This window comes from Streptopelia decaocto, assembly GCF_964273445.1.
Source record: "Streptopelia decaocto genome assembly, chromosome: 9".
NCBI lineage: Eukaryota > Metazoa > Chordata > Aves > Columbiformes > Columbidae > Streptopelia > Streptopelia decaocto.
This window is the reverse complement of record NC_138664.1, coordinates 18,528,583-18,816,940: the sequence shown is the minus strand read 5'-3', so window position 1 is coordinate 18,816,940 and position 288,358 is coordinate 18,528,583. Positions and strand designations below refer to the sequence as shown.

The following is a 288,358-nucleotide window of genomic DNA, read 5'->3' as shown; positions in this document are numbered from 1 at the left end:
CAATACGTAAGTCTTATTTTATGTGGAAACACAGACTGATTTATGGACTAGTACAAATACTTTAAATCTTAGATTTACAAAGCTGGAGTTCGGTGACTGCAAAAAATAGTATCTGCAGGATATTATCAAACAAGCCTGAACATTCTCCATGGAGCACAACCCCAGAGGTAACTGCATCTGTTCCTATGTTCTTGCATGTGTTTTTAAAAGTCATTCTAGTGGACTTTTCAAACCACTACCGACCACATAATAATATCAGTTACTAAAATCCTGGTAAAATGCTGGTAACATCCTGCCAACAGAGTTGACCCAGAGAGATTCTGCTCTGTGTCGACTAATTCTGTGTTGTGTTATACAGCTGACAGTGAGGGACACAGGTGTTAATGAAAACAGATTCTAATCCAATTGATAGTGCGATTCTTCCATAGGAAAGGGCACATAACACAACCCTAGAAAGTGCAGAAATGAGGGTAGTGTCCTTAAAATTATGGTACTTTTTTTTTTTTTTAGTGTTGTAGCATACCCCTGAGTTTCAGAGAAAGGCAGCATCAAAAGGCCAGAACCACATAAACAGCCAAAGTTTGTGTGCATTTCTAGAAGGTGCCTAGTTTCCCTGTGAACTGGACTGTAAGTTGCTCAAGGGAACTAGTCTCTCTTGAAACTGGGTACTTCTGAATTCCACTCAGATTGAAAAAATGCTATAAGAGCTTCTTGTTTCTGATCCAGTGAGAAAGTGGAGAGACATAAAAGGAAACATCATCGAACAGATTTTTCATATCTAGGAACAGCTTTTACTCGAGCTCTGGGGAAAGGTTGAGATAAATATCAGGCTTGTTTTAATTCTTTTAAGACCAGCATATGCTATGGCGTTGGTAGCACAAATTTTGTCACATATACCTAACCATAACAATCTTCTTCAGAATAGGCTTCTCAAGCACCTCCCAAGCCATTTGGGAAAACAAATTTGGATGAATACATCTGTGTTTGTTGGGTCAGTTTGTTTTTTGATTGACACTTGCTTTGTACCTCCCTGCAAGTCATTATAAAAGCCCTAGCACCATATGATATTTTAATATTACATTTATTCTCAATGTAAGCTTGCCTAATTAAAGGTTTATCAGGCTAGAGCTATGGTGATCCTTGCTAAGCTCCAGAGTTTTTTCTTGTGTATTGCAGTCAAGGTGGAGCTAAACTTGATACTGTGAAGAAAATGGATCTGAAATAATTCTTTTTGTGAGAATAGATGAGAAGCCTTGTGGTAGCTAAAGTTTGGGTTTTGTGGGGTGGTTGTTGTTCTTTATTTGTGGGTTGTTTTTTTAAACAAACGTTCCTGGTGTTGCATATATAAATGACATAAACAGATGGCTGTAATTTGAATGTAAATGAATTGTCATTTGGTTTGTTTCATACAGCGGTCACTGAATGCTGCTAGCAAAGACAGTGAATTCTTGTCTGGATTGTTAAATATGTTTTCACAGTGTTGCCATCTTTTTCTGTGAATGTTCTAGCATATGGAGTATTTGCTGAACAGCAAGTAGTAGAAACTGCAGAATATTTGCAGAAGTCTCATTCTGAATTTGTGATAATGCTATTCTCTGGAACTTGGTTTTAGCAATCACAGTCATCTGGTCTGCAAATTAGAACGTCCTGTGGGGTCTGCATGTCTGATGAGAACAGCTCAGGTTTCTAAGCACTGACTCTGTCAATAAACTTTATGCAGATGAATGACAGGGCACGACTTAATTATAAAAAATGATTTGTCAAATAATGAAGCCCTTTAATAAAGGTTCTCTGTTCTTAAGGAAGGAGTTCCTGTAATGATTAATTCTTCATAAAATTACCATCCCGTCCCAACCTTTAAATAATTTAATCATCAGAAATAAAGATGGAAGGGGCTGCTCCCTCCTCTCAGATGCCTGTATTGAATACCAGTAGATGTCAGCAGCGCACTGCCTTAAAGGTTGCTAAATCCAATCTCTCTGTAAATAACATGTCAAAATGAGTGATTCTTTTATAATTTTAATAATCTGTTTTCCATTACCAGTCTACATATTAACCAGATGGCACCTAATGAGAACAAAATTACCAGGCATTCAAGTTCACCTTCATTTACATTTCATGATGTCAGTAGCTGTGCGTTTGAAACTCCTCTTTTTCCTCTTGGAGTTGGAAGAAATTCAAGTGCACAGTTTCCCTCGCAAACTGTTCTTTTTCCAAATAGCAGTAATCACCAGAAATGTTACAGAGGGTACACTTTTAGACAAATGATGCTTTTAGACAAATGATTTTAGCAAGAATAATGAAGCAATCCTATTTTGGGGGTGGAGTATTTTTGTGTACTGAAAGCAGTAATGGAGAAAACACCTTGGGGTGGATCCTGAGCTAGGGAAATTGTTTTAGCTTCACTGAACACGCTGCACATCTGCTCCATGCCAAGGAGAGCAAATTGCCACGTAACTGGCAGTACACATTCTGCAGCAAGTTTGTTTTCTCTGCAGGAGTATGACCATTAAAAGCAATTGCATCAGCATGCTTCCAGTTTCACAGCAGAAAACCCAAAACCACAGACTTCATTCAGTCGCCGGTGCAAACTTTCCCTTTTACATGGTCTAATTTAATGATATAAAAAAGAAATAACTAGTCATCCTGTGTTATGTTGTTAATTTTCAGAGTAATGACAAATATGTAGGAGTGATTTCCACAGAACAGAATAAGGAGCAGTGTTAACAAATACAGGCAAGTGCACTGTTATCACCACTTAGATTGCAGAATTTAACATGAGGCATGTTTCATCCATTTCCCTGACTTCAGTTATTTTAATAAATGTTGAAATAGCATTTGTTTAGAAATAATATATGCCATTTTTGTTCTTTCCTCTCACGCAAATAACTTATGTGGACAATGGTGACATACCAAATTCCCATCTGTAATTAGTAAAGAGCAAGCTAGAGGCAGCAAGAAGACAATGACATTATCTTATCTGAAATTACTTTGTCATGTTGTTACTTCTCACCATACTCTTGAGTAAAAACGTTCATATAACCTCTTAGAACAGTGCATGCTAATTCGGAACTCCTATTGTTCCAATGGAAGTAGTAGTAAATTTACTGTATTTTAATGACTATTTTAATTTCTATTAATGCAAATAAAAAATAAATACAAGTGGATTTAAAAGTGTATAATCTAAGAATCTAAAGTAGGCCCTCAGTCTTCATTTGTTACAAGGCAGATGTTTTCTAAAGTTGCATTTCAGTGACTGAAGAAACAAAACAACTGTAGGATGAATAGGTAATTATGGGAAAGATGCGATTTTTGTCTCAGTTCAATTTCAGCCTGTTTCACTCAGAACACTTCAGCGGAGTCTCTGTGGCAGAAGCTCCTGTGGTAAATGCATTATTTCATGTATTTCATGCTACTGTCAGGTTGTGCCTGTTGGCTAAAACATATGCAAGAGATCCTGGTGGACTACAGAAAATGTTCTTATGTATGTTTGGTTGGTTTTAGCATCTATTTATATATTGCAACTTAATTTAAACTGTTTACATACTAATCAAACAATTAGGAAGTATGAACTTTGCAAAATCTATGCACTTGAGCCAATAATTGTAGAGAGATGAGATCTGTCTTATTTATTGTTCATGTCATGGTTCATTTTTTATTTTTTCCCTCTCAGCACTATACCTGCTTTTCCCAGCACAGATAATCCCGGAAGCATCTAAAGGAATATATTTAGTGATTATCATTTCTTACCGTTCTGTCATTTTATGTTTAACTTACTGTCTGTCCATATGCATCATAGTGGATTTGCGGATACCAAACAAGACAGAAACAACACTAAATGAAGCAATTTCGTGCATCTTCTTAAAGTCTGCAACCTACTGAGGTGACAGTTAGAAACCATCTCAGAGTTTATATCACAGTCCTACCTCCTAACCCCGAAAGCTACTGCTGTTCTGCAAACTGTATCTGAAAGAAAAGATCACTTACCGTTCAAATAAAAGGAACCCATTACAAAGAGAAGGAGGGTGTACGTATTCCTCATGGCAATAACAAGAAGAGCTGGATTACTCTTCCTCAATTAAGACAGCTGGCAATAGGCTCTGTTGTCAGGGATGCACAAGTCAGACGCGTAAAAGCAAACCAAAATCTTGAAGGTATTAAATGCCTGGAAAGAGACAGACAGTAGGACCTGGCAGAAGCATTCTGCAAAGTGGAGTTTTCATGAGCATAGTGGTCCCTCCCCCTTTGCAGCTGTTTAAAGAGCTTTGTGAAGAGGAAAAGCACATAAGAAGAGGGAACGTAATGTGATAATGTTGAATAAGAGGAAATGAAAGAGTGAGCTAAGGAGCATGATCTGCAAAACACAACTGCTTAATTCTTGCTACTAGATAACGTTTAGAAGGCTTTCTCGTTAATAGGTGCAATGGGTGGGAAGAGCTGGATATAACTTTGTGCCATTAGACCTGTTAGTGAAAGACATGTGAATAAATTATAGCCCCAGCAGAGGGTCATTTTCTGTGTCAAAGTTGATTGCCTACTGCCAGCCCTTTTCCACTCCAAGGCCCACATGTGTTCTCTCTAAACTAGAACTCCAGAAAGGCTTTTTGAGAGCAGCGGGAATGGAACAGAGAACTTGTCATCATTAGCATTTGACAGGATTTTTAAAGAAAGAAATAGCAGTAGCTGTAAGGACACTCCAGAGGTGCATTAGAGGAATTCAATGGAAGTCTTCTTTTACAACTGAAGTGCTCAGCAGAGTATAGTGTATCATGTGTTTTGGGACTTGCCATAGGAAGATTTGTTAAGAAGGAAGGGGAAATGATCTCAAATACCCTCTGCAAGCACTGTGGGCCAGGCTGAAGTTCCTGGATAGAAAAAAAGAAAAAAGGTCCTAATCTTCTAAATAATGTTTTGCCTCCATAATCTCCATATTGAGGATCCTCTCTGCTTCAGCTGGCCACAGGATGCAGTTCCGCTCTTGTCTCATCTCCTGACAGTCTGACACCGTAGGCTGGGATGGAGGCATTCCTGATTTACCAGCATAGTATACCAGATTCCTGCATCTAGTGCAGTTGCCGCCTGACTGGGGTTATTTGGGGAAGGTCACCTGCTGCCGTTTTTAGGCAAGCTGTCAGGGTGGTGTTCAACAACTCACTGGCTTTTCCCTGAATGTTTTAGCCACCTTCTTTTTTTCACTAAATAGGCCAGTATCTTTGTTGTCTTTAAAGGAGCTGCAATCAGAGGTAGCACGATACATAAAGAAACTATTCAAAATTTTGGTAGTTGTACTGTCTATAATATATGCAACTCCTCTAAACAGTCTATTTATTATTTTTGGCTCATTTCTTTAGGGTAGGAGGATGGATTCAGTGAGATAAATGGATAAGCACTCACTGCATAGAATTCTACCTGTATAAAACAGACAGTTATAAGTCAGCTTTCATGAAGTGGCTTGTGCTGTTGCCTTCCCTTATTCTGGAAACTCAAGGTATGTCAACTCTACCATATGCTCCTCTGAGGATTCCTGGCAGTTCTTTAAAAAGCTCACAGCCTTTTACCATGAGAAGTTTGGCTTGTTCATTCTCATCTTTTTTCACCTGAAATTTCAAACAATTTCCTGTAATAGACCTTTAATATAACACCCTCAGATATAATCTCTCAGGTTTTATAGTGGTTTCAACTCCAAAAAATAGAAAACTTTGATCTCTTATAACTACTAAACTTTTATATATATACATGTGATCGCTTTCTTTAGAGGTGGATTTATTGCATCTTAATGCTATGCAAACATCTCAGATGATAAAAAGTTCTGTTAACTGTGTAGGAATTGATGGTCAATGATTTCTGTATATTCCAAAAATTCTTACAGCACACTATTGCCTTATTGCTAGCCATACCAACGTAAATGTACTGGTTTTGTTCCTTATCTCAATGGTCAGGTCCAGCCTGGTGTCAGAGGTCCTCTGTGTTAGTTCCTGTGTGTTATTTGAAGTTTCTTTATTTTGTGCTTTCATCCCTTCCTTTTCCTTCTTATTTGGTATCTGTTTGCTGGAATTGATTTAAATTGGGGTTGTTTAGCCTGGAGAAGAGAATGCTCCAAGGAGGCCTTAGTGTGGCCTTCAACACTTAAAGGGAGCTTGTAAGGAAGATGGGGACAGACTTTTTAATAGGGCCTGTAGTGATAGGACAAGGCGTAATAATTTCAAACCAAAAGAGAGGAAATTTTTTGCACTGAGGGTGGTGAAACACTGGCCCAGGTTGCCCAGAACAGTGGTAGATGCCCCATCTCTGGAAACATTCAAGACCAGGCTGGACAGGGCTCTGAGCAACCTGATCTAGTTGAAGATGTCCCTGCTTGTTGCAAGAGGGGTGCACTAGATGACCTTTAAAGGTCCCTTCCAACCCAAACCATTCTGTGATTCTAAATGGGTGTCAGAATTCTTACCTCAAACCAATGTGAGAACTGAGGGGGAGGAGAATGGTTTCAGTGAGACAACCAGGAGAACAGTCATTGTGGGGACATCTACTTGGATAAAAAAAGCCAGTGCAGATCTAGTGAGTACGTGTGAATAGACTAACTGCATGAAAATATAACACTATTTTTCTGCTTTCCTCCAGCATTTGATGAGCAGCATGCAGAAATGAAGCTTTCCCACAGAAAATAACCCTCTTGTAGTGGTCACAAGCCCCAGGAGGTATGTCCCAACAAAACGTTTATGCTGAGCCATCCACTTCTTGCTTCTCACTTAAGCCTGGTGGGCAGTGCTGTCTTTCATAATGTAAGGGGAGTTGTTCTCAAGGAGCTGTGCCTTCAGTTAGTAAGGGTGTGTTTGAGCAAAGTACCCGTCTGCTGGGGAAGAAAGACTGCATCTGTTTCTCTGTTTTTCTCTGTTTTCACTTTCTGACTTCTATGTCTCCTCAAAGGCAGATCTTCCATCTGCCAACCCAGCCTCTGTGCTTCTGCAGTGGTTACAGGAGTAAGGGATGGACGGACATGTGAAGTCACTGCACTTGGACCATCTATGCTGCTTGATGCTGAGAGCTGAGTAGCAGCTCAAGGTATAACAAACCAGACTGGGATTGCTTCACCGAAGCACTGAGCCATCCCAGAGCCAAAGGGTCACCAGTCATTCACTGACTGCGCTATTTTTACTGCTGAAGCTGAGGTGGACAGGCAGAATTACCACAGCTGGTTTTCTTCTCTCTGGTCATATTCTTCCTTCACCATTTATTTGTGTTCATTCATTCTGACAGGTCACTGAAGATCTTTTTTGATCACTTGTGCTATGCATGCGCTTTCCCCACAGTGATGCTGCAGGATTTCATTTGTTCATTAAGTTGAGATCCTGAAAAGACAGGTCTTTTTAATAGACATTAGCATATGTGGTATTCTGGATTTGCATGTTAATGCACTGTGCAAGCATGGGAATAGCGGCAGAGAGCCATCCGCTGAGCTGCCTGGGGCTTTGTTCCTGGCACTATAACGCTTTGGGTGCCTTAGGGTGTTAGAGCTCTTAGGTGCATGAGGAATGTGAGCTGTCTAAGCACCCAGGAAAACTGGCAGTCCCCTTTTGTGGATTTATCCTATGATTTCAAGCTGCCACTTGCATTAAGAAAGAACCAGTCAGTCCAAAGTGGAAGCAACCTGGGGTGCAGCTGGTCTCCCTAATGAGACATGTACAGGTATAGGGAGATGGTGGCAAAAAGAAATGCTTCCAGGTGGAAAGCCACAGTTAGTTTCCGGTAGTTGTGGCACTGAAATGAAGTTCAGGGCTGAGCTGGTGCCTAAACCGATTCGATAAGGGACTTCAGATCAACTTGTTAAATACTGGCCTTACAGAATACATAGGACTGAATTACTGTTACACCAGCAGAACAGCTGTTACTTTCTGCTTGAAAATTGCCACAGAAAATGTCAACTAATGGCAAATTTTATTTTTCTAGTACCTTACGTCTGAGTGAACTTTCATGGTACCTGCCAAGGTCCTGACTCACCTCAGCAGCAGCAAAGCGCACTTTGCTCTCTGACCAGTTGAAAAATGGAACTTCTTACAGGTAACTTCTGCAAATATCCAACATGGCTCCCTGCAGGTAAAGTCATAGTTTTCCCTACTCACCACTGTCCAAATGAGCTCATTAGTACAGCTGTGCTGGAGCTAAAATTCTACATTACTGAAGTTTTTTCCCTTCCAAATACACTTACAGTTCTGTTAGGGATCTGATACCAAAATCACTCCGAATTGGTACCTCAGCCATTCAGGCAGTAATGTTTCTGGGTTAAGTTGTACTGTTGCAGCTTCATTTAACAGTGCTGCGGTGTGTCTGGATTCAAAGTCTGCAAGGCAAAACAAAACTGTGTTACTGTAGTTCTGATAACTGTCAGCTGGGCAAGCCTAGCAAGGCCCTCACGCAAACCGTTGGTAGAAATCAGTGGGAAGGGCAAGGATATATGGAACATTTGGTCTGTTGTAATCTAAAGCTTTGGAATTTAGAAAGATTTTTTGGATTAGTAGGTGCTTTATGCTGGAGAACTGGTTTTCATCCAGCGGCTTACTTTACAGTGATGGATCATGTTTGTGTGTGAAATCATGTCATAAAGTCGATTTCCTACAGCACCTCTGTAATTACATGTGTCTTGCCAAATGGATTCTAACCAATAAGTACAAGTATTTGTAAGAGGCTGTCTTCAGGCAAGATATAATAACCATTGTGCTTTTGCACATGACAGTGGGAAACAGAGCTGTGGATGCTACCAAATTATCAGGCAAATAACACTCCTTTAAGGTTTCAAATGATGATACTGTACGTTGGTGCCTGATATGTCATCACATTCGAATCTGCTCCAAACCCACAAAACATTGCATAGCATCACCACTAATAGCACTGTGACAATGTTAATAACACAAACGACGCATACAAATGACTCAATAGCAACGTATGTGATCCAGCTTTCGTTGCCAAAATTTGAATGATTATGGATCAATGAAAAGCTACTTTTCTGCTCTGGAATACGTCTGATGGCAACAAAGTCACTCCTGGAAAAACAATACTTTCCCTTCCTTAATTTTCAGAAGCTGTCTCCATATTCTTTCTGAGCTAGCAGGTGGGGTTTGTTTGTAGAGTATTTAAGTCAGCAATATTAAAGCCTCTAATGCTCACTGATTATCAGCAACATCTTTAAGCTCCAAACTGCATAAGCATAACAAGTCAAGAGAGTTCTCCAAAGCACAGTAGAAGCAGCAGCTGAGGGTGGTTATGCTATTTTGGAGATGATGCTTTTATTTTGATCAGTCTCTTTTGCTTCCTCTTACATTCTTTGAGATTCATTGCAGGGTAAGCTATTGACTGCCCAGTATATGACTGGCAGACAATCATATATACTTTGAAAACATTGTAAATGAAGCTGTAACCATTCTTGCAATGCCTGCATTTTGTATGAAATTAATAAAAAGGGGCTAAATATGTGCATGTTTAAGAACACATCTCCGCCAATACCAGTGTGCTCATATATACAGTGTAAACAGTATTGTGTGCTCTTGCTTTTTATAGTAAAAACTCTAAATGTAAATTCCGGGAGTAGGAAGCTCTATATCTTATGTTTGTCTGCCTTGCTGCATTATTCTGATTAAGAAACTGTGCTTCCTTACCTGCCAAATCACTGTAATTTTTGCCCAGTTTCCAGTTTTGATGTAATGGCAGTGTGTGTTACGTCCTTTGGTAAAGGTCCAGTTATAAGTTTTTAGTGTTGTACGGTATGTTTTCTAGATTCAATAGAATTACACCTATTAATCCAAATCACTTCATTCTGCTTTATCAAGATGAGCCTAAGGGTCAATTAGTTGTTTCTAGCTTTTTTGGTGTTTATACCTTTCTGCTGAAACGTGTGTAATGTCCTATAGCAAAATTCAATAGCAAACAACTGTTTCCTCTGGTTGCCAAATTCCTGTGAAATGAAACATAACTATCCCAAGAGTAAAGACCGTAAAGAGTAAGCAGCCTGTGCTAAGGCTATTCAACTATTCAACAGATTGAAATTTTATTACTATTTACTACTACTTTGTTTTCTGCAGTAATCAGTAAGCTATTGAGAAAAGCTCTACCATCTAGTAAAAGTAGATGCTATGAATAAATCACAAATAATATTTTCAAACTATGTGTGGAATCTAATGTTGCAGGGCCAGACCTGCAGATCTTGCTCAGGCTGTAGTGTGATGTGAGATTTATCTACGAGGCTGGCAAATTTTGCACCCGACAGAATTGTGTTAGAAGGATCACTGAATTTTTGGCAGTAAAATGATTTGTCTTCTCAGGATGCCTCCCTATACTGCAGGATCCTAACAGGCATAGATAAGCTGCTGGTGCATACACGGTCATCTGGAAAACCCAGGAGTGCTGTGGTGCAGAGCACATGTTGCTGCAAAATTGTGAAGACTTTTACTTGATTTCTAACCATCACTCTTCTTCTCTGAGGCAGACCTGTGCAATGCTACCTCCTTCCCTGCTGTCGCTGTGTTGGGCTCATGCCAGGATGGTAATGGCTGTTTTGTACACTGGGGCCTTTAGGATGGGGCACTGGCATGTGTGGGTTATTCTTCTGTTATTAGAGAGAACTCGTGTGCCAGAAAAAAAAACCAAACCCAAACTGTTCGTGGCAGAGTCCAATGGTTTCTCTCTCACACTCATGACAGAGGCAATAAGGGTCTGTATTGCACATCGCTTCCAATGGAGGAGTAGAAGAAGAGTGAATGACAATTGTACTGTTTGAGATTGACTGTTTTATTTGGGACTGCAGCATTTCAAAATGAGCAAATTTGAGCAGTGCAGAAAAAAGAGGGCTTTAGGATACAAGACTGGGAGCCTAAAGACATGTGCATTGTTTTCAGCTCTACTGATATAGTCCAGGGCTGCATTTAGATTAATGCCATCTCTGCTCAGTCCTCCAGTTTCCCCAGGTGTAAAGCAAAGATAAGGGTTTGCCAAGAATTAACTAATGCTTGTAAAGGGCTTGGATGGCAAGGAATGAAAAAGGATCATAAGAACACAGGAAGCCCTTAACAAGCAAGTGGAATGGATACTGGGTTTTTCTGTCACGAAGCTGACCTGGCAGCACTGCTTCATCAGGAGTAACAATCATTAACATTCTTTTATCTTCATAATCCCCCTTTTTTTTTTCTCTTTAAAGACAAAGATCCAGATATGTCTAGAGTGATGAATACGTCTTGAGCAATAACCCGCATCATCACTACCTCAAAGTGAGATCATTAAAATCACATTAAGGGTTGGCAAAAGCCTGCTAAGGAGTTGGGGACTGGCTAGACTTCTGGTATTCAGGCTTGTGCACTTTTAAATACCCAGACTCTCAGTGCAGCACAGGAGGTTGTTAGTGAGATTCCTTTTTATTTTAATTGCTTTGAAGGGGCATAATGGGAAATAAAATCCAGTTTCAGGTTTAACAAAGTTTTGTTGGAGGTCAACTCTGTAATGGCTGCTGTGAGTAGGAGCTGGGTCCCTGTTTGGAGTCAGCTTTAGCCCAGCAGCAAGCCCAGTGTTAGGGCTCGCCTGTAAGTCTCTCCTGTGTGGATTTGTTTGGATTGCTGTAACCTTCTAGTGTTTACACAGAGCAGTGAGAATGAAGTCTGTGTAGACTTACATAAGAGAGCAGGAATGGCGGCTGTTTCTGCTGCCTGGCAGATGCTGAAACTGGGAGAGTGCAGACAGTGGGCTGGTTCTGAGAAGAATCGAACAGGCAGCCCCAGAACGGTTGGCTGCAGAAGCGTGGGAGTTCAAAGTAGAAGATCTTTGGTCCTATTTTTGGTGGAACTGAGCTGAACACTTGCCGTGATTTTAATGTCAACTGCACTTGCTTGGAGGGTATTTAACATATAACGTGGATGTATCTGATCTTCTTTCAACTCTTCAAAATTGAACCATGTTAAATATAGAGAAATGTGGCCAGGGCAGATGTACAGGATATGTGATTCTGTAGATATGAGAGTGCAATAAGCGTAAAATCTTCAATATGATTGTCTCCCCTTGTGTTCACTTAAATGCTGTTTGGGTGCATGTCAGATTGGTTCCTGATGCAGTGCAGAGAGGAGTGGAACTGAAAACACTGGAGGAAAAGGTCTCACATGTGGAGATGCCAGCACAGTCTTAACTTTTGTCTAGAGAGAGGCACCCAACTTAATAATTTGAATCTGATGCCTTTATACCCACTTAGCTTGGGAAGCAGCAGGCACTGGGAGGCTCGGAGCCCAGGGCTATGGTACCAGAGCAGAGAGCTGGGAGGCAGGAACCCCGTCATGGGAAGGTCGTGGTGCCAGGGCTGAAGTGGAAATCTGAGCAGTATCTGTGTATAGTCATGGCCACATCAAGGTACAGGACAGGGGTGAGTGACAGCAGGGAGTGCTGCCAGTCACCATGATGTCTAGCACAGAACTGGCAACAAGAAAAACAGACTTAGGAAAGCTTTCATACCAATGCTGTCGTCACAAAACGATCTGTAGCAAATCGAGTGGATCTGCTACTGCTAAACCCGGACTTTCTGCATTTGGGTTTGAGAGGGCATCACATACTTGCCATATGAATAGCTGGGCAGCATTTCGCTCAGAAAGCCTTCCAGAATTTTTTCAGCCACCTGTCTCTGGCAGGTTGTGTGTGAAAGCAGCATTTGTGCCTGTTCTAACTATTCTTTAAGACTCCTTGTCACGGTCTGGCCTTTAATAAACGTGGTGACATGTAAACCAAGAAACAGCAGGTGGCAACCAAGAGCTTGACTGCTAGTGCACACAGTGCAATAATAAAATGGTAATAAAGGAAAATTATGCAGGATAATGAAGTAATTCCCTGCTCTTGGATTTGCAAATTAAGTATCTGTATATCAATTAACAAAATATGTTATAGAGCCATATGCCTGACAACCTGTTTGGGTTTTTTTCCTGATTATATCACTGATCTAGTAAAATTTACTACTGGCTCCTGCAAAACTTGCCTTGTGTAGAACTTGTGAACCTTTCTCAAACATGTAACCTCTACAGTTTCCTCTGCCATTCCTTCAGCTTTGGTCTACAAGGAAAAACTAAAAGTATAGGAAACCATTTAGAAACCATTTAGAAAAACACCCTAGATGACATTTTTTTTCCAAGCTGAAAGTAGAGCTTCCTAGTTTGTTAGACAATAACCTGTTATCTTGGTATTACACATCAATATATATTTAATGGGGGCATCTAAAGACAGGCACTTCCATAGTTTTTTTTGTAATTTAGAGCAAGAATCCAAACTCAAATTTTGATGTTTAAGTGTGTGAAGCTTTTGCAGCTTTATCAGTGTCCCAAATTTAGGGTTTTTTTCTTTTGCCCTACCCAGCATGCCACAGCAAAATTTGTTATTTCCAAATCAAAGGAAGCAGTTCCTTCTGTCTCTTCAGATTTGGTTTTTGTAAGCTCCTTTAATGCCCCCGGTTCTATCATCTGCACTGTGTGGAAAGCAGTAATTTGTGCTGACATCATCTAACTGCCCTGAAGAAAAAATATGTTGCATATCACCAAGGAAAGGGAGAAATTTATCTATAATTTAGGACAATAATGGGGTTTAATTCACAAAGTCTCATAGCATTTCACATACTGACTGAGTCTACTATCATTAGCGATGTCTTGGGATTCTGTTCTGTGGATATAATCAGTTATGACTGAAAGGAAATAATTGTGAGGGCCTCCATTTTGTAACCACTTCTGGCATTTATTATCTTTTGTGGCACTTGTGCTTATGAGAACTCAGGAGTTGTTTGTTTTTCCAAGCAAGAAAACCCATACAAATTATTGACATTTTGGGGGGATGTTTGCAGTGAGGTGCTGATGCTGAGCCCCAGGCAAGGCCCTCCTCTCCAGCAGCAAGCCAGGGTGGCAGCCCGCATTGAGCTGGTGGACTTTTGGTGGTCATTTGTAGTTCCTTGACTTTGCAGGGCCTGTGCTGGTGGTCCTGCCTTCAGCAGAACCCCGTGCCACTGCAGGCTGCTGCGATGGCCACGGGACACCCACTCACCGTCCATGTTCAGGCCTGTGCAGTGTCCCTGAGCTGCACACAGAGCTCACTGGGGGAGCTCCATCCAGCAGGGTCTGTCACCTTATCTTCATCTTCCATGTGCACCTTATTATATCTGCCTTTTTTCCCAGTGGACAGTTTGCGTGGTCCTTTTTTGTGCTCACGCTGCTGCACAGCTGCCGTGTGTATCCAGAGGAGGATGCTGGAGCTGGGTCTCAATGTGAATCAGCTAAAGGTGGCTCTGAGAAAACGCAGAGTTCAGATCACTGGTTGTGAAAGCCCAGACGGAAAGCGGAGGATTCTGTCTCCTTGGTGTACTGCCGAGAGTGCTGTCCTGCAGCCGTGCCTCCTCTCTCAGTCACTGCTAGATGAGTACCAGACAGACAGCTTTTTCCACTAGCTGTGCAGTGTCCCTCCATTTTAGGATATTTTTCAGGTTGGAGATGGTGAGATTTGGGATAGGACATGCTTTTTCTTTTTTTATATTGTAGATCTGTTCCTTGTGTTTAGTACATTTCACATGCACATATGATTACTTGCTTTCCCATGCTATATACAACAACAGCAGTACCACCTTTTCCAAGTGCTGCAGTATGGTGGATGTTGTGCTTAGGCTGGATTACAAAACAGCCATATGTGTTTGGGAACAGGCCACCTCTTCCCTGCTGCTGGTGCCTTGTGCAGGCTGAGTGAGTAACAACATTCTTTGATTAGGCTTTTTGGTGCTGAAAAGCAGAGCCAGCCAAGGATGGCTGTTTCTGGGAACGTGTTGTGAGGCTCCTGACTCCACCTTCCCTCATCCCGTTCAGAGCTAAGGGTACCCACCTGCCTTGGCTAACACAGAAACATGCACTGTAAGGCTTTTCTTTCTACCAGAGATGATGACTCCCTGTTTAATACTAACACAGCACATTTGGGTCACAGATACCAATTTATTTTGCTAGGTGCTCGAAGTACCACTAGTCCTGTTTTATGGACCAGGAAACAAAGTACAATGAGAGAATGAAATTTAGGCCAATTGTGTAGGAAATCAGTAATAGGATGAGGATTAGAATATAGTCCTGAGTTCTCAAAAGTTCAGTCCCATGTCTGCAGCTTCCTTGGAGAATGGGATGGGTTTATATCAAATCCAAACCTTCCCAGTTATTTGAGAGATGAGCTTCTTTGACTTGTTCCTCAATCATAGCAGGGGGCTGTGTGGAGTTTCAGAATAGTCTTCCAATAAATAGTTGACAGGTTTACTACCCTGTGTGTGTTGTAAGGTTCAGTATGTTAACATACAGCAGATGGAATGATCTATGTTCTTGGTTCCTGTATGTGTTAATGTAGGCACAGCAAGATCCACTTCATAAGAATTGAACAATTATGTGCTTGTGTGGCATCTGTAGATATGTAGACTCTAAAACCAGAACACATCATCTAGTGTCTTCCCTACTATAGACCACAGGATTCGTACCTCTCACACATGACTTAAGGTTAATCTAGAACATAATTTTTAAGCTTCCACACTTTTAAACCTCTACATTTTTAAACTTCTTGAGACTTCAGTTGATGAAGAATAACCATTTCCTCAAGTAGCAGCGTTCTGATGGTTAAATAAATAGTTTGAAGTTTGTACCTTATTTCTAACTTTCAACCACTCTGTATCTTTATGTCCTTGTCAAAGTTCCATTCGCACTCTGAAATCTCCCCTATTAGATAAGCTTTAGACTAATATCTTTCTTTTGGATGAGCAAAATAGATTAGATTTCTTGGTGTCTCATTAATAAAGCAGATTCTTTTCCAGACCATAAATCATTCTTGAAGCTCTTTGTGTAATTTGTCAAGGCGCTTATAGGTCTGGAGTCCATAATCTTGGGTGGTGGTTCCCCTACATGTTCAATGGATTACTTCCTTCTGAATATTATTTGATCTTTGCTTGTTTATTAAAGCATCACTTTGGTTCTTTCAGTTACTGACTCATAGTGCAGCTTTTGTGTCCTGGGATGTTGTCTTCAGCTGGCATAGATCTAGTATAGTTCATCATGTTATAATATATGACATAAAAGGCAATATTTAGCCTCTAGTTTAAGAAACTGTGTTTCTGTTTGAAGAGATGGTGTTTCTGATTCAGTAGGTAATACATCTGATTCAGCAAGCCCTAGATCTGACTCGCTGGGTCATTTATTTGCTTGGTAAGTAGTACATATATGGTAATTAACAGAGTATCTGGTTTTGTACACGATCTGTTCTTTTTTTAATCTTTTTTTCTAGCTGTCCCTAAAATCTCTGTTGAATTAGTTTTGTGATGTCTATCCCAGTGCGTGGTCAAACACAATGGTTTCCCTGTTGTCACATAAAGTACAGCAGCAGTCACTCTGAATGTGAACAAGAGCTAAATATAAACTTATAATACATTTGCTTGTCAGTAAAGATGGCGTATTTTTAGAATTTTACTGGAACTTAACAATTTCTTATATGTAATTGGGAATCTCCAGGGACTACTGTGTTTTGGATCTCCAAAAATCTATTTTGAGTTCTACACAGTGCAATCTACACCTCCATCTGCTCCTTATTTGTGGCAGTCTGGAGCATGCCAGCGCGCGTGAGAACAAGAGCCATCCTGTATTGACTGGGCTAGAACTGTGTCTGTCGTTTTCTTGGTACAGTCCCATTTGGGGCACTAGGAGTAAGTGATTTAGTGGGACTGGCAGAAAACCAGTCAGATCAGGCCAGATCAATGCTGAACTGATTTCTTGAGGAATTTTCTTGCTGAAAATTAAAAAAAAAAAAAAAAAAAAAAAAAATTGTTTTGTCTTCATTCCAGACAAAATGCTTTGATTTTGTATAGGTTGTAAACATTGCAGTCATTGAACAGGCGATATTGTGGAGTGGGATGCTTCCAGTCCCGGATTGCCAATGCTTTGCTTTTCCAGAGCTTTTAAAAAAATCATATTCCTCTCTTTCCAGTTCCTCTATTGAACGGCCACTTTGCGACACTGGCAGCAGGACACCTGCCTGGTCGGAAGCGTGCGCAGTCATTGGAAATTCAGAGCTAGGCTGGGTATTTCTGCCTGCCCCTACCCTGTGTCATACAGACGTGCCCTGACTTGTTATAATTCACATGACTCTTTTTTTCTGCCTAAATACCATTTTGTTGAGATTTCAATTACTTGTAAGTGCCATTAATTTTTGTAATAACTGTCAATGAGAGGTTATTTTTCACCTGAAGACAGCTGCTGGGTCTGAGCATCTGAGAGCAAGGTGAATCCTTTGTCATTAGAGCTGTGAGGCTTGTCCAAAGGACCACACACGTCCCCCGGCTCTCCTGGTGACCTGAGTTCCTTTAGTCCTTGTGCTTTTAGAAGGTCGTATGCTGGGGCTGCAGTCACTGAAACACAGCGCTAAAGCAGTCTTAGAATGTGAGATGAGAGGGGCTGGAAATCAAGATGTTGGAAAAGAGTTTCTCCAGGGATCAGTTGCACTGGCTGAGAAAGGGGGAGAAACTTCCCAGAGAGCTTATAATGCTTGATTTCTTTATAAAAGCTAGATGTGTCAGGATGAAGAATTTAAAATGGCTTCAACATAAATGTTTTAAAAAGAAAATGGAGCAAAAGACAGTTTAATCTGAATTTTCTCAGCCATTTTACGTACAGAAATTTTAAGCATCCCCTAAAGAATACTTTTGTGTCAGCAAAGACCTACATACCATAGAAAGTGACAGCACTGTACTGTTGATTTAACACTAACTATTTTCTTATTTTTATGGTTTATGGAGAAGGATGAAAACAAATCTCCAGTAATTAGGGATCAGGTGCAGTGAGTTTCAACACAGTGGCTGATGGATATGATGTGCAAGCAGTGGCTTTTGCAGCTGCCATTTACACGAGGGAAGGGAGAGAGGCTGTTCTGTACAGCTGCACCCATGGTGGTAAATGCTCATGCCACAGGCCCGTGAAGGGATAAAGCTCCCAAAGCCCACACTGTGAGGCTTTGCTTAGCAGGCTAATGCTAAAGAGGTGTGTAAAGCAGATGAAAGTGTGCTGGTAAGTTGGAGAAACTATTTTTTGTTGTTGTTATGGCAAACATCAATACATTTTTTTTTCCCCTATTGAAACTGGATTTTGAAATTTGGGGGAAATAAATGGTTTCCTTTTTCTCAGTTAGAAAGCAAACGTGTTTTTGACTGAATCAAATATCTTTTGAAAAACTTCCCATTTTGCAGAAGAGGTCATGCTCCATCAGCAAAGTGGCTCTTGTTTATTAATCAGTGGAAATTATTGTCTGTGCATGAGTAGTACCCAGTGCTCAGTCCTTCCTGAACGTCTCTATCCTGGTGACATCCTGAGGTGGATTTGCTTCTACTTTGTGGAAAGGTTGGTGAAAAGTGTGAGGAAAAATACCTAGGGTTTTAAAACAGGGTGAGACTTGCTATTTATGTTTAAAACATTAAAGTATTTAAATGTAATACATTCTTTCTACATTCAACTCCTTTGTGGACTGGAAGACTAAGGAACAGGGTAGAAGTGAGATGATTATTACAAAGACTCGGGAGTAAGGCGGCATAGGACTTTAATTCTGGTTATGTAAAACTGGTTTGGATTTTTTGCACTTGTTTTTCATATTTTAACTCCACAATTTGTATTTTGGAGAGAGGAGGCATAAGTGTGGTGTTTGTTACGGATTCATCATCACCCTTCATTTTAAGATGTGAGAATGGCAAATGAAGGTGACAAAGGCCTTTCATAGTGCCTGTAGTCCTGGCAAGGGAAGCCAGCCTTGATGAAGAATGTCCTTCTGAGATTCAGAAACTTCTCATTAAGATGAATCCTTTGGCTTTTGCTTAATTCTTGCTCTTTTTTGTTATGTGAAATTTATAATCCAATTGTCTTGTGTTTGTCTGAGCTGAATGGTTCTTTCTGGCTTTGGGCTACCATCGCTAGGATCAGGGAGGCAGTAGTAAGTGAGTGACTGGCCTCACTCCCTTACTCCACACTTACACTGGTGTAGGTATAATCTGTTTGACTTCCACAATTGCTCTCACACTGAGGTAAGATTCAAATATGCAAAAACCTGCATATAGCACAACGTAAATATATATACACACACACACACACATATATATATATATATATATATATGTATATGTATAAAAATTTGGACCAGAAAAGATATTTAGACCATCATTACACTAGTCTGACTGGAGATGGTTCAAGCCATCCTGAAGAGCACTGAGCAGGCCCCATGTTGGCACAGAACTCAAGGGAGGTGTTTGGGGAGAGCTCTTAGCTTTTATTACTTACCTGTAGACTTACATGTGCTCTAAGGAGGGAGGCTGAGTTCAGAAAGTAGTAGGTGCAGGGACTGGTAGCTGAACCACATGAAGAAGACTGGATTTCACTGCAACTTAAATACCAATGATTTCCTTCCCCTCAGAGGTCAATTATGCTGAACCTGCACACTTGGGTCCTAACCAGTGTGTAATTGTTTTATGTCAGGGTCGCCTTAATCAGGTAGGGTGAAAAATGTGTGCTGTAAACCTGGCAATAAGATATTAGGATTTCTGGCCACTGCCTTCCTAATGTTTATTGCAAGCATTACTGGATTAAATAACAATTAAAGAAAAAAATAAGTCGTGTCTTATTTTTACTTCTGTCACCAAATGATTTAGGTCCATCATCAGGTTGCTAAAGGGGGGATTTTCTGATGAATGCAGCATAGTGACAGTTGATTACTTTTATAAGGCAAAAGATAAATAGCCCGGTTCCTGAGCCGTGGCTCCAGGGCCAAGTGTGTGTTCTGCTGGACAGATTGCTCTTACCGTACAGCTCACAGGGGACGCAGTATTGAATGGGGTCTGGTGCTTGCATTGCAACTGACTCCTTGAGTTATGTGCTTCTGGGGGAGTTACGTCATGGGCTGCTCCTGTTTGGCTCATAATTGCGCACTTTAATTTGGAGGGGCTTCTTAACCTTGTAGCATTTGAAAAATCAAATTAATCTACCATTATATAGGATGATTACTGGGCTGGGTTTTATTTCTGATAATTTAGTCAATATGTCATCTAAATAACAGGAAGATGGCAACAGCCAAAAGGTGAGATAGTTATTAGTGTTAATTTTTCATTATATTTTTCATTAGCAGCAGGAAAATAAGCTGTTCCTTGTAACTGAATTCAACAGTGAATTGTGTTGGTTTTGCTGGTTCCTTCATCTTCCATTAAGTGCATTTGGAGTAAACCTGAGCCTTGCTGAAATCCCTGGAGCTTGTTAGCAAGCAACCAGCAGTGACAAAAGGGAGCCATGGAAGGAAGTCTTGTGTTTGCCCCACATCTAGGTTGTTGTGTGATGTTTCCTTATGATTCTCCTCATGACTTGGCTTTTTGCATTGCTGGTTCAGCAGGTGGTTTGGCTCTGTGGCACAAGCAGAGCTTGTTCTGCACACAGAGCTCTCGACCCGATTGGGTTTGTCTAGGTTGGATCTATTCCTCATTCTTCTGCACACTCTTCTCTGTGTGCTTGAACAAGGCACTTGTCTTCTCAACTTCCCGGCAAGGAAGCAGAGAGAAGCTAAGTGCCCTGTAAAGCTGCAAAACTGTTAAATGGTGTCTTAATAGGGAACAATAACGTGAAGTGACATGACATCTCACAGTCACTTCAGTCCGGGAAGGCTGCTATGGTGCAGTGGTGATTGACGCTTCAGCAGGGCTGGCTTTTCTATCCCAAACTAAAAGCCTGGCTCAGGTGACCAAGTTGATCTTACTTGTTTTTAGGAGTGGGTCGAAGGGTTCTGTGGTTACTTCTTCCATTTCTTAGCTAGTGAAAAGTCAAAGCTGTTCAACAAATTGCAGATCCAGATCTAAAACTGAAGAGTAAGGAGATCATAGAAACATTTTTGTTTGTTTGTTGTTGTGGGGGTTTTCTCCTCTTTGCCCTCTGCTCCTTGCACCTACCTGTTCCCTTTTCCTGTTCCTAGTCTGATGCCTGCACAGGTCCTAACTTAAGTCCCCATAGATAATGCAGCAAGGGCATTGCTGTATTATGTTGCTAAATTACTCCTGTTGTTTGTTCTTTGTCAATGTCTCGTATGACAAATGGAAAAAGGAGAACATTTAGAAAATAACAATGTAAATCTGCCAGAATTGCCAAGTAATTAATGAGCAAGACATGCCCCTGACGACTAAGAGTTTGCGTTTAATTATGGATCCCAGATCAAGTATATGGTGCCCTTTTTTCCTTACAAATTAATGAGAGCTTTGGCTATACAGAGTCATGTGCCAGTCTGAGTTTCAGGATACTGGAGATGGGAAACTTGGTTACTTTAGGAGTATTTCCTAAAATTGCTTTAGTGGTGTCTGCTTCAGGCTAGGTTTATGTAAAGGTTGCTTTCCTTAGCCCGAAAGGTGCTATTTACAGCAGCTTGAATATCAAGCCAGTGAGGTAAAGACTAAGATGTTTGGTATTTGATGAGAATGGAAATTCCAAGCCCCAAACCCACTGGTGTTATTGGAAGTTGGGCAGAAGGTTTTGCCATCCTTTCTGAATCTGTTCTGTCAGAGCGTGGTCAGTCCCTGACAGAAAATTCACAGATGTAGGCAGAGGAACAGGAAAACAAATGTGAATGCTGGACAGTATACCTTTCAATGATGATATTTTTAGATGCCTGATCTGGTAAAGGCCAATTATTTTCCTATGTGAGATTGAGTCAAACCAGCAGAAAAGAGGGAGAATGAATTGTGGTAAGGTAAAAATACCCATTTTTTTACAGTATGTAGACCAGGCAAAGTGCATCTACAGATAGTAGCTCCCGAGTCTGAATCTTCGTGCAGTCACCCCCTCATTAGATTAATTAACACCTTACTCTGGGCTGCGATAATCAACTGGCCTCTACAGAGATTTAAGTGAGGTTCATTTCTTCAGACACTTACCTGTTTCATCAGACACTCAGCTGTTCATTACCCACATAGCCTGGTAAAGGACTTGAGGGTTTCCATCTTGCCGACTTGCCTAGAGACGCAGGCGTGAGATGACTTGCCCAAAGCTGCACAGCAAGGCAGTGATGGAGCCAGGAACGTGCTGCCCTGGCTCCTGTTACCGCTGTGTCGTCCTGCTTGTCTTTCTCACCTCACAGAGGGAGCATACAAGCAAGTTCTGTGTTTTGTGTATGGCTGAGTTTGTTCCTGCTGTGATGGGAAAAGAAGATTTTGCACTGCACTGTTAGTGTTTCTTTAAAGCCTCCTGCTGCTCTACAGAAAAACACAGAAATTGAGGGGAAAACGCTCTCTGTCAGTGCTGCTCATAATGTTGCAGAAGAAGATGACTGCTTCTCTACTTGTGGCTGCCTGAGCAGCAGTATAGCTCACGTTCAACATCGTGACCTCTGAATAATACCTAAATGCAAATATTTTGGCAAATGTTTATTGGTTTCAGACCTAGGAAGCCTGGAAAAGGTGGAAGTTCTAGTCTTCTTTCTCCTGTGCTTGAAAGGCTTGTGTAGCTGAGTGCAGCAGGGGCTGTTCCTCCCAACATCTCCTTGCAGGTCTGTAGTAGCAGCAGCAGCAGCAGCATTTAGTATCTTATGTCCCGAGCTGTCTCCTTTGGAGTGGGCAAGACCATAATTTGGTTCATCTAGATCACTTTAAATGATGTTTTGAAGTCTGCCTTGCTGGGTTTGTCATCGCATACTCTCTCTATTTTGGAATCTGATAGAGGTGTGTGATAAGACAAATACTTTAGCATGTTTAACAGACAGTGAGGTTGGGAGTATTCTAGGACACTGGATTTGTGCAGCAGATGCCATGGAAGGGGCAGAGTACTGGATGGATTGTTTTCCCTAACCAGTGTTACGTTAAGTACTGAGCTAAATCCTTTTGGATTAGTTTAAGTGAGAGGAAGAGAGACTATTTCCAGGGGGTATTATCTTTCCATGCCCCTGATTTTTGTGTACTTACAATTTTTCTCTGAACTGGAATCAGCATGCTTGGCACATTTGAGCTTTTCAATCTATTTCAATTATAAGGATTTGAAGTAGCATCCAAAAAAAGTGCTGATTCCTTCAGGATGGCACTGAGCAGTCAGCACAGCACTTTGTCACAGCTCTGCTTGCCAGCATGCTGCATGTTATTTATATCTCTTCTTATCTTTCCTAAGTCCTGGCTGGGGTCTGCCGATAGACCTCGTATGAGCCCTGATGCTTCCGTTCACATGTTGTGTGTCCTGTAACAGCATCAATCTCCTTCATATACATTCCTAGGCATTCCTAAACCCAGGCATCTGGAACACTCAGGCCTTACTCCTTTGTGTTAATGATGGTCTAAATACCTTTTGTGGTCCAAATATACTTTTTTTTTACATTGTGCTGCATGCAGGCTCTTGTATATCTGAATCTTACATCAGTGTGAGAAAAATTATGGAATTAAACAGCTTATACCTATGCTAGCATAAGAGTGGAGTAAGGGAGTGAGGCCCAGAAAATTCAAGATGCTCTTCCCTTCAGACCTGTTGTTTCAAGTATGCGAATTCTTTGAAAATGTAAGGGTGGAGTGTATGTGCTATCCCTTTTCAGGTTTTTTTTTTTTGGTAATAGAACAGTCTTGAATTAGATAAGAGATGAAGCAAGTGGATGCACAGTGAGAGAGAGCTGTGAAGCTGGAGGAGGTGGAAATCGGGGCTGAAGGCAGAGAAATTAGAAATCTGCCTGTGAGGGCTCTGCAGACTGTCTGTTGTGAAATATAATATCTGTGAGAAGAAGGCACCATGAATGCAGGATCAGAGAACAGACTGTATAGGCTGTGAGAGAGAAAGATGAGGCCAGGGAGGCAGCTGTGAGAAGAGAGGTGGGCCTGAGAATTGAGCAAGCCGGGGCTGAGCTCAAATGAGGGGAAGGAGGACCTCTACAAGCAATTGTCATAGTTAGGATCTGGGGATAAAATGGCTGAATACAATGTTGTGACAGTGTGGAGTGGGATTATCCCACAGATGTGTCTTAGAAGCCGAATGTGTGGAGATAAACTTCATTTTTACCTCTAAGAGTCACCGGACTATCTGAGAAGAATGAACTAGAGAGAAGACAGGGTCAGCAGTGAGTTCATTCTTCTCGAATAGTTTGGTGACTCTTAGAGGTAAGAAGGAAGTTTATTTTCACACATTCAGACCTGAGATTGTGGGGAGAGGTGGGGCCCAGGAGGAAGATGTTCTGTGCCATTGGGAAGAGGGTCTTGTGAACGGAGCAGAGACAAGGCTGCAGGGACTTTGAAAGGGAGGGATTGGAGTTTGGAGAAGAGATGATTACCTGTCCAGACAAAACTGCATTTGACCCTAGTAAGTGCGTTCATTCCTCATTATTTTCAGAAAAAGTAAAATGTTTGTAGAAATGCCTTGAAATAACTTCAGTTCTCATGTTTCTTCTAGCTTTCCATTCTCCTTTCCCTAATTTGCAGTTCTAGCTGGACAAGCTCTCAACATGAATGCCTCAGCTGAATGGCAAAACACTGACTTAACTGGGATTCTGCCTTTCCCCTTAGGAAACATCCTGGTCTTTTGCAAGAAGAAGTAAGGACACATCGGAGTCCCAAATGTGTTCTGGGGCTCCAGGTCTGACCCACCTTTGCAAAAAGGAGTTTACAGTAAAATGTAGGGTCTGCTAGTGACTCTAACAGGGAGGAAGCAGTATCATGGTAGTCTCTCCTCTTACCTTGATAAAATACCAAGAGAACTACAACTGTTGCTACACTTTTTTTTTTTTTTTTTTTTTACAGAAATAATTGCTGTTAGTGAGTTGTAGCAGATAGAGGCTTGTGAATTTTCTTTGTTAGGGTGCTAAGCTCTAGTCTTTTCATCTGCCTTTATAGACAGTTCCGGCACATTTGGATTTGTTAATGGAGACTGCAGCTGAGATGTGATGTGTGCACTGTACATAATCCTGCACTAGCTGCAGGATTGGGAATGAGTCTGTCTTCTCAACCTCAGTTCAGCTGAGGCTGGAAGCATTGTAAAAGCAAAGTATTTGCCCTCAGAGAGGCTGGAAGGTCCAGTTTATACCATACTTCACTGTTTACTCTCAGCTGAGGCACAGCATTTGCAGACTGACTTTCATTACACACCTGCAGGGTGAGTACAGAAACGACTGCAAAGCAGAGAAATGTAAAAGGGTAGGAGAAGCTGTTCTGCCCAAAGACATGGACCAAAATCTCCAGAGAACATCATCCATCTCTAGTCTTTAGCCCGCACACTCAAATACACACATATGTGCACATGCACAGCCTGGGAGCCTTCATGCATAAATAAAAGGAATGAAAATAGATATGTTGCTGACATTAGGAGGATAATGGTTGGTTGCACCTTTGGTGCTGGGGTCAGCTCTCTAGTATGTAGCTGTTTCTAATGCTTTGGAGCAGAAAAAAAAAAAAAAAAATTAAGTATTTATGCCTTTTCCAATTCACTGTTCCTGAAGGGCATGCTAGTGTAGATTATGCTATCCCCCTCATAAAAAAAAAAAAAAAAAAAAAAAAAAAAAAAAAAAAAAGGGACACAGTGTTATGTTGATGTCTTCTTTTTAAAAACAAGCAAACAAGAAACCTTTTTGCTGTGGTAGAATTATCAGGCTGTCCTTGTAAAAATTCTGAGATGGAAGGACTGACACCAGAAAAATAATTGATATTGGATAATGACATCTCTCAGATTGTCACCTGTTTGCCAGGGCTCCCTACTGTCTGGACTGGAAAGTTTATTTCTGCATAGCAACTGCAGAATCAAAGCAAAGGAGTTTTGAAAGTATTGTATCATGGTTTTGGGCTCCTGCCTTGCTCTAATGATGGAATTGTTTAAGCAGTCACTGCTGCTTTCAGGATGCTTAGGACTTAAAGGACATTGAATGAAAAGTTAATGAGTAATGGAAACAGTGAAATTCACTCACTCTACAAACGCATTTACGTTTGGGACACTGTCCTTCTTTAAGATAGTGGAAAGTGTTGCAAAAATGGAAGGCGTCTGGTCCCTGCAGTGGTTTGTGCATCAGGCTGTAGATAAATCAGTGCAGCCCATTTATAACCAGCAATATAAAACAGTTAGCAAAGAGTCCTCTTGTGGATGCTATGCACTTTTTGCTTATAGTGATATGTGGCAGGTACTCTTCAAAAATGGAGAGGAATATCTGTATAATATAAATCTTACTACCCTTTGTAAATGCAGAAAATGATGAAGAAATTCAAGTGACTTGCCCCAAACCCTCTGAAATGTGTGAATTCCAATAGCTTATTCACACACCAAGGATCACAAACCTTAGGAGTAAGCGCCTTAGTTTTGTGTGGTATGGGATGAAAGCGCACAGAGGTGCTTAAGGAACTGGCAGTTTCTCCGACTTGCGAGGCAGAGCAGGAACAGTCGGGTGGAAGCAGGAGATGAGTCATTTTGCAGGGGAGGACTTGCTATGGACTTGTCACATGCGGAAGCTGGGAACATTTTTAGTGCCTCTGAGGGCAGTGGTTGAAGAGAGTATATTTAAAACCTGATCTAAAGACCACAGAAGTCACCATAAATATTTTACTTGTCTTCAGTTGTTTCCTTTTGTGCAGGGATTGTGGGGGTGACCTGGGTGCTGGCATTATGTCTGAAATCCTTTTCAGCGCAATGTTTGCTGCTGGTGCCAGGCAGGGCAGGGGCACTACCCTGGGCTCTCCTTGTCTGTATGTGCGCTCTCAGGAGGACGATACGAGTGCTCTGCTGCCTCCTGCCACATCTGTGCGCTCACACCGTGACTGCGGTGAGAGGCTGAAGCAGCTGCGAGGGAGTGCTTGGCAAATGCTGCTTCATCTGCTGCTGTACCCAGGCACAGAAACTAATTTGCTTCATCCTGAATTTAATTCAGGTTTCTTAAACTTTGGGATTACAGACACCTTTTTAAATGCCAGACTTGCAAATATTGAAAAGTAAAGTTGGATTTCCTTATTAATTCTTCTGAGGCCTCTTTCTCTTGGTACAGTCTTCAGGGTGTTCTCTCTGAACCAGCATTAGTCCCACTTAGCACATCTTTGTCCTCCAGACATATTTGATGTGCTTTCGAGCAGCAGAAGAGCAGTTGGCAGAGAGGTCAGCGATGCTGCGGGGTGGTTGGGCAGAGCTGGGCAGCCAAGTGCTGGCTGAGGTGTGTTTTGTGAGAAACAGTGAGAACTGCTCAGTAGTTCCTGTTATGAGAGCTCAACTGTATGCAGGGATTTAAAAATAAATACAGAGTCAGTTTTATATTTGTTAATCATTAACTCCCCAAAAATGTAGGCAGGAAAAAGTAACTAGTAATTAGCACGTGGGTAAGAACAATCGTGCTGGAGCAAACAAAGGTACTTACATTCAAATGTCTAATCTCTGATGGCTGGTAATACATAAGATGCTTAAGGAAGAATATAAGAAGCAGAGTAGTGCTCAAAATGCAGGTGTATCGAGAATTTCTGCAAGGAAAAACTCATGTCTTCTGTTTTGCTTCATTTTCTTTTCAATAATTCCAAACATCTGCCTTTTCACTGCCTCTGAATGTCAAACTCACCCTTTCATAAGCCCATTCACAATGACTCCCATATTACTTTCTTTAGGGATAGTAAGTAACCTGTTGATAAATATATATAGTTAACATTGTTTTACCCCTGTGTGCATTACTGTGTTTCAAGAATATTGTGTTTGAATGCTTGTTCAGTGTTGCGAGATCTTTCTGAATTTCCTTGCAGTCAAATTTAGATTTAATTACCCAAAATAACTATCAAACCAATCAAGCAAGTTTCTTATTCAAGTCACTTAGCTGTGTGACTGCAAGGCAATTTAACTTTGAGAGAGACACTTGGAATGCATGTATGTTTTGAATATAAATATAGATTTCCATGGTATTATTCTGCTAATGACGGTATAGCTTTGCTTACTACTTTTTAAAGATTTAAACATCTAAATAACGTGACCAGGGCTAAAGTCCAGGATTTTAAAAAATAAGGTTACACCTGTGTGTAATGGGTAGGGTAACCTTCTGTGTCCGGTGTCACATTTCACATGTATGTACAGGGACAACACAATCTATGTGGACTCAGGATTCCTGTTCTTGTTAGTTAAGAGAGTTCTTGCATTTAGAGAAGAATCAGTATTTCCTGTGGAGATTAGGAAGCAATACCAGGGCACATTTATTTTAGATATTTATGGGCAGGAATTAAAGTATAGTCCTGCTTTTTACATCTGTAACTTTAGGTGACTATAGGTCAATATGCTGAAGTAATCTAAATATTCTGGCAATAAGTGGAGAATTGGTAACAGTTGATGATATAGTTGCTCTACAATTATTTGAACTGGTAAAATTGACCAAAAAAGGCAGCGCTGGGAGAGCAACCACAAATGAACCTCATAGGGCGAGCTTGGTATCTTAAAGTAGTTTTTGATCCTGTTTGAACTTTAAAGAGGAGAAAAGGCTTGATCAAATAATGAAGAAAGTGATGTCTCCTTTCCATAAAGATGCAATAAAATAAGAGAGTAATAAAGCATTCATAATATCCGTTTCCTTATGGACTGTTGGCTCAAAATAGTTTCAGTAAGTACAGAAATTGGATGAAAAAGGCAAACTCTTCGGAGGATTAATTTATTTAACGGGAACTAGAGGTTCTTACCCCTAGAAATAGTAGAAAATAGCAGATTTAAAAGAAAGAAAATTGAATGGAAAGGTGCCCCTTGTGGTGTATAGCCAACTGTGGGTGCTCTGGATGCACTGGACTGTTTACCATGGGAGCAGCCGTCCATTGAGCCCGTGTTTTCACATGGAAGAATTCACTCAGGACATTGTACCTTTTACCCCAAACACTCCAGAGCTGGTTTGACAAGGAGTGCTTAGCCTTGCCATGAATGAACCCTACTGAATGTTTAATAGCTTGTTGATGTTGATGAAAACCTGCTGCCTGGTGACAGCTGCATTTGCAGGGTGTGTGCCTGCTGTGGGGCTGCCCATGGTGGAGCTGCTTCATAGCTGGGAGAGATGAGTTTGTGCCAGGATGCGAGTTCTCTGAAGCTGACATGTGCATGTAATAGCTCTGGGGTTTCTTTTTGCATTTTAAGAGTGAGGTGTTTTTCATGACTTGCAATTATACACTTCTTTTACCATGGTTTGCTCTTTTGCACATGTAACTAGTGTGATCACAACTGTGGCTTTAACAAACAAACTTCAAAATTCTTGTAGAATATTTGGAAACATCTCAAAAACAGGCCTGGATAAGCTGATACCCTCTTCTTATACATTCACCTGCTGACCCTGCTCCTCTTCTACCTCTTTGCAAAAGTACATGACCAATTCTTACGGGCAGACGCAGTATGCTGGAGCTTCCCTGATAGAGTCTGTCAACATCGTGCCTCAGTGCTGAGAGCTTCAAGGGCAGAACATGTGGTGAGGTTGTGGCCTGAGCAAAACCAGAAAGGATTGCTTGAGACCGCCGGGTTCTTATTCACTTGATGTGAGAACAAATCCATTTCCTAGGGTATAAAGTTGGTTGTCTAACTCACTGTTTCTGCTTTGTCCTTTTCAATTACTTCATTTGAAAGTCAGTGGCTATTTAATAGAGTTTTCAATATCTTGTTTCCAGTACATCCCCAGGGAAAATGGTTTGAGGGAAATAGAGAGAAGATGACTTGACAGCACTAATTCACCATTAGCTACCAATTATGTTTGTGGATGGTCAGTATAATACACAGCAGTAATGCAGAATGACTTAATTCTCTGCTTTATAATGCTGGCCTGCTTCTCTTTGTGGTCAACCCACTTAAAAGCAGAGAAGAGAGGAAGATACTAGCTCATTTTAGTTCTTGTTTCAGTCGGTTGTTATTTTTTCAACCTTTGAATACTTTACCTTATGAAGTGAGACTTGATTTTGCCTCCCAGGTCTGGTGCAAACCACAGTCATTGCCTTTCCAGAGGCCTTTTGACCCAGGTGTTTCTCTGAGGCTGGTTTGTAGATGATGCCATTGGCAGCAAGGGCGGAGGGTGACAGTGAGCCAGAGACACCTCGCTGGTGTTTATCCACAGCCATGATTTTAGTAGTCAGCGTAAATAAGAACAGGATTAAATTATCACTGTGACATGACACTGGCCACGGTTCATTTTCAGGGCTAAGTCACAGCTTCATGTCAGCAAACTCTCAGGACTGACATGCACTTGTCAGCGCATTAAGTTGCAAGGGATAAAACACTTGTGAGCCTTTGCCTGGCTTCTCTATGTGCCAGAGAGCTCAATGGGCTGCAAATCAGCACTGCACAGGCTCTGGAATATCAGTGTGAGCTAAAATTGAAGTACATGGGTGTACATTGAAGTGCCAGGCTGAAGATGGCAGTGGTTTGGGAGTGAGCTTGTGTGCTGCTCTCTGTGAGGAGCCACAGTCCCCTTGGGCAGAGCAGGGACAGAAAACACAGCAAGAGTGACAGTTAATTCCCCTGCCAATTGCTTGCCATTTTATATCGCAGGCCAGTGAGTTTCAACAGGAATGGAGGTGGTTTCTTGCATATAGACTTGCATTGAGTTGCTTAACTGAGAATAAACCCGTTTTTCTTCCTTTCTGCAGAAGAGCTGAGGGTTTTCAGCCAGCTGTAGTTTGAGAACATTTAATTCACATAATCTGTTGCAGAAGTTTTTGCATGATTGTTCACTGTGGTATCCAGAGCTGTGCTTTATAGAGTACTGGCACACAGGATCAAAACAGGTGTTTTTCTGTTTCTAGTTTTGCCTTTAAATATGAAAGAGCTGTGTTGCTTGATTATTTTATTTATACTACAGTGACTCTCTCAATTTTCCATTTTCCCAGACATGAAAATAGGAAAATACGTTAGGAAAGAGCAGGATCCTTTGATTTTTATTTTTTATTTTTTATTTTTTTTTACATGTGTGATAAGCAGCAGTGAGAAATGCAGTAAGGTTCCATTTTGTGTTATTAGTCTGAATACTGGTCATTTGCCTAGTAGCTTTTCATACAGCTAGTTGTACCTTAGTCTGATTCAGCTACGGTTACTTTGTATGTGCTGTAAAGAGGCGGTAGGTAGTTGAGACATGCAGAACAGAGAACATAAGGTAATTTCAGGTAATTCAGCATTTCCTGGATCCTGGTAACTTTATCCTTTTTAAATTAAAATGGTTTTAGCTTTTACTATTTTTTTTCTTTATACCATATTGGTGTTTAAAAATATATAAATAGTTTTTTTAGGTCTATTCATTTTCTCTAAAACTTACTGAGGACACAAAGATGTGTCACACGTAAACAGTAGTGAATTTTTACAAGAGCAAATACAAGTTTTCGGGATATATTTGAGAGATATTAGTTTTATGATGAAAGACTGCTTTTAATTCAGGAATTGCTTATGAGGTATTTAGTTTAATCCACACATATGACCGGCTGAAGGAAGATTATGCAGTGAGTAATATCCTTTCAGGACTGCTCGAACGAAATCTCAGAGTGGGAGTCAGGACACCTATTGTAGAACTGATTCAGGTTGGCAGCATGATTTTGGGCACAGTGCCTCAACCCCACCAGCTTTCATTTACCCTCTGACCTTGGGTGTGCCTTGGCTGTTTAGGGTGCAGATGTATTACAACTCAGGTTCCCTCTGATGAAGTGCTTGTGCTATGCAGTCAAGATCCCTACTTCTGAAATACTCTGTCATTAAATCTGCCTGGGTGAGGGGCCTCTCTGAGACTTCTTCTAATTTAGGAGCCATTTAAGACAAGCAGGTCTTTTTTTTTTTTTTAGTGTCAGTGATTTTTAATTGGAGCTGAATTTTCAATGCAATCAGAGAAATATTTTAATTTGCTTTGCACTGTTATCTTCTCCTGATGGTGCATTAGCATTGCTAGAGCAACTAATCATCAAATGAGTTCCCCAGCCAGGAGCTCCGAACTCTCTCCTGCCCCAGTTTTGGGGTGTTAGTAGCAGTAGCCCCCATGCTTTGCAGGATCTGTGCATCTGCGCTTGTCAAGTGATGAGTTACCCCAACCTGACTCTTAAGTCCGGCAGTAGCTGGGTGGTGGGTGTTTTGGTTGTTTTGTGTTTATTATGGGGTTTTGGTTTGGTCATTTTTTTTTTTTTGGCTGTTTGTTTTCTTCCTGGGCATTTTGAAGTTACTCTTCCCTAATCCTAGATGGATAGTGAACAAAATGACATTAGCAGCTGTGGCGGAAAGGTATGTTCTGTACTGGGATGGGTCAGGGGCTGTCAGAGGAAAGAGGACTTGCTAATGTACAATGAAAGGAGAAGCAAACAGAGGGTGCACTCTCCATTCTTAAAGCTAGGTCAGTCCTCATTAGGCAGCATTTGCATATGGCACATAACAGGTAAATCCCAGAGTGCAGTACTTCTTTCTGAATATAAACGGGCTAGTTCTGTGGATGCATGAACTGGCCTTGGACTGTATTCTTATCTTAGCACGAACATCGGCACAGCTTCTGCAAAATGCTGAATTTTAACGCTTTTGAGAAGTTTATGGCTTGCCTTCAATTTATGGTCTCAAGCACTGCAGTCCTGATTAGGTTCTGCAACAAGCATGTGCAAATTATGCTACGGGTATTTCAAATGGCTTTTTCATGCTTATAGCTCTTGGCTGCTAATCAGCGTGCAGAAATGCTTTAACATTTAAATAGCTCGAGCAAACTTCACCAGATTTACTTACTAAGAGCAAACTGCAACATTAAAGCTTCATTTCACTGAAGCTGCAGGCTTTCAAATGCCCATTCAGCTTTGACATGAACCCTTCAGATCTGAAGTTGCACCTGCTTCCAAGAGGCAGACTTTTCATCATGTGCTAGTTCTGTTGATGTGGATTGCTTGAGCGTAACCCCCGGGAGAGATCCCCAGGAGTAAAATGTCAGTAAGCCTGGGATCCTTTTGCTTTTAAGCCAGTAGCAACAGAGCATCTAATGTGCTGCTCTTCCTGTGTACTTGTTTGTTGGGTGATTTGGCGTGGGGGTTTTTTATTTGTTTTTGGTGGGGTGTTTTGTTTTTAAGCCTTTTAAGTATTTCTTTAATATCAAAATACCAATTAAAAACCTAAGGAACTGAATAAACAGTCTTAATAAAATTTCCAGTTCCAAAATAGACTGCAGCTCAACATCAGCTTCTCACAGACCTGCACAGAAAAGACCACAAATAATTGGGTAGTAAATATATCTGCATTGGCTGCTAGCATTAATAATCTGTCCATAGTTAACAACTACTTTCAATATATAGTCATTCAGTAACAGTCTAACAGCATGAGTTGCAATGCTGTGATTCACACTAGCTTTTCTGTTGGGGCTGTGGCTGAGAAGTAACTATGTACTAGCCATGAATTATTGTTCTGTCATTCATTCCTTACAGTGTCTTATTGAAATATTTTATATTGTTACATTTACAAAGGCACGATGTCTCAAAACAGCCACCTGAAAATAAGTAATTCATTAAGTAGAGGAACACAGAGGCAGAAAGGAGTCTTGTCTGGGTAGCCCAAGGCTGAAAACGTCAGAGCCCATGAAGCAGTGGCCTTGGCTGCGCTGTGTGTGATGGCAGCAGCGCTGACGTGCCCCAGATAAGAACGGGATGCTGCTGTGCTGGGCCTGCATTCACACCTGTAAATAAAAACTGTGAACTCTTTCTTCAGCTTTATCCTTAGAACTGTCAAGGGCTGCCCTCCTGCCAGGTTCTCAGGCACAGGGGAGGGAGAAGCACAAAAGCCCAGGCAGGTTCCTATTGATGGAGATGTTGCTGCTGTTGTTGTTACTACATTTGATTTGTCAAGCGCCAGCAGATTTCTTGATACTGTGCCAGTGGGAGGCGAATGTTTCCTGTTCTCCTCAGTTTAAAATCTAAGTGCCACCTCTGGGAGCTGTACAACCTTTTACTAAACAACCGATGCTTTTAGTTGTTTTTTTTGAAGTTGCACTCACAGCAAATACCATTACAGAATCTGATCCTTGCTGGGCAACAGGATATTGATGTGCTGGAAGACTCTGAGGAAAAAATAATTTATGGGCATAATATTAGCTTGTTTTTTTATTCAGGGCTGATGTGAAAGCATTTTCTTGTAATGTATTTGTCATGATGGATTTGAAGGAAGAGAGAGTAATGCTGGATTTGAGTAAAGAGATGAGACCTGGTGCATGGAGTGTGGAAGGAAATGGATGGTAAGAGGACAACTTTGGTAGAAAGCTGGAGGGGAAAGGTTGGTCAGAGCGGGTGCTGAGAGGAGACACTTTTGCAGAAGAAAGTGGGTCATAATTAACAAATAACCTATAGGCCAGCTCACAAAATAAAGCCGAGTATTGAAAGTTAAAAGAGTTCATGGGAAGAGCTGAGCCTTTATGCTTCTTGGCGCCTTTGAAAAATATCTTGCTTGATGAATATCTGATTTCCTTCAGAAAGAACCGTTCTGTTAGCACCCAAAAGCCTCATTTATGTCCTCAGTCTGCATTTGCTGTGGTGCCATGGGAAGCCACAGCTAATCTGCCTGCTCTTCTCTGTGCTGTGTCTCCAGAAGACAAGCTCTGCCCAGGCAGTTCTCTTGCATTAGGCTTTACCTACAATGTGCTTCTTTCTGGCTCTGGGGCATTCCAACAGCCCTGTAAATAATGTATCGGGATTGTCCATCTTCATCATTGCAGATACAGTGGAAAGATATTTGAGGAAACTGTAAGCTTGCATTTCTTTGTCTGGATCTTTCCAAATCCTGCTGAGACCTGTTTGGTTTTCTGTGTGCACGTAGTCATTAAAACAGAGTAGCACATTCACTGGTATTTTTGAATATGAAGAATGCAGTTGCTTATGTTTCAGCCGCCTTAGGAAAAGTCTCATCTGATTCCACCCCCCCACAGTTACTGTGTTGATTCCTGTGCAGTCTGTAAGGTGAAAGCAGAGTAAGCAAAGAATGGACTTAAATTGTGGAACTGTAAGGAGCTTTCCTGGGCTTTTAAGAGCTTGGGAAAGAGCTTTCTTCAGTGTAATGTAACTTAGTTTTACGTGTTATGTTAGCAAATAGTTTACTGCTTTGTGATCCCAGTACTTGGAAGTCATGTCCTAGAGTCCTGCTCTACTACATACTGACCTTTAGTTATTCCAGGAAGAACAGTTTATGCACTTATACCTTCTTTGAATGAAGGTATAGCATTCTGAACACTTAATGTAGGAAGTTTCTCAGATTAAGTTTTAAATACTATTACTTTCAAAAAACATGGAGAGAATTTTAAACTTTGTATTATCATGTAGTACCCTCAATATATTTTTGATTTTATTGCTTGAATTCCATTTGAATATGCTTTATTTGATGAATAATACAAACCAAGGTGTAGAATGCGATATTAATTATACATCTAGGGAGAACCTGTAAAACTTGAGGATGGAGCTGTGGCTGAGCCAGCAGCTCCTGAGCCGCTCCTGAGTGTAATCCTGGTTGTGCAGTGACCTCTGCAGCCAGAGGGCTGAGAAAAGCTGCTCCAGAGCTGGGGGCTGGTCCCTGCGAGCGCAGCCCACCTGTCAGAACCAATCTGCCTGACTGGCCCAAAGACACCCAAGGGCTTTCACGTAAAGTTGGACTTGTAACAGCCTGTCCCCATTTTGGTACTGGATGACAATCATGAGATCCTTACATGTGCTAATGACATCACTGTTGTAAAAATACCACAGATACATTCTTGATAAATAAAACCTGGCAGAGGAAACCTAAAAAACGTATAATGATGGCAAACTTCTCTCTGTGCAACATAGAATTCAATAGAAGCAGAGTTATTCGACAAGTTTAGCTGTGGGTTTACTTGAAATAATTTCTACTTATTATTGAGTTTTCTCTCTTATGACTTGTTTAATTTCCCATGCAAAGATTCTAGGTCATGTTGTCTGGTGGGGATTAGTGGTGATGATGATTTGTCAAATAGAAAATCAGTTTATTGTGGCACAGTGTTCACAGGCTATAGTTGTTGTCTATACTTGTTTTGTAACAAATTATACTCAGACTCAGTCTCAGGAATGCATTAAAATCAGAGCCGTGTTGCACTGAGTGCTGCTATGCACACTGTGACATCATTCCTGCTCCAAAGAGCATCCGTTTGTGCTGTCCTGTGTGAGCCACCTCCAAATGGTGGAGGGAAGAGCATTCTCTCTCTGCAAGACCGGCAGGGAGCAGCTTGGCCAACTAACGCAGGAAGTCTGGTGCAAATATGCTTTAGCATCCAGAGCTGGTGAACTGCGTCAGCTGGCAACCTCAGCATTGTCCTCTCAAACAACAGATTTGAAATTCCCAAGTGTTACATGGTGGTTGTAAATGAAGCCAGTGAAGACTAACAAGATTGTCAAAGGTTTTAATAGAATTTCCAGTATCTCTGAGTGAGTTGTGATTATGTTATGCTTGTGGAATAAGCTTTTCTGTTCCAGGCTAACATGATCATATAGTTCCAGGTTGCAGCAAAAAGAGTTTAAAGGAGTGTTATGAGCATCCACTGCGCTAACCATATGGCTTTCCTGTACCACCACTTCAAGGTGTTCTGTCAATAGGTTTGGTGATGCTTGGCTGCTGATATGCTTGCCTGAATAGATGTGTTGACTAAAACCTGATTTTATTGCTTTCTCCTTTCTTGTTATCTGCTCTGTTTTGCATGGTGCTAATAGCACCTTTTCACATTTCACCGCATCTTTCATAGAAAGGCAGGCGAGCTTTCTCACGCTGCAGGTACAGTCGCAAACACAACACGACGCAGGCCAGGCCAGCAGGAGCAGAACACAGTGTGGTGTAGGCTTGGCGCTGTGGCTGCTTACACCTGGCTGTGGCTCACGTTCTCAGACACTGGTGCCTGTCACACAACTTTTGCTGTGAGCAGCTGCTTGCTAACATCTTCCGAATCCATTTGGAACAAAACCTGGAAGGCTGGTAACAGAGAAGAAATTGGTGCTTAGAATGGCACTCGCACTGTTTTGTGTTTCTCTCTTAATGATTAAAACCCAATCTTGATGTGCTGTTAGCACTGACAGAGAAAAAACGAAATTGGCCTCCTCATGAGACTTTTATTCATCAATTAAAAATGAGATACGTCATTTTGCAGTGGGACACGGTGTATGTTATGGATGGTGTACAATCAATTGACAGAACAGAATGCTGGGTGGACTCTGCCAAAGGGCTCCAGACTGCTAGGTCGCTTCCCCAAGAGCAGGCTTGTAAGTCTCCCAGTATACACAGATTTGCAGGATGATATGAAGTGAGCCTGTGTTTTGTCTTTCCAAAACCAGAAGCAATTACTGTTTCAACACAAATGCTAATTGTTTTTTGCTTCCAACATGTTTTGTTTAAAAACATGTTGTGAAAAACAAAAGCGGCAGCAAAATAGTGGAAATCAAAGGTGTTTCCTGACATGCATCAAATGTTATGTACTTCTGCAGGGCTCCAAGGATGCTCAGCACCTCTTAGTTTCAGGTCTCTCCTTTTTTTTTATTCCCCAGAATGAAAAAACATTTTTCACAGAGCAAATATAGCAAGTAAGCAAAAAGAGGGTCTGGTGTAGCAAATACTTGATATAGTCAAGGGCTCAATTATGCATCAGAGGATTCAATTTATAGAGCAGAGAGCATCAGCCTTGGACAAAGTCAGTCTCCCACACAGAGCACTAAAGCACCCACTGACAGAATGAATTAAATGGAGTGCTAGCCTAACGTCCCTTCTTCCAAAAGGTAATTTGATTTATTCCTACAGAAATTAGACTCCAGAAATGGAATATTTATATCTCTTGTTTGAAATCAAACTCAGAATGTGTAGGAAAAAAGAGCATGTTTATTACTGACTGGCTTGTTCTTCAGTAAAAACTTTTCCTTTGATACAGACATAAGTCTCCAGAAGTAATCAAGTGAAGTCACCCCTGTGTGCTTGGGTTACAGAATCCAAACATCTCAGACTATGTCAATGACAAAGTTTTCCCAGATATTTTTGATACAAGCATGCACTTTGTGTGACACCTGGATAATGCAGGTGATATAAAATGCATATAGGACTAAAAGGCATCAAAAGCCATCTTTATCTGTTTCTCTGAGTTCTAGGACCAAGAAAATTTTATTTGTGGGAAAGTGACAGACTTCATCCCTGTGCTCTTGGTACTATACGTAGTGCTTTAATGCACAGAGTGTGTCACAGGAGCTATAAGAACAGTGTTGAGGATTCAGAATGAGGCCAGTTCCCATTTGCTTTTCTGTGCCAGTAAAAGCTTTTCTATGACTGTGGTCTGTCTGCGTAAGAGCCCAGGAAACCAACAGAGCCTCTTCTCTGGTGCTGCAGACAACCTGATCTTGGTGCTCGCGTATTCCTGCCTGGGCTTGTACATCTGAATGGGTTAGGTTCACTCCCATTACTCCTGTTGGAAGGATGATTATCTTTCAGAACCACCTGACAGATTTGGAGACTTTAGCTTTTCTATGGGAAAAGCTTTTATAGAAGCAGAATGCAGCAAGCAGCCAAAACTAGATGATTTTTAAGTGAAATACAGAGGAGCAGAGAGTTGCAATCAAGCTGTCTTGAGCCCTTTAAGTTTGACTGAGGCCTTGAAGTCTCATCTCAAGTCCTAGATGATGAAACACTGGTTTACTGCCAAAAGAAGGAAAACAAAATGCATTTATCTCTAATGTGTTCTGCTAGGGAAGCTTCTAGCAGTTCATATTAGCTGATGCAGAGGTGAGCAGCCACAGACTGAGTTGCGGCAAAGGACTCTGTGTTCTACAGCCTTTCGCAAGCCTTGCCCACTCATATATAAAAGGCTTGGAGATGGTTTGAATCTTCTCCAAAACACGTGGCTGGTCATCTTCTTTTCCCTACTTCATTCCACTAATGAGTTAGCAGCCGCACCTGAGGTTAGTGGGCACTGCAAAAATACACTGACATCAGACTTTATTTTTCTGTGGCCTGAGCAATCTGTTTGGCATGTGATCTGAGGGTCAGGTTGATTGCAGTGAGTTCTACGGTGGTTTTGCAGGTATTTTTCACCCAGTTGTTGGCAGGGCCCCAGGCTGCTGCAGCTCCCTGCATTGACTCTTTCACTTGCATTTCCAATTTTCTTTGCATGAAGGCTCAATCTATCATGAGCAACCTTTCCGCTGGCCATTAATTCTCCCTGACTGGCTGATTGACTGGACTCCCATGCTGCATCACTTTGAAATTTAATAGGATTACTAGAAATGCAAGAAATGGCTCACATGGTGACTTAAAATAAAAGGAGAAAAGGAGGTGATAGCCAATTTGTCAGGACTCATACAGCGAGTGAGTTCACCTCCTCTGGGTTATCCAAAATTGCATTTGACTGGTGGCAGCCTTAATGGGCCAATTGTCATTTTGATTGACAACCCTACAGCAGAGTATAATGAAGCTGGTATAAATTAAATGAAGACTCAATGCCAGGGGTGGCTCAGGGCTGTCATTAGGGTACATCCAGACTGCATAGCAAGTGTGGAGCCAAGGCTGAGCAGAGTCCAGCCCTGACAGCCATTCCTCAGCCCTGGTGTGCAAGGCTCCCTGCTGTCATGTTTGGGCCAGACTCGAGGCCACTCTGGGAGGCACCACAGACTAAAATGCTGACCTGCCTGCAGTGGTGAACAGGACAGGTGTGTCATGCCAGGTGTGCTGAGCACTGTGGGTTTCGTCTGCTCTGCAAACAGCACACCACCTCTGTGGAGTCCTGAGACAGGGCTGGGAGGCAAACTGAGCAAGTCTGCTTGTATGATATAGCCCAGGTTGTAGGCTTGACACTGACAATGTAGAAGCACGATGAAAGGATAAGGATTCACTAGGATATAGGCCATGTTTTAGTCTAGACAACAGCCTAAAGCACTCTTTTGTGACATGTTCTTTTTGCCTTTAGACTAAAGAACTTAAAAGCTGTGTAAAGGGCACAGATGTTTTCCATTGCTGTTTTATCCTGATTGACATTTGCAGAATCGTAGTTTGCATGCTTTTTTTATGGGATACTGAGGAGCAGAAAAGGCTTTTGTGTGTTCTGCCTTGGGTTAAAAAGAAACTTAGTTCATGTTTCTCCCTGAACTCACCCTTCTTCCACTGTCCCATTTCTTGATTCCTTGAATTGGAGGAAAACTCAATAATAAAATCTTTTTCACGCTCCTAGCAAGTTCTCACAAAAATGTGTCTTCATGTTTGTAGTACAGAGCAGAAGGTGTTCGTGTCAGTGTGTGCATGAGAGAAAGAAATCTGGAAACTATCCGAATACAGATAATGATGTTCATTCTGTTACGAGCATAGAGAAGGTGGGAAGTGGGGAGATGATCCCCAAGGAGGGAATAGGTGAAGCAGTTATAAAATCAAGGTGCTGCAAGATAACCATTCCTGGAGAATGGTGGTGCCTCCTGATTTTTGACTTCTGCAAGTTTCTTCCTAACATTTCAGATATTAAAAACACCAAAACGCTTCTGCTTTCTTTTTTCAACTCTATGTGTTATAGTTCTCAGTCAAGGCAAGAATTTCTTCAACTACTGAATTGGTACTGGTTTGTTTTACTTCACTTGGGTTATGATCTCGTTTGAAGTGGTTGTGGGGCTCAGTAGTGCCTGAAAGTAATCAGGGTGTGGTACACAGTCCACATCAAACACTGCCCTGTGGTGAACACCTGGGTGTTTGTGTCCTTTTAATAACATCAGCATTAGGGCCAAAGAATGAAGCTGAAAGACAGGATTGCTCCCACCCTGCATGGGGAGGGAGCCCTTGGGGCAAGGGAAACTGATTCTTGTTGCCCTTAGTTGCGAATAAACAGCAGAAGGGTTTCCGCTGCTGCCTTTTCCTCACAAAAACACTCAGCAGTTTAATTTTTGATGGAGGGGAGAAAAGATTGATTACTTTTTTTCTCAGCCTTTACCATTGAGTGAAATGTTCTCTCCAGTTAGCATTACTTTCCTTTTTGCACATTGAGGACAAGTCACCATCAGCTTTTATTTCAGTAAGGCTGCTCTAATTCTTCCCTTCTGTGGACTTTGTGAAAACAGTTATGCATGATCCCCATGCTGTCACCTTCTGCAGCTGGAAAGGCAGCAGCACTTGTGAGATGTCCCATAGCCACATAAACGGCACTGTTTCTAGACCAGTCTGTTCATATAACACCACATGCCAATCCCAGAGTGACTGGAAGCTTCTGAAATTGTGTATCCTCACATGTAACGAGAAGAGTGTTCATGAGGATGACAGGTGCGATTTTAAAATGTGGATAAGTCCAAGCTCCAGAGCTGATAGTGGTAGGGGATCATCGAGGAACAGAAGAATAGATCATTCCTCTCGAATCAGCACTTCTAGATCTCTCTGCATGCGTAGGTTTTTGTACTAGTACAACAAAAATCAGTGGAAAGAAGCGTTGGTTTATATTTTTACAAATACCTTTGTCTGCTAAATGAATAGTTGTGCAATTCATAATTAATCTGATTAAAATAGCATCTGATTGCTTTTCATCAAATTCCTGTGCAGGAATAAGCCTTTCTGATTTAATCCTACATATAGACACCAATACTTGCGGACAGTTGCCTGTTATCTTAACATTTACAGCACAGCTAAAATGCCAAAGCTTCTATGTGTGAGAGGGGCTCCTGCTCTGTTTGGAAGCTTCTTCTCCCTTTACTGGCAGTGTAGCTAATGAGGTAGATCTTGCTCAGATCCCCTCAGCCTCTCTTTCTCTCGGGGGTGTAAGCTAAAGGCACTGAGGTAAAAACAAACAAACCAACCACCTTATCTGCTGGAATAATAATAATAAATCAGAAAACTGGCATCTTGTACAATGCACAGCTCTCAGAGGAACCCTATTCTTTTCATTTATGAATAGGCAGAAAAGGATGGATTTAGAAAAAACATGTCAGCTGTGACAAAGCAAGAGGAAAAAAAACCACAGGTGCTGAAACTGAACTTCATGAATATTTTTATTCGGAGAAGGAGACTGCATGCAAAAGTTTATGTAGTTTCAGGGCAAAATTAGGTTTATATGGTTCCCTTTTACTCAGAAAAAGAAAAAGAGCTTTTAGTCTCACTAAGAGAACAATAAAGGCGAAAGCTAAATCTTCAAGGGGGCTGCTAGTGTGCATTTACAATCTGCAGCTATATGCATTGAACTGAGCAGGTTTTAAAGGTACCATTCAAAGAAGGGCTACCACAGCTCTGCAGATTGTTTGGGGTGGTGCATTCCCTTTACACATTGGTTTTTCACAACTGTGTTTGAGAAGGAGGAAAATTCATGTGGGCAAACCTAACTCTGGAAGGAAAAACGAGTGATCCTTCCAACCTTAAGGTTAAGTTTACATACTCAAAACAACAGCTCCTAGTCCAAACCAAGCATGGAAAGCCACCTGTGAGATTCAGGGATAGTCCAGTACTTGTGTCTGCAGACCAGACCGGGATGGTGAGTTAAATCCCAGGCTGTGCAGTGTGCGTGTCTGCAGTCACTGCTGTGTCTGCAGCACGGCAGAGATGTCGTAAGCTGCCAGGGACCGGCGCTGGTGACGCCAACTGCAACCTGCACACTGAAAACCCAGTTGTTGGTTGAACAGCATTTCTTTATACTGCTTTATATTTAATTTAGTATAAAACTTATACTGTCTTTAAGGAATAATTTCACTGTCAAGACAGTCTAGCTGAGGAACCTTCTTTCAGAGCTGTCAGAAACAAAGACATAAGAAAAACGCTAATAGAAAAGCGTGTATTTAACCAGTGTGTCTAACCACTCTCTTGGAATGGGTCCCATTTTGATTTTTGAACCACTTCTCTGTCCAGAAAATGGACGGGTTTTTATTTGGTGTCTTGGATTTTTGTTTGCTTGGGCCTTCATAATCCAGAAACAATGAGTCTACTTCTTTTTTTTCCCAGTAAACAGAAGAAAGGAAGTGATGACTCTCTGTTTGCTTTCTACGTCTTTACGGAGGGCAAAGCACCCAGATAGCTGAGTTCAGTGTCTGAGTGCATGCTGCTTATTGCAGAGCTGATCCTGTTATGCCTGGCTATGCAAGGCTTGCAAATTTTGTATCTGCAGAGCTTCTGGTAATACTCTAATCTAATGGCATTTTATGGTTTTCTTTTTGCCTTGCTGGCCTTATAAAATGTATGTTAACAGTGTAAGAGGATTTTGAAAAGGTCTTTACATACCGCTTTTATCTCCACAGACTAGTAGGAAAGCAGTTTGCCTTGCCAATGAAGGTTGCCTCTACCAAGAGAAAGTTTAATTGCTTTTAGAGCTGTCAGAGTGATTTCTCAACGTCTGATTTATGGTGGTGAATTGTACTTTAAGTTGCTGGTTTTTTGTATACCTGTGTAGCTTTTCTTATAACTTTTCTGAAATAGAAGGAGCCCTACATTGAGAAGTGAATTTATGTGTTTTACTTCTTTTTTTTGTGGGGGGAAGAGTATGCTGGACAAATCTGCTTCCTGTCAAATACCGAGATTTTCCAAGATTACACAGAAACTCTCTGCTCTCTGCTCTCTTGAAAACAGAGCAACAGTGAAGAATCTCCAAGTAATAAAAAAAAAGGCTCAGTAAAAGGAGGTTTCCAGCTGTGATGCATGCTAATAACATCTTGCATCTAACATCATGAGGTCCTGAGTCGTGTTTTAAAACCATCTGCTGGGAAGAGTAGTACTTAGATCTATAGCCTTTATGAGCCATCTAAAAATCTGTGTCCAGTTCTGTACCTGGTTTAATTGAGCTTCAGAGTGCTGGAAGATTTCAGCTCAGTAGATGACAGGTCCTAGGAAGCTTTCCTAGCACATTTGGAAAAAATAAAACTATTGGCAGCAAAAAAGCTCTGAATGCCCCAGCTGGGCCAGGAGTGCCTAGAATGGTTCCTGTTGGCTTGTCTAGTGGAAATAGTTGTTCTCGGGCAGATTAGGCTCTCCCTGCTGCTGGTTTAAATTCAGAATAACTTCTCTTGGATGGAAAGAGAACGGGTGAGGTTAAAATGTGGCCTCATGGATTTGCAACTCTCTTTCTGGCAACATGTAAAAGCCCAGGACACAGTAATGGTTGCAGAGTGCGGTCTTGCTGGTGAACTTCCCCGCAGCGGCTGTGTTTGCAGTGGGAGCGCTTGTTCTTGGTAAGGCCACGTCTGCCTCTGCAACACTTTCCTGGATCATGTTTCTGATGCTGGTTCACAGCATGCAAGTCCTGGCTGTAAATTCAATGGGACTGTGCTGCATGTCTGTGAGCAAGAACTGGGTGCTACCTGTAGTTTGTTTTCGTTCAGCAAACCTTGGATAGCAGCTACAAGCAGTCAAATGGCAGCCAGCTGCTCATGGAAGAGGGGAAGGAGAGGCAGAGCAGTTCTAGACATTTGAAAATAAAATTGTCCTAGGAGATATTGCTTTTTAAACACTTCAGAGTAGCAAGTAGCTAGATACCTGTCTCCTGGGAAATGCAGTTTCTGCTGCTCTTGTGTTGTTGGGGGAGGACAGAGAACAGTCTATAGCTTCTTTGAGTTTATTCCTTTAATTGTCATTGTTTCCACGCCCATACTTCTAAATGAGAGAGCGTTCTTCCCACAGCAGCTCGGTTTAGCAGTGTCTTCCATTAGGGAGCTTTTAATTGCAAAAATAATTTTCTGTTTTGCTGTTTTTGCTGTAGACATGTAAGCAGGAGATAATGGGGTTTGCATATCTGGAGTGAGACTTTACTTTTAAAATTTTGTTCAGTAACACAAAGATAATCCTGAATTCAATTTTTGTCTGACCTGCTAGAGAAGTGCATTGATTAATTCCAGTAATTATTACATATTTTATTAGTCTGTCAGTTGAATGTACTGTACTCTTTCCTGTTTGACTGCATAAGCTCTATACTGGGTAGGAAAGGGAGAGGAGACTCTTGTCTAGTCTTGTGCTTGAGTGGACGTTTTTTAGCATGTGCGAGTTCTCCCTTCCACCTTGATCCCCACTTTTCTTAATCTGAATTGCAACGCCACCATCTCCCTTCTACCAAAGTCAACAAAAATACTACTGTTGGCCTCACTGTGCACACAGGGTAAGAATGGTCTATGTCATCTCTTCCACAGTCTCTCTCGTTCCATTGTATCAAACCTCCCCTTGGCCATGACCATCAGGCAAAACTGCACTGTGACAGCATTTTTCTGTGGGTAATCCATGGCCACATCAGCTGAATGTGTCCTTATATGCTTCTCCATGGCCCCAGTGACTCCTATTACTCTTTCTTCTTCGTTCTGCTTTCCTTCCCTTTCTTGCTTCAAAATAGGAAGCTTCAAAGCACTTAACCTGTACCTTCTGTGTGTTAAGAAATGGGTCAGGTTTTTTTAAGACCCATTAGTCCAAGAGCAGCGAGTCCCATATGGGAGACAGGAGTTTTCTGGGAGACCTCCAGTATATCAAATAAACAGTGGTGACAGCGCCCTCAGGCTGTACCATGCAGAATGAAGGAAAGTAATATTATACTATTAGCTGTTGTGTTTTACTTGTCAGGTCTCTGCCATCAAGTTAGAACAGAGGTTATTCTCGGCCTCTCTGCCTCCCTGCACACACATTCCCAGGCAGCGGCCGAGTGCCATGTGGTGCCTGAAGTCAAGGCTGCAGCTTTTCCTTGAACTAGAACTGGGTTTCCGTGATCCTTCCCTCATGAGTTTCTTGTCTTGAACATATGGTTGGTCTGCTCTGAACTTGCTACTGTTGTACTGCAGTGTTTCCATCGACTTCACTGAAGTTGTTCCTCGCTGCCCTCACTTGAGGACAACAAGCTCAGTGGCACCAGAAATAGCTCAGTAAGGTCATCAGGTTTGCTCCAGGACAACATGGCCAGAACTCATCCAGACCATAATGCTGCTTACCTGCTGCTTTCTGGAACTGCAGTGTCACATGCAGAAAGAGTCATTGCACTTCTTTCTCATAGGCAGACTCTGTCCTGAGTCTGGGTTTTGCTTCTCTCATTGAAATATCCCATTTTGCCAGAGGCAGCTGCTGTAACCCGGGTCTTCTTTAACTGGATAAATGGCTGGATAAATGACCCTGTCCCTGTTTGGTTCTTCCCCATATCCTGCTATTTCCTGTTCTTTCCTGATGTGTGTTGCTGTTATCTTCTCTACTCCCCTTGTGAATAGTCTGATAGAAGTAAAAGGAAATTGTTTTTCATTTTTACGCTTTTATTTAGCAGTTCCAGATAATCTACAATAGACCATTTGTGTATCAAAAATAGACTAGCAGGAGTATGAGCAATAAATAGTAAGGCTTGATAATGCCATATATTTTACTACTATGTGAATTCTCTCATAATTATTTTTCCTTCTTCCAAGCCAATTAATTTCATGTGGTAACAGAAATTTACTTAAGGGCTGCCAAGCCATATGTCTCTAAGTCTCCATAGATTCCCACATGACTTGTTGTTATGCACTGAGAAGTGACAGATGTGTGACACTGCAAATGTTACTCAAACCTGTTCCATTTTTCTGTAGCTTTGGGCCAGGATCAGTTTAAAAAAAATATATAGCTTACCAATAAAAGTACCTATTTTGGGAGTGTCAGAATACACTTCCTCATCCCTTCGTCCTGCAAAGATGTGTACTGGGGTTCAGATGCAAACAAGTCTATTGAATTGCCTGGACTATTCGTAGAGATGAGTGTGTGCATGGGAATAAATCGTGCTGGACTGGAACCAGAGCATGAGGATATTGCAACCGTAGCACAATCCAGTCTGGGCAGTGTTCTGGAGTACAGGGTGCTTTATAAAAAATTATGACACATCTGTGATACTCCTTGTAGCTCCGGACTGTCAGGATGTACTTCTGCATTGAAGGATATTTTTCCTGACCTTCTCCTGGACTGGGTTCTGATAATCAGAATCTGATCTTGAGTACAAGGATTGCAAAGAAACACACTCCCTCTGTAGATTGCTAGACCTGTGATACTGATGTTGTTATTTTGGCTGTGCTGCACTGTCAGCACTTCCCGTGCCACAGATTTTTCTCTGTATTGTGGTAGAGATGTGTAGTGCTGGCTGCAACTGTAGGCAGCTGAATGGGACACATTTGTGATTTTTGGAACTTGTGCATGATGATTTGGGACTGGATATGAGCACTTCAGCTGACCATCTCAGTAAAATATTCAGCTGTGACATGATTTGCAGTTTTAAGCTTTCCATTAGGTTTCATTTGTGTTTTTTTTGTTGTTTGTTGGTTGTTTTGTTTTGTTCTTTTTTCCCTTGTTGAAATGAAATAACTGTTCAGGAAGCTCAGGGCTTGTGTCCGAAGCTATCTGGGATGTCCAGAACACAGCACTAGGTGTGACAACTTGCAGGATTTGTGATAAGGACTGCTCTTGAGTAAGCTGGGCAACCAGGGAGTGCACTATTTATTCATCTGTGTTAACTGTACAGACACCTCTGCATAAATCGTGGGCCTTGCTGGGCTTTAGGCAGGAAATCCATAAGGCTCAAAACGCAGCTCTGGCCTGCACGATGATCCACTGCTGGGCACCGTGATGGAGATGCCTTGTATTAAGGCACCTTGCTTGGTGTGGTACAGGATTAAATTCTCTCATATCGAAGGCTACAAGTCTTGCCCTGACTTCAGTGGTTTGATTTCCTGCCATGGCTCCACTAGTGGTCCTGTGCTGCCCTTTGCAGGTGTCACAGAATCACAGGTATGGAAATACCTGCTTCTTTCCAAATAATTGTTAAGGGATTTCTTGACAAGCCCCAATGCAGTAAGTTGAAGTCTGGTCTGTTTGAGGCATCTGTCTGGATACCCATATGAAGCTGAATTCATCCTTGTATACCTTATTAGGTTATATCTGAAGCATATCTATTATATTCATATAGCAATTTCTTTCGGAAATAGTTTAGAAGAACAAGTCATAATTCTGGAATAATCATTCAAGCTTCAGTTGTGTTTTCTATTTATATGTCTGCAGATGTTTTATCTGAAAACACATGAAGTATTTCCTGAGCAACTTTCATGATGCTGTCCTTTCAGACCTTTACCGATGTTCTTCATCTTTATTGATGGTGCTGCATCTGGACATCAGTTATTTTTTTTCTGGTTGGATGAAAGACAGTTATCTGGGCATTTTTAGTTTCAAACAAATCTTCTCTCTCTGTAATTGGTGGAATGAATGTGGCTTTTACAGTCACTGCTTTTTGTTCACCACCTCTGCCCCTTTATAGCATTTCAAATAACAACTGACATGATTTTGCTGTATTTGAGACCAGTGGATGGTCCTATTGCATTAATTAGAAGCTGGACTGAGGCCAAAGAGAGGGATAAGAATTAGTTTTGTTTTGAGCTCTACATATCTAACACTGCCCTCCTCAGTGGCAGCATCCAGGCCTTAGCATGGGTTCATTTTTTTAAAAAGATGCAATCACAATATGTAAGTAACAGATGTAGTGTGCTTTGTCATAGAATCATTTCAGAGGATGCTAATGCTGAAGAGGAGAGTAGATTATTTCACGTATTAGTCAGAGGATGAAAGTTAAGCAAATGGAAAACTAGGATGAATATTGGGGGGAAAAATAATCTTGCTATTACAGTTCAGGGGAACAGAGAGGAAATGGAAATTCAAAAGGGGTAAGAAAAATATTTCATCAAGAACAGGCTTTCCTTGGTTAAATTGCCTTCTCAGATTGATGTAATATGTAAATAGAGCATTTGTTCCACTTGTCTTAGGACCTGGTACAAATGTCCACCCACTTTTTGAAAAGTACTGAAGTTTGGATACATGCTTAGAAGAAAACATCAGTTTAGGAGGTGTGTTGAGTTGTGGTCTAAACCTTTAGATGATTCACGGGGAATTGTAAATGTCGTATTGCAGAACATCCTTTCATACCAGTGCTTTGTGTCACTGACTGCAGGCTCTGCTTGTTGTGCTTTGCAGTGTTTCTATGATTCACTCCTGTCTGTCTGGACTGAATGTCGTGACATAGGTGGTTTACATCCAGCCATATGTTCACCTTACACAAATGAGATCTGCTTTGTTCGGATCTTCTCTACTACATAATAGACACTTAAATGGTAACGCTTGGGCAGGCCAAAACCAATGAACTGCAAAAGCTCACTTGTTGGTAGGCTTTTTTGTCTGTAATACAGTATTAGTCTTCAATTCCTTATGTTATTTTGAAAAGCTGTAGAAGTTGTGTTTAAACCGTCCCATTTTTTCCTTGTGACTTCATCTTCGGAGGAGGCTGTCACATGGATCTTGTGATAGTTTCATGCTGAAAGATCGTCAGTGAGCCTGTGCTTCATTGCACTAAAGTTGTTTTTCCATTTTAATCTTATATAATAATGGCATCCTAATGATTTTGCTAATGGACAACCAGGATGCAAAATGACTGTTTTTCAACTTTGTAAGATATTTTTCTTAGAAGGAACAACATAATGGAATCATCAAGAAGGTTTCAAATAGTTCCTTCCCTGTTTTTTGTGGGTTTGGTTTTTTTTTTTTCCCCTCTGGTAATGCAGTCTCTGTGTGCTTGTATTTATAGTATGAGATCACTAAGATAGTACAGGGAAACTAGATTTAGTGTCACTTAAAAAACAAAACAAACAACTGTGTATTTGATAGGTGGTGTAATTTGCGGAACAGTGGTCTAGTCCTAAATGGAAATGCAAATGGAATTGTGGTCACTCATGAACTTTCAAGATTATACATTTAATGATGATGGAGTTTTATTTTATCTTCTATGCTTTGTGGTTGAACTTGCAGAGTTGCAAGAAAGCATTAAAATTTGATGAAAGAGATTTTCCCGTGGGGAAGATATGTATCTGATACTGATCAATCATCCAGAATTGACCCTAGATGTTTTTTTTTTTTGGCAAATACAAGGATCATGAGTTGAAACTAAGTGTAGATAGAAGAACTGTTAGACCAATAAAAATGGTTAGAGACCACCAGGAGTCACTAGGGCAAGTGTGGTAGCATACAAGTTTTAGAATACCAGAATACCAGGACAGTTATAAGTGTAGCTAGAGATGATGTTTTTCTAGCATGTATAGGAGCCAGCTACTCCTATATACTGTCAGATAGGTTGTCTCTAGTCCAGTTTATGCTTTCTCCAATTTGTCACTCACAAACATTAAGTGATTCTTGACTTAAAACTTGATCAGAAATTATCTATTACCATTTCTGTGTGAAAGCTGTGCATTCATTCTCCTTGGAAGTCCAGTGCTTACTGCTGGAAAGTTTTTCTTTTTTCTCTCTTCTGCTTCTACCTATTCAGCTTTGGCTGCTGGTGGCTGAGAACAGCAACTGCCAATACTCTCTGCTCTTTGGAAGGCTATTTAGGTGGGAAAGAAACTGTGCTTGCTTTAGTTTCAGTGTCATTAGACATTCCCACAGTTACAAGGATTTCCAGAGGAATTGTTTCTTCTGCTTCTCCCTGTGCCAAGGACTAAAGAGGTGATATTTTTTTCTTGGCTCAAATTTTTCTGTTTATTGTGTGCTTAAAACCCATAAGAGAATGGCGAGTACTTCCTTCTGACTCCAGCGATACTGACCCAAGGCCTGAGGCATGGTGAAGTCTGGCTAGTAAATATCCTGAAGTGTGCTCATTAAATGCAGATCTCGGGGTGTCGTAGAGGTACAAATTCCATTTTCTTGGCAGGAGATCATGAACCATTCTTTATGCTTCATTTATGTGTTTTCTGTACTGTTGCACAGAGGTTTCCCTCCGCATTTTCACCATCACTTCTCTCTGAGCAAGCTGCCCCTGGTCCCAAACGTGGTGTTCTGCGTCACCTGCCCAGACTCCAGATTCATAGGTAGCTTTTACGCAAACTCCAATTTGGGACCTGGTAAGAGGATATTGGTACTATAAAGGACTGAGCAAGGGCTTCTGAGTTTGGACATCAGACTTCTTGTATTAATATTACTCCTGGCCACTTTTATGAGTGGCCCAACAAACTTTTGATATTGCTTTGGCTATATGCTTCGCTCTTCCCCCAGCTCTCCTGCCTTGCAGTCTGCATTCCTGTGGTCCTTACGTCTTTCTTTTCAGTTTTAGTTCTCTGCCGGTGTTATTACATCACTAAGTGAAAGCACCTTTAACTGAGCTGGAGAGTGTGATGCCTTCAAGGGTCCGCCCTTCCCTTCTTATTTATGTTACCAAGAAGATGCACAGCTGCATGGGCACCTGAGTACCCAAACTGAACTGGGCAGTTCACCGAGGTTAATTCTCCCTTGTTCCTGGGCAGAAGCCACACACCACTGTTATGAGCAGGAATATTCTTACTCATTTTCCTTAGAGGCTTTTTATCATGTGTGTCTTGGAGACTGTAGGTTTTGTGTGCTAAGACAATGTGGTACCATCTTGTAGTTGGGATATAATTGTTTGCTCAGTGTTCCTTTTGTGCTGTTGTTCTTCCTTCTCTGTCTGCTGCTAGCTGCGTCAGAGGCTTGGTAAGAGAATGGACGTGTTCATTTCTGTGTTTCTTCAAGGCAGCACCTGTGAGAGAAATAAGAAATCTGATGTTCTCTGAGTAAGGCTGTGACGTGGCTGCAAAACCGGGACTGGAGGTGGAAAGCAATGGTAGCAGCACAGTCTGAGTATGGCCGGGCCTTTCAACCAGTCTTTGCTTGTAGAGTTACAAGGGAAGCTTGACCTTAGGATTACTAACTGAACAAATCACCTTAAACGGGGAGCTGGCTGTGAATGTTTTGATGAAAACTTTCTCATTGGAAAATACTGACTATGTCTGCATCTTAATGGAAACATGTCAGTTTAGTCAAAATTTGCCAGATAATTTCTTAGGCACAAGATGGAAATTGTAAAAGCCAGGAATAATTAGGATATTAATTTTCAGCTATGGGAAGTTTGGGTTCAAGAACACAGTGTTTTTTAGAGCAGATATTTAATATTTCTCTTCCAGATTCCCAGTCTGAGCGACTACTTTTGAAATAAAAGCGGTGATCTGAGTAAGTTGTAATAGCCAGATAAACTGTCTTGCTGTGTAAGTGGTGTAGCTTATAACCTGGTTATGCATGTTAGAACTGACTGAAGGGGAGCGATCTGCCAGTAGCAAGTTGTACGACACTTCAGAATCTGTCTGGATCAAAGGATCCAGAATCAAAGCTCCAAGTTTCCCAGGTCTCACCTTGCCTTTTCTGCTGATCTGTGCCAGCAGCATCAATAGAATCCATGGGAAAAACATATCTTTACCTCCATGTGGTGTTAATTACATGTACAATATAGATAACATTTATTAAAACAAATGCTGACTGTTTAGATGCTTGAGTGGGAGAGTTAAGAAAGAGGGAGAATTAGGAAAATGTATTTACCTGGTGACTGGAACAAGATTTTTTTTCCTTTTCTTTGGAGAGGAGTAAAAAACCCAATTTTCTTTCTCTTGGCTATTGTGAGATTTTCTTCCAAGTATAGTAGAGAAACATTCTTCTCAATACTTCAGGTAGGCAAAGTCTTGAATAATACCTGTAGCTAATCATTCTGAGGTGCATTTTATTTAAAAACAAAAACAAACAAAATGTCCACTTGTGCACTATGTATACACTTGCATCGCTGCATTCTCTTCTTGTTTCAGGCCTGGCTTATGAAAGAACAGAAATAACATGTTCAGCAGGAACTCAGTAGAGACTGTTTTACTCACCTGTGGCCTCTGCTTCCACTTGTAAGGGCTGAACAATCGTAATTACCATTGCTGCTAAATTGCAGTGACACTGGTGATGCATGGGGTCTATAGTATATTTGTCCTTGTGGCTGTGATTGTTCAATAAAGGGCTAAACCTGAAAACCATTATCATCACTATCTATCCTGCATTAACCCCCCAGTAAACTAGAAACTGTTTCCGCAGCCTGAGCTCATGCCTGCAGCACTAGATACCCAACCATTTACCTGCTTGCACATGTCAGCAGTTCTAGCTTATCTATTACAGTGCTTCACTGAATTTCAAACTACTGTCACCAAGTATGAAAATACTAATTTCTTTCCTATGTGAAGTCAGCCATCTGTGCCTTGTTCAGTGCAATACTATTGTCCCACTCTTTAGAACACTGGAATAGTGTCATAGATGAGTCATAAAAGTGAGTTGGTCCAAACATTGTGATTATATAAAGTGTATTACTATTCATGGTTTCCTTAACATTCTTGCAGCCTAAAAATTGAAGATGCGTGGATTTCAGTTCAGCTATCAGTCAAGCAAATACTCTCATGCTGATGTAATGATAGACTCATGTAAGATATCAAAACATGTGGAATGCAGTTTTGAAGGCTGCTGCCTTCACTTCTTTTGCTAGAGCAGCTGAGTGACAGTCTGTGTGCATTAGATCACTTAGACTGTGGCTGCGGATGGGCTTGCAGTGCACACTGCTGTGTGACACAGGTCTGCAGGGGAGCACAGAGGTGCCTGAGCAAGACATGGAAAAAGAGGGGTCTCTCCTCAGGGGGGTGTCAAACCTAATGTAAATGTTGACTGGTGGGTGTCAAAGTGAGCAGCCAGCAGGAGCAGTATCTATTGGGGCACCTTTGGGGGAGCGGCTCTTAAGAAAACAAAGGGGCAGCAAAACCCACTGAGAAGCAAAGCTTCAGCTCAGGTACAGCCAGAGCTTCATGGTCCAGTTCAGTTCTCTCCCAGCTTTGGGGATGGCATGTCCTGGATGCCAAACCAGCCCTATCCCATAGGCCTGTCCCAAGGCTGTCTGAACGCTCCTGTGGGTTGTGGTAGGACTGTAGTCTGGCAGCATCGAGCTCCTCGGGTAGTTTGCAGCTTGCACAGGGTTCTGTGCTGCTGTGGGCACCAAAGCCAGCTCACGGGAAGCTACCTGTGAAAACTGCACTGCACCGTGGTCTGCAGGACGAGTGTACCCCAGGAAACCAACACTCACCCAGCAGCAAGGGAGGCTGCTGTGCCCAGCTCGGAACCTTCCATATATTCCTCTGTCTGTAAAAATTAACGGCGTGCTGATTCAGGGCAGTCCTGTGAGAGCAGGCAGGTGCATGTGAAGAGCCATGAATGAGCAGAGTGATGGTAATGGGTGCTGTCACTCTGCTCTTGCCCTGAAGAAATGATGTGGAATGAAAGCGCAGTGTGAATTTTCCTGGCGGTAACATGAAGCTCATTCAGCAAACTGCAGAAGCAGCTCAGTTTGAGCCGTATGTGGCAGGGTGTTTTCTTTTGCATTCCAATCTTGCCTTTATCACAGGTATTAGCGCAATGAAGTTCATTCCTCTCTTTCAATTACTTCAGTATTTTGCTCTTTTTCATTCCGTTTGATCTCCTCTCCTTTTGTTGTGCAAAAAATATCTACTTATGTATTTTCTACATAATTGAAGAACATAGGTCATAATTAGTATTTTTGCATGTGGAGCAAGGTGGTATATTTTTGGATCCAAGTCAGTAAGGCTTTTCAGTGTCCATAGTTTAAAAAACAAAACAAAGCCAAAAACTCTCCTTAAGTCAGGGGATTGAGAACCAGGAAGCTGGAACTGGTCCCTGAGTTTGTCGCTGTGTGTGACCACGGGAAGTTTTGTCAATTTGTTATACCTCAGTTCTCCCTCTGTAGCATGGGTATGGTGCCACCTCCTTCACCTCTGTCGTGTATGTGAACTTGAATCTAAGCGTTCAGATTTAAATGGAGGTGACGGCCTAAATTAAAAGTTCTAGGGGATTCTTAAAGTAAATTGTATTCCTGTGTTTTCTTCACGTAAGGATGTTCACAAACAGTTAATGTGTCTAAAGAATGATCTTGCCCAGGCCGGACTCCATGGCTAGGTAGGTGTCATTCCCAGTTCACCCAGAGGAGAACAGAGCCACACAGTGCTTTACATACTGCAATTGCACGTAGACTTTGCGTTCATTTTGCCTGAGGACAGTTCAGTTTTAATCTCTTACTGTGTAAGCCCAAAATAAAAATAATAATAACAAACAAGGCTTCTATCACAAAGTTGCTGAGCGAAGGGCTGTCATGTTGCATTAAGAGCACAATTACTGTAACTGATTACTTCATATAGTATATTTGCCAGTCTGTCTCCTGTGTAATTATGAGGAATGCATGGACTTAGGAATAGCTGCACGTAAGTAAGTTGTGAAAAAGTCTGGAAGACAACTGAAAATTCCTGCCATGATTGGTAATGTGGAGAAATAGGCTAGAGCTACCGGAAATATTTGATCTTTTCATAATGTATTCCAAAAGATATAGACCAAAATCCCAAGAGTCCTTTAAAATATTTGGATAGAAAGTTGGCTCAAGTAGTAACACTTGCTAGTGCTTAAGCCAGGCTTAGCAGACTGAGTCCAGGCAAATACCTATCCATGGTATTGCCTCAAGCGCATTGCTGTGTTCTGTTGTAGAAATGAGTTAAGGAGAGCTCTTCAGACTTGCTGTGGTCATAGAATACTGAGTTTTCCATGTTTGTCTCTTCTGAGACAACTCTTCAGAAGTCATAATCTACAAAATATGTATTCCCTGCTTCTCATAAAGCACTTTGGCTTTGCCTAAAGCCCTGAAGTATAAATATACTCATTGTTGGCTTCCTCCAATCTGGCTACATAAAACCCAACCAATAATCTTTTCAATGAACTTAAGCAATTTGGAATTGCATCAGGAGAAAGAGCAACAGCTATTTAGCGTGTACAGATAAATCACTACCCAGGTGCTCAGACATAACTGGCCCTTTGAAGCCCAGTGGCTGATGTAGATTCTCTTACAAGATTTTGTCTTTAAAAATTCTTCAGATTCCTCTCTGCCATAGTTCATTTTGTATCTTCTTTTCAGCTCACCAAGTCTTCTTACTGCCAAAATTTCATTTTTATATGTGTCTCTCTTTTTACCTGTTGGCATTTCCATTTATTAAGGTTTTTAAAAAGGATTGGTTGTTTCAGCAAAGATTGGTTTTGCCAAAGTTTTACTTAAGTTTTTCAGGAAAAAAAAATGCTTTCTATTAATGCAGTCACATTTCTGTACAAAATGGAGAGGGGAAACACTTTGAAATCTCATGTGTTTACAATTTGGCTTTAAACAACTATGGCTTGCAACAAAAACTCAACATTTTTCACAGAAAACCTTTTGTTTGTAAAACATTCAATAGAAGTTTTTCTCCAGCTGACTTTAATTTTGAATATTTCTAAATCTTTTCCACCTTTCACTGCTTTCTAAACTTTCACTGTGAATGTCCCTCCCTCCAGAAGCGCCGAGTGGGGACACAAGGGGTCATAGCTGTTTCCCTGAGGGAGGATCATGGTGCGGTGACACTTGCATTAACAGTGACTCTTGGATCAATATGGAACTCTAGGCCTATTTCTAAAGATGCGGTTTGTATTTTTTCCAGATTAGCTGTGACACAGAAGTTACATTAGTGACTGTGTATGTGCCTATCTGTTAGGCTGTAACCATCACCTGCTCTTAGCAACAAAACATGTTGCAGAGCTCTTCATCCAGAGGTGTCTAGACATCTCTCGGAGAAACCTACTTGTTTTTATTCCTCCTCTGTACCAGGTAAAGGTGAGTTGCAGAGATGCTGGATTTTGCCCTATATCTTGTGGTCAGTCAATGGCCACTGAGGCAACAAGAATCAGTATCTTCTCTGCTCTAGCAGCATACGGGAGGTTCAACACTGGGAAAAGAATATGAGGGTTATTGCAACATATAAGCTGTGGGATTGCAAATGCTACAGATATGTGGAAGAGACATTCGTACTGTGTAGGCACCACTAAATACCTCAAAGACAGGAGGTCTCAGAGCTGCAATCTGCAGAAAGGTATTTGGGGCTTGTACTTGCCCCTTTTGCTTTCTTCCCAGTGCATCTGGCTTGGTCACTGTGAGAGGCAGGGTACTGTGGCCAGAGGGATATTTAGTCTGACTCTGTGCCTGGATCTAACATGTTCTCAGCTAGAAAGTGATAAATTAATTAGTTTGTAAATGTAACTATCTGATCTCTAAGGACTGTTGCTTGTAAAAAGGGCTGAGATGTATCATCAGGTCAGCGTCACACAACATAATCTCCTGTTGCTCGGGCAGTTCCTGCTCTATGGGCAAACACGAGGCTGCAGTTTGGAGCACTGGCAGTCTGGCATCTTTCATAAACACTACATTAATTTGTGAAGTGAAAAAGAGCTGAACCATTGCCAAGAAGTTATGAGGCTGAGGGAGGTACATGAGGCTTGGGAGGAGGCTGCACAAAAAGAGCACTAAGTGAGACTCTTCTGGACAATATCCGTGCTCTGAGCTGTATGTAACTGCACTGAAATGGTACGTGTTAAATGATTGATGGGAGATGAAGGCTGTCTCCAGGCAGCACAGGGACCCCAGAGACTGGTAAATAATGAATACAATCCTTGTGCCGTTAGTGCTATGACTCATTGCTTGCTGCCTGTTTTAACCACCTGCTGTAGGGGCCAGAGGGGAACGGGCAGTCTCTTAAACCTGGGTTGCAAGGCAAAAAAAAGAAAGAACAGCTGTGTTTTGAGCTCTCACTGCTGCCTGGTCACTCCTTACCCAACTGAATACAGACGATACCAACAGCAGTTACTGGTAGAGGCAGGCTGGGCAAGGAGGACAAATGCTGTCCTTCTGCGTTTTTTGGCAATGGAGGACCTCGATCCTCAAGTTGTCTTCCTTGGTTTTCCTAGTAGAAACCAGGAAAGCAGGAAGGTAATAGTTGACATGAAGCTTTCCAGACCTGTCTCTCGCAGCTTCTGCCAGCAGGTGCCAAGGGCTTCCCTGAGTGGCTGGGACAGAGCTGTGACAGAGCCCTGGGTCCCTGCCCCACACACCCTACTGCTGCCTGCGGATCCAGCACTGGCACTGCCTAAAACCTGATGCTTTGTCCCTTCATTCTGTCCATTTCACGGAATTTCACAGAATGTTTGACCAGACCCAAAATAGTCCAAAGTGAAGTCCTCAGTTTACTCCCCCAGCACTGACATTTGGAAGACCAGGAGCCATTTCCAGCTGACATTTCCACTGGTAACATCCCTGTCAAAGCCCATGCCACTTCCATTGTCCGGTGTTAGGGGCAGCTCAATGTTTCTTAGTAGCATCTATAAAACCAAATTTTGTTGTTGCAACAGCATAGTGTTGGAGGATGCCAAGATCCAGGAACAGGTGGTAGTGGTCCATCTCATGCACCAGTGTCCTTTGTTTGTCTGTTTCTGGGGGTCTGTCTTTGCTCACAAATGAGCATGGTGAGCAAATGCAGGTCCTCGGCTCCTTGGAGGGAGGCTTGAATGAGATTTCAATGCAAGCATCATGTCATAGAGCAATATTGCAGGAGGTGAGTGGAACTGTTTAACCTCTTACCAGATCTGTATGGAGCAGCAAAGAGGATCCTGAGAAAGATGAAACATGTTTCTCTGGATGTCATTTTCTCCCACAGGGAGAGCACTGTTGAATGGGTAATATATCTTTGTTTGACATGCGATTCAGCCAGAAATAGTGGAAAATAGCGTAGCAGACTATGCTTCAGCTTATTAGAAGCACAGGACAGCCAAGGCAGTACTCGTCAAGAAATTTTGCCTATATTTGGACTTCTAAATACAGATTTAAGCACACAGACTCACTGATGTGATTGTCATAACTGTGTTTTCACCTGTGATGAATTTGATCCACAGCTAATCACATATGCCTGAAAGCAGGATTTGACCTGTTGCCTGAAATTCTTGAAAAGAGATTGCAAGAAATGCCTGGGAATGTGCTGGGAGAACACAGCTGTGCTGCTTCACATTTCCTTGTAGTAGGGAAGCTTTCTTGAAAACTAAAGGATCAATTTTAGTGCTGTTGCAAACTTGCCTCTCCATTTTGAGAATGCTTATTCAGACCTAAACTCAGAAGTTGTTCTGGACTAACTTTGACCTCACATATATAAGCTTTATTAGTTATGTGAGATAAAAGTAAAGAATAATAAGTCTAATATTTGTGATGTCAGAGCATTGAGAGACCAGACTCAGGACAGTCAAACAGAAGCCCAACAGCTACGTGACTTTATTTGTTCTACAGGTGCTTTGGTATTTTTCTAATTCACTGAAGTTGCTGTGTATATAAGTAACTCTCAGAGTTTATTCTGCAGTAAAGAGTGAAACTGAAAAGAGCACCAAATTGGGGAGACAGCCTGTTCTTTTACAGTGTAACAGAAAAGCAGTATTTAGGAGTATATGGCTGTTTGACAGGCAGTGTAGAGCCCTGTGTAGTCAGGCTTGGTTATATTAGTGACGTCTGAGTCATTGACACACACTGATTAATATTCATATCACATATCTCCTTTTTGTGATAATACCATAGCCAAGACTGTAGAAGGGAATGGTGGGACAGGGCAAGAGAAGAGAGAATGGAGAAATGAAAAAGGAAGAACAAGGACTGAATAAACTCAAGCAAGGAAAAAAAATGCTCAGGGAAAAAATGCTGGATACCATGCTCCTGGCTCCAGGGGTGTTGCTTGAGCACCTGTTAGGACTGCACTTAGCAGATAGTCTGGGTTTTTTTCTAGTACAGAAAACTTGCAAAGTGGAAGAATATTCTTAAAAGTCCAAACTCAGTTACAGGCAGGTACAGCTGTAGCAGCTGTGTCTTAATAGCTGAGAGGCACTAAATCCTCCTTTTGATAATCAGACTGTTCTAAACGTGAAGTACCTCATCATCCTCCACTGGCTGTCCTGGCTATTTTACTGCTGGAGAATCTGGCAGCTGATGGGTGAAATGTCTCAGTTTTGTAGTTTTTGAACTGAGATATTTAGGTCAAAAATGAAACCTGCTGCAGCTGGGTCCTTGCTGGCCTGCCCAAGGCTCGCTGCCCTGCTGTGTTCTCCGGCCCAGGGCCAGCCTTATACGCAGGTCTAACTTTCTGTTCTAGTGACTAGTCCCTGCATACCCTGGGCTGTTACTGTTACTAATCAGCTACCTGGGGGAGATTTGGGACATATTTATACTGGTCTGTTTGAGGATCAGATTCTTGTTCATATTTCCTAGTATTGACCTCTGCAGCACACGAGAAGGGGGATTTTTTTTTTTAGTGTTTTTTTTTAAAGTCCTGTTCTCTATGGCCTTATTTTCCTTTTTGTATCCAGAAGCTATTGATTGTCTGCGTGCTAGTAAGGATGCCGCTGCTTCACACCAGCATCTGCCTCTTTTCACCTCTCAGACTGCTCCATGTTTATAACCACTCCTCGTCACAATAAGTATTTTTCTCTGACATATATCCACTTAACCAAAGGCATTGATAAGTTATCTCCCTGTTTAATCCTCCTTTCTCCTGCAATAAATTTTCCTTCATTCCTTTTTAGAAGCTGAAAACAAAAATCCTTTGAGGCCATAGAGAAACTGGATTGTTCCGATCAGCCTCTGGTGTTTATTAGGTAGATCATTTTAGCGACTACACTGTCTGTCCTTCATCCACAACAGTGTGTGTCAGATGTTAGTTGTCTGTCTCTTCTCAAGTGAATTTAATGACTGTATTGTGGTCTCTCATTTGCTTTTGCACATTTGGATAAGCAATCTTACTTGTCATGAATTCTGCCCTTGACATGTCTCTCTGACAAGCACTTCTTGTGCCCCACCAGCCTAATGCTGTGGACAACCTTGCAGAACAGCTCAGCTCTGCTTTCACGTTTTCTATTGTACTGCGGTTGTACTACACCTGTACTACACCTGTGATCTTAAATCTATTAATTGTGAAAAGAAGCCCTTGTTCTGCAGAGCTGCCCATCTAAATAAATAAAACAGATGCCAGGTGGAAATGAAACAGAGGCCCCTGCAGGCTGTGTGGCTTGTTTGACCTCATGTGGCTGGTGCAAGGTTCCACGTGCAGGGCCCATGACAAAGCTGGGAAAATGATCCAGCTGTCTGGGTCCCTGTCTCTTTGGCACATCTTCTCAACCAGACAGTCTCCCAAAGTATCAGGTAGTCAGACCTTACAAATAGTCTAACAGTGCCGTGCTGCTGTAAATCAAAACAGTGCAAACATTTGTCAGCCCATGAAAAATTATCAGGAATAAGTGTATAGTCTGTCAAGTCTTTGTGTCTTAAATGGGATTACTAGGGGTTTATACTGGCTTCTTTCAAGGGTAGCAGTGACTGAGAAACTGTGGAAATACCAGCAGTGATGCATTTACTTCTGTAAAGCACACGATCATTCCCAGAGGGAGCGGTTTCTGGGAAGGCAGCATTAAAGTTCCAGAAAGACGCCTGTGGCAATGAAACAGCCTGTCTGGGGATCAGCCGCGCAGCTCTTGTTAATTGATAGGGTCTCAGCAAGAATGTTCTTTGACCGGAGTAGAAAATGCTCAGATCATTGTTCTCTTAGGTCCCCAGCTCTGCACCCAGCAATGCAGGGCAAGAGCAGGAGTGAACAAGCACAGCTGGGAAAGGCAAAACCCACAAAAAGCTGGAACAGCTTCTTTTGGAAAGGTGAACCTGAGGAGGTTTCTATTTCCATTAGCTTTCCTTTTGCCCAGTTTACACACAAGGCTCAAAGTCTTAATTTTATGTGAGTTTGCTTAGTCTCAAGTATGTACTTCACATATTGTGTTCTTTATATTCACCTAGGTTCCTACCGCTGGAGATGTGCTTTGAGATTGTCTGCTGAAAAGACTAATTTACAAAATAACTTTTTCACAGTATTGACTAAGACATAACCAGCAGCTGGTAAGGAATTATGAGTTATACTCCTTGAGTGCTTTTTCCTTTGTTGTTAGCATGGTAAGGGAAAGGGTACTATGGTAGGGAAACCAAAGTAAGTTGGACAGGGAGAACTACAACATCGCTCTGGAGATAGTTATTCTAGATATTCAGCAGGGTTTTGTTAGTACACTAAGACACAATACCTATCTTAAATCTAGTTAAAAGGCATTTTGTTACTGTCCCATTGATTTGGTGTGCTATAAATCAGATCGAATATCAAACTGAGCATTTGCAAATACCTGCTTATAAAAGGCTGTGAAAAAGGCAGTTGGGCACAAGACAACTCTGGATTGAAGGTATTGTTACCTTGATAGTGCAGCAAGAGGGAGATGCGCCCAGTGCAAACTGCAAGGATGCGCTCTTGTGGTGAAGAGGTGCTGTACAGGAAATAGGTGGTGAAATTGTCTCCTGTTTGTTAGGAAACTTGAATGCTTTCACTCTCGACTAAGCTGAAGAGATTATCAGCGACACTAGAGAATTTTACTGCAGCATCAATATATTGTAGTAGTTCTCAGGTTGCTGGAACTTCTGTTTGCTCTGCTGGAGGGTTTTTCTAAACTTCTGAGGGGCAGGTGTTTGACCCACGTGCCAAATAGTCCTAGTTGCCTCCCATCAAGCTCTTTCCCTATGTGGCTTACAGGAGGGGAGCTGTCAAAGGGCAGAAATCGGTGGAGACATAGCTGGCTGTCTCCGCAGGCATGCTGTGTGCTCTGGTGAACCTTGCAAACCGTGAACCTCTGTCCCTGCTGCCTTTCCTCTGCAGAAAATAGGAAAACCCCCAGCTGAGGCTGTGCAGGATTGTCTCCCACTGTTGTCTTACCACACCTTCAAGGTTTATTGGTGACAGTGGCAGGAGAGGATGGCAGGGGAAATGGCTTGTGGCCAACACAGCTATGAAATATTTATATTAACCACTGAGCAGCAAAATCAGAGCTGGGCGGGAAACCTCCTGACTGAGAACTGGCCAAGAACAGGTTGACTGTGGTGAGACTCTGAGCCTGTGTTTTAAAGGTGCTGTTGATATGGATGGTGTTTTGAACCTTCACAGAGAACCTACCTGGAGAATGGTTTCAGTCATTTTTTTCTTGGTCTTTGCTCCTCCTCTGTAGCTCACAGTTGATCTTGTGATTTTATATTTTTTTTCTCCCACTGATTATCTACTTCATGTGTTCAGAGAGGTTCTTTTTGACTGCTTGCTAGTGTGTGATTGAAAAATCTTTAGCATGAGTCTACAATCTCATCTCTGCCATTTAGGGGCCCTGTGCTACAAATACATGTCTGCTACAAGAGTTTCCTTGCAGAGGAAGACATGGATATTTGCAAATTGTTTGTGTAAGGTAGTACTAAAAAAAAAAAAGCATTTGAAGTGGTACATAGTTAGATCATTGGTGGGTTTTTTCCAAAAATTTCTTAGCACATTTTGCAAAAGAAGCAGTAGTCAATTGCCAGCTAAATCAGTAACGTAAAAGGTTAATATCCAACAAATGTGAAGAGCGTTGTCGCAGTCTGCCGAGCACTTGGCTTGATTATGGGTGTGACAGATGGATCCCAGGTACCAAAGCCAACATCTGAAGTACAGAGGAAAACATAGTCTGTAACACTGCCTGCCTTGTCATATCATCTTCTGAAGATGAGTGGCTCTGCCTGGCTTCCAAGGGACCCAAAGCTGCCCTTACAAAGTTAGAGTAGGACTTGCTGGGCAATGCAGTCAGGGAGTGTCATCCCAAAGTGTCAGATGGTTCAAGAACGATCCAATGCAGCCAGTGCGGAGGAGGGAGCTGCCAGCGGTTGTTGGACCTGTTCTTCCATGTCACCCTTTCACCTTTGTTCATGTGCACAACCCAGGGTCAGTGAGCACAAGGCTCTGGGCTGTGGTCATTTGAATCTCGGTGGATGGATAAAGGGCCCAGAATGAGTAGAAGTGCTACTAGAGGTTGTGTAACTAACTGGAGGAGGTGATATTGAAGTTTAACAGATGATGTGGAGCATTCCTATAATGCTCTTTTTATTCTGAGTGTTTAATAGACTAGAATGTGTAAGACAGGGACATAGGGTTGGCCAGGACAGATTGGAACAGTTTCTAGGATTCCTAGTTGAAAATAGGTTGGGAAAAGTGAAATAAATGGAATATTAAAAGAGGGAAGAAGTCATGGATAATTATCAAGTGTTGCTGCTTCTCCAAGCTGTTTTTCCCCTGTGAAAAAATGGCAGTTTAATCAAATGGAATATATTAGCTTTGGAATGTTAATGAGATCATATTTTCCTTTTACAACAATAATTATAACCATTGCAAATGGATCTCCACTGGAAGCTGTACGTCAAACTGTGTCCTGTGCTGCACTCAGATGGTAAAATCTCTTTGCCACAACTCTGTGTGGCTATCATATAAAATTAATTCCCTGGTCCACAAGTCCAAGCCAAAGCAAATATTGGCAAACAGATGAAGGCTGTATGAACCTCAGGAAAAAAAGAAAAAAAGAAAGATTTGTAGATGCTTTTTCAGAATATAAAACATGTTGTAGATTTTTAAAGTAGAGTGAAATGATCAAGGACTTTTAATCCCATACTGGAAATACCGTGTGGTTTTCCCAACATATTGAACAGGAAAATTGGTGTGATTTAAATTAATAGAGCAGTTGTCTAGAAATAGTACTCTTTGCTTGAACTGTACAGTTCAGTTTAATTCAAGGTGTTTTAGCTGAACTAACAGATCAGCTTGGTAGGAGAAGAACCCTTCTATAGCAACTCATAAGCAATTATCTTTGAAGGTCCGGATTTTTGGTCTCCTGGATGAATACCAACTCATAGTAGCTGCAGTAATTTAAGGTTTACTTGATTGTACTGACTTCTTGTTTGGAGATACCTGCCAAAGAGCATAGTGTTTGCACAGCCTGCTGAGAACCAACCTGGATGTGTTAAGAATATAAAGAATTATTTTCTCCCCTCCTCCCCCAAAAGATTTTTCAGATGTTTTTTTTCCTTTTTTGTATTTATGTTTTACAGATTTTTCAGAACGTGTTGAATTTCCAGAGCAAACTGGATTTTGAGAGCAGGAATGTTCCTTTAGTTGCCAGCTAAGCCCAGTATGTGTCCGTGGCTCCCTGCTCTCCAGGCCAGGCTCAGCGCCCTGGGGGCACACAGGACCCGCCGGTGCTGGCTCAGCTGCAGGCAGCAGGCCACAGCTGCTGCTTTGCTTCCATAACCGCTCCTCTCACGCCATCTCCTGGTCAGCTCTTTGGGATTAACTAAACCTGGGCCTGCGAGAGGCTCCTCCTAACCCTTCCCTGCTCTGCTGCCCGCCGGAGGTGAATCTAGGTGATAAGATGTCCTTGTTTGGTGAAAGTATTGCCACACTTTTTCCTTCTTGTTCCTTTTCCCTGGCTTATGGTGAACAGCAAATATGTGATGCAGATGGCACTTGGTTATGAGTCAGTGTGTTGAAGAAAGCTGCTTATATTAAACATCAAGTCTGCTCACAAATGTAAAAGTCCTAGAAAATACTATGAGCTCCATCCCCATCTATACAACAGCTCTACATATGCTGGATAGTCTCTTTGAGGTAAGCTTTTCTGTAAACAGTCACAAATATTAGCAGCAAGAAGTTTAGCAAGGTAATTTATCCATCACTGCTCACACTGAAGTGCAGTGGAGCTGCCTGCCACTCAGCTCTCACATGCAGCCTGTCACATTATCTGGGGTCTAGAGGAGCATCTGGGAGAGAAAATTGAAAGTAGGTGCCCTTTGGAGGGGTGCGGATCTTGTCTTTGGGAACTGAAGCCCGCAGCTGATTAAACCAACAAAAGTAGAACTAAAGATCTGTAATTAGTATTGCTGATTACTGGGAGGAAAACAAACAAACAAACAAAACCCCCACAAAAACAAACCCAGAAACCCCAACCCAAAGTTCTGGGTTTCCTGTCTTGATAACTGCATGTGCTTTTTTTCCATCCTAAAAAAAATAACATGTTACCTAACTTTGTGTTTCTAAAAATGTAAGTACTAAGCAGAAGTTATGTTGATCACCAGCTTCTTATGCTCATTTAATCAGTGTATCTGTGCGTCACTTAATCAGTAGAGATGAAATTGTTTCCTCAGCTGATTTTGAAACTGCCACAGACAAATGGTAGTTTGAGAACTTGTGCTCTTTTATTACAGAAAGAGGCTATGTCTTCTACAGCTAAATAGGGATAGTAAATTTGATATGCAGTCACTTTTTTAAAAAAGTTAAAGGAATTGTTGGTACTACACATCTTCTTGCCCATGGCTACGTTAAGCTGATTATAATCACGTTTTCATCCCCCCCCCACAACGTTTTCCTCTTCTGTGTGGTATGTGAAAAACCCCACACAAACAACAGGGGAAAATGCTTGACAGTCTTGGGAAAACAGTGAAACTCTGCAAAAAGCTGCCAGGCACACAGAGCAAACTAACTGAAACGGCAGGAAACAGGCAATTATTTTTAGGCATTGTATGTTGTAACAAGAGCCAAAATGATTTTGACAGATGTGTGATTTTTTTTTTTTTTTTTTTAATTATTATTTTAAACACGAAGATGCTATCCCCATCACAGGTGAGGTTCTACTTCTTGGTAACAGGTTGAGTTTAGGTGCTGCTTCTCACTTCACCATGACTGATGTGGTCCACTAGAATTCCAAAACATTGGAGGGTGCTTCAGTCTCCACAAAGTCTTTATTTGGAAGGTGTAGCTGTCTTTGGCTCACTTCCCTGGGTGGGGACTGTAAGGCAGAGTTCTACAACTGAAGCCCTGTAGGATTCAGTGCCTCTGGGGCCACCACCCTTTCAAAGTGGCTCTTGTGCTCTTCATGGACCACAAAGCCTTTGTAAACAACCTCCAAAGGAGGTCCCATCCGGAGCACTCTGGGTCTGGGTGACCCTCCTTATTATCTGAAGAAGGCAGAAGACACACTGGGCCAGGTACCATCCGGGTATGCTGGTGTGAGGAAAACTTCAGGAACCCAGCTTCAGAAGATGTGTTCTCAGCTAAATCCCATCTGAGCTGTCTTAGCTGCAAAAAACAAATTAGAAATTCAGACAGATGGGGACCCCTCAAAAAATGTATGCTATTTTTTCTTCCAAAAGGATTTTGGCAAGTTATTTAAAGCTATGCATCCTACTACCATCTCTGTCTGGTTTTTGAGGCACAACTTAAAACGCACTCATTAGAGGTCTGTGTTTCAGCATGGAAATGCAGACTTGCCTTTTTGCATTTCTAGTGGCGACAGCAGCAGCAGAGGGCAATGAACAGGTGAAAAGCTCTGTTTAGGTGAAGAATTCACTGCCTAGTCCCCACAAGGGGCAATAAGCATGTGATAACTATTTTTAGTATGAAATACTCTCTCTGTGTAACTCCTCTAATGCATATGCAGCACCCAGTGTTATTGCTTGGTATGTGGCTGCTTGGAGTTAAATTTCAGAGGGGACTCGGCAGTTGCATTTTGCCCTGTGAAGTTCTCGTGGTAATGCCGCAGGCATTGGGTAGGAGTGATGGCTTTTGCATGGGCATCTGCAGCTGCTGGAAAACCTCTGTCTCCAGAATGCAGCAAATACACGAAACCAAAGTGCTGGATTCAGAAAGGAGATTGGGTGGATGAGTAAGCTGAAGTGTAATCACTTGCCTCGTGAAAGGTTAACAAAGCTTTTAAAAGGGTTTGCAGTTCCAGTTGGGGTTTTTAATTGGAGCCAACAACAAAAGCTCCAAACCCCCTGAGAACTGTGTGTGGACTTGTCTTCCACACAATCCTTCCCCTGAAGCAGGGAGAAGCCGACCCGAGAGGTTTGTTTCTCCTGGATGTGCAGTAAAGTTAGGCATTCACAGAGATTTTGCGCAGCTCCTGGGAATGTTTCTAATCTGTCCCAGAAAACAGGGCAGGAACCTGGTGAGTGTAGCTGCAGCTTATCCTTCAAACAAGAACAGTTCTCAGCTGCCCTGGGAGCCGCATGGTTGTCTGCAGCAGCAGCAGAGTGAGTGGGGGCAATGCCACCGAAAAAGAACAAGGACACTAGAGACCCAGTTGGTGTTAAACTACAACCTGCAGCTTGGTGTGGTGGCAAAACAGGCACTTTGCTCATGTTATTGAGGCTGTTGTGGGAGATGCTGTTCTGGCTGCTGCTGAACTGTAGCAAGTGTTTTCTGTCTTTGGCTGCCCTTCTCCCATCCCTCATGGTACGTTGTGCTCTGCCCATGTAACTGCGCATATAGTCATTCCCTAACCTAGTTCTGTCAGAATGATGCAGGTTAGCTGAAGTATTTTTTTTTATATGGGAAAAGTAGCCTCAAGGCCAGGTTCCCTCGCTCAACTTTCATTACAATAATAGCATGTGACATTCATATTATGCTCTGCTCAAGTGCGTGTGATCAGGTCCTGATTGGACTTAATGTCTCTGTAAATAAAAGAAACACAGAACAAAAAGCATGAGATTTTATAAGCAAACAGTCTCTCAGAAATCTGGCTGGTTCCTGGAAGAGTTAACTTGTTTAGAAACCTTTTAGTGGGCCATATTGATTACATGGATGTGTTCAGAGCAGCTGTGGATATTGCAGTAACAATTAACTGAGGCAGTTTATCAGTGCATCAGTTATTTTACTGGTATAAAAAGGAGCTTTAATTGGACTAATGATGATGGGCTCAATCTTATGGTGAAGCTATCTGGCCATCACAAAATTATCTCTCCGTGAGCTCATCTGTTTTGCAAGGAAGAAACTCATAATCTCATAGGATGGAAGACGTGCTGGCTATTTATAGTCACTGATTTTATTTATAAGGAATATCATGGCTTCACAAGTGCAGTGGCACTAATCTCCCTGGTAAAGCATTTATCCTGATCTAAAGGGAGCTGTTTCCTACAACGCCAGCCGTGTACTTAAAAGGGCCATTGAACAAATTAGCAATGCTGGCTCTCATTTGCCTGTAAAAGCAGCGGGTGAATCAGTGTGTCCTGAATGCATAGCAGCCAGAGCCATAGAGCCAAGCTGCTCTCTGAAAATGACCCAGAGAAGATGGTATTCCTGCCCAAAATGGCTGTAACTGCCTGAGAGGAATGAAGGCAACAGCACGGGAGCAGCTGAGAACGTGCTGTGGCCATGTGGCTGCCAGAGCTCTGCAGGTGTGGGTTAGTTATAAAGCGCCTGCTGTTATTACACCCAGGACAGTGAGAGAGTTTACTTCTTCGCTGGTATTTCCTACCTTGTTCCAAACTAGTTAGTCCGGGGTAGCTTTTAGTACCAAGTAGTATGTAGTGGCTTTTGGCACCTGCTCCTAGGGGATGAAAATACTTGTCTGGTTATGTTTATAGAGATCACTGAGACCATGAGCTGGCTGGAGGACATCTCTGAGAGAAAAAACATGCTCATGAGACAAAAGGAGAAGGAGCTGATCAGAAAGCAACGTGGAGTGGAGTTTCTGCAGTCTTCAGGGCTGAGAGGAGCAGCGAACCAGCAGAGATCACTGCTGGGCGGGAGGAGGGAGATGGTGGAGGTGAGATCTGCTTGTACTAGAGTTTTGTTAGCAAGTTCACAGGCACTCAAGTCTTCAAGAGGATGTGGAGCCAAGCCCAAAGGATGGGTTGTGGGTGCTGGGAGCAACACCAGGGCTATGGGGGCTCTGAAGGGAGGGGGTACGGCCTCACAGCACCTGCACTGCCACTCTCCACCTGGCTGTGTTTCTTGCATTGCAGCTGCAGTGTCCCTCGCTTGCCAGGAAGCTCCTGTGCTGCAGCTATGCCCGAAAGAGTAGTGCAGCCCCATGGGTGAATTTAATTTTTCTCCTTGGAATGTGCAGGAATAGGGAGGAGAGCAGTGTCCTTATCTCGCTTTCGGTCTGGTCTGCTGAGGCCTTCCCCTCCTGGTTGTGGGCTCTGTGATTCCGCAAAGGCAAGCGAATTTGTACACAAGGTATGTACAGGATGAACTAGGAGCATGTCAGTTGAAAAGGCCAGATGTAATAGTGCTCCTTTAAATCATAATCCTTCGTGTAATATCACACTTAGTTGTCATAGAAACCATGGCATCACTAAGACTTACAGCTCTTGATCCAGTGAAACAGTTGAGCATTTCCTTTTAATATAAAGTATGTGCTTAAATCCCAGTTATTTCTAGGGCACTGCTTGTGTGCCCAGAACAAAGCCTGCACTTTAATTTTTCCTAGATGAGAGTGCTGTGCCCAGTAAAACCTTCTGGTTGCTTTAGTTAAGCCAAAATAGTGTGCGTGTTTCACAGTCATCAGAATGAGGAGGGGTCTAAAGAGAGTCCAAACAGAAGTTTTCTAAGAGAATATGTTGGAAATCAAATGCTTGATTAGATCACATCAGTGTCTCTGCTTCTGCAACCTGAAAAAGCTCTTTCTCAAAAATTAAACAACAAACCCAAACCCAAAAACCAACCAACCAACCCACAAAAACAAAAAAACAGAAATGAAAACTGGAGACAAATTAGGAAAACCCTACGTGTGTTTTAGTTCAAAGATCTGGGGTTTTAAAAACATCTTTTAGTTGGGGACCATGATTTATGGTTCTTTTAGTAGGTGTCAATGTTGAATATTCAATTCCTGTTGTAAATATGTTTGAAAGATTAAATGTAACACTTTATTGATTTACATTATCTATAGCCTTTTGTTCCCAGATTAATACTACAAACAAAATACGTGGGGTACCTCTTCAGTGATTAAATGTTGCCCTTCGGGTAGGGCCTCATTCAAGGCTCACTGAACTTGCTGGGCAGGCTACCACTCAATAGGCTGCTTATCAGAATTAGATAGGTGGTTTAGTCTATATATTCCTGGTTTATAATTCATATTTGTTGGTCCCATGAGCTCTATTGAGATGTTGCTGTTGCTCTGGCAGGCTAACAAAACAGTGAGAAGCATGAATTCAGCAACACCAGGTCCTTTCACTATTTTCAACAGTCGATTACTGGACCTGTTACAGCTGTTTTAGAAAGTCACACATACGTCTCTAGTCTGTATTTGTGCCAAGGAGATCTGTTCTGCACATCTTCAGTAGATGAAGGCTGTAGTAACTCCACAGTGAATTCAGTGCATTTCTGACACTTTCTGCCAGCAGAAAAACAATAAGATCCCAAAGGCCTAAGCTTTTGTGGAAGTGGAAGCAGAAGGTTAATGAATGTGGCTGAGTCACAATTCACTTCCAATTCAGAGAAAGCTTGTGGACAAATCTTCCTGCTATTTACTGAGCTCCACCAGCTGGTAAATCACTGAGTGTTTCTGAAAGCTCTTGTAAAAAGGGTTGTGGATGAAAAAAAGGGTTTGAAAATGATACTGGCTAATCTCTTTGGCTGGAGAGGAAACTGTAAGCCTTTTTATAACTACAAATATGAATCAATGAGTATGCTGTTGATTCGTGCTGATTCTGGAGTACCTGGACAGAAAAACAGAATCTCATCTGTAAAAACATTTTATTAAATAGCATGATTGATGTGAAAAATGATTAAGAATTTATCATGAACTATATTCACTCATAAGGCCAACAGCCACACAGAGGTTAGCTGTTTGGGCTAATATTACTGTATGAATTTAATTTAAGACCAGATCAGCTGTCAAGAAGCTGAGTATGAGACAGTGAAAGTGGACCGTAAACCTCTTTTCTCTCTTATGCTTACAAGACTCCCGTTCAGTTATGACATAGCTCATCTGAGTCTCAGAACGTGCACTGTTTCGGTGTGTTCTTTGCAGTCCATTGTAGGCAATGGCTGAAATAGGGTTGACTGTCCTGAATGCCTTCTTTTGTCAGGTTGTCAACATTACAAGGGGCTTTTTTCTCCTCTCAAGCACCCAAACTATTAAAACCCTCCAGCCCCGGGGAGCCTGTACCTGCTTGTCCTCTGATGTCCATGCAGCGGGGCCAGCTGCACCCAGCTGTATCACCTGGCCCAGGAGAGCCCTGGGGCTGCAGGGACCAGAGCCCGTTTGGGGAGCAGAGGTTTTCAGTCCTTTTCCTGCAGCAGGATCACTCGGCGCTAGGTGGTGGTGTGTGCTGTCTGAAAAATGCCAAGGTTGCTAACAGGACCTGGCAGAAATCTGCACTGAGCCCAGCCTTGGCGGGGCTGTTAATGCTCTCAGGAGTGCAGCAGAAATGAAAGCTGGGTGGCAAGACTTTGCTCCTTGAAACGTCTGGCTAGAGGATGTTTCTAAGCAGTCTCTAATCAACATTTTTCCTGCAGCTCATGTTATTCAGCTTGCAATGCCATAATGAAATCACAGCCTTTTCTCTTGGCGTTCACCATCGTGCTCACTTTGGGTCACCTTTTTCCCTCCTTGGTGGCCACTCTTGGCAGCTCTTCTGCACTACAGCATTGCTTCCTCAGAAGTTTCTAGAGTCTCTTAAGTCATGGTGACAACATTAAGGTTGTGTCATTTTCTTCTTGGTTTAATTTCATTTTTCTTTCTTAAATCTCCAGCTTCCTCTGTATATCAATGGTAAATAATCCCTCTTTTTACTTAGTGCTCACAGTGTGCAGATATTGGGAGCCAGAAGACAAATGCAGGGGTTTGCAACTACCTATACCATGTTGTCTGATACAACCATGTGCTAATGCAGGGAAGGGATGATAAAAATCCTTTAACTCCTTTCTTCCAGCCTTGTTCCTCTCCTCCTGTCCCTGTGGGAAGTTAGTGTTGTTGCCCTGTTTAACTATCCTTTAGTTAAAGTGTTTACATGAGACTGGTTCTTCAAGCCTGATGAAACTTCCTCAGCCAGGCAGGGGACAAGTTAAGACTTTTGTCTGGAGAAAAAATCATGCTGGTGAGCATATTGCCACACTTTGAATTCGTGTAGGTGTCACACAGATGCTGTGTTGTTCTGAGCTTGCTCTGTGTTTTGCCTAGAGCTAAAGTTGAGTGCAGGTCAGATCTAGGATTGAGGGGTGTAAAGGAGGATCCTAGTGGACATCGGCTGCCTTTGAGAAGCTAGCTCCATACTTTGCTCTGATTTTTGCTAATTTTCTGCCAAGATCACAGTTGCAGTGTTCTACATGCAGTTTTGCCACCTGTGTTTATCAAGGAGCTTTCCTTTCTTTAGGCAATGATACTGGCAAACACCACCTATTGTTATACTGACCTTGCTCTTAACTGGTTCTTGAACTAGCTGGACTCTTTAAATTTGACGGAAACATAGAGTTAAATACTATGTTGCACAAACTTTCTAAAAAAATAAGTGACTAATGAAGAGGAGAGAAAAGTGTTTGCCCCTTTTGGAAATACTGATGAGACCTCTGGTCTTATCATGTCCACAAGCATAGAATATACTGGACAAAAAGATGGCATCTTATCTACAAAAACATTTTCTTAATTAGGCAGATTGAAGTAAAGCATACAATAGAATATAGCAGGCAGGATAGATTCTGAAAGCAGCCACTGCATCTGCTCTGTGTCTTCTAGCCAAAACAGGTGGTGAATGTGGGGAAATATGGAGAATCCTATGGAAAGTAAGAAGTGTGGAGATATGGGAAGGAGCTGGGAAAAGGTGAGGAGATTTACAGCATGAGACCAAGTGAGATGCAGTGCAATGGTGATATAAAAACATAATCTATAGGAGACCAGGATTCACTAGGTTTGTGGCGTTTTTTTAGTTTCTGTTTTTTCTGCATCTCTTGGAATTATTTCCTTGTCCTCATTGTTATTCAAAATGCCTCTCTGTGTCATCTGATAATTTCGCCAATGATAGTCTCTTCTAGATCATAACACAGCGCTACCACGATTCATTTTAAACAGCCTAAGTGCCTTTCCCTGCTCAGTGATTTGCTATTTTAATTCTTTGTTCACAGTTCTTAAGCCAGTTCTCAAGCTATGTGGGTGCTGTTATGTCAAAAGAGAGCGAATTAACGTTACATTCAGACTTTTGTGATTCAGTATTTCAAACGTTTGTTTAAAGACAAGTATGTTGATTCTGCTACTTCCCTTTTACTCACCAATATTGTAAATCTATAGGAGGTTCCCTTTCTTATAAACTCCATGGCAAATGCATCTGCTTGTGAGTCTGCTAGCCTTCATCTCTTTTAGAGGCTTTTTGTGCTTAGAATTTGTTTCTAGCAGGAAAAGAAACAGATTTACAGAATGATAGTTGCTGGGATCATTCTTTTCTGAGGTTTAGTCTTTCATTTGATTCTCTCTGAGACTGTTTCTTGCTGTGGCTTTTTCTCAGGCAACTCTTCATATTTCAAGTCACCTTTGTAACAGAAAAAAATGTCTGTCCTTCTTTCATCCGTAAAGATAGATGGGTTACATTTCCAGATTGTGACTGTTTCAGGCTACAGCTAGGCTGTGAATGGAGTCACTGTAGAACTGGCCCCAGACTCAATGTTTCCAGCTTTCCTCACCTATAAAATGAAGCTGCATCCTATGCCTGTTTTGGAGTGATGCCGGTAGGGTTAGTGTTTGTGCAGCACTTTGGGCATTCTGTTGAGGGTTTTGATTGGGGGGGAGTACTGTCACAGGCACCGCTTTGTTCCCCAAAGTCTAAATTTCTCCACAAAAAGTGATGAGTAAATGAGAAGCCCCGGATGGTGAGTTTGCTGAGGTGCATTTGATTTGTGTTTTCCAGGCTAAGTGATGTGGTGATGTCTGTCTGGCTGTGCTTGCAGAATCTGAAACAATAACTCTGACCTGCCCAGTTTGTCTCAGTGCCTGCCAACTCAGATGCCCTGTGCTGATATTTTAATATAAACAAAGTTAACTATTTCACTGCCAATAAAAATAAGAAAAAATAAAAGGGGGGAAGGAGCTGCATATTCAGCTGTGATTAATATTGCCTCCGCCTCCAGCCAGAAGTGTATTTAGCAGGACTGAGCCTGGCATCTGACCTCTGCTCCTGTGCATCCCTTTTAAGCTTCTGTGATGTCAAGGAAAGATAAGCTTGCTGAGCCCTTCACGGCTTATGACTTGGTGTGGATCCCAAGGAAAGGGTGCAAATCCCAGGGAGTCTGGGGAAGGTGCGTTACCACGCTCTGAACAGTGCTCCATGCAGCTGCCTCTGCCCTCACCCAGCTGGGTTTGAAGAAACGAAACCACGTTTTCCTTTTTTGTCTAGCTTGTTCTGTTATTTTATTAAATAGTGTGCTTCAGATGTGGCTGCATGGTTCCTTATTGCTTTCATAGATGTGTTTTTCTTCTGTTTTTAAGAAGCTATGTGAACCATAAAGGAGAACACCAGGTGTATTCTCTCACTGTGCGTTATAAAGTATGTGCAAGGAGTTTTGTTTCTGATGTGTTTGTACAGTGGATTCTAATCCCCATCTGCAGCATTGCAAGACTGTGATCAACATGGCTTTGCTTTCCTGTGGCACCTTTCTGCTAACAAATTAATTCCCACAAATTTCGTTTGGAACAAAAGCATATCATTAACCTTGCTTTGCAGACACTGTTCAGCTTTTGACTGTTCTGAAGTGTACACTGTTCAGTAATATATATAAATGTAGCCTCAACTACAAATCCACAAACAGTAATGAAATATTCACCAAAATATTATTGCTGTTTCCTGTATAGGATTACAAACACTCTTCAGTGGCTGAGCGAAAACACCATGAAGAAGGGACCTATTTGACCCAGTTGTTGACAGCCACAGAGATGGACACAGAAGAATTGTCACTGAAAACTGCTCTCTGACCATCCTGGTTAAAGGTATGCTGCTGTCTTTTTTTAATGTTAAACTCATGGCCATAGTATTTGAGTGCCTGTGGACACATCCTTGACCCCTGTCCCTGGAACACCTGAGCAACGGTATCACCATCTATCCAAGCTGTTCCAGGACAGGTTGGTTTTGAAATGCCATTCCTTAACGGTTAAAGCCTTTAAAAGTAAAATAGGTATTTAAGAGGCTAAGCAATCCCACGTCTGCTGCATGCCATGCTTCTTGAAACTGCATTGTCCAGCCATTTCATCAGCTTATACGCACTGATGTCTGTTTTTTTCTAAAATGCTTTGAAAGTTACTTCATTGTAACTTTGAGGCTGTGCGCTCAGAAGTTGATGTGAAAGCCTGACTTTGGGGAGTAAGACAGCTTGGATTGTATCTTGGAAAAGCAGGATCCTCTTGAATCTTTCTGCCTTTGCCTAAGGTTTCAGGTAAGGTTTCTGCCTTATCCTTCTCTTTATGAGTATCTGGTATTATTTGTCTTTTCTAGTCTCAAGTTCTGCTGCTACCTGTGTAAAAGTTTGCCTGTTCTACCCTCGGATCAGCTATTACCAAACTGCATCATCCATCACTAAAACCAATTTACACTTCTTCTCATCTCATTAACTTCATCCTTTTCTTTCTCCTTCTGCTGAGGGTCAGGGTTGCAAAAGATCTGGGCCTTCCTTATTTCTGAAGTGGCAGTTCCTTCTTTGGTGCCTGCCATTTCTCTCAGGAAAGTGACACCAGAATTAAACAGAAAGACCCTTTCCAAGAGCTAGGCTGTAAATGAGAGAAGTGAGGTCAAAAAACAAAACCATAAACTACTCTCAGAGAAACAAATCAATCCTGTGATAGGCACAAACGCTCAACTGAATGTACATGAGCTTTACTCGGGGTAAAGCGGGAAATACAGCAGACCTGGAAAAGGCATTCACAGAGGAAGAAAAGGACTAATATAAACTGAAATTCATCTGTGCTCTGGAACGTGCTTTCTTTAAGCCCCAAACAACTCTTGCTTTCATCAGAGCATCCATCCTACATCATTGTTCATTTCCTTCTTCACGGCTCATCCTGAACTCACCTTTTGTCCAGCTTCCTCAGCCCTTGCTGTTGACCTTCCTTCTCACCGGGGCCATGCCCAGCGGATCTGTTGGAGACAAGACTGGTAGTAAATGCTCATGGGTAAGAAAATTTTGGTCTGAACTGTTTACCTCCTTTTTTCTTGCCAATTCTACCCAAGAGAGCAGTGAGTAATCTGCTGGTTTTTCAGTTGAGGACTCTTACAAGACTTGTTATATTTAAATGAAAGGGAGTGAAAAGAAACAAAGAAGGTTATGAAGGTATGCTATTATTATCTTCATAACAGAAAGGTTTGGCCAAAGTTCAGATCCATGGAAGAGGAAGTTTAGCTGTATGATAGAGAGAGGTTCCCATGATGTTGAATGTGTGCATAGAGGAAGAAGGGTAGAAAAATAATAGTGCTTACAGGCAATATAGATCAAAGGAACGTAAGAGTATCTTTAATTACTAGAATCTGATACAGTGCTCCTGAGGGTCTTTACCAGAATTAATTTCCTTTATCATGCGGAGATGTCAGGTCTTCCCCTGTGTGCATTCATTTTTGTCTTTGGGAGACTCAAGATTTCCTGAGTCACCTTGTGACCAACCTGAGATTCATGTCACGCCCCATGGCAAGTCCCTGAAGGAAGAAACAGGAATGAGTCAGACATGGCAAAAAACTCTTCACACCTCTGAAGCAGCCTCTGTGTTCCAGAGAGCGAGGCAACCCCAATGCATTCTCAAGGTCTAATCATAGAAATGAATTCACAGGCGATGTCACAGCTTGCACAATGCCTACTGAATGCAGGGAAGTGCAACAGAACTTAGGGGAGTGGTGGCTGTGCAGCTGCATGTTGCTTCTTGAAGCAGCTGCCAAAAAAAAGGGGTGTCACAGTCAATGGAGAGGCAGAGGAGAGGGCAGGCAGATGAGAAGACAAGGGGGATGGAAAACCAGAGGTAGTGCTAGAGGCTGTTCTGGTGAGGTGTGACGAAAGGTGTAGCTTGAACTTGCTAAGCCTGCCCACCTTTCTGCTGCAGTGAGGCGTTCTAGACCAAAATCCTGTCATATGAGGGAAATAAAGCTGAGTCACCAAATTCATTCCTTTGCTGTTTCATGCGTCGCATCACATAATGCCTGACAAAGTCTGATTTGTTTAGTTTTGTCTCTGGTGTTCCCATAGAAAGGCTCTTCCAGGCCTTCCGTTTCTAATAGACAGAGCAATAATTTTCTGCTGTTTATTTATGGCTAATTTACCTTTATACTTAAATCTTCCCATGTCTCTCAAAGGTCTTTACCCTGCCTGATGACACATTAACAGGCACCAGTAGTATCCACTCTGTCTTCACTTTGCAGGTTGTACAGTCTGAGCCAACAGACAGTTCAGCCCTTCTAGGAAAGCTGAGTTGCACACACCCGTGTAACAGGAGTCTTTCAAATGGTACCTGTAAAAAACAGGTCTTTCAACTCTATGGACCTTCTGCTATCTTTCAGTCAGAGTATTTAACCAGTGTTGATCCTTCCTTGGCTTCTTTTGTGGAAAAGTGTGTTCTTTGCAGCTCTCTTCGCTGGAAGGATGGGAGATTTCACACCCACAGATCAGTAAGTCTTCAGTATGCTTGGAGTTGGGCATGTGCATAACTGTTTTCCTGGATCAAGATGAAAGTTCTCATCACTTGACAAGATTCAGCTTGTGACTTGTGGAGTGCTGCCAGTTTCTTCAGAATTAAAGATTTATATAAAATACCCATGTTTTAAAAAAAAAAGGCAATTCCCTTTTCCAGGTTTGCATATGTGCATGTGTGTACTGCATTGATTAAAAGCTGATTGGGTAGCCAGAAGGATGCTCTGCAACAGTATTACTACTTGTATCACAGTAATCTCTTTATGCCATGTGAGAGCTGATCCTTGTTCCCAAAGAGCTGTCAACTGTCCATAGACAAAACCAAGCTGGAAAGGGACAAATGAAGGTGCATTTTTACAGCGTCAGGAAGCAATAGAAATACAGGCAGCATCTCTTGATCACTGAATGTAGCAAGTATTCACTTTACTCTCCTTTCAAGATTCATGGTGCTTTTTCTGTAGATACAACGTTGTACAAACAATTACAGAGAACTTAAATGCAACACTAACAGTTTTTCTTGGCCTCTGTATTGCTTCTTTTCAGCCTGTGAAGATCGACACGAGGATTTATTGGTATTTATCCATCAGAAATGTCGGGACAGGAATTCTTGGTTTATTGGATGACCTCTAGGAGAAATGGAGGACTGACAGGACTCGGAGGTGACAATTGCAAACCCACGCTTCCGTTTTTCTCGGCAAAATAAAAGTGCGACGAAGAAGGGAAGAGCGCGATCCCTGCCGGGGCTGAGCTGCACAAGGAGAGAGAGAACGGGTCAGCAGTCAGTGCGGCTCGGCTCCGCGCTGCCGGGAGCGGGGAGCAGGCGGCAGTGCCCGGGCAGCGGCTGGGCCGGGCGGGCAGAGCCCGCGGGGTGCCGGGGCCAGCCTGGCGGGGCCGGAGCGGGCAGGCAGCCCGGCCCGGGCCGCGGGGGCGGGCGCGGGGAGGCGGGCGGTGGCGCCGGGGGAGGAGCGGGGGGCCGGCCCGGCCTTGCTGCGTGTGTCCCGGGAGCGGGGCCGGCCTAGCGGGAGGCGGGCAGGGTGAGGGCGGGGCGGCTGGCGGGGCTGGCCCAGCCCGCCGGAGAGGAAGGGGAAGGGAAGGGGGAGCGGGCGACGCTGTTGCCCTTTTAAGCGAGCGAGTGGGTGCAGGAGGCTGGTACAAAGGGAGCTGCCGCCGCGCTCGCCGTCCCCCCGCCGGCTGGGGCTGCCCCGGCCCCCCGCCCTCCCGCCATCTTCCGCCCCGCAGGCGCGGCCGGGGCCAGGGTCGGGCCGGGCTGAGGCGGAGGGAGGCGGCGGCAGAGCGGGCGAGGTGGCGCAGGCCCGGGCCCGGAGATGAGGCCAGGATGTCGGTGTCAGGGCTCAAGGCCGAGCTGAAGTTCCTCGAGTCCATCTTCGACAAGGACCACGAGCGCTTCCGCATCGTCTCCTGGAAGCTGGACGAGCTCCACTGCCAGTTCGTGCTCCTGCCGCCGCCGCCGGGCTCCAGCCCGCAGCCGCCGCCGCCGCTCACCATCCACTGCAACATCACGGTGCGGGGGCGAGCGGGGCCGGGGGAGGGCCGGGGCACGGCCCGCCCTCGCCATTGTCTGCGGGGCGCGGGGAGGGGGCGCAGCCCCGCCGCGGGGTGACTCAGCACCGGGGGGACCGGCGCCTCCGGGGGGCTGCCGAGGCGCCTGGGCCCGCTTCTCCCCGGGCTCTGCGTGTCCTCCCCGCCGCGACCATAACAAAAGTTCGGGAGCGGGCGCCCCCGGCCTCTCCTCCCCGCCGAGGCGGGGGCCCGGCTGCCCCTCCGGGGGGCTCTGATGGGGGAAGGATGTGGCCGCGTCGCCCGCTTCGGGGCCGGGAGCCGGAACAAAGGGCGGCCGGGCCCGGGGCAGTGGGGAGAGGGTCCCCGGGCCGCCTCCCCGCCGCGGGGCCGGCCCCTGGGGCAGCGGGAGGCCCTTCCGGCCTCCCCCGTCCCTGCGGCGTCTCGGCGGGGCAAGGGGAGCGCTTTCCTCCCGTCCCCAGAGGTGGGAGCCCGGGAGGGAGGTGCAGGGCGAGCGCTTTACTGAGTGCGCCACACCGGCGGGGCCTGGGCCGGGCGGGCCGCCCTGCCCCGGGCGGGGAGAGGGGAGGCCGGGCGGGCGGGCCCGGGGGCAGCCCTGAGCCTCGGCGGGGGCGGCGGCTTCGGGGGCCGCTGCGCTCGGAAGGACGGGGAAACTTTTCATTCTCGCCGTCGTGGAGGGGTAAAATAGTGCGTCTGGTCTTCTGCTGAAGAGTTTTTATCATAATGGTGGCAGTTAGACTTGTGAAGGGGGTATAAGCCGCCTTGTCGGCTCTGAGGGACTCCTACCTGCAGCTTGTTTTGGGATTTCTCATTTCTGTTTTTTTTTTTTTTTGTTCCTCTTCCTCCTCCCCTTCTCCCCAGTTCGTTGGGATTTGGTTCGTTTAAGTGAGTGGGAGGGAAGCAGAATAAAATGTTCAGTATTGATTGCAGTGGTAAAAATCCTCTGCATTTTTAAAAGTTTGGGCCCTAAACTTGCCCAAGGATTTGAATATGTTGGCATCTGTGACTCAAGTACAGGAAAGTGCTGGAGGTTCATTTTTTTTGGATTAGCTGTAGTTATAAGTGAATTTAAATGATTTATCTAGATTCAACTTAAGAGTATTGAAAAATTTTGATTGGGTGAAAATAGTGTTTAGTACATTTGAGTTTGAGGAAAATTAGCTCTAGAGCTTTTTTGTCTTTTGTCTGTAAAAGGATAAAACTTTTAAACAGTGGAGATAGAAACACAAATATAAGTGTAAATATTAGAGTACTTAAAGATGAAGCTCTGCGTGCAAACCAGGCAAATCTAATAACCTTGATCAGATCGTTACAGTCAATTTTCATGAGAAGTCAGTTTTATAGTTATGGGACAGGTATTTGTAAGACATAAGATGCTTTGGGGGGTAAAATAAGCAAGATGGTATTAGACATGACCTATCAGATTGTGTGACTTCTTTTAAATATTTTTAATTTAGTAGAGAGTGTTTAATTGCTGAGAAGTCTGACTGTTTCTTTCCACACAACATGAGGCATAAGTCCCTCTCTAAAGAGTAAAATAAAAGGTCTGGTGATTGTGCACCTTCAATTGTCAGTTGAATTTGATGGGTTATTTCTTCGTTGTCAAGTGACAGCTAACAGGGAAGCCAGTAGTAAGGCCTGAAGTTTTTGGTGCCTTGGATTTGTGCTGTGATGTTTATTTGCTTCTGTTGTAGTTACTTTTGATAGCTGTTCTTTCTTAACTTGCAAAGAACTGCCCACTTACTTGTAGGTTGAGGTGTGTCTGAGCAAGCAAGAAACAGGCTTAGGTCACTCTTGGCATTTTTATGTGTTAATGAGGAAACAGTGTCTGCAATCTGCTATTACAGTCACTTGCCCTAAGGATCAAGAGGTCTTTAGCATGCCATTAGAATCATGGCATATGAACTTGCAAAAAGAACAGGAAAAGAGCTGTTTCCAGCCCTAGAACTGAGACTTCTACTTTGAAAAAAGTCCATGTCCAAGCTTCTTGAAACTTTTGTTTCACATTTGTTTGCAAGCAGCTTGGTGCTTTCTGATATTGACCAATTTTTGGCTCTTTGAGGTAGGTGGCTATTTTCCCCATCTGTTAAAAATAAATAGGAGAGGGCAACCTGAGATAGAGAGGTGGCTGTCTTGAAACAAGTGGGTAGCAGATGACAGAGCCAACACAGACAGCTGACCTCTGGACTTCTGTCCTGTTTTTTTGACACAAGTGTTAGAACTCTAAGTGTGACAAAAGTGATTTCCCCACTGCCCCAGCAGAACTGAGTCTCTTGGCTCTGACTCCTAATTGCCTCTGTGGTTTTTTTTTTTGTACGTAAAGTAAACTAGAAAAGCATAAGTCTTGTTTACCGTGCATCTATAAGCACTGTGGGAACTAGATCTTCCAGTGGTATTAGTAGCATGCAAAAGATGATAAGGCTACAAAGTTTTTGGTAAATATGTTTTCTCAGAGGGACTCACCCTCTGCATCAGAAGCTGCTATCTTGGTGCTCTGGATTTGCAGTGCAAATATGTATCTTCAGCTGTTTGCTTCTTCTCACCACTTTAACCCCTGCAACACTGATCAAGCCATGATATTTCCCTTACTCAACGAAAGCTTACGGTAGATTGTGTGTGTGTGGACGCTAAAGAATTCTCTGAAGGGGAAGAGTTAGCACAAAGCTTGATAATTACTTTTTTTCTTTGTGGTTCTCTTTGGGTACCTCAATATTTCACCTGAAATGGAAGCTATCTAGTAGTGCATGTAGTTGCTGAAGGTACTGGATGGAGAAAAATCTGGTAGGGAAGGAAGCTTCCAGTAGCTTCTGCACTTAGTCTGAAAAGAGACTTGATATCTAAGTTGCTCTGATCTTCACAATGGATCTCTTTCTTTTCTCCAGTCCAGAGAAAGAAGGCAGAGGAAAGAGGAAACATTCTCCTGGAGAGGTGAGGGAGAATGTCTGCTTAGGAACTGCATGGATCTCCACAAGTCTCCTAAACTAAATTCTACAGTTTAATTAGAAGTCTGCCCTGGAATTTCTCAGAGAGATGTTTTTCTCATTGTCTGTAGTGTGAGTTTGGAGAACCGTCAAAGTGAAGCATTTGCTGCAGCGTCCTAGGAATAGTCTACCTGTGATACTGCACAATGCTTGAAATAAAAACAAGATATATTTATTCAATAGCTCTTCTGTTTCATAAAGTAACAGGCAAACTTTATCCGAGTCTGGCCTTTGTGATTTCTGGTAGTGACCCATATTGGAACTTAAATGGTTAATCAGATTATTTTAAAAGAGGCACTTCAGGGTGGAGTCATCCCTGTCAGAAAGGTTGCTGCTTATTCCCAAGAACTGCCTAATTATTGAACTTGTCCAGGCTGTGTACCTTCACATTCCCATTCTGTTATGCCAAGAGCAGTGTCTGGAGTTTTATTTCATTTTTAACAGCGGTCTTCCAGTTAATCAAGTTCAATAAACTGGTGTCCTTTACAAAGTCTGTGTATTTATCCTGGTCCTGTTTTGCATGGTTTTTGAAATAGTATCAAAACAGTGGCCTTGGCTAGAGGAGCATGTTTATTGATCATGACTTTAGGTGAGTGTCTTTGGATGCAATTTGTAGTTTGTTTGGTACCTTGTCAGACTTATGACATAGTATTCCAAAGGGTGTGCTAGAATTATTCAATGTTTTCATTGTTATTGCAAGAAGAAGGACTGATCTGGACTGCTATAAAACTACCTGTATTTTTTTTATAATCTCTTCAGAGAGAAACTGGATGTTAACATCTTTCTACTCGTACACAAAGCAACTTTTGAAATTCTGTGTCCTCAATAGCGCTTGCAGGTAGAATGTGGTTTGCTCCAGCTCTGTGTGGGAGCAGATTTTGTCTCAGACAGATGCTGGGCTCTCACGTGCAGGGACATCCTGCATTTATTAACAATTCAATGCAGGTGATATGGATGACTCCAGTGTACTCTTGCTTCCCTGCTGGAAAGAAATATCTTCTGCTTTTACTGAAAAATACCCTGCTGCTAAATCTGAGTTAGAAACTACTATGAAAGACTTGAAAAGGCTGCTGTCTGTAGATAACTACAATTGATGGGAGAAGACTTTATTTTCCCTTTTAAACCAGAAGGACTGGAACGGTACTACCTGTGAAGCTTTTGACAAGTTGGGCATGTACAGAGAGTGCATTAGAACATGAGAGAGTTCTTCAAAGGCATGAGATTTTTAGTATTAGAAGTACTCATAGCTAACGTCTAATCAGCTGATAACCTATTAAAAAGGCTATTTATTTGTACACAGAACTAACCACATGATGAATGAGGCTTTCAGTTCAAACCATAGATAGTCTTTTTTTTTTTAGATCACTAGACATTTTGTAGTGAGGTTGAGACTTTCGTCTCACAGCATATAGATAACATGTCTAAATAAAAGCAGACACACCTTTATCTAGATAATATGTATTTTTTTAACTACAATTAAATATACTTGGAACTTTAAAAAAGGAACTCAACTTATCAAACATAACTTTTGCAATAGAAATTTAGAAGTTTAGTCTTGCTTTATTTAGCAAACCAAAATTAAGCAAACAAGAATACAAAAAGAGTGAGGATTTTAACTTCTCTTTGTATACCAAGATTGTAATTGGAAATGGAGTATTGCAAAAAAAGGAGTAGGAGGAATCTTTCGTGTCTGGAAGCCCCAGGACAGTGGTTGTGCTGTGTGTGGAAGGCTGTAAGCAGCACTGCAGGGTTTGCAGGTCCGTTGGGCTGTGGCCCCTATAAAGCGTAGAGTGCTCCTAAAACACCCCAGAAGGCCACGATGGTGGGCTTCAGATCTAATTGCTGACTTACGGTGAGGTTTTAACGTACAGGAAATTGCACTTATTTCAAATGGGTTACTCACGTGCGTTAATGATATAATAATCTCAGAACTGGAACTCTTGTGGTCCTCAAAAGCGCTCTCCGTGCACTTTGATACTTAAAAGAAGCTTTATTAAAATAATTCTGTTATTTTTTACTTAGCATGCTTTTTTGTCTTAACGTTTGGGAGATTTTTGTGAAAAACCTGAAAGATACCACATAATTTTTGTATGTTTCTTCATAGTTGCTGATTTTAAAGAGACTAACTTAGAGCAGGGCTAGTTTGTAACAGACATTTGATGAGATGATGGTTGCCTTTGATTTGGGTTGCAAATTATATTTATTTTGTGTCAAAATTGGAGTGCTCTTAGTTGCTGTTACCCAGGAGACTGACCTTATGCTACAGAAGAGAGTGTATGTACTGCTACTCTAGATTTTTTTCTTGGGGGGTGATGGGTAAGGCACGGTGCGCTAAGATTTTGGCTTCTCTGTCAAAGCTTTTTATCAATGAGAAAAATTACGGGAGTAGTGAAGAAAGTGCATTCTGTTATAGAAAATAAGGTTACACTTCCAAATTCATCGTGGCAGTCTGTCTGCAATGGAACACTGTAAAATCAAAAGTTATTAATGGAATTGATAAATGCATTCCCAAAACAGAGTAACTTCTTTCAGTCAGGCTTATGCGGACTGGAATGAATTAGCAGGTGTTTTTTCTGTGCTAGGCCAGAGGATATTGTATGTTGAAGACATGTTGATATTTTCAACATTAATTAAAAATTACGATTGCAAGGAAGAACGAAGTATGGTTGTGTCCTGTGCGCTCTGTAATGCTGCTGTTGCCTGCAGCCCAGCGAAGGCTACGTGCCTTGTGAGGTGGCCAAAACTGAGTTTACTGGATTAAGGACCTGGCTGTCATCTAGGAGTTCTTTACTGGGTTATTGTTAATCTGGATCACTTCCCAGTCTGGGTCACTGTGTGGCTGCACAACCAGCTGTACTGCAGTGGAGGGCACAGGACCGGGTGAGCGCTGCCCGCGCTGCCGCTTGCCAAGCGCTGGCCTGGTCCCCAGCAGTGCTTGGGGTGGCTCCTGTGGGGACGCCCCGGTGCCTGCACCGCTGTGTGCGTTAGTAAGTGTTCCAGGATATCTCTTAAGCGGCGAGCTTTGTAGAAGTGGTGAAAATGACCTGTCACCAGCTCGTAGAAGACAACTGGAAAATTAAATGGCTGATGCTAATAAGGAGAGGCTATTTAACATTTAGATCTTACATTAGCCTGCCTGCATTCAGTACTGTTGAAGCTAATATGATCAGGATAGTTCTCAGTTGATCTTTGCTGGAAACAAGCATACCAGTTAGTATATGTCTTACTGATTTCTTGCTTCCAGCTGTAGTCTTTCAGGTGTGGCATTAAAATAATGATCTTATGTGTTTTGTTTCTTTTTTATTACCTCATGTGTACAAGGCCTCCCGCTGTATTAAGGACTGTAGAGCAGTTAGTGTGTCATTTCATGAGATGTAGTTTGGACCAGTTTCTCCCAGATCTCTGTTTTGTTTTTTTTTTTTTTAACCTCTCTGTGAGAAAGACTCCAATACAGTCATAGATCTTGCAATAGCTTCTTCCTGTGTATTCAGAAAGACAGAAACGTAAGCTCTGTCAGAACTTGTATGGTGGCATTAGAAAAAAATTAAAGCGTTCCTGTGCAGTGGTGTTCAAGACACCACAGGCTGCCTTGAATTTTTGAAGTAGGAAATAACTGTGGTAAGAGTGTGGTATTTAACTTAGTCACGGTAAACATGGGTTGAGCTCCGTGGTACTGAAATTTTGTGTGTGGGGGACAAAGTTCCGTGTCAAAGGCTCTAGTGTGAAGGCTACACTTGAAAGACACAAATTCCTGAAAGTAAAGAGAAAGAAGAGGAAGAAGGGGAAGTCGGGATTTTTGTGTGGCAGCAGAAGTGGCATCAGACTTTGCATGCTGAGGAGTAACTGTCTAGGAGATAAAGGCAAGAGCACATCTGCTAGGAAACCTTTTCAAGTTAAGTCAGGGAGAGAGTGACGTGTTGCAACTTAGTTATACCCACTTCTTCAGTTCTAGCCATATTAGAAGCCATTTCTTGCTACCCTGGCTTTGTGACACTGATGTAGATGATACCTTTTCTGAATGTACTTGTTAGTATAGTTGCAGAAGTAGGTAATTAATAACTCTTGATGACTGGAACAAGTTGATAATTTGCTGCAAGTAACCAGTCTTCCCTCAGGAATTTGGACACATAAGATACTGTACTGCTAGTAATGAAAGAATATTGGAGAACCAAATTTGCAAAATACTTTTCTTTTTAGCACGTGTCTAGCTGCTTAAGTGGTAAAACACTGTCAGCTGGAGTGCACGTATAATGCATGCATTGAAGAGAACCCCTTGTGGCTGAGGGTTCTGAAACAACCGTCCTCTGAATGCTGTCAAGTACACAGTGCAAGCACACAGTGGGTTTTCGGTGTGTGAGGAGCAAGACTGGTTCATCAACCTGCTGTGAGGTGCTATGGTAGAAATTTGGGTTCTAGTCTCAGCTCTACAACCTTCTTCCTGATAAGGAGGTCACTTAGTCTTCAGCACTGCTGTGTTCTTTGCTCAGGTTTCAGTGTGGATGATCTCGGACTTGATTTGTTGCCGTTGGTGGTATTGGCAAAGGAATGTTCCTTAGCTCCTCAGCTGGGTTGGCCCTCAACACCAGTTTTCCTTTTCAAACACTGCGCACTGCTCCTGAACAGCTGGCACCTGCTGTGCTGTTACCTAATCTTGCTTAGTATTAACATAAGAGTTGTGTTTGAGCAGCAGTATGTTAACACTGAGTGGATTTTACTATGGGTTCCTGCAAAATTGTAATGAGTGTTTGTATTTTCTGTGAATTTATTTGAACAGATAGATGGCATGCTGCATTATGATGATGACTTGGAGAAGAAAATGTTTTTTCACAGTGAAGATAACTGTTATCTGAGAAGGATTTTTTGCTTTTATGGTCAAAGTTCACATTTTAATTTTGTGTAGTTATGCTATACTGGACAACAAGTAGCCTGCTGCCTTTTGTTTGGTAAGGGGAGTGGATGAGGTTGTGACAACAGATAAGAGAGTCCGATAAACCTGTTTTTCCAAGAGTAATTTCACAGAGCAGAGTGGGCAGTTGGGACATCTTGTGTAGATTAAGTAGTTCAAAAAGTGGCTGTAAAGAGTTGACCAAAAGAGCTTGACCATAAGAAGTGTAAGAACTGTGATGCTGCATCTGCATTCATGTTTCTGACTGTTTGAAAGTGGTGTTTGTGCCTTTGCTACTTCGATTGTATGTGTTTTGGCTTCTTCTAAGATAATGATGTTTGAGTATAGAGAGGTTTAGATGTATGTACCTGGATAGAGACATGGAAGTAAAACACAGAAGTAGTTTAGATTATTTCACAAACTTTGGAATTATTGGCCTATTGTATATGCCTGTTTGAAAGCAGCATTTGCTGCTGCTTTAGTTTTTTTGTTTGTTTTTTTCCCCCTCAAACTGTTGTTTCCTGTCTTAAGTGTATCCAAAGTAAAAAAGTTAAAGATTCCATAAAATTTCGAAAGAATTCTATGGGTTGGACAAAAGAATTTGTGCAGATGAAGCTGTAAATTACAAGCTTCTTGGGTTTTGGAATAATTTTTACACAAGTGAATTGCTGTTGAAATACTGTCCCTGTTCACTCTAATTTAGCTATGCTGTGCTCACCAGCTTATGAATATTGGCACTTGCAGATGCTGCTGAATCTGTATATTGCAAGAAGTGTGCCATAATCTGGGCTTTAAGTGCATTTACAAACATGCTGTGGTGCTCGTGCCCTCACATAGACGGTGGCTGTAGGAGGTGCAGAGGGACATACCATGGCTCATCTGGCTGGAGGAACAGCGGCGTTGCTCTGCCCAAGAGCGTGTCTGGCGTGAAGGCAAAAGTCACGTCTGTAACTGTTCTGTGCACTCTGAACAGGAGCGTTGCCCTGCGGTGACTTTTGGGGGAGCCTTCTACAATCAGTAGAACTTATTTGTACAGAAAACTTGATTTTTGTTTGGGACAACTTGTGGTTGTAGAGTGAATTTTACAGGCACCTATAGAGTTGTGATTTGTTATGGTCTTTCTGTTCTTGAGGCATATGTTGTTGACCCTGCCTTCTCTAACATGGCTGTATTTAACAACATCAACAATTCTAGCCAAAGATACTCTGCTACACTCGCATCATTCCCTGGAGAGGGTGAGGGAGAGGAGCCCACGGCCCTGTTAGCTGTGTTAGCTGTGTTGTGTTCACGTGCTGCTGAAGGTGTTGGGTTCTGCAGCGACGAGCACGGTCACAGAACAGCGCAGAACGGGATTGGGGATTCCTTCAGCTGCCCCCGGAAAGGTGCAACATGATGCAGCTCTTGCAGTCTCCAGGGCTCTGACTAAAACCTCTTCAGCTGGGCTTGTCTTGTACAGTCATTAAACTTGAGGGTAGAATTGCAGCAATTTTATATGTTTACAAGAGATACACGTAGTTTAGTTGAACCCGGTGCCTTACCAGACGTATGAGTTTTAACAAGTACAAGTCAGGCTTTAACTTAGGGAAGAGTGTAAGAAAATTAAAGCTAATACAAGCTTGCTTTCTGTGGGATAGAAACAGTTAAAGATCTCTGTTTAACTGGACTCTAGTGAGTAAAAAATGTCCTTCTGTTTATATGCATTGAGCAAGTTAATGGTATGTTGTATACGATCTTAACATTCAAAAGGAAAAGCAGGTTGAAGTTTTCCCCTTATTCATTAGAGGTGAGTAAAATTCACTTTGCTTCTTCCCTGTTCCCAACATTTTATTTTTAACACCCCCCCCACCCCCCCCCCCCGCATAAACTTGTCTTTTAGAACTCTGGGTCACTGAACTGTTAAGATTCTTAAAGAAATGACAGTTCCTTCGTATGTAAAAGTGCGATTTTTTTACTTGAACTTGGGAATTAAACGTTAGAATATTGTAGTATGTTCAATAACTCAGCCTGTAAAATAGGGCAAATGGTGATGTCTGGATGTTTGAAAATACAAATTTTGGGAGTTTTAGTAGCTTGAGGTTTCTGGGAAGTAGTTTTATTTGGATTATTTCCAATGAAGATCAAAAAACTTGAGTTGAAAGTGACTCTTCATGCTTTATTTTTTTATTTTTTAATTATTAAGAAAGGGTTGGAAGGGCAGACAACAATCTGCTGACTTCTAAAGGTTCTTAGCATGTAGATTTCATGGGGACTCAAGTATCTAGTGGTAGAAAATGTGTTACCTGCATCTCAAGCTGCCTTTGGAGAGTTCGGCCCCTAATAATGGGAAGCGGTCTGGCAGTTGTGTAATCGCAACGCATGCTCTTTTAAGAAGCTGTAAGTATGAGTGTTTTATGCTCATCAAGCTAAACTTTGGAACTTTAGCTTGAATAATATCTTCTCAAGTTCTGGTATTTTTGTTAATATTAATTCTGTGTTGTTTGCCTTTGTGGGTTTTCTAAGGTTGGCACAGGTGAAAAATTCATAAGTAGTGAATTGACTAACGATTTCAAATAATATATATTGAATTGTAGCTTATTGTATAGTTCAGGTTTTTTTCCGAATGTTTGTGTAGGTTGTGTACACGATCCTGAACCAGTGGGATTTGATTTGATTTTTAAAATCTTAATTCTTCTCTTTAATTCAAACAAACTTGTTAGCATCAAGCGTCTGCTGAGGGGAAGCTGCCTATGGTTTGAGATCAATTCCTTGATGTGTGTTTATAGCTGCAGATGTGTTCACCTTGCAGAGATGGCATTAGCCCTCTGAAATGTCTTCTTACATTAGGATTTACTTACTTCATTGCCAAGATTTGTGGGAGCTAGAATGGTCTCTTGCTAACCTTCTCAAGGCAATTAAGCTGTTTAAAAGATTTGGGGGTTTGATGTTCTGTTATTTGGAAGCAAAAGGGGGTGGACAACAAAAGTTGGACTGGGAAGATAAAAGTTAAAGTGCTGTTAAGAAAATCACCTGGGTTTTAGTTGTAGCTGGTGTAAAAAGAACAGAACAAGGTTCTGTCAGTGATGGAGATTTTGCAAAAACTTAGACATGAAACTGGCTGGATATTGTTCAGCCAGTGTGCTAAGGAGGTTGAAACCACCACGAACAAACAAAAACCAACCAAACAATACCAAACAACAAAAACCCAAACACATTTTCAATCTAAGATGATCTGGAAATTAAAGAAGATTAAGAACTTGTCAGCATATAATTGTGATTTTTGAAGCCATAATGGTGAAGATACGTGTTTAAATGTGTTTTCTTACCATTTGGCCATGATAAAATGGCTCTGTTGTGTACAGGAAGTGGTTACTCTGTTACCTCCCAGCAAACTGTTTGCACAGGTTGTTCTGATCTCAGGAATGCGAGCAAGGTGTGTTGGTTTAGTTCAGCAACTCTGCAATTTCAAAAGTATTGTAATAATTTAGAAATGGCTCATTTAAAAGTCTCCTACTCCCATCAAAATTGTGTCACTCCAGCTTTATAGAGCAGGATAAAGATTATATAACATTGCAAGTAAAACAGCCTTATTGTTGAGGATGAGAAAGCTGAGCTAGGATATACTTAGATGACAGATCTCCACTCAGGAAAAGCTGTTTTAATGCCTGTGCTCCTCGTTATCTTCTGTCACTTTTTGCTTTCTCTTTTTTTTTTTTTTTTGTAAGCAAAATTATGAGTAAAATGTTAGCAGACACTGTTACAGAGGATGCAACGGGATGTCTGAACAGTGAGATCCTGTGTGTATTCTTCTCATACACTGTGGTTTCCCTAAATGATTTGATAGGTTTTGAAATTGTTCCAGTGTCAGGAGCTGTGGGGCTTTATCTCTTTGTATGTTTATGAGTAGGCTAAATTCTTTTGCTGCGTTCTGCTATAGAAGTGTTTGTGTTGACAAAGCTCCCAATCTGTCCTGGTGTTAATACAAAGGCTCTCTAGAAGCGATGACCCCATGAATTGGGACTGTGTGTGGGTCGTCTGTGAACACGCAGCCTTTGTCCTTGGTCCTGCGGGGTGTGATGTCATCTCAGCGTGTCACATCTTCCCGAGCCCTCGCGCGGCCAGCGCTGCCCAAACCTGAGCCTTGGAGCCTCTGCCTCCTCAGGAACTTGTGCTTTTCCTTGTAGAGAGCAGGAAAATGTCGTCTTACAGTGGTTACAGAAAAGATCCCAAACACTTAATGTGGGTGATACCTGTGCAGCTAAACTAGATGATGCAAAATCACTGTATGTCAGCTGGGTAGTGAAAGGCCCAAAATAATGTGGTTGGCTTGTGTGTGTGGTTTGGTTTGGTTTTGGCCTTTTTTTAGCCACTGAAAATTAATAGTAGAATGACTGCTCTTCTGGGGTTCCGCTCATGAAATGTTGTCTTTGTATTGGGGAAGCTTGTGTTCCTTAAATGACGTAACAACCCAAACCCATCTATTCTCTCTGTAGGATGCAGTTATAGAAGAAAAACCCGACTTAATTCTCTAGACAGAATTAGCTTGTGTGAAGTTCTTTGACCTTACCAACCACAAGCTTAGTTTCCCATTGCATGCGATGGTGTTACAAACTCATGAGCTTGTTTGTATCTCAAGATCAGAATGTTTGAAGTTTGTGTGTGAATTCTGTATTTCAAGATAGGGTGACTCATATCCACATGAAACTCAGCTGTTCCAAAAATATGGATTACTTAGACATCTAGAGAAATTTAGTGCCACTTATGTTTTAGGTGAACTGAATGTATTTATTGGTAAGTCTAAAGAACTAAGATGTGTTGCAACAAACAGGAAGTTTGATTGAATGTGTATTTTAATATTAGGCATCTGTTGTCAAAAAATTGGAACACGCAATTAAATATCTGTATTCCTGAAGTCTAAAATTTGAAGTATCTTCTGGTACAGATAAGTGAATATGCTTACATAGTGTTTAAAAAAAGCCTTTCTGATACATTAGTTGTTCCCATTCATGTTTCAAAAGCCAAAGCAGACTAAAGATTAGAATATTTAATCATATTTAGGGTATAGTAATTCATATGTGTTATACACTAATGCAGGGAGTATCAAATCTTAGTGTTTTTTCTCACATACAGCAGGACTTGCTTTCATTGCAAAAAATGGAATGAGTTGGAAAGAGAGCAGAGGAGGAGGAAGGGCTGTCATTGAGTGCGGGAGGCAGCAGCACATTCAGGGAGCCACTGGAATGTATTTGGACACGTGGTGGGATTGTGTGATCATGGCATCAGCGCTATCAGCTGCAGCCCTGTCTGACGAGGATTTGCTGCGTGCATTTGGTGGAGATTTTTGTATAGGCCCCCCAGTACTGACTCCAACAATCAAGTGCCCTACTGTGGGTTAGGAGAAAGGAGCAACACAATGGTTAGAAAAGAAGAACATGGCCAGTGACCAGCTGAGCTTCATTCTGTCTTCAGATTCTAGATACTACAGTTCAGAAGAGTGGACTGACAGATGTTTATCTTCTCTAAATCAGTGCAATTAATAGACTTGTTTAGGCTTGACCGAACATCATTAACAAATACCTGATTTAAAAAAAAAGAAAACACCAAAAAACAACAACGACAAAAAACAAAACAAAAAAAAACCAACACAACCTCCCCCCCAGCAACTGCTAGGAGAATGCACATACACAGTTCAAATGTTGACTGTATCTGGACAATATTTTTATTCTAATGAGTCAGGGGTTTTAAGAAGGAGATGGCTCAATGGATCTTGGCTTGGGTTTTTACTTGGTCTTTGTATTTTGTGATGGCAACGTTGGTATAATCTAAAGTCACAGTAGTAGTGTTTACCCTGTTGTCTTTCTCTTAACTTAATGAGCTGGCCAGAGAAATTCAGGTCTCAAAACCAGCTTGTCAGACAAGTGTTCAGGCAGCAGGGCCACGGTTTGCAGAGTCTCCCTTCTCATGTTCCCCAATGTGCATGAAGGTCCAGCATGCAGTATGACAGTCAGAGGTAAAAATATTGCACTGTCGCAGGAGAGTTTACAGGTAGGTTATGTGTTATTAAAAATGAGTGAGATGTTACCAGTACAAAGCCTGCAATATCTGGAATTAAGTGTAGCTCCAAGAAATAATGGTTTGGGAACCCAGTGGGAGCTGGGAATTCAGTCTTGTTTCTCCAGTGATGACAGTGGTTAGTCTTTCAAGAGTGTCTTAAGTAAAACTGAGGAGAAAATACACTTTTCCAAGGTACTGTATTTGGTGAAGGAAGAAAGTGATTAAACCACACGTAACTACCCATCTGTTTGCCTTCCTTAGCTTTAAAATCTTGGCAAGCTGGGCACTGGACTTTCTTGACAGGCTTTTGAGATGAGGCCTTAGTTAATCAAGAACAGGTATTCTAAGGTCTCTGATTCAGGTATGATACACTTCAAAGTGAAGCTGAAAGATGTAAACAATTTGTCTTTTCATAAAGATACTAGGAATATCAGGTGTTCTTCTAAGGTATTTTTAGCTGTGATTTTAAAAAGTAAATATAAACTTGAGAGGGGAGGGGTCTGAGCTTGTCTAAAAAGAATTTCATGCAAAGGCTTCAGTTTAGGGGTAGGAATTCTAGGCCTCTGGAGCACACTGCCAGGTGGGGACTTTGCTGTGACAGTCTGTTTTGCCAAAGCTGAAGTCCCTTAACTAGTCTCATGGTTTCTTTTATGAGATTCAGCACTTCAGCTGAAAGGTCAGTTAGGAAGTAAGAGTCTTAATGTTAAAAGCCAATTCTAATGTGCTCGTTTTTCTCCAGTTTTCAAATGGGTAGCATTCTGCATTCTGATAAACTCAGTATCTTTGAAACGACAGAAGCCAGTTTAAGATAGGGAGGCAGAAAACATACCAGGCAATCAAGAAAGTGCAAATTTGTAAGCATAGTGCCCATTTTGGAGTCGCCTATTAGGGTGGCAGTAGGAACCTTGGCTCTAAGTGTTAAAGAATGAAGCAATTTGTCATCTCTGGACTGAGAACTGTGGAACTTTTCCTTTTGAACTGCAGTGAGGAAAATGAATGAAAATTCCCTCTTTATTTCGTAAGACCTGTGGATGTGAAGATAATATCTGAGTGATAAAACAGGTTCAGCAATTAGTCTTCAGCTACTAAAACGTAATTAAATGGGTGAGAAGTGGAGAATGCTTTAAATAACTAAAACAAAACAAAAAAAATCCAAACACGTTAATGATATGAAACTGTTGAGTTGGAAGCTACATGGTTTCCTCCATCCTCACAGTGTTACCAAACCTGTGATAGGAAAAAATTGGGATTGCTTTTTGGAACATCTAAACAAGAGGCAAAGGGCTTCTGCTGACCTTTCTATGGAAGGGGCTTTCTGACACCTTTTCAGGGGCTGCCTGCTGTGGCACTTGGTGACAGAAAAATCACTTGTCGTGGATTGTTTAAGCAGTTGTGGGCCACATCAGGTCCGTATTTTGTACACGCCCTAACCATGGCTTGTTCTGGGAAATTCAGTACGCTTCTTGAGCCCATTTGATCTCAATGTGTTTTGTCACCTGCATGACAACTGTAGGACTCTGTTGATGAAAGAAAATTATCCTGTAAGCTTTCTTGATAGGGCTGTGTGCAATATATGGTTTGAGAAATCTTTCAACTGTGGAAAGTCCTCTATGAGTCTTGATGGTACAAACATAAAATTGCAGATTTTTTACCATTGTGTTCTACCTGTTAATTTGTCCTCCAAAGTGGGAGATGTGAACTCTGGTACTTCAGTCTGAGGGCCAGTGCTAGAACTGTTTGAATAATCCTGTTTAAGGAGGAAATCTGAAGACTCCAGGTGTTATTCCTTTCACAGCTTTTGTTTGGAAGAATCTATATTTTGATGGAAAATTCGCGTTGATATGGTTTCATGCTTTCACACATACTACTTGTGATTCCATTTTTTGGTAATAATCACCTATATTTGATTTCTAAATTTCTCCCTCCTGCTCCACCTGCCACCAAGGCTTTCAGCACTAGTTCTTGTGTTTGTCCGTCATCTGATCAAGATGAAAATAGGCTGAAATACTAGAAGAACTGGTTGGTTTGATGACTTTCAACTTCTCTGGTGTTGCTAAAAATGCTGTGTTAAATTCTATGTTGCTTGACTTAGAGTAAGATAAAAGGTGTGGTGTGGTGTATTTCACTGTGTGGTGAAATTTTTGGGGGTGAATGAGTTTTAAAAGCTTTATGGGTTTTTTGTTTATTTATTTGTTGGGTCTTTTGTGTTTGTTTGTTTGTTTTAACAGGAGTCTTACCCCTCTTCATCACCAATATGGTTTGTAGAATCAGATGACCCAAACCTGACTTCAGTCTTAGAGCGTTTAGAAGATATTAAGAAGAGCAATACTCTGGTGAGCAAGTGTTTTGGGTGTTTATTTAGATTTGTCACATTAACAAGCAATTAAATCAGTTAAGTTTGGGGATTGTTTGGGGGTTTTTGTAAACACAAGTAAAACAAAAAGTAATACAAAAGATTTGGGGTGAGGAGAAAATGGCTTAAATGCTTGTTCATTGAAAGATGTTGAGTTTCGGCCCCAATAATTACACGGTTTAAGGTTTTCTGAAAATAATTAAATAGTGAAATGCATGAGAACTTAAAACTACTGAATGAAACAGCTCTTCTGGTTGCACATAGATCAATTATGGAGGCAAGAGCTTTGTGTTCTTGAGAATGTATATTCTCCAAAACATGGCTGTAATGGTAACTAATACAAAGGATTCCTGGTTTCAGTAAAGACAACTTGACTTGATAGCTTCTGGTTCATCAGGATGTTCCTTAGACAGTGATAATTTTGAACAGTGCTGTGACTTTGGACGATTGCTATTTAAAGCAAATCTTTGCACAGATTCTAATGGTAGTTTTGTATTTCAGAAAACTGTCTGGCATTATATCTTACTTAAGAACCCTTTTGATGTAGTGATAGGAGCTGTGTGTGTTTATGTATATGTGTGTATATATATATATAAAAATTAACATCCTACTCTATGCAAGAAAGTGTCCTTGAATATTACTTCAAGAAAAATTTCAGTACACACGCAATTTGTTCCACAAAGAACATGGATTATGTGCTGACCTTGGTATATGCCTGGTTTGGGAAAAATTTGGAATGTTGTTTCTCGTGAAATCACTTGCCTGTAGTGTTTACTGGGATAATATTAATCAAGCATACTCTACCTTAAATAAGGATGTGTAAATTTATTTTTCTAAAGAATTTAGAAGGCATTTGACTTGTTAGTTTTCTAATTATTTCTGATGCAAGTGGGAGTCTCAGTGGGCTTTGCCATAGTTAAAAACAAAGGGACACTGCAGGGAAGCATCAGTGTTTCAATGTATTATGTTTGATCTGGTTACAGGATACATACCATGTTACTTGTGTATTTTCTTCTTACAACCTAAACATCATAGTAAACTATGTTTAGAAGAATGTTATAGTTCTCTTAGTGTTTGTGACTTCTGCCTAGAAAGACATACAGCATAGTATAGTAGCAGAAAATGTGGCCAAATCAACTTTTGCCTTAAATGCCCTTTTTGGGAGATTCTCCAGCTTGAAGCTGGTATGACTAGTAGCTTTAGACTTAAAGATTTTAAACAAGGTGTTTGCTATGTTTAGCTACCTACAGGTTTGCTTGCCATAGGCCGAGAAGCTTTATCGCACACCTGCATAGAACCTGCTGTGCTGACTTGCATATGCACACAGGCTGCTCATGTATGTTGTGAGAAAACAGCTTCTGATATCAAGATTGTGCTTGCCTGTGTACAAGCTGGTGGGCTGATGTCAGAGACACCTGCGGATGGCCCATTGGCTCCTCAGGAATCCACCCCACGTCATGTTATGCCAAGATGAATACAGATGGGAGTGGTTGAAGAGACAAATACTTAAACTACAAAATCTTCCTTTGTTTTGCTCGAAAGGCTTGGCTTTCTGGGGTTTGGGTTTGGTTTTTTGCCCTGCAACTTTTGCTCATGCAACTCCATCCATCCCCTTCAGGGGCACTGGAGCAACTCGCACACAACTTCTTCAAGTAGGGTAGGAAGGGCTAAGGAGCTACTTGTAGATATCCAGAGGCTTCTGTTTTATCATACAATCTCCTAACAACTCCATTCAATTTAGACTTTGAGAATGTTTCAAACCAGTTTTCATTTAATTTATTGAAGCTAAAGGATCACTTGGGCTGTGTTTCTCTAAATTCATAAAATCATTGGAACAAATTTTGAATGGGAAACTATGTTGAACTCTTCCAGGAGCTCAACTGAGCATAGTGAACATGTGCTAAAAGCACTTCTAGCACATGTACCTTGATTTAGCGTTCTCTGGTATTATGCTTCCCTTTCTTCTTCCTTTGTAACTTTTGACAGGTATCAGCTGTTTGGGAAACTGAAGAATGTGCTCTTCAGGTGTAAAATTTTGACAGGGCTGTATATATGGAGGCCTTGTTTGATGTGGTAGAAGGAAAACTGGTTTAGTTTGTTAAAATGCACATGTTCCCTGGAAGATCTTCTGTGGGTGTTCCTTACCTTGGCATCAGCATGGTGCTTTTTGCTATGAAAATTTGTCAAGACACTACAGATGTTGAAAGGTTGTTAAGAACATGATCAGCATAGAGAGCATTAGGTTTGGAGGCTCTAGTGGCTTGACTGTACATTTTGGACGAGTTCTAATCAGCAGATGAAGGGGCTACAGAATTCTCTCTGACCCCTGATGTCTCTTGAACTCCTTTTCAGATTCTGAAAATCAGTGTGATGTTAGATTTGGTAGGGAGCTGGGACTGACAGCTGCCTTCTAGTGGTTGTGCCACGCAAAAGATACATCCTACTTCATTTTTGTTCTTCTGTGTAAAATACCAGAAGTTATAGTTGCAAGTCTAAAGTCTCAAACCTCATGGGTTATTAAATGTAACTTTACATGATTTGGAGGTTTGCTTTTCAAAGCCAGTTGTGAAATGGATTTATATGGGTAGCTTTAATTCTCACACTGTCCACACCTTGAGAGCTTAAACTTACATGGAAGACAACAAAACATCCCGGCATAAGTACGTACAATTTGGATAAGCCGCTGTGCCTAAGCACACTGCTGCTGTGTTCAGAATTTGGATTTAGTCCCGCATGATGGCATTTCAGGAGAGAACGCTGGCTCTTGCAAACTACTGATGTGGCAGCAACTGATTGCGTATTGTGGATCATAGAGACGAAACGCAGGAAGCAGCTTTGCTTTGTTCTCTGAAACTGCCCAAAACTGCTGAGTGTGCAAGGCCGGCTACTACCACAGCCTACCCGCTGGCTCAGTAGCAATCACACTCCCAATGACAGGTATAGCTTCCCTCTGTACCCTCTTTTATCCTTCTTCAGCACTTTCCTTCTGTGGTAGGCTAAGATGTATTGATTCATTTATGTTCATACTGATATAGTGTGTGTATATATAGATAGATAGATATAGATAACATGTAGAACACATGTTGACTTACACTATATTTCTTGAGTCCATGTTTCGTGGTTATCAGAAAACAAGGTGGTTTTTAGTGAACCCAGCAGTATATTAATATCATTAAAGGTGCCTTAAAATTGGCTGATGCTTTCATACTGCATTGGAAAGATCTCTTCATGCATAAAAAGGCCTCCTAACGTAGGGTAGATTTCAGAAAACATGTTCTAAACTGTTTTCAGATGTCTAAGATAACACAGGAAAGAAAAAATTCTAAGAGGTGGTTTTGTGTTCTAAAACAACATTATGGTGTCCTTAAGAACGACCAACTTCTTAGAACTCCTGAAGTATTAGAATTTATGTTATAGATGTGTATATGATATGTCTCTATATTTTTGTTATTTTTATATTAATTATAGTCAAAATCATTCATTTATAAATTTGTCATTGTATTTAGTCTCTTGAGCATTTACCTTCTACTAGCTATTTACATTGCTCCTTTAATACCCTGTGGATTCTGCATTATAGCTGCTGTTTAGTTTCTGCTTTAGGCAGTTTGTGCTCCAGGGTAACTTTTGGTATGCTGACAGCCCACTTTTCTCAGTAGCATCAAAGTCTGTGTGTGAAGCATTCATTTCACATTAGCTGAGCATGTGAAGTTAGTCTGGAAATACATTTAAGTTATTAATATATGGCAGAAATGTGCTATCCCATTTGAAACAGTCTGTTCTTGTGCCATTAAGACATCCCAAATCATGCTAGGCCCTGCTTAGAGCAGGGGCTTGGAGCAGGTGACATCCAGACGTGCCTTTTGGTCCAGATTATCCTGTGATTTTTTTTTTGATACGTATGAGCAGAGCATAAGGGATAACAGAGATGGTGATCCATGGCGGAAGGATCAAGGGTATGAAATGAATTTCTGTGGAGGAAAAACATAGTGATAAGGAAGAAGGGTTGTAGAGGTGGGATCAGCTTCTTGCTCTGCCACCACCTTTGCAGATCTTAGAAACTGATGTTGAGCAAAACAACTCAGCTATAAGAATGAAACTGCAGTTTGACAGGTGCAATATTCAAGCCTGAAGTGCAGGCTGCTGTGCTGGAAGGGGGTCCCCGCTCCCAGCTGCACGTTCCTGCTGCCCGCTCTGCGGTGAAGCTGGTGCTCATGTGCTGAAGCACATCAGGAACTGCTTGGCCTCAGCTCGTAAGCTGCTTCGTGGTTGTGTCATCTCTGGTGCCAGTGCAAATGCCAAGGTGAAAACATGCTACTGGAGGCAGGGAGACAGTTCCTCAGGCAGGTCCCAGCTGTGCTTTGAGATTGCTGTGTGTCTCGCAGGTGCTGGCTGCAGAGATTCATTCCGAATTTCAGTTCAGGTGGCAGGACTCATCCTGAAGAGGATGAGCTGTGGAGGAAGCATGGCAGGAAGCAATTCTGAACTCTTCCCAGCCCTTACTGCCTCTTTCTCTAGAGACACAGTGAAGATTGTGTTCATCTGCTTTTCCGAGCTCTGGACCAGCCATACACCAGTGGTGATGTTCTTCCCCCACTGTTTAGATTTTTTTGTTTGCTTCTCGACAGATGTAAACAAGTGAATGGCTTGCCTAGCTTTACATAGCTATGTGAGAAAATACTCAGTTCCTGGAATGTTATCATTTATGCTCCAGCTCTCCATGGGGCAGTGTTGTTTGTGCAGAGAAAACTTTTCTCAATAAAATGTATAGTAGTGCATCTTTATGCATCGTAAACATCTTGAGAATAATTCTAAGATCTGTGATTCTATCCGTCAACCATTTTTTTTTTTTTTTAATTTATTAACCTGATTTCTGCCTCCTAAAAGATTTCCTGATGTTTCAGACACCCAGGATGTTTCAAACAGGTGTAAGAGTCTTAACACTGTTGAGAAATTTGATTGTTACAGAAAGCTTCTGGCAACACAAACTGTCACATCTCGTGTATATATTCACAAGAAATGCGTTGCTGATACACCAGTTCTTTTGGTGTCGTCTGCTTTATTTTTGAGTTAAGGATGACTGTCCTGAATGATGCAGAAACAGCAAACTTGGTGTGATAGAGAACATAATTCTTGTAACACCAGCTGGTATGTCAGTTCATGGCCTTCGATGAATAAATAACATTCTGATCAAACAGGAGCATTGAATTCTACTAGAAAAGGGAAAAGCACTGAAGCTTTCAGATAGCATAGCAGCAACATTTGCTTTTCACTGTGAGTGATTTGGGCTGGGAAATGAGTTCTTAACCCCAGAGAGGCTGCATTTTTGCTTGCAATAGGGTAAGGTAAGAGCATTTAAACTGCCCAATAGCAAGGCTTTAGACACGTAGAATGTTTGGGAGTGACTGGATTTTTCTTAGATATCTTAGTTTATTGTATATTTTAAGGAATACAGTATACAAACACCAAATAGCGGTGTAGAGGTATCATTCCTTCAGGGTATGCAGTCTGTGCTGTTCTTTGGGTGAGGCCACATTGAGTCTCCCTCCTTTCCAGAGAGGTCCCAAAGGGCAGTGGGGGTTGCTGCCCTCAGTGTACCTACTAGTGCAGCTGAAGGGTGCGTGCACAGAAATGGCTGTCTCACACACTGCCTTCTGCCAGTGGTGAGAAAAAGTCCCTTTACGATCTGCAAAAAAAGTCCATAAATGGATGTATAATGTTTGCAGGCTTCATCTAGGGTATAATTCTGCTAATAGTGAAGTGTTAACTATTTTGCAAATGTATTGTGCAGTCCTTTATTTTCCTGATATAGCTATGCAAAGACCTTGAAAAGTTAGGGAATGCAGTAGGACAGTCTTGTGGTCTTGGCCTTCACTGGGAATCTGAGCCTGCCTGGAGAAAGCTGACAGCTGGGGAACTCAGTGAGGTGATCAAGGGCAAACAGTGTTTCCCTATTTCTGCAGAACTAAACTTATTTTCTGGATAGCATTCCAGTGAGTGAAAGGTGTCCCATGTTTTGCAGTTAGCAGAATACGGCCAGTGTAACGGTGAAAGTTGGAAACAGAAATCAATGATGGTAACAGATTGGGCTCAGCCTGACAAGAGAGGTTGAGCTGGTTTCTGTGCCTTGTACAGTGTCCGACTTGCTTCTGGTGCCTCACTGGTGTGCCCTAGAAAGGGATTCAGGATGTGGGAAATCAAACTGTTCCTCCTTGTTTTTTTGAAGACATGGTTCTTTAACCTAGGAAACCAGAATGGACCATCTTGTCTCACAGAATATGACCATTAGGTTATTCCCTAGCGATTTGTGGCTGAGTGACCTATGCCTAGAATGAATGATGCTGCCAGGCCAGGTTATTCTTTTGCTCATGACTTTGTTCGCTTGACATGAAGAGATGAATTGGAGTTATCTTTAACTTGCCAACATCTTTGGTTTCCCATATTAGGAATTTTATTACAATGACTACAGAGAAAAAGGGCCTTCAGACTTGGTTCCAGTGTGTGCAGATTTAAATGGTGAACACTGACTGAAAGTTCAGTACCAACATATGAAGAAAACTCAAAATATATTGTTCTGTGCTGTGGTTTAAATAGATATTTCCATGTTTTCTTAGATGTTTCTGTGTTTTGTTTTGTTTTTTTTTATAGCTTCTTCAACAGCTGAAGCGATTAATATGTGACCTCTGCAGATTATATAATCTTCCTCAGCATCCAGATGTTGAAATGTTAGATCAACCTTTACCAGCTGGACAGGTAAATTAAAAAGCTGTGAACACCTTGCGGTAATGAAGGGATTGTTTTTCAGCTCCAAGAAAAAAGATGGTGGGAGTGATTACACCTCTGTAAGCCAGACTGGAGATAGGAAGCACTGTTGCTTTATGGTGTCCTCAATCTGAATTTCATTTGCAGAATCAATTTAATAATGGTGTGATAATATTACACAATTGCCTTTGGAGTTTGTGTCATTGAAAGGTGTGCAGGCAATACCAGTGCTGTCAGTTTAATTCCATCCTAAATATTGTTCAAGCCAATCGCTGTGCATTCAGTGCTTCCCAAAGGTACTTTGTTCTGAAATGTAAGTGGGATTAAACACTGTTTGCTTTTTCTTGAAGAGTGTATGTTTTACAGCGTGCACTTGGATGAGCTGCTATTGGTGTTTTCCTTCCTCTTCAGTCCCTTGCAGAGACATGGGACAGCAAGACCATATGCTGCTTTGGGTAGGGAGTAGCTGAGGTGCCTTGTTTACTTTTTGTGCAGTTGACAAATGAGAAGTTGTGAAGGGCTGGGAAATGTTCTGGTTAACCAAAATGTTTTGTATTGTGCTGAAAACAGAACTGGTAACTGATCCTAACTGTTCTTTTTGTGTTTTTGTATTTTTAATAAGATTGTTATCTTCTTTTGCTTATACATGTTAAGATGACATGATTTCTAAAAACTCCTGTAGCTTAGCAGATGGTTTCCCTGTGGTGATGGTACTATAGTAATAACAAATAACTCTCTTTATTTTGGTCATGTGCCAAATTGTAATCCTATAGGTCTTTTCTCTCAGCCACCCACATAGCAGTGCAACTCTAAGGCAATAGGCCTGTAGTATCAGTAAGAAGCTTCATTGAACAGTCTTTCTTGTGCTCTGAAACTCAGAAACAGACCTGTGAAAGGTTTCTTAGCCAGAAATGTCAGATAATTTGCAAGTTAAATGAAAGTGGTCTTAGTAAGTCAGACCAAAGATCCATCTAGTCCTCTGCATTGTCTGCAACTGTGGCATTCCTTGCTTGCCAAAGAAGAGTACACAGGGCACAAGTGTATCAGAATGTTCCTGAGTATTTCTACAGCTCAGACTTGCTGAGCTTGAAGCGGTATCCTGAAATGGAAAGCCGTGGAAAATGAACTCCATGTATTGTTTTGGTATTTTATCCAACAATCTAGTAACAATGGCTATATGATGGTAGTAGACGTTGCATTGAAGTTTTAGGTGGTGAGACAAAACCCAATAAGTTTTAGAGGTCTAAAGTCTGTAGTGTGGTTTTTGTTTTCTTTTCAGAGGTCTAGCATGTATATGGATTCTAGTTGGAGCCATAATCTGATTTCATGGTTAAGAGATCATGCGTTATAACCCACTTGACTTATTGCATTTGTCACCGTCTCAGAGTAGGATACCCTTATCTGAATCTTAAGTTTCCACTTAGAACTGAATGTGAAATTAATTGTGACATAGTTTATCTTTGTGCAAAAATCTTTTCACTGTCATGCTGCAGGAAAGCATCTTTGTGTGTCTTTCACATTAGACTTCAGTCCTTTGCAAATCTCGATAAGTGTAACTTTTGTATATACGGCTTTCTCTTCGATAGTAGACTTCCTGGTTTTGAAAGAAAGGAACGTAACGCACAATTTATGCAGAAACCTCATTGTTGTATTGCAGAATGGAACAACAGAAGAAGTTACATCAGAGGAGGAGGAAGAAGAAGATATGGGTGAAGTATGTGTGTATACGAGATTGTTATCCTAATTGAGTAGAGTTCTGGCATTTTGCTCTTCAGTGACTGGCTAATTATTAAACCAAACTGTAAAATGTAATCTCCCTAGAGTTCAACAGAAAAGATAATTTGAAATTTAGATGTTTACCTTAATGTCAGCTTTCACTTCAACCACAAAACTAGTGAAATTTTCTTCTTAAACCTAGATCGCAGCTGTGAGGTACTTGGATACAGAGAATTGGACATCTGTTTGTGCTTTAGTCAAACAATACATAACACTGTGTGCCAAATCAGTAAGTTTGCTTTGTTAACTCCTATTTCAAGCAGCACATGAACTGGCTCTGGTAGAGTTGAGAGTGCCTCCCAAATTGAAGCAGACTGGCTAAGAGTAAATCAGTTTGCTGATTTATTAAACAGGTGAGATAGTTTTTAACTATAATACATTGAAGGAAATGGAAGGACATCCAAAGCAGGCATGCTAAACTTTAATGGGTTTATATCACTGTCTGGCAACACAGTGCTCCTTTTAATGAGCTTTTTACTGTGTGAGAACAACCCCTTTCAATTATTTCTACAGCATGTTAGAATAGCTCCAAGTTGCCTGCTTTTTAAACCACTGTAAATAGCCTTATTATAGGAAAACTGTTCTGACTACTTCAGATTTAGACTTTTAATGAAGAAGGTGTGTAGTAAGAATGAATAACTCATTCTTTGAGTAGAGGATCTTCCTTTAGGAAAGACCTAAATGTTACCCATGTTCTGGAATTAATTTGAAACAGTATCTATTACACAGCATGTAGCCTGATGCAGACCACACTTGTTGGAGCCAGAGTTTCTGTAGAGCTGGTATGTACGCTGCCATATCCTGGTGCCACAAGGTTCTTTCTCCTTTCAGGCTTGTAAATAACTTTTTGCACTCTGTTTGGGTTATTTTGGTCAAACAAATTGTCACGTTGTTATTTATAAGGTGTCAGGTGGCATTGTGTGCGGCACCTCAACTTGTAACCTAGTCCAATTTCTCAATTGAAAAGCAGCATAAAGTTCCTAGGGCTATACCATTATTTTGAGAAACTTGAGCATTTTAAAGAATACTCAGGCTAAACTGTGTTCTGGCTGGAATAAAAAGTGTTGTCAAAGGCAGCAGCTAGGTGTTTCTTACTAAGACATGCTTGAGTTTGCATTTTTGGCCTGGTTTTCCTGCCATGCCAACAGATGGTGCATAATGAGTAGCCCTGGCTGTGGTGGAGCGCTGTGTATTGGAATGTGTTTGATAGCTGTGTGCTCAGCTTGCTGGTGTGGCTGCTGTAGTGCTCCCTTTTTCATCTCACAGTGTTTACATCCTCCCCTCCTCTCCACAAATAGCACTTGAATCACTGTACAGGCAGTTGTCTTAAGTTCAGAGTGCTCCTCTGCAACAGAATAATGCTGTCCCAGAATAGACTTGAAGATTTTTTTTTTTAGTGTCTTACTCTAGAGCTTAGAACTGAAATGTTGGCTCGTGTCTTCAGGACATTTGACCGCATAGTTTTGTCTCCCATCCTAATGCTGCATCTAATCGCCAGCTGAAATGTTCACCTTGAATAAAGTACATGTAGCTTTCTAATATTTCACTTTCTTGAAGGGTTGCTGTAGCCCTGCCAGGTATGTTAATCGTTGTTTGCCAGAAGTGTAATATAGCTAAGATTCTAATTAAAAAGGAGTATACTTTTAGAAACGCCTTGAAGACACCCTAAATTTGGGTATTTGTGGATTCTCAAGCCCTGTTCAAAATGCCTTATTTTCCTGTTTTCTTCTTGCCTTAATGGCTAATTCACTACAGCCTTAAGTTCTTGCAGAGGTTTTATTGTGATTGTTTCTGTAACCAGAAACATTTTATGAATTTGGTCTTGTTTGTATTTTGAAGGCTCCCTACACTTCAGTGAATACTGTTGGCTGAGAGAGTGAAGTTAAAACAAACTAGAAATGGCATTGAACGCTCATTAATATATAGTCCTGTGCAGTGTGTGACTGTATCCTTAAATGCATTTGGGAAGAGTTTTGATGAATGAAGAGTGTAGTTATTGACAGTGAATTTTACTCTGTCCTATAGGACATTGAAGATCTGGATCACTATGATATGAAGGAGGAGGAACCAGTTGATGGGAAGAAATCTGAGGATGAAGGCATTGAAAAAGAGAACCTTGCAATCTTAGAAAAAATCAGAAAAAATCAAAGGCAAGATCACTTAAATGTAAGTGAATGATTTATGTTTTTTCTTTACCATACTTATGGCTTTTAAATAGAAATGGTTTTTGGCAAATAAAGCTTACTGCTATGTACCTAGACATAAATTAACCTGTAGTTGACTTCCAGAATATATAGGACAAATAACTCAAGTTATGGGACCTAAATAGCTATTTTTGGAGAAGTTTGAACAGGCCAGCTGAAATTCCAAGGTCATTTAGTAAATGGACTCATATTTCATTGAATCTTTTGGCATGGGAAGTTACTTGTCAGTCTACATCCCACAGAGGCACAAAAACTACTTCAAAGCACTCTACCTCAGCCTGGGAGAATCCTATCGTAATTTCTTTTGTCAAAGAAATTGGGTTATTCTTGGCATTTTGGATGGAGAAGCATCTTTTAGCTTTTCACTAGACTCAACTCTTACATGTAAATCCAGGTTTCACACTTGTTAATGATATTTAACTGGTCATCTAATTTCCAGAACTATCTGTTTGGTTGTCTCTCTGTCTCTTGCTTGATGCCTTTGTTATGAACAATAGTCATCCTTCTAGAATCAGCAGAAAGCATCTAGCTTGTAAGCATGACTTTTGTTGCTGAGCCCTTATTAAAACAGTAAATAAAGCCATATATAAAACTGACTGCGTAAAAAGTCATCTATGACTTAATATTCTCTGTAAACCCAGGAATTTGTACTTTAAATCCATGTTATGCATGAGTTTCTTTTTCAGTAGCATCTATGCCACTTGGAGATTACTGAAGTTGTGTGTTTGTGGTGGTGGTGGTAGTGTTGTTTGGGTTTGTGTGTGTTTCTTTTATTTTGTGGTTGGTTTTGTTGCTGTTGGTTGTGTGTTTGGGGGAGGGAGGAGCTGTGTGTTTGGTTTTTTAACACATAAAGCAAGGGGCCATCAGCAGCTCTGCAGGTTTGTCGTCACAGTTTTGAGTGATCCCATCAGCAGGCAGTTGTGAAAAAAACTGTGTGTTCTCCAGAGGCTTAGAAAAGGTGTGTCACAAGTGCCAGGTTCCAGAGAATCTTCTCAAAGGTACACATAGGAGGGCTGCTGTCATACAACCTTAATTTTCTTTAGCCTGGCTTCCAAAGAAATCAAAACTTTTGTTTCTTAGAGGCTTAAAATGTGCAGTGCAGGAAATTCAATATTCTGTTCATGACCAATTTCAACCAAAGGTAAGGGTTCTAAAATTTTCCTAGGTCATCTGTACAGAAGGAAGGTGTTTAAATTGGTGCCCTCTACTGTGTATGCTCCTAAGTTTTTGTGCTGTTTGGTGAGTCTGCAGACATGTAGATCATACCCAGACAAAAGTGTGCTGATAGTGGAGGATGTGAGCAGTAGTTAGGTACAGGGCAGGGATCTGTAAGTATCTAGAGAAGGAATAAGATTTAGGATCGGTGTGTAAGGAACACCTGGATTTTTTCCCAAGAAACCAGCTTTGTTTTATTTCTTATGCTTGATTATTTTTTCTGCTAAGTATTTTCTAAAAAGCCCAAATTACACTTAGCAATTCTCTTGAATCTAATATATTTTTATTGTAAGCTTCTTTTTGTAGAGAGAACTATATATGTTCAAAGTGCTTGGCCCTAGCCAAACCAATCCGCTTTTGATATGGGGTGCGCTCCTGATATATCTAGTTATCATAAGAATTTAGGGAAAAGGCTCCTTTGTGTAGCTGAATCTTGACTATTTCTTGTCATTAATTACTGGCCCTAAATAACTTCATCTAGTTCAGAAAAAAAAAAAAAAACAAACCAAAAAAACCCAAACAAACAAACAAAAAAAACCCACGAAACAAAACACCACCTTTCTTTTAGTTACTGACCCTTTAGCATGGAAGAGAGATTCTGTTTGTAGCCATCTGCTTTGCAAAGGAAATAAAATAGAAACGCTTTTATCAGAGTGTTTCAATTCCAAGTCTTCTGCTTGTGTCCCAGTGCTGTTCTAATATGACTTGAACCTGTTGAAAATACCTTAGACTTATGTTCTGCTGAAATAGGCAGCATGAGACAGCCGGCTAGAGGAGATTGCTCTTTGATTGATTTGTGTATGAATTCAAGTAGCCTATCAGGTGGTCTGAAGCAAAGTATACGGTAATGGTTGCCCTCCCCAACCCTCCTCAAACAAACAAACCTCACGCAAACCAAAAAACACACCCCAAACCTGATCAGCATTTCAGTATTTAAAAGCAGTTAAACGTAATATGCCAAACTGCTTTTGCTATATAATGAAGTCTGTTTTAAGACTTGACTAAATAAACACAACAGTTTCTTATTAGTTTTGATTTAACTTAAATGTTCACAGTTTGAGAAGATGCCTATTGAAATTCTATATATTTCTGTATTTATAACTCAGACCTAATGGTAAAGATGCCTTAATTGTTAAATAAAATAAATCCTCCCTCAGCCCGAAAGGCATGTTCTGCTTTACTGTCATCTAGAAATTTAGTACAACTGAAAAAAGGTTTTGTAGTGTCAGCATTCTTCCTTGATGTGGAAAGCCTCTTAAAACTGCAGGTTTTCTTCAGCTATCTTTTCTTTCCCGTTTGGCAAATTTTGCCTTTCCTTTTGCCTTGTCCTTCCACATCTAGCAGAGCTGCAATGACCGCTGCTGGTTCTTTGTTTGACAACAGCAGACTCAACTTACATAATAGCTGTTTCTCATGCCAGGCCGCTCTGGTGGATGCTGGTGCATAAACAAGGTCAGCTGAGTACAGGGAGCAGGGTGTTCAGCTGCTGCCCAGGAACCGTGGTATTTTTGTGGGTCACCAGAAATAGCTGCTCTGCTTAAATAATTTCTCAAAGGACTTGTGAGGGTTTACTCTTAAGTGCTTAAGAACTAGAGCTGCACTACTGACCCAGGAAAGAGCTGACCTAGTAGCACTTCAATACCCCTTTATGCTGCCAAAACATGGGACTTTTAACAGAACATGTTAAGCATGCTCTAAGATAGCAGAAGCTTGCTCACATCCTAACATAAAGCATATTTTGAGTCTGTACAGCCCTTCACAGTGGCTTTTCTTAAAGGACAGTGTGAGTTTTACAAACTTGAATGTGATGGCTAAACATAGTCTGGTTTTCACATAAGCTACGCAGCTCTTTTAAAACAAAGCTGTTTATGTGCTGCTCGTTGGAAGAAGCGATGTGGAGCCCTGCGTCGGGCTTTGACCAGCACACAACACAGCCAGAAGACTTTTCAATTCCTTGACGTGTTCTTTGTTCCAAACCCATGGGTCATCCTCTCTCCTGTTGGCTGAAATGCAGGTTGAAGTTATGGATCATGCTGAAGGTTTTTCCATAGGGAAGGACTGTGTGCAGTCCTGTTCTCACATACTCTTAGCTGGCTACAGGCACTTTTCTGCTGCTCAAGGCTTTCATCATAGGAGTTTTTAAGGTTCGTGTGTTTTATACAGGTTAAGAATATCTACCTACTAATTTTGTAAACGATTTTCTTCCTCAGCAGTATCTCTAATCTTTTTCTTCTTGCTGGCATCAGGAAATAAACTTTGGCTTGTGGTACAGTACATAACTTGGAGCAACAATTAATCATCCTCTTAACATTGTAATAACTTTAAAGAACCACTTGCTTACTGGGAATAAGAAAAGGTCTTTGAACTGGAATCATTAACTTCAAATATTTAACAACTTGCTGCTGCTTGCTCTGCAGAGGTCTCTCCCCACAGTCGTCGTAGAGATTAATGCTTTTCTTATGTAGATAATGCTATTAGCTTTTTCCATTTCCTGCTGAGGAGTTTATGCACTTTCCTTTAGAAGTCTCAAATGTCTCCACTTTCATCTTCAGATTTTATGAAGTCTAAGGTGTCATTTCCATTTTCAGTCTAATCCTTGAAGTATGGACCTACTTGAGCTTCCAGGAATGAAAGTACTTCTGCACAAATACTGAGAAAGTTCAGTGACAAGAGAGCAAACTTGTATTCTTTAGCAATTTTTAGGTCACTTTAGATTTAATTTTATTATCTTGGAGGAGTTTCCATTGTTTGTGTTTTGTTTTAGCAGGCAATTTTTAGCCTGAAATACTGAAAAATATAATGCTTACAATGACTTGGACAAAAGTTTCCCGTTTCTGACACTGGTAGAAGCCCATCTTTAGGGGGAAGAACTTGAGAACAGGACAAGCTTGTAGTGATACATCTCTTGAATATTTTACATGTCCACGAGTTTTGGCTCTGGGAATTCACACACCAGGTGTTTCTGTTACTTGCAACTCTGAGCAAATGGCACATGGTCCACATAAGTGTTTACCTCCCATAGCAGGGATTTGCCCAGCTTGCCTGCTGCTTGTTCTAGAGAACCACAGGTACATTCAACAGGAGAGGATGGGATGTTTTGTGCCTATTTGATTACTTAGTAGGAGAAAAGTCACTTGGGGCTTTTGTCAGCTCTTTTAACTTCAGTTTCCAGATCAAATGGCCATGCCTTTCTTCTCCTGGCATCAACCCCACCTGACAGATCCCTGTCTGATCCCATGACTGGCCGGTTATCTCTAAGGCAGTTGCAACTATAAGTCTTTATCTCACAAATGTAGCAATAATAGGAGCTTTAACTTGCTTGGAGTGACAAGTCCCACTTCTTCAGAAGAATACTTGGATATTTATATCTTAATTCAGTTTTAGAATTATAACCCGGATATAGCAAGTTACTGAAAGTTTTTCATTTCAGTACCATTATAGTCAAAACTGAAGATGCCACTCTGCTGTATCATGTAATCACAGAATCTTGGAAATCAAAATGCCAGAGAGATTAAATTCCTTTACAGAAAAATGTCTGTACCTGGAATAAAAAATTGTATCACCTATGCCATGTAAGAGTATACATTAATGGCTGCTTTAGAGGGATAGTGTTGTTCCTTTTGAGTGGTCTTTGCTCACTAGAATATGTAACTTTTAAAAAACTTAATCCTAGTACAGAAATTTATCTGTTCTTCATACTTTCTTGTTTATGTAAATTTAATGGATGTAAAGCTGTTTGATGTAAATATTACTTTTCACTTATTTGGAGTCTTTTTTGTTTGTTTCAGGGTGCAGTCTCTGGGTCAGTTCAGGCTTCAGATCGACTTATGAAAGAACTCAGGGATATATATAGATCACAGAGTTATAAAACAGGTAAAACGCTTCAGATTTCCCTTAAAATACACTTTGAAAGAATTCTCTTGGCAAATGCTTCCTGCTAATCTTTCTGTGTTTTGTTGTCATATGCAGGTATATACATATATGTGTATATATGTGTGCATGTATATTAAAAAAATGTATACATACTGATAGAAAATAGTGTATTTGTGGAGAATAAGAGAGTTGGGATACATATTCTCTAAAATGTTCTTCCTTTTTTTTATGCAAAGATTCATACAAGAATTAACAGGATTGCTGTAACTATGAGAATGCTCTTGGGGTAGATGACTGACTATAAAGAACAGCTCAAGTTTTACCCCTGTGGGGCTTCTTGAGTTTTCAGAACTACCTGAAATGCAGCTCTCCACGTATATAGGGTGAAAGCTTTAACCACTACCAGTGGGTAGTTCTGCTCACAAGAATAGGCTTGCTGGAGAGGGCTTTGTGTTCAACAGCAGAAGGTTTGGTTATCATACAGGATTTAACCTTAAATACACTGCTGTTACTTGTATTATTTTGTGATGGTGTTAATCTGATCCATTTGAATACCAAACACTGATGATCTCTAGGTAAGATAGGTGGTTGCTTGTTCCATTTGCTCCACATAAGGGCTGTATCTAAACTAGCTCAGCAAAGGAATCAGTATATTGACCTGTATTTTGGACAGATGGAATTACTGTAGGTCAGCTGAGCAGACAACTCGGTCACTGCAGCCAGGGATGAGACCGTGGTGCAGGCCAGGCTGGGAACAGGAGGGATGCCTGATTAGAAAATCAGTCTAAACTTTAATCCTCTATCTTTTCATTTTCTGAACTTCTCTAGTTTATTTCTAGTGGGCTTAAATCTCACTTGCTGGCTGTGGCATTTTGTGTGTAAAAGGACAGAACTGAAGACATGATAGCCTTTTGTTCTGATTTGCCTTATTTACCTTTTAGGTAAATAGTCTTTGTGTGCTGAAGTATTGTGGGCAGTGGTGAATATCTGAGGTATAAATTTGATTAGGTAACCTAGTGGTGATCTAATGTAGCCTACTTCTTTTAGGCTCTATTGCAACAGAGTGCTTGCCAGCATGCCCTAAATCGCTACCTATCCAGTAAAGAACGGATTAGTGGGTCTAAGGAAGAGCCTAGAAATAGATCTGTATTGTGTCACGAGAGATGCTTTACTGCCTGTGTATGATCTTCAGGGTTTGTTTTTGTGGTTAGAACAAAGATTGGGTGTAACATCCCCTTGACTATAAGGGCTGTATGGTGCTTAATTAATAGTGGTACCACTGGAGGCACGACCAGGAGCCCCTGTATTAGGAGTAGTTTGAGGTGGGGGTTTGGGTTGCTTAATAATGCCATTAATTGGATATAGATTAATAACAAGTCTTAAGTACTTGCAGAAGACTGAACTGATGTAGGAAAGCATACTCTAAATAATGAGGAAAAGTAAATCTTGCCAAACTGTAAATAAAGTTGAGATACTAAAGTAGTATAGTAGCTTATTATTAGCTTATGACTCAGGAATATGTAAAAAGACTGCAACTGGATGCCTTATGTCAATCTCTAAAACATGTTAATGAAGTGAAGTGTCAAGTGGAGATTGACAGTATCAAACTGATAGCAGGCCTGCTTTGAAACACTGTCCAACTGATACGTTTATTAAAGTTTGCTAGTAAAAGATGCTGTTTGTTATAAAACTTACCTAGATTCATTCCTTATGAATTGATTCAGTCTTAGGACTTGAGTGACTTTAAATATCAGTTACTCCTTTGCACAGAACTCCTGCTTTTATAGCCTAGTTCTGTTTTCTGTTGTTAGATAACTGTCACCATGTGACCAGGGGCATGATAGATAATTGACTCTTTTAAAGTAATATTTGTTCTGAGTATGCACTCCATTTTCCACTTAATTTCTTACTGTTAACACACAAAGGGAACAATTGTTAAACTTAAGGATTCTGGTAAGTGTTGCAAAGTAATTTAACACTGCTTTCATTTTTTGTAATATAAGCCAGAAAATCTAAGGCAGCTTTTTAGTTGCATAAGGATCACTTTAATTAGTGCAGGTGAGGTTACATGTTTTCAGGACTTCTGAAGTGACTAGTACGTGTAGTACCAGCGTGCTGTCAACAGGGAAGTTGCTTATCTACCTGGAAAATCTAGCTGAAGAACTACCCTTAAAAATGAACAGAGCATCATTTTCTTATGAACTAACAGAAGCAAAAAACACTTCAAGAAATTAAGATATTCTGCTCTAAATGAGACAGTGTTTCATTAAGCTGTTTTGATCACAGGAGTTGCAAGTCTTCCAAACTAAGATGATCTCATTTCCAAATATGAGGTTGGAGATATGGTTAGTTTATATGGAAGAATTTACAAAGGTCTTAACATAATTAGGGGGGCTAGGGAGGAAGGAGGAAGAACAAAGAATTTGGGGATTTTTAAATGAAATTTTTTCTGTTTGTATTTTTAGCAGTTGTATTGTTCATATACAGTGACTTAACTCACTGCCTTTATCTGAAGAAAATACGAGATTTACTTCTAGCTATAGTAGAGTTGCTATAAGTAAGCATCACCCTTATTGTGGAAGGAGTTGTTTCTCATGCTGTCTTTTCATCTCTTGATTGTTTGCTTACTTCATGGTCCTGCTGTGTGCTTGTGTTTGCTTCATCACTTCTATGGATGGCCGCTTAGAGGGATAAAACACACCACCTCCTATGTTTAAGTGAGGGGAACCTGCCTTGATTCCCTTCCCTACCCGAAGGACCTTTCAGAAACTGGTACTAATCAGATAAATTCTTCTTGACAATAACTTTTTTCTTTTACTGCACAAATTAAGAAAAAAGCATATGAATCTGATTCCCCATAACACCACTTGACTACTAAAAAAACCTAAACACCCCTCTTCTCAACTTTGGATACTGTTGTTAAGAAGCTTCTGTATCAATACAGCAAGAAACCCTGATGCTGCTTCTGTTCATGAGGACACAGATAATATTCAGCTCAAAATCTGGGTGCTTGAAAGGTTGATTATGTAGCTTGCTGTTCTGTTGAGGTGTGTTCTGGTCAGTCCTGAGCTGTGCACGTCTCTGAAGGACCCTTTTACAGCTTCTGGTTTAGGTATAGCACAGCGCTTAAGACCAGCAAAAGTTATTCCTTTGGGAAAGTAGCAAAACACATGGAGCTTGGTAACCCGTGGAACTGACAGACTGGTCCGTGAATTCTGGGTGAGAGCAGGACTTCTAAGGGTGGGGGAAGGAACACAGGAATAGGGCTAGAGACTTAGTGAATGAACAAGCTGATGGAAGGTCTCTTGTGATCTACCAATATTTAGGATATTGTCAGAATCCTTACGGCAACTTATTCTGCTGTCTGTAACAAGTATTTGATACTTGTGCCAGGTGCCAAAGCAGTAATACTGAGATGCTGCTTCTTCCAGTCTTCCCTCCCTTTTGGATGTAGATGGAAGAAAATATTCCAGATACAACAGTGGAATAGATTAATCATTAATGGGAGCTGACAACGAGCAGAGTTCTAAATGTCAACTCTTTCATTGTTACGTCGCTGCAGTACAAATTGAAAATCTTATACTTCATGACTTCCACTCGTACTAAGGGTTAGTCAGAAAATAGTGTCCTTGGATCTGGGAAACTGGAAAAGGTCCTTATTAGTTTGTTCTGTTCATCCTTGAACAGAGAAGTGTGATGTCACAGAACTAGCTGCTGGTTAAAAGGGACATTGAGAGCACAGTGAGTGATTTTTCAGACCTACTTTGTCCTTGATCTTGGCTGCAGGACTTGTGTGTTTGTGGCACTGCAGTCAGGAGAAAAAGACATATGGGTTCTTTACCTTGCTATTTAGAGATAAAGGTGTCTGGACAGCCTGAAATGTTATCTGTATTCCAAGTACTAATGCTTAAAAGTTTCAACTGCAAGATAACGTATTCTAGAATAATAAAGCTCAGAAATGAGTTCTGTAATTCCTTGGAGAGAATGTGGTGACTGTAGTCTGGTTGTGTAGCTTTCAGAAATCCTAGGCAGATTCCTGATTTGTATGTCTTCCCATTAATTACGTCAGCAACAGACGTGCTGTTAAATACTAGCCCAGGTAAGAAGTTTAATTGTAGTTGTTCAGTGTATATGCATGAGTAGCGTGTGGGGAAGAGATCAGGCTTTTCAACATTAGTGATGCCATTTACTAAATCTTGTCTGAAGGTTGAAGAATTATTGCCTCTTCCTGGGCTGCTTGTGAACTGCAGCAGAGAGGAAGCTTGAACGTACAAGAAAATGGCAGGAAACGTTTCACCCTTCCCTTTGAGTGAAACACACAACTATTGTTTAACATGATGAAAACAAATGGACCACTGAAAATCACCAGCTGGCTCCCAGAGACGGCTGCTCTTTGGATGCATCTTTTGGTCAGCTGTTGGGAACTCACATCATCCAATGCAGTATCTTAATTTTTGTTTTTCTATTCCATCCACTGTCCTGGTGTGCCAATACTGATGAGAACCTGTGAAATACAATGCTGCATACTCACACTGTGTGTCAAGTGTTTTAAAAGCATGTTGGTCATGTATGGGGTATAAAATACACCGAGTACTGGGCACGCTGGAGTTGTAGCTGAGGGGAGTTTGAACTGGGAGGGGAGGAAATGGTTCAGTGTCAGAAGAACATTTTAATTCATGTGGATTTTTTTTGTAGAAATGAAAGAACTTTTTTCCCCTGTAGTTGCTCAAAGTGCTTCTGCTATGGGAGCAAGGATGTGCCTCAGTATCTTACCTATTGCTTACATCTCCTGACAGTGTTTGTACTTAAAAGCAAAGAATGTTTTTGCTAAATTTTACCTTGTTAAACTTTTAGTGCATAATTAATTCTATCTAATATTTCTACAGGGATATATTCAGTGGAACTGGTAAATGACAGCTTGTATGAATGGCACGTTAAGCTTCTGAAGTAAGTTATTAAAGTTTATGTTCTGAAGAATCTGATTTATTATTGCTGCAGAAATAATTACTTTTGTTAAATGAGAATCTCTAGCCAGAGCCTATGCAGTAACGTGTGGCGGCTACAATTCTGGTAATGCATATAGACATTGAACTGTTGGAATTGAACTGGCAAAAAAAACCCTCTTTGCACAGCCAACACAGTGACTATTACCATAACTTCTATTACCATTCAGTTGTCTTTCCAAAACTTCTCCAAAATATGAAACTTTAAATGATGACATTTTTTTGTCTAGACTTTTTGTCTGGATGGTTTTAGTTTAGTGGGTTTTTTGGTTGTGTGGGTTGTTGTTGTTGTTATTTTTTGTGTTCTTAATGTCAATAAAATGCTACTTCTAGTTTCATTCAAGGTGTAAGAAGGAACAGAACTGTCTTAGTGTCACTAGTTCTTTATTCCTACAGTTGAGCAAGACACACGGGACTGAAAGTTTTAGGTATAACCTATTTATGATTTATATAATTGTATAACTTGTCTTCTCTTATGCACTGCTTTTCACTGTGTGTACAAGATGGTAACTCATCTTGGTGTGCCCATAGCCCAGTAACTTTAATTCTAGAGGTATTATATTGAAATCGTTCCTGGTAATGGGACCATCTGCCATCATCTTATGAGACAACCTGTAGGAAGGAAAAGCCTGTCCAAGCTGGGCTGGGTGGCTGCAAAAGATGGCAATGGATGAAAGAACTTCCATCAGTTCAAATATGTCATAGGACATCAGCTGTTTCAGCACACCAGTTGACCTGCTGGTAGGAATTGTTGCTTTGTCCTAGTGGTTAAGACTTGTACAACCGTGTCACCAACTGCTGAAACACAGTTTTGTTGCCTTAGTGTAGACCGTGCCATGTGAACGTTTTCAAGCTGAAAATGGCAGGAACGACGTATGTCAGAAAAATCTGTGCCACGTTACAGGAGGCCTTGTCTATCGAGCACTTGTATAACAAAGTGCTCAAATCACTGTGCAGCAATTTTAAACCTCTTTTCAAGTACTGTGAACAGGTCTGATTTTCTGCCTTCCAGAAAGAGAAAATGGAGTGCATGCAGCAAATGGCTGCCAGAGTGACTGAGAGAAGACAAAAACTATTGTGTTTGTTTATCCCAGCAAGAAGTGCCTGAAAACACATGAACTGTGTGCACAGACTGGTTGAGGGGGTAAACATCAGAGAAAAGAGTCTGTGTGCCTAAGGAATAGTATTGTTACTACAACAAGTAATTCTGAACTGGCCCAGTACAAGTTTGGCTGGAAATTATAGGTTTTGAAGCGTTGGGAGATTTTCTGCCCATCAGCTTCCTGTTGGTAGGATGGGGAAGAACTACCCAAGTAATTCTGAAATGGGATCTAATAAGTTTGTGGTTTCACCTGTAGCAGAGGGTTGGGTTTAGCAGCCCATCATTTTGTCTAACGTCTGCTTTTGGCTTGCCACAAGCGTTTTTCAACTAGTTGTTTTTAAAAGTTGCTGGGGTGTCAGAGCCCAGGTGGGACTGACTCAGTAGCATCTGAATTAATGTCGGGGCTGATCACCGCCAGGCTTCTGCAACTAGCAATTGTTGGAATTCTATTGAGCAGAAGCTGCTGGCTTTAGTACTTCTGCTGATGCACGTTACTTTTAACAGCTGATACAGAACTGTGATCACATATTCCATAAAGGATTCACTGACTGTGTGCTGAAAACTAGATCGCTACAGTCTTCCTGTCTTGTTTAGTGTGTTGTGCTATTTCTGCCCTCCCTCCCCTCTTGGGACATACATTTTCAGTGAACTGAAGAGAATCAAAACTGCTGTTTTCAGATGAACAGGTTATTTTGTGCTGTGTTCAAATAACACTTGATAGTGTCAGTGTGTGTTGAGGCAAGTGTTTATGCTGATCTCATGACAAAGTGTTTACTTTGTAAAGGGAGCAAGACTTTTCTACAGTTCACTTCAAATTACAGTTTGCAAATTATAAATACATAAAGGAACTCTTTAAGAGTAATTCCTTTTTATAGGTAGTGAAAATATTAATCCAGGCTCTCCCCCCTGCTTCTTTTATAGGGTTGATCCTGATAGCCCACTGCATAGTGATCTTCAGGTCTTAAAAGAAAAAGAAGGTGTAGAATACATCTTACTCAACTTCTCTTTTAAGGTATGTGTGTCCATGGGAAGAAATGCTGGTGTTACATTTGTAGCTTACAGTAGAAAGTGACTGGAATTACCCTCAGTTGTTAGTTGGGTAAAGATGGAGCTGTAGCATTAAAAAAAAAAAAGTAACTTCAGGTTTGGCACTAAGCCTTTAAACCTTCGCAGAAGGTTTTTAGCCAGCACTGTGGAAAAGTGATTTTTACAGTACTGAAAACATTTACTGCTTTCAATCTGATTTGCCAAAGGAGGCGGCTGTTGGGATACTTCTTGGTTAGGAAAACGATGTCACAGTATATCTCTTAACCTGCTTTTGTTTTGCTTTTCAGGATAACTTCCCTTTTGATCCTCCCTTTGTGCGAGTGGTGTCTCCTGTGCTCACAGGAGGGTAGGTTTGAGTTGCCTTACAGAAATTTTACTCTGAAATTGGTTGATTGGGGTTGCAGGGACCATTTCGAGGCTAACGTATAGATGCCAAGAAATTTCCCCTAAGTATATACATGAACTGCTGCCAACCTTGAGTTTGTGAAGAGCTCAACGTGTGATAGGGAGACTTGCTTCTCTAGCGTTATGAACTAACAGTAGGCAAACACCTAGGTGCAGTTCCCCGTGGAATTGTGTAGTTTGTGTCTAGCTCTGAAAGACTCTGTGTCTGCCGTCATGGTGAACGTCACCGTTAGTTCCCCTGCTCTCGGGTGTGTTAAGTTGGTGCTTTTAAGGGGTCTTGAACCCTATGTTGCCTTAAACTTGCTGTATAGTCTTAACTGACTCTCTTATTGGTAACACTGCCATAAAGTTTTTGTCTAAAAACTCCTCAAATGCTAATCCAGAAATACTAAATTTAATCGGCACCGTGCTCTAAAAGTAATCTAAAATGTCTTTGAAGTGCTGTCTGTGGCACAAAATCTTATCTTTGTCCATGGAGAGATGAAATTCACCTTCCAAGGCTTTTATGCATCTCCTGCTGACAGGAAGTTATAGCTGTACGTTTGGAAATGCAGTCTGTGGTGGCTGGTGCTGATTCAGATTTGATTTTAAATGCCGTGTGTCTCTTTTGCATTCAAAAATGGTTAGTGCAGTTAAGTAGTGTTCATGAAAAAAAGTAAACAGGGAGACAGACACCAGACACCAGAAAACTTATTTGGATTCTGGTTTTGTTGCACTTGGACAACTTTGTAGGAACAAAAGGAAGAATGGCCCAGAAGGTCTGGATTTTGGTGATCGTTTCTGCATCAATGTCCTGCAGATCTATGCTGTCCGAACGTCTTGATCATAGGGGAGACTACATTTTTGGAGTAGTAATTTCTATTCCCTCAGTCGAGTTTTTGTGATGCCCACGTGTGCTGACCGCAGGGTCCCAGCCAGCACAACACCTGATGAAGTGTTGCTGAAACTAGAAAGTGGCTTATACGAAAAGAGCAAGTGAAGACCTACTTTATCTTATTCGTCTACATCTTTGATTTATAGGTGCACTTACATTGTTTGGAGTTGTGTTACATTTCTTTACAGAAGTGAATTTATCTGTGTGTTTTTTTTTTTTGTTTTGGTGGTGGTTTTTGGTTTTGGGGTTTTTTAATTAGAACTACACATCAATACTACTCATACATAGTATAGACATAAAGCGACCTTTCCTTTTTCCCTGGTGCATGTACAGTTGTGTAAGTAGTTGTGTAGCTTGGTCACTGATTCTAAATAAATAGTTAGCAAAGGATCTTTTTTTTTGTCTGACAGTGCTAATCTTCTTTGCATAAGTATAATATGGCTAACTAGTTACCATATATTACTAGTTAAAGTGCATTTCAGCTTTATGTGAACAAAAAATTTAACAAACTAGCCGGCAAGAGCTTAAAGTGCCGTGAAGAGATTCATCTTTTTACTAACTGCTGATGTCAAATATTTTCTTTCATATTTGTTTCTAGGTATGTCCTAGGTGGAGGTGCATTATGCATGGAACTTCTTACTAAACAGGTGAACATGGGTTCTGTTATCTGGATAATAACAAAGCATGCTTTAAAATAATGAAAATAGGTGTTTCCCCTGAGGTGAAGAATCCCTGCGTGGAATAAATTACACACTCTGAAGGGAACATGATGGAATAAACCTCAGTTCCACAAGATTTGCCTTGCTGATCTTGTGTGAGGTGTTTTATTTCTGCCTTGGGTGGCTTACAAGAGGTCTGAGGAAGAGACAAGAAGTGAGAGCACATCAGCTTTGCATCCTCAGAATTTCTGGGAGGAAGCCAATGTAAAGAGTGAGTTCTAAGGAGCAAGACACCTTGTTTCCTTTTTCAGAAGCCTCTGCTGCTGCACAAAGTCAGCTCTGGAGAAGTGAGGAATGCAGAAGATTCTAGGCATATATGGTTCTGGTGTAGATGGTGTGATTGGTTATCTCTTTAAAGGAAGTAAATGAATGAAGTAACTATTTGTAGGCTTTGGCAGAAACTTTTGTGAACCCTGGAAGGTAAAGCAATGCCAGAGAGAAGCAGGAATTTTCATGGGAACTAAATTGTCACGGCTCACTCAATGCCTTCATCAGATGGCAGTCTTTTCTGCTTTTTACAAGAAGTTGTGATGTTGCTGAAAATGTGTAAATGCTGCAATAATGGAGCTCTTCTTGTGTCTGTCTTGGTGTATTTTGGAAATGTGCGATTCCACCTTCTCACTGGAGTTCTTAGTTCTAATACTGCAAATCACTTTCCGTATTTTCTCTGGAAAATAAAAGTTGTCAGCTGAAAACCTGTAGTTAAAACTAAAACTGGAGTGCAGGAAAAAAAAAGCCCAAAGCACACACATTCCAAAACAGATTTGCAAGGTGAGCAGAAGCAGCAAGTACATGTTATATAGAAACATTTCCTTCTTCCTCCAGGGCTGGAGCAGTGCCTATTCAATAGAATCCGTCATAATGCAGATCAATGCCACTTTAGTCAAAGGAAAAGCCAGAGTACAGTTTGGAGCCAATAAGGTAAATGCGCTGTATATAGCAATTACACAAATTACAGTTAAGCTTCCATTTCTTTGCTGACTTGCATCAAAATGCATAATGACAGAATTATCCTTGCAAATATATTAGCATTTTGATTTATCTTGATGTTTGGTTCATGTATGAATATTTTATTGGCAGTTAGCTGTATGTTTTAGGAAATGATGAATGTATGAGCAGGATAAAACCTTGGGATGGGCAGGGTGAGTAAGTAGTTGGGCTTGTACCCTGTACTGCCCCCGTACTGGCAAAGGGAGGAGGTAAGGAGGATCAAGAATTCGGAACCATGAGGATTTGGAAATTCAGGCTCTGAGAAGGGCTGCAGATGACAGGCTGACTGTCAGGATCAAGTAAGCTGATGTTAAGAGGTTCTCCTCCTTTTGCTGGGCTAGAAACCTCCAAAGTTTCATGAGGGCTTGAAAGTATTTGCACTGTATTATTTTTCAAATTAGCCATTCAGCATAAATGGAAATAATTCAGTTCAAGTGTGCATGCTGGTAATGCACCATAACTTAGACGACTTTGAAGTACTAAATCCTGTTTTCAAATGACGTTTAAATATTTAAATCAATGAAGTTGTCACTTCTATGCCAATTTCTAAGTATTGGTTCGAAGATGGTGAACTAGGTAAGACGTAGAAGTTTGTGATCACAATTCTGTCCAGCCTAGTCACTGTTCGCTGAGCCGGACGGTTCTGGTGGGGGTTGCCTGAAGCTGCTGGTTCTGGTCGCGCACACTTGTGACCCACCGCATGTTCAGAACCCTCCAATAGAGGGGCCTTTCCAGCAGCAGGGGTTTACAAATTAGTGTCGTTATGGTGGAGTCGAAATTAGAAAATAAGGGTATGTGTCTTTAAAGTCTTGTAGCTTAAACTATGTAAAAACATTTCTGGATTTTCTTTGTAAAATTGTTTTTAGGTTCTGTGTGTCTCAATGCAGGGGGTTTATGTTTGTTTGTTTTCTCTCCTTTCAGAATCAATATAATCTAGCAAGAGCACAGCAGTCCTATAAGTCACTAGTACAAATACATGAGAAAAATGGTATGTATATTCGTGCAACTTTGTTCTTGTCTGCAGAGCAGCCTGGGAATTGGTATTTGGCCACAGTAAAACTTGAGGTGCCAGAGAATCTTATGTTGGCTTGGGAAGACCATAAAGGGTGGTTCCTTTTTTTTATCTTGCACCAGGGAGACAATGATGCTTAAAATACCTTGACTAACAATCATTGCAATGTTTCCAGCTTACGTGAATATAGCATGTTCTGTGTGTCCCTACTGGTTTTTGGAAGGTTTATTTTCATTTTCAGCCAGCTGATCTAGGAACATTTTTGTTACTGTAGCTTTCTAAGTGTCATGTTTGTTAGTGAAGTGATTGCTGGAAGTTTCCCTCTTTCCCTAAAAGGCTTTGTTTTAATGTGGCAAGACCCCAGCAGTAGTAATCAGAGAGAAAGTGGAAAGAAAGACCAGAAACTAAAAAATACAAAAAGCCCAGCAGAAGTGCACTGGCTGGAAAACTGTGCAATAGAAATGGGAGATGCTTTTTTTTTTTTTTTTTTTTAAAACCCTATTTAAAGCCAGTTAATGGTCTCTCAGCTGCATAAAACAAGTCTTCAAGCGCTTCAGGTAAAATTGCATTCATTGTGCCAGAATGAGAAGACAACAAATGCCCTGAGGCTTTAAAAGATTTGACTTACGTGTTATGTAAAAATAGTCAGCAGGGTTGGTGCCTTGGTCTCGTGAGGAGGGAGTTAGTCCCAGTTACCACTTTGTGATGTTCTTTGGTCCAGGTTGGACACAGTCTCCTCTGGGAATTCGTGTTGCTGTGAACATGTGAGCGTATTTCAGTGAGTCTGTAGTGAGCCCCTCAGTTTCCCTACCTCTAAAATTGAACGTAAGGACTTCTCTGCTACTGGGAGGAAGATCAAAGATAACGACTTTAAAATGCTTTCCAATTTTATAATACCTTGATCTTGCTATTAACTGAGTCTTCTGCGTTTGAGTTTGCTACCAAAGCCAGCTGTCTGGCTGTTTACTTGTAGTGAAATGCCAGCCTTGGCTGTAGTGACTGCTGCTGCGAAAGGTATCTCTAACATATAGCTGCTGCCTGTTCTCTGGGACAACATATACAGGCCCTGTACTCACTGTACAAAAATTTAGAGGTCTTTTTTACAACAGTGTCTCGGAGAATTAAGATTGGAGATCTGGAGGTGGCTAGAAAAAAAACTATGCACACTTGATCGGGTCTGATTCAGCTGCTAAACATGCCAGATCCTATCAGGAGGCAAGTTATTCAACTGACATTTCTGAGCCCATTCCTACAGCCAGATTTGCAGAAGTAGGATGAACTGTTCAAATGCCTGTGCTTGCCTAATGGTGCAGTACACAGGATGGGATTTATATATAAGTATCCCAGCATAGTCATGTTTGTACATCTGTGCGTTAAGTGGCTTGAGGACTTGGGTGTTTTGCCTCTATTCCGCTTGCTTTTGTTACAGTGATGTTCCTCCTTCAATAGCATCCTCTGGCGGTGTCCAGCTCAGGATACCTGCTGCCACAAAAACCCCAAACTTGGAAGTCTTCAATTTTCACACCCAAATACACAGGGTCTGATCCTGGAATATGCCACAGGCTTTATCTCCCACTGCTGACCACTAGTGTTTAGGGCACTTGGTCTCACTGGGCTGAGCTACTTTAAGAGGGAAGGAAGGAGCCAGACGAGGCTTCCATCTCCCACAAATTCAGAGGAAGATTATAAGATTGTCTTGACGTAGCAGTGTTGGTTCCTAACGTGTTTCTCTGTTCTCCACAGGCTGGTACACTCCTCCAAAGGAAGATGGCTAATATTGAGGACTGGTGTATACTTGGACCAATGTCAAGAAAACAAGCTCTTTTTTATGTTTTCCAACACACAGACTCAAGCTATGAGTGCCCCTATAACAGCCGTACTGAAGACTTTAGCTATTAGATAAGTTAGTGGATAATCTGTCGACTGACACATAAAGTATAAGTTACAGCCTTACCATTCCGCTCTCCTTAGGCATCTGGACTGAGCAGTTTGGGCCTTTGCCATATTCGTTCTTATGGATTAAGCATATTTGGGCCATGCCCTCCCTTCTCCCCTTTTGTTTTTGAATTTGGAAGTGTAAGCGCCCTACAGCAGGCTTATTGAGTTACTACAGATCATTCAATAGGAGTGAGTTGTTCACACACTTCTGTGTATTTCTTACCTTTTGCAAAATGCAGACTGCCGAGACTTGCGTTGTATCGTTTCATTTAAAGCCAAGAAGTTTAATCCATTGTTTAATACTGTTTTAGGAGATGTCAGGTCTAGCAAATCACAGTAGTTTTTCTGGTCTAAAATGACAGCATTTGTAGTATTTCCAAATTAATGATATAGGAAAAACACATGTATGTTAAGTCATTAAACATTTTTCATGGCTGTATGAGAATATGAACTGTTTATTGGAAAAGATGCTCTTTGTTTAGATTATGTTGATGTTGTTGGGTTTTTTCTTTTTTTTCTTTTTTTTTTTTTTTTTGGTTGGTTTGGTTTTTTAGCAAGAGCAAGGCTGTGCCAATAAAACCTTGTAATTAGTCACTTCCACTGGGGCATCAGAACTTGCTGGGCTGTTCCTGCTACTTGTTGGCTCAACCTCCTTAACAAGAAGAGCCACAGTATGAAGCTTGAAGTTATTTAAAATACTAAAAACCTTTTTAGGTGTTCCATTTTATTAACCGGGTTGTTGCAATCATTTGTAAACTAATGAACTTATAGAGTGATTGGCACAAATCGAGATGAAAGTCCTTGAATGAAAAATTTTTATATAAAAGCTACAATAAAGTACAAAAACCATCATCTGATTTAGAGGTTTAAGAAATGTTGCCACAGTCATGACGGATTTGTTATTGAGAGACTAAGGGGAACTGTTCTTTCTTTCTTAGGAAATGAATCTGGGTCTGTGTAATTACACCATATTTCATGGCCTTACCTAAATCGATTCTGTTTTGGTTGTAGTACTAGTCATTAGGCCTTTGCACCCCTCTGGGTGTGGACCTTGGATAAGCACTTTTAGAAGCGGAGGAGCATGTTTTTGTTACGGATTTTCAGTTGACTATCACATTTGTGCGCTTTTCTTTATCAAGCACCCGCAGGTCCTTGTGCAGTTGCTTCTAGATCCAGTTTTTAGCTCGAAAGAGGTGATGGGTGAGGTTTGGCACCACTCCCGTCCCCGTTGTTTCTGGTGTCCGGTGGGTGACTCCCCAGCCTTTCTGCTTTGCGGTTGTACCGGTGTCCGCACCCCCGGGCACTGCAGCGGCCGCTGGGGGCGGCGCCGCCTGCCACCCGCCCAGGGCAGCCCGCACTCCGGCGCATGCTTCGGTTTGGGTTCCATTGCTCATTGCGGACTTACTTGGCAATGTACAGGAATTTGTAAACTTGCATCAAGTTTATGAATAAAAACCATTTTACGAAGTGCGCTGTGTCCCTGCTGGGTCCCGGGCCGCGAGGGGGCGAGGCGGGCACCCGGGAGCGGGGCGGGTCCTCCCGGCCGCCAGGCGGCGCACCTGTGACTGCCGGTGTTGTACGTGCCGCCGCGTGACCGGAAGTCCGCCCCGGGGACGTCGGCGCGCGGGTGGCGCAGAGCGCCGTGACGGCGGCGGGAGCGGCTCGGCCGGGGCGGCGGCGCGATGGAGCCCGCGGCCAAGGGTGGCTTCGTTCTCGGTAACCTGGCTGAGGTGGTGGAACGCGTCTTCGGCTTCCTGCCCACCAAAGCGCTGCTGCGCGCCGCCTGGTAAGCGGCGGGGCCGCCAGGGGCGGGCGCCGCCGTGGGGGTGTCTCCGCTACCCCGGAGGTAGCGGGGCCGGGGCGGGCCGCTGCTGGGGCAGCCCCGCCGACGCGGCGTGTCCGTGGTGTGTTGCAGCGTGTGCCGGCTGTGGAGGGAGTGCGCCCGGCGCATCCTGCGGGCGCGGCAGCGCGTCTCCTGGGTGTCGGCGCTGGAGCCGGGCCCCGCCGGGGGACACGCGCTGGTCCACGCGCTGGCCCGCGAGCTGGAGGTGGGTGCGCGCGGGGGCCTCGCGGCGCGGGCGGGAGGGACAGTCCGGCGCGAGGCGCGGAAGGGGGATCGGTGCCCTCGCGCCTCAGGTGGGGCTCGCGCCGGCGCAGCGGGCGGGAAAGCGGTTTTACCTCAGGGGCCGCCCCGGGGAGCGGGGCCGGGGCCGGCGGGTCAGCAGCCCGGCCCAGCCTTTCCTCCCCTCTTCCTGCAGCAGGTGCACGTCCTGCCCCAAACCGTGCTCTATATCGCTGACGCGGAGACATTCAGCGGGCACGAGGAGTGGCACGAGCAGAAGAAAGGTAACGCTGAAGTAACTTCGCTCCTTGAAGTGCTTGGGATGTAGGCACCGCACAGAGAGGGAAGTCAGCTGAAAGGGGATTCTCTGCATTGTGAGGGAAAGTAAATCTTTTGCATAAAACTGTGACCACATGATTTCGTATTTGTGATATGAAACACTCGTCCGTTGTTTTACACAGACGAGTTCCTATCGTGTTCTCTGGAGGATATTGATTCTGTTTGCCTGTGCTCTTACCAGTTAGTACTGGTTGCCAGGGCAGCCACCAATGGGCAGTGTTGGTTAAATAGGACGGGACTGACTGCAGGGTTTGTTCCTATAAAGTTCAGAACAACTCACTTCTCTTTTTTTTTTTCTTTCTCTTTTTTATGTTTTTAACAGCCAGGAAAAGAAACAGTAGAGAAACAGCAATCGCGCTTGAAAAACTGTTGCCAAAGCGATGTCAGGTTCTTGGACTGGTCACCCCAGGGGTTGTAGGTAGGAGGAAAATGTCTGATTTTGTGAGAGATCAGCTTGAAGGTGTCCAATGTATTGCTTGTCTATTTTGGTTCCCGTTTATCACAATTTCATTTTGAAAGCACAGGCCTGCAGACTGGCGGCAGAGTTGTCACGGTGATTACCTTGTTCAGCATTTGGTTATAACTTTAAGGAGTTCACAATGTCACTGCTAAGTCACGTGCAACTTAAATTCTTTCCTCATGTGGTGCAGTAATAATGAAAAGCGTTGATTTAATTGAGGAGGCAGCTTATTGTTTGGGGCTTTTTTGTGTTTTGTTTTGTTTTTTTTCTGGCACCTTACTGTAATTATTGAATCTTGGGTTTATCTGTATTTTTCAGAGTCACATTGTGATTGACTGTACAGGCCATCCTCGGTATATACCTGTTTGTTATGGTTTAGCAGGAGGCTTATGCAACAGCTATGGAAAACTCACAGCCTCCCCTGGCAGTCTTGTTCTGGTGCTTCACTTTTTTATCATTAGAAAGTTTTTTTCATATTTTCTTGCCTTAAATTATCTTCCCGGCACCTAAGTAGGGTATTTGTTATTGCTAGCATAATTCAGTAATACGCTCCTAATATTTACATCAGTTTTATACTGTCATTACACGCTTTTGTAACGCCTTAAAATCCGAGTATGTTTGTGTGCCTGCAGAAGTTGCCAGGAAGGCTTCAGACAGCTGTATTGCACAGTGCTTGTTTTCCAGCTGGTTTATATTTGGTGTGGCTGGGGGGAAGTGTCCAAATATATCTATGTTTCCTTGTCCAATGTGACTTCAGCATGATCTTTAGCCAGCAGGACTCCTACGTGCTGCTTCTTACTAAAGCATTGATAAAAAAGTCACACCAGTTATCAAATATGTTGTTATGGAAATGAACTATTGCATTTTGCATTGTCAAAATTGTTCTACATGTTTTCGTCTGCGTTACAGTGTAGATGAAAGTGTTAGAATCACTGAATGCAAGATGTCTCGTTTTGTATCTTTGTAGTTACCCCGATGGGTTCAAGCAGCAATCAACCTCTAGAAATCGAAGAGGGTGAAGCTGGGTTTGCTCTGTTGTTTCCCAAAATCGATGGGGTGAAAATACATACCTTCCATTTTTCAAAAGATGTGAAGAACAGGGTCTTTGATGAAAGTAAATTTGCTGAAGCAGGTATGTCCTTGTTCTCCCCTTTACTTGGGCTTTGGTGGTGTTGCTCTTTTAGGCTCCAATGTGGAACCAACAGCTTCTGTGCTAATGCTGTGCTAATGCACAGAGCATACTGTGGCTCCCTAGTGCTGCAGTGGGTAATTACATATCGCTGTTCTTCCCATTCCATGGAGTATTAAGGTTCAGTTATCCTGAGTATTGATCTCAGATTATCTCAGGTTCCAAGTGGAGCTGTTTGGAGGCAGCTGTTAGATTTTGAGCAACCTCTAATTGGTTGAAAAATAACGATAAATGAGTTTGTGCCATTGGGCATTATTCCCATTGCTACAGTTTAGAAACGAGGAGGAGCTGCTTCTCCTCTGAAATAACTTTGCATTTAGATATTAAGTTGGGTGTTGTAGCAAGGAAAGGTAGAACTGAAGACAGCACGTTTCAATAAATACAGTTTATGCTCCTCATGCTGTGTCCTCAGCAGGGCAGATCACTTATGAAGAATAATGAGGGTTTCTTGAGTCTTCTAGGAACCTGCAAGTTTCTGCCTTGGGATAAGCAACTGGCTGATGTATGTAATGTATTTAATTTTCAGGTAAAGCTATTTATTGTGTTGCGGTTCTTGTTGAATAGCCTATACACTCAGTTTTTATCTGTAAAGGGACAGTTAAGGCTGCCAAGTAAAACTGGAGAGCTGTGCCTTCAGAGGCTGTGGTAAAACACAAATGCTCTGCTAAAGAAGTGGAAAGGTGGAGGAAGCAGATGCAGTCATCTTTTCCTTCCTAGGTTCTTTCCAGAAATTCTTACTTATGTGGGGAATACAGTCCAGCTCCTGGATGCCTGGGCAGCTTGTGCCTCGTTTACCCCATTGCAGCAACAGAAGGCCATTACTAAAAGTGTGATGTATTATTTGAGGAGAGGCTGGGATGGTTGGGCGTAAGGGTCAGGATTTAAAAATAAGAGGGTTGGTGTTTGTGTTTTTGTTTAAAGGGCTGAAGAATAACCCAGATCTCCGGGTGGTTCTTCTGTTTGGCTACAACTCCTGGAAGTCTGGTGCAACTCGATTTCTTCATCAAATAGTCAATCCTTTGAATGAAAAAAGTATCATCCTGGCTGGGGGACAAGTGGAGAGCTTTACATCACTCATCTCTGAGAAGTAAGTATCTTTTTCAAGGTAAATTGTAAAGATTTAAAATAGGAGAAACGCTGCAGAAGCCATAGCATTTTTAGTTAGTTCATATTAGAAATGCCCATTAACAGTAGTAAAAATAGTATTTTTTTCTTTTTTTAAGAGAATAAACTCCAACTGCTACACTGTGATCTAGCCAGAAAAGCTGGAGGCTTTGTATGACTGTTACAAACTGGATTCTGGAAAGCCAGCTGGACTGTTATTCCAGATTAGAGAGCTGACCATATATTAAATTATTGCTAATAAAGCACATGTAGGTAACTACTGAAGCCAGTGTGTCCTGGCCAACCTCAAGTCATAAAGAGACGTGACTCTGAAGCCATAACTGACTGTGGCCCTGGATTGATATGTAAATGCTGAGTATTTTTGTTTATCTGAAGTTTAACTAATAGCTTAGTTGGAATTACAGAGTTGTAACATACACAAACTGCTGAATTTGGCACGTTTGATAGGTAGGCTTACACTTAATCTCTGATAATGGATGTGAAAGTTTTTCCTTGTGAAGCGTTGCTAAACAAAAAGGTTGCTGAAGTTTGAAGGCTTTGATTTGCTTTTTAACTATTTGTTGATATATTTTTAACTGTTTTGTTTGGTCTTTTTAATTTTTAGCTGTTATTTAGCTGTTTGTCTTTCAAAATCACTAGGATGATAGTCTGCTTTGAAACCTGCTTCTCCCACAGCAGAATTTAATTCAGCTGGGAAGCAGTCTCTCTGGAGCACTCTCTAACTGGTTTGGTGTTGCCTTTCAGTAACAGCGTCCAGCCTGGCGACGCGTGCGGTGTGGTGGGGCTGGCTTTCAGTGGTCCCCAGATCCAGAGTGCCACTGTCTTGTTAGACCAGGACGTAGCTGACGAGAGGACAGCAGAAGCCGCCATGCAGCGTCTCAAAGCCGCAAACATCCCCGAGCATAACACCATTGGCTTCATGTTTGCATGTGTTGGCAGAGGATATCGGCATTATAAAACCAAAAGGAATATGGAAGCGGATGCGTTCAGGAAGTTTTTTCCAAATGTTCCCCTCTTCGGCTTTTTTGGACACGGGGAAATAGGATGTGATCGAATAGTTACTGGGAATTTCGTATTGAGAGAATGTAATGACATAAAGGATGACCTGCTTCACGGTTATACCACCGTTATGACTCTTATTCATCTTGGTTCAACTAAAGCAAACCAAGTTTAAATATGTTTTCAGTGAGCTGTTGGTTTCATTCCAGAAAGCTGAGAAGTCCGGAAGAGAGGACACCTTGCAATCAAAGCCCTTTGCAAAATGTAAACATAATTTTGGTAATATAATTGAATCTTGTAGTTGGAATAGAGTTCCTTATGATAGCTGCAAGAAAGCTTTGCATTTTGTGTAATCTCCTGTATACATCAGAATTGCAGGTAAATGAGATATGATGGATTTCTGCAATTGAAGAAAGCCTCTTCCAGATTGAGAATAGTTTGCACAAATGGCAGTTGGAGTCCAGATATCAACATGTAGAAACGAGCAGTACTTTCATGTGCTCTATTTAGGTATGTAAAACAGTCTAGAAAAACTACTGATGCATACTGAAATGCTGATACTTAAAATCCACCATTTCCTGGATTTTATTTCAAGAGAGGTGCACAACCTGCCCAGAGTTCTATTTACATAAGTCTTCAGAGAAAAATAGGAAAGTGCTCATTAAATAAAGATGCAAATACAGAAAAAGTACCTTGCCTTCTATTCTTAGAGAAAAAGCTCTGATTTAAAGAGATGTTGTCCAGTTATAAACTCATGTCACCATCTTGAACTGAATTTCAATTGTCTTAAATATCTGTTTTAGAATAATATCTGATACTTTGTGTGTACCAGCAGTTTCAGTCTTTGTGTATTTTGGTTTACCCAATCAAAATGCACTGGTTGCCTTTTCTTTTAGATTCTCTTGTGGCATGATGCTCTCTATTATAAACCTTTAAATCCAGAGTACTGAAAATGAGAACCACCTGGTATCTTTATGTTCCTTTAAAAAGCTTTTTGCTTTTTTAATTTGAAATTGTGGGGAACACAAGACCCAATTATATTCTATTTATATAGAACCTTTAAACTTTTAAAGCATGTTTCTCCCATGCTTTTACATCAGTCACCTGTTTTGATTGCTGCAGCTGGCAGTCAGTATTGCAAAGTTCCGACTAAGTAAATTCAGCATAGTCTCAGTATAGCTAATACTATATTTTCTTCCTTTGAAATTATTTTCTCCCTTTTATTTTCACTTAGTAATAGAATGGCAAGAAAATAAGATTAATTTTGCACCATTTTACCACACTTCTAACTGTCAAATGAGGCAGCTGGCCTGTTTTCAGTGTAGTAAAGAGAAAATACTTAGCTGTATGTTGTACAACAAAAATAACGGTATTTTGCTTTAAATGTATAAATCAAGACTACGGTTGGCAACTTTTTGCCGTTAAAACTTTTCCTGAACTTGGCCTAAAGAGCTAAGGTAGAAGCATATCTGTCCTTAGAGTGAACTGTGGGTTTCAGTGGGTGCTGAGCACAGACAGCACTTGCCCGTGCCTGTGTTGATGTTTTTGATTTGAAGACAGAGGATGAGCTGTGAACTCCCAGTGGCCTGTAGGGATAAGGGTGTAGTAAGTGTGGGTGTGACCTGGAAAACGTTTAGTGACTGCATTCAGACGGAAAGGTATTTGGAAATGGAGTATGCTTGAATTTTAAGAGAAGCCTCTCTGTGGGAGGTGGATACATGTTTTCTCTTTTCAGCATAACTGGAATGTCACGTTTGGCCTCTTCTGTCTGCATAAGATACATGTTTAACAGGAGGCAAAGAAAATGTTGCATTTCTGTAACACAGACAGGATTACTGGAGCTGTTAGCGTGAGTTAGGGCTTGTTGGATCGCTGCTAGCCTAAGTCCATGAACTTTAACTTTTTGCAGTAGTAGAAGTAGATGAAGTATGATCAACCATGTGTCCTGAACTACAGTGCAGACATGTCCAGAAGTGTCCAAAGAAGCAGCTGGTGATTTCCAGTGATGGCGCAGCAAAACGGGAAATGAGAGTGTGGTTTGAAGGGGCTAATCATCAGCGAGGTCCTGTAGCTGTGGACACTTAAAAGGTAAACATAGTACAGAGAAGATGCTGGGTGGGAAACCTGAGAGCCTGCACAAGAGTCCAGGATCATTTTTCCAGCCTCAGGGGGTGGGGATGAGCACAGGGGAGCCCAGAACCACGCACTGCATGGCTGGAACTGCTATGCTGTCTCTCCCGGAGCGCGTCACGTCTTCCAAGTTACAGGGAAGCAGTGTATTGATAAAACTGCAACATCCATGATTAAAGTGTTTTGCTACCCAAATTCATTTTGCCTCCACACTGTCATTTGCTCTTCAACCACAACAACCCCTGAGTGAAACCAAAATATATTTACTTAAAAGGTGCACATACCAAAAAGGCAGCGCTTGTTCTTAATTGATAGGAAGTTTTGCAGTGCAATAATTTGTACCTCTATCACTCAAAAGATAACCATGAGGTTTTAAAGTGGACAAAGTTAGTTAAATGAATATTCAACAATTGAGGCAAATGTGAATAGCAGGACTGCTCTAAAGATAATTATCTGCAGTTACAGTGCTGATGGAAATATGATTACAGCAAGAGACTATAGTCCCTAAGTGACCACTACTGGATTTTGGTTTTGTTAAGAAAAAAAGAAAACCTTCAAAGTCACAAGACCTGCAGGGAGGAGTGGTGGTTTTGCTGACAAAAGGTAAAAAACATTCTTTTTCCACAGATTTTGAATAAGAATAATATTTCATTTTACATTTTTTCTTAATGCATTTTTCAATTCAACTGTAGGCTCAAAAAGTAGAAAAAATCATAGGCAGGTGCTGTATAACCTTGCACTTGCACAACCAAAACAGCAATTACCAAACAAAACTACTATTATTTTTATTTAAAAATTACTAATCCAAAAGTCTCCTCATTATAGGATGTTTCTGTAACATACAGTTTTAAGAAAGTGAGAGTAATTGGATAAAGAGGAGCCAAATTATGCTAAATTGTCACAACTGTACTGCCAGGAAGTAATTTCAGTTAAAAAGTGCAGAAAACTGCAAAGATAGTGAACTTGGATTTTGTTGCTTGGTGTCAGATTTGTTTTGGCCCAAGTTAACACTGGAACAAGCCTTATTTTAACAGATGAATGAGTCAGACTGAATCCTGCCCCCTTGGCAGGGAACAGTAAACCAAGATATGGAAATGATGCAGCCAGACTTTGACTTCGAGGGTGCAGCAGAGAAGGCTGATAAGAATGTTAAACCCCAGACTGAATTTTGCAAAAAAAAAGTGTTTACATATGATTCTTAATTAATTTTTAGTTAAAAGTGTACCTCAAAACTCAGTGTCATTACCCCCTCTTAGTTAATTTTTGTATTTCTAGAAATTGAGAACTTCTTTCTACTAGAAGTAACTCTGGAGTGGTGTTCATAAGCTTTCATATGGGACACTAACTTTGGTATTGGCTTTAGTTTTCTAAATCTCCAGCATCTGGCCAAATGAGAGAACAACATAAAAAATATTTGCCATTCAGATGCTTCCTTCTGTTTTACTCGGTGGAATGATACAGGAAAAGAAAAGTTGGAGGTGTGGAAGTTTGCATAGTTAGAAGTTACAACGATAGTAAATGTGCATTTAAATGCTTGGTTGTTTTTTGTTTTGGTTTTTATAGTGTTTTTTATATTATAATTTCTCAGTGCTCTGCAAACATTAAGAAAATAATTATTTCCTCTTTGATTATTTTTCATGATTATATTGTGGGGAAGATTTTATTTTTATGGTATGAATCTGTGGTGGATCTCTAAAATACATTCCGTCTTAATACAGCAGTTGTATTTTGTGCACACAAAAGCAGGTAAGAATAACATTAGACTCTAACGATCAAATTTCTTGCAATTTTTCCTGTTCCTTAATCAGTTTCTCAGCCAGCCACAGACTCCAGAAGAGGCTGTTGTTTCAGAGCGGCCTCGGATTAGCTGGGAGTGTGTTCTGTCTAGCACTTTGTCTCCCAAACTACAGGCTCAAAGGTGTGCAGCGAGGTAAACTGAGCTCACTTGTGGTGATGGTGGCGGCGGCGGTGTGCTTTGGTCTTGGTACAACAGCTTTAGGTCAAACAAATACAAGTTCAAACATTGTAGGACCCTTGTACTGATTTTATGCCTACCAGCACTTCATACCAATTGTAGGGTATTTTTCTAAACAGATAACATATAGCTACAGTGAAAAACTGGAAACTTTTTTTAAAAGAAAAGCATAAGATAGGTTTGGATTATTTAGAAATTATATTTTCTGGATAGTTATGTTAGAATTATTAGGAGAGAAATAGCTAATTGGAATTCTTTTAAGAGCTCTGATAAATTGGGAGCAAAAAGTTTTATTCCTGAATGAATGAGATTTGTGCTTCTAAATGCTTTTAAGAAACAATTTCTAAATTGCCATCATTAAGTTTTACAGCCAGATCCTCACTGACATCAGCAGGTAGCACAAACTTCTCAAATATTTCAGAGCGATTCACATCACTGGATCAGTGGCAGTCGTCACCTTTTCAAGATAAATTTTCACAGCTCTAAGAGTTAGAAACAGCTTTTTTAAAATAAGCTTGTCTTAACTGAGTTGTCAGTATGGCAACAGCGAGAGCAAACATTAATCCCCTCAAAACAGGAACTCTCCTAGAATCTCCAGAACTGGTGAAAATGACTGAATAGGTTGAAACAGCGGGAAATTCTGTGACGGAGAATGCACAACATTGATTCAAATTACAGAGCCCTGTTAAAAAGTGCCACCAGTGGATGCTCAGCTACATCTTTACAGCCCATCATTTTCCTGTACAAAAGCTGTAGTCAAAGTATCATTACTTCAAGAGGATAATTTGAAAACAGTCTCTTTTAATGTACGCTGAAAAAGAATGTTCAAATGTTACACAAACTGACATAGAGGTGCATTTAGAAGTGTTAGAAATTGGTTGTAGTTTTAATTTGGGGGATGAAAACAACAATATCTTCCTGTTATTTCAGGTTCTACAGCTGCAGGTTCTGCTTACGTGCCCTTAGCCAGCTACAGAAATCATTCCTGGGGAAAGGTTTTGTGGAGTCACAGTCCCAAACATGGAACCGAGTGGCACATTACGTACAGATTATGTTGAACAGGTTACATTCACAAGAAAAGCAAGAACAGACTTTGGATAAGCACAAGCAGATAGTGTTATATACAATAATGAAAAAGTTTTTAGCTTTTTTTTTAAATGTCTTTAGGTGTGCACATATTTGGAGTATTTTGTTTGCTCATTTTCCCCCAAAGTGCAGGAAATATTGCAGTACTTCCTTGAAAGAAGCACTTCTTTCACTCATCTTGACCACAGAAAGCAAATAATTTATGCCTGGATTCTGTTGATTATTCCTTATAATCTGAGATATAGGAATATTCCATCTCTTTATTTAAGTACATAGATGTCAACAAAAGGCATAATATCTGAAAGAGGCACAATGAACAAACGCATCCTGTTAATCTAAATAATATTGCCAGGGAATCATAACACATTTTAGTTCTATTTTTTTTTCCCAAACGTAAACAGTTAAGTCTTCATTCATAGACCTGGGTTTGCATATGGTCACAGTACAAGTGAAAACTCTTCTCCAAACTAAACCACAGTCTCCTCAGTTTTTACCGGAAATAGCTTGATGTCCTTTAAATCTGAAAGGATCCTAAATACCAAAGGAACATAATTGAGGGGTTTGTTTTGGTTTTTAATGTAGAAGAGTTGGGTGTCCCATGTTAAATCCGTAACCACCTTTGGCTACAGCTCTCCCTTTCCCTGGGTAGACCCTTCTACGTACCTATCTCCTGATACAAAATTTGCTGAACATGTGGCAGGAATTTTTAGCCTTTTAGGTAAGCTCACTGCTTTCCCTTTCTGCCTGGACTCCGGTCAGTTTGGTAGCTCCTAGTCAGAACACTCACAACAGAAAGCAATGACCCAGACTCCATTTCGATTTTGGTAAGTTCTCTCCCCCATTTGTTCTCTGCTTTCCATTTTCAAATAGCTCAGTCATACTATGAGAGCCCCTCTACTGCTTTTTAAAATGCAGGGCCAGGAGGAAAACCATTTTTTTTTAGCGCAGTAAATTGTCAAGGGGTCACACAACATTAAAAGTACCTTTAAAATGGGAAGTGCTACCAAATGGACTTCCCTTTGGTCTTCCTGCTTAGTATTTAACACTATAAATCAAAAAACTACGCAGCACAGAGAAACCCTCTTGCTTTGTTTGAACAGCCATTTTTCCTCTTTTTGTTGCACTTTGCTCCAGTGTTTGAGCTACTAATTAAAAAAAATTATATACAGAGTAACATGTAGGAAACCTTATGTAGGTCTATAAAGAGATTTCCTGCTAATGGCTGGCATTTCTTTCTGCAAATGATCAAAAGTGTTTTGCAACACATGAAGAGACCTTTAGTTACATGATTCTGGAAGGAAAATAATGATCTTCAGGTATAAAAGAATTTTTGCCATAACACTATAATAGATCGTTGTGTAATCTTATTAGTGGAGGTTCCCAGGAAATCAGTGTTTTCCCTCCATAACCTTTCAGCTGGTGGAGGGATAATTTTAAAGACACGAGATCTCATGTTTCATGAAAACAGGAGTCAGACAAGAGACACTTTATTTCTCCTCCCTGCATATACATATAATCCTCTTTTAGACTCCAGTGGCTCCAGTCGCAAGATCTGATCCATTGGAACCAGTGTTTCCTTAGCTTTATTGCTCACAGAACTACTTGCTTAATTTTTTAAGCAAGTATTGCTAGAGAGCATTGTACTGCTTTATTAAATTATATGTAACATTGGCTACCCTGTACATTCTGTGGCATTTGACCACCTTAAAATGAATTTGTAACCTGATCTCATTTTGACCTGAACATCAAGTTCACACCACTTGTGAACTGAAATAATTAATTTTAGAAGCTGAAATGTTCTCCAGTGGAACGGGTTTGAAGCAGTCTGAATCGCTAATAGGATTTCATTTGAGGATAACATTGCTTCAGAAATCAACTTGTTTGCATTTAAACATGGTTTTGGTTTATTCATCCTCACTTTTTGTACAAACTGTTTCCTGAATAACACATACAAGATTGGTAACAGTGAATAACTATTCCATGTCTGTCTAGAAAGCTGAGAGGGTTCTAAGAGTTTGTAGAGTACAACTTCAGTGCATTTATTTCTTATATCTATTAATACTTCCTTCCTGAATTTCCACTTAAGATGACCACAAGCCTTTTTCTTCTTCAATGAAAATAGTATACCAAACTTTAACATTATTAAGTCCAAATATCTCCTGATCAATAACAGAAGGAAGTTATCTAACAGCAGTTGTCTCTGACTAATTTTCACTGAGGCTATGCAAAGTACTTCAGGTAATACTGATTCTAATGGAGCTGTCGGTTCTGCTTCAAATCTCCTAAACTCTGTATTTAATAGTGGCATGTCCCTGTCTGATGAAAAATCACTTTTATCTTTCTTAGTCTTTAAAATAATATTATCAGCTTCCTTCAGAGTATCTGCTAAATGTCTGAAGACCAGAAAATAACATGTAAGATCGGTTAGTTTGGGGAGAAAGTGATCTTTTAGTGCTTTATATAACTTAATCAGGAGGTTCTCTGGATCAGGTGCTGTACTTGATTTGGTGCCCTCAGATTCTACCTTCAGATGCTGAGCTTTAATGTGGACTCTGGTTTCTCCGACATGAGTCCTCAGAAGGTAATGTATTTTTCATAGTACCACCTCATGCTGAAAACTCTGATTATCTCATATTCTCTGGGCAGTGAAAAAAAGATTATTTCATATTTCCTATGCAGTAAAAAACCAAAATTATCTCATGGTTCTACCTGTGCATTACTGAAAACAGTAACTTGTCATGAAAACATCTCATAAAATTCAAAAAGAAACTATAGTGATTATAGTGATTTCTGTGTAATTTGATACACCCTTAAAAGTATGTAGAAACTCTGGTTATGTCTTAGTTGCAGTCTTCTCCAACACTAAGTAAGCTGCCTATTTCAGTCTGTTTTCTTCTCTCATCTCGCTTACCACATCATCCTCTGCAACTCTTGTATTCTTAGGGTTGCTCTGCATGTTGTTTTCCCACCATTCTTCCACTCTAATGCTTTACTCTGTTATTATTTCTGAAAAATAAACAAAACACATGCTTTTAATTAACGACAACTTCCTCCCCTGCCTTACTGATAGAGTCAAATAATTTAACTTTAAATGTACTCACTGTTGCAGCCATTGCTGCTTGTAGTTTCAACCAGGGTGACACCACACTCTGAAGAACCTGTCCTTGGAATGGAAGCTTTCCTGACCATAAGAGAGACAACAGGAAGGAAACAAAACAAACAAACAAACAACACAAAAAAACCCCACAAAATAAAAAAGTTATAAGAGACAAGTTAATTGAATGATGCATCCACTGAAAAAAAGTTACATGGATCTTTTGCAGTTACTTTAATAATATTTTTGAGAAACATGTATTTGAGGGAGACCAGAGATTAGAGGCAGGAACAGCACTCAGAATCTCTCCTGAAGTTAATGTTCCTGTTTGTCCAATTTCTCAGGTCTCTACTTAAGCAATTAGTATATAGCACAAAATTATTTTACCTGTTGTTAACTCTTTAAGCATTTGGGAGTGAAATATCAATGATGTGATATTTTCCACACTTTCTTGAGGAGAAACAGATCTTTTAAATGAAGCTTATCTCTTGCTGTTTCTTTCCCTTTCTTTAATAGTAATTAGACATCTGTTCTCTTGAGAAGACTCATGAGCTATTCTTCCTTCTGTCCAGTTTGTGTCCTGTGGTGATATAACTCCTCCACGAAGTCTGTTGTCTTGGACGGCTTAAATGGCTTTATTCCTACTCCCTGTTGTTTTGGCTGGCTGAGTTCCTTCCATCAATATACGCTTATTTTACAGGTACTTTGGCATTTCAATATGAACTTAAAGTATAAAAATTAAATGCAGATTTATTTTAGTTTTCCCTAGGGTTTTCTCTGTTCCTCTATGCTGTGTGGTTGCATTCAGGCTTCTATATTCTTTCTAAGTAAAAACTGGTTTATGTGTAATCTATACTAACTGGCTACATTTTTTCTTCCCATAGCCCTTGAAAAGTATGTTTCTGGAGAAAGAAGGCCAGGTGGACCTGTACTGGCAGGTGAATTGCTTGTAGTAATAGGTGCCATTTGTTATGTCAGTAGCAATGTAATATCAAGGATTTTTGCATACTTTCCTCTTAGCCCCAGGCTTTATCAGTACCTATTTGTTGCCAGGGGGTGTGTGTTTATTTCAAGATAGAGAGCGGCTAGATCTGGATACCTCCATACACTCTGCTAACAGGTTGTGCAGCTCCTGGGCCTAAAGTTTGCACAGAAGCCTACACCAATCAGAGACATTTTTCGGTGTTAAAAAAATTAAGTGTATCTAGATATAGAGATATATATGGATAAGTTTTACATTCACAATGTAAATATTTTACTATCTTTGCTAAAACACAATTGTTGGCACGATGCCATGTCTTCTAGTGAATCCCAATAGTTTAAAAATAGGACTAGGTTTATGTGCTGAGCTTTTACAGGACTGTAGCAAATTGAACTGAGCATGTTATTTAAAGTTTGGGACGTTTATTGCCTATGAAACAACACGTTCCTAGAGAAAACTTGATAAAATAATGCAGGAAGCTAATGTACTGAACTGTTTTGCAGATAAATTTGGGGTGTAGACAGTACTATTCTTATTAATCCCTACAACATGATATAAAATTATCTTAGAATACTAATCTTTGAGGAGACATAAAAAGCATAGTCTCTTCTTTGCAATGACATTCCCCATAATTTTTTCAGAAGTAAATTAAAGCTACTCACTTTACTACCTGAATAGTTATATTGTATCAGTCGGAGACTCACTAAGATAGCTCTGCAGTAGGCTTTTCTTCAGCAAGTGCCAGAAACAGGGCAGGTTTAACCCTAGACTACTGTCTGTCTTTTCCAGTTCTAGTCAGCTTTTCTTCATCACCAGTCCTTGATAGCTTCTCCCTCTCCCCTCTCTCAGTTCTCCACTGTTCGTTTCACTCAGACATTCAGTTCCTTTCCTCTATCTTTATTTTGTTCTACATTCCATCATTCTCACCTTTAGCTATTTCAAATACTGCCTGTTTTGTCATTATCTTTGATACTCTCTCCTCCTTGCCCTTGCAGGTTTGCTTTCCCAAACCATACCATCTTGATGAATCCTAGTACATAATCAAATACAGAGTGAAATCAGCTTAACAGCAGATTGTTGAGAGATTGGAATAAATAAATCCTAAACTGATAAAAATGTGACGACTCAGCTAAATATAAAGGGAGAATTATTTCCCACTGTTGACCCGGAGCTTTTCTTATGCAGCCCTCTTTTATGGGTTACTTTTACCCTTACTGATGATTTGGTTTTATAAGCAGAGCAATGAAATATTTTCTCTCCACCCCTGTGTGCTGAATAGATTTGTTGGTAGGGAGCATTAAATGCACTTGCACATGCCTGGTCCTGAAATCTGTGCCAAGCAGCCTGAGAGGAAGAAAACTTGGAAAGGAAATGGGGTACAAGTGATGGCAGGGACAAGAAAATAGAGCACTGAGTCCCTAAATTCTAAAAGATTTGGTGTATAATTTTAGGGATTCAGTTTCTGTATGCTAAATTTCAATTAATACCTCTTCTTCTTCATCCCTCCAGATTGCATTACTGTTTATACTAAAACCACACTAGAATCCTCTGCTGAAAGAGCCACAGAAATGCTTACTAACACACAATATGGTGGAAAAACTCTGCTTTCTGATTCTGGATCAAACATATTTGTTAATAAAGAGTAGTAGTGGAAACTTGATAGCACAATACTTCTCTTAACATTTTAAATTTAACCTATCCTCTCAAGAGGACATGTCAAGGATGACGCAAACTCTCAGCTAACTCTTACAAGCCTCAGTTCTGCCCTCTTCCAGAATGTTATGGTACAGGTGGCAGATCAAACCTGGAAGCAATAATCCTTGTTTATACAGCCAGAAAGAGAGGAGCAGAGTAAAGTATCCACTCAAGACTCCTGTGTTGGTCCTTTCAGTCAAGAGATAAGGACTTTTAGATGTGAAGTGTTTCTTTTATAGGTGAGTTCTCTAGCAGAAGGTGGTTATGCTACATCAGCCACTGAAGTGTAAAGGTGTAAGACAAGACAATTTTTAGCCAACTACGTTGCTTTATTTGTACTAAAGAAGCTAATCATGATTTTATGAGATTTCCCAAGCTAGTCTGGTATATAAAATACGTTCAAGGGCAACTATGTTAAGACTGAGTTATTATTTTTCCAATAAAGAGGCCCTACTACTTGTTCTACCAGTTAGGTAAAGCTTAAGTAAATTGATTTCCTATAAATAGAGTAGTTGAACTGTCTAATAGAAGACTTGCACAGACCTGTCACTGCTGTTATTCTCAGCTTCTGTACTTTGCAGTGCAAGGCTCTTTGACCATAAAACTCAGTAGATTGTGTCTCTAGTCTTCTCCTAATTTTACTGTATGCAAGAGGAAAGGGATCTTTTAACAGATTACTCTCTGAATTCTCTGCTCTCTGAAGACTTTTTTTTGTCTCCACATGGACAAGGTTTACTTCTAAAGAAATGCTCTCCATACCTCCATGGGACTTGAATTATTTTTTCCTTTAGTTAGTTAAAGCTAAAGTGTTCTTTAGTGAACAACTGCTGTGACATTCCACTGCTAAGACAGGATTAATTTCACTAAAATTACTAAGGTGGAGGGTAGCCTCTACAACAAGGGTTTTTTTTAATACAAACTCTGTTTTATCAAATGCTCTCTATCTCTTCTAAATATATTCAGCTGTGGGAAAAACTGGCATTCAATGGGTTTCCATGACAGCAGCTGAGGTAAAACTAGACCAGCTATTCCAAAGGTCACTCATTGAAAGGCCCTGATCAGAGAAGTTGATTTGGCAATGTGATTATGGGAGAGCAAAGAACAGAATTGCAAGAACCTTAGGTTATCATAACCAAGGAGAAATGCAGCACAGGAGTAACAGGACGAGGCTGCAAGTCTGTGATGGCTAAAAATTACAGGGACTAGTAAGTTGCCTCATCAAGGCATAAATACATATTAACAGTACGTGGCAAAATGAGCTCTTACAAAAAGCGCTGTACTCGAAAAACGAGGGGACATAGGAGGTTGGCTTGCATACATAAATGTATAGAGTAATTGAAGACAGTAAGTGTGTTTGGGTTTAGTGTAAGTGTACTGATAAATGCATTTGGTGTAACAGAGTCACATCGATTGGTTGACTTAATCCCAGCAACTGCTTACATGTTTTCATGCGAGGTCCTAATATGCCTGAAATACTACTGAAATCAAACCTGCAGCACTTGCTGTCTAGCATTGACATCTTCATACTATTCAAATATGGATCATTTCAGATAAATAAATTAGCCCCCTGATTTGTTCTAGATGTTAGTTACTTAACAAAAATCTACCTGGGATTGTTCTTGAATTTGATTCTTGCCTTAGTTTTCCTTTTTTTTTTTTTTAAGCTGTAAAGGAATTGGGAGCTGATAGCACCACTTGGTTTGGCTGCCAATTCAATGCAGTGGAACAGTTTCTGATCCCTCAGCGCTTTGGTAATTTGCTTCTACTTCTCAATCTTTGGGCAACATGAGAGTTGACTAATGTTTTAAAATGTTAGTACTAACTCTAGGTAGACTGTAAAATCTCTCAGAAATGGGTGTACTACATGTATTTTTTACAAAGCAACTACAAGTAATAGCTTAGAAAAGATACTGAGAAAACAACAAGCCAGGAAGTAAAATATTACAAGCAACAAGTTGAGACATCCACATTAATTATGCTGAAAAACCATACCAACCTTATGGATAATTCATTACATACTTTTACATTCAAATAATTAGTACATGATTACCAGAAGAAATTTCTACTTGATTAAATAGCTTCAGCACTCTGAAGCACTTTTACCTGCAAAGGAAGTAGAATGCTCCAATTATAAGAACTCCTAGAAGAAGAAGTGAGGCCAAGAAAGCTGCAGACAGGTCACCTTTGGTTTGGGACTTGATGCTGGGCAGCAAAACTTCCTCACAACGGGCTCCTGTGTAATTCTCAATACATCTGGGAAAGCAAGTTTTATTCAGATTAGGTGGTGACATGTCATCTAGCATGAAAAGCACCAAGGCTTCTTTCAGTCTTAAGTGGGGAGAGAACTTGTTATGGCATAATTCAAGATTTATATTTGCTTCACAGAAAATTTTATGGAATTTCCATTTCTGGAGCAAAGGGAATTGGACACATTAGGCATCAAGCTTGTATTCTGATCCGTATTGCTTTTATATATTAAACCATATCTTTCTTAATACATTCACTGGGTTAGCAATATACTTCATAATGGTGTAATTCACAGTTAATTCTGCCTCCTCCACTGGCAGATTTAATTAATTAAATCCAAGTCTTTAGTGTTAACTGTGTCATCCCACTGGTTCTCATTTTATACACAGTGGTCATGCTTTCTTTTCCCCCTTTCATGTAACTTTCTAGCTTGCTTTCTTGAAGAGCTGGTACTGTCAGCTAAATGGATCAAGGACAAGGGAATTAACTCAGAGTACACCTTAGATTGCAAAAGCATTTTACACAGCGTAAGAATTCATGCCAGAACATCTTATGTGCTTGGTGAATGACCCCCTCTTAGATAGATGTAGCTAAATGTATTCTCTACTATGCTTATTTTACATATTGAGCTTCTGAAAACTTCTTCTGATGAAAGGATTAAAATGGTATTTTACCGTGGTAAACTCGTATGATATATTACTAAAAACGAATAAAATTAATGGCTTAGTAATTCATATTGAGTCAAAAACAGATAGGTTGAAGCTAAACTAATCTTCATTTGTCTTATATTTTGCACTTATTCTGCTAAGTTTTCTTGAGGTATTTATTGTGTTACAGAAAATGGAAAACACTTCATTCAATAACTACATTCGGCATGTACCCTTTTATGTATGTAATTTTGCTTCTTTCTTATTTGTATTACTGAAGATCTCGCTCCTTCTTGCTATTTCTGGCACTGAAGTCATAATAGCCTGTGACATAAGCAATTTCAGACTCCAGCTGAGAAAAATGGGCTGAACTCTGTAACATACTTGAAATTCTCAACTGCCATTGGCAGCTGCAAGGTATAATTTCAGATGAGAGATAAGAAGGCAGAGTGGGGAGGAACTGCCAAAAAAGAAAGATGTCTAGCATATCTAAAGAAGACAAATGGGTCACTGTAAGCATACCACCACGTGTGCTTGATGGAACTCCCAGCACCGCCTTCTGTACATTATGCACCACTGTTTCAGTATTACTGGTTTAAGCTATTGCACAAATGATTACTCCAATTTCTTCTAATTCTTTGCTTTTGAAAATGTAATGGCAGATTTAGACACTAGAAAAAAGATTTAATTATCATCAGATATTAAAGATGTGCAAGTGATCAAAGAGCCAGGCTTTACTAAGGGCAATGTGAGACTTTTCAAAGTTACTATGTTTGGCTGCTGGGAGAAGGAAGGGTAGGCAGACTGCTCTGATTGCTTCAGATAATGTTCCAGATATTTATCCTAAGTATAGTGGCATTTCAGTGGCCTATTTCTGAAATACTGTAGAATACTTTAAGAATAGAAGAGTAGTTTGAGTGGGGTATTGTTCTTCAGCAAGTGGGAGATAAATGCTTTGGAGAGCTGAATAGAATAACAGGGATAGAAAATGGAATATAAAATTCATAGAACTATTCTTGAATACCAGTGAAAACTGGAGAATAATGCAAGGCTAAAATGATACAGGAAGAAAAAATAAATAGGTTGTAGTATCAAATTAAGGCTCATGGGAAAGTTTGAGAGAATGAGTGCAAAGAGAGTAAGCCAGTAGCCCAAAGAGAAAAATGAAGCAGGAGGAAGAGAAGATAGTCCTCCTAGTTGAAAAGAGTTGCATATAGGATTAGGTAAAAGGTGCAGGTTAGAGAACTGTTGTGATACAGTGGAGTGAGTTGGCATGAACAGTGCATGGGAGGCGTAACCATATTCTGCAAAAGACTGTGGGAAAAAAAATGGGACTGTCATGACGGTGTAGTAAAAAGGTCACTGAGACTGTAGCCACTTTCTACTAAATAGAAAACAGAGCCAGATGCTTAAGGTGTTCTTAAGTCTTCAAGAGGGAAAGGAGCCAGAAAGCCTAAGGGGAAAACTATAGCCAATATGAACCTAAGGCCGTAGCAAAGGGAAAAAGACCTACACTAAAAAAGCACAGACAAAACTTAAACATCCTGGAGGCTAAACCTATTAGTTCTCTGGATGCAACAAAAACAAGTTTTAGAAATATGTTTTCCGTGACTTGCCAGTTTGATCTGTTTGACTGTGTGCAATGGATTAGGGATTACAAAACCACACATGCACTTTCTCTGTGCTGACCTGTTGACACACTTGCTGAAAGTGACTCCATGCTATGTAGAAAATACTCTCATATAACCTAAAAATGCTGGGGGTTTTAATAGAAACGGGAAAATGGAGATGAGGTATCTCTTGTTTACATTTAAGTAAACTAAGTTATACCTAATGTGACCCTACCAACAAGCTCTGCTACAGTTAGGGGATTTTTGAAAATTCAGATGTTCAAATATTGGTTTGCACAGCTTTTCTGAAGTCATCAGTGCTGATGTACAAATAGGTGAAGGACTATGCTAAATACAGAAGCAACTGATGCTTTAAGACAACCAAGAGAAGGGAAAGGTTTCTACTGTAAGTCCTTTCCTAAAAATGGTGTGAAAGAAATGAAGCAGTTTTCAGTGATTAGCAGTGGAACTTGCTCAGAAGATCTGCTTATCCTGTTGCATTAGCAGAACTCTCATAATGTCAGTGGAGTTACATACACAGTGACTACAAGCAAGACAGAAAAGTAATCTCTAACAAGTATGTGGGCTATGAACATAATCCAGACTGATGGTATCTATGTAGTGTCTCCTAGAAGTAGTCAGTCTTACTATACACAGCCTTAAAAGTCAGTAGCAACTCATACTTTATCTTGTTTATAGTGGATGCCTAAAAGTAGAGTGCAAGTGAAGCATGACACGCTTGCAGTTGTTAATACAGCAAGCAACTGTGCTTCTGCATGTAAATGAAGGAGGGCAAAAGACAAAGCAGCCTGCTTCTAGGCTGTAGTATGAGGGACTTTAATTAAGTCTTGTGGTCACTAAGGCAGGTGTTGTTGTTGCACATCACATCTGCATGCCGTTAGCCTGCTGTTTCGGCACATGCTGTCTGTTGGCTTTAAATGGTCCTACTGTGTGGCATTCCAAAGTTGATGTTTAAGATGGAAAAAAGGTCTTTCCTTCTCTAAGAAATTGCACTTTCTTATTCAATCAGAGTTGAAAGACAACAGTCTTCAAATGTTTGAGGAAAAGCTGTGTATCTAGAAACTCCCATTTTCAGATGGCATCCAGATTTCTGCTTTTATAGATGCCTGCACACCCATACACAAATGCCAACACCTTTTTTCGGGTAAGATAAGCCAGCCTTAACTATTGTATACAAACTTACTTATAGGAGCTGTGCTGGAGACAAAACATTACCATATCTAAATAAATCCACAGAATCTTTCAACATATGGTATTAATCAAAACTACCCGTATCAGCATCAATATAAGGTGGAAGGAAATTACTGTATTGGATAAAATGTCACAATATGACCAGCATGTCTGCAATTGTATTGATCCTTTAAAATCTCATTGATAACTAAAATATAAGCGTATCAGGCCTCCAGTAACACCAGGCATTACTGCTGTCTTGTTTGCAGATGCAGTTCTTGAGCCAGTGCAAGTGATCTACTGCTTGCCTGATTTAGGTAAGAAGGTAAGGTTCCTTTCTTTTCCAGACTCTAACGTGGGTGTCATGAGCAAGTATCTAACAGACCTTAAAAATGCAAGTAGCATTTGAGTCAGTTATGCACACAGAATCCCACTGCCTAGTATTATACTGTAAGAGTCTTGACTTAGTTTTCCTTAGTCAGGAAAAACCTGGATGCTTCTTGGTATAAAAATTACTTGCATGTAAATACAAAGCTCTAAGCAGAAAAAGACAGCTGAAAAATTATCTGCTTGTGAATGCAATTCAGATTACATGGCTGACAGCTTCAAAATCACCATAATCTTCAGTCTGTAGCAGGCTCCTAAAAGTTGTCCTAATCCATACAATATAAGGTCATCTACTAAGTATGAAAAATAATTTAAAACCAAAGTAAATAAGCAATGGCAAAATTAATTGGAAGCCCTAAGCAGCTTTTACGAAAGAGTTTTGTGTTAAGATGAGTTGCAAAACTGTTACTCTGAAGCTGTACTTGTATACATAGAAATTAAAATTAAACTTACAGTACTACTGTGGAGAAGTTGAAAGAATGGGGTATTTTCCCCTAGAACTCTCTTAGCTATATGTTTATATAGCAAGCTTTACCATGTCTGGCAATGATATTAATTTAGATCACTAATACTTTTCTAACACATAAGAAAATGTTGTATTTTATATTTTATGTCCCGTTAAAAATAAATCTTAATTGCTGACTTTCTTTGGCTATACTTTTGGTGTGTATTCTAACTTTTGTTCCTACCTTTCAAGCCAAATTCGGAATTGAAAAACACTGTGTTTTCAGAAGAGACCAGGATATGTGAAAGCAGAGTTTTGGAAGCAGAGGAAGAAGAAAAGCCCATGAGTGGGAAGCCCACCACTGGCAACTTGCGGTGTGTACATTCTGAAGACTTACGGCACAGCAAGTATATCACTCATGGGGATATTTGAAAAAGAGAATGAAGGACCCATCTTGGAGGAAGAGCGGGTCAAGGATGGGGTATACAGAAAGGGATAGAAAGAATTTGCATGGGAGTTGTTGGATCAGTATAGAAAAGGTAGAGGAGAGATTGGCTTAGGATAGAAGCAAAGGAAATGTGAAGTAGAAGTAGCCTTTAACCATACACAGGAATTTCAGGGAGGAGGTTTCTAAGGTCTGCCTCTGTCCGTTGCGGTGCTTAGCCTGAATGCACTGCCCTCTGCAGAATATGATCCCTTCTACAAAAGGAGCGCATTCACTATTAATTCGAGTGTAATGCCCTTAGAAGCAGAGGAGCTCTGTTTTTATGGTCTTATACCATCTGTATTCTGTCTGAAACACAGAAAGAAGACTCTCAGAATGTCTCATGTGTAAGACAAAATGGAAATACCAGAGCTTCCCCTCAGACAACAAAACCTTAAGGTAATTCTGCACTGCATTAATTAATAATTATGGGACTGCTGCACATCAGATGATGAGGCAAACAACTTTAGCCTCATGTTTTATGATACACCTGAGGCAGCTGCTTGTCAGGTTCCAGCATAAGTTGGGGAATGACCTATTAGAGAGCAGTGTAGGGGAAAGGGACCTGGGGTTCTTGGTGGACAGCAGGATGCCCATGAGCCAGCACTGTGCCCTTGTGGCCAGGAAGGCCAATGGTACCTGGGGTGTATTAGAAGGGGGGTGGTTAGTAGGTCGAGAGAGGTTCTCCTGCCCCTCTACTCTGCCCTGGTGAGACCACATCTGGAATATTGTGTCCAGTTCTGGGCCCCTCAGTTCCAGAAGGACAGGGAACTGCTGGAGAGAGTCCAGCGTAGGGCAACCAAGATGCTGAAGGGAGTGGAGCATCTCCCTTATGAGGAAAGGTTGAGGGAGCTGGGGCTCTTTAGCTTGGAGAAGAGGAGACTGAGGGGTGACCTCATTAATGTTTACAGAGATATAAAGGGTGAGTGTCAGGAGGATGGAGCCAGGCTCTTCAAGGTGACAACCAATGTTAGTACAAGGGGTAATGGGTTCAAATTGGAACACAAGAGGTTCCACTTAAATTTGAGAAGAAACTTCTTCTCAGTAAGGGTGACAGACACTGGAACAGGCTGCCCAGGAAGGTTGTGGAGTCTCCTACTCTGGAGACATTCAAAACACACTTGGATGCCTTCCTGTGTAACCTCATCTGGGTGTTCCTGCTCCTGTGGGGGAATTGGACTGGATGATCTTTTGAGGTCTCTTCCAATCCCTGACATTCTGTGATTGTCCACCCTTCTCCATTCTGCTGCATGTTTATTTATTACATTTGAGCATTCCTGGGTTTGATGCTCATCTTGTTTGTGGTAACAGGTGTGCCTTTTGGGGCTGAGAACATTAACTCACTGTTAGGAAAGGAATGAAGGAAGATGGCAGCTGAGCAACTTCATGTTTTGACACACATCATCTGTATTTAAAATCTGCTAATGTTACACAGGGTAGGGGGGTCAAATGATGATTTGTTTCTATTACATCTCTACCTCGTGTGTGTATATATATATCTCTCTCCATTTCTGAATGGTAAAAATAACTGAAATATCAAAAGTAAACAGTGGCTCTTAATTTGTTATCCTGCTACAAAATAACATATTTTCAAAGAATGATGCAATTTTCCCAGTTACATTGTGAAATTACTTGCAATTATATTGCATCAGGTAATCTGGACTAAGTACATTTAGCACAACACGTTTGTGTAAATAAGTACAATGTCAAGGCAAATGTGTCTTCAGGTATTTTCACAGTTCGTTAGTCTGTTTTTGCTCCATTTCCCTCTTTTAATCAGTGCTGTACTAATGATCATTCAGCCTTTGATTCTAAAACCAATTCAATTTTTCTGTTGGTGGGAGATGATAATTTTGAGAACACCTGGAAGCTTTATGTGGGATTTTGCAGAAACCTGCATCAAAGCAGCTTTGCGCAACTGTGTGATGATGCCAGTCTTGAAGTTCCAAAGCACCAAATATTTTTCTGAATTCTGCTGAATAGTGATGCATTTTTTCTGTTGTTTCTATTCACATCACTGCTGATTACTAAGATATCTGTGTGTAAACAAAACCTTTCTCATCTATAATTAGCCTTCTCTGACTGATTAAGGAACATGCTTAGAATGAGGACATGCTTAAATAGAATGCTGCTATTTAAATCCATATAGCTTCATAATCAACCACTAGATACAGAAGAAAAATACTTGATCATTTAAATGCAACAAGATTGCCCAAGTATAATAGAAATGCTCTTAAGATGTTACTTTTCTGCTTCAGCAGATTATAAAATCCCCTAGTACCTGAATTACAAATGACTTTATTTGGAGTCCCTTTAAAGTGGATATTATCTGACTAGCTTGTGCTCCTGAAAATGAATTCTTCTAAATATTTGTTAATTCATATTTACAGGTATTGCCTCAAATACCCTTCCTCCTTAAACAGCCTAGCAATAGTTGAAAGAGTGCTTTGAAATTGTGTAACTGATGCCATTTAGTCTAACCGTTCTTTTTTCATTGAAGTATTTTCATATCAATAATACGGGATTCCTTCCAGGAAAAAAAAAAAAAAAAAGGCATATTTTAATATGTTTTGTTTCTTGCACGTCTAGCATTTATTTTACATTGCATTAGCTTGCAAGGTTTAGCAGTTAGAATGAATTATCATCATCCAGCACTTCTGAGCTTTATCCTCGCTTTGGGATCTGATTCAGTGTATGACATTGGACAATATGCTTAATGACAGTGATATGCTGTGTATATTTTTCAATGAGCATTTCCCACAAAATTGCCTCTTCTCATCTACTAGATGAGTTTACGTGCTTGAGTTTAAATGTCTAAATTGAACTGTCCTAAACAAAAGGAAGAAATGCTTAATTAGGCATCTTAGAAAATATTTTGTTTCTTTTTCAAACTGTTTTATCTAGTTGTCCTTAGTTATAGCCTAAGATTGAAGAGGGAGCAGAACTTGCCATGTAAGAAATAAAGGTAATATCCTTAAGCGTATGTAGTAGGTGTCTGAATGTCTATTATTATATTAAGTAAGCCCATTCAATTAAGCGTAATCTATTTTGATGAATGATAACTCAGAATCAGTAAATGCAGAACCATGAAAAATTAGAATTTAATGTCATCTTCTTATGTCTTGGTAAATGAGAAAATAAAAGGGTAGGGCTGTATTTATGCAAGAAATGTATCCACATGCAAACCCAGGAAATGCTTCTTTTCCAGTGTGCTACATGGGCTTCAAAAAGAAGAATGGTCCCATAAACGAATGGTGTAAGAAGTATCGATATTCGCAGCCTTGGTGTTTCTTTATCAAGTGGTCTTTGGCTGTTACTGTAAAGCTGTGCTTTGAGATTCAGAGAACACAGTAAGTCCTGAATTAAGTTATTTTTTTCCCTTAAAAGATTATATTCCTTTTTGCGCCTCCTCATTTTGTTCAGGTCAGGCCATTTTATGTTATAAGAATATTTGCAATATAATCATCAGGAAGAAAAACTGTGAATGTACTTTGCCTTTCTGAATGCCTTTCCTACAGTCTGTACTCCATGAAACAAAGGGTATTTCGTTCCTTTCTGTACTGTAATGAGGGTAGGAAATATGGTTCTAAATATAGATATTATTCTGAATGCATACGTAACTGAGCACTGCTGCACCTGTCAAACAAGTACACACATTTATGTCTCTCTTATTGTCATTGTCATGTCTCTGCAAACTGGATCTGAGAATGAATTACTGATTTTGGAGCACCCATAGGTAATAGAGATTTTCTTTTAAATAATGTTTTAACAGTAATTTCTTAAAGAAGCAAAATGGAGAAGTAGTCTGTAGACAGCTACACACAGCTTTAATTTCACTGACCTGCAGAATGGACTGGATACAGTAGGAATCATATAACAAATCCCTCCGTTTAGACAAAAAGATCCATAACTGGTGCCACAGAGTTCTTCATGATCTTGAAGACCAAAAAAAAACACCAGAGAAAAATAGAGACTTCTGTATTTTTATCAATAAAAGCAGATCTTAATTATACTTTTGGGGAGTGGGGTGGCTTCCTTAAAAAAACCCAAAACCAACCAAACAAAAAAAACCCAATCAACAAACAAAACCACAAACCAAACCAAAATGCCAAAACCACCACACACAAACAAAACCACCCTATGAACAAATAAGGTGTCAGTCTTGCCTTCCAGGCCAGTAACATATAGCACTCTCTGTCTTGCAGAATTGTTTCATGTAGCAATATGCAAAAGAGATCACTAATCTATCACCATATCAAACACCTAGATTATATGAAAAAATGCAATATTTCTCTTTCAGTGAGAAGAACTTCTAAATTCTCTGTTACTTAACTTGCCTTTCATAACCACAAACCAAACTGAGTACAGTGATTCACATGACCTATATGAAGTCTGGTTTGTCCTGTTCCAGTGGCACAAACTATCTTTAACTTAACTAGCTTCTGTGAGAGAATTGCAGTCAGCACAGAGAAACTCAGAATAGTCTCAGGTGTGGACAAGGACATTCTGAGACTGCTTCAGGTGATATTAAGAGCTGAATCATAGCATAGTTGTATACCACAAGGTTTTTCCACCCCCATTTTTAACACCCAATGAAGGCGCCAGCCTATGAAGTGTCACTTATGTAGAAGACTGCCTGTTACAGTGTCATTGCCACAGACCTCAAAAAAGCTTTTTCCTAACTCAATAGGCCACTTATATGAATTGTTAGTGTTTTAAGCACAATTAGGCATTCTAATAAAACCTCAAATGCAGGATGCTAATGTTGGCAGTCATAGCAGCAGTTGTCCATTTTATGCTTAAATAGAATATCTAACTGTACCATTTCACTCTTTATGAAAGCAGTCTAAATTTGGAAGTTGGACTGCATATATTCATGATACATTTAATGCATCTGCAACTCATTTTATATATATGCATATATATTTTAATATATTTCTTCAATCTTAGGAAACCACAATATCTCAATCAAAAGAAAAATAGCGCAGTCTTCTGACACTACAAGCATGAGAATCATGTGTTACCTCACACTTTAGGTGTTGTTTTTGCTGTTATTTCTCCCAGAAGTTCTGAAAATAAGAATTCTGCTATCTTACTATTTATGTATAGCAGAGATTTTCTATACAAAATATAGTGCTGTTTAAGAGGAATCAAGATTTTAGTTTTCTTATTTGTCCTTCAGAAAAAAAAGAGTTGGGGTTCCCCTTTATTCCTGCAGAACAAAGTGAAAAGTGTGGCCATAAGACATTCTACCTTAGAGAGAGCTTCTACAGCTCTGTATGTAAAATAAACCTAAGTTTTCTAAGGGTGGTAGAAATGCTTAGCTACTGCTAACCCTATGCAACAAAAATATAATGCATCCTGCTATCCACTAGACCGTCTCTAGTAATTCCACTCTCCCATCTTTTCATACCTTCTTCCATTTCTATGATGGCACATTGACATGGGACTGTGGGTAAAAGTCCTTATTTTAAGGTTAAGGCAGTTATACCACAGAGCTCAATAGGAACTCACTTTGATGTTCAGGTTAGCGAAGTGCTACCATTCAGATGGTAACTGGACCTTTTTGCATATGTGCAGATAAATTAGGGAGCTGGAGGAGGGGGAAGGTAAGGCTGGAAAGATTGTTCATATTTGACCTGTTGCATTGGCTCAGGATGTGGCATAACAGAAACGTGTATTCTGGCCCACCTTGCTAGAGGTCAAATGGAAATTTCAACTCTGAAGCTTTCTACGCTTGTCTACTGGCAATTAATTTACTGCAAGTTCACTGTTAAAAGAATTTTAAAATTATTTTGCATGGGTAACAGTATAATTGCAATAGGAATAAAATGGTAACAGAAAAAAAACCAAGCAGGTTTTTAAAAAAAGAACTATAAATTATTTTATTTTAGTCGATTCAAACATAACAGTGGAACCTCTATGACAGTGTAATTAAATTGAAACTGCAGCCTTCCTTACATGAAGAGAGGACATTGAATATATGAACAGTGTATCAGAATATCTATACAATTATAAGAATTGTATCAAAAATAGCATGGTCAGCAGGACAAGGGCAGTGATCCTTCCCCTGTGCTCTGCATTGGTGAGGCCACACCTGGAGTATTGTGTCCAGTTCTGGGCCCCTCAGGTCAGGAAAGAGATTGAAGTGCTGGAGCGGGTCCAGAGAAGAGCAACATGACTGGTGAAGGGACTTGAACACAAGCCCTATGGGGAGAGGCTGAGGGAGCTGGGCTTGTTTAGTCTGGAGAAGAGGAGGCTTAGAGCTGAGCTCAGCACTCTCTAGAACTACCTGAAGGGCAGTTCTAGCCAGGTGGGGATTGGTCTCTTCTCCCAGGCAGTCAGCAATAGGACAAGGGGGCATGGGCTTCAACTCTGCCAGGGGAAATTTAGGCTGGATATTAGAAAGCAATTCTTTACAGAGAGAGTGGTCAGGCATTGGAATGGCTGCCCAGGGAGGTGCTGGACTCACCATCCCTGGAGGTTTTTAAACTGAGATTGGACATGGCACTTAGTGCCATGATCTAGTAAATGGACTGGAGTTGGACCAAGGGTTGGACTTGATGATCTCTGAGGTCTTTTCCAACCCAGTCGATTCTGTGATTCTGTGAATCAAGAGAGGAAAAGCAAAACTCTCAACTTTGCTTGGCTTTCAACTCTATTAAGCATCTGAAGGAGTTAAGTGTTGTTGAAATTCTACCAGATGGAAAAGTGAGATGGTATAATGTAGGCCCCACAGAAAAATCCCTTTAGACAGCTTGTGGAAAGCCTTCAGAGAAATTCTCATGAGAATTAATGAAAACTTTTTAACCTCCTTGAATTCCTGCCTTATGCTACTATTTCTTTTCTTCACCTTTATGCAGAAATAGGCCTGTCTCACACTGACATAGTGGTAGAGTACTGAAGAAAATGAAATGCCTCAAGTCATTCAGGTCTCAGAACATTTAGGAGAACGATTCCTTCACTGTTATGGTGTGATCTGTGTATTAAGGACCAAGCTCTGCAGCCCAACTAGACATTTCTGTTCTGGCAATATACCTCAGGCACTCTGTCTTAGGCCTATTAGAGAAAAGTGAGAGAGGTGGAGAGAGAGAACAAAAAGTACCTAGGAAGCCTTCGAAACCATTTTGATTGTAATTACAGACAATTTCTCTCTAGGCTATTTCTTTCCAGAGCTAGACTTCCTTCCAGTACTAAGGGAAAAATGGTAACCTCGATTTTACCAGTAATGAGATATGTGATGAAACCTCTGTGTTCATGCAGATCAGGTGCCCCATTTTCCATCCAATTGTGCTTCTCATTAGTTCTATTTCATGTATTAATACTTTGCTACTACTTATTGAAAGAATGAGAGTAATACAGTATGAAGTAGATGACAGAACTATGAAAGAGAATAAAAGAAAATTCAGGATGCTCTAACACTAAAAGAAAAATTAATGACTAGTAGTAGTGAGGTTTACTACAATTCAGAAATACTCCATACCCACTTTACTGAAATGCAGTAAATTTGAAAGCTACAGCTCTATATTTATGGACAGGAATGTATGAAAGCAACTGTTTATCCCTAAGCATGTCCCTAAACTACCTGTTTCCATTTAAACTTTTGTAACTTGACCATCCTATCTGTTCAAAAGAAAAACAAATAAAGGCTCAACACCACCTTAACCCCCAAAGAACCAAGCCAGCCTCGATAATCCACATGTTGACTCAGATGTCTTGCCTAGTCTAGAGGCCAAAATACTACAGACTGTCTAATCCTGAAGTCTGGTAAAACAAAAAACGGAAGGGGGAGGAGTGGGAAACATTGACAGAGGATAAAAGGCCTGATGTGTGCTTCCTCACTTACAAGCGACTTTGGACTGTATGCTAATCGGTCACAAACTGTGAAATGTTAGGACTGATCAATGCAAACATCTCCTTAGGAGAATTTGTACCACTGACTGGTGGACTCTAGTTTGCTGACATGTAAGTGAAGACAGCCCTATGGAGTGGTTGTGACAATCCTAATGGCAGCTGTCAGAATCAATGCAACTTTAATGAACTCTAATGATACATGTGTACACATCCAAGTAAATACTTGGAAGAAATTACCTGTTCGCATATTATTCCAACAACAATTTTTATTCTTGGTCAGAGGCTATTCTTCTAAAACAGCACCTATGGACAAACATGTAAATTTAGCATGTCATTTTTAATCCCACTGACTTTTTTCCCTGAAGGAATAGTTATTGGAATGCATCTTTCAGTGTTGCTGCTATGACATTTGTTGTACTTGGACAGCAATGTACTGTTATATTATATGCAATTTCCTTTAATTAATGACAACCATTCAAGGGTACTGTCAAGTTTGGTGAACTAAGGGCAGTTATACAGAGCAAAACCAAATTCACACTAAAGCATGAATACCTTTTTCAAATTCCAGAATCTAAATTATTGTTTCTGGCTGGCAAATTAAATTGACTTTTGTACCTTGAAAGTCAGTGCATACAATTGAACCAGTCCTCAGACTGATAATTATTCAGTCAGGTAAGATCTTGGTGGTGGAATTCTTGCATTTCACAAACAAGAAATTAACAGTTTGTAATTTCTTTGAGAGAATGTGTATGTTTCACTTGAGTCTTTCTCATGGCTGGATGTCGGGTGAAATTAGTAATATAGCCTGTGAATTTAGCAGAACTCAGCAAGGTCAAGACGTGTACAATTATTTTTAAAATATGGAATAGAAACTCTCTGCCTGGACAGAAACCAATCGTCACTTGGCATTGCTAAAAAACTTATTCTGTAGATATGGCAATGCTATAAATATCTAACGTTGCTATATTCTGTTCTCCTGTAAAGTTTGTCAAGTTTGATTGTACCAAATAGGTTACTGAAGAAGCTTAACATGATAGATCTTATTTTAATGTTGGCTCTTTTTTTCTTAATTATACTTCAAACTGTACATAAAGTAAATATTTAAGCGAACTTTCCTATATTGGAAGAAAGATAATTTTTCCCCATTAAATGATCAAATAAAATACTCAGCTTTACCAGAAATAATTGCCTTTTAGTACTAGAACAGGTAGCTGTCTGCGCTGGCCCATTTCAAAAGGCATTTGTACTGACTGTATGAGCAGACAGTTCTGTTTTTCATGGGACCTCAAAAGGCTTCTCTAGCTCTTTAAGCGTCCTGTGCATACTCAAATATCTGAAACGGCAGTTCCCTGTGACACGGGGCTGGAACAGCATGGTCCCCACCCAAAGGCTGTCCGCTGGGGCTGGCTCACAGATACGCAATTTGGTTTACTTTGTGTACACAACCAAGTACAACTAACATAGCCTGTGACACAAAGAAACAAACCAACATGATTCACTTCAGAATTTAAATCCTGTTTTTTAAAAGAAATAAATCATCCTGGAGATGGTTATTTTTAGCAGTGAAGATCTGGATTCTATGTGTGCTGTTAAAAAGGCTTAAAATTTAAATATAGTGTAGTGTGGGTGAGATTACAACAAAGACAAACATGCATACAGAGGCCAAGTACAGAATAGGGTAACACCCCATTATGCTCAAAGAATCACTTGCATTTTTTTTCTGGGGTTACCAGGGGTACTATTTATTGCTGAATTCAAAATATTCATATAATGTAGTATCTGCAAATTGCACCATAAAAATAGAATATGCAGCAGTCAAAAATCTGATTTAAATTTGTATTTTATTGGAGCAAGCAGTGTTTTTTTAATTTACTTTCCTTTTTCTCAGAATGTGCCACAAAATTGTATAATATCCAATAGCTCTCATAACAGAAAATATAAATACGATATATAACATAAATTTCAGACTAGCTCCTTTTCCAGATTCAATTAGGAGATGGGTCCTCAAACAAACAAAATAACTTGATGTTGCTACTGCATCTTATTGTCAGTATGCATCTCACTATCTGCCTGGTGCTGCTACTGGTATAAGTTGAACTTCTTCAGGAGATGCTTAAATGCAATGATCCAGCAGAAAATTTCTTAGAGGAAGCTGACAGTTTTCTGTCGCATCAGTGTGTTGTGTGGATGTGCTGTGCACCTCATCAACTGTTTGGAGTAGGACTAACAGGTACATGTAATACAAACTGTTTATAAGCTGACTGCAAACAATCCAAGAGGATGTATATGTATAATTCTGTTTTTTAAGCTCTGATAATCACAATTTAGGTCTAAAGACCATTTTCAAAAGAGATGTTGCTGACACCATTCTCGGCTGTGGCTTTTTTTTTTTTTTTTAGGACTGAAAAGTAAATCATTAGGAAGTCACGTATTTATATGTAAATGTTTTCTTCTGGGGTGTTTGTTGCACTCTGAACAGAAGTATGTATTGCTGTCCTAAAAAGAATAAATTTGACTCTGTATCTCATTGGAAAAGTAAGCTGATACATTGTAAAGAAAATAAAATGCTATAGCAGAAATTGTTGCTAAACTCGATTCTCACTCACATCCATCTATGCACTGAACTGATACTAAAACACAAGAGATCATCTGTGCATCTACCTAACAAGTCTTCTTTTAACACTCAGCTGTAGCCTATTCTCACGGGAACAAACCATCCAATTCTGTGAGTGGTCAAATGTTTACCTTGCATGCATCTTCGGAGTCTGTGAAAGATGACTTTGTGTATCAAGTTAGAGTATTTTAATCTGAAATTTAAAATATAGACTATTTTGCTCTGTGCTAGCTTGTTGAAAAACTTCAGATCAGTTCTGCCCTTTTCCCCACAACCTTGTCATCTCAAAATGGTATTAATAATAACAATACATTGTTTGAAAGATTGCAGTTTATACATTAACATTAGGATACGTGTGTATACTGATATACACTGATATTATTTCAGCCTCTTCAGTTACTTGAAAGTCCTGTGCATGTTTATTTTTGTAGTCTGAATGCATTAACAAAGGCTTCAGTTTAGGAAAGGATTAAAATAACATGTTTAGAGTTAGCTGTAGCCTGAATCACTAAGTTAAAGCATGTTCAAGTACTTTGCCAAATGAAGCATGAACTCTGTGTGCATGTGTGTCACACTGAATGCTGCAAATGTCATGGAAATACTGGTCTACTATTCTGTAGCAGAGAAAGCACAGATTGAGACACACAATTCATACACTGTCACACTTCTTTGGGCACTAAAACACTAAGGGAAAGAATACTGTGTTGTTTGTTTTTTCTTTTTTGGGGGGGAGGGCAGGGGAAGAACTGTTACTGAATTTCTGGGCAAACTGAGGACTCAGACACAAAACTGCAATGGGTTCAGCTCTTTAGCAAAAATATGTGCTAATATCTGGCCATATTGGAGGCTGGCTGGAACAAGTCTTTTGAACTCATTAGATTTGTCTTCAAATGAACCTGTGTGTCTCACTCCCTATAAATTTAAAACAGAACCCTTACTGCCACTTATTTTGTGTACTTTTAATGGGTAACTACCTTAAGCATCCATAAGATGCAGTATCCCCAAAAGATGATAACTGGAACTCTTAATGAGTACAGGCAGATAAAAAGAAAGCACTGCATAATGATTTGGGGTTTGTTTTATGGTTCTTTGCTATCCAAACATTCTTAAAATTAATCTCAATATAAACTCTCCTTCAAATTAAAGCAGATCAGTCAGTCACATGGCTATTTCAAATATACCTTGTTTGTTCATTTAGATTAAGTTGCACCTTACAGCTGTCTTCAAGAGTGGGATTTTTACTGCACTATGTATTCTTTTTTAAAATCCAAAAGAAGTAAAATCTCTGCCCCAATACTGAGCTCAAATATTTGCGTTGTGAAAAAAGAATTTAAAATTGCACTATCTGCTTAGTAGGCTAATTAAACATAAATTTCCTCGTGAGAGGTGTCCTTGATATCTATCAAGCAGTTAGTAGCCTATGCCTTTTATTTTCTCCAAGACCCAGAAATTGTCCTGAAGTGTTGTTAAAAGGAGTCTGTTTATTTCTTACCTAGGTGATAATTTCCAGTACTCTTACCATATGAAGCTCATAACCAATTTTAGCACAGAAAATCATCAGGCATCAGAAAATATCCATCAAGCTGCCTGGAACAAACAGGGATCTCAATAAGGAAGAATTCAAGGTGAGATATTACAACAAATTTGTCCTAAGTATAACATATTACTCAAATTTACACACTGAGTTTCTTTTAAGATGGGATAGCCACAATGTAAAGGAACTCTAACAAAAGACAGAAGTAAAGGCAGATGCTCAATAGCTTAAAAATCTCAACAGACTTGTAATTAACAGGTCAGGTACCTTTTTTGAATACAGTTGTTCAAAATTAATTTCATTACTGTTTTCTGAAATGACAACAAGTGACCAAGTCCTCTTGTCTTAGGACTGCCTACAGCAAAAAAATAGGTTTACATTTTGATTTTATCCACTGAAGTATGTCTAGGATTAATTATATACTAAAACAGCTGGTAAAATGTTATCATGACATTGAAATCACAATGTGAGACATTACAGTAAATTTAAGGGAAAACCTTCCATTCCTAAAATTTCCTAAGTAGTTTGCCACCAACTGCACATTCCCATTGAAATCCCAGTTCTGCTGTATGAGATTCATACAGAAGTTGGCAAAGCTACATTTCAGTTGAGGCTTCTGTCAAATGTGTCTGCTTGTAGTCATACTACATATTTATAATTTTGAGATAGAGATTCCAGTCTTGAGCTTCTGCCTGCTTCTGTGTGTGTGAATAATACATTTTAGAATACACTTGCATTAAAAAACCCCAGCACTCTCAAGGCTGGAAAGAAAACCTGCAACACTGTTCTTTCATTCTGTGGGTTTACTGATTTCATCTATGGCACATTTGATGCCAAGTTTAATCTCTAAAGTGCCTAAGAAATCAACTGAAATTCAACAGAACTTAAAGGTTCTTATTGTGTGATTAATTTTTATTCATCTCTCAGTGGTAGATGAAGTAGATAGCTGACATGAGAATGTCAGCTCTCAAATGTCAGTAATCTCAGATCCAAAAATCAGAACTCAAAAAATCCATATTACAAACTGCCGTACAAGGAGACAGTTTAGCACATGGACATTTTATAAAATAGACCAATATCACTTAAATAATTGTCAAATACTAAAAAAATATATATCATTTACTCAGTCGTGATCAGGAAGCCAATGTAAATAGTCTTCATAACAGTGATTTTGATTTTTTAATCTAAACATCATCCAGACAGTAATAACTGATTGCTGCTAATGCCAGCTATTGCATAGCAGCTCAGCATAGGAAAGAGAACTGTTAAAACTTGAATTACAATCTCTTTTTTAATTATTATTTTTATTTTGTCCATTTAAAGCATGTGCTTGACCTTGAGGATTTTTTTATTTCCCTTTTCTCTGCGTTTAATTTTCTATTGAGTTAATTTGTCCTACTTAAGCGGCGGCTTACCACAGCAAATGGGTATTCTTAACTCTGCTGGTGTAATCTTTCTCAGACATGCACAGGACAATCTGCTGAATCAACGTAATCTCTAATCTGCATCGTGTAATCTTGCAGCTGCTCTCTCCGTACGCAGTTATGTAATCCTGGTGTCTATAAAAACAGAACAAAACACATAAAGAACAGGCAGAACTTTAAGAAAAACGTTGTTAAAGCCCCGGCGCGCCTTACAGGGCGGCCGCCCCGACCGAAACCGGCCCCCGCCGCCCCCGGGCTGCAGCGGCCGCTCACTCCGGGGTCCTCTCACCCCGCGGCCCCGCACACTGGGGTCCCCCCTGCCGGCCCTGTCTCGGGGGTCGGCGATCGCGACACTGCGGCTCCTGCCGTGCGTCCTCCTGTTGTGGGGGGCGGTGGCTGTGGCGGGCGCTCCGCCCCCCGGGGCCTCACCTTCCCCAGCCCGTAGTACTACAGCTCCCGCCCCGCGCCGCCGCCATTGGCCTGGAGGCGCCCACGTGATGCGGGGCGAGCACGCGCGCGCGCCCCCTTTAAACCGCCTCCCCCCCTTCCCCTTCTGCTCACCGGCCTGAGCGACGGCCCGTTGTTTCCTAGGCGACCCGCGAGGGGAGGGCGGGCGCGCGCGCACGGGCTCGCGCGCAGGCAGTCCCCCTCCCCCGCGGGGCGCGCGCCGGACCGTTGGCGGAGCGGGGCTGCGCGGGTGCCGCCGCTGCGGGCAGCAGGTATGTGCCGTGCCCCGGCGCGGCCGTGCGCGGCGCTGGGGACCCCCCTCCGCCTCCCGGTGCCGCCGTACGCCCTGCCGCCGCGGCGGGCCGCCCCCGAGGGCGGGCAGAGCGGCCCGGCGGGGTCCCAGCGCCGCTCTGGCGGGGCCGCGCTGGCGGACGGGGCGCGGGGAGCCGCTCCGCGGTGGAGAAAGTTTGATAGCGGGCGCCGCCTTCCACCAACTTCCCGGCGGCGGGGCCGGGGGGGGGCGTTTTGGGGCGCCCAGCCGCGGGCCGGCCTGCGGCGGGGCCGGAGCACCCTTCCACCGGGTCAGCCGGGATGCGGACTGGGCGGCGCGGGCCGGGGGTGGGAGGTCTCCGGGCTGTGCCCGCCTGTGGTGCGGGGCCGCGGCCGCCTCGGCGCGCGCTGGGGAGGCGTTGCTCCCTCAGGAGGGGCGCCTGGGGGGTGGCCGGGCGCCCCCCGCCCCGCGGTCACCCCCCACAGCCAGACCCCCACGGATCCTGCGCCTCAGGACGGGCGCGGGCTGCCAACTTCTGGCGTGCGGTTCTGGAATACAAATAACCCCGATAATACCTTAGCGTGAAAGTCGCCTTTATTCTTTGTGTGAAATCCCACCTGACGTGTAATACCTCAGCGAGACGGCCGCTTGAACGATTTCTTCACTGAGAGTGCTATAAGTCTATAAGATGCTGCAGCTCTTGTTGGAAACCTTCTGTACTAGACTAGCATCATTGCTTGCCACAATGAGAAGAGGAACAGTAGTGTCTTTTTGGAAGTTGAAACCCTTTTAGGCTGCTCTTAACCAGGGAATTTTTGGTTTGCCTTTTGTAAAAATGTGGGAAACTTAATAGGCCTTTTTTTGTTATATCTATAGAAGTGAAATCTGTAACCTGTGAGGATTTGTGTGCTATAAGAGGATCACATATTACGGTAACTTTACTTAAGGAAAATAGTACATGAACATGCATGGTTTCAAAGTTTGTTAGTATTATGAAGTTAGGAAAATGATCTGCTAAATGCGTCTCAATCAGAATATCATTGTTCTTCTAGTTGGGTTTGAGAGCAAACCAACCTACAAGCTCTGTATTAAATGGGGCATGCACCTGATACCATTGTAACAGCTGCAAAAGATTGTATAGGTAAAAGAAGTAAAATGGGTAATGATGTAGGGATATTTACAGCTGTGAATGCAATCGGCAGACCTCATTTGTCTGAACACAGGGCACCTGTCATGTAATAGGAATATGGAGTCAGAAATTGCTGGGTTTTGATGCGTCAGTCGGGATTCCTATGTGTTTTGCAAGTCTTAATACTGAATTTGCATAAATGAAGAATGGTAATCTACCTGTCTATTTTTAATGTGCTGTAAAACATTATTTCCCCAATATGGATCGAGTGAGATGATACTCAGTGGTTTTCTGGTGGTTCTTGTAAAGATGCTGCAAGTTCCTGCAGGACACTTGTAAAAGGGTTGTTAGTAGCATGGTCATCTTAGAGGAGGATTATAAATTAGACTGTACAATAGTAGTGTGTAAGTGCTTTGCAACGAGGTATTGTGATTAACATTTTGCAACTATTATCTTGTATGGGAGAAGCTGTTACTTGATCTAGTGAACAGTATCTCTATTGTAAGGCAGTATACTCTGTGCAGAGAAGGAATAAGTCTCATTTACAGAGGATGCAGAGTAAGAAGCAAGCGTGTACTGCTTCAAACGTGTTATGGTTCCTAAATGCTGTTAAAAGTATGCTTGCAGTCAGTGAAGTGACTATATGAGTAAAGAGTCCACATTCCTGAAGCAATGCACACACATACTCGTTCCTGTCAATTTCTGAACAAAGTGGAGTTTTGCAGGTCCGTCCTGATGCTACCCATTGAATTGTAAAATTGGCTTGCCTTTGTTCAGTGCAAGGTGAGGTTTTTACCTGGAAGGTGAAAAGAGGTATAAGTTGTAAAAAAAGTTAGGTGTGATTAGCAGTGACTATGCTAAAGAAAAAAGTAGGCAAAGACAGCATGTAGCAAGAGTACGCAGCAGCTATTCCAGCTTCAGAACTAGAGCAGCAGGTGAGGTGGAGATCTTAATTCCAACCAGTTTATGAAAAGGTCAGTAGGAAAATTAAGATGTGAGCTATGTGTGCTTGCAGTGCAGGAGCTAGTGCAAGCAGGCTACTCAGCTGAAATATTTTCAGGTTGTGACTGACAGCATAAATGCAGAACATAATGCACAGTATAGCTGTTTTCCCTATCACTGTGTCTGTTCCCAAAGGTTAGTTTTGTGTATGCATGATTGTAATTCTGAAAGTGCCTTGTAAAAGATGCGTACAGCTAATTATACATCCCCTTTCCCAGCCCCAGGTACTCCTGTGCTCTTATTCCAACTTGGGTTCAGTGGTGACTCCCTGAAACCTGCCTACCTGGCAGCTTATGTTTCATCTCTTATGGTCTATACACTGCAGGTTCTGACTCTGCAGTAATATTGCATCACAGATTACTTTTAGCACAGAGACACAGAACTAGCAAAACCTCAAGCACTATCAAGAGTGTGGTTTTGGTGTTATTACATGTGATTACACCTAAATTAGGAGAAACTGCATTGCCCTATGAAATCCTGATGTGACTAAAATTTACCTATAATATATCATCAGTATTCATGTAAATTAGTTGCATTATCTGCCAAGAGAACAACAGTTAACTGAATTGTGTTACGTGGTATAAAACTCTCCATGAGCAACAAATAGGGTGTTGTGTTGGTGTAGTGGTGCTCAACTCATCTGCTTCCTGGACAATGGGGTTACTTAACAAGGGAAAATACTTTGTCCTCGTGGATACTGCAGAACCAGTGTTGACATAGGAGAGTGAGCTGGAGTCCCTTCTGCCTTATGTGTTATCATCAAAAGTGTCAGCCAAGTGCTGTTTGCAGAATTTTCAGTGCTAGTTGGTATGTGAGAAGAAGACTGTTATTTGATTCCTCCTTTTCTTCTCCTCACTGGTTCTAACCTGATACTGTGTGTTGTGGACACTCATTTGCCATGCACTCATTAGGTTGAACAGTATGAAGGGCAAGTCTGGAATGTGCAGTGTTGGAAAATAGGGAGTTTGCAAAAAATTCTGAACTCTGAAAATGTTTTTAGGAGTATTTTTGTAGTGTAGGTAGGCATGAGGATAGTTGGTGAAATTCCATCTTCAAGAGAAAAATGGGAAATATTGGTTTGTTGTCACTGTGGGATGAAACTTGACTGTTGTGAATTTTTTTACTCTAGAGGGTCCTTTCCCAAGGTGAATAGAAAGCTTTTTTCCACCAAATTCTTAGATGGTACATTAGGGGCAGAGGATAGGTGAAAGCTAGCAGTAGGTTTGCTTCAGTCTCTCTGTCATATTTCAGTCCCCCTATTTGCTGGGCTTAGGATTTGGCTTGACAAGAGTGATGTATTAGGGTTTAATTCTTAATTTAGTTATAAGGTCACAATGAGCTGTGTTACATCCATGTAATCCTGTTGAAATCACTGGTTTTGCATGAGTATAATGAAAGATAGGCCTTCTAGTAAACTCAAGTAGCAATGGAGGCTTTCTAATGATGCTTTTGTCATTAGCTAAGCATTATAACATGTAATGTTGGCTTATTTCTTGCTTTGTTCAAAATCATAATACTTAAAGCATAAAGAGATTGTCCCTCTGTCTCCCTACCATTTTATCTTGTCTAAGGCTCAATGTTGCTTTGATATATTTCAACTGTAAAATTTTTCATCGTGATCGCTATATATTTCCTTGTGTCATGTAGAGTACCTATAGCATTATACACAAGCAAAGCTAAATTTAAAAATATATGTTAAAATATTTTGGTTGCAATGTCAGACCTGTAAGTGGGAAAATGCCTAGTTTAAGGTTGTGTAAATGTAGTTCTGTGTTCTGAGCTATGCTCTTCATTGAATGAGCCAACGATTTACAGGAAAAATAGTGTGTGATTTTAACAGTTAAAAAGAGGATCAGTGCAAATGGAGCTTAAGTTATAGGCTCTTTTAAATATGCTTCCTAATTTTCGATAGCTTAACTTTCAATACAAATAACCACCTTGCAAATTAGTTCCTAACACACAACCTCTTAGTATTGTGGGTTTTTTTAGTGACTTTTTTATTTTTCTTTTTGTAAAACAACATTTTATCAAGGCATAAACTTCCCTTGTTGACCTTAAGAAATCCCTAAGTGGGATTTGAGCCTTCAGTGGTGATTTCTAATTCAGGTAATTGCCTTGCTTGGTACGTCTGTTATTTTGTGAATGAGGAAGGACCTTCAGGGTCTGTGCTTTATCTAAGGAAACAGTGGGTGAAATTTGACCTGTTTCATCCTCCTTTCTGCTGTCTGTCCTGCCACTCTGCTTTTTTGCTTCAGCAACCTGTCAGTGCTCCATAGCACACTGTCTGCCGCTGTTCTGTCAGAGGGACAAGCTGCTCAGCCATTGTGTACATGGACTTCGTGTCCATTTGATTTTCTTTTTTTGAGAGGCCACCAAATACTTGATTAAAAAAAGCAGGTAGGTGTAAGAAAACAGTTCGGTTTAACTTGAATGGATTGCCATAAGACAAAGAGCATCTCTGCTATTCCAGGCAACATCAAAGGCTGCCTGCAAATGAGGCAAGTGTCAGAGCTTCTCAAAGTTGCAAAAGTCTTTGTAGTGGAAAGTATTTCTTGTCTGATATTGAAGTGTGCCTACCAGCTTTTTCCACTAATAGAAAATGAAAATTTAGGTATAAAAATAGCAAAATACAAATTTTATTGAAGTTGGTGAGACATTTGCTGTTGAATTATTTTAGTATTTTGCCTTAAATACTTTTGTTCAAGTGTATCAAATAATTTCTTGTAGAAAGTACACTGTTTGGACTACCAGTCAATTTAGCTAATGGCACAAATTTTTTAAAAAACTGTTCTCTAAAGTGAACTAAGGAGCTCCTGTCTCTAATAATTAAAGTTAACAAACATCCAGGTTGTAAACATGAGGCATGTGGTGTGTCTCAGCAAGCAGACCATAATTTTTCTCTGTATATAATAGCTGCCTGGATTTTACAACCCACATCTAGTAAATAATTACATTCTTATCTGGATTGATAAAATTTGGCTGCTTTGAAAACATCTTTTTAACAGTAAAGTGAAAAATGGGTCAAGGTTCATATGTTAACTTGCACAAGTGTCTCAAACAAAAACAACCTCAAAGGTTTTTCTTGCATATATTTACTGTTTTTCTACTTCCATTACCAGCTGCCACCTCCAGAAATCTGAATGCTCTTTTTGGTTTTTTTGTGTTTTTTTTTTTTTGTTTTGTTTGTTTGTTTGTTTTGTGTTTTTTGTTTGTTTTTTTTGTTTTTTTCTCCCCCCTGTTTGGTCTTAAGAAGAAGGACTTTCTGAGCAGTAGTGTAATTAAATAGATAAGTTTAACTTTGAAAGGTGTTATTTTTAGGACTAGCTCAAAAGGGCAGGTACCGCTTGGAGACATTATAATATGACCAGCTTGTCTGCTCCAACTGAAAGAGCAATGCAAGACTTGGGTAGCATCAAGCTTTACTTAAAAGTTTTTGACACGTTATCTCTGGGCAAAGAGAAATTCAGAGGAGGCTGCAGAGTGGGTACAGCTTTTGAGCCTCTTGGCGCTGCCTTGGAAGAAGTGTCAGCTTCCAGAGGCTGACCCTATGGAGTGATGTCTTTTTTTCTCATCCCTTTCCTATATTAAGGAATAACACATACCTGTCTAGCAAGGATTATGCTGGAGATAACAGCTGTTCCCTAGCTGCCCCCTAATCATTGCCATTGCTTCCCTGCAGTTCAGATCCTAAGGTACAAGGCACAGAGAAGTTTGTGTATGGTTCTGTGTGCATGAATTAATGGGCATACTGCAGAGATATTTGTCTCCCCACACTCTTTCCTTTTTTTTTTCTGATTCATATTTGCTCACTTTTCTACCTTTCAGCAAAGGAGAGCATATGGCAGCATGCTGTCCATCTGGCTGCCACTTACTGTGAAATTGTTATGCAGGGAAATTTGGCCCCATCTTGAATTTCTTATGTAGGTAAAACTGCTAATAAAATGACAGCTGAAGTGTTTATTCTGAACTATAAATGGGAATTAAGCACAGAGAGTGAACACAAAGGGTGTTTTCTGAATATTTGTAATCTTCTTCTACCTTAAAAAGTACTTGTGCTGCTGTGCTAGTATTTAAAGCAAAAATGACCAGGATTCTCATTGTGGTGTAGACTGTTAAATTACAGATAAAAGACACATCCTGTCCCAGGGGATTTGCAATCTAAATACATTTTAATGAGAACATTGTGAATGGTGATAGATGCTTAGGAAAACCTTAGTTATGTAGGTAGTACTGTATATGTGTCATTAAAAATTCTGTTGACCTTTTGCATCCTAGCACAGCAGTCTCTTTAAATGCATGGCAGATACTAAATGCGTTGGTCAGTAGTAGCTTAAGTGGCTAAGTGTGACACTTTTAAGAATCTTTCTTAATTTAGGTCTTGCACATTTGAGTTTATTCAGATACTCCTGCTTATCTGTGTAGCAAGGATCAACACTGGTAAAGAGAAGTCTTATTGCCTCTGGCAGCATGAGCATTGTACATTTTTGTTGTCATCAGATTTCACATTGCTAACATTGAAATCTTAATAACTTTCTTGTAGTTATCTAAAGGAGTACCACTGAAAAAGCAATTAGTCTGTATATATAATATGCTGAGATCTTACCTGAAGATAAAAGTACCTCTGAAAGTAATTTTTAAATTTATGAAAGTTAGCTGTCATCTATATAAAATATATTGTCTGCTTTGTCAGTCAACAGTTTGTTTCTCATATAGCCACGTGGAAATTTCTGTAGTTTTGTAAACTGGAAGAGGTAGTAATAAAACCAGAGAGTCAGAAGCAAGAAATTTAGCTGAAACCATCTTTCTTCCTGCTTAGTTCAGGGATCCACACTTTTGATTGCTACGTGCATATTTATTATGTAGGACATGCTGCAGTGCACTGTGAAATGGACGTGCTTGTGTGCTGGTGAGAGTAGTTTTGGCTTTGGGGAGGAGAGTAGCTAGAGTTTGTTCACTGTGTTCTTTAAAGTGCTTATTTTATTTTGAATGGAAGTGCAGTCAAGTTTTTAACATAGCATTGGGATTTCTTGTCTTTTTTTTTTAAGAGTCAATTTTTTAAGACTGTAGATTGTTTCTAGAAAGCTTTTGCCCTGTACTGAAGCAGGCAATGAGAAATAGGTTCATTGTAAGTTTTCCAAGAAAACCTGAGTCTGAGACTTTCTCTGAACTGTTTTTGAAGAGATATTCTGTGCAATAATAGATCTTCTGAGTATTTTAAAATGGAAATCTAACCCTCAGTACACAGCTGTGAAGCTAGGCTGACAGTGGGAATACTGAGTAGTTTTTGGGAGAAGGAAATATTTATTGGTGGCCTATCTATTGGTGATCTATAGCTGGATGTCTGCAGTAGCAGTATCACTGAGGACAGCCAGCTCTGCTGTCTGCACCTCAATGGTAGCATCTGTTCAATCACTGCTGAGCTGCATGGAGATAATTCTTATGTGAAATGTTGAAAGACTTGTGGAATTTTTTTTTTCAATTCAAAAGGAGAAAAAACAAACAAAACCCCAACCAACCAAAAAATAAAACCCGCACAGCAGAGGCACAGAAAAACCTAAAGGTTTGCTTTTGGCCCCCAAATCAAAGAACTTCAGAGACTAGTTAGTGTGTAGTGGTTGTTTTTTTTCAAATGCACGGAGTTGTGTGACTTGTACTGAAGTCTTTTGAAATATTGTATTTAAATATTCAGGAGTTTGTGGAAGGATAAATCTGTGATGGATGTAACTGTGACACACTCAGGTTCATGGATATCTTTACAAAACTTGGCTCCCTGCTATTGTTTTCTAATGTGAAAATGAGGAAGAATTCCTTTAGTAGTCTGCTGCTTGTGAGACAGAAATAACTGATAAGGCAGTTTCTCCACAGTCTTAGAAGTCAGGGTCAGGTCACTGTAGACTCTTGAGACTAACATTAGGAAAAGGTTAGATTTAGTTAAAGATACTAAAAAATCTTTAGTTTGAAGAAACCGACCATTTTCTTGCATCTATTATTCTGCTGTAGAAAAGGTAATTGTTGTGCAGGTAAAACATGATTCTGGCTAAGCAACAGACTGTAACAGTTATCCTGAAGTGCTGCTTTTAGGCTGGTACCCAGGCTTCCTATCCTGCCAGAAAGCAGAGGAGTTTTGATGTGTAAATGAAGGTATTCTTTGAAACGCTGGGAAGGCCTGGAGTGCCAGGCAAAGGATTCCCTCAAAAGCTGGAGGAACAGGAGCTCAGAGACTCTCATAACCCTTTGAATACTGAGCTACATAGTGACCAGTTGTAACGGTGTTTTTGTTGCCTATTTGTTTGTTTCTTTTATTACGTTCTCTCTTCGTTAAAAATGCTCATCAGTACAACTCCCTTGTGTACCCTTCTGAAATTTGGGAACTATGGAAAGAGACTCGGTCCTTTTTTGTTTAGTGGGTGAATGTTGCTCCCAATCTGAATGCACTGTTTCATTCTGAAGATTAGATAGACTCGTTGCTTTTGAAGAACTTCTTTCAGTCTGAGATGATTTCCCTTTTTTGGGGGGAAGGGAAGGACTGCAGTCGAAGTAGCTGGTAACCTACCAAGGCCTGAATACAAAAGCGTTGGATGCAGTGAACTAGCAGACATAGACTAATTGGTTATTTCTTTGACACACTTGGAAATGCAGCCAGTTATTGGAGTGTCTAGGTGACTGGTGTCAGCTAGTATCAGGTTGATATTTGCTGGGTTAAGTGAAGTAAGTGTATCATCTAGTGAGAAATGATCCACGTCCCTATCTAAAAACTGTTATTTATAACTAGCACTTTCACAGACTACGTTGGTGGAGAGATTTAATAGACCGAGTGAACAGGTGAAGCAAGCTTTCTTCTGCTTCACACCTTTACATAAGGACTAAGGTACATTGGATAAATTGACTGGGAAGTACAGACTTGCACAGTTCATTTTGTCAAGAGAGGGAGGACTTCATGCCCTAGTGTCTGTGTTTCACAAGCTTTAAAAATGACTTCAAAACATACTTTTTGTTGTTGGCTGTATGAGATATGAGCTTTCTCTCCAGGTGATGTCTAATGTAATGAAATACTTATCTTGATTATGATGCTATCATAAAGCAGTGCAGAGTGCTTTTACCATAGAATGAAGCTAGAAAAAGGGAAGGCCAGTTTTCAAAATATTAAATTATAAAATGGAGAATTTAGTATTAGAGGAAAAACAGGTGGTAGTGGTGGTACCTCCCTAGAAGAACATCTGATATTGGGGCTGTATACTAGTTTTGTTTAAAGAGTTTAACACAGCACATCAGCCTGAAACAGACTGTTTTTCTGTTATTTTCATTGGGTATATAAAGCATACTGCATGAACAGCATTTGGCAGGAGAGGAACATAATATATCTGAAAGCTTTGATTACATGCTATAGGCAGCTCTGTCTAGGTCAGAAGATACCATATTATCAAATAACATATTGTGGGCATTCAGACCTTGCACAGTAGCTTGATTATTCATTGAATAATTGGGCTTTGTTAAGCAGATAATGGCATTGTTTCCATTCAGAGCCCAGGTTTGAAGTATATGATATAGAATATTTGTATTTTAAATCATCTGTTATCCAGCTGATGTAAGAACTAAATAGAACAGCATTCCATAAAAGCTTTTACATCAGCAAAGACTACCTATTCTACTGTGCATGTCACACTTTTAGTTACTGTATGCTACCAGCAGTTCTGAAAGTGTTTAAGAGATTTTTTTGTTTGTTTATAGAATTTAATTTTGGGTGGGTGTTTGTCTGTGGCAACACTTAGGACAAATCACACTGTTTAAACATAGACTGTATTAAAAACCAAAACAAACAAAAAAATGCCCTGAAGAATAAAACAGTTTAAAAGCTTCCCAAAGTGCTTGTGGGCAGAAAGGGAGGAAAAAAAAAAAGAGAAGAAGAACAAGTGTATGATTAAGACATGCAAGTAAGAGTTACCAAGAGAAATGACATGTCTTTGTTACATGCTGTATCTTATTTTACTTATGTGTAGAAGAGAAACTATTTTTACCTCATGAATAATTACATAGGCTTTATAATGCTTTGAGATCCTAAGGTGGAATAGGAAATTATTGACTGCAGTGTCAATAGCTGGTAATTTTTGCAGGTATGTCAGAGTATGGTCTAAGGTAAGCTTGCATGTTCCTCTGGGTCCTCATGTAAGCTTGTGCTTGAAGGTAACTATCAGCTTGGTAAAATTACTTCAGTACTCTGCTTAGAAGGGCTGGGGAACAGGTGATCATGAAAGGACCGTTTTACTCTAGATTTCATTCTGCTTAAGACAAGCATCTCATTTTCTGTCTCCCAAGCTGAAGATGAAAAGAAAAACAATAGGGTGATAAAATGTCCTTAAAGGACAACAAAAGTGACCAAACTCACTCAAAGTAATAGTTTCATTGTAGCAAGTGCAGCATACTCAGTTAATCAAAATGTGTGTTCTGTATCTGTGGCTGTCTAGCCTGCAGTACATCAGCCTGCCTTGCAGTAGCGAAGTTGTGTTTGCAGTGTGAGCCATATACCCATTTAGCTGTGATCAGCACTCTTTGCCTTCCCTAAGGAGATGGCAGTGATTGTAGCATTTATCATACATAAAGGAATCTGTCTGCTCTGTGTAGCTGCCAAAAGACATGAAAAATAGGGACAAAGAAGACAGTGACCATGATCTCTATAGCCCTTCAGACAACATCAAAACTCATGGAAATAGCTTCTCGACTTCTCAACCGAACCCCATCTTTAGCCACAGCAATAGTGGTGAGTTGGGATGATTTGGTAGCATGTCTGTAAAAGAATCTGCTAGCAGAGTGTTGTCTGAAATGCTGGTGTAGTGGGCAATGCATGACGCTGTTGATCTGTGTTGCAAAGTCATGAAATTCTAGGTGAAAACAAATTCATGTTCGCTGCAGAAATTGGTAGAATGCTGTGGCTTACGTTAAAAATGGTTACTTGAGAATGAAGTGAAATGGTGGGCAAGAGTCTGACTTGTTGGTGTTCAAGGAAAGAATCCAAATGCATACCAGTATTTCAATAAGAGCAAGGAGTTTGTCTGGATTATTAAGGGTTGAAAGAAGCCCAGAAGGTAATGCATGTTCTGCTGCCACCAAGCAGCGCTGTGACTGGAGCAGAGATGTGAAACCAAGGGTAAAAGTTCTCCAGTTTAGGGAAGGAGAGATGGAACACACTGAAGCGGCAGAGCACTTTTCCAAGGAAAAACAATGAACACTTGAACTTTGCTTTAGTCCTCTGCTTTACAGCATGTAGCAAAGATGATGGATCAGTGATTTTTCTGACTTGGCAAAATTAAGGCTGCTTTCTGGGAAATGCAACAAAACAGCCTCAGAGACTATGTTGGGATGCTTACAGATTTGCACTCCTATGAGAAGTGTGTGCCTTTGCAAGGGAAGGAGAAAGGAAGGACTTGAAAGCCAAAAGATCAAAATAAAAAATGATATATCAAGGTTTTGTATGTGACCTGTTTTTCACTTCTCTGCTATAGGCAATGAAGCTACATGGTACTTAATTTATAATTACTTTCCTTATATCAGTCTAAGCACTTTCTTCCTCTCACCCCCAAAGGACTGAACTAGAAGGATTCTTGTGATTTGAGCAAGGAAAGATATATGTAGCAACAGCTACTGATTCGACATGCTGGACCTAGCTGCTTCCCTTCTCGCCTGTGGTGGCGTTTGGTGTTAGTGGCAGTCAAGTTGTCAATTTTTAATTTAACATCCAAATGAAAAGATGGATGAAGATACAGGTACGTCCATGTCCAGGTATCCCCTATACACGACACATGATAGTGGTGTATCCAAGCTTAGATTCTTGTCAGTTTTGAGATAGTTTTGTGTTTGTTTCAGTGCATGGATAAATGCGTGTTTAAATTAGTTCTCATCTCTTCCCCAAGGTATAGTTTTGCATTTTTATGATCATTTATAACTGGAGTGTTGGAGGAAACCTTTCAGGCATGAGTATTTAATAAATTAAGATGCAGTAACACTGTTGCAATCCACTTGCCTACAAAATCCTACCAGGTTTTTCCTTAAGTAAGCAAGTAAGATCTCTTGCTCTTCCCTGTCTTTGCCCAAGTTTTGATACCAGTTCTACTGAAGAAGTGTGTGGGTCATGTTAGCAAAAGAGTGTTTGCCCTGTGGAATTTTTGTTATTATCTAGAGTTTATGCATGTACATGTGGATCCTGTAATTTTCATGCTTTCAGAGCTCTTATTAAGGTCATACTATAGCAGAGGTTCAAGTTTGATTCATACTGTACACCAAGTTGTCTCTGGGTCAGCTTCTCATCCTATTGATTTGCTGTGATATTTTTATGCTAACTGTAACAAAAGGAGAAAATGTTTAAGGATTTTTTTTTTAAGAATTGTAGATGTACTTTTTATTTTTTGGACACAAACTGATACAGCAAAGGGGAAAAAAATCAGTATAATGTGAACAACCATCCCTGTAAGTTGTCGATGGAGCCCAGTTTGAGAACATCTGGACTGTAAAATGCACCTCTTGAACTTTAATTGATCAGTTCCTTGGGCTATCAGCCATGAAGTATATTTTTAGATACTTGCAGCAAATCTTATTGCATGTGATAGAATGCCAAATCCATAGTTTGTCAGCTGCTGTTTCTCATTAAGTAGGGAAAAAGGATTTTGGTTTGAGTTAAATAGTTAATTTGCTGCTGCATTGCAGACTGCCGCTTGTCCAGCTATACCTGAGTTAGCTGTAAACTAGCCAGCCTGGCAACTAGTATCAAAGTCCAGCTGCACCAGTGCTAGCTCAGCATGAGCTGCTATAATCCATCCCTCTAATCCGAAGAGGGAAACTATTGGCCTGGACACAGAAAAACAATCTTTTCAGTAAGACGTTTCCTCTAAAAGCAGAGAAGGGAAAGAAGTTTGTGTCTTTAATTTTTATGGCTCATGTTTTACTGTATTTTTTTACAAGAGAAGCATAGTAATTTAATGGCAAATGAATAGATTGATTCCTTACATGGGTGAAAGTTTGTGTGCTACATTTACGTATCACACTATAGCATGGGTATTCCTTGGGACTTTGAAATGGGCCATGCTCTTGTTGAAAACAGGAGAAATTAGTTCTGCCCTATAAAATGTGTGCTCTGCCTGCCATCTGCAGCGCTGCACAACTTAGTGGTAAAATGCGTTAAAAGTGTATAGCTGCCTGAACTGATCTAAACTCACGGATAGTCTTGGTCCCGTAGGAGTCAGAAGTGCTCTGCTCCTGGATGAGAGTGCACTGTGTTTTGGCCTGTCTGTACTTGGCAGCTATTTTTCTAGCCTTTGGATGCTGCCTAACACTTCTCTCTGAGTATTCTCTGAAGTTGATTATGCTTGGTTTGCACACGTCTGTTTTGTGAATTGCAGGAGAGTGTTCCTTTATTCCCAGTTGTTAAAGAAGCATAATGTGCATTTTTTAAAAAAAAAAAGAAAAAAAGAAACTTGTTAATGGAATATTTTTTCAAAAACTTGTTCATCTTTGATTCAAGAAAGAAGTTTTCCTGTCCTGAAGCATTCCCTGTTTCTCATGCTATCTATCCTTCAATTTTTTTCCTAAAAGATCCTGTCTTCAGTATCTCAATATGCTAGGTCTGTTAAACCAACCTATATTTATAAGCTATTTAGTATATACTTGTTCAAAACTGTTTGATCTTATTACAGTAACCATTCTCTCAAATTAGATTAAGTACTTTGGAGCAAGGTTTATGTCACTTTAAAAAACACCTTCTGAAGTACCTAATGTGTCTCTAAGTAGTACGTGAATAACAGTGGGCCAGCTTTTCTTGCCCTGAAAGACTGTTCATGTCTAGGACCTTAAAAATCATAGAATTCTGATTGTCATCTTGGTATCTTTCCTATCGCAGTTTTGCAGTGAAGTTTGCAGTGGATGCCTTTGACAGCTCTCACTGAGAACAGGTGCTTGATATCATCTGAAAGCTTTCTGTCCTGTGTTTTTTAAATGTTGTAAACTCAACAGGTCAGGAACTGTCAATTGTCAATCTCATTTTTGAAATCAGTATGTTGAGAATAAGTTTTAAGGACCAGTGTTTTGGAGCTATGAAGATGATAGCTGAATGAGCACAAGGTATTGTCTCTTTAAACCCCTTATTGGTCTTTGCAGCAAGCAGTTTGTCTCATTTCTACTACTTGTTTTTACAGCCTCAAGTCCAATAAATCTCTGACCTGAGGCCAGTATAATCTCAATTTCTTGCAGATATTCTTATTTTATTGGAGAATTTGTACTGATTTTGCATTCTTTTATCTTTCTGATTCAAGCAAGTCTTTAAAACTGAATTAATTTTCTTTTTGGAAGATTTTATATGTGTATTAAAAAAAAAAACAAACAAAACCAAAAAACAAAACCAAAAAAATCCCAAACAACAAAACCAAAAACCTCCACTTACAATACTGGAGGCTTTTCTTCCTACTGCGAAGTGGCATTTTTCACTGATCAGTGCCAGACCAAAAGTCAGAAACATGAGTTCTAATCGGGACTCTGGCACCTATTTGCTTTGTTGTCTTGGACTTTGGGTTAGTTAGAGAGTACATATTCATTACTTAAATTTTATTGAAAGTCCTAGTGAGTCTTTGGCTGGAGATTGATGAATTATGTAGCAGAAGGTGATTGAGTTGTAGGGGTTAATGCAATGTTGATATTAAAATATTTCTGAAAAATGTTGAACGGTTCTTCATGTTGAACAGGTCTCATGTTTTTAATCCAGAAGCTAATGCAGATATAGCTTCCTTGCTCTCATCTGTCTTAAGACACATTTTACTGAGTTTTCTACTTCCTAGAAATGTTAGTGACTCTATCTTGGTGATTTTTTTTTTTATTTTAGTGAAGGTGAATTGATAAATCTTAACAAAAGTCTCTGTTTGCAGATGTAGTAGACACAGTTTTATTTCAAGCAGGTGGCTGGTATCTGTTATGGGTTTAAGAGCAAGAATGCATTTTATTTATAACTTAATATTTGTTTAGTGTTTCAGGGCTTGCATTATAGTATGGATCTCTTGCATAACCATTGCTTGAAAAGGATCCTTTTATCTCATCAGTGTATTAGACAGAACCTCCTTATTGGATATGGGTCATGGGACTTGATGTACTAAATAAGATACTGCTAAAATAGCGCTGTGAAGGGTGACAGGATGACTGCTGTGTTGGGTCACACACTAGTGGCCAAAGCTTTTCTCTGTCTGGTGCCAGAAGAGGCAGAATTCCCTGGACTTGCTCTGGCTTGGGAGCAATAGCACAGAACATAGAAGGATAATGATTTTTTTTTTTTTTTCTGTGGGCCAGTGTGGTTGGGTTGTCCTGTTTTCTTTATGATTTTCTATTTTAAATAAAATAGTGAGCAAACAAAGCTTTTTCAAATGCATCTCCTTTACATTCTCCTTCCACAGGCTGAACTCTGGGGTAGCAGAATCTGTTGCATAAACTTGTCTGTTGTACAACATTTCTCCATCAGACGCTGTTATATGTGATATAAGTGTCGACAGGAAGTTATTGTCTCTCCTTTAATAAATGTTTGCTATAATTATTTAATACAGAGGCAAAAACTACTGTGGTCTGATCCAGAGTTAGTGCCAGGCATTTTACATAGGAATAACTTTTCTTAATCAGTTCATCTCACCAACTTTTTTCATCTGTAAATAAACTACAGTTCTGTATTTAAAGAGCAGCCTAGGAATTAACATTCATGACTTTAAGTTGAAAATGCATGTGATATTTTTATATGTTACTGATTTCTTCCCACTTTTGCTATGATTTGGGAAGTATTGAACAGAACAATTACTAAAAGTTTACTTTTGGAGTTGTTGGAGAAGCTGAAGCCAGGTCCATGTCTGTGGCAGAAACCTGGCCTATAATATGTAGTAGGTGCATTCTGTCACCTACTGAGGTAGCTCTGTATTAAAATAATGACTATCAGTATGCTGCATGCTATAAGGCAGTTAAATCTTGCATTTTTAGACTCCAGGTAGTCAGGAAAAATGTTCTCATTCACAAACAGTACAACTGTTGTGTCTGCATACTCTGTGTCAGATAATCTTCCTCTGAAGTACCAGACAGGATGAGAATTCAAGAATTTTATTAGCTGTCTGCTCTTGCAGAGTGAGGTTTGCTCTGTAGGCATCACTAGGATGAAATACTACAACTATTCATAAATTTGCAATTAAAGCAGCTGGGCTATTTGTTTCCAAAAGCTAAACTACAAAGCATAGTGCTGTTTGGGAGAAGAGCAAAGTATTTCACATCAATGGGATAATTATTATATACTTACTTTTAAGATACATAGGAAAAACATACATTCATATAAATCAATTTCATTTTGTCTGAGAGTATTTCTCAAAAATATATTTGCGGTATAGTTGGTTCTTAGAATGAAATCTTTACTTGCAGATGCTGTTTTTGACTTGCCTAATAGCTTGCCTGGCTTTAGTACCAGTCTACTTAGGTTTGTGCTGCTGACTATGTGAGACATAGAATTGGTCTGAAGAATTTTCTTCTTGGACTTACTATTTTTTTTTTTTCTTTTGAGAGCCAGGATTTGTGGCACCAAAATATCTCGGTTGAGTGGGGGGATAGTGCCCGTGTCATAAAATTTGTTCAAATGATCTTCTAACCATGTGCTGGCTGAGCTCAGAGTCATGTAGTTCCCCAGACCAGAAGCAAACAGGTGTTTTCAGTCCAGTGGGGCTGTTGATGCCAGCTTGTTCCTATAAGCATGTGCAGTGGCACATCACAAGAGTGAACTAATACTGGGCTTTCCAACCGTGAGCCCAGCAGCACTATCAGCATAGCATCTTGCCCCAGCTTTTTATCCAAGCCCATGGTCCCTTCTGGGATCCTTGTGCTGGACTGTGAAGAGAGATCATCTCATTCGGAGCCATGTCTGCTCTAAGTGATGCTGCTTTGTATGTGTAGGTATGACCTCACTCTTTCTCAAATGGAAGTCCCATCTCCAGCAGCTGGAGCTATAAGTAGAGCAGGAGATATTGAGACATGCAGCAAAATGAACAGCTGGCAGCCTTGTGCCTAATGGTTGTGTGAAACACCAGGCTTCAAAGACTAGACAAATCTTTAAAGGGACCTTTTAAATATGATTGCTCTCTTTTGTTTGTTCTCTGGACTTGAGAGCCCTACACTGTGTGTGGGGTTTTTTTCTTCCACCTTAACCACATGGGGAAGCTTGGAGAACAGCTGTTGGGATCACCAATTTCCAGCAGCTAAATGGGGGCAGTTTGTGAAACAGTAAGGTAGATGGCAAGCTTGGAGAGTTACTTCAGAGTAAGAGATCAAATGAGTAATCTTCTTGCTGAATGAATGCGTGTTCTTTATTAAGGAGCTAAGAGCAGACTTTTCTTCAGGATTAGCTACATCGTGGATTGCTACAGCACCTGCTGGACATGCGCCTTTTCTGGAAAATGTTGGTAGTGTATTGGAACAACTGAATTTCAAGAGTGCCAGTATGTGAACTGGAATGAGAGCCCGAAGGAGCTGTCAGGGCAGCAGTGGTATGTGTTGAGAACGTATTTATGACACAGAACTCTGTCGATTTGCTACATAGCCCCTGCCCTCTCTCCCCAGTTTCTAGGGGAAGAGATGGCAGAGGGAAGGAGCATGAATGAAGTCTTTTTATAGCCATCCCAAACAGAGCAGCTCCTCCTGTTTCTTAATGTCTGGAAGCACCACATGCCGCACATCTGCAAGCTCCTTGGAAGATGGTCGGCTGGACTGGGCTCTCCTGGGAATTTGTATTGGGCTAGTCCTCCTCTAAAGGCTTTCTTTCAGCTAGTGTTATTTGTCCTGTAGTCCAAATTGGCAGTACTGAAAAGTTCAAGATTCAACCAATGATCATGATGCATTTGCACAGAGATTATTATGATTTCCACAAGATAATTTTTATCTTTTTTGGCCCATCTAAACTTCTGTCTAGGAAGTATGAGCTATGCTTACGAATAATGAGACTGTTTATTACATGATTACATGCTCTTTTTTCCCCAGACAACGTTCTGCCTAATTTCAGCATGTAGGATCATCCCACAAGGGGATAGAATTATGGCTGCATGAGCAAGGTCAAATCTGCTGTTTCCTAATTTCTGAATGCCTAATTTTTTCCAATCTAAATAACTTTCCTGTGCTTGAGAGTTTTTGTCCTTTTTGTTAATGCGATGTATTTAAAAACTTTACTGTAGATCCCTCCATAAAAAAGATGCAAAATTCAGTGTCCCTTCTTTGAAATAAAAAACTCTGTCTCTTGTACCTCTTTAATTTGCTGGATACTGCATGGGAATGTTAAAGATATGAATGGAACTGAGAATCTGCAGCATTAAAATCATATGTATCAAATGTACTTGAGTTGTTAAGGAAGTTAATTTGCTGTTTGTTTTCCATGTGGCATCTCTGCGTTCACTATCTTTTGACAAATAAAGGAAGTATTCCTTATCCACCTATACAGAGCTATATAAACAAATACTTATCGAACTCTTGTCTTAGATGACAGCGAGATTAGGGAGGGTCATTCAATCAAAATAGATTTTACTTTTTTTTAATCACAATGAACCTGTTCACCCACTAGGGGAAAAAGGAAAAAGCTGTTTTGTTCAAGCTGAAGTGAAGCAAGCACGTCCTGGGACCTCTCCTGCAGGAGATTTTCAGAAGTGTGGGTTGCTGGATTTCTGAAGGAAGCAGTTTTGACATATATGACTAATAAAACTTTCTTAAGGCAGATGTATGGAGCTGGTTAAAATTCTCACAGAGGTTAAAACAAAAACAGCTGCCAGAATTCTCAGTTTGTGATCTCAGGGTTTCAGTTCCTGGAGAAATGTGACTTGCACGAGTAGAGATGAGTGATCACATCATGTTCATGCTGATTCTCAGGGTGACATCAATGGTGTTAATCACAAAAGCAATTTGGCTAGTCTAATTCACAAGAGCTAAATGTAGCTACTGTTAAATCACACTTCCCCTTTCTCTTTGAAAGCTCCTGGGGTAATGTCTGGTTAGGTGTTTCCCCTACTTCTATTTCAACTTACTCCCACTTTGCCTTTCTCTTGTTTTTTTCTGCATGGCTCTGTGGCCTCCTTAGGATTGCGTAGCAAGAACCTTAATAAGCATCATTTGAGTTTTAGACTGTATAAGATTTTTAATTTATAGGCTGAAATAAGAACATAACTTTTCAACACAAAGGAAACAAGGTTCTGTTTCCTGATGTGTACTAGATTCAGAATAAAAAGCTCCAGTATGACATAGAAGGAGAAGAAAAACAACACAGAAACCCTTTTTTTTTTTTTCTCCCCTTCCCCAATTTGTTAGGCATTTTCAGGTGGGATGTTTACTCCAGTTGAATATTGCAAATGGCAAGGGCTCAATACCTCATCTTTGTTTGGAGTATTTCTGATCTAAAGTATTTCTCCACCATGCTGTCTCTATGGCTGTGACCACAGTCCACTGCCTTACCCTCTCAGTTTTGCCAACATGACTATTTTCGCATCTGTATTCTGACCTGTATCAGGAAAGCCATCCTCCTTTAAAAAAAAAAAAAAGTGCAGGAAAAGTAAAATCATGTCATTGATTGAAATGCCAAATCAGTGTCCTGGCCCAGCTCCCCATAATGGCCCATGTGCAGTGTATGGCTGTGGCATGGGCAGAGGAAGGAGCAGAAGCTGGGCACGAATACCTAAAACGTGCGTTGCAGCCAACAGCAGCGTCTCCTTAAAGTGTCGCCTGTTGCATTTGCTTTGAATGCAAACTGTGAACCTGTCCACGTGTCTAAGCAGCTGCTGGGGAGCTGTGTGGAAGAATCTTTAGTTAGAAGAACGTGCCAGAATCTGGCACATAAACTCTGATGTTTCAGTTCACGTCTGTCTTTTGTACACGAGCTTACAACTTCATGATAAGATTCCTCAGAATGTGAGCAAATACAACAAATGGCTCTGAACCATGTGGTATTGACTTCAGCTCAGCTAAACAGGATGCAAGTTAGTAGAGGCTTTGGTGCTATAGGCTTAAATTAAATGATCTTCCTCCTCCCTCCCCAAAATTGGGCCCACTACGTTGTGGCATGTATTTTGAAAGATGCCGCTTAAACCAATGCTAAAAGTCATGGTTTTCCTGCACAAGTGGAGTACAGTTTTTTTTCTTCTTCTTCTTTTAGTTTAGGGTGTATGTACAAATAACAAACACAATCTCACACATGCTATACTTTAACATACGGTTTCCAAGCTGTTTTTTCGCTTTGTGTTTTTTAAGCTGGACTTTATCTCCTTATTAGCAAGCTACAGCCAAGGTGTGGTGACTGACAATAGATGGTTGATCTAAACATTAACAAATTAGCTTGGGCAGGATGTGTGCTGGGCAAGGGCAGCAGCATGAACCTTTGCTCAACTGTAGCACATGACCCCTCTTCCCAACATGTATGATTCTGAGCAGAAGCCATGGAAACAGTTGCCTGCTTGTGCCTCCACTAGAGGAGGGGGTGAAAGAAATCATAAGCAAAGGGTACTTTGCAAAAGCCTTGAGGAACGCTGGCATGTGTAATACCTGTGCAAAGCACAGAGGAAAGCTGAAGGGCTTGGAAGTCAAGTATAGCGCTTCTTAAGCACTTTGATAGTCTTGCCTCAGAAAGAGTTCAGTGATTGGGGAGCAGCTTCTTTACCTACTGCAGGGGGGGTGAGGAGCTGAGTCAGCTTTGCTGAGATTTGAATTGTGATCCTGCATATTTTAAGCTGGGTTACTAGTCTCCAAACTTAGCTCTATATAGAAAACTAGATGCAGAAATATGCTTCCCATCACATTGCACTGTCCATACAAGACATGCAAGACAGTATGTCAGTCATTTAGTCCTGTGAATGTTTCTGGTTTTTACACCACTTAAAGCTTGCACTAGAAACTTTTTGGGACAATTCTTTCCTTTCTGCCATATCCCATTTTTTAACTAATTCTGTTTAACTTGGGAAACTGTGCTCCTTCTATGGCCATCTCACCTTGAAAACACACCACAGAACAAATAGAATTGCTGAACTGTAACAAAATGCGCATTGCTCATACTCACATGGCATCTCAGCAGGCACCATGTGCTCTCTGGTCTCAGTTCCAAGAAGTGAAAAAACCCAGAAACAATCAACTCTTGGATCTGTTAACTAATTCCCTCTGATAAGACTGTGAGAGATGAGGCTTTTTGTCTAGTGAACATTGAGTGAGATAGATGAGGAAAGGACTATATGGAAAAAATTCTACTCAGGGTGGTGGATGGAATAGGCAGAGGTTACCCTCTGCCCCTTGCCCATCCCTGATGGTAGAGAGGAGAGCCACATCATTGCCCTTTGCCTACACTATATCCTATAGGAATGCAAGCGAGAGATAATTGCACAAAAATGGAATCTCCCTGCTGTTATTTGTTGCCTTTAAACACCGCTCAGTTGCACAGAAGTTTTCTGTGGAAGTTGGAAGTGGTTTATGCTGCTATAAAAGTTTTTTTTCTTTTTGAGGAAGTTTTGAACATAACGACCGATGGGGTAGAGTGAATGGAAAGAATAAGTTTCTGGAAAATATCAGTGTATGTTAAGACACTTCTGTTGCTTTCATAAAGCCTGGAAAGAAGCATGAATGAATCACAGTAATCTCTTTAGGATATAGATATACACAACCTATTACATCCATTTTGAAGGCTTCAGTTGTGCTGCCCTCTTATTGTACATATTAACTACTTGTCTTTTTAATCCATTAAATCAACGAATACATTAGTTATCTGCACCGGAAATTACTCACTTTTTGCCACTTTTTCTCTTAGGAAGGCTCCACTGAGTCCTCTGGAGACTTGGCTCTATCTCCGCTCAGGTCTCTTTCCACGTTACTCGTCTCACCTTCCTGAGCACCGTATGTCATGGTAACAATCCCTCCAGCTAAGGCGAGTTGGACTCTGCTCCCTGTGGAGCCACAGGAGCTATCAGAAGAGCTTGCTTGCTGCCTGGCCGTCAGCTGCTCCTTCGGTCCTGGTGGTGAGCGAACTTTGGTTGTAGAGCTGCCAACTCCAGTAGGAGGGAGCAGGTCTGGCTTATTGGTGTTGCCACTGGTTAGATCTGGTTGAGTTGTAAAACAGAATTCTGTAGGAATGTGAACATATTTCCACCTTAAAAGCAAACAAACAACCTGGGTCTGTATTCTGGAGGGGCAAATATTTCATGTTCATTTCCTGTGTGGAAGAACTGCAGTGTTTCTTGCCTCCTGTTATGACTTAAGTTCCCTCAAAATCTTGAGATTAATCTAAGTCTAAAAATAAGAACTTTTAGAGATCTAGCTGTACCCCCTTTGGGGATATTAACACTGTGCTCTCTCGCAAATAAATGATGAGGTTTTTTTATTATGTTAAGAAACTCCCATATCTGCCTCTGGCTGCCCTCTGAGGACAGTTTCCATCACTTTTACTCCCATTTCCTAAATGAGCTGTATCCCCATTTACCTTTTATTCTCTAGGCCTGCAAGTGGAGGTATAGCAGGATTATTCATTTCCTCAGTCTCACAAGGCAGATGCAGTGTGCCTCATGCTTTTACTGTTTTCTTAGACTAAGGCACAAGTGATTTGAGTAAAATTTTTCATTTTCTTTTTCTTTTTTTTTGCAAAATGTTGTAAAATGTCAACCCCAAGCAAGATGTTAGGGAGCTAACGAGGCTCATAGTTGTATTTTAGTTTTGTTGTGCTGATAGGTGTAACAATTGCTATCATAGGTACAGATTCACCAAATCTCTTCAGTATGTGATTTAAACATGCAAAATTTTAGGCAAATGTTTCAGTATTTTGATAACTTATGGCTATAATAAATAAAATAATTCAAGGACTAGGAAAGCCAGGGAAGAGACTCCCATTGATATTGAATAGATATTGGAATCAAGTCTCTGCTGTATCAAAGGAAGGTTTATCTGATAAAAGTTGGCTTCTTACTCTGACTTAAGAAGTATTGCAAGGTTATAGATAAATGGAGTGTGTATTCTGAAATATGTGTATTTTTCTGTTTTAAAGTCAGTAATTTTTCTTTTCTTCATATGAATAATTAAATTGCTTTTGGCTGACTTATCTACCTGAGGAGGTTGATCACAGTGTAGACCCTTTCTTTTTGCATACCCAGGCACATTATCTGGAAAGTCTGAGAATGCGTTGACTACATTTTATGTTATAATAGGTTACAAGACATTAAATAAAGCCTTGGAAATGGCTCTACAAAAGATGTAAGTTCAATTTTATTATTTGGTATCAAGTGATTCTTAAGGGTCATACTATTGCCACATTTATATGTCTCCGCTGTAAACACTTAACTGATAGTAACAATTCAGCCTGTAAATGACTCTAGTATAAAGTCTGGTATAAGAAGCAATTTTTCTTATAATGAATTTTTTGTGTATTATTGTCAGTAATATTCTGTTTTACAAATTCCTATTTCTGTTTAGTTAAAATAAGAGTATATTTTTATCACAGTATCACAGTATGTTTGGGATTGGAAGGGACCTCAAAAGATCATCTAGTCCAATCCCCCTGCTGGAGCAGGAACACCTAGGTTTTTATGTTACTTTAAAAAATTATTTAGCATGTAATCTTGATAGTGGCTTTACAAAGTCTCTCATGATAGCTTTTTCTAAGAATTTTTGTTTCTTTTATGGTATTCTCCACTTTATATTGCATTTTTCCAGCTACCAAAACCAGTGTATCACTAGGTTTCATTCTCACAAGCTTGTCTTCTTCCATTCTGGTTGCCATGTGTTGGTCCAGGTACAACACAAATGAAGTGTTTTGCTACAAGCGAATGTGGTGCAGTTTCCAAATGTGTTAATGGGTTTTGTTGATCAAAATATCCTCTTGATAACAACCCATGCGGAATGTTTGACAACATGAATTAATGCTTGGAAGAAAGTTTCTAAAGTAGCAAAGGAAGTCAGGAACACAGTTCAAATTGGAAAATGGAGAACAAAACTGTGTTGACAAAGCTAATATTAATCTCTATTAAGTATATTAAATTGTAAAACAAACAAACAAAAAACCATGGTTGTCTTCCAATAGAATTTGCACTCCTGAAGCTCTGAGCTCCCTGCTCTGATCTTGGTTATCTTTGTCAGGAATCTAGTGGTTTCAAGCAAGACCTATGTTCTTATAGAAGTGTATATATGAGCAGGTGCCCATGTGTATAAGTAATTGCACTGTAACTTTACAGCTTCCATAATACAGAGGAATAAAACTACTTTGAAAAGGAATCATGGGGAGAAATAAAATTATTAGACAAACTCACAACATAACATCAAACATCAGTGCAGCCCTTTGAAGTTCTTTCAGCCTTTTTTTTGATAACTTTGTTTTGTTTCTCACAGAGACCTAATCTTGGAAGGCTAGAACTCCTGTGCAGAGCAGCTGCAATTAGTTAAATACTGGAACCATTGCGGATTCAGTTGCATCCTCCAACATGACCAATTCTCAGTAAGTAACTTGTGAGCATAGCTGTAACTTATTTTAAATAGAAGGAAACAGGTTGTGACCTTTAGGAGAATGATGTGACATCAAGAGGGTTTTTTCAGCATTACTGGAAGGAAAAGTTGATATTTTGAAGAGTAAGTAGTAGGATTTAGTGAGTTGCCTGAAGAGTGTGAATTAGCAGAAAAATCATTAATGCTGTAAGCATATCTGATGTGTTACTAACAGCCAGTGGCTGTTAGATCCATTTGCCTTTTCTCTTTCTTTTCTTTTTTCTTTCCTTCCACCAAACCTGTCCCAAAGCTCTTTGCGAACACTAGTCTGTTGGTTTGTCTGGTTTTCTTTTCAGCCAAGTCAGACAATGTCTGTTATTTAGTCTGTCTAAGAATACGGAAGGTAAATAATTTTGGGAGAGGGAAGGCTGCACTAACCTATATCCTTTTTCCTTTATAATACTAGAAATTGGATCGTTGTATGCCCTTTCATGCAAAACTGAGCCAGCTTGGACTTGTAAATGTCCACAGGATGCAACTAAAGGTGAAAATCAAAGAAAGACATTTCTTGCTAAAATTAGCTCCTCCCTCTGGGCTTCTGGTTTCAGATTGTTTACAGAGGAATACAGTTCTGTTGAAATGAAAGAATCTCATTACTTTCCGTTATTAGTTAGACAAAGAATAAAATAATCCTTTAGGTTGTTCAGATAGTACTTCCTTTTACCTCTGCTTTCTGCCATAGCATGACACAGTTGCATTTCCCTGCCAAATACTTGAGATATAACAACATTTTCCAGTTTATAAGTTCCTTTCTTGTGTAACACTGGCAGCAGTTAGCTTCTTTTAATTTAGGAATAATGTTTTCTGTCTGAAAGAATTAGTCTAACGGTCAGGCTTTTACCAACAGAATCTTTCGCTACCACATAGATATTTAGTTCCTTCACCCACATCCTTGGACTTACAAGTTATCTGAGTTAAGAACTCTTCCAAGTTATTCTTCTTTTTCTGGAAAAATAATCAACTGTTATTCAGGTTGCTTGAATAGCTGGAAGATTTTAATAAGCTTCTTTAAAACAAAATCACCAATGCAGCTTTTACAGTCAAATACCAGAGGAGCGTTGGGTGCTAAGCACTTCTTAACTGTATCCCTGAGGAAAAAGTATATCTTCACACCCACTGTTGAAAACCTCTGACAAGTAACCTGAGATTTCTTCAGAAGTTAACAGGCTCTCCTGGATAAAAGCTAAAGAAGTTTATGTGTGCAGTTACTCTGAACAAAATGGAGCAAGCAGCTTTAACTGGGTACTGTGAAGGATCAGTCCCTGCTGGGGGTTGGCACGCAAGCTCTCTCTTACAAAGAATTCATCCTTCACGTGCAATGGATAATATGCTAACCGACAAAGTTTGGGTTTCTAGATAAGTATCTTCTTGTAAATGTGGAAGACATATACATAGACAACCTCTGCTTTTACCTGCATGGAGTTCCCATTAATGTTAGTGGGGTGGTAGAAGAATACATGTTCAGATTTAGAAGCTGTACAAAATATAGATAAGGTAATCTTTACAGAAGAGTCCATAATTCTTCTGAATCCTTTTTCTCCTTTCAATATTATGTTGAAATAACTTGTAACAGAATAATCCTTTCTAGTTGAATGAAACAAAGTCACCACCCATCAAGACTATTTGAATATTGGCTCACAGTGGGAGAGAGGTCAAACTGCATCCATTAATTGACAATTGATCTGTCTATAATGATTAATAAGCTTAGCTGCTGATTGCTCACTGATCTAATTTACAAAGCAGTGAGGTTTTAGTTGTCATAGTTACATGCCATCTTTGGTTTTGCACCAATATGTTGCTTTGGGGTTCATATATTGTTTCCATAATTGTTTGTTTGTTTACAACACATCCCATTATATTTAGTACTTTTGAAACAGACTCAATAGAGTGAAATGCTGTTCTTCCTTGTCTGTGAGGTTTCTGTTGATTACAGTGGGATTTACAAAAGACAAGTTTGGCGAGATTGGGTCTGTCCCCTGAATGAGGACACCTCCCTCAATGACCTTGCAAAGGCCTTTGAAATTGCTGTCTTTTTAGGACTCTGTGAAATTCTTGTCTGTAGCTTAATTTTACTTGGTTGCTTTTTAACTTATTTATATTTGTTTATATGTCATGTGTGTGTAGAGAGAGAGAGGGGTTTTCATTTTGCTTATTATGTTTTCAGGCCTACAATAGAGGGCGGTGTTTCAGAAGTTGAGATAATTTCACAACAAGTGGAAGAAGAGACCAAAAGCATTGCTCCTGTACAGCTTGTTAATTTTGCTTATCGAGATCTACCTTTAGCTGCCCTTGATCTGTCTGTGGCTGGGTCCCAGCTTTTGTCAAATTTGGATGAGGAATACCAAAGAGAAGGGTAAGTACAAAGGGCAGCATTTTGTTTTATAGTTTTAGGTTATAGGAATTTCATGGCCTGTAAAAAAGAAAACCCCGAGTTCGAAAAGTGCAGCCAGTTGTCCTCAGACTCTTGGTTAAAACCATTGTCACAAGATGGAAGTGACCTTTTCTAGTATAACTAATCTGTGCTGGTTTGGGGCTCTTTACACTCAGGGACAACTGGACCAAGCATCTGGCCTGTCAGACAAGCAGAATAGCCCTGCTGAAACCTCTTTGTGAAAGGTGTTTCAGGATAACAGAGGAATGGCTACTGTGATTCTTGTACATAGTTGTATATATCCTGACAGAGATAATGACTTGTGCTGCTGATTCCTAGACAGGTAGTGTACTTTTCACAGAATAATTTGAATGGAGTAGTTTGCTTATGTGAGAACATTGGCTTTGGTAATGTATATGCGTATTACTACTGTTTTCATAGAACAACTGTTCCAGTTTTATTGGAATAGAATATCTTAATCTGTTTATAACGTTTGCCCAAACATAAGCCAGAATCAGATTACATAGCACTGTTGTCCTACAGGACATTAGAAGTCGTCCTTATGCCTGGTAGGCTTGAAGTGGCGGTAGGTGGACAGCAGTAGTAAATTTTTTATGAAAGATTTGGGTCAACTGGAGAGAATCTGAAGGGAAGGCAGTGAGAATGGTCAGAGGCTCACAAAACCTGCCATGGAGTACTGATTGGAAAAACTGTTTGTGTTTCACGTGAGGAAGAGACTTTCAGAGGAGCTTATAAGAGACTTCAGTAAGGAAGAGAACAGCCTGTTATCCGTCTCCATGGCTGTTAGGACAGGAGGTAGAAAGCTTGAATTGCAGCAAAGAAGAGAATAATGATAGGATAGCGAATTTCTTGTGTTTATGGGGAGGAGGAGAACAGAGTAGCAATCACTAGATGTCTTTAAGAAGATGCGTTTGTCAGGAATGGCAACACTATAGTTTAACATCACTTGGAACAGAGATTAGTTGAGTGTTTGTGCCTAGACCCTCTGATTCTGTGATTACTGTTGCACTGAACACATCTATACTCCACTGTCAGTAAGATCCATCTAGAAGCACTTCACAGTAAGTCATATAGACCTCTCATTGATGAAGACATTAAAAAGCATTATATAAGCCTTCATTTATTAACAGCTGAACGTGTATTAACCTGTGCTCAGGAATCAGCAGAGAAACCTGCTTGATCTCTGCTCAGCAGGTATTCTGTATGGTAGTCAGGAAGCAGTATGTGGGGAAGGCTCTTGGCTTTAATTTTTTTCCAAATTGGACTTTATGAGACATCTCCAGAAAGTTGTTACTCTAAACAAGGGGAAATATGTTTCAAGTAGGTTATATAAGTATGGTACTACTGTAACATAAAACACCCTGCGTAGCGAAAGAGGCACTTGAAAATTAATTTGAGTGTGCAGGTGTAACCCTCAGGCTATTTTGATGCCAAGTAAATACTGGTTTAGTTCAAATACACATTTTTTAGATTTTTGTGATCTGAAACAATTCTTCACTGTGCCAAAGTGCACCTCTCATTGTAACCATTTGAGCAGCTTTGCAGTTTTAAACATGGAAATAGACTTGTCATTATTTTCCTCAGCAGAGATCTGTTGCTTCACAGACTTCTTTTGTGGCTTTATCAGTCTGAATACAAATAAGCAGATGCCATCCAGACCTCCCAGCTGTAGAGTGGGTTCTCTGAAGAAAATTCAGAGCTTTAGTTTGTACGTCTCAGTGCATTCTGTCTGAGGATGTTCAGCTGAGTCCCAGGACTACATCTGACTTGTGAGAATGGCAGCTTCTGCCTTTCAGAAGCAATGATCTCAACCAATGCTCGCTGATATTTAGGAGCAGAGGTGAGCTCAAGAAACCCAGCAGCGAGAGTGAAATGGGGTCCCCGTACCACCTCATGCCTTGTTTTGGAATATGTCTGGTTTTATGAATGTGGTGTAATTTCTTTCTCATGGCCTTGATAGAATGTGACTGTTATCCACCTGAGCAAGGAGATACGATGGGTCAGATCAGTTTGGTACAGGAACTGCTAGTTTTATCTCCCTCACATATGAAGAGATTGTTGTGGGAAGGGCAGCACAGGAGGTGGCAGAAAATGTCAAAGTCCTGTAGTTTCTGCCAACATCCATATTCGTAACTGTGAAGCTCTGTTACCCCAGTGCTTCCATATAGGTTGCAGGTGGAGATACCAGAAGACACTGCTAATACCAGAGCATACTAGAAGGAGATGTGGGACTCATTTTCCTATCTATGGCAGTCTCCCTTTGCCACAGACTCCAAGTGTTACCGTTTGTATACTTTTCCCTGAGAATTTCAAGGAAGGTGCCAACCTGTATGACCTGCATATATTCTGTATGGCTTTGTTGTACCAGATCTATAGCTGATCTAGGCGAGTTGTAGTTGTTCTTAGTGCAAGGCTCTGCAGCAGGAAGGTCTGGCACAGCCCTTTGCTTGGAAAATACTGGGTTGTTAAAAGCTGCATCTGTCCATGACCTTGTGGTTTTGAATGCAATTGTCCACAGTTCCTAGTTCCTGATGTGGGTTGTCACACTTCATCACTAGTAAGTCTCCATCTCTATGCACAGAGCAACAAGAAAGACATCAGACTAGAGATGAATGATTTAATGGCCTGGCTGTGTGCGCCCACAGGCTTTCCTCTTACTTCCTTCATTAAGGCCAGAAGGTGTTCAGGGTCCGAGCACAAGCACAAATTTAACCTGTTTGCTAACTAGGGGAGCTTTTTGTTTTGTCTGAGATAATGTTTCTCTCAATAAACCTGATATTAATAGGCAACCAGCACTAGGTGGGTCATAGCTCAGCCCTCTTTTTGTGCCTGGAAGCTCCCAGATGGCAACAGACTAGCTATCTCTCCCATGAGAAATGAAAAACAATAAAAGGAAAAGCAAAGAGAAAGGAAAATTATGGTCTGTCTTTTGTTAGACAAACCATATGTGAACTGACATTCACGTGGCTTTAAAGATACTGGAAAAGAAATATTATTTTATGGTGTTTGATAGGTCTTTGCTCTATCATATAAAATGCTCAGGGTAATCAGTTCCTATCCATCAGTGTTGAAGGAATTTTGTGGACAGTTTGAGCATTTTTTGTCAGAAATTCAGTTTACAATGCTGATTGCTGTGCTAAGCAACAAAGAAAGGACTGCAGATTAGACGGTGCATTAAGCCTGTCCCTGAAGTACACCTGTGAGTAGTGAAAGGGTAATCAGGCAAGAGAAACCTTTCTGCTCTTCCAGACACCTTCAAACAAAGCACAAAATGTGTTGTCTTCTAATGCTGGTTGAGCAAAACTTCCTTCTGTAGACTTCTCAAACAGGGAAAGTACAAAGATTTACATGATGGAAATTGGTTAAGTTGGATGGAATCTGCATTGCAAATATTCTCACTCATAAATCACGTGAGTGATGATGACATGAGTGTGATGTCATTGCTTATTAGTGCTGCTGATCTGCCTTGTAGTTCACTTGCTAGAATCACCCTTAGATATCGCTGCTGTGCACTGTACTCAAACATTGCAGAAAAGATTGAGACATAGGCTGGAGACATGTATATGAGAAATAAATTTAATCAAAAAATGTACCTTGGATGCAAAGGAGATCATGTGGTGTACACTTCTAACATATCTGTAACAGGTTAGGTAATACTTGTGTACAAAAAGCAGCCGCAAAGTTGCTGATTTTCTTCATGTCTGTGAATTTATTGGAGAGGCTGTGTCTGCATTGAACTAGGTTTGCATGAAAAGAATATGTAAACATTTCTTTAAGGAGACTAATCACTCAGAAAGCTAAGGAGATTTTTAAATGTTAATATTAGCTTTAAGAGCCACTCTTAACTTCTTTTTTTCTAATCAAGTATTCTGTTTTCCAAAAATGACTTTCTCTCTTCCGTTTTTGCGTCAGTGACCAATAAAAATGAGGTGGAATAGTTGGAAAATTAACAATATGCAGGAAGTGGTACATGTGTGTTAAAGACAAGCAGGAGTAGGGAAAAGTCCTCCTTCCTGTGTCTTCCTTAAGTTCCAGTTAAGACGTATTGTTTGTAATGAGTTATAAAAGAATTTACAGACAGTTGCACAACAGGTTGGATTGTTTTTTCTTTTTTTTTGGATATGCGGTTAGGTAAAGATCTGTGTTTAATGGGGGTGGGAACATAGGGAGAGAGATACACCAACTTAAAATTATTTGTTGTGTTTGTTTTAGATTGCAGCTCTTGAATTTTCATATGTTAAATATGGAACATGAAGGTGCTTTCAAATACTGTGTTTTACATCGAGAGCTGTAAAGGTTGGGAGTTCATGCGGTTAATGTGACTCACTTGACATTAGCTGTAAATAGTCATGCCGTTGTAATTTAATCATTTATGATCATCTGTTCGTAGCCTTAGATTTGTTTGGTCACAGCTAGGCAGTGCATTAAACAGTAGGAATATCTGAAAAATTAAAGCTGTAGGAGGGATAGAGAGAAATTATAAGGGAGGAAAACCAAAACTGAACAGAGATGTACAGAGCCATGAGCTTTTCATTTTAAATTGGTTGCAAGCCTTCACTGATGAATGTATTCACCCATCCTGGGAGAAAAGGATGTCTGTTCCTTCAGTCTGTCTTCTGAAATTGCATCAAGTGGATGCCATTATTTCTGATTTTTTTTATTCATCTTTCACTTTTTATTTTGATCTCTTTGAGGTATTTTACTTGTGTTTTCTACAAAGCTTAAAGGTGCTTTAACTAAAAGAACTCAAATGGATGACGTTCTCATATTTCTCTTGTTTTCTGCTTTTCTTGTCTTTATCTGGCAGCATAATTAAGGAACCCTCCCTTTTCTGAAAAGTTCTGTGCACCTCATGGAGATCTGGAGCACATCATGTTGATACATGGTGAATAATGAGGTCCAAGCTCCAGATGAAGTGCAAAGGTTTTGGAAGACAGGACTATTTCATGTAGGGAACAAACTCCTTGTATTTACAAAAGTTACTTTATTTTTAGCTGCCAACCACAGTCTGAATCAAGAAAGATGGTGTAAAATCTTAATAGCAAAATACAGTGAATGAGACTGTGGAGCTGATTTGTTCTTTGTGCAGTACTGTATCACTGCTACTCGCAGTGCTCTGGTCCTAAACTAAGAACTGCACTGCAGCAGAAAATGAGCATTCAGCACGACAGAACCTGTGGGGTGAATACATGAAATTTTGGGCTATGTTACAGGGATGTTCAGTGCTTTAGAAACTTCTTTTTCTGTACAGATCCTTTTAAGTATTTATCTTTGTAAATATTGTTTTCTGGAATAGCTCATTACTGTGTTTATCCTAGTACCTAAGTACTCTGAGCGTGTCCCTCTAATGTTTTTTATCAGTAGCACCAGTTGGCAGAGGGAGTGCTAGTATAAGTAAAAAGAAAAAAAATAAATCTTTTTAGCTCAGTGATTTTTCAGACTTCTTTGGCTTGTAGATATTTCTCTGTTTTTCCAACAGAACTTGCTTTTCCTGGGCACTTTTTGTGGGTAGAACTGTAGTAGATGTAGCCCACAGTCCACTGTTTGCAAAGCTCTTTATTGGAGAGTGGAAGTGACATGGGTCTAATTTATCTGGCTTAAGGCTGGAATTAATTGTTGAAGTTGGAGAAGATAAGGCTTGGTGCAAAAATTGAAAGATGGATAAGCAATAAGACAAAGGAGAAATTTGGAAAAAAGCAATATTAGTCTGGAAGGAGTGTCCCTGAAAAGGTCAGCTAAATACTGAGCAGCAGTCTAAATGCAAATCAGATGTTAGGATTCATTAGGAAAGGAGCAGAGGATAAAAGAGAAGGCATTGTTGTGCCTGTCTATATATCCAAGCTTTTCCCATGTCTTGAACATGCGTGTAGTTCTGCTCTCTCTCAAAAAGGATATAGCAGATATAATGGAACTGGAAAATATTCAAAGGAAAGCAGTGATTAAGGAGGTGATACAACTTCCATTGGAGATTCCTTTGTAAGGTGTGGTCCTTCTGCCTGAGAAGAGGAGGCTGATGGGAGCTTTGAGATTACAAAACCCGGAACACAGAGGTTAAAAAAAGGTTTGGCACCCCCACAGGACTCCCAATACAGGTGCTAGGGTACATTAAGAGATTAAGATCAAGTTCAAAACAAACAAAAAGAGGTTGTTGCTCTTTGCACAGAGGACAGTAGATGCACGGAACTACTTCCTAAAGGATGTGTGGCTGCTGATAGCTTATCTAGCCTTAGAGGGAGGTGGGACAAGTTTGTGGAAGACAAATTCACTGAGGGTTACTAAGTAGAATCTGAGAAACCACATCTCTCAGGAAGTCACCAAGTTGAAAACAGTCGGATGCTGTGAGAGTTTTAAGGCGAAGTATTATATGTTTGCTGTGTTTTTACTCATCTTGAGACATCTGCTTACAGCCACTGTTGGAGACAAGATACTAAGCCTTTGTTCTGACCTAGTATGGCTGTTCTTATGTTTCTTAAGGGTTGCTTTGGAGCATTATATTAATATTTTGCTGAAGACCTTAGCATAAAAAGGAAAAGCCCAATAAGCAATTTTCTAATGTGAGGAGTAATATACCCGGTAATGACAGGATGTCTGTGAGCAAGCAGTGTGATATACACTTATAAAGAGGGCACAAATGATCCAGAAAGCATAAGGTACTTCAAGTAGAGCCCAGAAGCATTCATGCAATTAAATAAATATCCAAAATATTATGTACCGCTCCAGTTGTCTGAATTCACATGCAGAAGGGACTACCAGGACAGTTATAGAAACTGAGTGTCTGTTTTACATAAAGCATGGGCATTAATTCAGTTAAAGGAGGGGGTGCCATTGCTTTGTATAAATGCATCATGGACAAAATGCCAGCAAGGGAAAAGAACTAATCAAGCTAAAGAACAATATTGGCACAAGAGCAAATATTTATAAACTGGCCATGTGTGAGTTTAGGCAGAAAACTGAGGGAATCTTTCTTGCCATTTGAGCACCAGAGATTTGCAGCAGTCTTCCAAGTGTAATGGGCTTAGAAATAGTGAAACTTTTAGGGGAAAAAAGGATGGGGATTCTCTCAATATTTAAACTTCTGTAGTTAAATTAAGTTTGTAGGAGAAGTCCAGGCAAGGGGTGTGGAACTCGTCTGCTCCTTGGAACTGCTCAAGGCCTCCAGCTGCTCCCTGTCGCCTGCTGCGAGGCTCTGCTGTCTGGTTTGTCTCAGCCAGATTTTGTGCTGTTACTTGGCCTTTCAGTGTTCCTGGCACTTCCTGACCATGGCCTTCCTGCTCCTTCAGATAGTGATTTGGATCTCATCCATCCTTCTGTTTTCTGATCATAGCCATCTTGTGAGATGCAAACACTTGCTTATTAGCCAAAAAAAAAAGGCAGGATAAAGTATGATGCAGGTTTTGGGGTGTTTGTTTGCAAGACCAGAAAATAGAAACAGTGACAGCTGTTAACAGCTTGAAAAAAATTGTTTGTAGTGGTTCCTTACCAAATAAATGTTAAACCTTTCCCAGTTTTGCCTTATGTTCTCTTTTCCAAGCTGTTTATTAACAAAACTAGCAGTGATGATGACAGATTGGTTTTCCGCAAAGCCATGTGTGAAAGTATCTTTAAAAAGAATTACCCCTGGTAAAATTCCACTAAATATATTTTAATGCCTTATAACAAAACTTTACATCCCTGTATCACCATCAGCCAAGAAATTCCCATGCTAGTACATTTATTTACATCATCCAGGCATTGTAAGAAAGGTAAATAGTATTCCTGTTGTAGCAACAGAGTAACTGAGGTACCTAATGAGTCTGTTTGAAGTCTCGCAGTAAAGTTGTCCTCGGTTATACTTTACTTTGTAGAATCATAGAACAGTTTGGGTTGGAAAGGACCTTCAAAGCTCATCTAGTTCAACCCCTGCCATGAGCAGGGACATCTTTACCAGCTCAGGTTGCTCAGGGCCCCGTCCAGCCGGGCCTGGGATGTCTCCAGGGATGGTTCATCCACCACGTCTCTGGGCAACCTGGACCAGGCTCTCACCACCCTCAGTGTAATTTGTATCTATATCGTGCATGACATCCACAGAGAACGTGGTCAGGACACCAAAAGAAGTCGTACTGTTCTCTGAACAAAATAGGACACTTTTTGTCTGGAGTGAGGGGAAAAGTGTTTTACTTGTATAAGGTTAATATGTAATCTCTTCATAAGTTTACAAGCTGTATAAATTAACTTCTATTGTTTTGAAAGGTCTTTGTAGCTGAGTTTCCAATCTGAGCTTTAAACTTAGTGTAGCTTTGCAGTATTGCAGGGGAAATGGCCAGGACTTGGAAGGTAAATTGAAACCCACACTAATTCTGGTAGGGATTTGTTTTTCTCATCTGTTGAATGCATGAGCCCTTACACATCAGCAAGGAGAGGTACTACTCTACTGAAACATGTTACAGGGTTGAAGAAGATGAGGGATTTGTGTCTTAGGAGTCAGTATGGTTAGCATGTCAACAGTTTTATCTAAAATGTATTTCTAGTTGGATTATAGTTCCTTTTATTATTTATCTTTTACAAGAGGTAAGAAATGAAAAAAAAAACAGTAACAAAAAAGACCAAAATAATAACAACAGCAAAAATAACCCCAGCAAACCAAAAAGCAGCAACCAAAGGCAAGATCAGGACTCCACAGTAGTGTAGAAGTAGCAGGGAATGAGTGATGTAGCTGAACAGCACCCAGGAAAGCAAACATCCAGTGCTCCTGTTAGAGCACAGCATGATCGTTAAGGTTGGTGGATTCGGAGGACTTGGAGGAGCTCTAGGAAGAGGTCTGCTGGACAGTGAGGCAAAGAGGCCAGTCACTGTCCTTTCACAGGACTCCTGTTGAACAAATGCCCCTTGGTGTAATCAATTAAGATGTGAAGCTGGAGGTAGTTTTTTTAGTGCTTAAATTTCACACACTTTTGTGTCTTTGAAATCAATTTATATATTTTATGAGTGATATCTAGGTGTGAATCTGGTGATCTGCACTTGACCTGTTAAGTTGATTGCTTTTCCAATCGTAAGCTGTTAGTTTCATTCACAAGCTTTTTGGAATCAGTGGAATATTAGTATTGCACAGACAGAATAACTCCACATTCTTTAGCATTCTGTAAGTAATGATTAGCTTGAGTAATGATTATTGTGGCTGTATGTAATGTCTGCCGAGTATCACAGTTGATTTATTCTTAGTGGTACGTTAGGTAGATTTAAAAATGTTGACTACGTAGAGCTTTTAAAGAAATGTTCTTAGGCCCTCTACTGATCATTCTGGGAATGCAAAAGAGTGAACGCTGCCCTGCAGTATTAAAATGCTGGCAAAACGGGTCTTCTTGGAAAAGGGAAGATAAATGTAGAGACTGGAACTAAGAACTGTCTCATTTAAAGAGGACTATTCCCTAGCATTATTTTTAGAAAACTCTAAGAAAACAAAACAACTATGAGGACCACCACCACCAAAACCCACAACAAAATAACACAGTAAAGACAAGTTATCCAGTTTTGAGATAATGTAAAATAAAATCCATTAAAAGATCAAGTTTTCAAAAAGGCCCTATCTCAATGCCTTTTTTCCCTTATGTTTTAAAAATACCGATTTAAAATCTAGTGCATCCTGTACTCAGACTAGAACCATAACAAAGTTAAACCAAGGGCAAGTTCCTGATATTAATGCTTATCCAATCTTCTTTGAAGTTTTAAGAGTCAATTGAGGAGGTCTTTTACAGCCAGGTAATCAGGAAATCTGAGTACAAGTATTTAGTTGATATGCTTAATTTTGAGAAGATGCTTGAAAGTGTCAAGTCTCAGAGCATTGCTTAGCACTCTGTCATTTTTAAATGTGGGTATGTCAAGGAATGTTTTGCTATATTTTTCCAAGTATTTGATTATAACATGCATTATTGAGTCTAGAGCCGTTTATTTGGAATCGATCAGTATCATCATATCTTTTTGTATAACATTGATTTTTGTCTATTGATATTTTGGTTCAGACAGTGCAATTACTGCACCACACTTCTGTATGCTTGCAGCTTCTTAAACCCTAGTTAATAAGTCATGTCAGCTCTTGATTAGCTAATGTTTATTTACAGTGGTTTGAAAGTATGAAGTGTCAGGCAAGCATCAGAACTGTCAGAGGTGGGCTGGTGCAAGAACATTACAAAACACTATGATGAGAAATGATGCAGTACTGTATCGAAGTGAAATTATGGGGGGATTGTAGGAGAAAAAAAGTATCAGGATGGGCTTTATGCTTCTGAAATCTATGCTACTGATATTCTTATTACAAATATTTTCAAAAGATTTTTTTTTAACAACCCACTTGAGAATGTGTATCTGCATTAGCAGGGTACTAGTACAACATTTACTGCTTCGTCAACTTCCCTCCAGACTTCTGGTCCTTGTAATCTACTCACAGCACAGCTTCCTTCATCTTGCCTGAACCTTCTTTTTCATTGATGAAAAGGTGACCTCATCTAAACCAGGTTTGGGAGCGGTCCCTGGTGTATGGTCTCCCCAAATCTGTGCTACCCCAGACTCTGGGAAAGTCCATGTTGGCCTGGTCCACACACAGATTGGTGGGAGTCAGACAGACAAACTAGACAGCCTGGGCCAGTTGCTTGACGCTTTGCTAGTGTAGATGTAGCTGTGCAGTCACTGAGCTTATTCGTTGGTGTTTTCCAGATTCCTACTGCTTTTTTCCATTGTGTCATGGACTGCTTGTTGCAAACCAAATTGGCAGCTCTTGTCTGATTTGTCTCATAATAGAAGAGGGATAAAGGTGCATGACCGTGAAATTCAATAGCAGATAAATTCTTAAAAAAATCGTTAGTTTCTGACCTAATAACAGAGTCCTGATATGCCTCAATACTCACAGATAAGTGAATACAGCATGTTTGTCAAAATAAAAACACATGAAAAATAGTAAGACAGGAAGAAATTAGGAAAGTATGTATGATAACTAGGTTTGCCTTTCTTATTGCATTGGAAGGCACTTGAACACCAGTATGCTCCAGAGGGTTGGAGACACACACAAGATGCCCACAGGGAAGTTTTTTGTGAAGTGTTTTTCTTGGTAAAGAAGCCAATAAAAGTGAGTTTTGCAAAGGCTTTGTACTTTATTCCTGAGTGTGTCCATAACAGCAGAACTTGTCATTTTGAGTTCACTGCTCTTTAGCTCTCTTCCATTTTCACTTCTTCTTCTTTTCTTTTCTTGTTTTTCCTCTTAATTTTATTTCCTTAGATCTAACTGGCTAAAACCGTGCTGTGGGAGACGAGCAGCTGTGTGGCAGGTATTTTTGCTCAGTGCAAGTCTCAACAGTTTCCTGGTAGCCTGTGTAGTATTGGTGGTGATTCTTCTGACTCTGGAACTCCTAATAGATATAAAGCTTCTCCAGTGTGAGTAGGAGGAATTTTTTTTGTTTTGTTTTGTTTTTTTAATTTTTATGAAATAAAGGCTTAACTTGCTGGGAGGTTTTTGAAAGGGGGAGGATGGTGGGGCTTTTTTTTTTTTTCCCAATCATTTAAATGATTACTAGGCTAGCTAAGAAATGTGTTATTGTGGAACCCTGGTATAGTGAAGTCAGTCTCTTCCTTATTTTGCTGACCAAATTCAGTATAGGATAAATTTTCAAAGGACAAAAGCTGAGCTTACATGCAGAGATCCACACATATTGCCATTAGTGCTTGAAAAGGTTTGTCCTTTACAGATACATTCTGTAAACACAGAAAAAAGATCTTTTGTTCATCATTAATCTTTGATACTTTTCACATGCACGTGAATAGATAGAAGTTATGAAATTCCTAGAGTATTTGATGCTGTCTCTATTATTCTACTGAAGTGGGTAGGAATTGGAATTATGATTTTCTATCTTGTAATGATGGTAGATATTTTCATTCTACTTGCTAATACACTGGGAGTCAAACAATAGGTTAAATGGAGTTTTATCTGAATTCACTCTACACAGGTTCCACAGTGGAAATTTTAATGCTGTCATTTTGCTTCTTAATGAATCCTCTTTTTTCTTCCCCATTGATCTTTTCCTCCATTCCTTCTTTTTTAAAAAAATTCCTTTTATTGCTTTTATGCTACAAAGCTGATATGAACACAAGTGCCCCCTGCATCTCCCCTGTGCTAACTGTTGAAAAGCAGCCTCTAGCATCTCTGTAGCATCTTAGATATGTTGAAATGGCAGTGATGGGGTTCAGACAATCCCATGAATGCAAGAATACGTAGCATGAAAGAGTCATGGTCTGGTATCCTCTATGGCAACTTTAAACTGAGTAAACAAACTTTTTATTCTGTTGAAGTCCTTTTATTGTTGTGATTAATCAATTTGTATTAGTGGAGTTAGTTTTCGCTGTAAAAATTTAGGTGTATTGCAACTGTATTAAGATTACTTTAGGGAACTTTATTGCTAATTGCTGTCTTTCCACACTGTTGCTCACCTTTTACACCCCTGTCTGTCTGTGCTTTGCACATTGTTCTGAACGTGGCCACTTGGTTACAGTTGTTATTTTCTGCAGTCTCTGGTGATTTACCATTTTGGATAAGGAAGCCCAGAATTCGGACAAGTCTGATGCCTTCAAAAAGGGTCAGGAATGCTAATTATAAGACATTAAAAATTGAATTAGGAAGAAACTTTCAACATTATTTATTGAGGTGCCACATCTTTCTGTTTATGTACAGAAATGTCACTTTCTTTAGAGCCAAAGAGTTTAAAAACTGTTTCTGTTGATTTATCTCAGAATTTTAACACAGTTTTGGAGACTCTCCTCTGGAAGCACCTGCCTTCTTTACATTTATTTTCTGAAGAATCTTCTAAAGACAGCTTTATTTTCGGGATCATTCCTCCTCTTTGTGTCTAGTGCATGTGATACTCTTGAAGGCTCTGCAGCTATCACCTTGTGTGTCACCTATAGGTGTGTGGTTGAACTGGGTGATTTCACTGTTCAGAAGCCACCCCTGCCTGGATGGATTTTCTCAGCAGCCGAGAAGGGACCCATTCTGCTCTGTGTCGCTACTTTGCATTTTCACTAATGCATAAACCCATCAGGCTTCTTGACTTTGTGAGGTTGAATACCTTCTATTTTGTTTTAAATCAGACAAGGGCTATCTCAGTGGGGCTGATATAAGTATTGCAGCTGTATCATATGAGGAATGTGTGTCACTTACCTTAAGGTTTTAAAAAGCCATTAGGCTATAATTATATTTTTCAAAAATGTAATTACAGTTTTCAATGATTCCTTATTCAGTATGAAATCATCCAGTGCATTAGGATATGTTGCAGCACATCACTGACAATTTTGTTCATAATAATAACTGCTAATCCACATTATAGACTATAATTACTTAGGAAGCCTCTTTTTTTTTTTTTTTTCCCTCCCATACATAAAGCTGTCAGTGTCAGTAATGGAGGCCACATTTGCAAATATGTAGGTCACACACGTGAAAAGGACAGACCTTTTAGAGTATTTTAGCACAAAGCATATTCGTGCCAGAATTAGAAACGCCAGAAAGCAGGGGACATATGATAGGTCTTCTATTATAGGCCTCTGCCCTATAATCAGCTTTTTTAGTCCTATATTCAAAGCTCTTCACATGCATTAACAAAATAACATCTCAATAGCTTGTGATGTTTTGCAAATGCAGAAATAGATGTGTGTTAAGTCACTTGCATGCCATTTCAAAAAAAGAGGGTCATGGCAAGTTCCAACCCCCACTCCTCAGAAATACAGACCGTGCAGTCTCTTCCGTGTCTTTGGCAGCTTTGGTGGAAAGCAACCCAGGAAATCTTCTTAGTATTGCCCTCCTGCAAACAGCTACAGCAGTTGTGTCTGCAAAAGGCTTCAGGCTTTCCTGAGAGCTGTGAAGCTGCACTCCTGTCCGTGTGGCTGCTGGAGCAGGGCCCTGCCGGAGCACATGCACGGCTGAGCAAAGAAAATGCCCGTTGCGGTGCAGCAGGGGCTGGGCAAGGACGGGCTCGGGGTTTGCCCAAAGCATGCAGTGAGCATCTGGTTTGTATCTGCCAGGAAATCATCAGCAACAACACCATCAACAAAAAGCAAGCGCTGGTGGTACAAGCTTCTCTAGTGGCCACTCAGGGTTTATCAGGATGTATCCTTCATTCCTCCTCTCCTGGATGGACATTTTGAGATGTCAAAGGGCTGGAGAGGGGGAGGAGCTAGGCTGAGTTGGGCCATACTCTACATTTTATACTGAACTACCTTCATGACTAAAAAGCATCCCAGATTTGCATTCACTTCTTCCCCGTAGCACCAGACAAGCAAACTGTGAAATAAAGCAGAACTTTCTTGCTTTTAGCTACAATTTTGGGAAAAAAAAATGTTATGAGTAAAACAAATGTGAAATTCTGTTCCAGCTAAAAGTAGAAGCTGAGTAGCTTAAGTGCTTTGCCTCAAACTGAATGCCAGTGATGTAGCCGAACCACCACAGAGCAGGGATGAGCACCTCTTGGAGAAGATCCTTCTCTTGCTTTTGTAGCTTTACACTGCATTTTTGAAAGGAAGTGTCGTGAAGAGGCAAATACCCAGATTCAGTGTATAGGCTAGTGATTCAGCTCTCATACAAAAGCTTCTTGCTTGGAAGGCTTTTTCAAATTTCCTGTTTTACTGGCAATTTAATAGCACGCTGTCTGGCAGCGTGTCCAGCACTCTGCTGCAGTTGGTGCAGCGTCAGAAATTGATTTTCTTCCCAGATTCGTGGCTGCTATCTCTTTTTTGTCCACTAAGGGGCAGCTGGAGCCTTGTGTGTCAATCGACAGCTGTTGGAAAAATAGCTTACAAATAGATTCCATTCCGTGTGCTCTATGCGACCCTAAAAGAGAGTGTCTTGAGAAAGATGAGTATATTTTGCCCAGTTGTTGCATCGTTAAGCAGTTCCTCTGCCCCAGGTGAGCCTCAGCTGTGAGACACTGTTCCAGTGGCACCCACACTAACAGCTTGCTTTATATACTTCATTACTTCTCTCCCCTTCCCATTTTAATCAGTTTTAATTTTAAAATAAGATACTTTATTTAGTGCATGTTGTCTATGTTCTTAGGACATAGTTAATTCTGCCACAGTCTTGCATCTCTATGTACACAGTCATTGATTGCCTTAAACTTTGCTATTACACAGTAATTCTTTGAAACTGCGAGACCGCACAGACTATTTTAATCTGTCTGCTCTGAGGACAGTAAACTTGCAAATACCCTGAAGTAGAGAGAGATTTCTTTCTCTTCATTCCTTTATTCCAAATTTGAGAGCATGTGACCATCAGAGTAGTTGTCAGGTACTGGACCCTTTCAGCTTTCTGCCTTGTTTTGTCAGCAATGAAGGGAACTTTGATCACAGAATTTCAGTTGAAGTTACTTATTAAAGAATCCTCCAGATTTCAAGAGATTAATTTAAGCCCATACAGACAACCCATATCATAGAGCTTCTTCTGTAGTCTTGCAGCATGCTCATTTGTCTGAATCAAATCAAGGCCTGATTTAATGCCAGCAAGTGTCCATGCAAGGCTTCAGGACTCTGGAGAATCATGCTTCTAATGAATCCAGATAAGTTTTCCTGAGTGTTCCTGCTAGTTGGTTCCTGAAAGGACTTTTGTTCACTTTGAAAATGAAATAACTACCTCAACAATCTGCATGCATAAGGAATACCTATATGTGTGCAGAATCCTGAGTTTTGATAAATTACCAATATAACTTACTCTTTACTTCTTTTCATGGAGGAGTTTGAAATGAAGTGAACGTTAGTGATTTTATTGGTCACTTTCTGAAAAAGAGAGCTTACAAATGAGATTGTGTCTTAACCAGTTACTTAAACTGGAATTTTATTTCATTTACTGTAACTTTATTGAGTGTTTTCATAGAAACTTGCTTAAAGACAAAGCTGTCCATATGACAGCCACGTTTCCTGAAACAGACTGTACAAAAATAGTCACATTATGTTTGTTGTACAGATTAGAATTGTTGATATTTCACAAACTGCTTAAAATTAATATATTAAGATATGATCTTATTAACAATGACATTGGTTCTTTCTGTTACTTCTCTCACTGTGGTTTTCCTGGAGTTAAACTTGGCTCTGAGAGGAATGGGATCCTGAGCCAGTCATGACTAGTCATGCCACATCCAGAGAGCTATACAAAAGTCTGCCTACATAAGTTATTTCTTTAGATGATAGAAATACATTTGGAGGTCCAGTTTTAGCACTAATTTTTAAGTACTCGTTCAAGACTATTATGATCTTCTGAGCTGAATTGTCACAGACCGAATACAAGGAATAATGTGGGCATAGTAGAGCATTCTGTTTCCTTACAGAATTCTAACTCTGGATTTTTAGGTATACAGGTTTTAATCACACATCTTGTATTAAAGCAGTGTGTGGAGTGGGAGCATGGAGCATCAAAACCCTGAACAGTGCATGTCATTGCTTCCCAGCAGCCTGACCTGTACCAGCACCAGTGAGCAGCTGCTGTGGCTGCAGACACGCTGGCCTGAATTAGGGTGAGCAGCTCACAGGGCTTGGGCTTCCATCTCTCATTGCAGTCATCTTCTTTCTGGTAGTTTCATCACAAAATCTAAGAAAGCAAGCTTTACCCATATGTAAGTTGTAGCAGTACTAATTACATTAAATATAAGTTGCATTCTGCTACTGTAATGATGTTTCATTGTATTGTGTTAATTGCAGTTTCAAGTGCTTCACAGTTTGCAGGAGTAATTCACTGGATCAGCCTAGTCATCCTGTCTGTTTTCTTTTCAGAGGTATGTATAATCAAAGTCTCTCACCACATACAGAACTGCAAAGTATTTTTACACTTTCACTGGAATTAGCAAGAATTTGACAGTAATTTGACAGTGAATAAATATAGTACAGTGTACTTTAAAAAAAAAAAAAAAAGAAAGTAAAAAGGAAAAAGATTAATAATTGCCATTCCTACTCAGCAAACTAAAAAATCTTGTTTAGATTAGTGCTGTTTGCCAACTGCCTATAATTGGCAAGGAAACATGGAAGATACTGTCTAACAAATTATAACTGGGAAACTACAAAAAGAAATACTCATCTCTGAATCACTACAGGCACAGGGCAGGACTAGTTTTGTCCATTTGTTTTCACAGAAACCTTGTCAGTGCCACTGGATATAAGAATAAGATATAATATTCAGGAATAAAGGTCCACAGAGGTTTTTTACGAAAAGATCTGTTTCAAGAATACCTTATCTCACAATTTAGATAGGTAGTTTAGATGTTCTAAGTTGCTGCATATAGACATAGTAAGAGAATGAAACAAATGGTGAATTTCTTTGCAAAACTTCGTATGAATGTATGCATTGGAAAAGGCTGTAGTCATGATAAAACAAATGACCAAATTGGGATAATCTGTTACAGTTTTGAACTTTATTCCAAAAAGAAGTCATTGGTATTGAGACATTTAGGCTACTCTTGAAATACCCCAAAATATTTTTAAGGCTATATTTGTGTTGAAATCATATTTACTATATGATACCACTGCTTATTTCCATGGTTCTATTAATGAAATATACTTATTTATGTATATCACTTTGTATTTCTATTTTGCATTTGTATGCATAGCAGTCTGGTGGTGTTGCCAGGCTGTCAGTGTTTACTTTCTGAAAGGATTCCTTGAGAACAGGCAGGGGTCTCAAGACTGCTTTTACATCTTAGCCTCCTGGTGCTGCAGTTGCACAAAGAGATATGATTATTATCCTCATCCTTTGACGGTGATTGTGGGTTGAAGGATACATGTAAACTGACTGAAAAATATCTCTAACAATTAAAAAAATTTCAGAGTCTTTCCTTTGTGAATTGCACATCCTAATTTTTAAAGACTTGGGTTTGCTAGACGGAGTCCATTCCCTGTAAAGAAATACTTTCCCCTCTCCCCCAGAATCTTTCTTCAGTGGGGATTAGCACCCTGGAGCTTCTCAACAGGATCAGCTTGTTACTCTGATGCTGTGACGTGGCTGCACTTGCACCCTCGCCTGATCTTCATCACTTTGTGGAGCTTGTTTCACAAAAAACTTCTCCTGTGGTCCTCAGTTCCCTTCCGCTGGGGTGTAGTCTCAAGTTCAGTTCTTGCACAGGCAGTTGTTGGGTAGTTTGTTGTGGCAGTGCATACAGATCCTCAAGGCCGGTACTCATCTGTCTCAAGGAAGAAATTACTTGTTGCAGTTCTGCGGAGACAGATTGCCCACGTAAGTAGATGAGCTGGTTCAGAAGTGTTTTGCAGGAAAACAACAGCAGAAATAGTTCAGAGAACCAAAACTGGTTGTAGGACTCAACTGTCCTCATGTTGGATCTGTGTTGGCTTTTTTCCTCCTCTTTGTATTAGGTATTTGGAACTACTTTTCTTTATCTCCTTGCTGTTCTCTTTTATTACAAACCTCTTACCACTCACATTGTTTCTGTCTTCTGAAGTATCTTCCTTCACCTATTTGATTATGGTTTGAATTTGCACCAAAGAAAAACAAGGCCACAAGTCACCCATGTAATGTGCACCAAGAAGGGTAAATTTTTGGATTTTGGTTCACTTGGCAGCTCAGAGCCCTTGACTGGGTTAAAGCAACAGAAGTGGTTCCACAGAGCAACTGGATGTGCTTCAAAGACCACGGATCTGGAGGAGAATGCAGGAGGACCTTTCCTACTGGGTTTGCTGAGGTCGTCCTCGTGACGAGTTGGTTTAATGAGCAACAGCGCATCTGCTTGTGTTGAAATGTGTCCCGTGAGAGGAAAAACAGAGGGTCTCATTTTTTGTTATACAAATAAAAAACTTTGATTTTTTTTTTAAGAGGTTGTGAAATACTGAAGAAGTTGCAGATCATGTTATTTTTTTCCATCCGTCTTAATTTTATTTATTCTTTTGGTGCTTTCAGGAGACTTTTTTGCCCTTTGATTCACAATACCAGTCAGCTGTCTTTGTTTGGAATTATTTGTTGAGAAGATAGTATGTTACAGTGAGATTTTGCTGTCTGTGACTATTTCAGGATGATTTTCCAGAGATGAGAAGGTTTAATTACTTTTCTTGGATATAATAGGCAACTGCTGGGGGTTGATTAGTCCTTGAGTCAGCGCCTTTGTCCTCAAAGCAAGGATTCAGAGTTTCTGGTATTCAGAAAGGGTTGTTTCCACAACAGGTACCATGTCCTCACTTTGGATGTTTATTGTTTATTCTGTAGTTTGGTTCCCTTTAGTTGTAAGTGTGGATATGCAATTTACACAATTCTTCAGAAAGGCCTCAGCTTAGACTTAGGGAACAAATAATACCAAGTTGTAAAAGACTTGTTAAAAACCAGAAAACTTTCAGCACAAAACCTGAGTGTTTTGGAAAAATATGACTGATTAAAAGCTGGTGCTATAAAGGCATTGCAAGTAATTACAGTCCTATCATGTTGGAGTTAAACAGGCACTGGTTTTCTGCTTGGCTAAGATGAAGGGCACAAACATGCCAGCAGCTGGCAAATGCCAGTAGAACAGCTGCCAACAAAATTAAATAGAGACTCTCACAGCATATTCTTGCTCCCTCTATGCTTATGTTATAGCCACAAGCCTTAAAGGAATTTATTGCACTCTGTTAATTTTATAGTGTCTGTCGCTGCCTGTGACTTTCCAACACTAAAATATCCTTATTCAAGTCAAGTGCACGTCAGCTCTTTTTGCTTTTTTCCAAGTATTTGAGCAGGATTTACTAGCGGTGATGATAGTGTATGTTTGTCTCTGTTTACAAACATAACTGTGATTTGTCTGTGCACCAAGTGTTACCCAGATGTTAAGACAGAAGAGAAAAACTGGGGGTGAAACACCAGTACCAACAGCAAGGCAAGGCCGGGGTTATACCCCATCAAGAGGGCAAATTCAGCCTTGGTAATAACTGGCTGAGTAAAGGAAGATGGGGAATGTCACAGTGGTTTGGTAAGTGGATTGGGGTCTGCTTCTATTTTAATAGGCTTATCACATTTGATTCTGTGGCTGTTGTTCAGTTCCACTTTTCAACCAAGATTGATGAGACTGTTTGCGTGCAAGAATAGAGTTCTTTGATATTAGTTATTTGGATTGTGCTGTATATGCTTCAGTCAGCCAAACACTCAGGCATTCTGCTAGCTTTCAGCTCTTGTTTCCCTCGGAGTAACCAAGTCTTCTGGTGTGCTTAAAATTAGACAGTCATGGAATTGCGACTTTCTTCCTGCATCCATGTCCAAGAAATGAGTTCTCGAGTAGAGTAAGTCTGGCAGTTTCCTTTCAGAGCCTTGATTGATGAGAACCCATGTGAGGAAGATGTCTCTGCACTGGAAACAGTAGAACATCTCAGTTCAAAGATGCTGACATGTTCCTTCTCTGTCTGGTGACCTGGGTACAGTAGGCACTAGAACAGCTAATGCCGTATCTCAGGACAGGCACACCAGAAGATGACAAAAAAAATTTCTGGTAAGCAGTGAATGAGCGGAGGCCTCTGTGGAGTGACTCAAACCAGAGAGGTTATAAATGACAGTTGTTTGGTCTTATGAGATATATCCAAAAGGCAGAAGCTTAATCTTCACAGTTTCTGTACAAGCCAGAGGTAAAGACCCCGTGTAACAGATAGACTGGTTTTGTGGCAGTGGAAGGAAGGGAGGAAGGAAAAAAAGGAAAGCAGAGATCTTCTAAAGACACCCTTTCTACCCCACTCCATCTGGTCTCACACAGCACTACCCCATCTTGAAATGCAGGGTTGCTCTCCTTTGCTGTTCGCTAAACGTGGGGCACCAGTTTCACCTCCTGTGCTGCCTCCTTTTGATTTCTTTAGGCTACAGATGAATTTGACACAGTGAGTCACTGAGTAGTAAATTGTCTAGTAACTGTGCAAGCAAAAAAGTATTTAAAATTCCATAATGTCCATTGCAGCCAGCTGACTCATGTAGCTAGCTCATGCAGATTGTGGGAATCCACGGGGCTGGCTCAGCTAAGGACTTGGCCAGGTTTCCCTGCACAATTAGACAGAAACCTGCTGCATCACACAGTTCTTCATAAACTTCACTGCAGACAGTTAATGTTGTGCAAACAACTGTGTCTCACCAAGGAACACTGTCAACTTCAAAATTACATTTCTGTCTGAAAAATGGTTTAAAATTTTACTTTTATCTGGATTTACTCCAAATTAACAGAAATAAGTTAACGGAAGTGTTCAGTCATTTACCTTTTATTGGTGCACCAGACAGACTTTCACATAATAATTTAGCTTTTCTCAGAAAACAAAAAATGTATTTCTGATATAACTAGGAAAAAAATTGTTGTAAAGGACTTTCTAATTAGAAAGATTGTTAATCAAGAAATGTTAAAGCATACTTTTTCAAGTACAAAGTGGCCTTTAACAGAAAAATACTCACACTGATATTTACTGTTTGCTTTCAAATCTATGTGTCCAAAAATGCAGAATGCCTATAGTGTAATGCAGAACTATGTGTGTGCATTTGCTACAGTGCTGAAAGATGCCTGCACATCAGTAGGAAACAGCAGTGCTGCTGCGTTTTTTCCCTATTTCTTGTAGATTCTTGTGTCTATCAGTGGCAGTCATGACTAATATTTATGCTTTGTCTGTGATGAATTGTACAGTTGAAATTCTGTTTTAATTCATATGCATTTTTCAGTTTGGTCCATGTACAGTTTATAGGAAGTTTCCTGTATTATTAGTTTGTCTGGTTGTTTTTCACATTCTGCTACAGATTCTCATTTTTTAAGTTCTGTACAGAGAAAGTACACAATCAAATGCAATATGTATTTGTCCCTTCCAACCCAAACTATTCTGTGATTCTATGTTTGAAAGATATTTTTGATTGCTTAGGAAAAGTACTAAAATGTTGTTTATAAGTAACACCAATGCTTTCATTTCAGTCGAAGTATTTATTATATTGAACAGTCAGGGAGATTTGCCCAGTGAAGTCCAAACGTGCTTGGTTCTGACTCGGCTGGGTAAGAGTTATGGCAGCAGCAGTGGATGTCATCTCGTGCTTTGTACAAACGCAGGGAAAGTAGAGGAAGCTAACCTGAGTTTGGAGTTGCCGCCAGTGAAGACTGGCCGGCAGGCAGTACGTTTGTGGCACCTATGTCTCACCCATGGTGCTTTCTTGAGGTGCCCCAGGGCACCAAGGAGAAGCGGCCTTACATGGCTTTGTCACTTCAGTGGTGATGTGGGGTTGTTTGTTAAGAGTGATGGATAATGCGGGTGCATAGCTTTAGGATCTTCCTTACAGAATACATGTTCTTAAAGCTTCACCCTCAGTTGTGCCCAGTTTGTTCTGAAGAGTGCGTCTCTCAGATGGGGAACTGGGCTTGTCCCGCCCTCACGCTGTCCCTTCTTATAGTGTGTCTGCATTAGCTGAGAGAAAGGTACTGATTGTCAACGTGTGTTTTGTGAGGAGACCTATCCTGTAGATGTAGCACCCCCAACCATTGCTGCATTGAGTGTCTGCTGAGTAGACTTCCAGTCACTGCTGGCTTGTGCTGATTCACATCAGCAGACTGAAAATAAAAACATTTGTGCTAGCTTCCAGCCCTTGGAACTGCTCAAACCCATTAATGTGACAGTAGCACATTCTGATTTAAACACTGCAGTGAGAAATCAAAAAGGCAGAAAGGAAAATCCTTTTAAATGTTCCCTCAACAACCCCATATTAAACTATATTTAGGGTTGTGAGACAGTGTTTCTGTTTTCTTTGTGCAGATATACCTTATTATTTCAGCAAAAATACCTTTGTACACACCTGTCCAAAGGAAGATTTTCACCATCAGTTACTGTAAATGTGTTGAGTGTTCAACTGTCCTTTAGTTAGTTGCTCATTGACCTAGCACTTCATGAATGCTGCCTAAGCATAGAAGAGAATGAAGCAGGTTTCTCTCTGCTGTCAGCAGGGTTGCTGTAGGAAGGGATAGCATCCCAAGCTTTAAAGAAGGCACTTGCTTTTCCTCAGATATTTCTCTCTGGCTGCCTGCTGTGGAACTTGCTGTGGTGGACCTCATTTTAACTTATGTAGCTGAACCTATGGGCTCGTGAGTAACTTGTACTTAGCATTTTGCAGCTTCTGAATGAGGAGGGAAGGAGGTGCTTGCAGAGGAGCTGGGATGCTTTTGTCTGGAAGGATCTGCTCAGGGCCTGAGTTGAGGCTGCAGGAGTGCCTTGGTTGTACAGCAGGTGTGTACTTACACCTAGCATTAGATCACATCACATCATGCTGGTGAATTTGTAGTCGATAAGGGATGTAAGGAGCTGCTGTTGTCCATGTCTTCCTCCACATATCAACTTCAGGCATATAGGTTAATAAGGAAATTGCTGTGAATAGCCACATTCCTGTGCTGCATCTGTAAAATGCTTTGAAAGTAAAATGTTCTTTTTAGGAGTGCAGACAAGCAGCATTAGGTGTTCTCGGTGTCTTTTTCTGTTCTGGCTAGCAACTCCCTTTGCCAGCCAGACTTGACCAGTGCTTCACACATGCCATATCTGAGGAGACATTGGCTGCTTCACATTTCTGCTCATTGGTGGTTTGAGGCTGGGTTCTGAAAGCACCATATCTCCCACAGCAATGTCTCTCTCTGCAAAACAGGATTAAGTGCTGTTATCCAGGTTTGGAGTGCCAAAATAGGGATCAGCACAGTCATCCCGGGCCAAGCGAGGCAATTGGGCTCATGGAGTTTGGCAGAACCATGCATAGGAACAGTATTGAAAAATCCAGTGTTGTTCTGCAACTAGTGCTGGTACGTTTGGCATAAATTCAGAGCTGGTTGGGATTTCATATATATTTGTATTTGTAATAAAGAGGAGATACATCTATTCATCAGAGTCACTTTTTTTCTGCACAGTTCTTGGCATGGTCACCCCTCACACACAGGCCTGCTGAGCTCTCTGTCATTAGTGCTGTTCTTTAATGGAGAAAGTAGCATTTTTACCTTCTTTGCAAGTCACACAGTGGCAGTTAGTTTGTAGTCTGTGAAAATCTGACTTTGATGTTGCTACTGACAGAAAACATCCCTACCAGTTATGCTTTTATGTGAATTCAGTTTTAATCATTAGTTGCCTGATTGATTTTTTTTTTTTATTGCATCTTCCGAAACCCAGGTTAACAATTAGGAAAGATACCATTGGATTTTTTTTAATGGGAATTCACCATTGGTTCATTCTGTGTTCTTTCTTTATTCCTCTTTTCTAGCTACCGATGCTACTTATAGCCGTTTTGCTTAGTAGAAGAGGATCACAAAGATAATTTCCTGGGATTTTATAATAAAACAACACCCTTGTACTCCGGACATGGAGAATAAGAATCTCTGCTCTTAATATTGATGAGATGTCAGTATCTTTAGGCACCAAGAGAGATCAGTGCTTCTTTTCTTAGAAAATAGTAAGCACTAGCGTGTCAAAGATGGTGACAAAAGAGATTCTTCCCTCATTGCAACTGAGATCCCCACGGTGGATCTTATATAGGTTTGGGTCACAGGGGTGGTGAGGATTGGCAATCTAAATCTCACAAGTCTAAAAGAGAAATTTCAGAAGGATGGAAAGACTGATAAACATTTGAACTAGGAACATGTTTATGGAAGTTTCACTGAGTCAATATAGTGGCTGGAAAGTAATACCTGCTTTCATAATACAGAAATGTAGCTATTTATAGATCCTCATATTTCAGAAGAAATGCATAATGCTTTAAATAAAACAAAAAATGATCCCCTGAATAGATAAAGGACTAAATATTTATCTAAAATTACAGTAACATCCACCTTCTCTTTTTTTCCCTAATCTGTTTTACTAGACTATTTTGAGGATTGTGGTCCTGGGCATATGGGATTACATTGAAAACAAAATAGAGGTAAGCACTCTTACTCTTTGTACTGTTTTCCAGGCAGCCACAGTAAGAATATTAAGAACTGCTTTGGGTGGGTTCGTTATAGACCTGATGCAATACAATGTCTTTTAACTTAGATAAATACGCACATTATTCTCATCAGATGCATGTATGCATACCTGTATGAAACAGTCCCTTTTTCTGGGAGAGACTCAGAAGAGTGTGATATTTGGAAATATTTTATTAAGGGAGACATTGTGGGGTATGTGTCTATTTATTTTGTTGTTAGAGCTGTGCTAATCTAACTGTTTAAACTGCTACCCTGAGATAGTGAGCAATATGAGTAAAAACTGTCATGTGACGTAACCCCATTCCCATAATCAAGTTGAAATTAGAACTGGTTGGAAAATTGTATGTAGTTTTCTGATAGAAAATACTGGTTTGGAAAAGCCCCCAATTTTATTGTGAAATTATTTTAAATTAAGTTGAATTATGATAAACGCTGTAATTTGTACCTTAAATCACAAATGAAGTGGGAAGTGCATGCTGTTGCAGAGGCAGATAAGGAAATGCATGTGTTATAAGTAACACGTGCTCTCAGTTTAAGTGGAAATCTGGAGATCAAGAATATTAAAAGCTTTTTCTTGATACTGTCTGATAAACTAATACTACATAGGATGTACCAGTAGAAAATCTGGCTTTTCTCAGAGTTTAAATGAGTCTAGAGGCTTGCACATTTTTGTAATAAAGTTTGAAACCTTTTCACTTGTTTTGCTAAAAAAAACTGAAATGAAACTTAAATTGTTGTTCTAGAGACTCTTATTATTGAGACTAAGTGCCGTTTCTGATAATTTATTTTGGTGATTTGGAATGGAGTGATATTGTTCACTGTCCGTCAAATGGTTGCAGTAAGAAGTGTTTCTTTTCAATACACTGAATTGTTGTGCACAGTTCAGAATGTGTGCCGCTTATGAAATCTATGTCCTCCCTCCTTCTGCAAACCATTAATCAGTGGTCTTTGGCAGCTGGGAAGGGTCTCAGTAGGAATGAGAAAGTGGTATTCTCTTCTACCCTGCTAGGCGAGTATAGGATAGGCGTAACATTATTACCAGTTTGATCTGAAATGTATTTACTCATGCATTTCTGGCTAATACTTGGCACAATTGCCTTTTCTGACCTAATCCCAATGCAACTAATGTCATACAAATCATTCTGAGGAGTCCCGGTTGTCAAAATCCTTGAAAACCCAGCTGTGCAATAAAGGTGAGAGCAGAGGGTCTTTCTGTCCTGCTGCTCAGACGTTGCCACACAGGTTGTGTAGTCAGGATGTGGCCAAGAGCCATCAAGCCTCTTTGCTCCATCTTTTTCTACTTGTCTTCTTGATCTCTTCATTTAGACAGTAAGATCTATGGGCAGGGACTGTATGCTTTTTTGGAATGACATTATGCCAAGTAAGAAGTAATAAATACCAATGATAATAAAACTCTTTGGCTATAACAGCATTTAGGCTGTCACTCTACTTGGGGATTTTGGCCAGTATTTCCAAATACCTTTCTGTCTCCCTGCCCTCTCACCACAGCTTATCTCCCCTCACCTCATAAAATGCACTAAGGAATTCTGTTGTACTGGCTAAAAAGGATGCAGCCTTTCTGGGGTTTGGCCACCTCATATCCCTTTCAAATATGTACCGTAATTGCATTTCTTTTGAGCAAAGTGGGAGCCCTTCAAGACTCCAAGCAGGAATGTCAGGGTTACGATCTTTCGGAAAGGTTTGAAAAAACTGCTTTCTCTCTAGGTGTTTGATGGTGCTGTCATAATCTTGTCCTTGGCACCAATGGTGGCCTCAACAGTGGCTAATGGCCCCAGCAGCCCATGGGATGCTATCAGCCTTATTATCACACTACGAATATGGAGAGTGAAGAGGATCATTGATGGTGAGTGGTGATTCAGTTTGTGACTCAAGAATTAACTGGCAGGCTGGGAAAAAAAGAGATTTAAAAAAAAATATTAAAATATTGCTTGCCACCACTGCTTATATTTTTCTCCTTCCATTTACATCTTAAAAGCACCAAACGGAAGAGGGTTATGAGTACCCTGGAGGAGTAGGTCTCAAGTTCATGGCTCCATCTTTTGTTCTCTATGAGCCTTTATAATGAATTGGTTTGTTTTTCTGTTAGGCACCTTCACATACCCTATCCAGTAAAGTAAGTGCTCTGACCTGCTTCCTGTCTTTTGCCACCAGATGTAATTCTTGATTCTGCAAACTAATTGCTTCCAATTGCCTTTTCTGATATGTGCTGCATCCTTCCCATTCCCATACAGCTACCTCTGTCTTGGGGCTTTCTTTTCCAAGTTCTTCTCTGTAATACAATTTTTATGTCAGATTCCAGGAGCATTTTCTTACCATGGGGGTTCTGTGCTGAAGGTGCTCTCTGCAATGCTGGTGTGCTGTGCAGCACAATAACGAAGTGTGTCTCGGTACGGTTTTGCACAGCCCTCTGTGAGGAAGCACCAGGGGATATAAGAAAAGCCCAGCAAGTTAAGGTTGCAGAGAGCAGAACTGGTGACTGTGCCTGGAAGTAAAGACTTTAGTGTAGGCTACTATGTGTTCAGTGGTTTCAGGGATTTCAGGTTACAGGGAAAAGAAGTGGAAAAGGAATAAATGAAGAGTCACTTTGCTCACAAGTGAAAGATCAGAGTCGAGTTCTTATTTTGCATTTAGACGCCCAGGAGCCTTGAAACTTTTTGGACTTGAGGAAAGGTTGTAGTGTACAAGAAAAGTTCAGGATCTTGTGTAGCCTCAGGAAACACTAAGAAATGCAGTATGCATTGAACAGCTTTGGCGATCCGTCTGAGTTTGCCGTAGTTATGACAGGAACAAAATCCAAAGGCATTCAGAAGAGCTATTGAAAACTGGGATATGGCTTCAAAAGCAAAAGAAGATAAATGCCTTTTTGTTTTTTAAAATATCCTTTATAGTCTGCTATTTCCATTAAGGACTTATTTCTTACCACAAGTCTAGGAATTAAATGCCTAGGGCTCTGTAATAGTTTTTTTTCCTAAGAGAGTCCTGCTGTTCAGGTTTAGAGGGGATGGGCCTAACTCTGAGCAGAAAATCCTCCTACCCAGCGATTCAGGAAATCTGTGGTAAACACTGGAAAAGATCTGCATGAGTGCAGGAGAAGCAAGGAAGAGCATGCAAGATGCATTTCTGCTCAGCCAGGCAAATGCAGATCTGACCAAACAAGATCTAGACCCTGCTGATGGTGTGCACTTCACATTAGAAATCCTCCCCCAGAAGAAATACTCTAGTGCTATTTCTATAAGACATACTCTAGTTCTCTATATGCAAGTGAAAGGGGTGGCATTCTTTGGCCTGTAAAGGTTTTCCCTCTGATTTAAAAAACAACAACAACACACCCCAAATAAACCCAAATCACAGTTGAGTTACTCTAAGTGCTTATTTGTGTTTTCCAGCCTATGTCCTCCCAGTGAAACTGGAGATGGAGATGATGATTCAGCAATATGAGAAGGCAAAGGTTATTCAAGATGAGCAGCTGGAAAGACTAACCCAGATCTGCCAAGAACAAGGGGTAAAGTTCAGTTATGTCTTTATCTATGCATAGCTGGGCATGGCAAATCAAACAGTTCATGTACTTTGCTGCAAGCTAAGGTTTGAGAAGTATCACTAGGACTTCTGTTGTAAGGTGACAGGTCTCAGTGTTAAGGACGTATTAGCTGCAGCTGGGATATCGTCAGCATGCTCTTTGTCAAACGGCGCTTGTCTCCCTCTGCTGCTCTGCTTGTGTTTTTTAAGGTGAGGAATATAAATGTGGGGAATAGAAAAAGAAAGCTTCCAGTATGTAATTTATTGACTGAGTACAGATAGCTTGAAATAATATTAAGAACGTGCAAAAGTCATTGCCATTGTTGAAGACTGCAGCGGTATTCCCAGGAAAAGCTAATGAACCGCCCTGCTTTAAATGCAGAAGGTGGCTTCCCTGTAGGTCAGTCAGAGACCCTTTTGGCAGACTCAGATTGTTGCAATAGAAGCTTCTAGTTGCTGGAAGCAAGTCAAGATTTGAGATTCTTCCCAGGCCCCCAAATGTTCAGTGACTCAGTGTTGAGGTAAGGGAAAGTGAAGCTTAAAATATCTCAAATTAATATATTTACATGCAAAAGGTGTAAAACCACTGTTTCGGCAGTGAGCCAGCAGTGTCTGCAGTTTGTCCCATACAAATGAGTTCTTGAATAACCTGCTTTAAAGTAGAAACCAGAGGTGTATGTTGGGGCCCAGACTAAGTGGGGTATTCATGTGATCATCAAACCATGACAGAATGATCCCCCAGGTGACTTCTTGTTTCAGTTGTAAGGGTAACTATGAGGTGTCCAAATAAAGCCTGGAATTTTCTGGCTTCAGCTCCCACTCCCCACTTCTGGTAGGTGCTTTTCAAATACAAAATGAGGGGACCTGTAAGTCTGAACAGCTCAGTCAGTCAAAATGGTGAAGGGCCTGAGCAGACAGGAAGAGTGGCAACTTGGGTCAGAACAGACCAACTGCCCAAAAACTGCATGATCTGAAGCCGAGACTTAGGTGCCCATCTTTTACCGTGGAACCTAAAATATTTGTGAAACCATCAGGACTTAGGTCCCCAAATGGCTTTTTAGATTTAGTTCCAGTTCTCCTGGATCTTAGCCTAGGATTCTGCACTTAACCCTTGGTGGTGTTAGGTTGCCTTGTCTGTGTGATGAATTTGGAAGACCTGTTGACAGTGTGTGTCATTTCATAACACTGTTTTTGACTCTCTCATGTTAACCATATCAAATTTTGAAACCTTAGGCTTGACTTTTGCTAAAAATTTGTTGCTTCCAACTATTTAAGTATATTCAGTGGCAAAACTGCAGTCCTCTTCATCACAGCTTCACACAATGATATTAAATGATTCATGTTTCTGTCCTGGTTGTGAAACGAGTAGGGACATGGTGTGTACTCCACTTTACAGGGGTGAGATTGTCCTTTGACCAAGTGCACTAGGCAAATACATGATTTCTTGAGTGCCATTGTAGTATCTTGTCTCTCAGACTGTGCTATTAGGCTAAAGTTCTTGACAATCGTAAATTTGAAAACGTTCATTTTTAGATGTATTATGCAGCCAGATAACACTCTCAATCTCTAAACAATTTTTCATGGTGTTATTCCTTGAGTAATGGTGGGCTCATTATCCCAAGTGGGGTTCAGGAACATCTTCTGCCACTCCCCATTATGGTCCATGTGCTCCTTATCTGCAGGCATGGCTTGCAAAATGTCTGAGCATAGTAGCCCTAATTTGAGCTCGGATGGTTACAGCATAGCTGTCCATCAAGCACAAAGAAATACTGCATTGGTGAGTAAATCTGTGCAAACAGGGCAGGTTCTCTCCTAGCTTTCAAGTGTCATCAGCTATGGAAAAATATGGACTATAGAAAAATGACAGCATGCTAATCCCTCTTATTTTACTGTCCTGACTTCCTGCCAAACAAATGTCTTAGCTGTATAATATGAGGTAAATGTACTAATTTGCTACAGTTAGCAACATAAGACACAAGTACTACGTCTTTCCTTTGTAAATTATTAGCTTCATAATTCAGCCAAGAACAAGTTGTCAGCATTATAATATTCACATTAACATTGTGTACAGTATCTGGTGGGAAAAATGTCTCTTAATGGTTTTTAATGTCTAAAATTCTGCCAGGTTTTTGCTTTTTCATTTGATTATCTTTCCTGACCTTTTTAAAGGATTACTCGTTTGTGGAGTTTAAGAGTGCACGTCTGTGTTTTTTAGTGAGGGGTAGCCTGCCGTAGTCTGGCTGTTCTCAAATCTGGAGCGCCAGCAGGGAGGGATTCCAGTTTGCCCTGTCTGTGTGGTGAGATGGTGTGGCTGGGAGCTGCAGAGACATGCTGGGGCACACCAGTGCCAGACACAGGTGGAGGAATGGCAAGCCACCATGCTTGCCTCATCCCAGCGCTGGATGTAGATACTGATTGATCCTGTGGCTGCATCTTCATGACCACACTGGTGATTTGCATTGATTTAATAGTTATAGGCAGGACCAAAAAGACTCCTATTACCAAGATTTCCCAGCACTTCCTTTTCTGAGATCCTCTGTTCAGTTTCTTACTGCTTTGCCACTTGTCATACAATTTGGATTGAAATTCTTAAGGTCTGGCATCTTCTGCAGATGAAATTTTGAAAGTTTCACACAAAATTTCCATTATTTCTGAAGAGGAATTGGGGAAAAAAATAGTCTGTTTTGTTCAGAATTTAAACCAAAAATGATTGGTGGCCAGTTCTCTGAGAAGTCCCATGCCTTTCTGTTTTGAAGCTGGTACTTAATACTTGACAGGCAAAAATTGAGTTCTTGCTTTAAAAAACTGAAAGCAGGAAAGATGGAACCTCCCTTCATCTTACTTTTTGAATTGTGTTTCCTTTGTCAGTTGTATTTTTTTTTTGGCCAGTGATAGGGTATTCACATCTATAAAGTACATTTCCATTCCTGAATGACATTGGAGACATACTTTTGCAAACATGCAAACCTTTTCCAGATGTTGGCTTTTGGCTAGCCATACATCTGAAAACCAGAATATATTTTATAAATTACAGTTGCACGGACCACCGCTTTGTTCTCTATAGTACCCCACTGAAACTGTTTGAATAGTTTACTGTTTTATTTGTTCTCCATTGGCCAAGAAATAAGTCATTAAAAAGGAGTGGAGCATGAGGGCAGTCAAGGCAGAAAATCCTGAAAGGGCTGAGACAGCTGTACAGGACTGCGCAAAACATGAGGAACGTGGGCAATCACAGTAACAGGAATTTCTAAAAATGGATAAAGGTAAAAGGTAAAAAAGTCTCACTGCAATTACTATCAAAAATATGAGCAGAGTTTATTGCTGATAGTATTGTTTTATCAGAATAACAAATTGCAAAGCAAAGTTCCAAAGTTTCATTAGCAATGCAAATTCCAATCAGGGAAGATTACTTTTTTCCTCAAAATCGCCCATAAAGGGATTTCCATTTCTGTTAGTAGATCTACTTACATGATCTTTTCTGCTTAACTTTTGTAAGAGTCATTCAGCTGAGTACAGGCCAGCCAAGACTATGTATTCAGCCTTAATACAAGAGCTCCTTTTCTGTCAGCTCCTATAGGACTGGGTTTTTCATCATTCTCAAAGCTGCAACAACTATGAAAGCTATAATTTCTTTTTTATCTTGGAATATAATTTGTACAACAGCTGCTAGTTTAATGACAGGGCTATTTAGCTGGTAAAATTACCTATCGGAGAAATAACTTATGTTATCCTTTTGCAATAATTTTAATTTATTTCTAACTACCAGTCAATTTCTTGGTGAATGGAAGGCAGCCAAGGTCATCCAGTGTTTCATTCTGCCCGTAAATCATTAGTTTGCAACTGTCTCCTGATTTTTATTGTTACCAACAATGGCTAAACTAATGGAAATAAACATTGGATTGTATCCCAGTGGCAGATGAGTTTTAGGGCAGAGCATTCTGTACAGACAGCAGTAATAGAATTGAGCAAAGTTATTTCTCCTGCATTAGACATGGGTAAGCTTCTGGATAAAATGTTCATTGATCTCTATGAAACTATGTCAGTCATAGTCTGTTGCTAGACCATTAGAGGGAAGTACTGTATGATTGACTGATAAGTCCCTTCTTGAGTCTTATATGCATGTTGTGTATAATATCTGATAGAATGGGTGGCACATTTCATAAAACCAGGTCTGTAAACTGAGTTCTTATTGAGAGCTCCGGGTAGGTCTCTGTCATTTGACCTGCTTATAAATAACCGCTTAATGCATCCTTTGAGTGAGGAAGTGCGGGGCACAGGTGTGCCCCATAGTTCTTTTGGATTTGATTCCTGCCAAAATATTGCTAAGTTTATTTGTATATTGCTAAGATTTACATGGTTCTTAACACAGAGCTGATAGCTGTAAGTCTTAGTTTAAACAAATCAAAGCATCTGTACAAGTTTGTATGCTTTTTTTTCTTTCTTTACTTCCTCATTATACGCGTAATATGCGTCTTTCCTTACAGGCTGAAGGAAAGATGGTCTACCTAAGAATATGAACTCTGGTTTTCTCAGTACAGACCTTGTGCAGTACTCTGTGTTAGAGAGGCCCAGGCCTACATTCAGACAGCTACATCAGCTCCTACTGCACATAGACATTTCATGTGTTTAACTTGGCCCAGACTTTTTACTTAAAATGACTGTTATATTTTATACCTTTTAATGATTTATTTAACCTGTCCTGGACTGCATGACATGCAATCAGAGCAATCTCATTAACTCTTTTACACATTAGAACTGCCTGAGGTCAGTGTTCAATATAATAATGTAATTGTGTTCAATATAATAATAATGTTCAGTAGATATAAGCAGCTGCAACATAATTTGCTCACGCAGTGTCTCATTGAATTACGCCCATGAGGAACACTCACTTCTCTTAGGTTTAACCTTTGTTTTTAGTAGGTTTCTTTGGTGGCCAAAACTGTATTCCAGCTTCTACAGTATCTTGGGACAATTTTCAAGTAATATTTGGAAACAATTATAAATGAATGGATCCCTTGAGCAGATGCATGCCTTTTGTGAGAAAAAAAAACCTCTGTGTCTTGTTTAATTTCCTTACGTTAATGCTTATGATAAATGGTGATTTTTCTCATCCCACCCAGTCCCTTTTTGAACATACTAGAGACTTGGAGAGTTTGGATTTGCATTTGGAAGGAGTATATTGAGTTGGGGGTTGGCTCTGTCTTATGCTTTGTGTAACAAAGTTACAGTTCAGCATCTCTGTGGAACATGTTGTATGGATCAATTTGCATTAGTAACAGTGGGTGTTACCATGATTACAACGAATACCCTCTGTCAATAAAAAATGACAGTTACACACACAACAGTATTTAATTCTACCTTTCCCCTGTTTTAATGACTAGATAGACTTCAGGGCAAATGCGAGTGGGACCTGGAAGCTGAGCATCTGAGGTAATGGGAAAGCGGAAGGGAGAGCCGGTGATAACCAGCTGCAGTTGCCTGGTGTTGTAGGCAATAACATCAGTTTCTGTTGTTATCTTTCTGAAAATCTCTGTGTGCTATTATTTGCCTTGTTCATGATGTTTAAGTCCAGAGCACTGTGCTGCTTTACTGTGCCATAGGAATTCAATCCTCCTATCTGTTCTTGATAGTCTTGCGTTCAGTTCTGAATTTTAGACCAACTGAACTAACTCGGTGTTACAAGCTGAAAATAAGACAGGTATGTGAATTGTGTTTGCAGCTAGCAATAAAAGAGGGTTCACATATCTCTTTAAAGGTTGCAAGTCCGGCATACACTTCTCATCCTCAGGCATGAAGGAAGTGTTGCAGGAGCCAAAACGTCAGGTCTAAGTTTCAGTTTCTGCTAGAATGTAAGATTTGTGCCGTCTTTGGGAGCAGGTGCTTCCTCTGCTGCTTGTAGGAACAAGCTTCGATGTATTTCTATCTTTCAAACATGAGATGGCAGCAAAGTCCCTTCTGCTTTTGATATTCACACAAGTAGTAGCTGTTCACCTGAGTAACTGTGGTAGTCATGTTCTCTGTGGATTCCGGTTTCTGTGTGGTTGGGATTCAACCAAAGTAATAATTTTTCCCACATGAATGGGACATAAAGAATTGTTTGGACAGTGTAGTTGTCCAGCCTGGTGATCCCAGCAGTGGTTGCAGACTGCTGCTCGGTCCAGCATGCTGGGCCGAGTAGTTCATAGCTTGTTGGCAGAGCTGTATTAAACAATAAAATGTATGAACTCATCTATTAAAAACTGGATGGTGACTGGACATAGAAATGTTAAAGATTGACAATAATCAGTGGATATTTGGAAATGCTTGCTTTATCGATTGGAACATGTGAGTGGGCATTGAAAAGTCTGGCCTCTTCCCCCCCTTTGCTCTAGGTTCACTGTAGCAGGAAAGATCACCTAGCGTGCTTCCTTTTTTCACATCTCTAAAATGCGGTGATTCCCTTCAAGATTTTGATTGTTACAAGGTTCAACCAATCTTTGTAAATGCTTAAGCTGGTTAAATTGGTTATGATGCAGAAATACAATTGTGGAGCTGACTTTTAGGTAGTTTTCTTTAGCTGAGAGAGGTTAACACAAAACGCACCATGTGGGACGTGCCATGGAGGTTTCATTGAAGGAATCAGGGACAAGGGCTGTATTTGGACATGTGCTGATATGACCTGACTCCTCTGACTGTCACCTTTGGCTAGGAGCAGTGAGCGTTTCATGCAGCCAGCTGTCGGCAGCTGCCAGACCTCAGTCCACTGATTTCAAGAGAGAGAAAAAGCCATGGGCTTTGTTAGATCCCTGTATTAGGTGATTTGAATTTCATCTGGAAAGCTTAAACCACCCTTTTCCTCTCCAGATTTAAATCTTGCAGTGGGCTTTCCAGTTATTGTAGTTCCTTCCATTATGCTCTGGATAGCAGATAGTCTCCAGATGTGGCGAACTAGAATCCCTTTTTCTTTCCTTTTTTTTTTTCTTTCTAAAATCTGCAGAAACTCTGTCTTGTTTCCCCTCCAGCCAGTCACACAGCTTGGAGGAACTGCTGGTGCTCTGCAGCGTGCCTGGGCTTTGCGCCGTGTCTGATGTGGACTGTGGTGGAACAAACTGTCCACTGACAGATTCCAAAATCTGACAGCAAATTTGAGTCAGCATCTGAGAGGCAAGAGCCAGAACCAGATTCATTTAGCCTACATGCTGTTACACACCAGTTTTCAAGCGTTGAGGTGCTAATTGAATCTCAGTTGTAAATGCGGAGTGACAGGTGCAGTGTGGCTCGCGTAGCACCGTGCTCTCTGATGGCTTTTCAGGCCTGGAACTACGGGAGGCCCAGCAATGCTAAATTTTAAATGCCTTAGCCTATTACTCGCCTCATTTGCTTTTCCCTCTCAGACTTTCTATAGTTAGACATGACTTGGTCACTGCTGTACTACTGATCTTAAAAAGTGTTTAAAAAAGAGAAACTCTTCCACACAGCCCCATAGCAGTGCGTGATGACAGAGGGAAGGACAGTGGGATTTTGTAGTGCTTCTATAAAGCTTTAAAGGGTGTCTGCAGCCTTTCCAGAAAAAAATACTTTCCTTCTTGCATTGTGGAAGATCCATGGCTGTCAAACACAACAGAAGTATGCTGTGTCCATCAATCAGGTTGTATCTGGTAGCTTCTGTCTTTTTGTCAGCTATCTTTTTTATAACACCAGTCATTAGGCAAATCTTGTCCTGACTGCAGAAAGTCGTTAACTGCTGTGGCTCGTACATTTGAGGTGAGTGGCTGCCTTCTGCAGGGTTTTCTGCACACTGTGGAGTACAGAAGATTTCAAGCTGGAAGAGGACTGTAGTGTCCCTTCCCCTTGCCCACTTAGTGGGGGAGGACCATTCCAGGTACTGCTTAGAGAACCTTCCTCCACAGAAATGCTCATTACAAACTCTAGCAGATTAGCAATGTTAGTCATGAACCTAAATCCCTAGATGTCTGTTAAGAGTGGTCTTCCATAAAAATTTCGTCTGATTTGGTAGCGAGATCTGTTAAAATTGTCAAAAATCATATCTTCGGGATTCAGAGATCAACAAAATAGAAGACCAGCATGAGGTTGTCGTCATTTTTAGATTATGTGAACAGTGGTCCAGCTCCCATGGGCTCTGGGGGAGAGCATCAGCAGCTTGGACACGTATCCTGGCTCAACTGCATTTTATTTACTTTCATCAGTTTGTAGTGGTTTAGTGAGAAACTGAGTAATAGGTCTCCAGCTAGAGAATACAGACTTCTGGCCATTCTTGTATGACATCAGTATGTGATGTTGTTTTTTCCTCTAGTTTGAAATCAGGCAGCTGAGGGCCCACCTCGCTCAGCAGGATTTGGATCTGGCTGCAGAGAGAGAGGCTGCGCTGCAGGTCCCACATGTACTGAACAAACAGAACAGCAACAGGTACAAGGTGGTAGCAACCGAAGATTCGGATGATGAAGCCACCGAGAACATCACCGAGCTGCGACCTCCACAAGGTGAGTGCTGCCTGCGTGCTGCTACCCGCTGGCACAGCTGGTCCCTTACATGGGGTTATTGAAACCACTAAATACTTTCACTCTACCGGTGAATTGATGACATTCCCTGGAGATGGCATTTTCCCATTATTGTGAAGAGGCTGCGTCTGCTTCAAAGTGACAGGAGCTGTTGTATTTGCAAACAGATCCTGAACAGAGCCAATACAATATTTCTGGAAGAAAATTACTATAATGTACTTACTGGTGTCCCCACGATTATATGGCAAAACAATAATCACTCAGAGGTAAAAGGGGGGAAAGTGAGAAGAATATTGAAAAACAGTTTCAGTCTTTGGCCACTTGCATTTCTGTGATTTAGAGAGGACCCGTTCATCAGCTGCGAAGCTTGCCTTGCCTGGAGGCTGTGCTCTCACCAGGTTGCTTAAAGCTGCTGATGCTAGACAGCCCGCTGTGCCTGGCCAGGGCGGCTCTGGTGCCAGAAAAGGAGTGATGCGCAGCATAGGCAGCTCTGCTCGGATGTCTAAGTGCCCCCCGACTGTGATGAAGAGCAATCCTATGCGTGGCCTGTGAGTTGCCTGTTGGGCAGGTGTGTAGTTCAGGGCAATATCAACAGTTATGTTTACCTGGATGTATTTTTATCACACAAGTGCTAGACCAGAAGTATTTTTGGAAAAGACATGTTTTTTCCTGTGAACTCCCAACCCTTACAATGGAGTGCAGAGTGTGTCCTGATCTCAGTAACATTTACCATAATATTCCAGAGGAGACAACCTTAGTGATATGTTAGTCTTGGGCATCTTACCTTGAATATTTTAGTAGATTAGGACTATATAAATGTATTTGAATTAGAGGTTTGCATGTTTTGGTCAGACTCCTTAGAATTTAAGGCACAGAAGTACTTAATTCAAAAGGTTTAAGAGAAAAAAGCTCATCCTGACATTTTCAAATGATAAACCTTTTCATTCTCTACACAGTAATGGAAGCATGTAGAAATTGTTTTTGTTTTTTTCCTCTTTAATAATATCTGAGCTCTAACCGCAATTCAGCCATTAATTATTCCTGATTTGAAATTGTATTTAAAAGCAGACAGTTGAGCAGACTGCCCCCTAAAATGCATTTCCCCCTTTTTTGTAGGATTTCAGAGGTTCCCAGTGGATATATTATAATTTATGCATGTGTTCCTTGAGGGTTACATTTGGAACTGGAGAGTGTTGTGCACATTAGAAGGAGGCTTGCTGAAATTTTAGTGCTGTGGAGATTCATCAGAAAATTCTTCTATCCAAGGTATTCATTCCAACATCCAGGTTAACACAATAACTCATTATTTGTGTCTTCCTGTGAAATGCTGGCCACACATGCAACAAAGTAGATACACAATCTTCAGGATTGATTTCTACACTCAGATAGATTACATTATTAGAGACATCCATGTTTTCACTGAGAAAAGGCATTCAGCAGATAAGAAAGCATGCATTACTTTACATATCAGTTAAGGTGCAGTTGTGCTATATTTAAACATTCATACTGAATACACAGAGTTAATTTCCAGAGGTCATCTAAAGATATAGGAGGAAATTTTTTTGGTGCATTGTATCATATATTACATACAAAGCCTTTGTAGATGCATTGAGTGCTTGTCTTCAGAAGATAAATTCAAGTGAATCTATTTTAACAATTGTCCTTCATATTGAATGAGGCAGGAGTTGGAGAAAAAAAAAATTCTTGTGGTCTAATAGCAAGGAGTACCCCTCTGTGGTACCCTGACAAGGGACACCGTTAAGATTGCATGAGAAACTAGAGCCCAGCCATAACACTGAGTGCTTTAGTTCACAATCCAGGTAGCAGTCAGTTGAGGCAGAGGATTTTGCATGCAGTTTTCTGGATTATTTTGCAAAGCAATGAAGTAATAAGCTACCAAGGCTTTGAATCCTGTACTAACAATGTTGACTTAGATATTGCTTCTGTGTAAGCTACAGGGCTTTCAAACCCTCAACTAACAGCTTGAGAAGGCAGTTACCCCTGGGGAAGAAAGACCATGAGCCAGCCCTGCTGGTTCTTCTCTCTCCCCACCTCAACTGTGTCTTTCTTCTCCAGCTCTTCCCAGCACCAGCTTGCACTCCCAGCACTATGCTGGCTCTTGCTGCAGCAGCTTTCACCATGATCACTTTGGCATGCTGTCAGCATTTTCTTCATCTATACCACAGCCATTCTGTCCAATGCATATATCAGCAAAGCCTGAATGTTGGATGTTGGATGGAAGAAGAGCATGTCTTTAGCTGAAGGTGTCTCCATCTGCACAGTGTGGAAGGGGTATGTCTAGTTGCTGTAGGATCTCACATCTCCCTACCTGCTCAGGCACATGAAATATGCCTGAGACCTGACTCTGCAAAGCAGATGATTGAGATGTTTCCTGCAGGTCATTTCTGTATCCTCCTGCTTCTCGCATGCTGTGGTTACACTGGCTGTGCTTTCTTCAGGGCTTTCCACACCACTTGCTGTGCCTGGAACTGTAAGCCACCAGTGATTTAACTCGGGACTTTTGGGTCAAGGGTTATGTTTTGCAAGTTGCCCTCTGTGTCAGATCATGTTAGGAATTGCTTTGCATCAATTTTTTCCAAGCTGTGTTTTTGCTCCTTGAAGATTCCAAAGCAATGACTGTAGTTAATCATTCTGTGTGCCACATGGCATTTGTTAGCTTTGAAAAATGTCTGCAGTTGCCTATTACATCGAGTAGTTAGAAGAGGAGAAATAAGGGACCAGGTTGCTACTCGTGTTTAAAAAAAAGCTACAGTTCAAAGCCACAATTCAACTGTTGGGCAAAACAGGCTCTCATGTGCTGTTCTCTTATGCTCTGGCAGAACATTAACCCTGCATATGTCACCTGAGGGTAGGGTATGGCATAGAATGCATGTTTGTGCCAAAATTTGTCCGCCTTCAAAAAAATCACCGTCTGAGTTCTGCCAAACCAGCAAGCTTGAGTTGGCTAGAGAACATACTGCATGAGAAAACGGGATATTCCATCTCAAGCTAATCTTATTTCCCCCATCTAGATTGAACAATGGAAACATTGAGTACAGAATACTTTACCACGAAAGGGTTATGGAATAAGAAAGCATTCAGACTTTTTACTTATTTCTCTACCTGGGAGTTTTATGGGATAGTGCATAAGTTAAAGCTCCTCAGGGGCAGCTGTAGCTTGTACTCTGGTATTTAGTCTGGATTTTGTGCAACCATTTACTACACTGTTCAGTCAAGTCAGTCAGGTAACCCCAGCATCACATGGTGCACACAGCACCTCAGGGAATTTGTGTGGCCTGCACCTGAAGAGTGCTGTGTGTGCTGGCTGAGTTGGTGGCTTTCAGTACGTGTTTTCACCCCGTTTTTCTCTCTGCAGATCTCTTGTATCTGAAGTGTGTTAATTGCTAGTACGAGACTGGGAGAGGCAAAAGTTCCACTCGGATGTTGGTTGGGCTCTGAAAGTGCCCCATAACTCCTCAGCTAATATTCCATGCCTCTTCTTGAAGGACCACTTCTTGAGGCAGTACAGGTGTAGGCTGATCATTCCTGTGCTCATTCTCTGAATAATGAAATGGTTGCTGCCTCACACGCTTCTTTCTCCCCAGAGTAGTTCACCAAGAGACCTCCTAACATATCAGGAATAACTCTGTGGAAAATGTATGGCTGTGTGGTATTTTCTAATTAATTTGGCTAAGGTGCAGGAAATTTTTCACCTTTAGTTTACTTGGAATAGAAGTTTTAGTTGTCTTGCCAAAAAAATTGATCTCCAGAGTGGACAAACGTGAAGGCTGAAGCACAGGTTCAGCATGCAAGTCACGGGGTGCCATTATCAACGGGAAAGATGATGGACTCACGGGAAGGGCAGGACTCCAGGAGCTATAAACCCAGTGCAAAGCTGGGACATTTGCTGCACTGTGAGCACTTTACTTGGCTTCTCTGCCTCAGCTGGTAAGAGCTTTGGGTGAAAGCTGTTGCATGTGAATGCACAGCAGCATCGCTAATGATTCTCAGGACCACTGTGGTCAGCCTTTCTCTATGAGTGAGAGAAATATCCTAAGTGCTGTCATCTCCTTTCTTCTTCCTAGAGATGGTTACCATTTGACATAATGGCAAATATTATCCTATCTGTTCATTACAAATGAAATTTTTTCCCTTTCTGAGTTCTTACCTCGTACAGTATTTAACTGGTCATGGTCAGACTAATATCTAATGTTTTCTGTTCGTGCACAAATCATTTTTAGTGTTTGGTATACAAAGTTCCAGGCTTCAGGGAATGCCAGGTTCACAGTGCCCCATATAGCCATTAATACTTCCTTCCAAAATTTATTATTCTTTAATCTCTCCCATAATATATGAATTACAGTCCCTAGTGGAAATTCCATATTTTCCTGCATATATCATTTTAGTTTTTGAAATTTTACGGTACTGCCATAGTTTAAGATTAATATGCCACCCTTCTATTCCTTTGAGCAAGAACCCGATCCAAGCTCAGTTACTTCGCATTGCAGAAAGCTTGTTTTACCTATTCTGAGTCAAATTTCCATTTTTATGTGGTTAGTAGTAAGTCTTTTGCTTTGGGGGACTGCTACAATTTATTACTGTTCTTGGGGAAAAGTAAAGCTTTCTCTCCCAATAGATACCCACTGTTTTGTGAGTGAAGAGAGTAGGATGTTAGGAGGGGAACGTGAAAAAATCTGGAGCTTCAGAGTTTTTCCCTTAAGGTTATTCATAAGCTGTCTGAGAAGGCAAAGCAGGGCACTGGAAGGGATTTTGTCAGTTGTTCCTTGCAAGGCAGTCTGAGCTGGTTGAACACTTCTAAACTCTAAGCCAGTTCCTTTGGTGATCATCTGTTAGTGCTCTAAGAGGGCCCTGTTACTCAAAACAATAGATAAAAAATAGTTTATGGTTATTTTCAAATGTTGAAATGTATCTACTTTGAAGCCTGCTCCTGGACATGCTTTTATCTTAAGCACACTCCGCTTCCTGGTTAACCTCCATGGATCTGTGGAAGAGGGAGGATTTGGCTTCTCTGTAGGTGCCTCTTTCAGGCTTTGTGGTTCTCTTTGCACTGATCATCCAGGCAGCAATCAAAGGAGTTAAACCTTAAGAAACACTTACATAAATGTGTGTGTAGTTAGTGGAGTTAGGCTCTTGAATTTCATATTCACCAAATGGGTGGGGTAGAAACTTTTCACTTCCAGAAGCAGTGAGCGTACAGTCACGGATGTGAGGCTGAAGTTGTCTCCCATCACTAATGTGCAGAGGTGTGAAGACATTGCTGAGAGGTAAAGGAACACAGAACTGCATTCTTTTCCATTCATGTCCAAGCATGCAACCGCTTTCATAATAACCCCTTTCATAAAGAGATCGTGCTCCATATGACAGCAGTGATGTATTGTGCCCTCTGCTGCCATTATAACATTGTTCTGGTATCTCACTTTTCTAAATTATTAGAAATCTTTTTCTAATTCCCAGTCTACATTTATTTGTTGCCAGTTTATAACAATATGTTCTTGAATTTTTTTTTATTTTAATCTTTTGTTTAAATAATTCTTCTCTTTCCCTGATGTTTACCCAGCAAATTATTGTTTTGTTGGTAGCCATAGTCTTTCTCAGCCTTTGTTTTTCTAGGCTCAAGGAATGTGGCTGTTTTGCAGAGACAGACCCAAGTTCCTCTGTGCTTGCTTCAGGCTGACTGTAACAAGCCAACTCAGATGTGAAGCTGCCGATCCGTATTCACAGAGAACAAGGCTGGAAAGAGCACTGAGAGGTCCCCCAGGCCATCCTCTACCCAAAGCCACCAGCCATGCTGGCCCTCAGATGTCTTGCATCTCAGCCATGCTCAACTCAGCACAAAGTGCTCTTGCTGCATGATCTGCTGAAGTGAGGGCCAAAACCACCCAGTTTGTTGTCACTTAAGCATTTTGGTTTTCTGTCCCAGCAGTATTTGCTGATAATGGAGCCTGTTCCATATCCCAGGATTTCTTTCTGCACAATGACTTCCATCTCAGGTTGATTTCTTAATTAGAGCCAGGCTGAATCTGTTGCTTTGTTTTCTGTGCACTCTTACTTTGACAGTTCCTCTCAAGGTGGGGATTATTTGTGTGCTCAGGCATCTGTGCAATGTCTGCTAGGTCTGGATATCCCTGTGAATGGAGCAGTTGTGTGAGTACTGGAGCTTGCACTCATGTGGCAATCTGCCTTCTGCCTTTCCCTTTCTGCCAGAAAGTGCCAGCTGGCTGTTGACGTTTCCTGTTGGTACAAACGTTCTGTGTTGCTAGAGGGAAAAGGAGAGAGACCTTCTAGGGCCAGCAAAGCAGAGGGGAAAAACTCTGCTCAGGTCATCTTGCATAAGACCAGAAAGGTGAACTAGACAGTACAGCATGGCCTAGGGAGCATGCATATGCCTTGATAAATGAATTTACAGGTGAGCAGTGAGCTACACTTGGACTGCTGAGAAGAGGAGGTTACGTCTGGCTGAGAGTTTGCTGATGGTGAAGTTCAGATGGCCACGGTCAAACAGATCTGGAATGCCAGGGATTACATGGCAATCTGCAGGGGAAAACTCCCTGGGAAGGTTACAGCTTCGTTGGGGAATTTTCCCCCGTGGATTGCCAGTCTGCTCCCAGAAACAGCTATAGACATCCTGGTTTATGTACATTGTCTTCCTTTCCTACTGCACTACAGTGTCATACTAAAGCTATGTTCTTTCTGTGCAAAGTCAGGCTGTGGCAGTGTTATTGGCTAGTGTCAGAGCAGCAGAGCTGTCATCACTGTTTCTTACTTCTAGAACCGTTTAGGGGGCAATAACCTGATCTGATAATTTGTGCCTTCAAAAGTCTCCCTGCTTAGTGTATCTTAGTGGTTTTTATTGCAAAGTGTATTTTATTCTATTTTTCTTTCCCAAATGCTTCAAAGTGTTAGTAGTACTTTAAGGAGAAGACGCCAGTGTCAGCAGTGATGGAGATGCAAGATCTGCTTCTTTAGAAACCTCCTAGTAAAGATTGCTTTCTGGAAGAAATCAGGGTAAGACATTACCTACTCTGAGGACTCACATCCTCAGTGGGAGGCTACACAGCAGAAAAAATAACCTTCTAGTTGAGAAAATTCATCTTTGAGAGACAAAAGACAGTACAATCAATGGCAATAAAAATATGAAGTAAACTACTTTAATAATGAAATATTTCAAAAGAAATCCGTTTTGTGAGGTCTCTAATCTAAAAGATGCGCAAATGGTATTTATTGTATGCAGGGGTGTTGCAGACTCATTGACTGAAGTCATTGATGAAACAATTAAAGGTCACCATGGAGGGATTATAGAACTGAAAGAGAGATCTGCCTTGGGTGGAAAGTAATTTGTGTGTTTCACTGAATTTATTAGGTTTTTATAGGGCCAGGAGAGAGAGATTACAACATTGTCTCTTGGGTCGAATGAGGTTATATGGCACTGTACTCTAAATAGTTTATTACACCCTGAGCCATTGTAGCATGTATTCTGAATCTTGCAGGAAAAGAACAGGCAGATCATTTGAAAAACCTTCATCAGACAAAGTCCAGTAGCTGTCAGACAGATCCTGACCAAGAACCACTTTCCAGGGAAGGTTGTAGAACCATCCTCATTCACCACAGATTTAGGATGGGCTTTCACGTGGGCAAGAGCTGCCTCGCTCTTCCCATTTTCTTTCTCAACCCACAGCTATTGAATCTGCATCACCAGATTTGTCACCAGATTTCCTGGGGTATCTAGCAAGAGGATCCTCATCACCATCTGTAGACGATTTCCTAAGACTGCCATTTCCAGCGGAAATAAGAGGGAAATGCTTTTTCTTTCTGCTTACTGCCCGTTCCTTAGTTTTCTATAAATACTATTTGGGCATCATTATGGCTAAGGACTTTTAAATGGAAAGTTTATCTTCTGGAAAAGGAAGTGCAGGTAGCATTGCTGTCTATTTGAAGACTTGAATTTATGTCTAGAAAAGGAGGAAAATGAAATCTTCTGGATTCTAAAAATTCCAAGGTGGCAGAAATAAGGAAAAATATGTTTGAAATAAACAGGAAAACTATGAAGAATATAGTATTTCTTAAGACAAATCCCTTTCTGGAGCTGAAACTAAAAGACACTGACAGCAGATAACACTACGGAGAGTTTAAATAATACAAGCGATCTGCTCTCTTGAAAAAGCTGGACTCCCCTACTTAGTTGTACAGACTTTCTATGTGCCACCAGCTGCAAATGTATCTGTACTCCTGATGCCATTTGACTGCACATACCGAACAGTGGGGACCTCATCTCGTTGTAAATCACCACGAAGTACTTGAGCAGTGTTCCACAGTAATGTGCTGTGCTTTCTATTTGTGTATGCATTTTATATGCACAAATAGTTGCTTTGAGTTGTATATTTGTGGCATTTTGTTTAAACTCTCTTCTTTCAGCTGTGTAGAATATAATGAGAGATAACTGGAATTGTTTATAGCCTTTTATGCCCAAAGCACCTGAGACTCTCATATGACTAAGATGAGTTTGTTAATTGTCAGTTTGATTTAATGTAATTATGTTGAAATATTTATTTTGTTGTTGTTATTCCATTGCTCTTATTGTTTTTTATTTGTAAGAAAATATTCAAGGTAAATATATATATATGTGTGTATTTTATATTTTATATACACATGCATGTGTGTATATATTTATAGATACATATTTTCTTTCTAGATAAATAGCTAAGCAGTGTAAAGCAATGTGATGAATAAGGCCATCCCACGGTAGCAGGCAGGTAGGCAGTGAGGCAGCTCTCGCAGCGCTGCGAGCGAGTGCTCCCACGCCAGCCGGGACAGCCCGTCACCTTCCTTGCCACTCAAAGGCAGCTCAGTGAGTGCTTTACGGGATCTCCTTTTCGGGGGTTCAGCTGTATAGTCTGTGTCTCTGCTAAATTGGTTTGAAAGCAGCTGATTGGTTTGAAAATAGTGCCCTGGTACATTGTGTTAGTTGATAGACGAGTGGCCAGGGCAGAAAACGTATGCAATCCTATAGACTTGATTTGAGCCTTGCCATAAGACATGAGCAGCAGGTGATTAACTTTTCCAAGGCTGATTGTTTTATTTTCAGTGCAAACCATGTTGGCGTTTGGGGCAGACTTTAATGAGAGCCAAAGAGAACGAGAGCACTGAGCGTGGCCCTGTGCTTTTGGCAGGTGCTGAGGAGGGGCAGCCCCATGCACAGAACGTGTCCTTACCCAGGCCAAACTGGAGTTCTGGTTTCCTCATTGCTCGGCTTAGAATTAGGCTCTAGGCGAAATATGAGGAAAGTGCATTACTGGAAATACAGATACGTAGGTATTTTCTGACTGTTACTGAAGTTCCATGCCTGAACAAGAACCTGTATCTATATGGGCTGGCAGGTTTGGTGGCATTTAGAGTATAAATTATGCATGATTGAAATGAAGTGTATTTTAGTAGCAGATAGCTGAAAAGCCTTGCAATGTACTCCTAATTCAGCGGCATTGCCTTGAGCTACTCTGAGGCCTCTTTTTTAAACTCAGACATTAGCACAAAGCACACCTCTGACTGCAGGCATTTAAAGATCAACAAGGGCCAAAAAAGCTTTTAAGATCCAATGAAACCAGGAAAACAACCATGTTGCCTTTCAGTGTCAGGTTAGATTGCCTTCTTATGAGTGCAGCTATTTCAGGTACAGAGTGCTTAGTGGTTTGGGTCTTGTTGTGTGGAGAAAGTGTTCCCCAGAAAACATCTGTTTCTTTCACCTGCAAACCGCAATGTGCTGTGAAAAGGCAGGACTGTAGCCACAGAGACCCAGGGGGGCGAAGGAAATCTGGCTCAAAGGGATGAGCGTGGTTTGCTGAAACATGGTATCAAAAAGAGCACTTAAAAGGAGACAATGCTTTTAGAGTGCACCCTACACTGCAAATTGGGCCGGTCAGGTTGCTTGGAAGCTTGAAATTCTTCCTGGATTGCCAATACCATTTACTTAGCAGCAATATTTGCATTCTGCTCAGAATTGTGCAAGAAGAGTTTGTTGTTTTCTTTTTCAGTGACTGTAAAATGTTCACCTTTTCTGTTAGAGAACAGGAAATCCCACTGTCACCTGCAGCTTCTAAAATCTGTATATGCAGTATAGCTGCTGCTTTCCCTTTTATGTTTGTGTCCTCATTTTTATCTTACCATTGTTGAAGTTCAGGCGTAGCTCTCATGTATGTTTTACAAGTGTAAAACTGCACCCTTGACTTGTAAAAAATCAATAAGCCAACAGATAATGTAATGTTAATATTATGCTACATATTACGAATGTATATGGAATATACAATAAAAACCCTCTCTTTATTCCTTTTGAATGAAAAAAAAAAACCCACATTATTTTAGAAGTAGGGATTTACTCATTAAAACTACAGGGATTTACAACTGCTAGCGAGCTGGCTTGCCTGGCTCTGGTTTTGGTTTCCCACAGCAGTGCTTATGCTGAGCTGGAGATGCATTTCTACTTGTTTTGATAAACTTGTGTGGCTCTTATTGGCCATGTCATCCAAGGTGGAACAGGAGAAGTTCTAGCTGTTCTTCTGGAAGCATGCTGGATATTGTTTCTTCTCTTTTAAAGTCATGGGGTGGAATTTCAACAATTTAATCAAATGGGCTTCTAATGGCTGCCTTTTTTTTTTTTTCCAGAGGACGACATGAATAATTACATCAGTCGATACTACAGTGAGCCTAGCAGTGGTAAGTTTTTCTTGAAAGTGTAAATGTGAACGGCATTTTTGCATTGTGCTGTGTGCTGTAAACCAGGTGACACTGACCAATGATGTTGGCCTGTCCTGGAGATGAAACCCTCCGTGGCTTCTCTTGGTTTGCTCTGTGGAAGTATGTACACAAATAGTAATTCCCTAAAGGTTGCAGGGCCCCCAGTTTGCCCCTGCCGAGGGCACTCAGAATAGTCTGGAGGTCTGGGAGAAGTTAGTTCCCCTGGCTGGGCTGCCCAGGCTGCAGGGCGGCCAAATGGGCCCGAGAAGGAAGAGTGTGGCTGGAAGTGGGGAGGTGGCTGAGCCCAGCACTGTGTGGGGACCCAGCCGGGAAGGGACGCGGTGGTGAGGAGTGGCCCGAGGCTGGGTGCCGAGGGGTGGCCCTGGCGGGTGTCCTGCCGCCGCGGCACGCTCTGTGCGCCGGGCGGGGCGCGGGGGCTGCGCGGCCACCCTGGGAGGGGTCGTGCTCGGCAGGGCTGGGCGGGGGTGCACACGCCCCCTCCTTATCTATATAACGTTGTATATGATAGATATATATATTTTTTAAAGTGTGTGTATAGGCATAACGTATTATTATTAAATATGTATATTCCTATATACACCTCCCCATATATACACAGGGATATGTAAAAAAATCATGGGTGTGTCTGCATATGCACATAAGTATAATGTAGAGAAAATACTTATGTGTGTGTGCACATGTAATGTATGTGTACATCCCACATATACACACACAAACCCAGATATACACACATATATATTAAAGGACATAAGTAAAAATATAGACATAAGATTGTGCATGTATGTATGTAATGTATCAGATATGTATCCCCAAACATACATACATGCCCATATATATATGAGGAGATTTATATACATATTATGGTATATGAGTGACTGTATATATATGAAGATATATGAACATGTCTCTATACATGTGTGAGAGGCTGTGTCTGTGCATATACATAGAAATGGTATATAAATACATAAATATCTAAACATGTATATAGATGCAGCGGGGTGAGGGCTGTGTGAGAAGGAGAGATGCTCTCAGAATATATGTGTATATATTATGAACACTAAAAATGTCTCTATGTACATGTATAGTGTGCTATATATCTATGTCCCTGCATACGTATACACACAGAGATATATAAAGATGTGTGTGTGACAGTCTGTGTATATACATACAGATTTTTAATGTATTCTGTATTATACACAAAATGAATATATGTATATGTGCATGTATGTATATATATATTTTTTATATATATATAGTCTTATTTATGTATATCCCCATATATATATCCCCATATAATACATGGAGTTATGTATTTATATGTTCAGGTATGGATATGTGCATGTATACGCATTACAAGTGTGCTGGGAGCGGCTGAGGGACCTGGGGGTTCAGCTGGAGAACAGGAGCTGAGGGGAGACCTTCTGATCTCTGAACTGCCTGAAAGGAGCTTGGAGCCAGGGGGGTCGGGCTCTGCTCCCCAGGAACAAGCGCCAGGAGCAGAGGAAACGGCCTCAAGTTGCGCCAGGGGAGGTTGAGGTTGGATCTGGGGAACAATTTCTTCCCCAAAGGGCTGTGGGGCATTGGAACAGGCTGCCCAGGGCAGTGCTGGAGTCACCATCCCTGGAGGGGTTTAAAAGATCCAGAGATGAGGTTCTCAGGGACACGGGGCAGTGCCAGGGCTGGGTTATGGTTGGACTCTGTGATCCTGAGGGTCTCTTCCAACCAAAGTGATTCTATATGAATGTAAGTCTATGTATGTTTCTATATATGTAAATATCTACAAAGGTATTTGTGTATAAAATATGAATGTGTGTGCATATGTAGATAAAAGGTATAATTTATCTATATCCGTAGATATGGATATAGATATTTATATAAAAATATACATCTGTCTGTGTACACATATATAAATCTATGTAAAGATACATAAAGGCTTGTGTGTAAATGTGTATAACCACATATACATAGATATATAATATATAATATATAATATATAATAAATATATATTAAAAGGTGTGTGACTATATACTTACAGATTTTATATGTATTCTATACTATGTTTATAGTGTATGTATACAGATATAAATATAATGTACATGTCTGTCCCTAGAAACTGCATATACGTATTTGTATTAATTATGTAATATATATCTATAAAAAGTGTGTGTGTGAGTGACTGAAAATACATATATTTTTATTATGTATAATATGTATTACATATAATTTTGATATATCCCTGAATGTATGTATATCGTGGAATAGTATAATGTGTTCTATCTATATCCCTATATGTAAATTGCCCATATATACATACACACAGAGGAAAAAAAAGAGGAGAGGTGAGAGTGTGTCTGTATATATTTGATCTAAAAATAGATAATTGTATACATTTTAAAAGTGGGTGTGAGAGAGAGCCTGTGTCTGTATATATACATCTCTCTTTTATACGTATAATGTATTATTTAATCTGTATAATGTATAGATTTTATATATAAACTGTTTGTGTATATATATACTCATGTAGGTATATGGTATTATATCTATCTATCTATCTATCTATCTATCTATCTATCTATCTATCTATATCTCTTTCTCTCTCTCTACATCCCCCATTAATGTCTGTACATATAAAGCTATTTATGTGTATGTGTGTATGCAGACAGATATAAAGACAGGTAAAGATATGTGTGTAGCTACATAGGTATTTTATATATGTATAAATATATATGAAGATATATCTATGTGGGTGGATGTCACGGAATAGTTTGGTTTGGAAGGGACCTTGGGTATGTGAGAGCCTGTGTATATATATTATATATTTGAAAATACATGAGAGTGTATATATATATAGACATATATGCATTATGTAGAATATATATAAAATGTGTGTACATATATAGGTATAATATATTATAAATGGGGATACTTACACACAGACATTCTCTATGAATTTGGATAAATGTATATATAAAGATATGTGTATGTTTATATAAAATCTGTATATATGTGTGTTGAAGACTGTGTATCCATACACATAAATTATATATATTTCTATTTTTAAAGGTATGTGTGTACACATTTAGGTATACAGTGTGTATATCCCTTTATATACATTCCCATTATATACATGGCTATATATAAATATGTATGAATAGGTGTATGTATGTTTAGATAGATAGATGAAAAGGAGGGGGAGATGTGGGTGACCGTGTCTCTGTATATACATATAATTTTGTATGTGTGTGTGTTCACGTATAGGTATATTTTTTACATATGTCCCTATATATATGTTCTTCATGTTTATACACAGACAATGAGATATAAGTAAGCACTCTATGTATTATGAATTATACGTGGGGCAGATATACACACACACGTATTCTCCATATCTAGATGGATAAATCTATATATAAAGATTATTTGTATGTAAAATAGGGGGTGGGAGTTGACAGAGACTGTGCAAATATTTGCCTAAGTATTCTATACAATATGTCTGTGTCTGCACAAATGTCTGTATATGGTATTATTCGTAGATGTATATGTCGATGTATATCCTGCTGTATACATCCTCATAGTTTATTTGGGAGATGTTTAAAACAGTGTATCTCTGTGTGTTTGTGTGCATACATATATACGTGCACACACATATATTGTTTGAGAGGTATCATATGACGTGGATAGATCGGTGTGTGTTTCCGTGTATAATGTATTGTATATGTATGTCCCTATACCCACCTTCCCCACGTACATACCAGCGGCGCCGGGGTTGGGCCAGGGCCCAGGCAGGGGTTTCCCAGGAGACGCCTTGGCTGGACCGTCCCCAGCAGCTCCCACCGACCCGACCGGACCCAACACGACCCCGCGGGATGCGGCGCAAGGAGAGCGAGCGGCTGCACCCTGAGCCCTTCCGACACACATTGACTTGCAGGGAGTCAGCGATACACGTGCCTATGTGCGAGAGACAGCACACCTGTGCTCCCTTTAAAGACAGAGAATGACATGTATTTAAGAGGGGGACTGTATATTATATACTATATGTATTGTCTGTGTGTACATACATGTGTATACTGTATTATATAGGCGGCTCCTAACACACACACACTCTCCCCATATCTGTATGGATAAATCTGTAAATCTATAAATATTATGTGCACATAAAATATGTGTGTGAGAATGTGTATAGGCACATACATATATATTGTATAGAATATGTGTATGCACACATATATACGTATAGGTATATGGCATTATTTGTAGCTCTGTATATTTCTATATTCATCCCCATTATAGACATGGCAATATGTATGAAGATATGTGTATCTATATGTGTGTGTATACAGCTATGTAAATGAAGGGGGGGGCGATCCTGTATGGGTATAACGGATTTTTACTGTATAGCCCATAAATAAGTATACACATACAAATATATACAGACATATAAAAAGATGGGAGGGGTGTGTATTCTGTTTACTGACAGATAATTATATGTATTTGAAGGAGGGACTATGTACTATAGGGTGTATGTGTATGTGTGTGTAGAGAGAGAGAGAGAGAGATATATATATATATATATATAAAATGTCTGTACATTTATACATATAATGTATACATGGGGGACCATGTACTATTGTTTGTGTATATATGTACAGACCTACACTTTATATACCTATAATAATACATGGGTTTCATAGATAGATACACACACACACACTCCCCATACCTATATGGCTAAATCTTCATATAAAGATTAAGTGTATGTAAAATGGGGGGGCTGTGGGGTGTGTGAGAGACTGTGTGTCTATATACCTAGGTATTATATACAATGTCTGTGTGCACATATAAAAAGGTATATGGCATTACATATAGATGTATATATAACCCCTGTATATACAACCTCACAATATATTTGGAGATTTATAAAAAGTTGTGTGTGTCCATACAATGGAGGGGCTGCTAAGCATTCCCCAGATATATACACAGTTTAGTTAGTTAGTTAGTACTTATGTTAAAGGTAAGTATATGGCTGTGTGTGAGAGAGCAAGAATGTGTGTGTATTCTATTTAAAGATAATTATATGTATTTAATGTGGGGGAACTATGTACTATATGTGTGTGTATTTATGAAGTGTTTGTACAAATATAACTATATTATACATTGTGCTCATATATACATACACAGAAATATATTTCCCATATCTATATGGATAAATCTCTATATCAAGATTGTGTATATAAAATGGGAGCGGTGTGTGTGAGAATGTGTATATGCACCTGTTCTTTATAGAATATGTACACATGTATATAGGTATATAGTATTGCATATAGATGTATATTCCTCTGTATCCATTCCCCCATAATATATTTGGAGACTGTAAAAAAGTGTATCTTCATCTATATATGTTTGTGTATATAATTTAAAAGCTGTATAAATAAAGGGGAGGGGGGGAGTGTTCATGTATATGCATAATGTATTATATATGTAGATCCCTATATGCATTCCCCAGATATATACATACACTGATACCGATATAGATTTATATATAAAGGTAAGTATACGGGCATCTCTGCTCTATTTAAACTTAGAGAATTTTATTTATTTAAAGCGGGGGCTACGTATTACAGAGTATATGTATCAAATGTCTATGTGTATACAAGTATGTATGCTGTATTATGTATGAGACTTCTTATATACACACACACTCCATGTATATATATGGATAAATCTATCTGTAAAGGTTATCTGTATGTAAAATGGGCAATGGGAATGTGTGAGAGTGTGTGTGTGTGTGTGTGTCTGTGTCTGTGTGTGTGTCTGTGTCTGTGTCTGTGTGTGTGTGTGTGTGTCTGTGTGTGTGTGTGTGTCTGTGTGTGTGTGTGTGTGTGTCTGTGTGTGTGTGTGTCTGTGTGTGTGTGTGTCTGTGTGTGTGTCTGTGTGTGTGTGTGTCTGTGTGTGTGTGTGTCTGTGTGTGTGTGTGTCTGTGTGTGTGTGTGTCTGTGTGTGTGTGTGTGTCTGTGTGTGTGTGTGTGTGTCTGTGTGTGTGTGTGTCTGTGTGTGTGTCTGTGTGTGTGTGTGTGTCTGTGTGTGTGTGTGTGTCTGTGTGTGTGTGTCTGTGTGTGTGTGTGTGTGTGTCTGTGTGTGTGTGTGTCTGTGTGTGTGTGTGTCTGTGTGTGTGTGTGTCTGTGTGTGTGTGTGTCTGTGTGTGTGTGTGTCTGTCTGTGTGTGTGTGTCTGTGTGTGTGTGTCTGTGTGTGTGTGTCTGTGTGTGTGTGTCTGTGTGTGTCTGTGTGTGTGTGTGTCTGTGTGTGTGTGTGTGTGTGTGTGTGTCTGTGTGTCTGTGTGTCTGTGTGTCTGTGTGTCTGTGTGTGTGTGTGTGTGTGTGTGTGTCTGTGTGTGTCTGTGTGTGTGTCTGTGTGTCTGTGTGTCTGTGTGTCTGTGTCTGTGTGTCTGTGTGTCTGTGTGTCTGTGTGTCTGTATACTGTACTATATATGGGATGGATACAAACACACATGCCCCCCCCCCCACTTCCCACTCATATCTATGTGGATAAATCTATATGTAAATTTTATGTGTATATAAAGTGTGTGAGACTGTATAGAGAGACACACACACACACACATATATGTTACTGAATAGAGGGGCGCACACACACACACACACATATATATATATGTGTATAGGGTATTACTTATAGATGTATATCCCTCTGTATTAATCCCCATTAGCCAATTGGTGACATATATGAAGATTGTGTGTCTATAAATATATCTATATAAAGGGGGTCATGTTCATGTATAATGTAATATTTATATATAAAAATATATACATACACAGAAATATATTCATTTATAAAGATGGAGATTCTGTTTACCAATAGATAATTATATGTATTTAAAGACAGGACTATGTACTATATAATATATGTGTGTATTTGTTATGAGGCTCATATACACACACACACATTCCCCATCTCTATATGGATAAAGCTATAGATAAAGATTACATGTATATAAAAGGGGTGGGGGTTAGAGAGACTGTATATACACTTGTGTATTTTATATAATGTGTGTGCATAGGCAAAAGGTTTTATTTATATCTGTATATCCCTCTATAAACCTATGGAGATCTACAAAAAGGTGTGTGTGTATAGAATTTAAAAGCAATATAAATAATGAGGGGGTCTGTTAATGTATGTATAGGAATGATGTATTATATTTGTATATCCCTACATATACACACAGATATAATAAACAGGACAGGTTTGTGCGTGTTTGTATTCTGTTTCTACACTAGATAATTACAGGTAAGTATCACAGACACACACACACACACACATTCACACCCAGAAACGTACAGGCACACACAGGCACAGACTTGCGCACACATGCACACGCACTCCCCAGACACTCATAGACACACACTCAGACACATGCACACAGACCACGCACATGGAGACACACAGATACCCATGTAGGCATGCAGGCACAGAAACACACACACAAGGCAGATAGAGAGAGATACAGAAAGACATGCAGACTCACAGACACGTATATGCACAGACACACACACATGCATACAGACACACCCAAGCACGTACAGATGCAGACACATGTCCACTCAGACACATACAGACACACTCATTCATAGACACATACACACACAGTCACATGCAGACATGGAGACACACACACTCAGACACACTTGCACACATGCATTCATATATAGATGCATACCACATGCACACACACACGCCACATACACACATAGACACACACATACGCACACATACATGTACATACAGATGCACACACAACGACACACTTGTACACACAGACACACTTGCACACACCAATACATACATGCAGATTCACACACACACCTGCACCAACTCACAGATAAACACTCACACTTGTATACTCAGAAATACTTGCACACACGCACACATACATGTACATACAGATGCACACACAAAGACACACTTATACACACAGACACACTCGCACACACCGACACATACACAGACTCACAGATACACAGACATACACAGATGAACACAGACACACGCGTACTTGCGCACACATACATACAGATTGACACACACACGGACTCTCAGATACACTCAGACGCGCACACACACAGGCAGGCAGAAACACATGCACGCATGCTCAGGCATGCTTGCACACACAGATGCATACACACTCGCGCTTGCACAGACATACATTCATATAGACACAAGCACACACACTCATACACACTCAGACACAAAGAAACACACAGAAACAGATATGCGCTTGCACCTGAACACACAAAGGTACCTAGACACACACACACATATATGCATGTACAGAAGCATGCAGAGACACACACATGCAGATGCACACATGAATGCAGACACACACACAGAGACACACTTGCATGCACCAACACATACAGACTCACACTCAGACATACACAGATGCGCAAAGAAATACACAGGCATATGCATGCACACACGTGCATATGCACAGACACACTTGTACATGCACAGACAGATGCGCACAGATTGACACACAGACGCATACTCAGACACACAGATTAGCAGAGATGCTGACAGAAATGCACACATGCACAGACACATGCAGAGTCAGACACACTTGCACACCACTCACACAAACACACACTCGCAGACAGAAACACGCACATATACATAAGCACATGCAGACACGCTCACACACGTGGACACAAATACAGATACTCAGAGACACACACAGAAACAGACACACACTGGCACGCAAACACTCGCACACACAGACACACTTGCACACATACATGCATGTACAGACGCACACACAGACACGAACGCACTCAGGCATGCACAGCCACATACATGCAGATTCACACATGTACAGACTCACAGATACACACAGATGTGCAGAAACACACATGCAGAGACTCGCAAACACACATTATGCACACACATGCAGACTTGCAGAGACACACACAGGTGCACACATGCAGACAGAAACAACAGACACTCGCACTCAGCCATACACAAACGCAAGAACATACACATGCAGACTTGTGCATACACATAGATCACTCAGACACGCACATGCAGACAGACTTGCACACACATGCAGACACACATACTCATGCAGACAGGCACACAAATACATACAGACACACACATGCATGGACAGACATGCACAGAAATACACAAACACATGAACACAGATACGCACACACATAGAAATGCGCTCACGCACTCGCCACATGGATGTGCAGACACAAACACAAACCTGCGCACACAGCTGCCCGTACTGGCACATGCAGACACAGACTGATGCATGCACACAGCTACACACACAGATAAGCACACACATAAGACATGCATACAGACAAACATGCACACCCAGACACACAACGACTAATACACAGACATACAGGCAGGCGCACACACAGAAATGCATGCAGATGCACATGATCAGAGGCATACAGATGTGCAGACACAGTCATGTACACGAAGACACACACAGATGCACAGGCAAACATGCAGCCAGGCACAAACAGACACATGCACGCACACAGACATTCACTCACACAAAAAAAAGTATATCTAGACACAAGCAGGGGGGTATGGATTTTATATCATGTACACACATCTGGAGATATATTGCATTATTTCTGTAGCTGTATGCCTATTTTACCTAGAGAGCAAGCTATATCTCTCTATGAATATGTATCTATACATGTGTATATTAATAAAACTATATAAATAAAAGCTATTTTGTAACATGATGGTTTTGATCCCACCACCTCAGCTGCCCCCCTGTCCCAGGTACCGCTAGCTGGTTGGGCCCTCCTGCCAAGCGCGTCTCTCAAGCTGCCTCTCTCTGCTTTCTTCCTGCAGATAGCGGCATCCCTGAGGCAGCCATCTGTGTGGTCACCACTGCCGCCATCGATGTCCATCGCCCCAACATCTCTTCTGACCTCTTCACGGTGGAGGTGCCGATGCGGCTGGGCAGCACCGGGACGTCCGCCAGCATCACATCGGGCAGTGCCTCACGGTCGACCGTTAGCTCAGGCACCCAGGCCTGCAGCGAGAGCAGCCAGACGCTGGGCTCATCCCCGGACTGCAGCACGGCCTGTGAGGATGCTGCAGAGGCTGGTGCTGGCCCGCGGGCTGACCTTGCGCCTACCCAGCAGCAGGTGGCCCAGGCCATGGTGCAGGAGCTGCTGTCGTCCCTGTCAGAGGAGGCCTGCCTGGCACAGAAGGGGCTGGATCCTGTCAACCTGAAGCTGCCCAGCCCAGCGCGATCAATGGGGGCAAGTCCTGACCTGGGCCATCGGCTCAGTGTCTACAACCGCAAAAACCAGGAGAGCCTTGACGTCTTCCAGCTCAAGCCACTCCTTGACTGCCCACAGGGTGCCCCAGTGATCGATGAGAACTACGGGGCGCTGGGGGCCCCAGAGCCACGTCTGGGCAGGGTTCCCAAGGCATAGGGAGAACCTGGGGCCACAGGGACAGCTGTAGGAAAATACTCACTGTGTTGCATCACAAGACTGCTGCCAGCAAACCCGCAGTGCTGGTAGCACCTTGTGGTATCTCTTGCAATGGCCACCAGCCTGGGACCAAGCCAGCATCACCTCTGGCCACCAGTGCCCATGGGGCATGACAGACCTGACCTTGCCACCAGCTCTGGGCCAGGTGGGACCTGCGGTGTCCTCTGCAGAAAATGGACCTTCCAGCAGTCTTCAGCCAACATGGACCCACAAAGCCTGTGGAACAGACTATGAACCTGTCCTGCTGCCGGCCCAACAGTGCCCAGGAGCACTACGAAGCTGCTGGACAGCCTAACTCCAGCCTGGCCCCCCTCCCCCCAGCCTGAGCCTACCTTGAAGCCGACCGCAGCTGGAAAGGGAGTGGGAAGGGGAATAAACACTGACAAACACATGCAGCCTCCTGCCTTGTATCCCTCTTTCATTCCCTTTGCACCCTTCCTTTCTCACCTGCCTTCCCTTTCTTCCTTCCCTACCACTCTATGTGACACCCCATTGCCCACAAAAAAAAAAAAAAAAAAAAAACACCCCATAAACAAAACAAATCCCAAGACCACAGTGACCCCACCTCTTTCCAGTACAATCCTTTATTTGCCCCTTTTCCCCACCTCACACTACAACTGCAGTGCAGGGTCCATCACCATCACTCACTTCTTCTTCAGGATTTCTGTCATCTCAGGCACGGCCTGCAAAAAACAGAGCTGGGGTAGTGCCTGCTCTCCCTCTGACCCCCCAAACTCTCCCTGTGCAGCAACCAAACCCCCCCCCCCAGCTACACTTCCCCCCCTCCCACTCAGCACACCACTCCAGGGGCTGTGGGTCACCCCAGCTCACAGCACTCCCCACTTCACTCCTGCTGAATAAAGCCTCTTAATTATTTAAGGGAGCTACATTTCCATTAGGTGGAAATAATGCATTCGTACAAAATTTATTAAGGAAATTGTCTACATGGTGTTTGTTCAGAATGCGACTGTCTCTGGCTTACAAAAAGGCCCGTGCTCACCGCTGAGCCAGCGGGCACCAGTTCAGGAATGGCATTAAGTGCTGGCAGAGTTTCTGCCCGCGCCTCTCCACAGAGCCACTCCAAGCTCCCGCCAGTCACCCACGCGGACATGCGCACAGGCGGCTCGCGCACACGAGCCACAGCCGCTTGGACATGGGCTCGCTCACAGCTCAGTTTTCCCAGCGAGAACTGCAAGTTCCTGCAAGTAAGGCAGCAAGCCCAGGCAAAAATAAGGACTCCTGCTGCAGTCTAAATGCAGTGCCAACTCTCTAGTTTCACACGTTATGAAGCTTAAAAATACATGTAAGCACATATGTGCAGTTTTTTCTCAAAATGGTTCATGTTCAGGAAACTAGAATAGAGGCAGGATTGGCTGTGATTCCCTGCCCCGAACGCAACACACACACACCGGCTTCTACTTGCAAGGATTACATTTTGAGACTGAAAATAATTAAATCATAACGCCAGTTATTTAACAAAACAACCCAAAGCAAACAGCCTCACCCAGACATCTTTAACATTTATTATCTTATCTACCTGTCTCTGAGCTATCATTAGAGCCCTGAAACCATTATCCTGTGCATCGCCAAGTTTAGCCATACCTGAAATAAGTCTGCCACCAATCCGTAGTCTGCCACTTGGAAAATTGGAGCTTCTGGATCCTTGTTAATAGCAACAATGGTCTGCAAGCAACAGTAAACCACCATGTGAATATATATATATATAGATACATATGTATACAGATACGTATATATAATCTCCTCCTAGATACAGTGACAGGCCTTATCCAGGAAACACAGGCTAAATTATCTCCAAGATACTTGAAGCCAAAGATACAAATTGCAACATTTAACAAAGTTTTTTCTTTCCACCTCAAAACCAAACCAAACACTTCTTCCAAAAAACTCTCCCTTCCCTGCTCATTGCATACATCGGACTATCCTTCCCCATTGAAACGTTTAGAAAAAAATTACTACAAACTATTATCTGCAAGATCTAAGCCATACCATTACAGAAATAACTCAGAGATAGCTTTTAAATTTAAAAAAGTACAACAAAGCCATGCCTAAAGGCCTCTGTACTTACTATGGGATATCTTATTTACTTTGTCACACAGTAGAAAAATGCACATGATCAAAATCCCAACACAATGGTCCAGAAAGATGTTTTTCCTGGTTTAAACTCTTTCATACAGGTAAATTATTCTGTAAATGGCTGTGACAGCTTCCAGCAAAATGAATGTGGATGTCCACATCAAAATCTACAAGAGGGTAGGGAACACTCCATAAAGGATGAGGAATTAAAGAAAAAAAAGACAGCTCATACAATGAGCAGTACACCAAGCAGGGTCTAAACCACAGCACTCCAGTACTGCCTTTCCACCTAAATGCTGCCAATGCAAACTCTGATTCGAGGCAACCAGAGTCCTCAGGACAGTTCTACCCCAGCAGTTATTCAATGCACCCACCTGCCACTGCCAGGTAGCCACAGTTCATGTGTCTGTTTTACTCCCTCTGCTGAATGTACTTGTCCAACAAAATTAATGGCTCAGTAGCATACGCCTAGTGGCAGTAACCCACAGATACAAGTTTGCAAATCCTGTGGTTTTAGGCCCACAGACGTGTCTTTTCTTCACAGGTCATTCGTACCCGGTGACTCACTACAAAGAAGGACCACAGCGTATATGCAAGAAGGAAATACCTACAGCAGAGCGCTGCTGCTGCCCTCTCACCAGCCCATAAGCAGAGACCTGCAAGTATTCCAGCAGTGCTTCTCCAAGTTGTATTGTTTTTATTTCAGTTGCCTCATTTGCGAATGCAGACCTCCACTGGTAATTCTACAGTGCAGGAAGCAAAATCCAGGCTGTGATAGCTGAGGACACTATCTCCATAAAAACTTCATGCTCCGAGGCCCTATCAGGTTTTCCAGAACCATTCACAGGGGCTAACACTGAAGGCTGGCAACACTTCACAGCTGCTGGCTCTGTCCTTATCACAAAAATAGTTAACACCAGTTGCTTGCAAAATTGTCTTAACCTTTAGTCCAGCAGCCTAGTCCTTCCTTTGTCTCCACATTAGCTGGAATAACTTTTTAATAAAATCCGGTTCTCTACCTCATCGCTAAATCAGACTTTCCATTGTAAGAAGTAAAAGCATCACCTTGCTCGGAACAGACCTGTTGCAAGTTAAAATCTCTTAGAAAGAAAAGATACTGTAACTACCTCATGAGGGAATTACAAATAAGGGAAAAAAAGCAATGATGATTCTCCAGGTCTCCTCAAAAGCTACATTTTCTACCTTGCTGTAAAAGGACAAATCAATTATACATTTCACTTGGTAGAAAGCATCTTACTACTTCAGAAAACGTATCCTGAAGTGTGCAAGTTCACAATGCCAGATAATTCACAGTGCTGAGGGAAGACAGGGGACACTCCAGAGAGTTCCCATGGCTGTATAATTCTTTCTGTTTGTAAAAACTGGATCTCTTCAGTAACTACAACATCTGCATGCTTTGGCTAAAAGGAGAGCAGAACACATTTCAAATATGAATAAGTAAAACTCAATTTTACAATACACACATGTATTTACGCTACCAAAACTAAGGTGGGATAAACTGAACTGCTAAGTACACATCTCATATAGACAAATTTCATCTTCCCTTATTTCCTATAAAGAACATCAAAATATCAAACACAGCATTGAAAACATCAAAAAAACAGAGGTTTTGCTGTTACAGCACAGGGTAATATTGCTGCTTGGTATTTTTATATCAAGTAATAGGTTCCTAGTACTGCTGGTGGTCTTAACTGAGATAAGGCACGAGATAAATACAAACAGGGTCAGATCAAGTTTTAAACAGCTTTGAATACACAGTTGTCAGTCAATGGCTGATACTAATCCCTGCCGCCCATCTTCTCCCCCACCCAAAAAGCACAGTTGAAGACTAAACGCCTCGAAACAAAGACACTCTTAATACTGTGGCCCATCAGCTACTAGCAGAGTCCAGAGAGAGCTGAGCACAGCCAGGGCAGCTCCGCATCTGCGCTGCTCTCAGGGACTCTCCTGCTGTCTGACTCTCGCTGTTGCTGCACTGCGAGCAGAAGACACTGTGGCAACGTTGGTCCACCCAAACCAGTGAAAATACATGGCTACCAACACTGTTATTCACACCACTCAATAGTGACCTTCACCCCTGTCTAGCATTCATCCTCCATCTCCCCGATTTGAGAAGACTGAGACCCCAAAAACGGTGATGTATCCCAAAATCCAGCTTGTATGTTATTCCAAAAAATACAACAAAACGCAAAAAGAGATGAACTGTAAGAAAGCACAGATCATCCCACCACACAGGCTGGCTTGTGAGGACAGCTACCAGTCACCTAAACTTACTAGTCTGTCATTGGTTAAACACAATGATCGGCCTGTAAAGTTTTGCAAACTTTTTCCCTGGTTTTATAAGCTATTCAGAGTTCTGGCTTTGGTTTCTTCCAGGACGCGTAAATTCATTCCCCGGAAAAAAAAATATATACATCTATTTCGTTTTTCTAATATTACTTGTGGGGAGGCAGGACAACATACAGTTCTGATGCTTGGCATTTGACAGTATGATTCAGGAGATAATTCTGCTCCTCATTCCGAACAATGCACTGTGGATCAAACTGGCAATGCCAATTTCAGATTATTTGCTTTGGCAACTAATGAGTTAAACCTTTTAAAGTTTTACTGCCATTTTATAATAGGTTTCCATTTGAATGGCTAAATGCAGGAATGTCAGACATCTTTTACTTTATGGAATACTAAGTTCATAATTCAAACTGCACATTGTTATGCATGAATTAATGTCATACTTTGAAATAAATGCAAATGGAACTATTGTATAGAACTCAGGCATACGTGGTGTTTGTGGGTTTTTTTGATAAACAAAGTCAATTAGCTGCTTCTACTTACCACTTTGGGTTGTAGTGCTGTGGTTTTTCTACTATGTTAGACAGGTTTTTTTGCAAGGCTTAGAGGTCTAGCGTGTTTTAAAGAAGCAGACAATCTGGCAATTTTAACATTAAAATAAACCCTGGAAAGCTGGCTGATGTAAAAGCAAGCAAGTCAATTCATTTCCTTCCTCAGAAGTATTTTCTAGCACATTCATCTTTATATACCTTGCTGTCTTTCATCCCAGCCAAGTGCTGGATTGCTCCCGATATTCCCACGGCAATATAAAGTTCCTAGAAGAAAACAAAAAGGGAGACATTTTTGGTACTCAGGACATAGTTTCAGTAAGCTCTCACAAACCTTACTCAAAATCGGTTACATGCAGTAGTTTTTACATTACAATCATTTTCAACATTAAAGGCAGCTGACAATTGGTTCCTTTCCCCACTTGGGGCTGCAATGTAACTGTAAAAGGAGAGTCCCAAAGGAGCATCTGGCAAAGACAGATGAGGGGAAAAAAAATACAAAACAGAGATCTGCAGCAAACATAAAGAGACTGTTCAGCTAGAGCATGGGGCAATGAGTGTTACCCATGACCCTGGAGATTCCCAATGCAAATATTAAGCAAGATAACCTACTGATGGATAATGCAGCACCTAAAGAGAAAAGCCAGGCTTTTTTGTTTGAAGTCTCTAGGATCCTTTAAGTAAGACAGGGTGCACAAAGCTGACATTCGGGTGTTCAAACCTTTAAAAAGCTTCCTATATGGCAGGATAAAACATCTCAGATACTCAAGCGGGCTAGTGCACTATACACTTCTAGCAATAGTTCCTATTTACCCCAACCCTTAATATCTATATGCCCTAAAGCTTTTCTTCTCCCATTCCCTATCAACTCCTATACAGGATGAGTACAGAAGTGCTTCCCAGGTGGATGCCAACATGATCTTTACACTTCATGGCTTCCTTTCTAGCATCTCCAAAGAGACTACATTCAAAACAGATGAAAGTTTATAGAGAAATAGATCTATATCAACAGTTGTAATTCACAGCAGAAAAACAGGTTTTTCCCTCGGGCTGAAAGTCATCCAGGCTATCATCTATCCAAAATATTTGCAGCTCTGTGACAGTTTTCCCACCACCACGAGTCCAAGTAGCAGTCAAACCTAAACTGTTTAGCTACCTAATTTTACAGAAGAAAAAGAAAGTCCTTTTCATTCAATAAGAAAGTACCACTCATTCAATAAGAGGAAACTGTAATACACAAAACTAGTCAGGGTATCATCTGTCAAAACCAATTAAAAAGGGGTATTTATACATGCTTAGAAAAGACACAACCTCAAATACTAACAGAATTTCTCTTTTAAAAATACCAAGGTTAGTCTATATTTGAGAATGTACAAATCTAAATCAAGAAATTATTTTGGGGGAGAGGGTAAGAGGCTCAAAAAAAAAAATCTTACCCCTGTGCAACGGGAGATGTGCATTACAGTTAAGTGGCTTTTAACAAGACAGAACAAAGCACAGCTGTAGAACAGGCGCAGACCTACAGAGGAGGTTCAAATGCAGGGACCATGCAGGTCTAATCAGACAGGCCTGATAGTCATCGTATCAGTTAAAGAAAAAGATATGATTGCTTTCTCATGTTTCCACACCTACAGATTTCACCTATTACACTGGTTTTTACACAGGAATAGGAATTTATGAAGATTTTCTACAAAAGCTATCTCCTGTAAAAATTGAAAGGGAGGGAAACCAAAGCATGAACAAAGTATTTCCTATTAAAAAGGCTTGCTTTGAAATTGAAGCACAGAATCTAGTCTACGTATTTCCATAAAAACACACAGCTGTTGAAGACACTCGGAAATCTCTTAGCCTCAACAGCTTTTTACTGAGTAGATTACTATTGGAGGTCAATCCATTTTAACCACAGCTGCAATGTAATATAATACGTGATGCATATGAGAAGTCATGGCAAGAATGCAATATTTTAATTATACCAAATAAAAGAACAGATGTTACAGGAGAAATTATTCTAACATCATATAGTCTTTAAAACAAGCTCTTTTCAAAAACACATTACCGTAATTTGATTTTTTTTAGAGCCATTCATTAAGTGCCAGTCATCTAGATTACCAGATACTCAGTCTGTGAAGTTCAGCCTTTGGAAAGAATCCAGCTAACCAGGAGCCAGATTTCTATGTATATATTCTATTACAATACCTAGGAAAGACAAGGATGTTCCATTAAAAGGACATTTGTAAATCACCAGGCTTGTCTAAAAAGCCTTTGTTATCCATCTAAGCCATGCCCTTCTAGGTTCTGTGCTTTTGGCTTTCTGCCTCATGTATCTGGTCCATTCTACAGGCTGTAAGACTTCACCTCAGTAATGTTTTCATACAAAGAACACATAGGACAGCATGTTTCTTATCAATAGTTCCATTCTGCATGATAGACTTGACTGCTTAAATCTCAGTTTAAATCTATTCAAAAATTTATTAGGAGGGAAGCAAAGGACCCACAAGGTCCGAATGACAGACTCAGGACTGTTCAGTGCTCTCCAGAGAGAGAATTCAACTGGTCATCCAGAGAGGTCATAAAAGACTCAGATATTCAGATGTCTAAATTATTTTCAGGGTAATACCCTTGTTTTGATGTTCTCCCTGCAATCATTAACTTCTATCATGGATTTTGCTGAGTCCTATCATTTCTATCATGTTAGTGTTCAAAGTCCCAAGCCAGCACCGTAGCCCCAAGCGCTACCAAGTGAGGATGGAAAATGAAAAGCATCTTGGTACTACAGCACAGCGTTGCTTCCCCCTGTGTTATGCGACATGCCTGCCATTGCAGCAGAGAGCACATAAATGTCTGGAAGGAGATCTCAGTTCTTCAGAGCTCAATGACACAAGAGACCCATGCAAATGCACAAAACAGCCTGAATCAGGGTCTGGATCTCACCTCTCAGGTGCCAACAAAGATGGATTTACAGCAACTTCAAGTTCCCGCTTTCTGGACCCCTGGAAGCTGCTCTAGTTACTGCTGTCAGGTGGCTGATCCACAGCCTACAATTACAGGCACTTACGGCAAAGTCCAGGACACAGAGTGGCATTTAGCAACTCCCTGGTGCTTGTGCGCAGGCAGGTTTTCACTGAAGGGCTGCTGCCAGCACTGTGCCACATGAGAATGGCATAACAAAACAGCACACATATTCTGTACCAAGAGGCTCGCTGCACTGTCTGATACAAGATGAAGTCCTAAAAGCAATTAAAGTAAAAGTCAAATGAAGTTAAAGTTTTGGTGCTGTAAGGGCATGGCATCAAATTAGACAACTGTCTTGCCTCACAGTCACTTAATTTCACACAGGAAATAATTACTGTACATATGCCACAGCCACGCCACAAATTTTTATTTATGAAGAGGATAGCAGACATTAGCACAGGGGAAGGGACACCAGAGAAGAGAGTTAATGGTAAGAAAGCGCACAGAGGAAACACGCAGCACAGGAAGCAGAATGGACCAAACAGCCTAAGATGGATGAACCAGAGGGAAGGGAGGCACGATCAGAGAATTTACATTAAACATGTGCTATCGCAGAAAGGGTTTGTGATGTCAGTAATGGGAACACGTAAAGGTGGGAGCCCTATTAGGCTGCTCACAAGGGCTACAGGAGCAGCCAAAGCTGATTCTGACAGCAAACCAGCACAAAGGCCAAATGTGTTTTAATTTCTCCTGCCACGCAATATCCCGCAAGACTCCAGTGGGAGCTAGAGCCCTGACAGAGACTTCAAAATTTGGAAGCACGCTTGCATCACAACCACCCTAAAAAGAAACAAAATTCCAAGTCTTGAATTTATCCTATTTAAAGGCAAGGTTCCAGATCAAGAATCCAACATCTCATTTGCTATCTGAAGTGTTAATCTAGCCTTACATTGTTTTTTCTACAAACATGACCCCAGTATGTCTTGTAGAGAAAGTCATTGCATGCTAATCATTAAAATGAGCAAGTCCCCCTTAGCCATCCCCTAAACTCCTATTTTCTGCTTTAAATGTACCAAACTTACACATTAGCATCTAGAGCAAGTCCATCAGACTTCACATGCATGAATTTGCACAACTGGCTCCAGAATCCACACAGCCAGTTACACACTGTTTGGATAAATGTCACAAGAGTGCTATATATGTGCATGATTATCATTGCCAATATAACAATGCAGTTATTTTCCTGTGCATATTGTTTCTTCCAATTATTTACAGAATCATTTGTGGCATATAATATTACTTCATTTTTACTTCTGAGAATATTTTAAAATACCTTAGGCTGCCTTGGGGCAGTTAAGGTACATTTGCGTAAAAGAACCACAAGAACAGTTTTTAGCTGCAACCCAACACTGACTGTGAATGCTGCTGGAAGAGACCACTGTGCATGTGCCACAGGTGCAACACAAGATGAGGTAGTTACTTTGCAAGCATGCCGTCAGCTACTATTGATTTCTATGCTGACTTTTGAATTACGCTAAAAACCTTCACTGTACATCAATCTATCATCCTACCAGTGGCATGCTTTTAAACAGGCTAGTTTGATAAACCCCTCTGGCACACGTACGCTTTTTAAAGGCACCTCAGATGTTTTATTTTTTTCCAGAAGAGTGAAAGGACAATGAAATTAGAAAGAAATCTTTGCAATGAAATTGCTTCATACAAGAGACTCCTTCCAATTACAAGCTATTAACCCAATAAATATTTTCTGGCTTGACACTAGCTCACATATGTTACACTGTATATCAAACAATTGCTATGATGCAGTTGACTATGTTCCATTCAAGAAGCACACATTACTAAACTATATCCCAACTACAGTTTCTTCTTCCCTTTAAAAACCTTTGATCAGCCAAGCTATGTAATTACTCTCAAGCGTGGTTAGGGTGTCTGCTGGAGTGCAGGGCCATACAGCATTTTTTTTTTTTCCTCTCTCTAGGGAAAAGCACATCAATTGCTTTCAGCTAAATGCACTCACATATGAATATTTTAGTACAATTTAATGTTTCTGCACCAACCCCAAAGGAGCAGAGCATCAATTTGTGAACACAGTTTTCTTGGAGTTAAAAGCTACACTGGATAATGCAGGATGAAAGAGGTTGTCAATCCTTAGCATTTTAGCAAGCCAGAGAAAGGTAGTCTGTAAATTCAGTCCCAGCTGCATACAAACAGCTCTCTAAAGTTTGCCACTACAAAGCTACTTTTCAACAATAGTGAATTATCAGAGGAGATATATTCCAAAAACACTTTCCCAAGCACGGTCAGTTTTCCCACCGCTACTCCCATCTGCTAGCTACCTAACAGCCTCAGCCATTTATACAATGAAAAGTGCACTTGCTCATCTGTTAATAAAACCCACAAATGTAATGTACAAATAACACATTCCTACAAAGAAGCTAGCTGGATGTAGGATAAATTAAGTAATATATCGTGTGTCTGAATACAGAATCTTTAGTGTCTCAATATTCTCTTGTATGTGTAATTAATCAGGAAGAAGACCTTATCATTGATAAACACAGAGTAGAAAATTTATAAAATGAGTACAATCAACATAAGAGAAGCGATACTTCTCATTAAGCCAACTGAATTAATTGGTTAATTCTGTTGTAATTTTAAGATAAGGGCCAGAGAATAAAAAGCAACAGAAATACTGGAATAAAATACACCTTGTTTCCTTAGATTTCCCCAGAATAGAGCAAAGGAAAACAAAACTGCCATGCTAACCGGAGCAAGCAAATGATCCCTAAGAGAACACTGAAGAGTTAGTATCCACTAATTACACAATAATACCATGAGTCACTCAGGCATTTTAGAGGGAACAAAGCCAGGCTAGGTTAAGGACTTGTTTTGGCACCAAATACAAAGAAATAATAGAATAATGTAAATAATATGATACTGCCTTTCTCCCTTCCTGCTAGCCCTGAAGCAAGAATATGACTACTAAGTGCTAAAAAGCCACTCACTGCAGTGAAAAGGACTGCTTAGTAAAACATGAGCTCAGAAAGCATCCCATCCTCTTGTAAAAGAAGCAGAGCAACAGGAATTCCTCTGCTCTGTACACAACGGTTCTGCACCTTCATGTATCTCTCTGCCAGGAATTGCTTCCTTGCTATTCAGCTTTCCTTTTCTGGCTTCTCATTTAATCCCACTCCTGCATTTTCTACCTAATGTAACACCTCACGTTGTTGCTGTGCTTCCACAGCTTTGGTGCATTTCCACTATTTGAACCAACATCTCACTCTTCAGCATCTCATCTGAGACTGCACCTCTGCAACATGCCTCTTGGTCCTGCAATTCATTACACTCATGGGGACCCTCCAGTATGAAATCGAAGCTTAAGCACTGAAGCTGAGCAGCTCAGCAAGTTTACTCCTAGCGATCATATTAGAACTACACTCAATTCCCATCTGCCTTCCCCACATGAGGTTTCTCAGCACATGCAATATCCAAACACATCTGCCTTCTGTGCAATCATATCACATTTCTAGCACAATCATCTAATCCATTTTCAATTATTACTACATCATGCACTTCCTAACTCCCACCTTCCTGAGTTTTCCATCTCAGTTTCTTGTCGCCTGTTAGAACAGTATTTTGTGCCCAATATTAGCAGTAACAAGACAACAGCAATTGTACACCTGAAAAAACAAAAACAAAAAGGAGTTCTGGCTGTGTTTTTCCTGCTGGATACACCCTCTGTACTGTACACTCTTCAAGAACAAAACATTGCAATAAAGTCTGAGATGGTGAAGGTGAGGCCTTCCAGCCTGGCCCACAGATGGTTAAACCCAGATGGACACCTCGAGTCCCACAATTGGGAAATACTGGTCTGGCCACATCTTCCCTATTGCAGGTAGGAAAACCTATAAAGAATGCTAAAGCATTTATAGAACTGGACCCTGAAAGAACACAGACTTCAACAGAGGAAAATAAAATAAATTAAAAAATGATCAAGTCAACATTTAAACCCTGAAGAAATTAAACAAGAAGGATACATTTCAGGCAGCAGCAGATCCTTCACAAGGTCAGAGGGTAACAAAATAAACAACATGAAATGACACATTCTTCCTGAAAAAAAAGCAACTCACATTGCCACTGAGGTTTAGTTTGTTTTCTGAGTGAAATAAATTGAGAGTGAGATAATCCTAGTGCAACCCAACCTTCCTTCAAAAGGCTAAAGGAAGAATATAATTAGAATAAGACACAACGGAAAACTTGGGAGACACCAAGGGAAAAATTTGGGTGTCCAAGCATAGGTGCCCGGTGGCACTGGAGACAGTGTAGGATTTCCCACCTGAATCATAGATGCTGTTCCAGAAGGAAGTCTCCGGGTCCCCCACAGTAAACTACCAGCCCTGGGAATGTGCTTTTTATACCCCAGACAGCTAAAATAGCATTAGACACCTATTTGTAGGCATTTACTCATCTCCTACATGACCTTTCCTCGCAAATCTGCACTGCAAAGGTCACAGTTCTAACAGAAGCTCCTTGAGGCTTATGGCAGTTGCCTTCCTCTTCTCGCAAGTCAGAAGTTTTTTTGTCTAAATATTACATAAATCATGAAAGTTAATGAGAAAGATTACACACCTCTTTGTATGTTAGAAATGTGGCTAACCATACCTTGGGTAAGGAAAGCTAATACTGAACTAATAAATGATGCACTCATGACCAATTTATAAAAGTTTTAAGTAACTGAAAAACATAATTTACCTCTTTCTCCTCGTCATTCCTTTTGTTCTTGTTTCTTTATTTTGTTTTGTGAACAAGAGAGAAAGAACTGGGAAGATTTTTACTATGAAAACTAACATCCCGACTATTTGAATTTTCTTATCTAACAGCAGCAGTTACTCTGGGTGGTGGTGGGAGGCTTGATTTGTGCAGGGAATTTAGTATTTTCTAACTGGATATACTTAACTAATACGTAACAGTAGGCACTCACGGGAAGGATAATTTTATCCAAAACCAACTAATTTGAGTATTATTACAAGGGCTTTTCTCTTAAACTACATATAGAGCTTAATCTGCGAACTGAATTTCGTTTTTCTGCAGAACACCTGCATATAAGAAATCCTGGAAAACAACTGGCCTCTAATTAAAAAGAAAAATTTACAAAACAAAAAAAACCTCCTAAAATGCTTGCCACTGATTAAATATATTGAATATACTAAATTACTTTTTTAATTAGGAAGGTTAACATTTATATTTTAATATATCCAACTATGCCTAACAATTTCCTTCCTTCCATCTCATCAAATAGTACCAATTAGCTTCTCTTTCATAAGAGAGAATGTTCAAACAGGAGCTGCAATCACCTGAAATCAACAGGTTAAAAAAAGCTACTAAGAGACACAAAACCAGTACAATTATACAAAAGAAAAATTACCAAATATCAAAATAACAAAATGCATGAATTCCACCATGGACAAAATCTTGAAGTTGAGAGATCCAAGGCTATCTTATAAGTGTAGATGTACTGTAGAGAACTAATTCTCAAACAGAAAGAAGGTGACATTTGTACTCCTTGATTAACTGCATTCTTTCATTACTTAAAACAAACTACAATTATTTCTTGGTTGGCAGTTTTTTCATGTATTAATACATTGGCATTTCAGGAGAGCTGCTGTGGCTCTGAGCTTCTGATGTCCTGTGATGCACTGTCTGGGCTGCACTCCTAAAAACTGAAGCCAGCCATGGAATTACTAAAGGACCAATGACCAAAATTACCCTTCCTTCACCAAATCCACAAAGGCACAAGGGAAGAAATAAGCAGATGTTTTAGATTATTACCTTCTTACGCAATGATCAGCACAGAAACACTGCCCATTCATACACAGAAATAGCAGCAGAAGCACCTCCCCTCTTCCTGAGCTTGTAGCTAACTCTGCTCCCTCTGTAGTCTCAAAAGTGACCCAATTCCAGCTTCCCTTAAAAACAATGCATTCCAATCCTCCACTGAGACCAGGCAAGAGACTATTAATAGAAGAGTAAGAGCATACACTAAGATTCTTTCCCATCAGAAACTAACAGCTGCACAGGAGAGCAAGTGTGTCTCAAACTCCAGCAGCTTCTTGTGTCCAAGATTCTTCCCCTGCTTAAAACCCACACGCCCAGGAGGGCAGGCACCGTGTCAATCAGAGTTCAAAACTAAACACAGAACTCAGGTCTCAGCTAACATACTGACCCACGTACAAAGCTGCTTTGTAGTTTTCCAGATACAACATCATGAGCTCTCCCTGAACTAGTGATACCAAGCATACCTCATAGGCAGAGAAACCAGTCACCTTCTAGGGACGGTTAAAAACAGTGAGTACAATCTTGATCTGATCAAGAAAGTTTTCAGCTCTATTGCTTCTTTAAGTGAACTCTATTTTCTACTGCACAGAATTTTCCAGCTTAAGTACCAAAAAGATGGTGAAGTAGAATTAGGAATGTGAAGTCAAGAATTTGCAGCTTTAAACTGCCTCATATGTAAGATACCTATGCAGCACACTGAAAAATTAATTCCACCAGTCAGCAACTCCAAGATTTGGTAATTGCAGCAGTTGAAATACGACAAGTTTCTGAGTTCCAGCTCACGGTTCCTTTCTGGTCTCATTAAACAAGTTAAAAGTTGCTCTTTGATGCCTTCTGTTACCATACACACTCAAAAAGAACTACTTTCTGAAAGGCTATATGTTTACTTTATACGTACATCCAACAGATTTCCATACCTGCCTGTGTTCCTAGTCACAATTTCTACTCACATCCATGACCATCACATCTCAGTCCGTGCTAGCACACATTCTACCCCACACTCAAATGGCCTACATTTGTACCTTCTCATTTACAAATGCTCACGTATGTTTTGTCTGCCTACCACTTTCCCCAGGTCACAAGGAACAATGACAGAAAGGACCCCCTAGATCCAAAATGACAAAAGGACAGAAATCAGTCCCCTGCGATATCAAGAGACATAGCAGAAAAGATGCGCAGCAGGTTGTTTCCCAACGTTAAGCAACTCATCAGAATATGACCTTCTTGGTATTTCACTCTACAGCAGCCAACCAGTACATGATTTCTCTCTGAATTTTCTTGCACTTTCATCCCCTACAAAAATTTTGCTTAGAATGTAAATGCAATAATCCCGTTACAGTTACCAAAACTTGAAAAAAAACCCACCACCTGTAAAAAAAAATCCCCAAAATCAAGAAAACACTTCCCAGAGTTCAAGCCACAAATCAATATAATTTCAAGTGCATGTTGGGAGTGACATCTTTTAGCATATCAATGATAGCTGTTAGAAAACTAAAACACATGCAGCACAGGCAATACGGAAAAAAATCCAGCACGCAAATCCTCTGACAAAACTGCAGATTTATATCACAGCTTGCTGCTCTGGTTTTATAAATGCATGGTCAAATGACAATACCACACTGGGCACACTCAGTATTAAAACTTACCTCATCTCTAAGCATTTGCTTTGAAGGAAAATGCATGCTAGAAAACATCATAGCTCTTTCATGAAAGATATTTCCATACTTACTGGTGCTACTATTTTACCGGTCTGTCCAACTTGCAAGTCATTAGGAACAAAGCCAGCATCAACAGCTGCACGGGAAGCTCCAACTAGTTGAAAGAAAATATTTCCAGTGTTTTCTTTTAAAATATTAGCAAGCCAAATTTATATCACCATAAAAGCGCATGTATGTTACTGAGAAGTCCCACACTCTAAGGGCACGTATTTCAAAACTTCCCTCTTAAGAGCTCTTATAGTAATCCCTCTCTATACCACTGGCTGAAACTTCCAAATACTAAGTGCTAATGCACTTCATAAGCAACAGGAAATCCTTACTCCCAGCACCAAAGGGCCATATATTTAAAACCAAGGATTTCAGTCTGGCATATTTCCATTATTTTCTCTTGTTGCTTTGTCAAAACAGGATTTTTCCATAAATGCCTTCCCATAATGTTCCTCCAAGTTTGAACAGAACACATGTGCCATCTTGTATTGCTGTAGAGCTCAAAAGTCAGGCATAGTAAAGAAAAATATCAAAGGAAATTTGAAAACGCCACATGGACATTTAGTTAGTGAAGCCACCAATTTGAAAACAAAGCCATTTATTTAAAACTATAAATTTATTATTACATGTGAAATCTAAACTAGTTAAGATGTTAATGCATTGTGCTGAAACACTGTACATGGTCAGTTTTTTCCCATTAATACAGGAACATAGCAAAAAGAGTTGTTCAAATGCCCAGCACTGTGCAAGGCATTCTGTAAAAGAGTAGTATATAAGGACATATGAAGGAAATATCAGCTCTTGTGAGCTAAGACCATTTTTTTTAATTTATACAGCTTCGCTTTTTGTTCGTGAGCTTGTGTTCTGGAGATTTGATAAGAACAGGGAACACTACAGTTTCATAGTTTGCTTCATACACAGGCATTTAAATGCACAGCTGACCACAAGGAGAAGACAAAACTTTATCTATGGCTAACAGGATTTTAAGAATTTATTTGATAGAAACATGAAAATATAAGACTTCAGATGAACACAGTTTTTAATATGACCTTTTAAAATACAATAACCAGGCTTAAAAAAAGGAGGAAAACAAGTTTACCTGCAGCATGCAATTGATCTGCAAGATCATATAACAACTTAAAATTTTCACCACTCTTCAAGCCTCTTCCTTAAAAGTTAAGAATGAAAAAAAATGAATAAAAAACATAATATGCTGTAAGATTATTTTATTGCCTGCATAAACTTTCCATATGACTATCTGCATTTGCAAAAGCACAAATATACACTTGCATAGGGTGTTTTTTTGATATATTACTAAACTGAATTTAATATTTGGAGCTACAGCTTTTGTCTTTGCGATTAATATTATTATTTCATATGTATGTATGTATGTATAAACCACTTCTGCCTACAGCACCATCAAGATCATTCTCTGAAATCAGATGAAGAGGACTGTTGTACTAATTTGTGCTCCCTCTGCTGGCTTTAGGTACAAAACTCTGCAGTGGGATAACTAAGGAATAATTTTTTAGCTGTAGGCACACAGTAAAATCACAGTCCATCACTTCATATAAGAAGGACAGAATACAAATATAATTATTTTAAAAAATCATTAAAGCCATTACATAATAATGTTTGGCTGCCTGTAATGATTAGCAGTAATGTTAAATACGACAGATTTGGATCTAAGAACTTCATATTAGTACAATTTTAAAGGGATTCCCCAAATATGACAATATTCATAAAAGGCCTACTAGCATATGTTAAACTCGTGTTTTATCTCTTCACAAAACATACACGTTGGGTGCACTCCCACTGGCCCTATGCCATATTTCAGAATTACATCATATTTGTTTAATGTATCACATTATAGTGTTCTGCTACAGATACGAATTAATCATTACTTAAATGCAACATTACATTGTTTTGGTATTATCTACTTACCACCTGATACAACCACTTTTGCACTAGTAAGTTCTGGTCGATCGCTTTTTGTCAACTGCTGCTCAATCCATTCAGAAAGACCAACTGGCGGTGGAGGGGTTACTGTATTCATCAGATGAAGAAAAACACCCACAAGAGAAAGGATAAAGCATGTAATTTTCAACCTTTTAAACCTGAGTTTACACATAATGCAGAAGTTCATTCTATAACCAACTCTACCATAAGCTTTTAACTATCAGTAATTGCTCCATGGCTCTGAGTTACAAGCCTCTCTCATTAGCTGTGTTTAAATAACCTATAGTACAAGCTGCACTAAAGTGAAGGTCTCTTGTGTAAGTAATATATTGATATTAACCCAGGATAAGTATGCTTCTTATTAAGGCAGGCAATCAAGCCAACAGTGTAGTGTAATACACTAATCTTAAGTATCATGTAGCATTTGCTCCCTAACATAGACAGACATTGAGAAATACAGGACGGTTCATGGGCAGGTACAAAGCCACCCAGAAAAATATGGGGACCAGGACACGCACACACAGCACGTTACTAATGCCTGCCTCTGCCGAATTTCCAGCACTGTCATAAAAAGGCCCCCAGCAAAAGGCAGTGGAGGTGATCAAGCACTGGAGCAGGTTGCCCAGCGTGGTTTTAAGCCTTCGTCTTGGAGCTACACAAAGCCTGACTGGACAGAGTCCTGAGCAACCTGCTCCAGCTGACCCTGCTTGAGCAGGAAGGCTGGACTGGATGATCTCAAGAGGTCCCTTCCAACCGCAACAACTTCGTGATTCTGTGACTGGATTTCTCTATTTTCAAAGCTACACTGGCTTCATTAAAATAGCAATTTAAACTGATTCAGTTAAAACTGGGATAAAACAATGGTTTGACCTTCCAGCGAGACCTCGACAGGCTGGAGAGCTGGGCAGGGAAAAAATTAATGAATTATCACAAGGGCAAGTGTAGAGTCTTACATCTGGGTAGGAACAACCCCAGGTTCCAGTATAAGTTGGGGAATGACCTATTAGAGAGCAGCGTAGGGGAAAGGGACCTGGGGGTCCTGGGGACAGCAGGATGACCATGAGCCAGCACCTTGTGGCCAGGAAGGCCAATGGCATCCTGGGGTGGATTAGAAGGGGAGTGGTTAGTAGGTTGAAAGAGGTTCTCCTTCCCCTCTACTCTGCCCTGGTGAGACCACATGTGGAATATTGTGTCCAGTTCTGGGCCCCTCAGTTCCAGAAGGACAGGGAACTGCTGGAGAGAGTCCAGCACAGGGCAGCAAAGATGATTAAGGGAGTGGAGCATCTCCTGCGTGAGGAAAGGTTGAGGGAGCTGGGGCTCTTGAGCTTGGAAAAGAGGAGACTGAGGGGTGACCTCATTAATGTTTACAGAGATATAAAGGGTGAGCGTCACAAGGATGGAGTCAGGCTCTTCTCGGTGACAACCAATGACAGAACAAGGGGTAATGGGTTCAAACTGGAACAGGGGGATTGGACTAGATGATCTTTCGAGGCCCCTTCCAATCCCTAACATTCTGTGATTCTCAAACCAATTTAAATTGCTACTAATTTAGCTAGACACCGTAATGACCTATCTCAAATGAAATACAACCATTTAAACCAAAACTCTGAATAGCCAGCCACTTTTATTTTTGCCCAATCTTTCTTTGAAAATCAATCTGATTATTCAAACAGTTGTAACTTTAAATGAGGAAAGGTTTCAAAATGACAGTGGCAGAAGTTTAAGCAGCAAGTGAAGCAGGCACAGATAATCTCCATTTCTGTTCAAAGAGAAAGCAGCAAGTGAGCAGATAATCCAAATTTTCCCTTACCAGATATCACTAAAAAGTGCAAGTACCCATATTAAAAGCATAAAGACTATTAGTTTGCTTTGACAAACACTTCCACAAAACACCAGCATGCAGTGAGTAAAACATTAAGTGTATTACATACAATGACAGAATACCAGAACAAATACTCACACTTTTCTATACTGGCACTACCACCACTTGTTGGTGCAGCCTCAAAAGAAGTTCCTCGTACGGTAAATATTTTAATCGCTTCCTCACATTGCACAGTACAAAGAATATTTCCTAAAAGAAAGAGTCACATTATATTTTTAAATAACATAATATCAGACATACTGTGCTTTAAAAAACAAAACCAAGGAAAATTAATATCAGAAACACATTAGCAGTTCTTCTAGAATAGACAACATTCAGTTACTTCCCAAATTTGCAGTTTTAGATTACTAAATTTGAAACCTAGGCACTTTAATTAAAATGTGTGCAATCTACATTGATTATTTTTTAGCTCCATATTTCTGAAGTATGGTAACAAATCCTCGATTTTAAAGGATACATAGCATTCAAATAATATCTTATGAATGAGCATTTAAGTTTCAGAAGAGGAGGGAAAAACCCCAACTTTGAAAGTGTCATTCTTTAACATAAAGAGCATCTATAATTCAAAGTAGATCTTTTCCACTGTTGCATGAATTCATCAGAACAGATGACAATGAGGCCCAAGTATTTGTGGGACTGTGTTTCTCTCAATAAGACATAATATGAGGTATTTACTCCACACTGGAGACTGCAGGGAACACATAAAGAGAAAACTGCCGCAACAGCAGCTATTCATAATGAAGTCATATAGAAACTGAATTACTGGAAAGCAACTCAAAAGTGCAACACCAAACCACATTCTGGCGACATAACGCGAAACGTAATACCAAGTTGGTACACGTGGTACAATTTTGTACTGTAAAATTAAAAAAAACCAAGCCACGGAGCTCATATCTAAATTAAAACACAAGGTCAGACAAGCATCAGAGAAACAAGACTGGAAAATAATTGTAAATTAAATCAATTAAATATTATGAATAATTAGTTCAATGTCTTCATAACTAAGAAAAATAACCCTGTGCTATCTCTAAATCAGAACTAATGCTAGTCATATTAAATAAAGCTGGACAAGTACCTTAATGTCTTATATTTTACAAAATCTGATCAGAAGAACATTAACAAAGAAAAGTATAAAAGGAGAAAGAAATGTATAAAGGAGATTACCAAATTCTATTAATTGAAGTGACAGACCTGGTTTCTAACTGACAGTACCAAAGTTGTTGGATTACTTGCTTTCTCACACACGAAGCATCATTGTCCATCCCTAGGTTTCATTTTCATGAACCACAGCAATTCAGATTGTTAAAGTGCAAACTCCTATCATATTCCAAGATTTTAACAAGAGCATTATGTAGAAAAGTTATCAGTATTGGGTCTTTTGTTGCACGAATACCACATACCTTTTGTGATTACCCACCTGCATAGATGGTTCTCACAAAAGTGTCTGGTGACTTAATTTCAATAATGTCAGACACAGGGGCAACATCAAGTTTGCCAGCCACTCTGGGCATAAGATTCTAGAAGTTCAAGATGAAAAGTTAGCAAAGTAAATGCTAATTAAAATCTACATGGTCACTAAAAGAACATCTGCTGTCCCAGTTTTAACTTTATATAATGCTGTCTGTAAGTAAAAAGGCACATACGACTGCAAGATTTTTTTTTTTAGGGCTACTAATGTAGCTTTAGCAGCCAAATAAAATCCCATTATTGGAATAACATTAGAAATTTTAGGAGTCTTACAGTAAGTAAACATTTGATATCTTAAATAAGAAGGCTTATTTGCTTCAATAGTTTAAAACTGAATATAGATGCAATTTACTCAGAAATGTGACAATTATGGATTGCTGAGTTCTTAGCACTTCAAGGGAAAAAAAAAACATTTTGGTAAGCTAGTTACCGGAAACAATAGGAAAAAAACCCTGCACTCTTCCCGCAAAAGTAAAAAAAACATTATTTAAAAATTATTATTAAAATATATATTCTCCTGCTCTGAAACTAACTCTAGAAAAACTACCCAGTACCTTTACAAATGGGAAGGAGGATAAAAAGGGTAACATAAATCATGAAGAAATTAATGATAGCAAGAGTTTTGTTTGCTTTTTGTTCCCCCTCCAAATCTGGTATAATGCAAAGGGCTCAGTTCTGAAATTTTAAGCATTAAAATCTGGAAGCATAAGCTTTAAAGTAAAAGTTATCAACCTTTACTAAAACACAGCAGGTCAAAATAAGGAAAAAAAAAATCACAAAAAAACCCTAAGACAATGTATGTAAAGATTTCTCTTAGCAAAATTACAAGAATACGAACTGATACTGATCGGGAATGAAAGTAGTCAGATGAAAGGCTGATGTCATTATTCATCCCACAGCAGCAAGATTTCTGAAGTATCCTTTTTCTCTAATTTAGCTGTGCCACTCTGACCAGATTGTTAGTACTGAGCCTCTCCGCGTACTTAAAAACACACTGCTTAAAAAAAAAGTTCTGAAAACACGTATTTTCTTTTAAAAACATCTTGGCTAGGACTCGGATCTGTGTTATTTATATACATTCACAGACATTTCAATTTACATGACTTATATCATAGATGCAATCCATCCCCCACAATGTGCTTCCAACACATCTGCACACTCTCATTTCAAAATTTTTCATCTCAATTTACTGTACTTTTCCTTATAATTTTCATAACGCTCTCAGATCACTTAATCTATTTTGTGTTATTGTACGTTTTGCCTTGTGTACACAGAACTAACTGGTTACCACAAAATATTTCTTCTACACAGTTCCTTTGCCCACGTCAGCCCATAATAAAACCCAGACACAAAAATCAGTGTTTCTAACTTCTTAAGCGAACTACTGTAACACTTTTTTAGAACTCTAAACTGTCCACAGCTGACCTCTCTCAGGCATTTGATCCACATCCTTACGTACAACAGTGTCTCCATCTCTCTTCTATAAGAAATGTTTGATTTGCTTACCTTCCCAAAGGCAGATGCTCCAGCACAAATGTGGGTATAATTGCATTTTTTATGAGTTTCCACAATCAAGGGAGTCAGCTCCTCTGAGGATAAAAATATATTGCTCAAAATTTACAACTATCTTATTTTCAGTTACAAATTCAAATACAGTTACTTTTGTCAATGTATAAGAACAACTCTCACCTGCTAGAAATCCTTTGTACATATCATGCTGAGCGACTAGCACTTTTGCAACACCCTGCACTTTGCTGACTTCTTCTGCTACCTACGATTACAAATGAATTTTTATTAGTTTGTATCATGACAGCACATGAAGGCTCCAACTAAACCTAGACAGAGTTCCATGATGGCAAACACCATAAACAATAAGAGAGTCCCTACTGAAAAGAGCTTACAGACTACAGATTAGTTAAAACTGGAACACGAAAGCATGTGTATTTCAAAATCAGAACAAACCTGATGGAATGAAATACAGATCTTCTGACTCACACCATCGTGCCTTACATGATAATGAAAATTAATTTTGTGAATAAGAAAACCACAAAGCAAATCAAACATAGGACAGATTGCCTCCTGTATCCAGGATTTCACAATGATCTCATAACAATCATACTTGAGGATTATTGCTCAGTATACATATATACAATCATCAAGAAACCAATCCTGCTTTCTTTTAAATCGGTCAATATCTACTGCACAAGCACACAACACAAATACGAACGTACAGAAATGTTATGATCTGTGTCCAAATTTTAGGAGAAATCTCGTTTGCAGCTGACTCTTTGCCTACTGATGTGATGTATATTTTCAATCCTATATTTAGCCATTTTTCCGTTAAATTTGCAGAAGTGAAGTTTAAATGATAAAAGGGTTGCTGCAGATCAGAGAGAAGAGGACTGACAGCAGTGTCTGGAGACCACATGCACTGTCCCAGAACTAGCATAGTTTTACTGAGTATCAGTTTACCCTCAAAAATGAACAAGAGGAAATAAATAAAAATTCCATAATAGCTGCTACAGAATATCTGTTTGAGTAATTCACTCTTTTGTCCTACCAACACAGATTCTTAGAAAGAAGCTTAAAAAACCCAACAAAACGCAAACAAAACAAAACAACCAAACAAAAACACCTTCATTTTCTGTAAAGTACATTTCCCGAGCATGACATACATTGCCAAATAGACGCCATATACTCAGTATCAAAAAACAAACAAACAAAACATTCTCAATATTTTTTCTACTATACAAGTGCCAAAGCATAGGGAAACTCAAATACAGACATATCAGGCAAAAATTTGTTTTCATTTTCTTGATCTAGATAAATATTTGCTTCTAGGTCTCCACCTTGAACACTTGGGTCTCAGTTAAAATCAGTCTTAAATAGCCAGTGAGGTTTTTCCAGCTCTTTGTGAATTCGCTGCCATTACTATGCCTCCTAAATGAAATACCACATATTGCTTTCAATTCATAAAAAATAGCCTAGTGTGAAAAATACTATGCATATTTATTTGTACTTTTACTGTTCACACAAGACCACATCATGCTGGAATAAGAACATCAGTAATGTACTATTATTGTTTCTAGATTTTGCACATAAAAATATGACTAACAATACAACAGCTAACGTACAATAAACTTTTTTAAAATATGAGCTAAATTATAAAGTCAAGAAGCACTAATTTCAGAATTTTAGGTTGCAAACACACTCACTATGCCACTAGTAGTTGACTAGTAACAGCAAGATGCTCGGAAGCCCTATTTGTCACTGTGCTGTTTCATTTCTGCTGGTTTCCATTTGAACAGCGCAAGGCTCTTTCCAGGTCCTTAGCACTGCAATATTTGTCTTGAAAACTTTACAGGGCAATATTGTTTTAAAAGTTAATTGGCCTTTAGTCCTATAAAAATGTGCTTGCTTAAGCTTACAACAAATGATATGGATATTCTCCCTTGTGAAATCAAATCTATACCCATATTTTAACTTCAGAAGAGAAGTGTTCAAGTGCAGGACATTTCCAGCAGATTAGCAATTCCTGGTACAGTTCCTCTTCACTACAGAGTGTTTTTCAGGCTGACCAAGACACTAACAAGTATTGCTTCACTGCATTCATTTCACTCTTATGAAAACAGCATTTCCTACCTTGTCACAGCTGGTACCAGCTACTAAACAAGAAACTTCACCTCCAAGACGTTTTGCCGCAGTGATAGTGTTTAGGGTAATGGGTGTAAGAGTCTCATTGTTGTGTTCTGCTATGACTAATGTACTCTGAAACCTCCGGAGCAGCGATGCCTTTGAAGAAAGAGAGAGACAGAGGAGTTTGATACATAGCATTTAAGTAAAAAAACTGCTCCTAAGAGCATCCAATGTTTTACAGAAACTTATCAATCATGCAAACTGTAAATCACTGTTGTCAAACAAAATATGCTAAATCTAGATAATTTTTATTGAGTAGGAATACATTTGACTTCATCATATCTATAACATGCTGTGTTTAAGCTAAAACCTCCACAGGAAAATACTGAACAATATTAAGAAAAACATTTTAATACATTACATTTGAGCTCAGCCAGTCAATTTGACTAAGTACCTCAAAGGGTGAAGATTAGACCAGTAAGAATAAGATACAAAGAAATCAAGGGTAGCAAATAAATATTTACTTTTGATTGGTTTGGTTTTTTTGTTCTTTGGTTGCTGGTGGTTTTGGTTTCTTTTTTTTTTTTCTTTCCCACAAAATCTAGCAACAGAACTCACTTTTTCAAGTGGTTACGTATAAAGGCAAAACTGTATGCAGTGGCAGGATGACAATTAAGCAGAAAGCTTCTACAGCCTGAAAACACACTAATAAAACTGTTAAATAGCATCAGGTTCATTTTTTTCTGTTTTCCTTTAAAACATTTGACACTTGACCACTTAGTTTACAACCACAATTTAATGATCCTTGGATAATAATTTTGACCAATTTACTGTCAACATAGACGTCAACATCTAAAGCAAAAATGAAAGAAAGAAAAGGCAAAGAAAAAAAAAAGGCAAAGAAAAAAAAAGGCAAAGAAAAAAAAAGGCAAAGAAAAAAAAAAAGGCAAAGAAAAAAAAAAGGCAAAGAAAAAAAAAGGCAAAGAAAAAAAAAGGCAAAGAAAAAAAAGGCAAAGAAAAAAAAAGGCAAAGAAAAAAAAAGGCAAAGAAAAAAAAAGGCAAAGAAAAAAAAAGGCAAAGAAAAAAAGGCAAAGAAAAAAAGGCAAAGAAAAAAAGGCAAAGAAAAAAAAGGCAAAGAAAAAAAAGGCAAAGAAAAAAAAAGGCAAAGAAAAAAAGGCAAAGAAAAAAAAGGCAAAGAAAAAAAAGGCAAAGAAAAAAAAAGGCAAAGAAAAAAAAAAGGCAAAGAAAAAAAAGGCAAAGAAAATAAAAAGGCAAAGAAAATAAAAAGGCAAAGAAAAAAAAAAGGCAAAGAAAAAAAAAAGGCAAAGAAAAAAAAAAGGCAAAGAAAAAAAAAAGGCAAAGGAAAAAAAGGCAAAGGAAAAAAAAGGCAAAAGGGATTTGCCATGAAACCAAACCAAAATAGTCTAAGGTCTGAGACTCTGCTCTCGAATTTTCAGGTGAACCTGCAAAAAGCATTATTCCTCCAAGACCAACAGTAAGGTAGTTTCGGGATGGGAAAGGGAATATTATCCTTCAAGTTCATCCTACATCAAGCTTAAATCAAGACTTGAGTTATCATCAATGTAATGCAAAACATATCCACTATTGTGACCAAGGCACTAACACATTGCTAAGACTGCACAGCCAAGTACTACTTTTTTTAAACCTATATTCTGTCCCCATCTCCACTCACACCAAATTGGCACTTAAATTAAAATTTAAAAAAGCCTCTGGAAATCTGCGAGGTTAAAATTTTGATTTGGACTTCAACCACAGAAAGCCTACCAACATGCTCAACTTCACACAGAGAAAGCAAATCCCAAGGACTTCCCTGAAGGTAATCACAGTGTAAAAATATAAATACAAAGATAAGTTTTTGCTGAATCAGGACTGTAATTTGTCATTTTGATTAAAACAATAAGGATTCTTGTAAAAGTGCTCTGCATTTCATCTTTTATGCTTAAGGTTACTTGTTATGATTAAAGATTCTAAGGTCATTTGAAGCCTATTGCCAGTAACAAAATATTTATTGTTAATACAGATCAGTCACCATATTTTTGATTATGTTTCATACATCATTTGCAATAAAAGTTACAAGATTTTAGTCTCCTTTTGAAGAATAAATCCATGCTTTTGTGGCAAAAATCCCACTTCTCCAATGATTTATATTTGTGTTGCAGGGTAATGTGGACCGTGCTCCTGAAAGTTTCTGAAATTTTTAAATTTCCAGAGGGAGCCACAGACTCTTTAAAGATTTCTTTAACAAGAGCCTAGCTTGGCTCTAAGAAGCATGCATATCAAACACACACTTAATTCTGACTATATTATGGTCTTTTCCCTAAATAAGTACCAGAAAAGTACTGCACCACCAGAAAAGCTCTTTATCATTCTGTCAGACAATTCTAGAATAAACTGAGAAATATTTTCTTTAGCCAGAAAAAGTAAAAGCAATGGCTGTCGCTTGAGGAGACTGGATATTACAGCATTACCTGGGTATTAATTTTTAACTGACAAACCCACATTTTATATTTGTGGGAACTGCACACCGGAAGGTCACTTTATGCCTACATGTGTGACATTTCTGAACACAAAGACAAAACTAGATTTAAAATAAACTAGAAGTCACATTCTAGATCTTGAGTAAAAATCCTGGATGACAAGTAAGATTCCTATGTGAGTCTGAATTCTAATACACTAACACAGGTAAAGTCTTTTTTTTTTTTTTTTAATAAAACCAAACCAACACCAAACTGACTTTACTTTGTTAAAATATTTTGCAGGTAGTTATTTCGATGAAGTAACTTGTCCAGCTGCATGTGTGCAAGAATAGCTCATTATTTCACTGACATCATTTCTCCACTTATACTTGGCCAGGATGTCTAGTTTCAAACCCAGATAAATTCGGAAGGTTGAGTATAAACCTGAACAGCTGGCAGCAGGGGAAAAAATACAAGAAATAAGACACACAGGCCAACTGAACTACTGAAAACAAAGCCTTGAGAGGGAACAGCACTTGGTGCTTGTGCCACAGAAGGCTCCTGGTGAAAACTAGGCTCTGGAAAAACCAGGTTGTCCAAAGAAATCAATTACAGTTAAACCTCCTACAAATCTGGACAATTGAGTGGCTTCTCAAGCATGTCAGTAGATTATGAACACATCTGCCAGCAAGCAGTACAACTGGAAATTTATTTCACCTAGGTTTAGATACAAATCAAAGCTAGACACCTATGTTCCCTCTACAGCAGAAACATCTACATTTCCTCTCTGGTGGAAACTCCAGACAGCGATTCAATTTATACTAAAATAAACATTTATGAAAGAAAACCGTCTGGAGTTTCCAACTCCCTGTCCTCCCCTCCCCAGCATTTACTGTAGAGCAAACCTGGCCTCTGACTTCCAGATGTCTAAAAGTTGGTAAGATTAACTCAGATGTGCAGTTAAGTCACTCACAAAGTACCAAAGGATTTGATGAATCTAATCTATCTTCTCAAGCTTCCCCACAGCCTCTTTTTGCTCCCCGTGTGAGAAACTCAGCAATGTTTTCTGAGCAGAATGTGAAAAATTTAAGCACAATATCCACATTTCTAGACTTCCGACAAAATAACTTAGACTACTCACTGCCACTGTCCCTGCCAACTGTTAGAAATCTGGATATGCCCAGTACACGTGCACAGGTAAACCCACACACGAGGCCAGCACCCCAGACATCCAAAGTACTCATTCAATTTGTGCTGGTGATCTGCTCTTCACAGCAATGCCAAGGCAAACTGAACTTACGTTGCACTTTCAGTCACCTGAACAGCAAGAAGCAGGCCCAGCACTTCTTAAATACAGATTTGCCACGTGTATGCTACAAAACATATGTATTAACAGCTGGAAAATCCCAGACAAAAGTGTTATATATCTTTGCTTGGTGAGCAGACAGGTAGGTATCAACGGCCTCTACAGTCACGAATCAAGAGCTAACTGCCTGCAGCCTGCTCCAGGATGCTCCTTGTAACACACAAATCATGAAATCAGCTCTGCAAGTAACACGTGACAAACAAAGGAACAAAAGACAGGACAGCCAAAAAGTCTTCCCAAAAATGTGAGAGCTTCAGCAGGGGTATTCTACATGGATGCACATTCCAAATATGCATAAATATAAAATAGGCTGTTAGAAACTTCACCCAGGAAACTGAATTTTGCCTCCCAGTGTCTTCAGAGGAACCTCTAGAAGTTTTAGGAACTAAGCCAAAACAGAAATTCACAAGGCAAAAGCACCCAACAGCTGTACCCACAAAGGTCTAGAGCTGCACTGCTTAGCTGTAAAAGCAAACTGGCCATAAATTAAAATTTTAAAACTGCTTAATATTAATCATGTCTCTTATAGAGACCTATTACCACTGGGCAAAATTCTCAACTAACTCCAGGAACTAGGAATTGGGGTATTACTAAAGATAACGGCTACCTTCCTTACAACAAAACAATGCCTAATTCTATTAATAGGTAGTCTTGTAGCTGCAAAGCTTTAAAAAAAAAAAAAAAAAAAGGAAACATTTATACTTCTTTTAGAACCCCTGTACATATCTGGCTACAGAAGAGGTGCAAGCAACAGCTATTTAACTCCAGGAAACACTAACTAGAAAGACAACACTAAAGACACCTGAACTACAAAGGAGCTGTTAACTGCTGCAAAGAACAACAAAAGAAATACACAAAATACTTATGAAAATGATTTAGTTAATACAATAAAGACTTAAAATTACAAGGAATTGAAACAGCAATAAAAGATGTAATAAAGAAGAAACTTTTCCAGATATAATCCACACAAACCATTAATAAAAATCAAAGCAAAAAAACTGTCTGAAATACAGACAAAACAACTGAGAGTGAATTCAAGATAAATGAATACATTTAAAAGTTAATAGTCTGAGCTTATCACTGACAACTGAAGGATATATTAAAAGTATTCCCTAAGACTACAAATGTAGCCCAGTACTTTATGAGTAAGATGTATTTCAGGCTATTAAATCTATTTATCTGAATTACCTTGGTCTAAAAAAAGAAACCCACATGTGCATCATGAGATATATATGACCAAAATAATAATCCCCTATTTCCCAAAACACCAGGAAGTTAAAAGCTCTGAACGAATCAACAGGAACTCGAAGACTCAACAGCTGTGAAAACTGCCCACCTTAATACTGTAAAGACAAAATAAGAATACCTGCTCAATATCACTAAAAATTAAGCAAGTGACATTTCACTTTCCAAAGCTATCGTATGGTAAAATACTATACTAAAAAGTGAGAAACTAAACCCGACAGTTAAGACCATCACCCAAAGATCGCCAGCAGCTTCATAAGAACATGTCTATATTTTGTTCAAGCCAACTCTAAAGCAACTCTTGTCCCCTCAAAAAACATATTGCAGAAACAAATGCAACTTTTATGCTGCCTGGACCTTTAAAACAACAGCAGAATCCTGAACTATTACACAAAGCAAAACAGCTCTATTCTCTATTGCTGGGGGCTTTTGAAGGAGCATGGAAGTAGAAGTGAGGGTGACCAAGACATTCATTTTGACTTGGAACAGTTAAGACTAGCACTGCTTGCCCTTCATGAATATCCTTAGGATAAATTCTAACTTCAACACAGGTTGAATAACAAACGGATACAGAATTAAAGGCATTGGTATTATATCCACGTACAATCAGCTTGGTCCCTACCGGCTGTGTAATGCCATATAAGAAGAGAAAAACACCAGCACTGTGAACAGGCAAAAAGGCAGACGCTTGTTTGATAAAAATGACAGAGAATGTTAAGGGAATACATTATCCATTTGTTTTATAAAGGTAGGAATGTGTGACATCAAAACGCTCCTTAACTAAAAGTCTGCAAGATAATCCTGATGATCACAACTTCATCATTACAGGTTTGGAAGGGACCTCAAAAGCTCATATAAAGCTATTCTCCATCAGATGCTAAGCAACCATATCTATGTTATTTCCAACACAGAGCTTATTGTGTGTTCCAATAATGAAGACTCCCAGGCAACCTATTTCAGAAACTTACAATTGTTTCAACTAGAAAAGATTTCTTAATGCCTATCTTAACTCTTCGTAACTATCTTAAATAGCTTTCTTGCAATTTAAGCCAAGTGTATAATTTTATTATCCATGGACCAGTGAAATGTCTTATTCCAACCTCATCACCAATTTTTTTACTTGCTGTCTCATATTCCTCCTCAGTCCTGCCATCATTAAGTCATGCAACTCCAACTTTTCCCAGTTTCTCACACTTTAGAAGTCTCTGACATTCTGTTTTTCTCTAGACTCTATTCACTCTTGAACTGCATTAGCAGTGCTTAACTGGACTTTGTTTCATTTCTCTTGCAGACTACATTGTCACCCACACGCTGAAGACGCACATGATGTTTTATTTGCTTTATTTTAACATATTTATTATTTTAAATTAATATGGCTGAAAATGGAAGCTGCCCTCATGTTTCCAGGACATGAAACTGAATTGTGCAGTAATCATAAGAGTAAAGTAGTATTTACACAGCAGTACCATATGTTCCAGAAGCTCCAGAGATCACAAGACCTTTGGCTCTGGAAAGCCTACAGCCTAACAATAACTGAAAGATGTCCATGTTTACAACAGCTATAATTTTTTTTATTAACTAAGTCATGTATGTCCTGGTCTACCTTTACTCTTGAGCCATTCTTGGTACCTGAAAATGATTAATATATCCATAATTCCTATTTTTGAGCTGTACAGAACTGTAATACCTGTAAAAGCTTTGAGGAGCTCAAAAAAATCTGTGAGACTTAAAGCCCTTTTAGAAGGGCTATTTACACACTGTTCTAGTGGAGGAAGTGTGTAGTAGTGCATGCTATGAGACTGACCAGATATTCAGGGACACTTCATGAATCATCTACTCCAACTAACCTTGAGTTCACCTACTCGTTAAATTTGGCAACAGCCACTGTGACACATTAAGCAGCAAATGGCCTCCAAAAGCCCAGCACTCCTCACAGCTGACCAGTATGAAGGTCAATATGGAAAACCAACAAGTGTTTCACATTAGCTTCATTCACAGATGGTGATGGTTAAGCAGTCACATTTCTACACAGCTGAGTTCATGGGACTGAGAAATACTCTATTAACATCTCAAAAGCCCAGAAGACTTCTCAAGACACAAATTTCTTTACTAAGAGTTTGCAATAACAAACTCGAAGAGTCTTTTCCAGCTGTAAGTGAAGTACTCCTGCTCCTGAGCTAGTCCCGTACGAAGGTGGATGAGAGCGAGCACTGAGAAATTTAAGACTTCCCTTATGACTTCATTAGCTCTTCACATAGGACAACCATCCTCAACTCTTGCCTGCAGTGAGCACCACAAAAAGCCTCTTAAACACCCGCCGTCCGCTCAGAAACTTTATTTTTAACAGCCACAATGCGGAAGAGAAGCGCAGCCGTCCGGCCCCGGCGGCGCCTGTTGCTTGCGCCGCCAAGCCACCCTCAGCCACCGCGGCCGGGCGGCGGAGCTCGGCCCCGCGCGCCGCCCCTCAGCACCTCTGCCCCACTGGGCACGCGTCCACTCGGCCGGGGCGGAGGGAAGGCGACCGGCCCCTCGACACCCCGCACCGGGCGACGCGGCGGAGCGGGCCGCCCCGCGGCCGAAAGGACGCTCGCTTTTCCCGCTCTCCCCCCCGCTGCCCCCCGCCCTCACTCACCGCCCGCCGCAGGCGCTGCGCCGCGACCGCCCGCAACATGGTTCCACCGCCCGGCCCGGCGCCGCTCTCGCGAGAAGCGCGCACCACCCCTCCGCCTCATTGGCCGGAAAGGCGGGCCAATGAGCGGCTGGCCAATGAGCGGCGGTAGAGAGTGCCCCCCCGCCCGGGGGCTGTGCGCCGCGGCGGTTGGAGCGGCTCGTGCGGGAGCGTGGCGGGGAGCGCGCGGGACGATTCTTTATTGCAAGCAGCAGAGAAGGGAGGCGCAGCAACAACAAAACCCGCCGCTGCAACTCCCCCTCAATGCACCCCCGCGCACACCCGGCTGTCCCATAGCCGGCACCTCCCCTCGGCGCTCGGGCGGTGCCACAAGGCTGAGCAAAGTTGCTGCAGGTGTAAAGGTGCGCAAAATCGCTGCGGGTGTCAAGGTGCACAAAGTTGCTGCGGACGTAAAGGTGCATGTACAGCGCCCGCAGAGCACCTCCGAAGGAAGCGGGCAGCAGTCCATCTCGTAGCATGTGCACCTTCCTGCCTAAAGTGATGTGTTACCAACACCAGCCGTCCTCAGCTGCTTTTTACCGTTTGCCCCTGCGCTGTTTCTGCAAAGAGTTAAAGCCCTTTGAAGAGAGGAAAACAACGGGAAGCAGAGTTATGCATGCAAATGCCTATGCTCCACACCAGGTCTTATCTCAAGCCAATAAAAATGTGGTTTGCAAAGAAAAAGAAGTGAAAAGTCTTCATTTGTGGCTGTGGAGCCAGCAGAAGTCTGGGAGGCCGTGAGCAGGCTTCCAGCCCCGACCCTGGTGGCACGGCATTGCCAGGTGTCCCCAGCCACACTCCCCACAGCACTGAATGCACAGCAAAAGCAAAGGAGATAACGTGGTGACGCAGCGTGTGGCACACTGGAGAAGCCAGCCGTCACAGCATGTGCCAAACATCCCAAGCCAACAGTTGTCCAGGAGGTCTGACAGCTTCAAAGAGCAGCCCAGGACAGCATCCCCTCACCAGGACACATTTACAGCTGTCTCACCGGTACCCCTGTGCTCGGCCCCTCAACAGCATTGGAGAATAGCTCATGTGCTCTGAATAATTTATAGATCTTTTTAAATTATTAGTACTCACTGGTTTTTCCATACCTCTGGATTTTTTTCCAGGTGGCAAGGAGAAGGATTTAAAAAAATCAATGAAGCAAAATGTTTCAGGCCAAATTCACTGATAAAGTATGTGCTGTGGCTCTCTGAAAACCTGGTGTCCTGGAGAAGCTGGCAGGAGTTGCGGCGCTGGAGTGATCAGTCCTCCAGCTCAGGAGCCCTGAGTAACATGGATCTGGGACATTCCTGACCAACTTTCCATCCCAGAAATTGCTGGATAGCAAGCCACTAATGCAATTTCCTCCTTCCCATCCTGAAGTAGTTTAGAAAAAAGAAAAAAAACAAACAGAAACAAACAAAAAACAAACACGACAAACCCTGAACAATTATGGACATTGGACCATTCTTGCAAGAATAAGTGGTGATCTGCAGTGTGTCAGTGATTTGTTCCGCATTTCTTAGGCACCTCGTAGAAAAGCAAAAGGCACATTGATCAAAAAGACTCTGTGGATTTGCCACAGCTTTGGCAGGGGATCACTTCTAAAATGTATTCTGCCACACGATTTTCGCATCAGATGCCAAAAAGCACTACTGCTTTACAGCAAAAGCTAACCAGGGCCAGCCATGCAGGCATCTGAATGGACCGTTTACTTTGTCTCAAATGCCTCTGTAGTAGAAGAAAAGCAGCTGTACTGCATATTTCAGCTTCCTGGCTCTACCTAAACGCCCCAAGCCCCGAGGGAGGGCTGCAGAGCCAAGAGCTGAAGGAGGTGGCAAACCTCTTCCAGGGCCTGTGCCTGATTACACGGGTTAAAGTAGCTCCAGGGCTGCTCTAACTTCTGCCTGGGCCCAGCTTCATCCCTCAGTCCCCCCAACATGACAACAACAGAATGAGTGTTTAGGGCTCCTGTGTATTTCCTGTATTGAGCAAACAACTGGGTTTAAAAAAAGAAGTTGTCATAAAGATGAGGGGAAGAATTATTTTGCTGAAGTCACATGACCTTGAGATGGGTTTGAGAGATATTTCAGGTACAGCATAACTCTTTAGAGATGTGAAGTTTTATACAGTATAGAAATCCCTACTGCACCCTAGATAATCCAACAAAAGGAGCAACAAAAGTAAAATAAGGGTACAAAATAAGAATATCCTGGGCATCCTTAATTTAGCCATTATGTCTTTTTAATTAAGGTGTTTTACTCATTAAAATCATGGCACGCAATTTCATAATCCTATTTGAAGCTCCAAAACTGAGCTTCCAACATACACATCTCATGGGGATTAAATCTTTAATGAAAATAAACATGTGTACACCTAAAAACCCAAAAGCACAAGAATAAACAAATTGATCTCATCTGAGTTTTTTTAAAAACTCAGACTGAAACAAAAGTGAGCAACTATCAAAATTGACCTAATTGCATCACAGCTCAGAATAAATTGATCCTTTAACTATGTATCTGGCTTAATAGCATACATCATATTTTCACAAGCAGAGTGACATCGCCACACTTTAGGTTAGATTTCAAGGTGTAGTACCATCAATCCAAGGACATGATAGGGTTTTTCTTATGTTTTCTGTTTATAATTTTGATTCAAAACCTCAGCAACACTTCAGATGCATGTAATCCTTATTGAAACTGGCTTGATGCGGATTACACCCTGAAGCACAAAGGAAGTCTTTATCACTTATGGCCAGTGTTTTAGGAGCTTATAACTGTAATCAGGTAGGGATTATATCAGCATGATCCATATTAGCTAAACCGTGGCAAAAAAAGCTTTTTTCTATTTGACCTTCCCACCTCAGGCATGACGATAATAAAAGTGATATAACATGCAACAAACAGGTGCTGCTGATGGTGAAGTCACCATCCATGGCAGAGTCACCATCCACGGCAGGCACAAGATAGTACTTTGTTCTTTGAAAGAAAAATTAGTCATTAATTAGTGGAGGCAGATCCTTGTATGGTGCATTGTTATCCAGGATTATTTCATTAGGATCTGCTGACCCAATTTCTGCATTGGAAAGGGAATTACATTTTTTCACACTATTGGAAAGGGGGGAAGAAAAAAAAAACCCAAACACAACAAACAATAACACAGATTACTCAAACTTTTTAAAATACAGTTCCAAGCAAGAGTAGGTACCTGTACTGGTATCTCTACAAAAGCCAGATAAAATGAGAACCATTACAAATATGTAATCATGCCTCCACTAGAATCGGATTTTGATTCCCTTAAAATACATCATTCCTAATTAAAACATATGGAATCCAGCTAATACAGCCTCATGACTAAGGGATTTAGTGAAGGGCAGGAATTTTTTTATTACTGCTATGATGTTCCCCTCTGTCACAGGCCATCCTTAGCTTATTCTTCCTGCAATTGTCCTGGGGATAGCTGACTCAGATAAATTAAAAGAGCTTCATTTGGGAAGGTTCCCCAACACATGAAAGGATTCACCTCCTAATCTGTCAAAATCCAATAATGTTAAAGCATCTGCAACCTGCTTACAGCTCAGCAGGGCCCTCTGAGCCAATGGGAAGGACTGGACCCATGGCTCAGCACCGGATGGGTGTCAGCATAGAGGAACAGGACAAAAACCCATCCTGGAAGTGGCAGCAAGAGAGATCTTTGCTGCTGAAATATTTTGTACCCAAGCACTGCAAGCTCACATGATCCAAGTGGTTCAGCCAGCCCTGGACATTGCCAGTCCCCCTGCACTCACCCCTTCCCCATGGCCAGGAACATGAGACACATCTCCCCAAGATCCTGCTCTCTGTTCCTCATGCTCACTGGCACAAAAATACACCTCAACACGTCCAACATTTGAGTTCCTTTATAATAAAACAACACTACAGATGTGCTTAATGCTTTGCTCAGATCATCTTACAACCACTCACCTCCATGTCTCAGGGCAGCAACTAGCCTTTCATGAGGCCTTAACAGCAGCGCTCTGGCAGAGGAAAATACCAAGGGCCCTGTTGTCAAGGTGGGGGACAGAAGAAAGAGCTCCCCTAAAGCCACCCCATAGCAGGGACAACCCTGATACGGAGCCTACAAAACCAGCCCAAGCAGGTGTTTCCCCTTTCTTATAAATTCCTCTCACTTGCTAATGATTTCCACGTGCCAATCAAGTAATGAGGGAGTCAGGGAACAACATCACATCACATTTGTTGTGTATTTCTAGAGCAGGAGATCATCAGAGGGTTAAAGAAGCCACTTCTGCCAAGGTCATGGGCAAAAAGGGACCATTAACCTCCTGGAAGCAAAGGCTCAGGTTACCTCGGAAGGTGGCTTGTCCTGCCAGGGAGCAGCAGTGGTTTGTGCAGAGGATGAGGAAGTGATGCTGGCTGGGAGAGCTCTGCTCCTCTCCCAGTGCAGACACCCACGATGGGTATTTTGCAACCTGCCGCCCTCCTCTGGTGCACAGCTTCTCTTGTCACTAATGGGAGATATGTGTAAAATTCTCTGCCAGGTTATAGCAGCATTATTTTTTAAACATGTAGCTGCTTTTTCTGGCTGTTACACTACTGGAGAGGAATCCAGACGCCCCTGTATTCCCACTTGTGCCATCCCAAGCCATTCCTGCAGAGGCAGGGACAGCCAGCATGTGAAATCATCCCAAGGGAACAGCCCTTTCCATGCCTGCAAGCACTTCAGGGAAAGTTGCTTTTTGCTTTTTCCCCTTCAGTTTCAGCTCAGTGAATAACACTTTGGTGCTAAGCACAGCAGCTGCAATATGCCTCAGTTTTCAGTATTTTGGGAGCTGCCTGATTTTTGAGATTTTTATTGCAAAGCTTGTTGAGAGAGGAGCACCCTCTGGTGAGGTTACCTGCAGCTCATGCCACCTGGTGACAAAGGCTAATGCACCTCCCACATGCCCTGTCACAAACTCCAAGATGCTACAACTTGCCTTTAATCCTGCAGATAAATGGCATAATAAGATCCAGTGGCTAGGGGCTGTATCTAAAATATACACTTAATTTGTCATTTCAGTGAAAGTAGTTAACAACCAGGATGGCTTCACAGGGAGCGGGGCAGCCTCTCCTGCCCTGGCAGGCTACATTCAGACCAGATGCATCTCTGGGAGACATGACTGAGGTCAACCATAAATTAACAAGCTCACTGTGAGAGGAAAAAATAATAATACCAGGTCCAACTGCATGGTCTGGTAGGAAGGAGGCCAGAGGAGATGGGCCAATGAGTCCTTTCCATGCCCTTGAACTTTCTGAAGCCTCCCTATCCGGAGGGGAAAAAATGGCAAGGGCTCCCTTTGCCATTTTACCATGGCTGATTCTTAATCAATAGCAGGGCTGGCAGTAGCTCTTGTGCAACACCACTTTCCCCAGAGCTGGGCCCTCTTCCCCTGCAATGCTCCCAACCCCTGCTGGTCTCAGAAGAATTGAGCCCAAAGCTCCACATAGCAATTCAAATGCATCACCAGACATTAGGCCACCGGGTTAACCACTGTTTAATTTCGTCACATTTGTTTGTGAGTTATGTACGTGCCTTTCTTTTGTCAACATCTCCTTTTAAAAAGGATATTGATTTTGTTTTCAAAGGCTCTCGAAAATAAAATGAATGACTACATTCTAAGGAAGAGTCATTTTCTCAACAGCTGTAAATAATTTATTGTTCGCAACCCACCCAGATCAAAAGATACTTCATCAACTGATGTGGCAAAATCTGGTGCAAGCTGCATTTCTATTATCTCAGATCCAATTAACCATTTGGAGCAGACTAAAACATAACTAGATCAATCCAGAATCAGATTAATATCCAATCCATAATCACATTAATCACAATCTGTCCATAATTAGCCATCAGATAATCCCATTGGACAGGAGGTGACATCCAGTATCCCATTATCTCATTAATTATCTATTTTCAGTATCAGACATTGTTCCCAAACACAAGGAAATGTTTTTTAAAGGAAAAATGGGCTGTGAATTCTCCTTTTGCTACATCCCTCCCATTGAAGCCCCCAATGGTTCGACGTTGAAGTTTTACAACATTTCTTTGTTTTTACATGCTCTGGTAGAACCAAGAGTAGTTTTTTGAGAGATGTCATCATTTTAAATAAAATATGATTATCTTAGGAAGATGGATAAATAAAACATTTGTTTCATGTGAACAAGTTTGTGCAAGAAAACCCTTCATCAAAGGTTTTAATGGTAACATGATAACAATAGCTTTGCAATGTTAAATCTTATTGCAGATGGTTCCTTGTCCTTTTTTGTAATGTAAGTGAAATTGTGTTCCATCTGTTTTAATTTTATAATGGACTTAATCCATGGCTGGCTCTGAAAGAATCAGCATTTACTGCCTTTGCAATCTGCTGCAAACAAAAAAATTGTTACCGTTTCCCCTTGTATTTCCATTTGGGAGCAAAAACCGAAGAGTTGCTCCATAGAGAGTGGGAAGCACTGCCAGCCAGCCTCACCCCACGGCCAGGCAGCCCCGGCTAGCTCTTGCACCAAACCCAACTGGAATTGCCCCAGAAGTGGCTGGAAACCCTGGACACTGGGTGGAGGGGATTAAGGAGTAATTGATGTGGCAGGAGAGATTGCATTTGGTTTTGACCAGCAAATGCTTCCAGCAGTTCCAAGTGACCTGAAAGCAGTTTTCCAGAGGTCCTTCCTGACATTTATTATTCTATGATTTTATGATGCACTTTCTCTCACACACCCCCACACCCCTGCCCCCAATGAACCAACAATTAACTTTTTTGTAAAACATGGTGGTATTGGGCTGGCTTTATGCCTCTTGGCATTACCTGTAGTAATTTTAAAGTTTTTCATACATCACCTAGAGGAGGTTCAGGGTTTTCAGCATTTCCCTGGCAAGTCCATTTTTGGGGTTTTCTACTAAACTTGCCGTGCAGCACTGTCCACCCTTGTCCTACCTGCCTGGTCATGAACTGAGCCCAGTCCCACTGTACCTGCCTGGTGTCAGTACTGACAGAGGTGTGCCTGCAGAACAGCCTTGTGTTGGTTTGGAAAAGTTTGCCTGGCTCAGCTGTAACCTTTCTTATTCCTAAGCTGGTGGGAGGTTTGGAAGAGCAGAAAGGACCCTGCCCTCCAGTGAGAAAAGGGGTGATGCAACATGGAGCATCCCTGCCAAGCTGCTGTATTCTTGACGTGTCTCATTCTCCTATCACTCTGACATTTTATTTTTGCATTTTATTGTTAACACATGCAGATGCTGACTCACTCAGGACTCCGTGGACTCCAGCCTGGGCTGGAGTCACAGTTCTGCACCCCCTTTCCTGCCAGACACCCAGGCATTGGCAGGACACCCCGTGGCACCCCATGGCCATGGCAGCAATGTGAAAGTTCCTGTCACCCATCCCATGGGATCACCCCTGTTTGAAGAGTCAGCCAAACTTTTCCAAAGCCCTTTGCATCCCTCACCTCCCAGCTCAGTTCTGCTGCTGGCAAATGAGCCATGCTGATGGCAGACAGCAGTCAGACCACAAACCCTGACAGGCACCAGGGCCACTGCCACACAGGCAGGGGGCACATGGGCTTGCCTTGCCCTACCCCGAGAATGTCATTGCCACACCGCATCTCTGCACCTTCGCACATGCAAGGGTGGGCAGGGATGCTCAAATCCCCTGGCAACACATGCCCCTGCTGACATGGGTACCACAAACACCATCCTGGCTCCTTTCTTGGCACCTGTGCAAACTTAAATGTTTGCTTTCAGCATCTGGGGTCATCAAAGGCATAGCAGGGGCTGGGGTCAGGCTGGGAAGAGTGGGTCGAATAGTCAAATGCTAGATATCCAAATCCTCCTCTCCTCCTCCTCAGCTTCTGAGGTTTCATACCTACAGGGTGCCTGACTCATACAAAACCAAGTGCTTCAGCTGGAAAACCCATCCTGCCTGCTTCCTCTGAGCAAAACAAGCACAGCCTGCCCTTCCTGAGCCAAAATGT

At 40.6% G+C, this 288,358-nt stretch overlaps 6 protein-coding genes and 1 long non-coding RNA gene across 22 annotated transcripts in view; 3 read left to right on the top strand and 4 right to left on the bottom strand.

Moving 5' to 3' along the window:
- CHRNB4 (cholinergic receptor nicotinic beta 4 subunit) overlaps nt 1-4,215 on the bottom strand; it is a 12,491-nt gene extending 8,276 nt beyond the window's left edge. Inside the window, exon 1 of one of the 2 annotated variants that reach the window (XM_082060793.1) lies at nt 3,988-4,215. In XM_082060793.1, the coding sequence (XP_081916919.1) occupies nt 3,988-4,042 (55 nt within the window). In that variant the 5' untranslated portion in view covers nt 4,043-4,215. The remainder of the gene's footprint in view (nt 1-3,987) is intronic. The other variant, XM_082060794.1, reaches the window with a different exon arrangement.
- A 74,762-nt stretch (nt 4,216-78,977) lies between these two features.
- On the top strand, nt 78,978-125,070 carry UBE2Q2 (ubiquitin conjugating enzyme E2 Q2). Of its 3 annotated transcripts, XM_082061008.1 has the most exons (14): nt 78,979-79,442; nt 95,584-95,688; nt 102,354-102,458; nt 104,125-104,181; nt 104,386-104,472; nt 106,269-106,409; nt 111,451-111,535; nt 116,422-116,482; nt 118,562-118,652; nt 118,975-119,033; nt 120,565-120,613; nt 121,511-121,606; nt 122,597-122,663; nt 124,431-125,070. In XM_082061008.1, the coding sequence occupies exons 1-14, from the start codon at nt 79,257-79,259 to the stop codon at nt 124,460-124,462; spliced, it is 1,221 nt and encodes a 406-aa protein (XP_081917134.1). In that variant the 5' UTR covers nt 78,979-79,256; the 3' UTR covers nt 124,463-125,070. The 3 variants fall into 3 exon arrangements, with proteins under 3 accessions (XP_081917136.1, XP_081917134.1, XP_081917135.1); XM_082061010.1 differs by lacking the exon at nt 95,584-95,688 and having other exon boundaries at nt 78,978-79,442; XM_082061009.1 differs by lacking the exon at nt 104,386-104,472 and having other exon boundaries at nt 78,980-79,442.
- Nucleotides 125,071-126,226: 1,156 nt separating this feature from the next.
- On the top strand, nt 126,227-133,508 carry FBXO22 (F-box protein 22). 2 transcript variants are annotated; one of them, XM_082061542.1, is made up of 7 exons: nt 126,227-126,411; nt 126,541-126,673; nt 126,887-126,971; nt 127,349-127,444; nt 128,454-128,618; nt 129,597-129,762; nt 130,545-133,508. In XM_082061542.1, the coding sequence occupies exons 1-7, from the start codon at nt 126,308-126,310 to the stop codon at nt 130,972-130,974; spliced, it is 1,179 nt and encodes a 392-aa protein (XP_081917668.1). In that variant the 5' UTR covers nt 126,227-126,307; the 3' UTR covers nt 130,975-133,508. The 2 variants fall into 2 exon arrangements, with proteins under 2 accessions (XP_081917668.1, XP_081917667.1); XM_082061541.1 differs by having other exon boundaries at nt 126,884-126,971; nt 130,545-133,504.
- Nucleotides 133,509-135,767: 2,259 nt separating this feature from the next.
- NRG4 (neuregulin 4) lies at nt 135,768-162,846 on the bottom strand. 4 transcript variants are annotated; one of them, XR_014184907.1, is made up of 9 exons: nt 162,488-162,618; nt 162,190-162,333; nt 160,733-160,827; nt 156,864-156,929; nt 152,614-152,707; nt 143,865-144,014; nt 139,092-139,171; nt 138,902-138,996; nt 135,768-136,521 (listed from the first exon to the last, which is right to left on the bottom strand). XR_014184907.1 is itself a non-coding variant. In XM_082061545.1 (8 exons), the coding sequence occupies exons 4-8, from the start codon at nt 156,871-156,873 to the stop codon at nt 138,980-138,982; spliced, it is 351 nt and encodes a 116-aa protein (XP_081917671.1). In that variant the 5' UTR covers nt 156,874-156,929; nt 160,733-160,827; nt 162,190-162,333; nt 162,760-162,846; the 3' UTR covers nt 135,768-138,979. The 4 variants fall into 4 exon arrangements, 3 of the variants coding, with proteins under 3 accessions (XP_081917671.1, XP_081917670.1, XP_081917672.1); XM_082061545.1 differs by lacking the exon at nt 162,488-162,618 and adding an exon at nt 162,760-162,846 and having other exon boundaries at nt 135,768-138,996; XM_082061544.1 differs by having other exon boundaries at nt 135,768-138,996.
- Nucleotides 147,758-248,713, top strand: TMEM266 (transmembrane protein 266). Of its 9 annotated transcripts, XM_082061531.1 has the most exons (17): nt 147,758-147,773; nt 148,575-148,662; nt 151,981-152,122; nt 159,314-159,351; nt 160,737-160,865; nt 184,858-185,065; nt 186,191-186,290; nt 187,422-187,527; nt 189,739-189,927; nt 201,212-201,366; nt 206,665-206,738; nt 214,766-214,822; nt 216,594-216,732; nt 218,276-218,391; nt 226,699-226,885; nt 237,578-237,628; nt 247,558-248,713. In XM_082061531.1, the coding sequence occupies exons 8-17, from the start codon at nt 187,514-187,516 to the stop codon at nt 248,148-248,150; spliced, it is 1,575 nt and encodes a 524-aa protein (XP_081917657.1). In that variant the 5' UTR covers nt 147,758-147,773; nt 148,575-148,662; nt 151,981-152,122; nt 159,314-159,351; nt 160,737-160,865; nt 184,858-185,065; nt 186,191-186,290; nt 187,422-187,513; the 3' UTR covers nt 248,151-248,713. The 9 variants fall into 9 exon arrangements, with proteins under 9 accessions (XP_081917657.1, XP_081917658.1, XP_081917656.1 ...); XM_082061532.1 differs by lacking the exon at nt 159,314-159,351; XM_082061530.1 differs by lacking the exons at nt 147,758-147,773; nt 148,575-148,662; nt 151,981-152,122; nt 159,314-159,351; nt 160,737-160,865 and adding an exon at nt 162,778-162,917.
- LOC309444034 lies at nt 247,275-247,946 on the bottom strand. Its single transcript, XR_014184908.1, has 2 exons — nt 247,836-247,946; nt 247,275-247,741 (listed from the first exon to the last, which is right to left on the bottom strand). It is a non-coding gene; the product is annotated as an uncharacterized lncRNA (long non-coding RNA).
- Nucleotides 248,714-248,778: 65 nt separating the features above from the next.
- Nucleotides 248,779-280,442, bottom strand: ETFA (electron transfer flavoprotein subunit alpha). The gene is made up of 12 exons (XM_082061543.1): nt 280,335-280,442; nt 272,621-272,770; nt 270,668-270,749; nt 270,485-270,567; nt 268,929-269,028; nt 267,590-267,700; nt 265,615-265,716; nt 264,770-264,838; nt 263,694-263,776; nt 253,364-253,429; nt 249,813-249,893; nt 248,779-248,893 (listed from the first exon to the last, which is right to left on the bottom strand). The coding sequence occupies exons 1-12, from the start codon at nt 280,371-280,373 to the stop codon at nt 248,855-248,857; spliced, it is 1,005 nt and encodes a 334-aa protein (XP_081917669.1). The 5' UTR covers nt 280,374-280,442; the 3' UTR covers nt 248,779-248,854.
- Nucleotides 280,443-288,358: the final 7,916 nt, after the last annotated feature.

Bases quoted from the DNA above. Each gene is read 5' to 3' on its own strand.
- UBE2Q2 (XM_082061008.1), top strand. From the start codon at position 79,257: ATGTCGGTGTCAGGGCTCAAGGCCGAGCTGAAGTTCCTCGAGTCCATC. The intron at 106,410-111,450 runs GTAAGTGAATGA...TGTTTGTTTCAG, and splicing joins AAAGGCAAGATCACTTAAAT to GGTGCAGTCTCTGGGTCAGT. The intron at 111,536-116,421 runs GTAAAACGCTTC...ATATTTCTACAG, and splicing joins ATCACAGAGTTATAAAACAG to GGATATATTCAGTGGAACTG.
- FBXO22 (XM_082061541.1), top strand. From the start codon at position 126,308: ATGGAGCCCGCGGCCAAGGGTGGCTTCGTTCTCGGTAACCTGGCTGAG. The intron at 126,674-126,883 runs GTGGGTGCGCGC...CTCTTCCTGCAG, and splicing joins CGCTGGCCCGCGAGCTGGAG to CAGGTGCACGTCCTGCCCCA. The intron at 127,445-128,453 runs GTAGGAGGAAAA...GTATCTTTGTAG, and splicing joins GGTCACCCCAGGGGTTGTAG to TTACCCCGATGGGTTCAAGC.
- NRG4 (XM_082061545.1), bottom strand. The intron at 144,015-152,613 runs GTCAGTGAAATT...TTGCTTTCCCAG, and splicing joins GTATCCAGTCCATTCTGCAG to ATGTATTGAGAATTACACAG. The intron at 139,172-143,864 runs GTAAAAGTGCTT...TCTTATGGTCAG, and splicing joins GCATTCTACTTCCTTTGCAG to GAAAGCTTCCATTCCAAGGA.
- TMEM266 (XM_082061532.1), top strand. The intron at 189,928-201,211 runs GTAAGTACAAAG...TTATTTCCTTAG, and splicing joins GAGGAATACCAAAGAGAAGG to ATCTAACTGGCTAAAACCGT. The intron at 226,886-237,577 runs GTGAGTGCTGCC...TTTTTTTTCCAG, and splicing joins CGAGCTGCGACCTCCACAAG to AGGACGACATGAATAATTAC.
- ETFA (XM_082061543.1), bottom strand. From the start codon at position 280,373: ATGTTGCGGGCGGTCGCGGCGCAGCGCCTGCGGCGGGCG. The intron at 270,750-272,620 runs GTAGGAAATGCT...TTGTAATCGTAG, and splicing joins CTGGTACCAGCTGTGACAAG to GTAGCAGAAGAAGTCAGCAA. The intron at 263,777-264,769 runs GTAAACTTGTTT...TCTTTCAACTAG, and splicing joins AGATCAATTGCATGCTGCAG to TTGGAGCTTCCCGTGCAGCT.